This window comes from Salmo salar, chromosome 03 (assembly GCF_965601325.2).
Source record: "Salmo salar chromosome 03, fSalSal1, whole genome shotgun sequence".
Classification (NCBI taxonomy): Eukaryota; Metazoa; Chordata; class Actinopteri; order Salmoniformes; family Salmonidae; genus Salmo; species Salmo salar.
In genome coordinates this window covers 47,642,501-47,917,500 of record NC_138293.1, presented here as the reverse complement: position 1 = coordinate 47,917,500, position 275,000 = coordinate 47,642,501, and the positions used below count along the sequence as shown (strand labels likewise).

At 42.6% G+C, this 275,000-nt stretch overlaps 6 protein-coding genes across 15 annotated transcripts in view; 3 read left to right on the top strand and 3 right to left on the bottom strand.

Moving 5' to 3' along the window:
• The window catches only part of LOC106600547 (voltage-gated purine nucleotide uniporter SLC17A9), a 45,078-nt gene extending 18,986 nt beyond the window's left edge, over positions 1 to 26,092 (bottom strand). Inside the window, exons 1-4 of the mRNA XM_014191981.3 lie at positions 25,442 to 26,092; positions 24,431 to 24,628; positions 13,265 to 13,404; positions 1,753 to 1,852 (exon numbers count right to left, since the gene is read on the bottom strand). Coding sequence (XP_014047456.1) covers positions 1,753 to 1,852; positions 13,265 to 13,404; positions 24,431 to 24,628; positions 25,442 to 25,575 — 572 coding nt within the window. The 5' untranslated portion in view covers positions 25,576 to 26,092. The remainder of the gene's footprint in view (positions 1 to 1,752; positions 1,853 to 13,264; positions 13,405 to 24,430; positions 24,629 to 25,441) is intronic.
• Positions 26,093 to 33,052: 6,960 nt separating this feature from the next.
• On the bottom strand, positions 33,053 to 35,602 carry ct011 (CT011 protein). Its single transcript, NM_001140653.1, is given in 5 exon segments — positions 33,053 to 33,963; positions 34,128 to 34,325; positions 34,493 to 34,689; positions 34,921 to 35,049; positions 35,593 to 35,602. Coding segments are annotated over 4 exon segments (690 nt in total). The 5' UTR covers positions 35,042 to 35,049; positions 35,593 to 35,602; the 3' UTR covers positions 33,053 to 33,789.
• A 21,535-nt stretch (positions 35,603 to 57,137) lies between these two features.
• Positions 57,138 to 78,001, top strand: LOC106600548 (V-type proton ATPase subunit S1). The gene is made up of 6 exons (XM_045714896.2): positions 57,138 to 57,365; positions 70,739 to 70,794; positions 71,006 to 71,082; positions 74,568 to 74,818; positions 76,216 to 76,510; positions 76,609 to 78,001. The coding sequence occupies exons 1-6, from the start codon at positions 57,265 to 57,267 to the stop codon at positions 76,873 to 76,875; spliced, it is 1,047 nt and encodes a 348-aa protein (XP_045570852.1). The 5' UTR covers positions 57,138 to 57,264; the 3' UTR covers positions 76,876 to 78,001.
• Positions 78,002 to 88,280: 10,279 nt separating this feature from the next.
• LOC106600550 (uncharacterized) lies at positions 88,281 to 93,615 on the top strand. Its single transcript, XM_014191985.3, has 4 exons — positions 88,281 to 88,738; positions 88,898 to 89,099; positions 90,213 to 90,562; positions 90,800 to 93,615. Exons 1-4 carry the CDS (start codon positions 88,614 to 88,616, stop codon positions 91,590 to 91,592), a joined length of 1,470 nt encoding a protein of 489 aa, XP_014047460.1. The 5' UTR covers positions 88,281 to 88,613; the 3' UTR covers positions 91,593 to 93,615.
• A 10,797-nt stretch (positions 93,616 to 104,412) lies between these two features.
• On the bottom strand, positions 104,413 to 154,926 carry LOC106600551 (serine/threonine-protein kinase OSR1). Of its 5 annotated transcripts, none has more exons than XR_001327834.3 (17): positions 154,690 to 154,925; positions 139,885 to 139,997; positions 139,285 to 139,393; positions 138,549 to 138,690; positions 137,962 to 138,017; positions 136,773 to 136,882; positions 136,061 to 136,162; positions 135,726 to 135,859; positions 135,133 to 135,181; positions 134,108 to 134,173; positions 133,596 to 133,718; positions 133,071 to 133,100; positions 132,042 to 132,207; positions 121,820 to 121,872; positions 111,009 to 111,077; positions 108,878 to 108,942; positions 104,413 to 108,753 (listed from the first exon to the last, which is right to left on the bottom strand). XR_001327834.3 is itself a non-coding variant. In XM_014191988.3 (17 exons), exons 1-17 carry the CDS (start codon positions 154,757 to 154,759, stop codon positions 108,679 to 108,681), a joined length of 1,518 nt encoding a protein of 505 aa, XP_014047463.2. In that variant the 5' UTR covers positions 154,760 to 154,924; the 3' UTR covers positions 104,413 to 108,678. The 5 variants fall into 5 exon arrangements, 4 of the variants coding, with proteins under 4 accessions (XP_014047463.2, XP_082829667.1, XP_082829669.1 ...); XM_014191988.3 differs by having other exon boundaries at positions 132,056 to 132,207; positions 154,690 to 154,924; XM_082973541.1 differs by lacking the exon at positions 154,690 to 154,925 and adding an exon at positions 144,221 to 144,321 and having other exon boundaries at positions 132,056 to 132,207.
• Positions 154,927 to 188,391: 33,465 nt separating this feature from the next.
• The window catches only part of LOC100196681 (far upstream element-binding protein 3), a 131,014-nt gene continuing 44,405 nt past the window's right edge, over positions 188,392 to 275,000 (top strand). For 2 of the 6 annotated variants that reach the window (XM_014191990.3, XM_014191991.3), the window contains exons 1-17: positions 188,392 to 188,694; positions 192,541 to 192,625; positions 202,655 to 202,688; positions 203,800 to 203,849; positions 205,163 to 205,234; positions 205,517 to 205,574; positions 206,000 to 206,162; positions 218,758 to 218,856; positions 218,986 to 219,090; positions 219,214 to 219,316; positions 219,907 to 220,007; positions 220,729 to 220,870; positions 249,491 to 249,651; positions 254,015 to 254,085; positions 254,178 to 254,263; positions 263,660 to 263,728; positions 264,142 to 264,263. In XM_014191990.3, the coding sequence (XP_014047465.1) occupies positions 188,593 to 188,694; positions 192,541 to 192,625; positions 202,655 to 202,688; positions 203,800 to 203,849; positions 205,163 to 205,234; positions 205,517 to 205,574; positions 206,000 to 206,162; positions 218,758 to 218,856; positions 218,986 to 219,090; positions 219,214 to 219,316; positions 219,907 to 220,007; positions 220,729 to 220,870; positions 249,491 to 249,651; positions 254,015 to 254,085; positions 254,178 to 254,263; positions 263,660 to 263,728; positions 264,142 to 264,263 (1,623 nt within the window). In that variant the 5' untranslated portion in view covers positions 188,392 to 188,592. The remainder of the gene's footprint in view (positions 188,695 to 192,540; positions 192,626 to 202,654; positions 202,689 to 203,799; positions 203,850 to 205,162; positions 205,235 to 205,516; positions 205,575 to 205,999; positions 206,163 to 218,757; positions 218,857 to 218,985; positions 219,091 to 219,213; positions 219,317 to 219,906; positions 220,008 to 220,728; positions 220,871 to 249,490; positions 249,652 to 254,014; positions 254,086 to 254,177; positions 254,264 to 263,659; positions 263,729 to 264,141; positions 264,264 to 275,000) is intronic. The other 4 variants (XM_014191992.3, XM_014191993.3, XM_045714895.2 and 1 more) reach the window with 3 other exon arrangements.

Sequence of the window (275,000 nt, the reverse complement as noted above, 5' to 3'; positions counted from 1 at the left end):
CTTGCTGTTTATTATCGATGCATAGTCACTTTACCCTTACCTACATGTACAAATTAGCTTGACTAACCTGTACCCCTGCACATTGACTCAGTACCAGTACCCCTGTATATAGCCTCGTTATTAACCTGTACATTGACTCGGTACCAGTACCCCTGTATATAGCCTCGTTACTAACCTGTACATTGACTCGGTACCAGTACCCCTGTATATAGCCTCATTACTAACCTAGTACCCCCACACATTGACTCGGTACCAGTATCCCTGTATATAACCTCGTTACTAACCTGTACCCCTGCACATTGACTCAGTACCAGTACCCCTGTATATAGCCTCGTTATTAACCTGTACATTGACTCGGTACCAGTACCCCTGTATATAGCCTCGATTACTAACCTAGTACATTGACTCGGTACCAGTACCCCTGTATATAGCCTCATTACTAACCAGTACATTGACTCGGTACCAGTACCCCTGTATATAGCCTCGTTATTAACCTGTACATTGACTCGGTACCAGTACCCCTGTATATAGCCTCATTACTAACCAGTACATTGACTCGGTACCAGTACCGCTGTATATAGCCTCATTATTAACCTGTACCCCTGCACATTGACTCGGTACCAGTACCCCTGTATATAGCCTCATTATTAACCTGTACCCCTGCACATTGACTCGGTACCAGTACCCCTGTATATATCCTCATTATTGACCTGTACATTGACTCGGTACCAGTACCCCTGTATATAGCCTCATTACTAACCTGTACCACTGCACATTGACTCGGTACCAGTACCCCTGTATATAGCCTCATTATTGACCTGTACATTGACTCGGTACCAGTACCCCTGTATATAGCCTCTTCACTAACCTGTACCCCTGCACATTGACTCAGTACCCCTGTATATAGCCTCATTACTAACCTGTACCCCTGCACATTGACTCGGTACCCCTGTATATAGCCTCTTCACTAACTTGTACCCCTGCACATTGACTCAGTACCAGTACCCCTGTATATAGCCTCGTTACTAACCTGTACCCCCACACATTGACTCGGTACCAGTACCCCTGTATATAGCCTCATTATTAACCAGTACATTGACTCGGTACCAGTACCCCTGTATATAGCCTCATTACTAACCTGTACCCCCACACATTGACTCAGTACCAGTACCCCTGTATATAGCCTCATTATTAACCAGTACATTGACTCGGTACCAGTACCCCTGTATATAGCCTCATTACTAACCTGTACCCCCACACATTGACTCAGTACCAGTACCCCTGTATATAGCCTCATTATTAACCTGTACATTGACTCGGTACCAGTACCCCTGTATATAGCCTCTTCACTAACTTGTACCCCTGCACATTGACTCAGTACCAGTACCCCTGTATATAGCCTCGTTACTAACCTGTACCCCTGCACATTGACTCAGTACCAGTACCCCTGTATATAGCCTCATTGTCATCGTTTTATTTTTTTACTTTAGTTTATTTAGTAAATATTTTCTTAACTCTATTTTCTTAAAACTGCATTGTTGGTTAAGGGCTTGTAAGTCAGCATTTCACGGTAAGGTCTACACCTGTTGTATTTGGAGCATGTGACAAATAAAATTGGATTTGATTTTACTGTGATCATTTGAAGTACCCAAAAGGGGCTCTAGATGTCTTGTGATAAATGACATAAAAATTCTTAATATTTGCAACCCTAGATCAGCGTGGAAACAGGAAGTTTTGCAGAGCCAGACTCACCCCAGATAGGAGCCACTGCCCACAGTGCTCATGAGGAATCCTCTCTCACTCTCCACCACCTTCTGAGAACACAGGCTAACCAGAGACGGGTAGTGCACACCTGGAAGTACAGATACACACAGCTCTGTTACACTATATGGTGAGTGAAGAAAGTCACACACATTGGTTCATTCATTTAATACATATTTGGAAGGAACTTTATTCTGTCTTCTTTAGGCAATGTGATAAACGTTAGTAAAGGACACAGAAAGTGGAAAACGGCAAAAGAAAAACACCACTGTCTCAAATACGAAAGCGTTGTCGCCTGCAGAGTCAACAAACTAATGATTCATATCCTGACAGACGCGCTTCAAATCAACATCTAAATGTAATTGTAAATACTTACCTACGGGTCCTTTTTCAACAATGCAGAATTAAATAATTTTTTTTTTATACATTTTGAATAGTGACACAATAAATAAATACACAAAAAGAACATGGCTATATACAGGGAGTACCAGTACCGAGTCAATATGCAGGGGTACGAGGTAACAACATGGCTATATACAGGGAGTACCAGTACCGAGTCAATATGCAGGGGTACGAGGTAACAACATGGCTATATACAGGGAGTACCGGTACTGAGTCAATATGCAGGGGTACGAGGTAACAACATGGCTATATACAGGGAGTACCGGTACCGAGTCAATATGCAGGGGTACGAGGTAACAACATGGCTATATACAGGGAGTACCAGTACCGAGTCAATATGAAGGGGTACGAGGTAACAACATGGCTATATATAGGGAGTACCAGTACCGAGTCAATATGAAGGGGTACGAGGTAACAACATGGCTATATATAGGGAGTACCAGTACCGAGTCAATATGCACGGGTACGAGGTAACAACATGGCTATATACAGGGAGTACCAGTACCGAGTCAATATGCAGGGGTACGAGGTAACATGGCTATATACCTGGAGTACCAGTACCGAGTCAATATGCAGGGGTACGAGGTAACAACATGGCTATATACAGGGAGTACCAGTACCGAGTCAATATGCAGGGGTACAAGGTAATTGAGGTAGCTATGTACATTTACGGTGCATTCAGAAAATATTATTTTTCCACATTGCAGCCTTACTCGCAAATAGATTCAATTGTTTTTTCCCCCTTCAGAAAATTTTGCAAACATATAAAAAATATCGCCCTCCAGGTTTCCTTGGAGAGTTCATCAATGAGCTTGGAGCCTTGATAAGTTCCTTTCCTGAGGATGGCTCAACCCTCACAGTTCTGGGTGACTTTAACCTCCCTACGTCTACCTTTGACTCTTTTCTCTCTGCCTCCTTCTTTCCACTCCTCTCCTCTTTTGACCTCACCCTCTCACCTTCCCCCCCTACTCACAAGGCAGGCAATACGCTTGACCTCATCTTTACTAGATGCTGTTCTTCTACTAATCTCACTGCAACTCCCCTCCAAGTCTCCGACCACTACCTTGTATCCTTTTCCCTCTTGCTCTCCTCCAACACTACTCACTCTGCCCCTACTCAGATGGTATTGCGCCGTCGCAACCTTCGCTCTCTCTCCTGCTACTCTCTCCTCTTCCATCCTATCATCTCTTCCCTCTGCTCAAGCCTTCTCCAACCAATCTCCTGATTCTGCTTCCTCAACCCTCCTCTTCTCCCTTTCTGCATCCTTTGACTCCCTATGTCCCCTATCCTCCCGGCCGGCTCGGTCCTCCCCTCCTGCTCCGTGACTTGACGACTCATTGCGAGCTCACAGAACCGGGCTCCAGGCAGCCGAGCGGAAATGGAGGAAAACTATCCTCCCTGCGGACCTGGCATCTTTTCACTCCCTCCTCTCTACATTTTCTTCCTCTGTTTCTGCTGCTAAAGCCACTTTCTACCACTCTAAATTCCAAGCATCTGCCTCTAACCCTAGGAAGCTCTTTGCCACCTTCTCCTCCCTCCTGAATCCTCCTCCCCCTCCCCCCCCCTCCCTCCTCCCTCTCTGCGGATGACTTCAACCATTTTGAAAAGAAGGTTGACGACATCCGATCCTCGTTTGTTAAGTCAAACGACACCGCTGGTCCTGCTCACATTGCACTACCCTATGCTTTGACCTCTTTCTCCCCTCTCTCTCCAGATGAAATCATGCGACTTGTGACGGCCGGCCGCCCAACAACCTGCCCGCTTGACCATATCCCCTCCTCTCTTCTCCAGACCATTTCCGGAGACCTTCTCCCTTACCTCACCTCGCCCATCAACTCATCCTTGACCGCTGGCTACGTCCCTTCCGTCGTCTTCAAGAGAGCGAGAGTTGCACCCCTTCTCAAAAAACCTACACTTGTTCCCTCCGATGTCAACAACTACAGACCAGTATCCCTTCTTTTTCTCTCCAAAACTCTTGAGCGTGCCGTCCTTGGCCAGCTCTCTTGTTATCGCTCTCAGAATGACCTTTTTGATCCAAATCAGTCAGGTTTCAAGACTGGTCATTCAACTGAGACTGCTCTTCTCTGTGTCACGGAGGCTCTCCGCACTGCTAAAGCTAACTCTCTCTCCTCTCATCCTTCTAGACCTATCTGCTGCCTTTGACACTGTGAACCATCAGATCCTCCTCTCCACCCTCTCCGAGTTGGGCATCTCCGGCGCGGCTCACTCTTGGATTGCGTCCTACCTGACAGGTCGCTCCTACCAGGTGGCGTGGCGAGAATCCGTCTCCGCACCACGTGCTCTCACCACTGGTGTCCCCCAAGGCTCAGTTCTAGGCCATCTCCTATTCTCGCTATACACCAAGTCACTTGGCTCTGTCATATCCTCACATGGTCTCTCCTATCATTGCTACGCAGACAACACACAATTAATCTTCTCCTTTCCCCCTTCTGACAACCAGGTGGCGAATCGCATCTCTGCATGTCTGGCAGACATATCAGTGTGGATGACGGATCACCACCTCAAGCTGAACCTCGGCAAGACGGAGCTGCTCTTCCTCCCGGGGAAGGACTGCCCGTTCCATGATCTCGCCATCACGGTTGACAACTCCATTGTGTCCTCCTCCCAGAGTGCTAAGAGCCTTGGCGTGACCCTGGACAACACCCTGTCGTTCTCCGCTAACATCAAGGCTGTGACCCGATCCTGTAGGTTCATGCTCTACAACATTCGCAGAGTACGACCCTGCCTTACACAGGAAGCGGCGCAGGTCCTAATCCAGGCACTTGTCATCTCCCGTCAGGATTACTGCAACTCGCTGCTGGCGGGGCTCCCTGCCTGTGCCATTAAACCCCTACAACTCATCCAGAACGCCGCAGCCCGTCTGGTGTTCAACCTCCCCAAGTTCTCTCACGTAACCCCGCTCCTCCGCACACTCCACTGGCTTCCAGTTGAAGCTCGCATCTGCTACAAGACCATGGTGCTTGCCTACGGAGCTGTGAGGGGAACGGCACCTCCGTACCTTCAGGCTCTGATCAGTCCCTACACCCAAAGAAGGGCACTGCGTTCATCCACCTCTGGCCTACTCGCCTCCCTACCTCTGCGGAAGCACAGTTCCCGCTCAGCCCACCACACCTGAACCCCCACCTCTTTAAGGAATACATGGGATAGGATAAAGTAATCCTTCTAACTCCCCCCCCCCCCCCCAAAAAGATATAGATGTACTATTGTAAAGTGGTTGTTCCACTGGATATCATAAGGTGCATGCACCAATTTGTAAGTCGCTCTGGATAAGAGCGTCTGCTAAATGACGTAAATGTAAATGTACATAAGTATTCAGACCCTTTACTCAGTACTTTCATGGCTTTTGCGCCATCAGTACAGATACCAACACATCTTGACCACCAAAGTCCATTTGATGTCACAAAGCTGTCCAGTACTTTAAACATATCCTCTCTTGTTGTCCATTTAATGTCACTGATGCGTTGGGAAACAGTGTTGTTTGATGAAGTAATTGTCTGTATAGTTTTTTTGGCCTTTTCCCTCAGCATTGTCCCAGCCATATCCGCGGCAGCAGGAAGAATGAAGTCCTCCACAATAGTATGGGGCTTGCCTGTCCTAGCCACTCGGTAGCTCACCATATAAGACGCTTCTAGCCCCTTCTTATTAATGGTATCTGTTGCTTTTATACGTCTTACTACTCGAAAGTCGTCTTTATTCTCACTCAAAAAACTCCCGTGGCTTATTTTTCAATTGTCATGTTTAACTTCTTAATGTCTGCACAAGAGTGAAGGTTTCCCGTGAGAGAGTAACTGTTAATGTGATTGGATGTTAATTATTTGACTAGGCTACCTGTATTTCACATTGTGTTGTTATTTCGCTCAACACTAGATGGTTTCAATTTTATTTTTGGCAGTGAAACAAGGCTACTCAGGTGACAATAAATAAATAAATCACCCAAATGTATAGCCCCGTTGGGAAAAATAAATGTACTGTTTGAAAATCGGAAGAAGAAAAAAAACTATTTTTTGAAAATGTGAAGAAAAAAATAATTATTGAAGTGAATCACATTTTTAGTTGGCGTACCCCTGACGGCATTGCGCGTACCCCAGTTTAGGAATACCTGCTCTACATGATAAAGCTGCAAAACTTTATGAGTATCTGAAGGCCCATGCCGAATCTTTATAGCCTCCTGAGGGGGAAGAGGCGCTGTCTTGCCCTGACAACTGTGTGCGTCTGGACCATGTCCAGACCATGTCCAGGGGGGGGGGGCGTGCTTGCTCGTGGGTGAACAGTACTAAGCACACCCCTCTGAAGGGCCCGTGTTGATAGTCAGTGTAGCAGATGTGTTATTAACTACCCTCACCGCCTGGGGAAGACTGTCAGGAAGTCCAGGATCCAGTTGCAGAGCGAGGTGTTTAGTCCCAGGGTCCTGAGCTTGGAGAGGACTATGGTGTTGAATGCTGAGCTGTAGTCAGTGAACAGCATTTTTACACTACATGGCCAAAAGTATGTGGTCACCTGCTCGTCGAACATCTCATTCCAAAACCATGGGTATTGATATAGAGTTCGTCCCCCCTTTGCTGCTATAACAGCCTCCACTCTTCTGGGAAAGCTTTCCACTAGATGTTGGAACATTATCTGGGGGGGGCCTGCTTCCATTCAGCCACAAGAGCATTAGTGAGGTCGGGCACTGATGTTGGGTGATTAGGCCTATGCGATGGGGTTGAGGTCATGGCTCTGTGCAGGTTTCTGTGTGGACCTCACTTTGTGCACGGGGGCATTGTCATGCTGAAACAGGAAAGGGCCTTCTCAAACTGTTGCAACAAGTTGGAAGCACAGAATCATCTAGAATGTCACTGTATGCTGTAGCGTTAAGATTCCTTTCACTGGAACTAAGGGGACTAGCCCGAACCATGAAACACAGCCCCAGACCATTATTCCTCCATCCACCAAACTTTACAGTTGGCACTATGCATTGGGGCAGGTAGCGCTCTCCTGGCATCCGCCAAACCCAGATTTGTCCATCAGACTGCCAGATGGTGAAGCGTGATTCATCACTCCAGAGAGCACGCTTCAACTGATCTAGAGTCCAATGGTGGTGAGCTTTACACCACTCCAGCCAACACTTGGCATTGCGCATTGTGATCTTAGGCTTGTGGGAGGCTGCTCGACCATGGAAACCCATTTCATGAAGCTCCCGATGAACAGTTCTAGTGCTGACGCTGCTTCCAGAGGCAGTTTGGAAATCGGTAGTGAGCATTGCAACTGTGCTACAGCACTCGGCGGTCCCGTTCGGTGATCTTCTGTGGCCTACCACTTCACGGCTGAACCGTTGTTGCTCCTAGATGTTTACACTTCACAATAACAGCACTTATAGTTGACCGGGGCAGCTCTAGCAGGGCAGAAATTTGACTTGTTGAAATGTTGGCATCCTATGACGGTACCACGTTGAAAATCGCAGAGCTCTTCTACTGCCATTCTACTGCCAATGAAGACACTTGCCAGCTGGTCAGAGCATACTCTGAGTACGCTTCCTGGTATTCCGTTTGGCCCTGCAGCCTTGCGAATGTTAACCTGTTTAAAGGTTTACTCACATAGGCTACGGAGAGTGAGATCACAGTCATCCGGAACAGCTGGTGCTCTCATGCATGGCTCAGTGCTGCTTGCCTCATAGCGAGCATAGAAGGTATTTAGCTCATCTGGTAGGCTCGGCTTTCTGGGCAGCTCACGGCTGGGTTTCCCTTTGTGATAGTTTTCAAGCCCTGACACATTTGATGAGGTCAGAGCCAATGTAGTAGTCAGCAGCATACCAGCCTGTATCCCACTGCTGGCTTGCTTCTGAAGCTAAGCAGGGATGGTCCTGTTAAGTCCCTAGCTGGGAGACCAGATGCTGCAAGAAGTGGAATTGGAGGGCCAGTAGGAGGCACCCTTTCCTATTTTGTCTTGTCTCTACACGTAGGTCTCCTGATTTAAACCCGATCTAACTTGTCTGGCATCAACTGAAAACATGCATCCGTAACTCTGCCAAGCCGACAAGCAAAGATGAACTGGTCAAGGCCATCAAGATGTTTTGGCTAGAGAAATTGACGATACAACAATGCAACAAATACATTGTTCATCTCAGCAAGGTTTTACCTGTGGTCGTGGAGCTGCGTGGTAGTACGACTAAAATGTAGCTAATATAAAAACATATCTCTTTATTTTATTAACGAAAGCATAAAGATGTAGATGGAGAAATACTGTACTGCTATTTTGAGTTAGAAATGTAACACTTCGAATACATTGCATCGAATACATTGCAAGTTGAGGTATTTTCACAACAGTAGCCGGGTTATAAAAAGTCTATTGTCCTGCTAATAGGAAACATTTGCATGATGGGCTACATTCTTTATTGTAACCACAATGTCACAAATAATTTGTATCTACCTTTCATATTACTATTAGAGTATGGGATTTACAAATGCGCACTTTCATTATTAGTTACATTGTTTTAGTTTGAACGTGTAGACTTTTCTTCTTTAAATGATTGTTTTATGTAGGATGCAACATTTTTGACCAGTTGCAATTGTGAGTAGGCCTAATAAAAAAAAGCCTACTTCCATTAGGCTGTTAAGCCTCAGCCAGTTAAGTTATATAGGTCTAGGCTCCGAAAAATAAACTCAAATTAAGCCCTCTTGTTGTTTGTAAAGTCAAATTAAAATGAAGATTATTGTTGAAATGAATTGCTCAACTGGTGTAGCTTTTCGCCATTTGTTGGTGTGCAACACATGCATAACAAGTTAGCTATATTTTCAGCACCAGCCACTGTTCACCTCCTCCTACCTCCTACTGTTTACCTCCTATTGATTGCGCTGCGGTTGCCGCCAGTTGTTTTGTAATTTGAACCTTTATTTAACTAGGCAAGTCAGGTAAAAACAAATTCTTATTTACAAATGACGGCCTACCCAGGCCAAACCCGGATGACGCTGGGCCAATTGTGCACCACCCTATGGTACTCCCAATCACGGTCGGATGTGATATAGCCTGGATTCGAACCAGGGACTGTAGTAAAGCCACTTGCACCGAAATGCAGTGCATTAGACCGCTGCGCCACTCGGGAGCCATGATCAACATAAATAAACTCAGCAAAAAAATAAACATCCTCTCACTGTAAAGTGCGTTTATTTTCAGGAAACTTAACACGTGTAAATATTTGTATGAACATAAGATTCAACAGACAAACTGAACAAGTTCCAAAAACATGTGACTAACAGAAATGGAATAACGTGCTTCTACATCTGCATTGCTTGCCGTTTGGGGTTTTAGGCTGGGTTTCTGTACAGCACTTTGATATATCAGCTGATATAAGAAGGGCTTTTTAAATACATTTGATTGACTGATTGATTGTCCCTGAACAAAGGGGGGGGGGGGGTCAAAATTAAGTAACAGTCAGTGTCTGGTGTGGCCACCAGCTGCATTAAGTACTGCAGTGCATCTCCTCCTCATGGACTGCACCCGATTTGCCAGTTCTTGCTGTGAGATGTTAACCCACTCTTCCACCAAGGCACCTGCAAGTTCCCGGACATTTCTGGGGGGAACGGCCCTACCCTTCACCCTCCAATCCAACAGGTCCCAGACGTGCTCAATGGGATTGAGATCTGGAGTCGTCACTGGCCATGGCAGAACACTGACATTACTGTCTTGCAGGAAATCACACACAGAACGAGCAGTTTGGATGGTGGCATTGTCATGCTGGAGGGTCATGTCAGGATGAGCCTGCAGGAAGGGTACCACATGAGGGAGGAGGATGTCTTCCCTATAACACACAGCGTTGAGATTACCTGCAATGACAACAAGCTCAGTCCAATGCTGCTGTGACACACAGCCCCAGACCATGACGGACACCTCCACATCGATCCCGCTCCAGAGTACAGGCCTCGGTGTAACGCTCATTCTTTTGACGATAAACATGAATCCGACCATCATCCCTGGTGAGACAAAACCGCGACTCATCAGTGAAGAGCACTTTTAGCCAGTGCTGTCTGGTCCAGCGACGGTGAGTTTGTGCCCATAGGCGACGTTGTTGCCGGTGATGTCTGGTGAGGACCTGCCTTACAACAGGCCTACAAGCCCTCAGTCCAGCCTCTCTCAGCCTATTGTGGACAGTCTGAGCACTGACGGAGGGATTGTGCATTCCTGGTGTAACTCGGGCAGTTGTTGTTGCCATCCTGAACCTGTCTCACATGTGTGATGTTCGGATGTACTGATCCTGTGCAGGTGTTGTTACACGTGGTCTGCCACTGCGAGGACAATCAGCTGTCCGTCCTGTCTCCCTGTAGCGCTGTCTTAGGCGTCTCACAGTACGGACATTGCAATTTATTGCCCTGGCCACATCTGCAGTCCTCATGCCTCCTTGCAGCATGCCTAAGGAACGTTCACGCAGATGAGCAGGGACACTGGGCATCTTTCTTTTGGTGTTTTTCAGAGTCAGTAGAAAGGCCTCTTTAGTGTCCTAAGTTTTCATAACTGTGACCTTAATTTGCTACCGTCTGTAAGCTGTTAGTGTCTTAACGACCGTTCCACAGGTGCAGGTTCATTCATTGTTTATGGTTCATTGAACAAGCATGGGAAGTTATTTGGATTTTTACGAATTATCTTCGAAAGACAGGGTCCTGAAAATGGGCCATTTCTTTTTTTGATGAGTTTATATATATATATATATATATATATATATATATATATATATTTTGTTCTTCAGAACATTAACCGTGTGTAGGTAGATGCGGAAAGATAGATACAAAATATTTTTTGCAAGTTGGGGGGGGGGGGGGGGGGGCGGTTCACACCTAGCTCGGCTATTAGACAATTCTTTATTAACTTGTTATGGATAGGGGGCAGTATTTTCACGGCCGGATAAAAAAACGTACCCGATTTAATCTGGTTATTACTCCTGCCCAGAAACTAGAATATGCATATAATTAGTAGCTTTGGATAGAAAACACTCCAAAGTTTCTAAAACTGTTTGAATGGTGTCTGTGAGTATAACAGAAAAATGGCAGGCCAAAACCTGAGAAGATTCTGTACAGGAAGTACCCTGTCTGACCATTTCTTGGCCTTCTTTGTCATCTCTATCCAAAACAAAGGATCTCTGCTGTAACGCGACATTTTCTAAGGCTCCCATAGGCTCTCAGAAGGCTCCAGAACGTTGAATGTTGACTTTGCAGCCCATGGCTGAAAAACAGTAGCGCATTTGGTAAGTGGTCGATCTGAGAACAATGAGACGGGCGCGCGCGTGCACATGAAGAGTCCATTTTAGATTATCAGTCTTTGAACGAAAACAGGGTTTCCCGGTCGGAATATTATCGCTTTTTTAATATAAAAATCGCATAAAAATTTATTTAAACAGCGTTTGACATGCTTCGAAGTACGGTAATGGAATATTTTGAAATTTTTTGTCACGATACGCGTCCGCGCGTCACCCTTCGGATAGTGTCTTGAACGCACGCACAAAACGCCGCTATTTGGATATATCTATGGATTATTTGGAACCAAACCAACATTTGTTGTTGAAGTAGAAGTCCTGGGAGTGCATTCTGACGAAGAACAGCAAAGGTAATCCAATTTTTGTTATAGTAAATCTGACTTTGGTGAGTACCAAACTTGGTGGGTGTCAAAATAGATAGCCCGCGATGGCGGGCTATCTACTCAGAATATTGCAAAACGCGCTTTCACTGAAAAGCTATTTTAAAATCGGACACCGCGATTGCATAAAGGAGATCTGTATCTATAATTCTTAAAATAATTGATGTTTTTTGTGAACGTTTATCATGAGTAATTTAGTAAATTCACCGGAAGTGTTCGGTGGGAATGCTAGTTCTGAACGTCACATGCTAATGTAAAAAGCTGGTTTTTGATATAAATATGAACTTGATTGAACAAAACATGCATGTATTGTATAACATAATGTCCTAGGAGTGTCATCTGATGAAGATCAAAGGTTAGTGCTGCATTTAGCTGTGGTTTTGTTTTTTGTGACATTATATGCTAGCTTGAAAAATGGGTGTCTGATTATTTCTGGCTGGGCACGCTCCTGACATAATCTAATGTTTTGCTTTCGTTGTAAAGCCTTTTGTAAAGGCAATGGTCCTCTGATCGGCCACTTGGATAATCTGTTTCAGCCAGAGGCTGCCTCGTCATCGTTCAGGTTTTTCCCGGGTTCTGAGAGCCTATTGGAGCCCTGGGAATTGTCACGTTACAGCTAAGATCCTTACTCTTCAATAAACAGATGCAAGACGCACGACTCCTTGTCAGACAGGCCACTTCCTGCATGAAACCTTGTCAGGTTTTTGCCTGCCATAGGAGTTCTGTTATACTCACAGACACCATTCAAACAGTTTTAGAAACTTTATGGTGTTTTCTATCCAAACCTGAACAATAATATGCATATTCTAGCTTCTGAGTTGGTGTAGGAGGCAGTTAAAAATGGGCACATATTTTTTCCAAAATTCTCAATACTGCCCCCTAGCCCAAACAGGTTAAACGATGTCTTGACTCTCTGTGGTCACTAAAGATCCCATGGCACTTAAGGTAAGAGTAGGGGTGTTAACCCCGTGTCCTGGCTAAATTCCCAGTCTGGTCTTCAAACTATACCATCATGGTCACCTAATCATCTTCAGCTTACAATTTGCTCATTCTCCCCTGTAACTATTCCCCAGGTCGTTGCTATAATTGAGAATGTGTTTTCAGTCAACTTACTGGGTAAAACAAGGGCTCAATAAAGAAGAAATAAAAAAAGTAGGAAACACGAACAGTTATACCTCAGGGGGAAGCAATAAAGTCAAACTTCAACCCCAGAGGCCACTCTTAAAGTTAAAGCCGCAGGCTATGTAGTTCTGAAGCTGAGACCATTTTTGTTTGTTCAGGACAGAGACTAACTATTTGACTGGTTTTGTACAGTAATTGACTCTTAACCAGAAACCAGTTCTCTCGGTTTGGGCACACAGTTGCTTGTCCCTTCCCTATGTGGCTCTAGTTATAATTACAACACTATATAGGAAATAATAGGGTCATTTGAGACGCAGGAAAGCTGTTCATTCGCTCCCAGTGCCCAGTGACCTCTGACCTTGCAGCAGCCCCATCAGGAAGCGGGCCAGCGTCATGGAGAAGATGGGCTGAGAGCAGAAGTGGGCCAGGACGGGCGTGAAGGCTGTCATAGCCCCCCAGGCTGCCGCAGACAGCAGGAGCACCTTCTCACCTCCAACTCTGAAGGAAACAGATATCATAATACTGTTACTGCAACTTCATGCACTCTCCAGCCAACTTTATTATTACAACTATACATTCTCACCTTCAGCCATGAGGGGAAGAGATACTCATATAACAGCATGGCTATTACTACAGTATTACACCACATCTCCAACCCTGAGGGGCAGAGATGGAGTAATATAACAATAATATCATTACTACTGGACTACTAACCTCCTCCAACTCTGAGGGGAAGAGAATGATGAAACAGTGATGCAAGTAGATGACAGTTACAATGATGACATACTCTCAAGCTACAACCTGAGGGAAAGACACAGATGATAACAATTATGCATCTCTCAATAGTACAACATGTATTTTCTCATCTAACCTGCTTCATTTGCACTATTCATAAAAACATGTATATATGAAACCAAGCTTTCCAGTTTGTTGGAAACTATTATCTTTCACCTATTCTGTTGTCAGAACAATGCAAATGAAGAAAAGTAGACAAGAAAAGGAGGCTACTTCCCTTTAAACTCCCAATTTCCTGGGTGCTTCCTCTAATAAGTGGCAGGGTAGCCTAGTGGTTAGAGCATTGGGCTAGTAACCGAAAGGTTGCAAGTTTGAATCCCCGAGCTGACAAGGTACAAATCTGTCGTTCTGCCCCTGAACAAGGCAGTTAACCCACTGCTCCTAGGCCGTCATTGAAAATAAGAATGTGTTCTTAACTGACTTGCCTAGTTAAATAAAGGTAAAATAATATCTAATTCAATAAATATCAGAATCATATGATAATAGCTTCTGGTTTCTGACAAAGGTGTTTAGGCCAAATCTAAACTGTTCCAGAGGAGTTAAAAAGACTGTTTCACATCATTGATTTTGGGGGGTGGAGTTGAGAGCAGACGCTTCTGAACTTGGAACTCCGATTACTTATTTTCTCCGTTGGCAAGATGTGAGATGACCCTAAACATGGCCTGCCATGTGAAGAGACAGAGAATCATTAAATACCTTTTAGACTGGCATTTTAGTCTGCAGACAGTTAGAATATCTTGGCACTCATCTTTCCTACCTGGAAACAACTGCCAGGCAATGTCATTGAGAAATGACTGACATTGGATGATTTGATCTGCTTTGAATGGACATCAGCATACAAAGCAAGCACAACTAACCAATGGCATCAACGTCATTGCTGTCACCCTTTTCACCAACCGGACACCGGCACAAGGGCTGTGCACTCAAACAACACACAGTATAATACTAACGGTCACATAATGCCCTTCAAATTCCACTCATGACTCAAGGTTTATCTTGTATCCCTTTCATACACAGACCAAAATCCCACAAATGTACCATACCTTCATTTTTATACCAGCTTTTTCGTATTACTGAAAGGGGTTCCCAGAAAATGTTTATGTATTCATTTTTCCTGCATTTTCACAGACCCTGTAGGCAAAATACAGGTATTGGGCCTGCGTGAATGATTCTCTGCTTTTTTGCAGGTAAATTCATTAAAACTTCTATTGTTTAACACCTCCCTAATTTGAACTGCAAACAGACCCCATTGGTTTAACAACAACCCCCAACCCTCCCAATTTACCAGTTACGACCTGATATATACAGTGCATTCAGGCAAGTATTCAGACCCCATGACTTTTTCCACATTTTGTTACCTTACAGCCTTATTCTAAAATTGATTGATTTAATAGTTCCCCCCTCTCAAATCTACACACAATTCCCCATAATGACAAAGAAAAAAACAGGTTGAGAATTTTTTGCAAATGTTAAAAATAATAGTAATATGAAATATGACATTTACATAAGAATTCAGACCCTTTACTCAGTCCTTTGTTGAAGTACCTTTGGCTGTGATTACAGCCTCGACGCTTCTTGGGTATGACGCTACAAGCTTGGCACACCTGTATTTTGGGAGTTTCTCCCATTCTTCTCTGCAGATCCTCTCAAGCCCTGTCAGGTTGGATGGGGAGCGTTGCTGCACAGCTATCTTCAGGTCTCTTTCGAGATGTTCGATTGGGTTCAAGTCCGGGCTCTGGCTGGACCACACAAGGACATTCAGAGACTTCTCCCGAAGCCACTCCTGCGTTGTCTTGCTGTGTGCTTAGGGTCATTGTCCTATTGGAAGGTGAACCTTTGCCCCAGTCTGAGGTCCTGAATGCTATGGAGCAGGTTTTCATCAAGTATCTCCCTTTACGTTTCACTGTTTATCTTTCCTTCGATCCTGACTATTCTCCAAGTCCATGCCGATGAAAAACATCCCCACAGCATGATGCTGCCACCACGCTTCACCGAAGGGATGGTGCCAGGTTTCCTTCAGACTTGACGCTTGGCATTCAGGCCAAAGACCACAACATTGGTTTCATCAGACCAGAGAATCTCGTTTATCATGGTCTGAGAGTCTCCAAGTGGGATGTTATGTGCCTTTTACTGAGGAGTGGTTTCCATCTGGCCACTCTACCATAAAGGCCTGAATGGTGGAGTGCTGCAGAGATGGTTGTCCTTCTGGAAGGTTCTCCCATCTCCACAGAGGAATTCTGGAGCTCTGTCAGGTTTTCCTTTTGAATAGATTCAACTATCAGAAAACACAGCGATCTGTGTTGGCTTTGTTACTGGACTACTGAAAACCCGCTAACCAAACAAGTGTTTCTCTTATCCTCTTTAACACTATCACTTCCTCCAACCACGTGTGAGTACACAATAGTTTAAAAAAAAGTATTGCGTGTATTTACTGGAAAGATCCATCCGTTGTTTTGTTATTTTTGTTTTACTCTGCCTGCAAACACGCTGGATGACTCAGAAACCGTTGGCCAAGCGGTATCAACGATGACACCAAACCATCCCCAAGCAAGAGGGCACACGTGGAGAGTGGGGAGAGGTTTACAGATATGGATGTTGACTTCTTAAAATTCATCAATGAAAGGCTTGCCAAACGTCATATCTTGAATATACTACGAGCGCACGTTAATGCAATATGTGCCAGTCTAGAATTCAGCCAATGTCAGATTGATGATCTAAGGAAAGAGAACACGGAGCTGAAAGGGACTGTAGACTCTATTCATGGAAAGGTGGAGGTGGTGCAAAGGGAGAACAAACAACTTAAAAGAAACCTTGCTTGATGTACAGTGTCGATCAATGCAGGACAATCTAATCTTTTCAGGGATAGCGGAGAATGACAACAGCAGAAGCTGTGAGGACACTGTCCGAGACTTTGTCTACTCAACTGAAACTGCCCAGAGATGTTATGCATAACGTCACTTTCTCCAGAGTCCATAGAATGGGTAAGGCCTATGGAAATAGGCCACGGGCTATTTTTGCATGTTTTGACCATTTTAAGCAAAAGGAAAATGGCGAAGAGCAGGGGCAGAGAACTCAGAAACACTGATTTTGGAATGAATGATCACTTCCCCACAGAGATCAATGAAAGGAGAAAAAAAACTGTATCCCATTATGATGGGAAAGCGTTGCCTGAATCAACGAGTCTCCATGGTGATGGATAAACTTTACATCAACGGGAAACTGTATCGGGATTCTAGAGTACCTCCCTGGCTATCTTAATTCAATGTTCAAATTTGAGTTTGTGTGTTGTAGTGTATCATGACAACTATAATGAATACATGCTCTATTGATCTTCACTTGACAAGGAAAGGGTTGCATATAGCTCAGGTTAATGTATGTAGCCTTCCTTACAAAATACATGAGGTTTTTAACTTGGTCAACATAAATAATATTCATATTTTAGCTTTGACGGAAACACATTTAGATGCATCTGTAAATGATGGGAATATTAACATTCCTGGATATAGTCTACTTAGAAGAGACAGGAATAGTGGGGGTGTAGCACTGTACATTCAAAATCAAATACCTTTTAAGAGGAGGGATGACCTTGTCAAGGCACCCATATTGATTAAGGTTTTACTGCTAACCTACAAAGCATTACATGGGCTTGCTCCTACCTATCTTTCCGATTTGGTCCTGCCGTACATACCTACACGTACGCTACAGTCACAAGACGCAGGCCTCCTAACTGTCCCTAGAATTTCTAAGCAAACAGCTGGTGGCAGGGTTTTCTCCTATAGAGCTCCATTTTTATGGAATGGTCTGCCTACCCATGTGAGTGACGCAAACTTGGTCTCAACCTTTAAGTCTTTATTGAAGACTCATCTCTTCAGTAGGTCCTATGATTGAGTGTAGTCTGGCCCAGGAGTGCGAAGGTGAACGGAAAGGCACTGGAGCAACGAACCGCCCTTGCTGTCTCTGCCTGGCCGGTTCCCCTCTCTCTACTGGGATTCTCTGCCTCTAACCCTATTACAAGGGCTGAGTCACTGGCTTACTGGTGCTCTTCCATGCCGTCCCTGGGAGGGGTGCGTCACTTGAGTGGGTTGAGTCACTGACGTGATCTTCCTGTCCGGGTTGCCCCCCCCCCCCGGAGATCTTCGTGGGCTATACTCGGCCTTGTCTCAGGATGGTAAGTTGGTGGTTGAAGTTATCCCTCTAGTGGTGTGAGGGCTGTGCTTTGGCAAAGTGGGTGGGGTTATATCTGGCCTGTTTGGCCCTGTCTGGGGGTATCGTCGGATGGGACCACAGTGTCTCCCGACCCCTCCTGTCTCAGCCTCCAGGATTTATGCTGCAGTAGTTTATGTATTGGGGGGCTAGGGTCCGTCTGTTATATCTGGAGTATTTATCCTGTCTTATGCGGTGTCCTGTGTGAATTTAAGTATGCTCTCTCTAATTCTCTCTTTTTCTCTCAGAGGACCTGAGCCCTAGGACCATGCCTCAGGACTACCTGGCCTGATGACTCCTTGCTGTCCCCAGTCACCTGTTCGTGCTGCTGCTGCTCCAGTTTCAACTGTTCTGTCTGCGGCTATGGAACCCTGACCTGTTCACCGGACGTGCTACCTGTCCCAGACCTGCTGTTTTCAACTCTCTAGAGACAGCAGGAGCGGTAGAGATACTCTGAATGATCGGCTATGAAAAAAAGCCAACTGACATTTACTCCTGAGGTGCTGACCTGTTGCACCCTCGACAACCACTGTGACTATTATTATTTGACATTGCTGGTCATCTATGAACATTTTAACATCTTGGCCATGTTCTGTTATAATCTCCACCCGGCACAGCCAGAAGAGGACTGGCCACCCCTCAGCCTGGTTCCTCTCTAGGTTTCTTCCTAGATTCTGGCCTTTCTAGGGAGTTTTTCCTAGCCACTGTGCTTCTACACCTGCATTGCTTGCTGTTTGGGGTTTTAGGCTGGGTTTCTGTACAGCACTTTGAGATATCAGCTGATGTAAGAAGGGCTTTATAAATAAATTTGATTTGAAATAGAGGCATTATGGGCTCAAGTTCATCTGCCTCACCAGGCACCCGTTTGGTAGGATGTGTGTATAGACCTCCGAGCTCCAAGGTGTCCTATCTGGATGACTTATGCACTGCGTTTGACCAGGCCACAGATAGTAACAGAGATCTATTCATCTTGGGTGATTTTGATAAAAATTGGAAGGATCATAATAATTCAAATAACTAAATGTATGAGATTTGCTTCAAACCACAGTTCTCGGCATATGGTTAATGATACTACTCGATCATCAACTAAAATTGGGTCACCTTTTGGACACGTGCATTGATCTGATTTTCTGTAATATACCATTGCAATGCTCAAAAGCCAGAGCAATGCCAGTGGGCTGGACAGACCATAATATTGTGACCATAACCATAAACACCAAGGTTCCAAAGAAACCCCCAAGGATTGTGGTCAAAGAAATTGTAAAACATTGAATCGCTATTTCAAAATGATTTGGCTGCTGTACCCTGGGAGATGATTTATCTAGAGCAGGTATTCCCAAACTAGGGGTATACCAAATAAAAATGTGATTCACATTTAAAAAAGAACAATTATTTTTACATTTTTAAAAACAGTCAATTTTGTAAGGCCCTCGTCCAGAGACATATACCAGCTCTACTGGTAGTACTGCTACTACCAGCAGTACTACACCTGCACCTGTCGACGACAAGTTGTTCTGCTTCCAGGAGCACATTCAATGCTAGCATCAGTAATTCTACATTTGTTGTTAGCCCAGCTAGCATGGACACTGACAGTTGTGTATCTGATGCAGCTGAAGAGCTACTGCCCCCTTACCTGGGAAAGCACCGAACAACAGACAGGGGTGTTGGACAATCGAAGAGGTGCAAATATGATGAGAACTACATTGATTTGGGGTTCCCTTACACTACCTTACAAAAGTTTGGGGTCACTTAGAAATGTCCTTGTTTTTTTAAAAGCATTTTTTTTGTCCATTAAAATAACATCAAATTGATCAGAAATACAGTGTAGACATTGTTAATGTTGTAAATAACTTTTGTAGCTGGAAACGGATGATTTTTTAATGGAATATAGGCGTACGGAGGCCCATTATCAGTAAGCATCACTCCTGTGTTCCAATGGCACGTTGTGTTAGCTAATCCACGTTTATCATTTTAAAAGGGTAATTGATCATTAGAAAACACTTTTACAATTATGTTAGCACAGCTAAAAACTGTTGTGCCAATTAAAGAAGCAATAAAACTGGCCTTCTTTAGACTAGTTAAGTATCTGGAGAATCAGCATTTGTGGGTTCGATTACAGGCTCAAAATGGCCGGAAACAAAGACCTTTCTTCTTAAACTCGTCAGTCTATTCTTGTTCTGAGAAATAAAGGCTATTCCATGCGAGAAATTGCCAAGAAACTGAAAATCTCATACAAGGCGGTGGACTACTCCCTTCACAGAACAGCGCGAATTGGCTGGAGTGGGAGGCCCCGGTGGACAACTGAGCAAAAGGACAAGTGTCTAGTTTGAGAAACAGACGCCTCACAAGTCCTCAACTGGCAGCTTCATTAAATAGTACCCGCAAAACACCAGTCTCAACGTCAACAGTGAAGAGGCGACTCCCGGATGCTGGCCTTCTAGGCAGAGTTGCAAAGAAAAAGCCATATCTCAGACTGGCCAATAAAAATAAAAGATTAAGATGGGCAAAAGAACACAGACACTGGACAGAGGAACTCTGCCTAGAAGGACAGCATCCCGGAGTCGCCTCTTTATCGTTGACGTTGAGACTGGTGTTTTGCGGGTACTATTTAAAGAAGCTGTCAGAAGAGGACTTGTGAGGAGTTTCTCAAACTCGATGAAACCTTCACTCTTGTGCAGACATTTAGAAACAAAACATGCCAATTTGAAAAATATGCCACCTGAGTTTTTTGAGCGAGAATTAAGACGACTTTCGAGTAGTAAGACGTGTAAAAGCAACAGATACCATTAATAAGAAAGGGCTAGAAGCGTCTTATATGGTGAGCTACCGAGTGAGTGGCTAGGACAGGCAAGCCCCATACTATTTGGAGGACTTAATTCTTCCTGCTGCCGCGGATGTGGCTGGGACAATGCTGAGGAAAAAGGCCCCAAAAAACTATACAGACAATTACTTCATCAAAAAACACTTATTCACGAGGCATCAGTGACATGGCAGGAGATGTTTTGAAACAATTACTGCTTCGCATACAAGCCAGTGAATTCTATGCGTTACAGCTGGATGAGTCAACAGACGTGGCGGGCCTGGCACATCTCCTGGTATATGTCCGTTACGTTTATGGGGGGTCAATTAAGGAAGACATCCTCTTCTGCAAACCAGGACAACAGGAGAGGCTATTTTTCTATTTTTTTCAAATTAGGAGGATGCAGATTGCACAGAACAAAGCAGCAAGGATGGTTTTAAGGTGGAGATATGGTTCTTCTGTTGTAGTCATGCTCAAAGCTCTTGGTTGGTTATCAACAAGATAATTGAAGAAAAAAAAACACGCTTATTATGTTTCATAATATATACCATTTAAAACTCTATTCACAATAGTATTCCGTTGGTAAGAGACAGACATTCAGTAAATACTAGGAAAAGATTGTCCCCCATCTATGTGTTATCCAGACAGAAAAGAGAAATAGGCAAAATAACAATTCGATTTAGAGCAATAAAGAAAATGAATAATTTATCTGAGCAAACCATAAACCTTTCAATATATAAATTCAAACAATACTTTAAAACCATTTAAATACACTGCTCAAAAAAATAAAGGGAACACAAACAACACAATGTAACTCCAAGTCAATCACACTTCTGTGAAATCAAACTGTCCACTTAGGAAGCAACACTGATTGACAATACATTTCACATGCTGTTGTGCAAATGTAATAGACAACAGGTGGAAATTATAGGCAATTAGCAAGACACCGCCAATAAAGGAGTGGTTCTGCAGGTGGTGACCACAGACCACTTCTCAGTTCCTATGCTTCCTGGCTGATGTTTTGGTCACTTTTGAATGCTGGCGGTGCTTTCACTGTAGTGGTAGCATGAGACGGAGTCTACAACCCACACAAGTGGCTCAGGTAGTGCAGCTCATCCAGGATGGCACATCAATGCGAGCTGTGGCAAGAAGGTTTGCTGTGTCTGTCAGCGTAGTGTCCAGAGCATGGAGGCGCTACCAGGAGACAGGCCAGTACATCAGGAGACGTGGACAAGGCCAACAACCCAGCAGCAGGACCGCTACCTCCGCCTTTGTGGAAGGAGGAGCAGGAGGAGCACTGCCAGAGCCCTGCAAAATGACCTCCAGCAGGCCACAAATGTGCATGTGTCTGCTCAAACGGTCAGAAACAGACTCCATGAGGGCCCGACATCCACAGGTGGGGGTTGTGCATACAGCCCAACACCGTGCAGGACGTTTGGCATTTGCCAGACAACACCAAGATTGGCAAATTCGCCACTGGCGCCCTGTGCTCTTCACAGATGAAAGCAGGTTCACACTGAGCACGTGACAGACGTGACAGAGTCTGGAGACGCCGTGGAGAACGTTCTGCTGCCTGCAACATCCTCCAGCATGACCGGTTTGGCGGTGGGTCAGTCATGGTGTGGGATGGCATTTCTTTGGGGGGCCGCACAGCCCTCCATGTTCTCGCCAGAGGTAGCCTGACTGCCATTAGGTACCGAGATGAGATCCTCAGACCCCTTGTGAGACCATATGCTGGTGCGGTTGGCCCTGGGTTCCTCCTAATGCAAGACCTCATGTGGCTGGAGTGTGTCAGCAGTTCCTGCAAGAGGAAGACATTGATGCTATGGACTGGCCCGCCCGTTCCCCAGACCTGAATCCAATTGAGCACATCTGGGACATCATGTCTCGCTCCATCCGCCACGTTGCACCACAGACCATCCGCCACCTCATCAGGAGCATGCCCAGGCGTTGTAGGGAGGTCATACAGGCACGCGGAGGCCACACACACTACTGACCCTCATTTTGACTTGTTTTAAGGACATTACAAAGTTGGATCAGCCTGTAGTGTGGTTTTCCACTTTAATTTTGAGTGTGACTCTAAATCCAGACCTCCATGGGTTGATAAATTGGATTTCCATTGATTATTTTTGTGTGATTCTGTTGTCAGCACATTCAACTATGTAAAGAAAAAAGTATTTAATAAGATTATTTCATTCATTCAGATCTAAGATGTGTTATTTTAGTGTTCCCTTTATTTTTTTGAGCAGTGTATAATACATAGGAAAGTTGTGCTGGACTATGGTAGAAGAAGAATCAATATATATTTTTACACTGTTAAGAGAATTTATCTGGTCAATATGTCAGTGTATTATGTCTGTTTGTAACATTGTGTTATATGTGATCGTATTATAAATTGTATTTTAATGTTTAAGGACTCTTGGAAGATTAGTCCAAATGAGGACTAAAAGAGATTCTAATCAAATCAAATGAGTGACCATGGGGTTCTTGGTCACCTCCCTGACCAAGTCCCTTCTCCCCCAATTGCTCAGTTTTGCCGGGCGGCCAGCTCTAGGATGGTTCTTGGTGGTTCCAAACTTCTTCCATTTAACAATGATGGATGCCATTATGTTCTTGGGGACCTTCAATGCTGCAGAAATAGTTTGGTACCCTTCCCCAGATCTGTACATCGACAAAATCCTGTCTCGGAGCTCCATGGACAATTCCTTCGACCTCATGGCTTGGTTTCTGCTCTGACATGCACTTTCAACTGTGGGACCTTATATAGACAGGTGTGTGCCTTTCCAAAGCATGTCCAATCAATTGAATTTACCACAGGTGGATTCCAATAAAGAATGATCAATGGAAACAGGATGCACCTGAACTCAATTTCAAGTCTCATAGCAAAGGGTCTGAATACTTATGTAAATAAGGTATTTCTGATTTTTATTTTTTATAAATTAGCAAAAATGTCTAACAACCTGTTTTCGCTTTGTCATTATGGGGTATTGTGTGTAGATTGATGAGGAATTGTAAATGAGAACTTGTTCTCAACTGGCCTACCTGGTTAAATAAAAGGTGAAATAAAATAACATTTGTTTCAATTTTAGAGTAAGGCTGAAACATAACTAAATCTTGAAAAAGTCAAGGGGTCTGAATACTTTCCGAATGCACTGTATTTATACATGCAAATAAGTGCTAAATAAGGGGCTGTTTGAAAGGGGGCCATATAAACACGGCCTTATAATTTTTTAAGGTCAAATACCCCATCTTTTGTCTGAAATGGGTATTGGCTTCTCAAGCTCCCTGAACTACACTCCCTTTATACTCTGTAGCATGTACAGTAGTATCTCTGCACCATGACATTCTATCACCATCCCCTCAGGTGTTCTTTTGCTTTTTGGGCTAATGGGTAATAGCATTGTAATGGGTGTTTTGAAATTAATATGAGTTTTATAAAATGTATTGTTTTATAGTCTATTGTACCAACGGAGCAGCTGTATGACGTAAAACAAATGTACGTGTAAAACAGACAAAGTATTAGGCTATTTCATTCTCAAATCGCAGGTCTCATATCATCCAATTGTCCATCTGTGTTTAAAGGTGAATAAATGTAATGCTATGTACACTGTTTATTCTAGCTATTGTGTGAAGTGAGCGCAGCTGCAGGTTGTGCAAACAGGCAATTTATGTGCAAATTTATGAGCAAACAGACAATAACTATAATCATCTCCTCTCGTTGCCCACCTGTCGCTGACGTAGCCTCCAAGGACCTGTGTGAAGCAGTAGCCCCAGAAGAAGCTGCCCAGCACCATGCCCTGTTCCCTCTTGGTCCAGTTAAACTTCTCGGCCATGCTGACAGCACAGATTGGCATGGCCACGCGGGCACAGTACAGCAGACATGTCCCCAGCAGTAGCACCACCGTCCATACCCGCGCCAGGGGTCTGCGTAGCGGGTACAGGGAATGATTGTGTAGCAAAAACAATGGTGTGTTTGTAAGCGAGAGTGGGTGTGATATTCTCAGTAAAACCAACATATGTACATTTAGTTTGTTTTTCTACATTTTAAAACGGCAAATGGAGCTCATAAGACATGTAGAATGTTAAACTTAACCAACTAGGCTTTTTCACTTTACTTAAAATGTATAAATTGTAACTAGCTAGGTTAAGCCTACATCTCATGGTATAAGTATTGGCTGAATCCTTAGTTAAGACAACGATAAGACTATGATGGATGTTAAGAAAATTATATTAAACACCTGACTATCAGACTTCCTAGTAGCTTGGAAGGTCCCAAAAGCTGTGTGTGCAGCTTAGTAAAATAACCTGGAGACCACCAGCTGACAGGCATCTGATTAAAAGTCAAGTATTTTGGGGGGGATGCCCCTCACAGCAGTGTTAGCTACATTTCATATGGTTACATTATGGCTTCATTTTAGGTCTACACTTTGTATCAACTTTTAGAGAAGACTCAAAAGTATCAAACACAAAGCTACATTTTGTATGAGTCATACTTTTTGTTCGCTTACGTCAAGGGAGAGAAAATATTCTGAAAATTCAATTTGCCAATGCCAATTACTTTCAGTAACCCACAGAAGAGCTCGAATATTAGTTTGCAAAATAAGGAACTAGCTAACACATCTCTCATATAGTGTTCTGTTATTAAAAACATAACAAGAAGACGTCCGTAATTTCAATATGGTAGTTTTAGTCTTTGGGGAAAATGATGGCTACTAAAATGTTCCTTCGTTAACTCACCTGGGCCAGTTCGTGTTATGTTCACTCCAATTCTTCTGGTGACCTCCGGCGTCACCGATTTTGTCTGAGGGGGTTTCTTTGAGGCAGGCCAAATCTGGACCAGAGATCTTTCCATGTTTTTGCAGAATTGCCATTCAACGAGAGATGTTAATGTTTGAGATGTGCTTTCTTCCTGCACGTCGCAGTTCAGTAGGCTATGGAATGAGTGAGGAAAGCCGACAAAAATAAACGCTTGGTCGATGTTCGCGCCGACGTATCATTTCCATTCGTTTAACGGGGATCCATAATTGTATTGCAGTGTGATGAGGTGAAGTGCACGGGAGAATAAGGACAGATAGCCACAGAGGGGCTGTTTTTTTTTTCTTCCGTGGCTCTTGCCTAGAGCTAGAGGAGCAATGATAATCCACGTGTCCGTTTTCTTTTCCAGACACGCAGTTCTTCCTGCTAACGGTATGTTACATCAGGAAGTAAGTTAAAGAAGTTACTCAGTCCCTATGAAAACCAGTTTAAATTTCGTTAGAAAGAAAATGCATTCTCTTTTCCACCCGGGGTATCGCTGCCTAGCATAGCCATCCAATATAGGCGTTCGCGCTCCATAATGACTGTGCAATATTCTTGAAATTCTATGCTACATAACCTGGGTGATAACTATGGAAGCCCGTTCACGCCACCGTCCCCCCAAAAAATCTGACTACGAGTTATGAGATAGTAAATCATAATTATGACATTGTAAATCATAATAAGATAGTAAATCATGATTATGAAATAATTCAAAATTATGAGATAGTAAGCCACAATTATGAGATAGTAAGTCAAACTAATGATATACGAAGTCATAATTAGGAGATATTATACAACGGGTGGGTCTAATCCTGAATGCTGATTGGTTAAACCCGCATTCCAGCAGGTGTCGAATCCAAAAATTACCACCGGTTAAATCTGAGGTTAAAATGCCTATTTACTCTGTTCCAACTGACTGCGCAATCCACTGTCTCATCAGCCCAGCCAGGCAATTTATAAACTTTATCTCCACTATAAAAAGCATCTACACATTTTCTCACATTTCTTTTAGAATAACATTGTTTCAACAGCAGAGATTTGTATAAACCTTGCTCTCTGTCTCTCCGACATTTGCAATATTGTTTCAATATTCAAATTCTCAGCCAGTCGAAATCATGAATCAGCATAATTTTTATGGGTATATAAAGAACTATCAATAAAAAACAGGTAAAATTAAACGAAGTGTAGCTTGTTTGCCTTATTTCCAGCTTCAGTTTGAAGTTATTGTATTAGCTGTGTTTTTGGCTAGCTCCTCTGAGCAACAGTGTCCTGACGAGAGAGCACATTTTCTATGCCAGGCGAAATCACACATCATTAGCTCAATGTTATGGATGTATCCAAATTAATGTCACTCGAAAACAGCTTAAATAAACACAAATGCAGCTACTTTGCTGTTTGTCTTATGTGACTAAGTTAGCTGTAGTTGGCTAGCTAGCAAGCAGGAACATTTAGAACGACTGGATCGCGTCCATAAATGTAGACCAAAAAGATTGAACGACTGGGTCCAGTCTCTGGCAACCAAACCGATAGAACAAACGACCAGCCGGCTTGGGTAGCAACCCTAGATTTGTGTCGAGACTATATCTTGTGGATGGATGAAATTGTATGAATAAATTAATCAAATGAAAGTTTAAAAAATAATGAAAATATGTAAATCATTACGGTTTGCTGGCCCTCGACTAACATTAACCATACCAATATATCCTCCAAACACCGGCTTCTCTGGAATTATCACTTAACTCATAATAATGAGATAGTACGTATGGATCATGGACTAGTTCTGCAGGTTGACCCCTTTTAAAGGGCAATCTGGGATTCAAACAATAATGCATTGTCCCCACCACTTTATTTGGCAAACAGCTGAGGAATGGGGCAGGAGAATTTTGTAACCACTCTCAATTCCATAGACACAGTGTTTGTTTACAATTAGATTATTTACAAACAATGGAGTAAAACGAGCTTATATTTTGGGTTGGAGTAAAACCGTTGTTCATGAGGTATTTCTAGGATACATTCTTCAAGAATCAATGGCTATATATTCATAATTTAAAAAATAAAATAAAAATGAATGTACCATTCCTAGATTGCCCGTTTAATGAATTTAATTGAGTTAATGAATTACCATAAAACTTCTATTAAACGCAGTCTCAAATAGCCACCTGTCTCTTAATAATAGCAGAGCAACAACACACATTTCAGAAAATAAACACTGGGTCTAAATTAATAATTTACAAGGTCAACATAAATTACCATGAATTGTTTACAAGGTTTAATGTTTTAATTTTTATTTTATTTAACCAGGTAGGCTAGTTGAGAACAAGTTCTCATTTACAACTGCGACCTGGCCAAGACAAAGCATAGCAATTACAACTGCGACCTGGCCAAGACAAAGCATAGCAATTCGACACATACAACACATGGAATAAACAAAACATAGTCAATAATACAGTAGAACAAAAGAAAACAAAAAGTATTATATACAGTGAGTGCAAATGAGGTAAGTTAAGGCAATAAATAGGCCATGGTGGCGAAGTAATTACAATATAGCAATTAAACACTGGAATGGTAGATGTGCAGAAGATGAATGTGCAAGTAGACATACTGGGGTGCAAAGGATCAAGATAAATAAATACAGTATGGGGATGAGGTAGGTAGATAGATGGGCTGTTTACAGATGGGCTATGTACAGGTGCAGTGATCTGTGAGCTGCTCTGACAGCTGGTGCTTAAAGCTAGTGAGGGAGATATGAGTCTCCAGCTTCAGAGATTTTTGCAGTTCGTTCCAGTCATTGGCAGCAGAGAACTGGAAGGAAAGACGACCAAAGGCGTTATTGGCTTTGGCGGTGACCAGTGAGATATACCTGCTGGAGCGCGTGCTACGGGTGGGTGTTGCTATGGTGACCAGTGAGCTGAGATAAGGCGGGGCTTTACCTAGCAGAGACTTGTAGATAACCTGTAGCCAGTGGGTTTGGCGACGAGTATGAAGCGAGGGCCAACCAACGAGAGCGTACAGGTCGCAATGGTGGGTAGTGTATGGGGCTTTGGTGACAAAACGGATGGCGCTGTGGTAGACGGCATCCAGTTTGTTGAGTAGAGTGTTGGAGGCTATTTTATAGATGACATCACCGAAGTCGAGGATCGGTAGGATGGTCAGTTTTACGAGGGTATGTTTGGCAGCATGAGTGAAGGATGCTTTGTTGCGAAATAGGAAGCCGATTCTAGATTTAATTTTGGATTGGAGATGCTTAATGTGAGTCTGGAAGGAGAGTTTACAGTCTAACCAGACACCCAGGTATTTGTAGTTGTCCACGTATTCTAAGTCAGAGCCGTCCAGAGTAGTGATGCTGGACGGGCGAGCAGGTGCGGGCAGTGATCGATTGAATAGCATGCATTTAGTTTTACTTGCATTTAAGAGCAGTTGGAGGCCACGGAAGGAGAGTTGTATGGCATTGAAGCTCGTCTGGAGGTTAGTTAACACAGTGTCCAAAGAGGGGCCAGAAGTATACAGAATGGTGTCGCCTGCGTAGAGGTGGATCAGAGAATCACCAGCAGCAAGAGCAACATCATTGATGTATACAGAGAAGAGAGTCGGCCCGAGAATTGAACCCTGTGGCACCCCCATAGAGACTGCCAGAGGTCCGGACAACAGGCCCTCCGATTTGACACACTGAACTCTCTCTGAGAAGTAGTTGGTGAACCAGGCGAGGCAATCATTTGAGAAACCAAGGCTGTCGAGTCTGCCAATAAGAATGTGGTGATTGACAGAGTCGAAAGCCTTGGCCAGGTCGATGAATACGGCTGCACAGTAATGTCTCTTATCAATGGCGGTTATGATGTCGTTTAGGACCTTGAGCGTGGCTGAGGTGCACCCATGACCAGCTCTGAAACCAGATTGCATAGCGGAGAAGGTACGGTGGGATCCGAAATGGTCGGTAATCTGTTTGTTAACTTGGCTTTCGAAGACCTTAGAAAGACAGGGTAGGATAGATATAGGTCTGTAGCAGTTTGGGTCTAGAGTGTCACCCCCTTTGAAGAGGGGGATGACCACGGCAGCTTTCCAATCTTTGGGAATCTCAGACGATACGAAAGAGAGGTTGAACAGGCTAGTAATGGGGGTTGCAACAATTTCAGCAGATCATTTTAGAAAGAGAGGGTCCAGATTGTCTAGCCCGGCTGATTTATATGGGTCCAGATTTTGCAGCTCTTTCAGAACATCAGCTATCTGGATTTGGGTGAAGGAGAAATGGTGGGGGCATTGGCGGGTTGCTGCGGAGGGTGCTGGGCAGTTGACCGCGGTAGGGGTAGCCAGGTGGAAAGCATGGCCAGCCATAGAGAAATGCTTATTGAAATTCTCAATTATAGTGGATTTATCGGTGGTAACAGTGTTTCCTAGCCTCAGAGCAGTGGGCAGCTGGGAGGAGGTGCTCTTATTCTCCATGGACTTTAGTGTCCCAGAACTTTTTTGAGTTAGTACTACAGGATGCAAATTTCTGTTTGAAAAAGCTAGCCGTAGCTTTTCTAACTGCCTGTGTATATTTGTTCCTAACTTCACTGAAAAGTTGCATATCACGGGGGCTATTCAATGCTAATGCAGAACACCACAGGATGTTTTTGTGCTGGTCAAGGGCAGACAGGTCTGGAGTGAACCAAGGACTATATCTATTCCTAGTTCTACATTTTTTGAGTGGGGCATGCTTATTTAAGATGGGGAGGAAGGCACTTTTAAAGAATAGCCAGGCATCATCTACTGACGGGATGAGGTCAATGTCATTCCAGGATACCCCGGCCAGGTCGATTAGAAAGGCCTGCTCGCAGAAGTGTTTTAGGGAGCGTTTCACAGTGATGAGGGGTGGTCGTTTGACCGCAGACCCATTACGGATGCAGGCAATGAGGCAGTGATCGCTGAGATCTTGGTTGAAAACATCAGAGGTGTATTTGGAGGGCGAGTTAGTTAGGATGACACCTACGAGGGTGCACAGTTTAGGATTTGGGGTTGTACCTAGTAGGTTCATTGCTAATTTGTGTGAGATTGAGGGTATCAAGCTTAGATTGTAGGATGGCTGGGGTGTTAAGCATGTCCCAGTTTAGATCACCTAGTAGCACGAGCTCAGAAGATAGATGGGGGGCAATCAATTCACATATGGTATCGAGGGCACAGCTGGGGGCAGAGGGAGGTCAATAGCAAGCGGCAACAGTGAGAGACTTGTTTCTGGAAAGGTGAATTTTTAAGCTCGAATTGTTTGGGTACAGACTTGGATAGTAATACAGAACTCTGCAGGCTATCTTTGCAGTAGATTGCAACACTGCCCCCTTTGGCAGTTCTATCTTGGCGGAAAATGTTATAGTTAGGGATGGAGATTTCAGGGTTTTCCTAAGCCAGGATTCAGACACGGCTAAGACATCCGGGTTGGCAGAGTGTGCTAAAGCAGTGAGTAAGACAAACTTAGGGAGTAGGCTTCTAATGTTAACATGCATGAAACCAAGGCTTTTATGGTTACAGAAGTCAACAAATGAGAGCACCTGGGGAGTGGGAGTGGAGCTAGGCACTGCAGGACCTGGATTAACCTCCACATCACCAGAGGAACAGAGGAGAAGTAGGATAAGGGTACGGCTAAAGGCTATACGAACTGGCTGTCTAGCACGTTTGGAACAGAGAGTAAAAGGAGCAGGTTTCTGGGCACGATAGCATAGATTCAAGGCATAGTGTACAGACAAAGGTGAGTACATTGGAGGTAAACCTAGGCATTGAGTAATGAGAGATATAGTCTCTAGAGACGTTTAAACCAGGTGATGTCATCGCATCGTTTGATTTGTTACATTAAATAATTCAGTAATGATTAAAAAAAATGGCAACCATCCGTTTTATTTACATTTAAGTCATTTAGCAGACGCTCTTATCCAGAGCGACTTACAAAATGGTACATTCACCTTATGATATCCAGTGGAACAACCACTTTACAATAGTGCATCTAAATCTTTTAAGGGGGGGGGGGGGGGGGTTAGAAGGATTACTTTATCCTATCCTAGGTATTCCTTAAAGAGGTGGGGTTTCAGGTGTCTCCGGAAGGTGGTGATTGACTCCGCTGTCCTGGCGTTGTGAGGGAGCTTGTTCCACCATTGGGGTGCCAGAGCAGCGAACAGTTTTGTTTTATCACCAGTAAGAGAAAGTGCTAGCCATTGGCTGCTAACAGGAGAGAAATCCTAGCAAGTAAAAAAACAGTCAACAATTTTGGGAGTAGAGACCCTAGAAATTGGCCAATCGCCCTCTAGTGGTAGAACTGCTGAAGATGCAGTCAAAGTGGAAAATAATTCTGTCCATGAAGTTTTTCTTACTTTTACAGGCATACTAAGACAAAAGAAACGTGACAGTGTGTAAATAATAACACAGTGCAGGCAATGTAGAAATTGATTAAAATGCTGGAAGTGAATGCTGGAATTAAACAATTAACTATGCAAATTAGCAAATTAGCAAAAGCTGTGTTCAGTGATTTAAGGAAATAAACGCCAGAGCTATTAATTGAAATTTTTACAGAAATTAATTAAATCTGATATCAACCAGATGTCATCATACAGGCACCAACTCACATCAACAAAACTCTCCAATCCATTAATATGGAACATTACCACCACAAACTCTCTCTCACATACACACACACAATGTGTGATTGGCTATAGGATATACATACAGTTATCCTTGAAAGTTGAGGCGGGCCTGATGCAAAGTGCACACTGGATTCATCTGATACAGATCACCTAAATGCATCTGGCTCCCGAGTGGCACAGTGGTCTAAGGCACTGCATCTCAGTGCAAGAGGTGTCACTACAGTCCCTGGTTTGAATCCAGGCTGTTTCACATCCAGCAGTGATTGGGAGTCCCATGGCTGGTGTAGGCTGTCATTGTAAATAAGAATTTGTCTGTAACTGTCTTGCATAGTTAAATAAAAAAGATCATAATGACTTACAATCTCATGACTTACTATTTCATAACACACAGTCAGATATAAAAAAATTTTTTTGGGGGGGGGGGGGGGGGGGGACAAGCTTCCATAAGTACCTGACTGGATTGCACAGCAAAACTCAGCAGGGTCCATATGAGAAAACCCCACATCCCAGCCCAATATAGCCAGCTACTGCAGAATGTTAGTCTATAATAGCCATATCATCCTATATTTCGTAGGCCTACCACTTACGGGATGGATGCACTACCCTGCCCTTGGCAAAAGCATGTCTGATGGTCCTCTGTTGTGATGTAGTTGGTGTTGTCATCCTTCATAGGACAGCCAGGGACGCTGCAGAACATCTTCAACAAGTTGGCTCCTCTGCCTAGGCTGGATGACGTACCAAGCATAGGTACCATTATATAACCTGCAATCAGATGGGGAAAAAAGTGAGATTCCTGCACATTGGTGTATAAAACGATATTTCTTACTTGTTCCATCCTGTGAGAAAGTAAGCCATCAGTAACTAGCATACAGATGACAATAACACACACACAATATAATCATTAAATATTTTTTGTTGCAAATATAATGAACAACAACCTAGGCATATCAAGTGTTCCAAAAGAGTATTTTATTCCATACATGTAAATAATCCGATTGCAAAACAGCCACCGTGAACTGAGTGGATGTCTCTGTATGTATTCACATTATGTCTTGTTTGTTCAAGATAACACAGGATTAAAACTAAAGTTGCAATAAAACTCTGACAAAGATACAGGGCATTGGCAGCTTAGAAGCATTCACCATCAGTACCCAGAAGCTTTGGCCCCTCTCCTATAGCATTAAACTGAAATGTGCATGTTTTTGTTCAGAAAAATAAAACAATGTTGACAGTGGACCACAGCAATGGGAACCAATCGTTCTACCCAAACACCACACCTTCATTCCTGTTCTAGGTTGACACATTATAGTCCCGAGAGCCTAATTTAGGCTTTAAACACACCCTCCATATGCAAAGATTGCTAACTTTCCCTGCCAGTAGACAGAAAAAAAATAGTGTAACTGTGAAATATGTAACCATCTATCGGAGACATGAAACAAAAGTCTAATTTTACTTCATTAAAATACAAGGGTTTATATTTCAGATATTGAAGTTTCAGTCAGAAAGTCACTTTAAAAATACAAACCATCCAGTTTGCACAGTCCATGTTATCAAAGTCTCCCAAAAAGCAACCCACACAACAAATTAAAAAGTAGTATGAGTCGGTCTGTGTCGGAGCATAAATAGATAGGAGGAGAGTAGGTGAGTCCATTCAGTTTCCCACGGCACACATAGCCTGGTGTGCGGTCACTTTGGGTCCTCGATCGTGCCCTTGCTGAGGTCTGTCATTTTGGGGTACTTGACTTTCTTTTGGTCAAGTTCGTTCTGAGCCCACAGGAGCAGTTTGAGGAGCTTGGCCAGTTTGGGCGTTGACTCTCTGTTCTCGTAGTCAAGCACAGACTGGTTCACTTCACTCCATACCTTCAGGAAGCACACAGTGGACAGGAAAAACATGAAATCAGCAATAATGTAGTCAAAAGTTCAATTACTGAAGAAATAAAATGAAAAATGAAATAGTAGAAACGTGCAATTACAAAGCAATAAGTTATCCATTTCCAGATTATGATGTGACATTAAAGCCTCACCTTCTGCCTCTGCATCGTGTTGAGGAGGTCTCCGAAAGGCGACTCCTCAGGGTTGTCAAAGGCCAGCAGGGCCAGGGTTCTCTCCATCTCCGTCAGACACTCTCTGCTCTCCTCCCCCTGCTCTGCCAGCTGGGACTGAGCAAACTCTAGTGCTGCCTCAGTCTCTCTCAGACGGATCAGCTCAATCAGGTGCTGCTGCTGCAGAGGGCCAGATCAGTATGAGGGGGAGGTCAGAGGAGGAAGATGAGAGGGAGATGGACAAAAAAAAAGGATAGTGAGAGGAACAGATTGCATGGAATAAAGGGAACACTGCACATAAAATAAGACTGCCAGAAGAATAAAGGGAGAGGCAATCTGCTTTTTACCTGTAGGTGAAAGTACAGGTAGCGGTTTGTGTCGAGCAGTTCTGGGTGCAGGCTGTTGATGAGTGCGATGGCCTCCTGTATCTGTCCCTTCAGGATCATCTCCCGGATCTTTATCCTCTCGTCCAGAGAATCCAGGTCCACACTGGGCTCGATTCCAGACTCCATACGGAACTTCTCAGCTGCCTCCTTAAACCCCTCTGTTAATATCAAAGACATACAATTATCCGTTTAGAGAACCTTTTTGTGTACCTGGTTATTTCTTGGTATGCCTATGTTTGTGTGTGTGCATGGTATACTGTACTGTACCGGTCACCAGGTAGTTCATGGTATGTGTGTTTTTTAATGTACCGGTCACCAGGTAGTTCATGGTATGTGTGTTTTACTGTACCGGTCACCAGGTAGTTCATGGTATGTGTGTTTTACTGTACCTGTCACTAAGTAGTTCATGATGAGCCTGTTCATGTCGGCTCTCTGAATGTGGACATTGTTGAGCTTTTCCATCCACTCCTCTCTCGTTATCTCCTCCGGCTTTTCAGCATAACTCATCATGAATTGTCCTGCAAAAAAGTGTTTTTCCTGATGATCATTGCCATGTTCATTGTAATTTCACTAATAAAACTAAGGCTCGATGTTTAACGTTGCAGTTCGTGGGTGTGTCAGCTGTACTGTAACGTTACAGTGAGTTATTTAATTTAACTAGGCAAGTCAGTTAAGAACAAATTATTATTTACAATCACGGCCGGTTAAATGTATCATAGCACATAGAAGCCAGGTTAAACTAGAATAACTGCCATGTTGTAAAATTGTTGTATGAGATTGCCATGGACGTCATTTTAACGTCAATAACGTATTCGTAAATAAAGTTGGGGAACTGAGTGAGTGTCCTTTTGGTATAAGCCGGAAACGTAATACTGCGGCCTTCGATGAAAACCACAACATTGAAGCCTGGCCGCTATCAAGCAGAACAACGCCATCTATTTGCCCTCAATGAATTTGTATCAGACATAAATAAGCACAGGGTCAGTTTAGGAACGCGAATATCTATTTGTAGGAGTCAACATTGTTTTGGTAAAGAAAATATATTATTTTAAATACTGTACCTGATATTTTCCTCCTACTCTTCAGCGATAGCAATCAAGATCACACAAGAAACCTCGCGAGACTTCGTCATAAAGACCATCAACGTGGGATTTCATTGATTCCCCCAAAATGATTGGTACGGACTGCCATGACGCTTTGGTCATGTGATAACAATCGTGCGTGTGGGTTTTTTTTGTATACGGAAGCAGACGCAATGAGTGAGTTGAAAATCACGTTAGAATTAACATTTATTTCATTGATCTAACATGCAAAAACTGCCTGACAATAGTCACAATATAATATGATGTGATCACACGATGCAGAGGTAATGATCTTGTATTTTCATTTACGAAGCCATAGTCGGCAGCACCTGCCACATGTAGCCAGCTGCCAATACTTGGAAATAAATGTATTATATGAGAATGGATAGCTAATGGGTTAGCGATATGCCAGCTTACCAAAGCTCTCTTTCAGAGTTCATGAGGTCTGTTGTTGTAAGGTGTTCGTTTGGCTGCTGTCCTCTCTTCTTGGCAGCTTATTTCCCGCCACACCTATGTGATGCTGTGAGCACGCCGGATAATAATCATGCAGGCTACAGATTGTACAGTTTAGCTTATACAAAATGCTCACGAATTTTTTTTCCAATCGTTTCGATCTGAACAGAACCACTTTTTTTTCTGTTCCCGAAAAGCAAATAAAGTTCTGAACCGATTCAAAAAAGTCCGTTTATCATTCCTTTCTGTTCCTTTTTTAACCTGTGAAATCAACATTCTGTTTACATTTAGCTCATGAAATTACTCCACCAATCAGTGTGGCACGGCTTGCTATAGACCGGGTAAGCAAATTGTTTAAATGCTTGATGTACAGACAAGTGCAGGGCGCAAGGTGCGACTGAAATGTTGCTGGTGGCAAGACAAGGTGCCAAATAAAATGTGATTGGTAACATACCCGTGTTTAGCAGATGTTATTGCGGATGTAGCAACATGCTTGTGTTCCTAGCTCCAACAGTGCATTAATATCTGACAAGTAATATCTAACAATGTCACAACAATAAACACAATACACACAAATCTAAGTAAAAGAATGGAATTAAAAATATATAAATATATGGACACGCAATGTCAGAGCGGCATAGACTAAGATACAGTAGAATATAATAGAATACAGTATATACATATAAGATGAGTAATGCAAAATATGTAAATATTATTAAAGTGACGAGTGTTCCATTTATTAAAGTGGCCAGGGATTTCAAGTCTGTGTGTTGGCAGCAACCTCTCTGTGTTAGATGGCTGTTTAGCAGTCTGATGGCCTTGAGATAGAAGCTGTTTTTCAGTGTCTCTGTCCCAGATTTGATGCACCTGTACTGACCTCGCCTTCTGGATGATAGCGGGGTGAACAGGCAGTGGCGCCGGTGGTTGTTGTCCTTGATGATCTTTTTGGCCTTCCTGTGACATCGGATGCTTTAGGTGTCCTGTAGGGCAGGTAGTTTGCCCCCGATGATGCGTTGGGCAAACCGAACCACCCTCTGGAGAGCCCAGCGGTTGCGGGCGGTGCAGTTGCCATACCAGGCAGTGATACAGCCCGACAGGATGCTTTAAATTGTGCACCTGTAAAAGTTTGAGTGTTTTAGGTGCCAAGACAACCTCAGGAGGCTGAAGAAATTTGAAGAGGCGCTGTTGTGTCTTCTTCACAACACTGTCCGTGTTGCAGGGGTTTCAATGCCATGACAAAGGGTATCACGTCTGCTGCAGACGCAGTTGAGATTTTTTCTCGAGTCTGTTGTTCGAATGGCGCTAGGAGTGTGTTCAAGTTTCAAACATGTTCTTAAATGCCATAGAAATGTCAGTATGAGAACCAGCACATTCTTGAGCATGCAATACGGCTTTCCTCAGTACGAAATCCTCGTCGACCCACTGTGACGTGAACTTATTTAGTTGTTGGAAGTGTGTGCTTAGTTTTTTTACTGCTTTTGTTCTAAGTAGTCACTGAACGTCTGGGGGTGATGCACTTTCAAATTAGGTTTGTGGTATTGAAAGATATCACTTTCTCCCCTCTGGAAATAATAGCAGCACAAATGTTGCATATGGGCTTTTTGTTATCTTCCTTTGAAACTTCAAAATGGATCCACACAGCAGACATTGTCGGCTAGGTTAGGAATGCTGTGTTGCACGTGTAGTGCTGTATTTTTCGTGGCGTCATTACGTCATCTACCTACGTTATATAGGTATGCACGTCAACTTTGATATCGGGTTTGCACATCGGGCCAATGCTGATGTTGGCATTTTGAGCCAATATCGACCGATCCGATATGGTTACCGATATATCGTGCATCCCTAATAGTTCAATCAAATGTATTTATAAAGCCCTTCTTACATCAGCTGATGTTACAAAGTGCTGTACAGAAACCCAGCCTCAAACCCCAAACAGCAAGCAATGCAGGTGTAGAAGCACGGTGGCTAGGAAAAACTCCCTAGCAAGGCCGGAACCTAGGAAGAAACCTAGAGAGGAACCAGGCTATGAAAGGTGGCCAGTCCTCTTCTGGCTGTGCCGGGTGGAGATTATAACAGAACATGCCCAAGATGTTCAAATGTTCATAGATGACCAGCAGGGTCAAATAATAATAATCACAGTGGTTGTAGAGGGTGCAACAGGTCAGCACCTCAGGAGTAAATGTCAGTTGGCTTTTTTTCATAGCCGATCATTCAGAGTACCTCTACCACTCCTGCTGTCTCTAGAGAGTTGAAAACAGCAGGTCTGGGACAGGTAGCACGTCCGGTGAACAGGTCAGGGTTCCATAGCCGCAGGCAGAACAGTTGAAACTGCAGCAGCAGCATGACCAGGTGACTGGAGACAGCAAGGAGTCATCAGGCCAGGTAGTCCTGAGGCATGGTCCTAGGGCTCAGGTCCTCTGAGAGAAAGAAAGAAAGAAAGAGAGAGAGAGAGAGAGAGAGAGAGAGAGAGAGAGAATTAAAGAGAGCATACTTCAATTCACACAGGACACCGGATAAGACAGGAGAAATACTCCAGATATAACAGACTGACCCTAGCCCCCTGACACACAAACTATTGCAGCATAAATACTGGAGGATGAGACAGGAGGGGTCGGGAAACACTGTGGCCCCATACGACGATACCCCGGGACAGGGCCAAACAGGCCGGATATAACCCCACCCACTTTGCCAAAGCACAGCCCCCACACCACTAGAGTGATATCTTCAACCACCAACTTACCATCCTTAGACAAGGCAGAGTATAGGCCATGAAGATCTCCCCCAAGGCACAAACCCAAGGGGGGACCAAACCCGGACAGGTAGATCACGTCAGTGACTCAACCCACTCAAGTAACGCACCCTTCCTAGGGACGGTATGGAAAAGCACCAGTAAGCCAGTGACTCAGCCCCTGTAATAGGGTTTAAGGCAGAGAATCCCAGTGGAGAGAGGGGAACCGGCCAGGCAGAGACAGCAAGGGCGGTTTGTTGCTCCAGTGCCTTTCCGTTCACCTTCACACTCCTGGGCCAGACTACACTCAATCATAGGACCTACTGAAGAGATGAGTCTTCAATAAAGACTTAAAGGTTGAGACCAAGTCTGCGTCTCTCACATGGATAGGCAGACCGTTCCATAAAAATGGAGCTCTATGGGAGAAAGCCCTGCCTCCAGCTGTTTGCTTAGAAATTCTAGGGACAGTAAGGAGGCCTGCGTCTTGTGACCATAGTGTACGTGTAGGTATGTACAGCAGGACCAAATCGGAAAGATAGGTAGGAGCAAGCCCATGTAATGTAAGCAGTAAAACCTTGAAATCAGCCCTTGCCTTAACAGAAAGCCAGTGTAGAGAGGCTAGGACTGGAGTAATATGATCGCATTTTTTGGTTCTAGTCAAGATTCTAGCAGCCGTGTTTAGCACTAACTGAAGTTTATTTAGTGCTTTATCCGGGTAGCCGGAAATTAGAGCATTGCAGTGGTCAGAGTTCCCAAGATGGCTTAGCAGTGCAGACGTGTTTTGTTCGTCCTCTCGTGTATTTATGTATTTTTCGTCCTTTTTTGTATATATTTCGATTTTTATTTTCAATCTCTTTCCATTTTAACTCAATTATACCTTCCGGTAACCTGCCTCACCCAATGTGATACAGAACCGCTATTATTTTACATTTTTAGACCTTATAGCAAGAGCCACCTAGCTATCAGAAGCTAACCAGCTAATTTAGCTACAAGCTATTTAGTCATTGTTAGCCACTGCTAGCGGCCTTTACCTTCTGCACAGATACCAGCCCTTTTTTTTTAGCTTGGATAATACTCACCAGCCTACCAGTATCGGACTGTCTCTCCACTACAACGCCGGATTCCTCCTGTAATCCCTGGACCATTACTTCTGATCTTCACAGCTAGCTAGCACCCACCGAGTTACCCAGTACCGAAGCTATCCCTGAGGCCCACCTCCCGGCCTACTCAGTTGTTCACCCGGACTCCACCCAAACACGGCTAGAACCCACTACTCCACCGGATCCTTGCCGTAAGCTCTGGACCTTGGCACCGGATCACCACTGCTACCGAGTGGCTATAGTGGCTAACGCCCCATGCCCTGAAGCTAGCACCAGGTCGCCGTGAGCCAGGCGCATCCCCCGGCTAGCAAACTAAATTACTACATCTACAATACCTCTTTCGCCATCTGGCTTGGATCCTTTGTCGACACGGCGCCCCGCCGCACCACCACGACTGGTCTGCCGACGAATACTCCATCCGCTGTGCCTCCGTCGGACGTCGGAGCAGACGCTGCTACTAGCCCCGGGCTACTAACTTTAAGTGCCGTGTCGCCCGCGTGCTAGCGTAGTAGCGACTACTCCGCGGCCTCCCTGTTCCATCTACCGCTGCCCCCTGGACCCTATGATCACTTGGCTACATAGCTGATGCCTGCTGAACTGTCCATTAATCACGGTACTCCATTCTGTTTATTATTTGTTTATCTGTCGGCCCCAGCCGCGAACTCAGGCCGTGTGTGTAGTTAACCGACCCTCTCTGTCCAGTCATCGCCATTTTACCTGTTGTTGTTGTTGTTGTTTTAGCTGATCAGCTGTTGTCTCACCCGTTGTTGTCTAGCTAGCTAGCTCTCCCAATCAACACCTGTGATTACTTTATGCCTCGCTGTATGTCTCTCTCAAATGTCAATATGCCTTGTATACTGTTGCTTAGGTTAGTTATTGTTTTAGTTTACAATGGAGCCCCTAGTTCCACTCATGATACCTCTGTTACCTCCTTTGTCCCACCTCCCACACATGCGATGACCTCACCCATTATAATCAGCATGTCCAGAGATACAACCTCTCTTATCATCACTCAGTGCCTGGGCTTACCTCCGCTGTACCCGCACCCCACCATACCCCTGTCTGCACATTATGCCCTGAATCTATTCTACCACGCCCAGAAATCCGCTCCTTTTATTCTTTGTCCCCAACGCTCTAGGCGACCAGTTTTGATAGCCTTTAGCCGTACCCTCATCCTACTCCTCCTCTGTTCCTCGGGTGATGTGGAGGTAAACCCAGGCCCTGCATGTCCCCAGGCACCCTCATTTGTTGACTTCTGTGATCAAAAAAGCCTTGGTTTCATGCATGTCAACATCAGAAGCGTCCTCCCTAAGTTTGTTTTACTCACTGCTTTAGCACACTCCGTCAACCCTGATGTCCTTGCCGTGGCTGAATCCTGGCTTAGGAAGGCCACCAAAAATTCGGAGATTTCCATACCCAACTACAACATTTTTTGTCAAGATAGAACTGCCAAAGGGGGAGGAGTTAGCCAGCAAAGTTCAGTCATACTGTCCAGGTCTATACCCAAACAGTTCGAACTTCTAATTTTAAAAATGTATCTCCCCAGAAATAAGTCTCTCACTGTTGCCGCCTGCTATCGACCCCCCCTCCGCTCCCAGCTGTGCCCTGGACACCATTTGTGAATTGATCGCCCCCCATCTAGCCTCAGAGTTCGTTCTGTTAGGTGACCTAAACTGGGATATGCTTAACACCCTGGCAGTCCTACAATTTAAGCTAGATGCCCTCAATCTCACACAAATCATCAAGGAACCCACCAGGTACCACCCCAAATCCGTAAACATGGGCACCCTCATAGACGTTATCCTGACCAACTTGCCCTCCAAATACGCCTCCGCTGTTTTCAATCAGGATCTCAGCGATCACTGCCTCATTGCCTGTATCCGCTATGGGTCCGTGGTCAAACGACCACCCCTCATCACTGTCAATCGCTCCCTAAAACACTTCTGCGAGCAGGCCTTTCTAATCGACCTGGCCCGGATATCCTGGAAGGATATTGACCTCATCCCGTCAGTCGAGGATGCCTGGTCATTCTTTAAAAGTATTTTCCTCACCATCTTAGATAAGCATGCCCCGTTCAAAAAATGCAGAACTAACAACAGATATAGCCCTTGGTTCACTCCAGACCTGACTGCCCTTGACCAGCACCAAAACATCCTGTGGCGGACTGCAATAGCATCGAATAGTCCCCGTGATATGCAACTGTTCAGGGAAGTCAGGAACCAATACACGCAGTCAGTCAGGAAAGCAAAGGCTAACTTTTTCAAGCAGAAATTTGCATCCTGTAGCTCTAACTCCAAAAAGTTTTGGGACACTGTAAAGTCCATGGAGAACAAGAGCACCTCCTCCCAGCTGCCCACTGCACTGAGGCTAGGTAACACGGTCACCACCGATAAATCCATGATAATCGAAAATTTCAATAAGCATTTCTCTACGGCTGGCCATGCTTTCCTCCTGGCTACTCCAACCCCGGCCAACAGCTCCGCCCCCCCTGCAGCTACTCGCCCAAGCCTCCCCAGCTTCTCCTTCACCCAAATCCAGATGGCAGATGTTCTGAAAGAGCTGCAAAACCTGGACCCGTACAAATCAGCTGGGTTAGACAATCTGGACCCTCTCTTTCTAAAACTATCCGCTGCCATTGTTTCAACCCCTATTACCAGTCTGTTCAACCTCTCTTTCGTATTAGAGGTCGACCGATTATGATTTTTCAACGCCGATGCCGATTATTGGCTGGTCAAAAAAGCCGATACCGATTAATCGGCCGATTATTGTTGTGGTTTTTTTATGTATATACACACACACACACACACACACACACACACACACACACACACACACACACACACACACACACACACACACAGCTCTGAAGTTACAACGATACTGAAGAGTCTGCTTAGGAGACAAATACTCTCAACTGTTTGAATAATAAAAATAGAGTTTAAGTTACCTGTGATGAATGCTGAAAACAAAAACTGTAATTTCTATATGCAGGAAATCCTATTTTAATAATGGGCATGGTAAGAATTGACTACCAAAGTGCGAGTCATAATTCCCATGACACCTTCTAGCAAAATCTGAAAAGCGGTTCCTTCATTTATTCCATAGGATATTTTTAGATTAACTTAAAATAAGGTCTGTGTTTGGTTTAGGCTTACACCACCTTGCCAATTTTATAACTGTGTAGATATCCATAGGATATAACTCTGATCAATATAAGCGAAGATACATTTTTTTGTAGAGTGGATTTATGAAAATATGTTGACAAACGTTACCTAGTGAGATTTACACGGGTATCAAAACAGCGAGGCGGTTTAAGCACAAAACACAGACCTTATTTGAAGTAGATCAAGACATTCTCTATGGAAGACATGAACGGTAAAATAACGAAGGAACCCCTTTCAAGTTCAGCCGCAAGTTATTACAGGAATTTTGACGCGTCGACTATTTCTCTCTAAACCATATACCTTTGACTATTACAAGCCTGCTGCTGCCTACCACCGCTCAGTCAGACTGCTCTATCAAATATCAAATCATAGACTTAACTATAATATAATAAACCTTAGGTCATTAATATGGTCAAATCTGGAAACTATCATCTCGAAAACATTATTCTTTCAGTGAGATACGGAACCGTTCCGTATTTTATCTAACGGGTGGCATCCATAAGTCTAAATATTCATGTTACATCGCACAACCTACAATGTTATTTCATAGTTCCGTAAAATTCAGGCAAATTAGTTCGCAACGGGCCAGATTCTGTATACCCTGATTCTGCGTGCAACGAACGCAAGAGAACTGACACAATTTCACCTGGTTAATATTGCCTGCTAACCTGGATTTCTTTTAGCTAAATATGCAGGTTTAAAAATATATACTTCTGTGTATTGATTTTAAGAAAGGCATTGATGTTTTTGGTTAGGTACAGTCGTGCAACGATTGCTTTTTTTCGCAAATGCGCTTTTGTTAAATCATCCCCGTTTGGCGAAGTCTGCTGTCTTTGTTAGGAAGAATAGTCTTCACAGTTCGCAACGAGCCAGGCAGCCCAAACTGCTGCATATACCCTGACTCTGTTTGCAAGAGAAGTGACACATTTTCCCTAGCTAAAATAAATTCTTGTTAGCAGGCAATATTAACTAAATATGCAGGTTTAAAAATATATACTTGTGTATTGATTTTAAGAAAGACATTGATGTTTATGCTTAGGTACACATCAACCATGTGTAGTTAACTAGTGTTTATGATTGATTGATAGTTTTTTTATAAGATAAGTTTAATCCTAGCTAGCAACTTACCTTGGCAACGTAAAGCAGGTAGTTAGAGCGTTGGGCTAGTTAACGTAAGGTTGCATCCCCAAGCTGACAAGGTAAAAATCTGTCGTTCTGCCCCTGAACAAGGCAGTTAACCCACCGTTCCTAGGCCGTCATTGAAAATTAGAATGTGTTCTTTAACTGACTTGCCTAGTTAAATAAAGGTTTAAAAAATATATATATAAAAAAAAAAGTAATCGGCAAATCAGTGGCCAAAAATACCGATTACCGATTGTTATGAAAACTTGAAATCAGCCTAATTAATCGGCCATTCCGATGAATCAGTCGACCTCTATTTCGTATCGTTCGAGATCCCTAAAGATTGGAAAGCTGCCGCGGTCATCCCCCTCTTCAAAGGGGGTGACACCCTAGACCCAAACTGTTACAGACCTATTTCCATCCTGCCCTGCCTATCCAAAGTCTTCGAAAGCCAAGTTAATAAACAGATCACTGACCATTTAGAATCCCACCGTACCTTCTCCGCTATGCAATCCGGTTTCCGATCCGGTCACGGGTGCACCTCAGCCACACTCAAGGTACTAAATGATATCATAACCACCAACAATAAAAGACAGTACTGTGCAGCCGTCTTCATCGACCTGGCCAAGGCTTTCGACTCTGTCAATCACCGTATTCTTATCGGCAGACTCAATAGCCTTGGTTTTTCTAACGACTGCCTCCCCTGGTTCACCAACTACTTTGCAGACAGACTTCAGTGTGTCAAATCGGAGGGCATGTTGACCGGACCTCTGGCAGTCTCTATGGGGGTACCACAGGGTTCAATTCTTGGGCCGACTCTTTTCTCTGTATATATCAATGATGTCGCTCTTGCTGCGGGTGATTCCCTGATCCACCTCTATGCAGACGACACCATTCTGTATACTTCTGGCCCTTCTTTGGACACTGTGTTAACTAACCTCCAGACGAGCTTCAATGCCATACAACTCTCCTTCCGTGGCCTCCGACTGCTCTTAAATGCAAGTAAAACTAAATGCATGCTCTTCAACCGATCACTGCCCGCACCTGCCCGCCCGTCCAGCATCACTACTCTGGACGGTTCTTACTTAGAATATGTGGACAACTACAAATACCTAGGTGTCTGGTTAGACTGTAAACTCTCCTTCCAGACTCACATTAAGCATCTCCAATCCAAAATTAAATCTAGAATCGGCTTCATATTTCGCAAAAAAGCTAATTTCACTCAAGCTGCCAAACATACGCTCATAAAACTGACTATCCTACCAATCCTTGACTTCGGTGATGTCATTTACAAAATAGCCTCCAATACTCTACTCAGAAAATTGGAAGCAGTCTATCACAGTGCCATCCGTTTTGTCACCAAAGCCCCATATACTACCCCCCACTGTGTCCTGTATGCTCTTGTTGGCTGGCCCTCGCTTCATATTCGTCGCCAAACCCACTGGCTCCAGGTCATCTTTAAGTCTTTGCTAGGTAAAGCCCCGCCTTATATCAGCTCACTGGTCACCATAGCAGCACCCACCCGTAGCATGCGCTCCAGCAGGTATATTTCTCTGGTCACCCCCAAAGCCAATTCCTCCTTTTGCCGCTTTTCCTTCCAGTTCTCTGCTGCCAATGACTGGAACGAACTGCAAAAATCACTGAAGCTGGAGACTCATATCTCCCTCTCTAACTTTAAGCACCAGTTGTCAGAGCAGCTCACAGATCACTGCACCTGTACATAGCCCATCTGTGCATAGCCCATCCAACTACCTCATTTCCATATATATATATTTTTTTTTGTTGCTCCTTTGCACCTCAGTATCGCTACTTGCACATTCATCTTCTGCACATCTATCACTCCAGTGTTTAATTGCTAAATTGTAATTATTTCGCCACTATGGCCTTTTTATTGCCTTACCTCCCTTATCTTACCTCATTTGCACACACAGTATATAGACTTTTCTATTGTGTTATTGATTATGTTTGTTTATTCCATGTGTAACTCTGTGTTGTTTGTGTCGCACTGCTTTGCTTTATCTTGGCCAGGTCACAGTTGTAAATGAGAACTTGTTCTCAACTGGCCTACCTGGTTAAATAAAGGTAAAATAAAAATATTACTGCCACTTTTAGTGAGTTTGGATAGAGAGCTGTTTATTGTGTTCAACATAGGAGGGCCAAACACAGGAAGCAGCTCTTTCAGTAGTTTAGTTGGAATAGGGTCCAGTATGCAGCTTGAAGGTTTAGAGGCCATGATTATTTTCATCAATGTGTCACGAGATATAGTATTAAAAAACTTGAGTGTCTCCCTTGATCCTAGGTCCTGGCAGAGTTGTGCAGACTCAGGACAACTGAACTTTGAAGGAATATGCAGATTTAAAGAGGAGTCCGTAATTTGCTTTCTAATGATCATGATCTTTTCGTCAAAGAAGTTCATGAATTTATCACTGCTGAAGTGAAAGCCTTGTGGAATGCTGCTTTGTGACAGTATCAAAAATACATTTTGGATTGTTCTTATTTTCCTCAATTAAGTTGGAAAAATAGGATGATCGAGCATCAGTGAGGGCTCTTCGGTACTGTCTTTCCAAGACTTACTGTTTGGTGTAGTGCCATTTCCGTTCCAATTTTCTGGAAGCTTGCTTCAGAGCTCGGGTATTTTCTGTATACCAGGGAGCTAGTTTCTCATGACAAATCATTTTTTTTGTGCTTCTTCATCTGCATTGCTTGCTGTTTGGGGTTTTAGGCTGGGTTTCTGTACAGCACTTTGAGATATCAGCTGATGTAAGAAGGGCTATATAAATACATTTGATTTGATTTTGTTTTTAGGGTTGCGACTGCATCTAATGTATTACGCAAGGTTAAATTGAGTTCCTCAGTTAGGTGGTTAACTGATTTTTGTACTCTGACGTCCTTGGGTAGGTGGAGGGAGTCTGGAAGGGCATCTAGGAATTTTTGGGTTGTCCGAGAATTTATAGCACGGCTTTTGATGATCTTTTGATGATCCTTGGTTGGGGTTTGAGCAGATTATTTGTTGCGATTGCAAACGTAATAAAATGGTGGTCCGATAGTCCAGGATTAGAGATCATCACTCCCCCTAACTGGGAGGGGGCCAGAGACAATTACTCGATGCCGACACATCTTTCTAGCTGATTTACACGCTGAAGCTATGTTGTGTTTGGTGACGTCTGACTGTTTCATCCTAACATCGTTGGTGCCGACGTGGATAACAATATCTCTATACTCTCTACACTCGCCAGTTTTAGCCTTAGCCAGCATCATCTTCAGATTATGCTTAAAGACGGTAGCCCTGCCCCCTGGTAAACAGTATATGATCGCTGGATGATTCGTTTTAAGTCTAATACTGCGGGTAGTGGAGTCGCCAATGACTAGGGTTTTCAATTTGTCAGAGCTAACGGTGGGAGGCTTCGGTGTCTCAGACCCCGTAACGGGTGGAGACCAGAGAAGACTCGTCCTCTGACTCCGACCCGTTGCTTAATGGGGAGAACCGATTGAAAGGTTGAAAGTTTCTGTCGTCTGAATGAGCGACAACGGTTGAGCATTCCTACAGCATTTCCTTCCAGAAGCCGTGAGAAAATTGTCCAGCTGCGGGGACTGTGCTAGGGGATTTATACTACTATCTGTACTTATTGGTGGCACAGACGCTGTTTCATCCTTTCCTACACTTAAATGACCTTGCCTAACGATTGCGTCTGAAGCAGGGCTTGCAGCACAGCTATCCTCGCCATAAGGCGATCGTTCTCCTGTATATTATGAGTACAGTGACTGCGATTAGAAGGCATAATGTTAATATTACTACTTAGTTATCAAATATCTCACATTTATAGCGTATCTATATCTACAGATTATGTCCCAGCTTTTATTATTGTGTGTGACAGAAGGGAGATGGTAAAATATTATACTTGGATATGTTATATTCTGTGCTTGACTTGGACTGAAATATTTGCCGGGCAGCACTTATTTTGAGTGATGGTGCTGTTTATATTATATGCAGGAACTCTGCAATACTTTTGAGCTAATGTTCTGTGGTCCAATCCCAAATCGCCCCCTAAACCCTGCACCCTATGCACTTTAGGAGATCTGAGAGGATTTGACAGGTGTAATCAATCTGGTAATAGTTTCACCATATTGCTTATACCAATCAAATCTTCTCAGTGCATAGGGCTTAGGGAACAATTTGGGATTGGCACTAAAAGAGGTGCAGGAACTCAAGCAGTTGAACATTTGAGGTGCTGGATTGGTGATACTGTAGTCTGGGTGCCAGTCTGTTTTGTCTAATTAATCAAACTTTTATACCAATACTTGATATACAGTCTGAAACATGACAATGCAAGATTATTGAAGTTTTCCTTACGTGTCAGAACGTTGAATTAAATTACACTTGAATTTACTGTACCGGTTGGTCGTTCAGCCGCTTGAAATTTTCGATAACATATTTTGTCTAATATGCGCACCTGTACAATCATTGAAATGTATCATCAGACACATGCGCAAAACCATGTAAACACCTGCAGACTTCGGTTACATGCATGTGTTGTGTGCATGTACTTCCATCTAGTGCACGTGCCTTTGGTCACAAAGAAACTAGGCTTGTTTGCCACACACAGACCCGCGTTTTGAAGTTTGGTTTATAACACTTTCCTGTGGATATTTAGTCTAAAATTTAGACCAACTGAAGGACCAACACCACAGACAATCAGCAGAGTTCAAATGAAGTTTATTACATTTATTTATACATTTCAATTTATTACATTCGGACTTCTAAAGGGACCATTTGGATATTTTATTACATACATGTGTGTGGTTTTGCCTACATACAGTGCATTCGGAAAGTATTCAGACACCTTGACTTTTTACACATTTTGTTACGTTACAGCATTAGTTTCAATAGATGAAATAGTTTTTTCCCCTCATCGATCTACACACAATACCTTGCTACACACAATAATCTTGCTTCTCATGGTCAGAGTCCTTTAGGTGCCTTTTGGCAAACTCCAAGCGGGCTGCCATGTGCCTTTCACTGAGGGTATGGCTTCCATCTGGCCACTCTACCATAAAGTCCTGATTGGTGGAATGCTGCAGAGATTGTTGTCCTTCTAGAAGGTTCTCCCATCTCGACAGAGGAACTCTGGAGCTCTGTCTGAGTGACCATCAGGTTCTTGGTCACCTCCCTGACCAAGGCCCTTCTCCCCTCCGAGTCTTGGTGGTTCTAAACTTATTCCATTTAAGAATGATGGAGGCCACTGTTCTTGGGGACCTTCAATGCTGCTGACATTTTTTGGTACCCTTCCCCAGATCTGTGCCTCGACACAATCCTGTCTCTGAGCTCTACGAACAATTTCTTCAACCTCATGGCTTGGTTTTTGCTCTGACATGCACTGTCAACTGTGGGACGTTATATAGACAGGTGTGTGCCTTTCCAATCACGTCCAATCAATTGGATTAACCACAGGTGGACTCCAATCAAGTTGTAGATAAATCGCAATGGAAACAGGATGCACCTTAGCTCAATTTCGAGTCTCATAGCAAAGGGATATTTTTAATAAATTAGCAAAAATCTCAAATCTGTTTTCGCTTTGTCATTATGGGGTATTATATGTATGTGTTTATACAGTACCAGTCAAAAGTTTGGAAACACTCATTCATGGGTTTTTCTTTATTTTTACTATTTTCTACAATGTAGAATAATAGTGAAGACCTCAAAACTATGAAATAACACATATGGAATTATGTAGTAACCAAAAAAGTGTTAAACAAATGAAAATATATTTGAGATACTTCAAAGGAGCCCCCTTTGCCTTGATGACAGCTTTGCACACTTGGCATTCTCTCAACCAGCTTCATGAGGTAGTCACCTGGAACGCATTTCAATTAACATGTGTGCCTTGTTGCATTTGAGCCAATCAGTTGTGTTGTGACAAGGTTGGGGAAGAAGATAGCCCTATTTGGTAAAAGACCAGGTCCATATTATTGCAGGAACAGCTCAAATAAGCAAAGAGAAATGACCATCCATCGTTACTTTAAGACCTTTTAAAGATTCTTCAAGTGCAGTCGCAAAAACCATCAAGCGCTATATAAAAAAATCGGGCTCTCATTAGGGCAACCACAGGAAAGGAAGACCCAGAGGAACTCCTTTAAGACTGTTGGAAAAGCATTCAAGGTGAAGCTGGTTAAGAGAATGCCAAGAATGTGCAAAGCTGTCATCTAGCCAAAGGGTAGCTACTTTGAAGAATCTCAAATCTCAAATATAAAAAACACTTTTTTTGGCTACTACATGATTCCATATGTGTTGTTTCGTAGGTTTGATGTCTTCACTATGATTCTACAATGTAGAAAATAGTAAAAATAAAGAAAAACCCTTGAATGTGTAGGTGTGTCCAAACTTTTGACTGTGTTTACACACACACGGTTGAAGTCAGAAGTTTACATACACTTAGGTTGGAGTCATTAAAACTCGTTTTTCAACCACTCCACAAATCTCTTGTTAACAAACTATAGTTTTGGCAAGTCGGTTAGGACATCTACTTTGTGCATGACACAAGTAATTTTTCCCACAATTCTTTACAAATTATTTCACTTATAATTCACTGTATCACAATTTCAGTGCATCAGAAGTTTACATACACTAAGTTGACTGTGCCTTTAAACAGCTTGGAAAATTCCAGAAAATGATGTCATGGCTTTTGAAGCTTCTGATTGACATCATTTGAGTCAATTGGAGGTGTACCTATGGCTGTATTTCAAGGCGTACCTTCAAACTCAGTGCCTCTTTGCTTGACATCATGGGAAAATCAAAATAAATCTGCCAAGACCTCAAAAAAAAAATGTAGACCTCCACAAGTCTGGTTCATCCTTGAGGGCAATTTCCAAACTCCTTAAGGTACCACGTTCATCTGTACAAATAGTAGAACGCAAGTTTAAAAACCATGGGACCACACAGCCGTCATACCACTCAGGAAGGAGACGCGTTCTGTCTCCTAGAGATGAACGTACTTTGGTACGAAAAGCGCAAATCAATCCCAGAACAACAGCAAACGACATTGTGAAGATGCTGGAAGAAACAAGTACAAAAGTATCTATATCCACAGTAAAACGAGTCCTATATCGACATAACCTGAAAGCCCGCTCAGCAAGGAAGAAGCCACTGCTCCAAAACCGCCATTAAAAAGCCAGACTACGGTTTGCAACTGCACATGGGGACAAAGATCGTACTTTTTGGAGAAATGTCCTCTGGTCTGATGAAACAAAAATAGAACTGTTTGGCCATAATGACCATCGTTATGTTTGGAGGAAAAGGGGGAGGCTTGCAAGCCGAATAACACCATCCCAACCGTGAAGCACGGGGGTGGCAACATCATGTTGTGGGGGTGCTTTGCTGCAGGAGGGACTGGTGTACTTCACAAAATACATGGCATCATAAGAAATTAAAATGATGTAGATATAGTGAACCAACATATCAAGACATCAGTCAGGAAGTTAAAGCTTGGTCGCAAATGGGTCTAACAAATGGACAATGACCCCAAGAATACTTCCAAAGTTGTGGCAAAATGGCTTAAGGACAATGAAGTCAAGGTATTGGAGTGGCCATCACAAAGCACAGACCTCAATCCCATAGAAAATGTGTGGGCAGAACTGAAAAAGTGTGTGCGAGCAAGCAGGCCTACAAACCTGACTCAGTTACACCAGCTCTGTCAGCAGGAATGGGCCAACATTCACCCAACTTATTGTGGGAAGCTTCTGGAAGGCTACCCAAAATGTTTGACCCAAATTAAACAATTTAAAGGCAATGCTAATAAATACTAATTGAGTGTATGTAAACTTCTGAACCACTGGGAATTTGATGAAAGAAATAAAATCTGAAATAAATCATTTTCTCTACCATTATTCTGACATTTCACATTGTTAAAATAAAGTGGTGATCCTAACTGACCTAAAACAAGGATTTTTTACTAGGATTAAATGTCAGGAATTGTGAAAAACTGAGTTTAAATGTATTTGGCTAAGGTGTACGTAAACTAACGTCTTCAACAATATAAACTCAGCAAAAAAAGAAGTGTCCTCTCACTGTCAACTGTGTTTATTTTCAGCAAACTTAACATGTAAATATTTGTATGAACATAAGATTTAACAACTGAGACATAAACTGAACAAGTTCCACAGACATGTAACTAACATAAATGGAATAATGTGTCCCTTAACAAAGGGGTGCTCAACATCAACAGTCAGTATCTGGTGTGGCCACCAGCTGCATTAAGTACTGCAGTGCATCTCCTCCTCGTGGACTGCACCAGATTTGCCATTTCTTGCTGTGAGCTGTTACCTCACTCTTCCACCAAGGCACCTGCAAGTTCCCGGACATTGCTGAGAGGGAATGGCCCCACCCTCCGATCCAACAGGTCCCAGACGTGCTGAATGGGATTGAGATCCAGGCTCTTCGCTGGCCATGGCAGAGCCTGCAGGAAGGATACCACATGAGGGAGGAGGATGTCTTCCCTGTAACGCACAGCATTGAGATTGCCTGCAATGATAACAAGCTCAGTCCGATGATGCTGTGACATACCGCCCCAGACCATGACGGACCCTCCACCTCCAAATAAATCCCGCTCCAGATTACAAGGCCCCGGTGTAACGCTCATTCCTTCGACAATAAACACAAATCCGATCATCACTCCTGGTGAGACAAAACCACAACTCGTCAGTGAAGAGCACTTTTTGCCAGTCCTGTCTGGTTCAGCGACAGTGGGTTTGTGCCCATAGGCGCCATTGTTGCCGGTGATGTCTGGTGAGGACCTGCCTTACAACAGGCCTACAAGCCCTCAGTCCAGCCTCTCTCAGCCTATTGCGGACAGTCTAAGCACTGATGGAGGGATTGTGCGTTCCTGGTGTAACTCGGGCAGTTGTTGTTGCCATCCTGTACCTGTCCCGCAGGTGTGATGTTCGGATGTACCGGTCCTGTGCAGGTGTTGTTATCAGCTGTCCGTCCTGTCTCCCTGTATTACTGTCTTAGGCGTCTCACAGTACGGACATTGCAATTTATTGCCCTGGCCACATCTGCAGTCCTCGTGCCTCCTTGCAGCATGCCTAAGGCACATTCACACAGATGAGCAGGGACCCTGGGCATCTTTCTTTTGGTGTTTTTCATAACTATGACCTTATTTGCCTACTGTCTGTAAGCTGTTAGTGTCTTAACGACCGTTCCACAGGTGCATGTTCATTAATTGTTTATGATTCATTGAACAAGCATGGGAAACAGTGTTTAAACCCTTTACAATGAAGATCTGTGAAGTTATTTGGATTTTTACGAATTATCTTTGAAAGACAGGGTCCTGAAAAAGGAACGTTTCTTTTTTTGCTGAGTTTATATATATATTATTATTTTATCAATTTTAGAATAAGGCTTTAATGTAACAAAATGTGGAAAAAGGAAAGGGGTCTGAATACTTTCCTAAAGCACTGTGACTTGACGTTATCACCACGTTTCGTGCCTACTGTCTTTTTAGCTATCATTCCACTCCTTGCTATGGTAAACATATAGCGTGGAATGTTTGCTAAACAGACTGTACCCAGGCTAATGATGGTTTCTCGAACTGATTGCTTCTATGGTTGTGGCTAGATGAGTATAGCTACGGACCAAAAGTTGCGTGTTTGAGTACATTGGGGACAACTTGCATTTTATCTAAGCCCTAACCCTTTTGCTAATTCTCCTTACCTGCTACTTTAATTCGCCTAACCTGTTCTGACACTTCAGTTCTCCTAACCTGCTAATGTAAAGTCACAACCATAGACACCATCAGTTCAGAGAAACAATCAGTGTCACCACACCGGTAGTTCTGTCTCCTTCCCAAGTCAAGCACGGTCACATTATGTTGATACTAACAGCTACAATCTGTTGAAACTCAAACAGAATCTTTCTTCTAGTCTACATCTATGTAGGTAGAGTTGTTAAAGTGACTGCATAGATTATAACAGAAAGTAGCAGTGACGTAAAAGAGGGGGGTGGGCAATGCAATTAGTCTGGGTAGCCCTTTGATTAGATGTTCAGGAGTCTTATGGCATGGGGTAGAAGCTGTTTCGAAGCCTCTTGGACCTAGACTTGGTGCTCCGGGACCGCTTGCCGTGCAGTAGCAGAGAAAACAGTCTATGACTAGGGTGGCTGGAGTCTGACAATTTTTAGGGCCTTCCTCTGACACTGCCTGGTATAGAGGTCCTGGATGGCAGGAAGCTTGGTCCCAGTGATGTACTGAGCCGTATGCACTACACTCTGTAGTGCCTTGCGATCTGAGGCCGAGCAGTTGAGAATGGGGGTGTGCTCGGTCCTCCTTTTCCTGTAGTCCACAATCATCTCCTTTGTCTTGATCACGTTGAGGGGGGAAGTTTTTGTCCTGGCACCACACGACCAGGTCTCTGACCTCCTCCCTATAGGCTGTCTCGTCATTGTCGGTGATCAGGCCTACCACTGTTGTCATTGGCAAACTTAATGATGGTGTTGGAGTCGTGCCTGGCCGACTCCAACCCTAACCCTTTTGTCCAGGTGGGAAAGGGCAGTGTGGAGTTCAATCGAGATTGCATCATCTGTGCATCTGTTACGGCAGTGTGCAAATTGGAGTGGGTCTAGGGTTTCTGGGATAATGATGATGATGTGAGCCATGACCAGCCTTTCAAAGCACTTCATGGCTACAGATGTGAGTGCTATGGGTCGGTAGTCATTTAGGCAGGTTACCTTAGTGTTCTTGGGCACAGGGACTATGGTGGTCTGCTTAAAACATGTTGGTATTACAGATTCGGGCAGGGAGAGGTTAAATATCAGTGAAGACACTTGCCAGTTGGTCAGCGCATGCTCGAAGTACACATCCTGGTAATCCGTCTGGCCCTGCGACCTTGTGAATGTTGACCTGTTTGAAGGTCTTACTCAAATCGGCTGCGGAGAGCATGATCACACAGTCGTCCGGAACAGCTGGTGCTCTCATGCATGTTTTAGTGTTATTTGCCTCGAAGCGAGCATAGAAGTAGTTTAGCTCGTCTGGTAGGCTCGTGTCACTGGGCAGCTCTCGGCTGTGCTTCCCTTTGTAGTCTGTAATGGCCTGCAAGCCCTGCCACATCCGATGAGCATTGGAGCTGGTGTAGTACGATTCGATCTTAGTCCTTTATTGACGCTTTGCCTGTTTGAAGGTTCATCGGAGGGCATAGTGGGATTTCTTATAAACTTCCGGGTTAGAGTCCCGCTCCTTGAAAGCGGCAGCTCTAGCCTTTAGCTCAGTGCGGATGTTGCATGTAATCCATGGCTTCTGGTTGGGGTATGTACAGTCGTGGCCAAAAGTTTTGAGAATAACACAAATATTAATTTTGACAAAGTCTGCTGCCTCAGTTTGTATGATGGCAATTTGCATATACTCCAGAATGTTATGAAGAGTGATCAAATGAATTGCAATTAATTGTAAAGTCCCTCTTTGCCATGCAAATGAACTGAATCCCCCAAAAAACATTTCCACTGCGTTTCAGCCCTGCCACAAAAGGACCAGCTGACATCATGTCAGTGATTGTCTCGTTAACACAGGTGTGAGTGTTGATGAGGACAAGGCTGGGGATCACTCTGTCATGCTGATTGAGTTCAAATAACAGACTGGAAGTTTCAAAAAGAGGGTGGTGCTTGGAATCATTGTTCTTCCTCTGTCAACCATGGTTACCTGCAAGGACACACATGCCGTCATCATTGCTTTGCACAAAAAGGACTTCACAGGCAAGGATATTGCTGGCAGTAAGATTGCACCTAAATCAACCATTTATCGGATCATCAAGAACTTCAAGGAGAGCGGTTCAATTGTTGTGAAGAAGGCTTTAGGGCGCCCAAGAAAGTCCAGCAAGCGCCAGGACCGTCTCCTAAAGTTGATTCAGCTGCAGGATCAGGGCACCACCAGTACAAAGCTTGCTCAGGAATGTCAGCAGGCAGGTGTGAGTGCATCTGCACGCACAGTGAGGCGAAGACTTTTGGAGGATGGCCTGGTGTCAAGAAGGGCAGCAAAGAAGCCACTTCTCTCCAGGAAAAACACTGAGCTCTTCAGTAAGGCCATTTTACTGCCAATGTTTGTCTATGGAGATTGCATGGCGATGTGCTCGATTTTATACACCTGTCAGCAACGTGTGTGGCTGAAATAGCCGAATCCACAAATTTGAAGGGGTGTCCACATACCGTTGTATATATAATGTATTTATATATCTGCTGTTTACTTATTTCACTCACCTCTACATCATCATCGCTTTCAAAGTATCAGAATTCATATCACCAATACAGCCTCTTGCACAGTGAAACCTCTTCATTTGAGTAATGAAATAATGGGTTAAAAAAAAAGGATGGTGGTTGATCGGGGTGGATGGGTAGGCGTATAGCACGAACATCTAGCAACCCAAAAGTTGTGTGTTCAATAGGATTTTTTTTTTGAATATAATATGGTTTACTCTGAGACCAGGTTGGCCAAGTGGGTTAGCTGTTCAGCTGTTTCTATCATACACATATTCAGCCTCAGTGGACAATTTCCTCTGCCCCGGGCCTCCTGTGCTCACAACAACACTTAGATCAAGTGAACAAATGCAGCTATTGTGGCAGCACACTCACTGTGGATCTAGGTCATGCATTCATGGCTTTTTTTCGCTCCCTGTAAAATAATGTCAACATTAATCCAAACTTGATATTCCCATGTGATTTTTTTCTGTGTGTTTGTGTGCGTGCGTGCGTGCGGTGCGTGTGTGTGTGGCTTTTGTGTGTTTATATACGTTTTATGTACATTATTGGGCTAGAATAGGTATAATGAGATGAGCGGTGAAAAATAATAAGCCACTGTCTATACTTAGGGTTTGCCTGAAGCTATGCTTACATGAGAGACGGAGAAAGATAGAGGGAGGACGATCAGAGAAGGGAGAAGGGAGGAAGAGGTGGAGGGAGGGGCTGTATGAGTATGATGCAAACTCATCCCCTATTCCACAGTGTGACTGGCTTCTGAGGCTGTCTGTCAGTGAGCTCAGCGGCTGACGATGCAGGGAGAGCAGATTATGAAGGGGAGCTCACCAGCGGCATTCTCCTCTCATTGTCTCAATGGCTGCACACGCATTCCTCTTGCTCTCCTCTGCCTTGCTGTCTGCCCTCAGCCTGCCCACCCTGTCCTTAGATCAAGTGCCTGCACTCCTGGAGAGAAGGTAAATAAATACCCTGTGTGTGTGTGTGTGTGTGTGTGTGTGTGTGTGTGTGTGTGTGTGTGTGTGTGTGTGTGTGTGTGTGTGTGTGTGTGTGTGTGTGTGTGTGTGTGTGTGTGTGTGTGTGTGTGTGTGTTGGTGTCTGTGTGATGGTGGAGAGGAGGGGGGTGTACGAATCCAGGGATGCTGGTAGGCTGATCTCTTTTGCTCTCCCTGGAACTCTCCCTACCTTTCTCTCTATCTCTCTTGCTATCGCTATGTAAATACACAAGGCATCAAATCTGATACAGATGCTCTAAAAAAGTTGGTGAATCTGTGGCCGGGGATTCTATGGTTATCTGTAATTTAGTGTTAATCAGACATTTCTCATTGATCACACAGCTGTTGTCTGTACAGGACAGCACTCGCTCTCTCTGTCTGACAGAGAGCAGGTAAATGAGGCCAGGACAATGGAGTGGAGAAGAGAGGAGGAACAAAATAGAGAGATGGGATAGAGGAGAGGAGGAACAAAATAGAGGGATGGGATGGAGGAGAGGAGGGGAGAAGAGAGGAGGAACAAAATAAAGGGATGGGATAGAGGAGAGGGGGGAGAAGAGAGGAGGAACAAAATAGAGGGATGGGATAGAGGAGAGGAGGGGAGGAATCGGTGCTGGTCTGTTGGGCTCTGTTTACAGATGCAGAGAAAGAGAGAGTGTGAGAGAGAGAGTGTGAGAGAGAGATGGAGAGAGAGAGATCATTGATTGACGAGAAGGATTTTTCATTCTCAGCAACACAAAGTGAGGCAATGTTGAGGCAATGCCTTCCCTGTAGCTCAGTTGGTAGAGCATGGTGTTTGCAACGCATGGTGTTTGCAACGCCAGGGTTGTGGGTTCGATTCCCACGGGGGGCCAGTACGGGGAAAAAAAAATGTATGAAATTAAATGTTTGCATTCACTACTGTAAGTCGCTCTGGATAAGAGCGTCTGCTAAATGACTAAAATGTAAAATGTTGAGGCTTTATACTTGCTCTATGGGAAAGGTACATAATAACTTTACAGTTGTATTCACTATATAACAATTACAGTCAATACTTTTGGTTGTTATGAGGATTCTAGTGGTTTTCTGTTAATTTTCAGATTTCAAAAGCTTGAAACTGCTCTTTCTTCTCTCTGAGCTCACTGACGTGTGAATGTGTTTTCCTTTTCTGCACTCTGAGCTCACTGACGTGAAGAATGTGTTTTCCTTTTCTGCTCTTTGAGCTCACTGACATGTGAATGTGTTTTCCTTTTCTGCTCACTGACGTGTGAATGTGTTTTCTTTTTCTGCTCTCTGAGCTCACTGACATGTGAATGTGTTTTCCTTTTCTGCTCTCTTAACTCACTGACATGTGAATGTGTTTTCCTTTTCTGCTCTCTGAACTCACTGACGTGTGAATGTGTTTTCCTTTTCTGCTCACTGACATGTGAATATGTTTTACTTTTCTTCTCTTTGAGCTCACTGACATGTGAATGTGTTTTCCTTTTCTGCTCACTGACGTGTGAATGTGTTTTCCTTTTCTGCTCTCTGAGCTCACTGACGTGTGAATGTGTTTTCCTTTTCTGCTCTCTGAGCTCACTGACGTGTGAATGTGTTTTCCTTTTCTGCTCTCTGAGCTCACTGACGTGTGAATGTGTTTTCCTTTTCTTCTCTCTGAGCTCACTGACATGTGAATGTGTTTTCCTTTTCTGCTCTCTGAGCTCACTGACGTGTGAATGTGTTTTCCTTTTGTGCTCTCTGAGCTCACTGACGTGTGAATGTGTTTTCCTTTTTTGCTTGGCTCTTCAGGTGCAACTAAAGGATAGTAGAGAGCGATCATACAAAAGGTAGAATGGTAGCTTTTAGAGTTTCAAGAGGAACGATATTAGCTAGAGATTACCTAGGGAAGGGCAAAATCAAATCAACCCTTTATTTAAATGGTATACAGAAGCCATGGATTACAGGCAACATCCGTACTGAGCTAAAGGCTAGAGCTGCCACTTTCAAGGAGCAGGACACTAATCCGGACGCTTATAAGGAGGCAAAGGTAACCTGCCTAAATGATTACTGCCCCGTAGCGCTCACGTTGGTAGCCATGAAGTGCTTTGAAAGGCTGGTCTTGGCTCACATCAACATCATCATGTCGGAAACCCTAGACCCACTCCAATTCGCATACCGCCCCAACAGATCCACAGATGATGCAATCTCTATTGCACTCCACACTGCCCTTTCACACCTGGACAAAAGGAACACCTACGTGAGAATGCAGTTCATTGACTACAGCTCAGCGTTCCACACCATAGTGCCCTCAAAGCTCATCACTAAGCTAAGGACCCTGGGACTAAACACCTCCCGCTGCAACTGGATCCTGGACTTCCTGACAGCCACCCCCAGGTTGTAAGGGTAGGCAACAACACTTCTGTCACACTGAGCCTCTACACTGGGGCCCCTCAGGAGTGCATGCTTAGTCCCCTCCTGTACTCCCTCTTCACCCACAACTGCATGGCCAAGCACAACTCTAACACCATCATTAAGTTTGCTGACGACACAACAGCGGTATGCCTGATCACCGACAACGATGAGACAGCCTGTGGGTCAGTGGTCAGAGACCTGGCAATGTTGTGCCAGAACAACAGCATCTCCCTCAAATGTGAGCAAGACAAAGGAGCTGATCGTGGACTATAGGAAAAGGAGGGCTGAATAGGCCCCCGTTAACATCAATGGAGCTGAAGTGGAGCGGATTGAGAGTTTCAAGTTCCTTGGTGTCAGCATCACCAACAAACTATCATGGTCTAAACACACCAAGACAGTTGTGAAGAGGGCACGAAAACACATTTTTCCCCTCAGGAGACAGAAAAGGTTTGGCATGGGTCTCCAGATCCTCAAAAAGTTCTACAGCTGCACCATCAAGAGTAACCTGACCAGTTGCAGCAACGCCTGGTATGGCAGCAGCTCGGCATCTGAAAGTAAGGCGCTACAGAGGGTAGTGCGTACGGCTCAGTACATTGCTGGGGCCAAGCTTCCTGACATCCAGGACCTATATAATAGGCAGTGTCAGAGGAAGGCCCAAAAAATGGTCAAATTCTCCAGTCACCCAAGTCATAGACTGTTCTCTCTGCTACTGCACGGCAAGCGGTACCGGAGCGCCAAGTCTAGGACCAAAAGGCTCCTTAACAGCTTCTACCTACAAGCCATAAGACTGCTGAACAGTTAATCAAATAGCCACCCGGACTATTTACATTGTTATTTCCACTGTTGCTACTCGCTGTTTATTATCTATGCATAGTCACTTTACAAATTACCTCGACAAACCTGTACCCCATTGACTCGGTACCGGTACCCCCTGTCTATAGCCTTGTTATTGTTATGTAATTTTCTTGTGTTACTTTTAAAAGGTTTAAAAAAATTAACTTTAGTTTATTTAGTAAATATTTTCTTAACTCTATATCTTGAACTGCATTGTTGTAAGTAAGTATTTCACAGTAAGGTCTACACCTGTTGCATTCGACGCATGTGACGATTTGATTTGATTTGAAATTAGATGGGGAGCATGGCTGCACAGATATTTTTAGGTCTCTCCAGAGATGTTAGACCTGGTTGAAGTCCAGGCTCTGGATGGGCCACTCAAGGACAGGTTTTCATCAAGGATCTCTCTGTACTTTTCTCCGTTCATCTTTGCCTCAATCCTGACTAGTCTCCCAGTCCCTGCCACTGAAAAACATCCCCATAGCATGATGCTGCCACCACCATGCTTCACATTAGGGATGCTAGGTTTCCTCTAGATGTGACGCTTGGCGTTCAGTCCAAAGAGTTCAATCTTTGTTTCATCAGACCAGAGAATCTTGTTTCTCATGGTCTGAGAGTCGTTAGGTGCCGTTTGGCAAACTCCAAGCGGCCTTTTATGTGCCTTTTTACTGAGGTGTGGCTTCGGTTTGGCCACTCTACCATAAAAGCCTGATTGGTGGAATGCTGCAGAGACGGTTGTCCTTCTGGAAGGTTCTCCCATCTCCACAGAGGAACTCTGGAGCTCTGTCAGAGTGACCATCAAGTTCTTGGTCACCTCCCTGACCAAGGCCCTTCTCCCACGACTGCTCAATTTGGCCAGGCAGCCAGCTCTAGGAAGAGTCTTGGTGGTTCTAAACTTCTTCCATTTTTAGAATGAAGGAGGATACTGTGTTCTTGGGGACCCTGGACTCCGGACCGTAGATCGCCACAGAAGGTTCCGGACGGGAACCCCCGTTGGAGGCTCCGGACCGCCGACCGTCGCTGGAGGCTCCGGACCGTCGCTGGAGGATCCGGACCGCCGACCGTCGCTGGAGGCTCCGGACCGTCGCTGGAGGCTCGGGACCGCCTACCGTCGCTGGAGGCTCTGGACTGCCTACCGTCGCTGCAGGCTCCGGGCCGCTGATCGTCGCTGCAGGCTCCGGGCCGTGGACCGTCTCGGGAGTTTCCGGCCCGTGGACCGTCTCGGGAGTTTCCGGCCCGTGGACCGTCTCGGGAGGTTCCGGACCGTGGGCCGTCTCGGGAGGTTCCGGACCGTGGGTCGTCTCGGGAGGCACAATCCGTCCTGGCTGGATGCTCACTTTAGCCCGGCAAGTACGGAGAGTTGGCAAAGGACGTACTGGGCTGTGAAGGCGCACTGGAGACCTGGTGCGCATAGCCGGCCTCATTTGTACCGGAACTTTAACACACTTCTCGGGACGAGTACGGGGAGCTGACTCAGGTGGCATCTGACGGCTAACACGCTCCTCAGGGAAAATGCTGTACATACTACGCCAAACCAACAGCTCTCTCTCATCACCCCCCTCAACTATCTCACAGTACTCCTCGCTCAGTCTCTCCCAATATTCCTCTTCGCTCTCAGACTCACCCCTCGGCTTCGCCGACCAACCCGTGTGCCCCCCCCCCCCCCGACCAACCCGTAGTCGCCAACCCTGGCGTCGCAGATTTACCTCCCTCGCTGCTTCCGCCTGCTTCCATGGCTTCCTGCCATTATTTCATCCCAAGTCCAGGATGTCCTCCACTCCTGGCTTTCCTCCCATGCCCAGGATCCCTGCTCCTCCTGGGCACGCTGCTTGGTCCGTGGGTGGGATATTCTGTCACGTACGTTTGTAGAGAAGGACCAAGGCGCAGCGTGAGTATCGTTCCACATCTTTATTAATATGTGAAACTTAGCAAGACATACTATAAACAAAACAACAAACCGTGATGACAGAGGTGCAACATGCACTAACTCAAAATAATATCCCACAAAAACAGGTGGGAAAAACAACTACTTAAATATGATCCCCAATTAGAGACAACGATGACCAGCTGCCTCTAATTGGGAATCATACAAAAAAAACCAACATAGAAACTAGAACCCAACATAGAAATAAATAAACTAGATAAACCCCCCCAGTCACTCCCTGACCTACTCTACCATAGAAAATAAGAGCTCTCTATGGTCAGGACGTGACAAATATAAAACATATTTTGATTTGTTTAACACTTTTTTGGTTATTACCTGATTCCTTATGTGTTTTTCATAGCTTTGATGTCTTCACTATTATTCTACAATGTAGAAAATAGTAAAAATAAAGAAAAACCCTTGAATGAGTAGGTGTCCAAACTTTTGACTGGTACTGTGTGGGCTGCAGTAGGCCTATGTGCAAATAGACCATTGCCATATATGGATCTGTGCCATTCACTTAGAAGTAGACTGTGTTTACAGCATGAGCGGTCATGAGTAGATGTACTTGTTTTGAGATCACAGCGAGAGCTGCATGTAGCCACGTGTTCACATTTGTTCATGTTCTTTGCTAGTTAGTGAGTTATAGATCATTTGTAGTCAGCAATGGGGAAGTGATTGCTTCCTACAAAAGCACAACACGTGTACATTTCTAGACATCTTTTTTGTGTCTAAAAGGGTATTGTATTTTGAAACAGTTTTGAAAAAGCTAAGTAGCCAATAGCCAGCAGCATAATTTGTCGGATTCTCTGTAATAAAATGGTATGGAAATAATAATGCAATTTATTTTGTAAAGTGTTTCTTGCTTCAAATAAAACTTTCAGTCACCTCCTTATCTGAAGGACAAGTGGATCAACAGGTTAATGTCAAGCCCTGCATGTTTGTTTCAGAAGTCTCATGGAATGTAGGCCTACATTGAACACCACACATTGGCTGCTACTGTAGGCTGAATCCATGTTATGAGACACATTTTCTCCATTGTTTTTGATGGTAGGCCTACATTATGATCAAATAGCCACAGAAGCCTACTTGACCACTGTCTGAAACTGTAACTTAAAGTGGATACATCCACAGTGTTCACAGTAAACACGTACTGGAAGTTCCAAATTTTCACAACATTCAAGTTTGCACTCAGAAGACCTAACGTTTGCTCAGTGACAAAACATTTTTGAGGGAACATTGCTGATGGATGGGTTAATGAAATTGTGAGTGTTTACGGTTTCTGTTGGAATCACTTTTATAGATAACTTTGACACCTTTTGGAAACAGAAGATACTCTACAGGAATGACAGAGTCCATCCAAATCATCTTGACTCCTGGACTCTGTCCACGCAATTTCAAGGCTGCGTTAAGACAATGACTTATCAATGACCCAAGACCAGCTCTGTTAATCCATACCATTATGACAATGAGTCGTCATAATGCTGCAGCAAATGTACATTATCCTAGGGACATTGGAAGACACAATGTAAATAACCAAATTTATGTCCCCCTAACTGCCCTGAATGCCTCTGCTGATCCTACAGTTACTGTATGCAGTAATCACGAGCCTATGAACCAGAGTTATACTGTTACCGGGTCACTGAGGTGGTGTGCCCTAGTAGCAAGACCACTTTATGCAGCTCACCCTGCAATATCAGCTCCAATATGAATAACATGAGCAAGTCTACTTCTGATAAGCTTCCCAGTAAATCATTAAAATCAATCAAGAATCACAGAAAAGTGCAAAAAATAGCCCATATTAACATATGTAGCTTAAGAAACAAGGTCCATGAAGTCAATAACTTGCTAGTAACAGATGACATTCATATTCTGACTATCTGTGAAACTCACTTAGATAATACCTTACTTAGATGATACAGTGGTAGCAATACATGGTTATAACATCTACCGAAAAGACAGAAATGCCAACGGAGGCGGCGTTGCGGTCTATATTCAGAACCACATTCCTGTAAAGCTTAGAGACGATCTAATGTTAAATACTGTTGAAGTAATATAGCTACAGGTTCATCTGCCTCACCTAAAGCCCATTCTGGTGGGAAGCTGCTACAGACCACCAAGTGCTAACAGCCAGTATCTGGATAATATGTGTGAAATGCTTGATAATGTATGTGATTTCAACAGAGAAGTATATTTTCTGTGTGATTTTCTGTGTGATTTAAACAGACGCTGCACTTGACACATTTATGAAATAGCTTTTTCCAGTTACTAATAATCATGCACCCATTTAAAACAATGACTGTAAAAACTGTTAAACCTCCCTGGATTGATGAGGAACTGAAAAATGGTATGGTTGAGAGGGTTGAGACAAAAGGTATGGCAAATAAATCTGGCAGCCCAACTGATTGGCAAACATTGTGCAAACTGAGAAATCATGTGACTAAATAAAAATAAACTATACTATGAAACAAAAATAAATTATAGAAAGAATGATAGAAAAAGGCAAACTCCGCTCCATCATTCATTGAATCAGGTGGCTCATTCATCACAAAACCCACTGATATAATATAACTACTTGAATGACTTTTTCATTGGCAAGATTAGCAAATTTAGGCATGACATGCCAGCAAAAAAAACACCAAGTATATCTGACCAAATTATGAAAGACAAGCATTGTACTTTTGAATTCCATAAAGTGAGTGTGGAAGAGGTGATTTTTCATTGTTGTTGTCTATTAACAATGACAAGCCACCGGAGTCTGACAATCTGGATAATCTGAATTACTGAGGATAATAGCGGACGTTATTGCCACTCCTATTTGTCATATCTTCAATTTAAGCCTACTAGAAAGTGTGGGGGGGGGGGGGCACCGATCCTGTAGAGGTTAACTTCATCACTACTTGTTTTTGTAAGAAGTGTTGACAAGCTGAAAGTACTGAGCTGTCTGTTTAAACTACTTGCACACAGCTGGGACACCCATGCATACCCCACAAGACATGCCACCAGAGGTCTCTTCAAAGTCCCCAAGTCAAGAACAGACTATGAGAGGCACACAGTACTACATAGAGCCATGACTACATGGATCTCTATTCCACATCAGCAACTGATGCAAGCAGTAGAATCAGATAAAACAAATGTTAAAAATACACCTTATGGATCAGCGGGCACTGTGAAGAGAAACACACAAAGGTACAGACACATGTATACGCATACATTGTAATATTGTTGTATGGTGGTATTATACATCTTGTTTTGTAGATATGTAGTGGTGTAATAATGTTATATGATGTACTGTTTTATCTTTTGCTTTATATGTAACGTAAGTGCTTTAATGTGTTTGGACCCCAGGAAGATTAGCTGCCGCATTGGCACCAGCTAACGGGGATCCCTAATAAATACAAATGATTAGTTTCCCGTTTATTCTTGGGCTAGCTAGCCTACGGGCAGCGGAGACATCGCATTTGTAAAATTATACATGGTTGCACAGGTTGTAGAGGTAGACATGTAGGTTTATATAACCCCCAACTGTTGCAAACCAAATAGTAGCATGGAAAAATTATCTGTATATGCTTTTCTTCCCACAGGGAGATTAAGTTGATGAATTTCCTGCCCAGGCTTTAGGACAGTGGAATTATTACATTAACACGCATATCAACCAATCAGCATCCAGGATCCAAACAACCCATTTTATATAAATGATCAATTCAAAAGGCACTCGCACATCTAAGCTATCTTTGGTAACAGTTGAAAAAGATGAGAAAAAAGAAGAAACCCACACACTGCTCTTTAATAAGGTTTACGTATCGGCCTCAAGGCCTTCATAAGAGCTTTTGTGAGTAAAAAAAAAAAAATAGCACTCTTATGTAGACATAGCTCCACCCACATCCATTTGAGGGAAAACAAGTGTTACCAAATATAACAATGTAACAATGTGCAACTCTCTGTTGTTTCCTGAATTCCACAATCATCATCCTTTGTTTTGTTGACGTTGAGTGTGAGGTTATTTTCCTGACACCACACTCCGAGGGCCCTCACGTCCTCCCTGTAGGCCGTCTCTTTGTTGTTGGTAATCAAGCCTACCACTGTAGTGTCGTCTGCAAACATGATGATTTAGTTGGAAGTGTGCATGGCCACGCAGTCATGGGTGAACAGGGAGTACAGGAGAGGGCTGAGAACGCACCCTTGTGTGGCCCCAGTGTTGAGGAGATGTTGTTTCCTACCTTCACCACCTGGGGGCGGCGCATCAGAAAGTCCAGGACCGAGTTTCACAGGGCGGGGTCGAGACCCAGGGTCTCGAGCTTAATGACGAGTTTGGAGGGTACTATGGTATTAAATGCTGAGCTGTAATCGATGAACAACATTCTTACATAGGTATTCCTCTTGTCCAGATGGGATAGGGCGGTGTGCAGTGTGATGGCGATTGCATTGTCAGTGGACCTATTGGGGCGGTATGCAAATTGAAGTGGGTCTAGGGTGTCAGGTAGGGTGGAGGTGATATGATCCTTGACTAGTCTCTCAAAGCCCTTCATGATGACAGAAGTGGGTACAACGGGGCGATAGCCATTTAGTTCAGTTACCTTTGCCTTCTTGGGTACAGGAACAATGGTGGCCATCTCGAAGCAGGTGGGGACAGCAGACTAGGATAGGGAGAGATTGAATATGTCCGTAAACACACCAGCCAGCTGGTCTGCGCATGCTCTGAGGACGCGGCTAGGGATGCTGTCTGGGCCGTCAGCCTTGCGAGGGTTAACACGTTTAAACATTAAAGCACTTACATTACATATAAAACAAAATATAAAACAGTACATCATATAACATTATTACACCGCTCCATATCTACAATACAAGATGTATAATACCACCATACAACAATATTACAATGTAAGTGTGTGCATGTGTCTGTACCTTTGTGTGTCTCTTCACAGTGCCCGCTGTTCCATAAGCTGTATTATATAAATAATACAATTGTGTAACATTGAGGTTATAGAAAATTACAATGAAGTGCTTGAAAAAGTCCCTGAAAGTCCTTGAATTTGACTTGACATTGTCTGTATGAACCCTGCTTAAAGGATGTATAGTCCTAGTCCTATGCTGTTTTGTAGGTGGAGTTATGGGTCAATTTGCATATATTCTCATTTATTCCTTTAAATACACATGTGGAACTGCCTGAAAATCATTTTTATTTTTGTTTCAAACCATTTTGAAATGTTGATCCCAATGCCACACACTGGCCCCATAATTTATAGAAAAACCGATGTATCCTCTGGTTTCTGTCCCTTTGTGTGGGTGCGTTTGTGCTAATTTTTTATTTCTCCTTTATTTAACCAGGTAGGCCAGTTGAGAACAAGTTCTCATTTACAACTGTGACCTGGCCAAGATAAAGCAAAGCAGTGCAACAAAAACAAGACAGAGTTACACATGAGATAAACAAATGTACAGTCAATAACACAATAGAAAAGAAAAATAGAAAGATCTACGTACAGTGTGTGCAAATGTAGAAGAGTAGGGAGGAAGGGCAATAAATAGGCCATAGAAGCAAAAATAATTACAATTTAGCATTAGTACTGGAATTATAGATGTGCAGATGATGAATGTGCAAGTAGAGATACTGGGGTGTAAAAAAGCAAGAGGGTAAGTAATAATATGGGGATGATGTAGTCGGGTGTGCTATTTACAGATTGGCTGTGTACAGGTACAGTGAGTAAGCTGCTCTGACAGCTGATGCTTAAAATTAGAGAGGGAGATATGAGATTTTTGCAATTCGTTCCAGTCATTGGCAGCAGATAACTGGAAGGAAAAACAGCCTAAGTAAGTGTTGGCTTTCGGGATGACCAGTGCAATATACCTGCTGGAGCGCGTGCTATGGGTGGGTGTTGCTATGGTGACCAGTGAGCTGAGATAACGTGGTGTTTTACCTAGCAACGACTTATAGATGACCTGGAGCCAGTGGGTTTGGCGACGGATATGTAGTGCGGGCCAGCCAACGAGGGCATACAGGTCACAGTGGTGGGTAGTATATTGGGCTTTGGTGATAAAACTGATGACACTGTGATAGACTACATCCAATTTGCTGAGTAGAGTGTTGGAGGCTATTTTGTAAATGACATCGCCGAAGTCAAGGATCGGTAGGATAGTCAGTTTTACGAGGGTATGTTTGGCGGCATGAGTGAAGGAGGCTTTGTTGCGAAATAGGAAGCCGATTCTAGATTTCATTTTAGATTGGAGATGCTTAATGTGAGTCTGGAAGGAGAGTTTACAGTCTAACCAGACACCTAGGTATTTGTAGTTGTCCCCATATTCTAGGTCAGAACTGTCCAGAGTAGTGATGCTAGTCGGGCGGGATGGTGCGGGCAGCAATCGGTTGAAGAGCATGCACTTAGTTTAACTAGCATTTAAAAGCAGTTGGAGGCCACAGAAGGAGTGTTGTATGGCGTTGAAGCTTGTTTGGAGGTTTGTTAGCACAGTGTCCAAAGAAGGGCCAGATGTATACAGAATGGTGTCGTCTGCGTAGAGGTGGAGCAGAGAATCACCAGCAGCAAGAGCAACATCATTGATACATACAGAGAAAAGAGTAATGTACATGTGTGTGTGTCCATTTGTCTTTGTGAGTATGTGAACACGCTTGTGTACATACGTATGTGTCCCTGTGTCTGTCTGTGAGGTGAGCCAAGGATGGCTTTGATTATATAAAGGGACTGTTCAACACCCCGGCCCCATGTGACAGGCTCACCATCCCTGTGTTGCTGACCTCGCTAAACTGGCACAGGAACAAACGGCTGGGCTTAGTGTGCACACAGCCCAGCAATGATCTATGCCAGGCCAAGGCTACCTTAACCTGGGTAGCAGCACCAGAGATAACCGCCCCAGACCCATCAACTACCCCTGAACAACAGTTACTGTTCCAGCTCACTAGGACTAGGGTTGGTGACCACTGAACCATGTGTGCCTCTCTGGCAGTCTCTTTCTGAATCCCAATCCTATGGCCTTGAGCCAGGTGGACAAACACAAATTGGCAGGTTACACTCTGATAACAGCAGGTGAGTACAACACAAAAATGCCCCAGACTGGGGTATTAAATGCCCCAGATGGATACCGACCCCAGAGGAAATAATTAAGATCATTTTTATCAAAGCTAGCTGATCGGGGTATTATCAAACAGCGTGTCTGTCTGATACCTGTTAGGTAGGTGTTAAGACGGGGAATTCTATCAGTGTTGGCCTATATAAATTAACCCACATCCCAGGCACTGCTCCACAATATAAAGTAGGCCTAATTCAAACCACAGATAAAAGCAAACCAAGCAAGTTCACTCACAATGTTTACTTTACGCTGAGTTGTGAACTAGGTTAAAGACAATGCACCCCGTGAGCAATTCCTCTCACAGACATTGTCATTAAATATTGACGCAAAACCACACATGGCATGTGCTTAAAATAAGGGGAAAACCATTACAGTGAATCTGTATAGAGGTTTTTCTTTATCTAGGCCTATATTTCATGGAATTGGGTGCCTTAGTGTGGTTCACCAGCCCGATCAGTTCTCAGAGTGAAGGTGTTCCGACTCATAATGGAACCCAATTCCCACACACACAGAGATACACGCCACTTCTGTAGCATAACTCTCGTGGCTTATCAGATGTAGAGGGATCAGGTGTGTGTGAGGGGAGAGACAGGGTGGAGGTAGTGTAGTGGGTAATATTTGATACATTTCCACCCCTACAATGGTGGGGTTAGTCATAGTCTCAGTAAGCCCATGATGGTGATTTAGATGGTTAAAGGGACCTGGTTGAGATGAACCACAAGGGATCTAAGCTACTAATGCCACAGACAATCTGCATGGTCAGCCTACACAGGACGATATAAGATGACCAGCCACAACTATAGGCCACTGCTTGATAGAAAATAAAGTAAGCTTTGTTTTGTATTGGGGAGATTTACCACCAAGCCCATCCATTACCAATGTGTAGCTGCCACCTGCATGACATCCTTTTGGCGCAGAAAGCTCACCATACATGGGCTATGATGATCTGGTTAGGATCAGAAGGTGAACTGTTGAAAGGATAGTATCGTATGTGGACGTAGAACATATGTTGGCCACTGTTAGTATAGCTTGCCTATATAGACAGATGTGTACTGTTTTGGAACCTGTTCTGGCAACTCTGAGGAAATGACATGTAGCTGCATCTTTTAACCTTTTCCTCTTCTCTCTACAGCACAGAAGAGGACTATGTTACAGAGGTTCCATACCCAGCTGGGAGAATCAGAGCGGGTAAGCAACAAACCATGTCTCACATTTAACATGACTATGGGCCTGATGCAATCAAACCTATTTTAGCCATGTGTATGCAGTATCTTTTTACAAACTACTGCCCACACTTAAAGCTTGAAGAATCAATGTAAAATTTAAATTTAGGGAGTATATTTCTAAGCAAATATATTTGAGCCAAATAGTATCTGACTGTTTTATTTGTGTGTGTCAGGTGGTCTTGATGGAATGAGCTTGGAGACTCAGGGTTATGTGCCCACTAAAGAAACCCCATTCAGAAGATTACTGAAGGTAGATCTCTCTCTCCCTCTCTTCTTGCTCACTTTCTAAATAGCTCTCTCTCTGATCCTGTGCATCTTAGTATCATATCGCCCCCAAGAGGACACTGTTCAGATTCACTAGTCTAGAGTTTTTTACGGTAGTCCTATGGTGAATCCCAAACCAGCCTCTCGCTCGCAGGGCCCTCCGTTTTCACGTGTTGCTGACGAAACTCAGGGGGTGGCTTCCAGAGAGTGGCGAGGGGCTCAATAAACCCAACAACTTCCGGACACACTCGTGACTTGAATGATAGATAGATTTATTTGAAAATGTAAAACAATACAACCACACATGTGGACAATGAATTCATCGAATTCATCAGTATTTCATCTGTTACATGCATCAAGTCTTGAAATCAGACAAAATAATACATGTGGCATATATTTATGCACCCCCGCAACAGTGAAATTGACTACTTCTACAGTGCATTCAGAAAGTACACAGACCCCTTCCATTTTTCCACATTTTGTTACATTACAGCCTTATACAAAAAAAAATTTAACTCAGAAATCTACACACAATACCCCATAATGACAAAGCGAAAACAGGTTTGTAGAAATGTTTACAAATGTGGTACCTGTGGTAAATTCAATTGATTGGACATGATTTGGAAAGGCACACACCTGTCTATATAAGGTCCCACATTTGACAGTGCATGTCAGAGCAAAAACCAAGCCATGAGGTAGAAGGAATTGTCCGTAGAGCTGCAAGACAGGATTATGTTGAGGTACAGATCTGGGGAGGGGTGCCAAAAAAGTTATTCAGCATTGAAGGTCCCCAAGAATACAGTGGCCTCCATCATTCTTAAAGGGAAGAAGTTTGGAACCACCAAGACTCGCCTGGCCAAACTGAGCAATCAGGGGAGAAGGGCCTTGGTCAAGGAGGTGACCAAGAACCCGATTGTCACTGACATCGGAGTTCCTCTGTTCAGATGGGATAATCTTCCAGAAGGACAACCATCTCTGCAGCACTCCACCAATCAGGCCTTGGTAGAGTGGCCAGACGGAAGCGTCTCCTCAGTAAATGGCAGATGACAGCCAGCTTGGAGTTGGCCAAAAGGCACATCAGACAAGATTCTCTTGTCTGATGAAACCAATATTGAACTATTTCGCCTGAATGCCAAGCATCATGTCTGTAGGAAACCAGGCACCATCTCTAAAGTGAAGCATGGTCGTGGCCGCATCACGCTGTGGCGATTTATTTCAGCGCCAGGGACTGGGAGACTAGTCAGGATCGAGGGAAAGATGAATGGAGCAAATATACAAGAGAGATCCTTGATGAAAACCTGCTCCAGAGCACTCAGGACCTCAGACTTTTTTATTTTTTTATTTCGCCTTTATTTAACCATGTAGGCCAGTTGAGAACAAGTTCTCATTTATAACTGCGACCTGGCAGACTGGGGTGACGGTTCACCTTCCAACAGGACAACGACCCTAAACACACAGTCAAGACAATGCAAGAGTGGCTTTGGGACAAGTCTCTGAATGTCCTTGAGTGAAATTATTTGAAATTGACAAGTTGAAGCATAGCCGAGATTTAATTAGCAGGCAGCGTGCCTTGGTTTGAGGACAGCGCAGGTTAATTTTTCAATTGCATAACAATCACATTTTGGAACTGTGAGTGAATTTGTAGATCACTCGTATAAATAAACTCATGCTAGTGCGACCGTTAGAGATATTTGGAACTCATGGGTGAAACAGTTAAACGCACTGAAGTCGGAGGTCGAACATTTCCGAGTTGTCTTGAACTAGGTTCTAATTGGAGTTCAACTCACGCAATATTGACTTTAACCCTTTAAATACACATCAAATAGCAAACCCACAAGTGGCCACTAGGTTTCGTAATAAGAAAATAAAGGCAAATTCCAAACCTGTAAAAGCCTTAAGACCCGGATCAGTGAGCATCGCAGCAATATTCGTACAGGTGTAACAAAAAACCCAGTTGCTGTTTATTTTCTACAAGCTGGACATCCTACTACTTCTCTGGGATTCACTGGAATAGAAACACTCAGGGGAGGGGACATTGAGAGGAAACTTCTTCAAAGGGAATCTTTCTGGATCCACAAGCTCAACATACTGTCTCCTCTTGGCCTTAACGAGGAGTTTGACTTAAAACCATTTTTATAGTTCCAAAATGTTCAAATGATTGTATTTTTTATCTTAATTGGATATTGTGTATATGTATTACTGTAAATATTGATCACATTCCTTGTGTATGGTCATATATTTAGATACAATAAATGTTGATATTTTGAACCTATGTTATATATTTTCACCACCTGTTTCAGGAAGTGATTTCACTGAGTACTGCCCATATATATAGGGCCTTCCACCACTACCTGGGATATGGATTTCTGATGAAGACCTAGGGTCAAAACATTGTTATAATAAAATTACCTGGAGCAGCAGTGTGCGGCATTTTCCTTTTTATTTTCCATGAGTTCACCTACAACACCAGCACCTGCAGAAAGTACCTGGACGTGCATATGTTCTTCATCTTTTGTACTGAAATAAAAGATCCCAGAAATGTTCCATAACCACAAAAAGCTTATTTCTCTCAAATTTTGTGTGCAAATTGGTTTACATCCCTATGAGCTTTTCTCCTTTGCTAAAATAATCCATCCACCTGACAGATGTGGCACATCAAGAAGCTGATTGAACAGCGTGATCATTACACAAGTGTATCTTGTCCTAGGGAAATTAAGGCCAATCTAAAATGGGCAGTTTTGTCACACAACACAACGCCACAGATGTTTCAAGTTTTGAGGGAGCGTGCAATTGGAGGGCTCACTGCAGGAATGTTCACCAGAGCTGTTGCCATGGAATTTAATGTTAATAGACTCTACCATAAGCCGCCTCCATCGTCATTTTAGAGAATTTGGCATTACGTCCAACCGGCCTCACAACCGCAGACCACTTGTAACCACGTCAGCGCAGGACCTCCACATCCGGCTTCTTCACCTGCGGTATCGTCTGAGACCAGCCACCTGGCCAGCTGATGAAACCGAGGAGTATTTCTGTCTGTAGTAAAGCCCTTTTGTGGGGAAAAACTTATTCTGATTGGCTGGGCCTTGCTCACCAGTGTGTGGGCCTATGCCCTCCCAGGCCCACTCATAGCTGCCCAGTCATTTGAAATCCGTAGATTAGGGCCTAATGAATTTATTTCAATTGACTGATGAACTGTAACTCAGTAAAATCATTGAAATTGTTGCATGTTGTGTTTTTATTTTTGTTCAGTATCGGCTATTAAATTGACCAAAATAAGTTATATTCGTTTAACAATTACTACCTGGATAACAGGATATACAGACAGCCCAATTCTGATATTTTGCCCAATTAAAGACCAATTAGTGAAAAAATATCTGAATTAGGCTGCTTCTGTAGGCACAGTCAAAGTTTGTGACATTTCCAATCAATTATATAATTGATCAATATCCCTTCCATCCTTCCTCTCTGCAGCTGCATGGCTGGCACCACCTCAACCAGCATGGCCATGGCAAGGGCAAGAGAAAGCTACTCCAGTCCCCCATCCACGGGCCCTACTCTCCCATGAGCGTGGCCTACAATGGCAAGACCTGCATCCTTTTCAAGGCCAAGCGTCTGGCCATCCGCTACCAGAACCATACATTCGTAGATCTGACGGAGAAGACCTTTGGACCCAACGCCCCTGTGGACACCAAGGGTTCCATCTGCACCAAGGAGAAGGCTACGTAAGTACTGTAAATCATGTACTTGAGATGTATACGATGTGCAACTGACACGTATATTTTATTTATGTATTCCATTTTATTTATGTATTCATGAAAACGTGGCCATTTAAGATACTGTATATTAAATTATATACGTGTTTCTGGGTGAAATAACATACAATATGCGGTTTTTCAATGTATTTGACGGCCAAGAAAAAGCAAAAAAAGCCAAAAAGTTACATCTGTTTCAGTAGAACTACACACATGAACTACAAATATTTTCACAGCTCGCCGGTCTACAAACTAACTATTTTCTCCATTTAAAAAAAGTACTAGGCTCTGTCACAGCCGGCCGCGACCGGGAGGCCCATGGGGTGGCGCACAATTGGCCCAGCGTTGTCCGGGTTAGGGAGGGTTTGCCCGGCAGGGATATCCTTGTCTCATTGCGCACTAGCGACTCCTGTGGCGGGCCGGGTGCAGTGCACGCTGACCAGGTCACCAGGTGAGCGGTGTTTCCTCCGACACATTGGTGCGGCTGGCTTCCGGGTTGGATGCGCGCTGTGTTAAGAAGCAGTGCGGCTAGGTAGGGATGTGTTTCGGAGGACGCATGGCTCTCGACTTTCGCCTCTCCCGAGTCCGTGCGGGAGTTGTAGCGATGAGACAAGACAGTAACTACTAACAATTGGATACCACGAAATTGGGGAGAAAAAGGGGGTAAAAAAAAAGTACTGGCTGGCAACTTTCAGTAGAAAACCCCACAGCATAATCTAACATAAACACATCAAACGGCTTGTAACTAACAGGTTCTTACCATCCTGCAAGTCCTCAACTCAAGCAGACACACTGATTTGTAGTCCAAATTACATTTTTCTAACTTTCAACAATGTGTCTTAGTTCTTGAGCGTCAAATATTTTAATAAAAGGCATTGGGTATACTAAATCAATACACAATTACGAATATAAGTTTATAACTCTAATTACCTTATTTTCTGGAATTTTACATTTAAGTCTTGAAGTCTAGTCAGGTGATTTTGGGCGCATTCCTCTGCCCAGGTGTTGCTGATACATGCCAGATCTTACAACGCCTGGCTGGGTATTTTATGTATCAGCTTACCACGTCGTATGATATAGCAATCTGGTGCCCGATGGCACAGTCTATGGCATGGCATGCAACCATTGGTTGATGCATGCAACATCTGAGCAGGGGAACACAACCTATGGGACATGATACGGAAGTATGATGTAGGAATGCGTCACTTTCATGGGGTGTTGTATGTAGTTATCAAAGAACTTGAATTATATATTTTTTTTTTACATTCAATTCATGGAGAAGAATATTGTTACAATGAGATGAGCACTGCATCTACCCACTAAAGGCCCGGTCCTTTTCAATCAACATACTCTGTGTTTGTACACAGCCTCTCGCTAAAGTTTGGAGATGTGGAGGATCTCAGGGGACTTGTTATCAGGCTGCAGATGTCCAACACATTCTACGAGTCAGCAGGGAAGAACTGGTTCACCTTAGACAGCGTCCACATCCACTACAACTGGACCCATGAAGCTACGTTCAACACCAGCGAGGTGTACGCCCCCGCCACCTCCTCCTACCACTGCCAGCATGTCAGCAGTCAGCACAAATATGACACCCTCCTGGTGCCCAGCTCACACACCGACACCTCAGCTAACTGGCACATCACGTTCACTGACTTCCAGGTATGGGCCATTTCTATTGACTGATTGATGGATTTATTTAGCTATCTATTTGTTTTACTTCAGCTTGTAATATTCCCTCTTTCCTCGCCATGCCGCAGATCCAGGCGTTCAACGTCATGTCTGGTAAGTTTGCGTCTGCCAGCGACTGTGCCAACTTCCTGACCCCAGCCATCCTGATGGGCCTGGTGACCTCTCTGATCCTACTGTTGGTCCTGGCCTACGCTCTGCACATGGTGGTCCACCTCAAACACATCGACCGCTACGAGGAACACAAAGCTATGGTGTACTTCCCACGCAGGCTGAGCAAAGCTCTAGAGTGCAGAGCCTCACAGCAGTGTGAGTTACCTGACAAGAACTGCCTGTGAGAGATGGAGGAAGAAAGAGTGAGAAGATGAAGAGGGGGGATGCTGCCAAATGCAAGAGTGAGAAAGTATCACCCACACGGTTTTCCACGCTTCCAAATGTTTGTTTACTAGTGACAACTCTTTTGACCTGTTGGCTTTTGTCATTTCTCCATATCTAAGATCAACACATTTGACATGTTATCACTTCTAAGCTATCACATTTTTTGGAGCATTAAAACAGTTTTTTTTACCATACTTCATTTTTTTAAATTGACCTGAACACACATTAATATCCTACGTAAAGTTTATTGGATGTTAAACCCTCTTGACGGTGGGGTTAGAGGTCAGGAAGAGACCAGGGGCCCAGTATGGCCACAGTGTCCCCAGGCTTTCACTTGCGCGCCTGATTAAACAGTTAACGACTGCAGCTAACCCTGCCGGTGTCCAAGCCTGCAAAGCGGCCTTCACTATTTGGCATAACTAGACTTTGGTATGTTGAGTCCCCACTCTCCATCGCTAGCCTTGACACATTGCCATATTCACTATCTCATCTTCAATACGAACACGAGGAATCTTTTTAAGTTGAATTAGATGGTTTAGTACAGTATTTATAAAGTGGTGTGTGTGAGGATCCACTGGTAGATCACTGACAAATCTTACTGGGTTAAGATGGTACTTGAGCTGGAAACTTGTTTGGAATAACTGGAGGGGATCTCAAGAATTCTAAAGGGCTTTGGTGAGTCATGGAACAAAACCATTTGGGAACCACTGGTCTGGCACCTGGCTTGTATGAACTGAATTGGTCACTGTGGACCACTGAACCTCTGGGGCGTAGACTTTTTGGACTTACTGTGAAACGGCCTTGAACGGACCAGCAGCCAGTCTGAGGGGTTAGCTTTGCAGGCATCAATGGCTTACTTTCAACACTAAAGACAAAACATTGAAGTAAGCTGCACAAGACTGCCCTTCTGAAGTGAAGCTAAAAGATTTGCCATTACACATGGTGAAGGACAGACTGTGGCAATGTGAAGATGAGAAGTACAGTTACAATGTATAAGACAAACAAAAAAACACTCAAATGTACAGATGTATCTCTCAGCTGTCTTTTTTTTACAGTTTAATCAATAAATCCTGTTATGTACAGGAAGGCTATTCTACTCTATAATCACAAAAACATACAGTTCTGGTCTGTATATGATCATAGCTGTTTACTATTTTCAGATAGTAAAGACTTGCTTAGGTACCAGTTAAACATTGTGCTATGAGGATGAATGAAAGTGTCAATACATATGAGTTGTTTTCTACAGTATTACCATATTACACTGTCTGTCTTAAATTTGTCTTGAACTGGGCACGTCATGACGCTCTAGAAATACAGTCCAGTTTAAAGGTAGACTCAGCAATACAACATAATCATCTACAGCTGGGCAGCTTCCTGCTTCACAGACAACAGCGTAAGCCTACAAGAAAGTGTGTGCCCTCAGGACTGGAGGGAAGCAAAATTAATTCTGCTTCCCAAGATCAGCAAAGCACCCTTTGCTGGATCAAACAATTGACCAATCAGCCTGTTACCAACCCTTAGTAAACTTTTGGAAAAAATGGTGTTTGACCAGACACAATGCTAGTTCACAGTAACAAATGAATTAACAGATTTTCGGCACACTTATAGGAAAGGGCATTCAACGTGTGTGACTCTGACACAAATGACTGAATAAGAGAAATGTATAATCAAAATATTGTGGGAGTTGTTTTGTTAGACTTCAGTCCAGATTTGGACATTATCATAATCTGCTGCTGGAGAAACATATGTGTTATGGCTTTACATTCACTGCTATATTGTAGATCAAGAGTTGCCTTTCTAACAGAACATAGAGAGAGTTCTTTAATGAAACCTCTCCAATATAATCTAGGTAGAGTCAGGCATTCCCCAGTGCAGCTGTCTAGGCCCCTTACTCTTTTCAATCTTTACCAATGACCTGCCACTGGCTCTGAGTAAAGCCTGTGTGTCTATGTATGCTGATGACTCAACACTATACACGTCAGCAAGTGAAATCACTGCAACATTTAACAAAGCGCTGCAGTCCAATTCAGAATCGGTGGCAAGAAATAAGTTAGTCCTAAATATTTCCAAAACTAATCATTCACTAAACCTCAACTAAATCTTGTAATGAATAATGTTGAAATTGAGCAAGTTGAGGAGACTAAACTGCTTGGTGTAACTATGAATTATAAACTGTCATGGTCAAAACACATTGACGCAATAGTAGCTAAGATGGGGAGAGGTCTGTCCATAATAAAGCGCTACTCTGCCATCAACAAAACAGGTCCTACAGGACTACTGTCCAGTCGTGTGGTCAGGTGCCACAAAGAGGGATTTAGGAAAATTAAAATTGGCCCAGAACAGGGCACGGCTGGCCCATGAATGTACACAGAGAGCTAATATTAATAATAGGAATGTCAATCTCTTCTGGCTCAAAGTAGAGGAGAGATTTACTTCATCACTACTTGTATTTGTGAGAGGTATTGACATGTTGAATGCAGACACCCATGCATACCCCACAAGACATGCCACCAGAGGTCCCTTCACATTCCCCAAGTCAAGAACAGGCTACGGGAGGCACACAGTACTACATAGAGCCATGACTACATAGATTTCTAACCACATCAAGTAACTCATGCAAGCAGATCAATTAGATTTAAAACACAGATACAAGTACACCTTATGGAACAGCGGGGACTGTGAAGAGACACACACACATGGACACAGACACAGGCATACACACACTTGATAACATACAGTACATTCTGAAAATGTTGAGCCTCATTCACTTTTTCCACAATTTGTTACGTTACAGCCTTATTATAGATCGGATTAAATCGTTTTTTTCCCTCATCAATCTTCACACAATACCCCATAAAAAAACTGAAATATCAGCTCTACATAAGTATTCAGACCTTTATTCAGTACTTTGTTGAAACACCTTTGGCAGCAATTGCAGCCTCAAGTAATTATTGGGTATGATGCTAAGAGCTTGGCAAACCTGTATCTGGAAAGTTTCTCCCATTCTTCTCTGCAGATCCTCTCAAGCTCTGTCAGGTTGGATGGGGAGTGTCGCTGCACAGCTATGTTCAGGTCTCTCCAGAGATGTTTGATTGGGTTCAAGTCCGGGCTCTGGCTGGGCCACACAACAACATTCAGAGACTTGTCCCGAAGCCAATCCTGTGTTGTCTTGGCTGTGTGCTTAGGGTCATTGTCCTGTTGGAAGGTGAACCTTCACCCCAGTCAGAGGTCCTGAGCACTCTGGAGCCGTTTTTTTTAATCAAGGATCTCTCTGTACTTGGCTCCGTTCATCTTTCCCTCGATCCTGACTAGTCTCCCAGTCCCACATCCACACAGCATGATGTTGCCATGCTTCATGATGGTGCCAGGTTTCCTCCAGACATGACGCTTAGCATTCAATCCAAAGAGTTCAATCTTTGTTTCATCAGACAAGAGAATCTTGTTTCTCATGGTCTGAGAGTCCTTTAGGTGCCTTTTGGCAAACTCCATGCGGGCTGTCATGTGCCTTTTTACTGCGGAGTGGCTTCCATCTGGCCACTCTAACATAAAGGCCTGATAGGTGGAGTGCTTCAGAGGTGGTTGTCTTTCTGGAAGGTTCTCCCATCTCCACAGAGGAACTCTGGAGCTATGTCAGAGTGACCATCGGGTTCTTGGTCACCTCCCTGACCAAGGCCCTTCTCCCCCGATTGCTCAGTTTGGCCGGGCGGCCAGCTCTAGGAAGAGTCTTGGTGGTTCCAAACTTCTTCCATTTAAGAATGATGGAGGCCACTGTGTTGTTGGGGACCTTCAATGCTGCAGGAATGTTTTGGTATTCTTCCCCAGATCTGTGCCTCAACACAATCCTGTCCTCGAGCTCTTCGGACAATTCCTTCGAGCTCATGGCTTGGTTTTTGTTCTGACATGCACTGTCAAATGTGGAACATTATATAGACAGCTGTGAGCCTTTCCAAATCATGTCCAATCAGTTGAATTTACCATAGGTGGACTCCAAGTTGTAGAAACATCTCAAGGATGATCAATGGAAACAGGATGCACCTGAGTTCAATTTCGACTCTCATAGCAATAAAGTATGTAAATAAAGTATTTCTGTTTTTTATTTTTAATACATTTGAAAAAATGTCTAAAAACCTGTTTTTGCTTTGTCATTATGGGGTATTGTGTGTAGATTGATCAGGAAATGTTTTTATTTAATCAATTTTAGAATAAGGCTGTAACGTAACAAAATATGGATACAGTCATGGGGCCTGAATACTTTCCAAATGCACTGTATGCACTATTCACACATGTACACATGGGTTTTATGTTGTAGATATGTGGTCGTAAAGTATTGGCCTGAGGGCACACACTAATTTGGAACCAGAATGTATTTTGAAGTCTGTTGTGAAATGTATTGCAATGTTTTACAATGTATTTCCTACATTTTGCTGGACCCCAGGAAGAGTAGCTGCTGCCTTAGCCCTAACCCTAACCCCACCCCAAACCTAACCCTAACCTCACCCCAACCCTTACCCTAACCCTCCACCGAAATAACGGACGGAACCCACACTTCACGAGGAACCCGCAACTCAACTTATCTTCACACCCAATAGTTCCTCTTAACCATCGCACCCTACAACCAACTTGGTGGAAGCGGACACTGGCAGCTGGCGGGCCGAGCATAGTATGGGCTGGATTACTTGGGCTGCAACAACAGGAACAACACAAGACCCAACTCCAAACCCCTGGGCTGGTTGTGCCCGGACCCCCTGGTGCTCCTGCCCGGCAAGAGGAGTGCCCCTCCCCCTCGGTCTCCGCACAGCTGGAAGGTGCCGGATCGACCTTATTACAATATACCCTAACTTGGCCAGATGCCTGGGTGTTGGGCGCCGGGGGGCCCAGACACAGTCTGCCCCGGCATTACTCTGACACTCGGGCGAGACCTCTACACAACGGATCCCACGGGGTCAGCAGTGGACAGGTGTTGAACAACGGGTACTACAACAACAGACAATGGAAGGAACCACCATCTCCACACAGCAGTCACAGGAACTGCGACAACAGGTGGGTGTTGAACAACGGGTACTACAACAACAACGGCAGGACACACAGTCGGACAAGTGACGCAACATAAGGTGCAACACACAACAACGGGGGGTTCTACGGTGGGCTCAAGGGGTTTGAGGATAACAACCAAGGAAGAGAGGTGAGATGGAGTGAGCTGGGTGCCTGAGATGGAGCCGGCACTCATCATCGTCATACTAGTAACGGTGTCACATGACACCTGAACTACGTGACACAGAGGAGAGGAGACAACTCCTATGCCAACAAGGGAGCCCCAGTTAACACAGAGGTTCTTATGCTCAATGGGGTTGCAGGTTGGGCGCCACAGCATTGTGCCACATACCATCACGAGGCCATCAGGACACTGTGCAATAACCAGGACAAACATGAGGATTCACTCAGGTAAGTATCATCCGAAACAGGAGGATCCACACAGGTAAGTGTCATTTCAACACGTGTGGCACAAAAAGAAGTGTGTCGTGCTCACAGTGGCTACTAAGTGGTGAAGACTAGACACAACGTGGGAGCAACTGGAGGTCAAGGCGCACAACTATGGAGACACCGTGAGGCCACAAAACACCTCACAGAGGCTGTGCTTTGGGTTGGTTAGAACTCCAGGCGGGGGCACAACTGCCTCCAACACTCCCCGAGTCTGTCGCTACAACACAACGGTAGTAGGATCCAGAAGAACAAAGCAGGAGAACATCAATCGCTACATTAAAGTCAATGGGAAAACGGAGGTCAAGGCACGGCACCTATCGGCCGATCACAGTGTCACTGGGCACGTCACCGGAAAGAATTAAAGGTGCCAATTAAACCCCCAGAGGGACACAACAGCCTCCCACACTCCCCGAACCTGTCGCTAATTCACAATGGAAGTCGGAACGGAAACAAAGCAGCAGGCGACCACCTTTGAAATCAAATGCGTCCCTGTGCCCTCACTTGTTCTCCAGAACCCCGTGTCTCCCCACTGTTCACTACTTCGCCAAGGGATGGCTAGAGAACGGATCTCTCGACAAAACCGGCAACAACGACTGAGACTTCAAGACTACCCAGAAAGCCAGCACTGCACCCACACACACACACTTTTTACCATTGGACGGTTAAACTCCTGTACCCATTTCTTTCATTTTTTCTCCTCCTTGCCACCTGAGGAAGCTGAGTAGGCAGAAACACATAGTGGCTGGGACCTTTCTAGACCCGGTGTGTTGCCGTAAGAAAGGCGGGTTCCACCCAGGTGTTGGAAAGGTCTCCTTTTGGCTACTTTTTGCCTTTTTTAATACTTTTCTCTCTCCTTAGTTTGAGTTTTACACAGCACTTGACTATTGCAACGAGGGATGTGACAGCTTGGAGCAGGACTCAAGGCACTTCAATGAGCTATACGCTGCTCCCAACTGACCCCACCACCACCGCCCCAACGACACCAGCGACTCGACCGTCGCTCTCCCATCTGAGACGACGCAACAAGGAAACAACGGATGCTTTTCCCAGTCTACAACCAGCGACTTGACCGTCGAGCTGCCATCTCAGCCAATGCAACATGGGAACACAGGATGCTTTTCCTAGTCTACAACCAGTGACTTGACCGTCGAGCTGCCATCTCAGCTGACGCAACGAGGGATCACCAGAAGTTTTCCCAGTCCACAAACAGAGCAGCACACAGCGACCACCTCCCCGTCCGATCGGCTGGCCTCCGGTGTCAGTGGCTCCCACCTATATCACCTCTCACAACCGTCAACATCGACACAAGACAGGGGATGCTACGCTGAGTAGACCTTCCAACTGGGGTACTACGACACAGAAACGTGTCAGCGAATCCCTCGGGCACAGCGGATAGCGACGGTGGGAGCGACACGGAGCAGGCCCTCATGGCTCAAACAGATGCGCAGGCAACGAAGCAGGGAGGAACCGGACTGGGCGGCAGTGTGGCACCAACACAGAGCACCCGACCGATGTGACATCCAGAGCAGATACGACGGGGGACTGCAAGCAGATCAATCTCCGATCCGGTAACGACCCCGACAGCAAATGTGTAACTTCGTTCTTTTTTATCTGTGAACTGTATTTTGAGTGCACATCAATCAGATTACCTACACATATTAACCAGCTCAAATAGACAGAAGCGTGATATATGGCAGACCAATCCGAACTCATCTCTTGGCATGTCCAGCCCACTCATTATCTCAGCCAATCATGGCTAGGGGGAAGGTTGATCACTTTTTCTGTGGCTAAACCAACTAGGCTCATCATTTAACCATTTTATTCATATTTACAGATGGCATACACGTTTGTTATTAAGGCACATGAAAGTTTACATGTTCTAGACGGAGTTCAAATGGGTCTCATGTGAAGTAGTGACCCGCGACATGATCCTTGTTTCCTGAAACGGGTAACATATTTGATTAATTATTTGGATGCAAAGAGACAATGTGCAATCCTGCAGACATAAAACAATCCTGCAGACATAAAAACAACAAAATATAAATGCGACTTGTAGCAATTTCATTTGATTATTGTTTATTGATCAATCGACATCAATTGTTCAGTGGAGAAACGTACTCCACTGGTTTCATAGTTTGTAGGATACATTTATGAACAAAGTATACATTTTACACTGCTACAGACTGACAGAACTGCCAAATTTAATGTAATGTCTACTTACTGTCACGCTGAGTGTTATTCTGTAATAGTGATTGACTGATGTTGTTACTAGTTGCCAGTGTCGTCTCTGTAGTATAATGGCCACTATATGTACCTGTGAACAGACGGCATTCCATAATTATTGTCCCTATGTTAACATTTGCACTGGATTAAAGGTAGACAGCAATATCACATCATCATACACAACAGCGTGACATCTCGCCTAAAGAAATCAACTACAAAATTGTAATCTGCCATTACTTGCCCCTATTGGCTCTTTCCCAGAAATGGAAATGCAAGCCGCCGCACCGAGCAACCACAAGCCCATTTCACCAACACTCCATTGTAGTCACCGTGTTCCGCTAAGCCGTTTCTTGTGCAAAACTCACAGGAGCTATTCTCAACTGAGGCGCAAGCCAACGGTTGAGAGGAGGTTCGCCGGGATGAAGGTGTATTGTTGGCCACTTACCAAGTTCCTCTACCCTTCGGTGAAAGGGTCTGGCAATTACTTTTGATCTAGGAACTCTTATTGCGTAGGGAAACATCACCTTTTTTGGGGCGTCATATCCTGAGCTTCACTCAGAGGGGAACTCCACCTCTAGCCCCTAGTGGCAGCGGGGATGAGGTTTGCATTCCACCGTCTCAAAGATGAGGGGGAGACCATACATCCGTGTCCCACAGGCAACTGGATATACCTTGAATACCGTAGGGTGCCCCCAGCGTTAGGAGCGACTGACATGCCTAAGTTGCTAGGGGTGGCTCAGTGCACAAACAGCACGACTGCGTGGATCGAAGATTGGGGGGGGGGGGGGGGGGACGGGTCGGGCGGACCGGCGGATGTTGAAGTGCAGTGTCACTCCCTCGATAGCTGGAGACGTTGAAGGGCCGTGGTTGCGGTTAGCCTAAGTCTCAGCTTGATGTGGATGGGTGTGTTGTGTCGCTCCCTCGGTCGCTGGAGACGTTGGAGGGCCTGTGTTTGCGATAACCCTGAGTCTCAGCTTGTAGATGGATTGGTGGGTAGGCGGGTGGGTGGGCGGGTGGAAAGGTGTTTTGTGTCACTCCCACGGTGGCTGGAGACGTTGGAGGGCCCGTGGTTGCGTTTGCCCTAGGTCTCAGCTTGTTGGTGTGGAGGTGGGTTCTGTCGCTCACTCGATGGTTAGAGATGTTGGAGGGTCCAAGGTTTCAGAAACCCTAAGTCTGTGGCTTGGGCCGAAGACGTTGTGGGCCCGTGGTTCCGGCAACCCTAGGTGTCCAGCATGGGACCTTTGGAGGGCCCGTAGTTGCGGCACACCCTGAGTCCCAGGTCCAAGCCAGAGACGTTGCCGGTCCCATGGTAGTGTCAACACCGAGTCTCATGTTTCCATCGGAAATGTTGCAGGACCTGTGGCGGCATGATGATGTGCTGTGGGTGGTGGTGTTGGTGGGGCTCGAGGGTTTGATGTGTCGCTGTGACTGTCGTCAGAGTGGGTTTCGCTGCTGGAGTCATATTCGACACGTCCCGAGTCATGTATGGGCTCCGAGGCCCTTTTGTTGAGCCCGTTGGGCATGATGGTGCGGCAGATGATGGCTTAAAAGCAGTTGGTGGTGTGCAAGGAAAGGGGCCCGTAGGGGCTGCGCACCCGCAGAACGGTGCTGTGCTTTGCAGCGAACTGATCGAAATCATGTCGCTTGTGGGGTCAGACACGTCGAGGAATCAGTAGAAGCGCGAGGGCCGTAGGGTGCACAGAGAGAACATGGTAGCCTCCCACTCCGCTAGGTAGATGTCGGTGGGGGCGAATCGCTTGCCCATCACCACCCCCTTGATCTGCAGGTAAGAGTCACAATAGCGATAGCGATAGCTCTAACAGCCACAGGAGTCCCTTGTCCGGTCAGCCGGCTTGAGGGTGGCACTCGAGGCAGGCGCCCATCACGGCCAAGCCCAGCTCCACTTCGATGTTGGTGTAGAGGCTGTCCACGTCCATGGTGAACAGGAAGTTGTCGGCGCTCAACCTTGTTGCACCCACCTTGTCCAGAAAGTTGCCCGTGTCCCTGATATAGCTGTTATGCCTCATCGCCAGCAGGTGTAGGTTGGCGTTTATCCATTGGGTCACCCCGTAGGTTTCGCTGCCACAGTCAGAATTGATTGGTCTGCCGGGGGGCACCTCGTGAGGCACTGGCGAAGTAGCCGGGTCCTTGTAGATGTTGGGCAGGAGGTAGAAGCTCCGGGCCTCTCCCCACCAAGTAGTCGACCTTTCGAGGCCGCGGAGTCCCGTCCTCCACCTGCCCTTCGAGCATACCTCTGATGAGTTGGTCTTGTGTGTTCCTTTTGCTGCTCTTGCGTGGTTCCACCGGTCCCATCATTCAGGTCCCATCCCCGCCGGTCAGCCCCTTAAGTCCCTCCTCCTCCCCCCGTTGTCTGAGGGTCAGTGTTGATCATTCCCTCTCGTAGCGTTGTGATAGCAGACGGCGTTTTTCCTTCCTGCAGGGTGACGAGTCAATTCCTGTCACCTGCGGGTGGTGTGGGTGGTGTCCGTGTTGGTGCTTCCAGTGTTGCCTGTGCCTCTTCGTTCGCCACCTCCTCTGTCTCGCTGCCAGTCAGAGCCCGAGTGAGGGGCGGTATGAAAGTGCTGTCGTCATATGTCAGCCAGTTTCCCTGGAGGCTGGGGAAGAATCTTGGCGAGAAGGTGTTCTCGTAGCTGTCCGCTAAGTAGATTTTGCGCCCAGCGACTGCCGAGGTACCAGGCCTCTCGCCAGTTGGTGCACTCTGTCTGTACGATGAGGGTCGCTGTTCCTCTGCCCTGTAGTACCTCTCCATCACCTCGGTTTACCTCTGCTTATTATATTTATTTGACACTGTCAATCAATGAAATACGAATTAATAGAATGGGCTTGGAAGCTCTAACCCTGGTAATTTGACACTCACAATGGCTTCCTGTGATGTAATAATTACCATGGTAATGTAGAACGTTCATTCAAATGATGCTAACTGATGTGGCTCATGCAATGGAATGTATTTTTTTTGTAATGTCATTTGAGTTGATTCAACAAATCACAACACATATTGATGGGTACACTTCCTGCCTTTACTTCCTGCTTTGCGCTTATGGGTACACTCGCATTGGCCGCCAGTCCACCCGTTATGCCATCATTTACTTGAATGGGGACACCTGTTCTATTCATTCTTATGTCTATGGGGTCAATGCTCAATATCTCTGTAAATGTGCCATTACATGAATTACATGAACAAAGGGGGAAAAGAATAGTGGTGGAAAAAGTACCCAATTTTCATACTTCAGTAAAAGTAAAGATATCTTAAAAGAAAATGACTCAAGTAAAAGTCACCAAGTAAAATACTACTTCAGTAAAAGTCTAAAAGTATTTGGTCTTAAATGTACTTATGCATCAAAAGTTAAAGTAGAAATCATTTTAAATGTTTTATATTAAGCAAACCAGACAGCAATTTTCTTTTTTATTTTATTTACGTATAGCCAGGGGCACAGTTCAACACAATTTACCTCGAAACATTTGTGTTAAGTGAGTCTGCCAGAATAGACGCAGTAGGAATGGCCAGGGATGTTCTCTTGATAAGTGTGTGAATTAGACCATTTTACTGTCCTGCTAACCATTCAAAATGTAATGAGTACTATTTGGTGGGAAAATGTAAGGAGTAAAAAGTAGATTCTTTTCTTTAGGAATGTAGTGGAGTAAAAGTTGTAAAAAATATAAATAGTAAAGTACAGATACCCCAAAAACAACTTAAGTAGTACTTAAAAGTATTTTTACTTAAGTACTTTACACCACTGGAAAAGAAGGAGATGTGAGATGGCCATAGAATGTTGCATTGTTGCATCACCAGCTGTGGAATCCCCCATTACTCTAAGCTCTAGATTGCCGATGATTGGAAGTACGGAATCACAGAACTCAAATGTGTCACAATGGACCAGAAGGTATTAAATCCTGTTAAGATGTTCTGTGGCTTCACATTCAGAAGAACCTCCCCTGCTCTTGACCTGGCTTGCTGCTCTCCCTTGCAAGCAGCATGTCCTCAGCAGCCTGTGTTTCGGAGAACCCAAGGCAAAGCCCTTTCACCCCAGGACGCTACCCAGACATACCCATGTCTCCAACTGCCCTCTCTAAAGGCGACACACTGAGTTGCCAGGATGGGTAAGACTTTAGTTGATCAACTCACATAGAAAACATTGTACCTTGTTGATTGATATTGCATAAGTCTGTAGAGAATCAGAATGTCAATGCATAAAGAAATAATGTAGTTTGGATTTGTGTCATATATTGAGATGCCAAGAGAAGCTGATTGTCCCATAGGCTCTTCACTAAACTTGCTAGCCAATCGGCGGAGTCCTCCAGCGTGACATCAGGGTCATGTGACCTGAGCAGGCAGATCATGTCCCAGTTGGAGTGCTACCTGTCCAATGAACACCTGGCAGAGGACGGCTTCCTGCTCAAACACGTCCAGAGGAACAGGATGGGATACGTCAGCCTCAAGCTGCTCACCTCCTTCAAAAAGGTAATGGCAGCTTTATGAGATCAAGATGGTTCCCTCATTTGCTATTTTATTAGGATCCCATTTAGCTGTTGCAAAAGCAGCAGCTACTCTTCCTGTTTCAAAACATGAAACATGACATAATACAAAACATTAATAAACAAGAACAGCTCAAGGATAGAACTACATACATGTATTTTTTTAAAGGCACACATAGCCTACATATCAAAACATACACACAAACTATCTAAGTTAAATAGGGGAGGGGCGTTGTGCCATGAGGTGTTGCTTTATCTGTCTTTTGAAACCAGGTTTGCTGTTTATTTGAGCAATATGAGATGGAATGGAGTTCCACGCAATAATGGCTCTATACAATACTGTACGCTTTCTTGAATTTGTTCTGGATTTGGGGACTGTGAAAAGACCCCTGGTGGCATGTCTGGTGGGGAAAGTGTGTGTGTCAGAGCTGTGTGTAAGTTGACTATGCAAACAATTTTCAACACATTAATGTTTCTTATAAAAAGAAGAAGTGATGCAGTCAGTCTCCTCAACTCTTAGCCAAGAGAGACTGGCATGCATAGTATTTATATCAGCCCTCTGATTACAATGAAGAGGAAGACGTGCCACTCTGTTCATTCACTCCAATGACTCTCAAACTTCTAATTCAAGAATTCCTTACAGCCAATTTACTGTGATGGTGAATATTATGTAAGCCTGGTCTGAAAAATATTGTGCTGTCTTGCCAACTACAATGACCAAAGGAGTTGACAAGACCGTACAAACAGATCTGTGACCAGGCTATGTGGATATTGGTAAGGTTTGAAAACACAACCCAAAGCAAACCTGTTGTACGTACGGCATGTTTAACAAACCAAACCTGGGCCATGTTTAGTAGCCAAATGTTGAACACTGCAGATAGAAATGCCATGAACAGATGCCATGAATAGAACAAACATGCCTCACTGACATGTAGATGTGGAGGATGATGTGATTCTTTATTCTACATGTCAGGCATGTTTGTTCTACATATCATATTTATATCTGAATGTTCCAAAACGTTGCATCTTGCCATTTCGTCATTGTAAATAATAATTTGTACTTGACTGACCTGCCTGGTAAAATACCTGTGTGTCTCAGATGAAGGAGCTGACGAGAGACTGGCGCATCACCCTGGCCGCAGCGCTGTGCTCTGATTCGCTGGAGGTCAACAGGGAACGGACCAAAGTGAGGCGCAGAGAGCCTCTGCCTGATTGGCTGTTGAGTGCCCCCAACAGCAAGCTGCTACTAGCCTGGAACCTGTTTGGGGAAAACACAGGAAGTGACATCACTACCCTCAGCAGCTTGGACCAGCAGGTAGTCCTAGAGAAAGCTCTGAAGCTGTTCAGTGTCCATGCTGCCGTGGCCTCTCTGCGTATCCTCCGTCCTGGGAAAGAGCTTCCTGTGGAGCTGAGACGCCATGCCAGGAGGCATGCCGAGCTGGGCCGCAGGTAAAACCAAAGGCAGCGTTTGTTGACTATTGATCATCAATATTGTCCTCAATTAGGGCAGCCTCTATGAAGTCCCGACATTGCTTCTCACTTTAGATACCTGTTTGTGTAGTTTTACAGGACTGACAGACATGGGCGCTGTCCTATATACATAATTACAAAGAAATGCATTGCAAAACTATTGTGCACTGGGAAAATATGGCAAAATATCTCAACTGTTGTTTTCCATGTTATCAGGACGTGTGCTGTGGTGGAGTTTGAGACCCTGGAGGGGGCCAGGTTGGCCTACCGAGCCCTGCAGAGAGGAGGAACAGAGGGGGCCGTGGTTTGTGTCGCCAGCCTGGGCAGCCCTGGCACGCGCTCACCCCCCTCCTCCTCGTCCCAACCCACCAACCGGCCGGCGAAGAAGGAGGGTGAGGAGGACCCCAAGCCAGATCGAGGCCCCGAGGTGACTAAGGTGTCCCAGAAAAATCCCAAGGTGAAATCTAGATGTTTCACCAACAGCTCCCTGAAGGATCCAGTCCTGTCTAGATGTTTCATAAACAACTCTATGAAGGATCCGGAACTACTGAAGAGCTTAGAGTCTGACCCTGCCCCGGCCAAGGCCACAGTCCCAACCCTGGGTTCAGCCCCAGCCAGGCTTTCATGCAGAAGGATCCAGCGCCGTAAGTCCCTGGACAGCCCCCTGGGCCTGGAGGGTCATTGCCAAACATCACAAAGGGATAGGCTCTCCTCCTCGGACAGCCATGCGTCCCGCGTCCCCCTGGTCCAGTCTAAGCTCCGTGGCTCAAGGTCTGGAGGTGTTGGAAGGAGCAGGTGCTCTGGGGACCATGCACAGGAGAAGGTGGCTTGCCCCTGGGTGCAGCACCAGAAGGTGGCTGCTAGCGCGGCCCTACTCCACCCGGAGACCCCGGGCAAGCTGCGGAGACAGACTCTGCCCCTGAGGGTGGTGCGTCTGCCCCAAGGACCCTACGGTACCAAGGGCTTCTATGGAGGCAGGGGGAGAGGGAAGCTACCTCAGCAGCAGTAATCTGTCTGTCTATTTAACGACAAACCTCTTCTGGATGACACCCTGTCTGTCCCTTTAAATGTTTCGACTGATGAAATTAAATATATTGTAGTGACCATTGTTGCCATGATAACAAAAAAGTTAAGTAATCGAAACGAAAGCGAAATAAAACATTTTTCATATTAAACACACAGTATTTGTTGTGAAATACCTGTAAGAGCTCTCCATGAGAGCATTTGCTGATGTCTGTGCTATTACTCTGTTATTCACTGACACTCTTGATGTTGCACCAGATCTGGAACCAGGGGCACTGTTGTCCTGCTTTATAATACAGAATGAAGATAAATGCATTACACATTTTTTTACAGTCAAATAGCTCTAAATGGCCATTTAGATGTAAAAATGTAATGACCATGTAATGAGCATTGTTACAGTTACCTCAGGGCTCTCCAACCCTGTTCTTGGGGAGCTACCTAGTTGTAACTAACTTCATTCAGCTTATCAACCAGCTAACTATTAAAATCAGGTGCGGTAGATTAGGGATGGAGCGAAAACCTACAGTACAGCTTTATCCCAGACGTTATTACTGTGCCTTACAGATAGTTTGTTTCACCTTAAGCTCAGCGTTCAGTCTGGTTCAACCACCAGGCTATATTACAGATGGCACCTGACTGACAGTGACAAGTTTATAGAAGTAGTGACTGAATACTTCCTCACAATCAACCCCAAACCTAAACAACGTACAATATAAACCTGGTATAAAACCCCAAATGTAAACAAAGGCTTATTCAGTATTAAATCTTAACCAATGCATTGCACAGTATGCTGTGACAGCATGGACCAACCATATGCTGAACATTCCCCACACTCACTACGTGTGTGCCCCAAATGGCAGCCTATTCCCTACGTAGTGCACTACTTTCCACCAGGGCCCAAGTAATGCACTATGTAAGGAATAGGGTGCCATTTGGGATGTATCCCAAACCTCGATGGAAAGGATTCCCCCTGTATTTCCTACTAATTGTTTCCATGATTTTCGATGTTCTGTATATACAATCGCTTTGCTCTCTGCGTAAATCATATTGTATATGTGTTATTTTAGCTGATGTAATCCTAAAGATGTTTGTGAGAGTTCAGAGCAGCATTGAATGAAGCCTTGTAATGTACACTCCTCAGTCGCTCCATAGTTGGATTCAACTTATTGATACTAACAGCTAATGGCAATTCATTCACATTGTGGGTTTTGAGAGCTTATACTTTTAGGGGGAAATAACCTGAATCAACAGTGTATGATACAGATGTCTGTGGACAACATGCATGGTACTTATTAAGTCTTAAAACCAGGAAGTTATAATCTGTTGATATTAACTTTTCAGTGCCAGAAAAAGTGTGTTAACACCTCCAAATAAAACACACTTTGTGTAATATGATATGTGCTAACTTCCTGGTAATATGCATCCATATGTAATAGATATTGAATATTACTGGTTGTTTGTTTGCGCTGATGTACAGTATGTGGCATCTTTAAAGTTGAGCCTTTGTCTCTGTGATATTGTGTCTCTCGGGTCCCAGATCTGTTCGTGCTGTCTTGCCCAATTGAGTGAAACAGCACAAACAGATCTGGGACCAGGCTAGCTGCACCTGTTTGCTGCCCTGGTTGAGAAACAGCAGGTATCTTCTCTGTAGTTTATCTTTGTATGTGTCCCAAATAGAACCCTGTTCCCTATGTAGTGCACTACTTTTGACCAGGGCCCAAAAATGTTGTAATATCCCAAACAGTCAGTTTCACCAAGTACGAATTCCAGCTTTAAAAGATTGTCTACTAGAATTGTAGAACCTTTTTAGGACTGGTGTAAAAAAAAACCTATGCCAACCGTGTGGAATTCTCAGGTGAAGGGCTAGAAGTGTGTGTGTGTTTCTGCGAGCATGGGCATGTGTCTTATCCTTTTCATGATCAACGTAACACTTGCTGAAAAATGTATGTAGGGTTTTTTCCCAGAAGAGAGAGGAAGCTGAAGAGATAAGGTCATACGTTTCGCTTACGTTTCGTGTTATCTACATGAGAAATCTGCACTAATAAAATGTGTGTGTATATATATATATATATATATATATATATATATATATATATATATATATATATATATATATATATATATATATATATATATATATATATCAAATCGTATTTGTCACGTACCGAATACAACCTTACAGTGAAATGCTTACTTACAAGGCCCTAACCAACAATGCAGTTTAAAAAATCAGAATAAGAATAATAAATAAAAGGAACACGTAATTAAAGAGCAGCAGTAAAATAACAATAGCTAGAGTATATACTGTGGGTACCGGTACAAAGTCAATGTGTGGAGGCACCGGTTAGATGAGGTAATTGGTTGGTAGAGCATGGTGTGTGCAACGCCAGGGTTGTGGGTTCGATTCCCACGGGGGGCCAGTACAAAAAAATGCATGAAATGAAATGTATGCATTCATTACTGTAAGTCGCTCTTGATAAGAGTGTCTGCTAAAATGACTAAAATGTAAATATGTACATGTAGGTAGAGTTATCAAAGTGACTAAGCATAGATAATAACAGAGTGTAGCAGCGGCGTAAAGGAGGTGGTGGTGAATGAAAATAGTCTGGGTAGCCATATGATTACATGTTCAGGAGTCTTATGGCTTGGGGGTAGAAGCTGTTTAGAAGCTTTTTGGACCTAGACTTGGTGCTCCGGGACCGCTTGCCATGCGATAGCAGAGAGAACAGTCTATGACTAGGGTGGCTGGAGTCTTTGACAATTTTTAGGGGCTTCCTCTGACACTTCCTGGTACAGAGGTCCTGGATGGAGAGGTCCTGGATGGAGGGTAGTGCTCTGTAGTGCCTTGCAGATGGAGGCCGATCAGTTGCCATACCAAGCAGTGATGCAACCAGTCAGGATGCTCTCGATGGTGCAGCTGTAGAACCTTTTGAGGATCTGAGGACCCATGCCAAATATTTTCAGTCTCCTGAGGGGGAATAGGCTTTGTTGTGCCCTCTTCACGACTGTCTTGGTGTGTTTGGACCATGGTAGTTCGTTAGTGATGTCGACACCAAGTATCTTGGAAGGTCTCAACCTGCTCCACTACAGCCCCGTCGATGAGAATGGGGGCGTGCTCGGTTCTCCTTTTCCTGTAGTCAACAATCATCTCCTTTGTCTTGATCACGTTGAGGGAGAGGTTGTTGTCCTGGCACAACACGGCCAGGTCTCTGACCTCCTCCCTATAGGCTGTCTCGTTGTTGTCGGTGATCAGTCCTACCACTGTTGTGTCATCAGCAAACTTAATGATGGTTTTGGAGTCGTGACTGGCCATGCCGTCATGAGTGAACAGGGAGTACAGGAGGGGACTGAGCATGCACCCCTGAGGGGCCCCTGTGTTGAGGATCAGCGTGGCGGATGCGTTGTTACCTACCCTTACCACCTGGGGGCGGCCCGTCAAGAAGTCCAGGATCCAGTTGCAGAGGGAGGTGTTTAGTCCCAGGGTCCTTAGCTTATTGATGAGCTTTGTAGGCACTATGGTGTTGAACGCTGAGCTGTAGTCAATGAATAGCATTCTCACATAGGTGTTCCTTTTGTCCATGTGGGAAAGGGCAGTGTGGAGTGCAATAGAGATTGCATCATCTGTGGATCTGTTAGGGCGGTATGCAAATTGGAGTGGGTCTAGGGTTTCTGGGATAATGTTGTTGATGTGAGCCATGACCAGCCTTTCAAAGCACGGGGACTGGGATTAAAAATAAAAATATATAAATATAAGACAAAACACACATCACGACAAGAGAGACAACACAACACTACATAAAGAGAGACCTAAGACAACAACATAGCAAGGCAGCAAAACATGACAACACAGCATGGTAGCAACACAACATGGTAGCAACACAAAATAAGATACAAACATTATTGGGCACAGACAACAGCACAAAGGGCAAGAAGGTAGAGACAACAATATACCACACAAAGCTGCCACAACTGTCAGTAAGAGTGTCCATGATTGAGTCTTTGAATGAAGAGATTGAGATGAAACTGTCCAGTTTGAGTGTTTGTTGCAGCTCGTTCCAGTCACTAGCTGCAACGAACTGAAAAGAGGAGCAACACAGGGATGTGTGTGCTTTGGGGACCTTTATCAGAATGTGACTGGCAGAACAGGTGTGTATGTGGAGGATGAGGGCTGCTGTAGATATCTCAAATAGGGGGGAGTGAGGCCTAAGTGGGTAAATAACATCTAGCTGCTCGAGAGCACCCTTACCTGCTGATCTATAAATTATGTATCCGTAATCTAGCATGGGAAGGATGGTGATCTGAATCAGGGTTAGTTTGGCAGCTGGGGTGAAAGAGGAGCGATTACGATAGAGGAAACCAAGTCTAGATTTAACTTTAGCCTGCAGCTTTGATATGTGCTGAGAGAAGTACAGTGTACTGTCTAGCCATACTCCCAAGTACTTGTATGAGGTGACTACCTCAAGCTCTAAACCCTCAGAGGTAGTAATCACACCTGTGGGGAGATAGGCATTCTTCTTACCAAACCACATTACCTTTGTTTTGGAGGTGTTAAGAACAAGGTTAAGGGTAGAGAAAGCTTGTTTGACACTAAGAAAGCTTTGTTGTAGAGCGTTTAACACAAAATCCGGGGAGGGGCCAGCTGAGTATAAGACTGTATCACCTGCATATAAATGGATGAGAGAGCTTCCTACTGCCTGAGCTATTTTGTTGATGTAAATTGAGAAGAGCGTGGGGCCTAGGATTAAGCCTTGGGGTACTCCCTTGATGACAGGCAGTGGCTGAGACAGCAGATGTTCTGACTTTATACACACACTCTTTGAGAGAGGTAGTTAGCAAACCAGGCCAAAGACCCCTCGGAGACACCAATACTCCTTAGCCGACCCACAAGAAGCGAATTGTCTACCATATCAAAAGCTTTGGCCAAGTCAATAAAAATAGCAGCACAACATTTCTTAGAATCAAGGGCAATGGTGACATCATTTAGGACCTTTAAGGTTGCAGTGACACATCCATAACCTGAGCGGAAAGCAGATTGCATACCCAAAGGAATACTATAGACATCATGAAAGCCAGTCAGTTAATTATTGACAAGTTTCTTTTGTTGTTGGGATAAACAGGGCAAAATAGAAATAGGCCTATAACAGTAAGCTTGATCTCACCTTTAAATAAAGGATGAACCGTGGCTGCCTTCCAAGCAATGGGAACCTCCACAGAAAGGAGATACAGGTTAAAAAGGTCGGAGATAGGCTTGGCGATGATAGGGGCAGCAACCTTAAACTATTTTGCAATCTATATGGCACAGTTGTCAATTTTATGGTCCTTAAATGAAACAGGTATATATTTTTATTTATCACAATTTTCTTTAAGCAATTTTGGTCTTTAATGTAGGCCGACAGACAAGTTCCTTACTTTTTCCCCCCTTCCACTTGATAAAGGTTCCAATTGATATCGTTTTTTTATCAATTAGTATATTTGAGTTTAACCACAATATTTGTTGTATTATTTGTTCTGTCTTCAGGTGGATTAAACTGAAATTGCAACCAGCTTTCTATGGCAAAGTAAAAAAATATATATATATATATTTTAGAGTATTTCTTTTCAAATAACCGAAAGTGAGCGGCTAACCCTAACCCTAACCCTAGTGGTTAGAGCGTTGGACTAGTAACCGAACGGTTGCAAGATCGAAACCCCGAAACCCAGTTAACCCATTGTTCCTAGGCCGTCAATGAAAATAAGAATTTGTTCTTAACTGACTTGCCTAGTTAAATAAAGTAAATAAATAAATATATATATATATATATATATATATATATATATATATATATATATATATATATATATATATATTTAAAATTAAGTGAAAAGGCCATTCTTGAACATGGGGTGAGAAATTCTTAATAATTTGTAAATAAAGCCAGTTTGTTATTTAGAAATGATTTATTTCTGTTTTTAGAGGGAGAGAAACCAAAAGCCCACAGTGCTTATTTTTCAAAAATCGTCAGTCCACACGTCAAGTGAAATTCCCCCATTGTATTTACCCATGTTCTCTCTTAACTCCAGGACCACCAAGAGTTTTTGTTGTTGTTGCCTGATGCAGGACTCTAGTGCCAGAGAAGAGAGAATATCAGACTAAAAACGCCTCCATAAATGACCACAGTTTAGACTACCGATAGATCAGCGTTCAAACTCCCCGTTGTGATAGTGTGGTGCAATGACAGAATGCCACCATCTACCACTAATGGTCGCGGCAGAAGCTTGTAACTTTTAGAGGAAGAATCACTATAGGTATTCCCCTTGTCCTGATAGGATCGGGCAGTGTGCAGTGCGATGGCGATTGCATCATCTGTGGATCTATTGGGACGGTATGCAAATTGAAGTGGGTCAAGGGTGTCAGGTAAGGTGGAGGTGATGTGATCCTCTTAGGGATAGGATTCCCACTAGCGGGACAACTTCCAGTGAAACTGGAGGGCTCACAATTCAAATAAATAATCATAAATATCATGGATATTAGGGACAGACGTTCCGCTAGCGGAACGCCTCACCAATATCCAATGGTATAGCGTGGCGCGAAATACAAAAACTTCAATTTCTCAAACATATGACTATTTTACAAAATTTTAAAGACAAGACTCTACTTTATCTAACCACATTGTCCGATTTCAAAAAGGCTTTACAGCGAAAGCAAAACATTAGATTATGTCAGGAGAGTACCAGCAAAAAATATTCACACAGCCATTTTCAAAGCAAGCATATATGTCACAAAAACCCAAACCACAGCTAAATGCAGCACTAACCTTTGATGATCTTCATCAGATGACACTCCTAGGACATTATGTTATACAATACATGCATGTTTTGTTCAATCAAGTTCATATTTATATAAAAAAACAGCTTTTTACATTAGCATGTGATGTTCAGAACTAGCATACCCACCGCAAACTTCCGGTGAATTTACTAAATTACTCACGGTAAACGTTGACAAAAAACAAAACAATTATTTTAAGAATTATAGATACAGAACTCCTTTATGCAATCGCGGTGTCAGATTTTAAAATAGCTTTTCGGTGAAAGCACATTTTGCAATATTCTGAGTACATAGCCCGGCCATCATGGCTAGCTAATTTGACACCCACCAAGTTTGGCCCTCACCAAACTCAGATTTACTATAAGAAAAATTGGATTACCTTTATTGTTCTTTGTCAGAATGCACTCCCAGGACTTCTACTTCAACAACAATGTTGTTTTGGTTCGAAATAATCCATAGTTATATCCAAATAGCTCCGTTTTGTTCGTGCGTTCAAGTCACTATCCGAAGGGTGACGCGCGGGCGCATTTCGTGACAAAAGATTTCTAAATATTCCATTACCGTACTTCGAAGCATGTCAAACGCTGTTTAAAATCAATTTTTATGCTATTTTTCTCGTAAAATAGCAATAATATTCCAACCGGGCGACGTTGTATTCATTCAAACACTGAAAGAAAAACATGGAGTCGTCTTGTGCACGCGCGCTCCAGTGTCATTGTTCTCAGCAGGACCACTCACTAAAACTCCTGCTGTTTTTCGCCCAGAGACTGGAGAGCTCTCATTCCACTTTCTGGCGCCTTCTGAGAGCCAATGAAAGCCTTAGAAAATGTCACGTCATGTCTCTGCTGTAGCAGAGATGCAGTATTTTTGATAGAGATGCCCTAGAAGGAGAACAAAATGTCAGACAGGGCACTTCCTGTATAGAATCTTCTCAGGTTTTGGCCTGCCATATGAGTTCTGTTATACTCACAGACACCATTCAAACAGTTTTAGAAACTTTAGAGTGTTTTCTATCCAAATCTACTAATTATATGCATATTCTAGTTACTGGGCAGGAGTAGTAACCAGATTAAATCGGGTATGTTTTTTATAAAGCCGTGAAAATACTGCCCCCTATCCCAAACAGGTTAAACATTTAGGTACATATAAGTGTCTTATATCGTCTGAGAGCTTAAATTCTTGTTAATCTAACTGCACTGTCCAATTTACAGTAGCTATTACAGCGCAAACATGCCATGCAATTGCTTGAGGACGGCGCCCCACATCAAAATATTTTTCCACTGGCACAGGTTTCATACATTCATAAATAACGATTAAATATTCACTTACTTTTTGAAAATGTTCCTCTGATTTGTCATCCAAAGGGTCCCAGCTATAACATGTAGTGTCGTTTTGTTAGATAAAATCCTTCTTTATATCCCAAAAAAGTCTGTTTAGTTGGCGACATCGATTTGAGTAATCCACTCGTTCAACCTGCAGAGAAAGGAATCTGAAAATGTACCCCTAAACTTTGTTTCAACAAGTCAAAATATGTTTCTATCTACTCCTCAGATACCCTTAAATGTAATCAAACTATAATATTTATTTCGGAAAGAAGTATGTTCAATAGGAAACTGATTTTAGCAGGTGCGTAATGTCTTCATGCGCGTGCAAATTTCCAAGACTGTGTCCTTCTACTAAAACTGATATTTCTTATTAGTTTTTTAAATTACAAACTTAACTCTACATACAGGAATGAGAGAAAATGTATAGGGGTACTCACAGTGCTTGGAGGGGAAACATTCAATGTGCCAGTGGATGAACGGGCACATGGGACTTGGCTTCAGTTCACGTCAGGAGAAAGTTTACAACTCACAGGGCTGAGCTTGCTTGGTGCATGTTTGCATCATGCAGGCCTATGCAACTGTAGGCCTTACAAAACATTTACTCATGTCCATCATCACTATTATGTTGATTCATTAATTCCAGTTATTAATCATTATGGATTAAAAATGTATAGGCAGCTTAGCCAGCCCAATTTTGAATATTAACTACATTTGATCACATTCACATTTTCTCCTGACACACTAATGGACTATAAATACATAACGTTACCAATTAGTTTACCCTGACCAGATGGACAGAGCACATAGGCTGTATGCAGCTGCTCATATTAGTAGCCTACAGTTGATCAGACTGAACAATAGTCTCCTTTTCATCCCATACAGCATGTCAGATATCTAATGTTTAGGTGTAGCCTAGGCTGCTGCAACATTTATGTCATGAGTTTTTGCTTGTGTCTGTCCGGAGTGATTACGTGTTATCCTCTTCGGAAAATAAATAGCGGAGGAAAGTGGAAAGCCTACTTGAGCGCAAGCGACACTCTCTTTAATCTTTTAATGGATGATGCGACGGATGCTATCAAATCATTCGGAATTGTTTTCGACATCTCAGAAAAGACAGTCGAAACTTTGATATGTTCAGCAAGTAAAGCATCGTAACGTGCAATTACCTCTGCAAGCTCCTTGTAGTTGCCCTAGTCGGCGGAACTTTCCATCTCGTCGTGTCCTGTAAAAGCAAATGATTGCATGGCCAAAAATGCAGGCAAGGCCAGCAATACAGGCGGCTTGATGAAAGGCTCCCTGTTAACCAGCTATACTTTTGATACCAGGTGGTATTGAACGCCCTCACCTTTTCATCCTTCTTCATGAAACTGATATCAGGCAGAGGTTGACCCTCGGTTTTAATTCACACCTGTTCCATGTACCCCAGAGAATGAAAGGGGCTCTTCAACAAAAAGTCAACAACAATTTTGGCAGCATTAGCCATTCTACCATTCTGGTGCACACTCGTGCTGGTACAGTAGTTAGATAGCTACTGAAGTTAGCAAGACAAATGTAAATAAATTGCACTAAATAGACAAAAATAAAGTAAAAGAAAAAACAAGAAAACAATTTATAATATACCTCCTCAGTCTCCTGTAATTTGAAAAACTAATTTGAATTGAATAATATTCCAAAAATGCTCAACTTTCACTCTTAACCTCTATCCAACAATGTCACCAAGCTCCTCAACAAATAGAAACCCCATAATTCTCTGTGGCACAATCCCAATACAACTCAATAGGTTTGTTCTCTGATCCTAATTCTATGATTGGATGGACAACATGTCAGTTCATACTGCAAAAGTTTTGATTGGTTGGAGGACGTCCTTCGGAAGTGGTCATAATTACCATTTATGTCTATGGACGGGGTGAGGCCTACGAGCCTCCTAGGTTTTGTATTGAAGTCAATGTAGCCAGAGGAGGATGGAGGCTAGCTACACCAGACAGTGCTGTTGAAGTTACTATAGACCTTCAATGCATTTAAAAACAAATGTAATCAATTATTTGGTGACTTTAATGTTTCACAATTAGTTTTTTTAATGAAATTTTGCGGAGGAGTATGGTCCTCCTCCCCTTCCTCTGAGGAGCCTCCACTGGTGTGAGTGTTGGAGTGTGCCCCTGGCTATCTGTACATTTTTAAAACAAGAAAATGGTGCCTTCTGCTTTGCTTAATATAAGGAATTTGAAATGATTTATACTTTTACTCCAACTTCTGATACTTAAGTATATTTTAGCAATTACATTTACTTTTGATACTTAAGTATACTTTTACTCAAGCAGTATTTTACTGGGTGATTTTCACTTTTACTTAAGTAACTTTCTATGAAGGTATCTTTACTTTTACTCAAGTATGACAATTGGGTACTTTTTCCACCGCTGTGTACTAGTAAGTAGGTTCAGAAATGACAATGTCTCAACAGCAGAGCCGGAGAGCTTTGTATCCTGTAGCCTCCCTCCCGTCTCTTCATGGGCTCGGAGCAGCGGTCATGTTTCTCCTCCCTGGAGTTTTGCGCCTGTTTCGAAACACTTCCTTCTAACGCAGGTAACCAGCCGATGTAGAAATGCCAAGTGGTCTGCTGACAATATTTCCTCGTCAAGACCTGCAGAGGAAACAAGCTCTCCAAGACAAGAGCACACTGAGTGGCAAGCACTGCCTTATTTAGGCTAAGTCTCTATAAAGCGGGACAAAGTTGAATTACGGTTTAACGGATGCCCCGCCTTACTTTTCTCCACACCAATAAAAAAAATAAAATCAGATGTGTTATTTTGTTGGGCAATTTATGCAGCGCTTTGTTTATAATCCACTGTCCGCTCGCGCTTGAGGCTTCCCCAAATTGATGCGCAAGAGACCAAACAGCCCTAGATCACAGACTCAGATCATGTTCGAGCTCAGATTGGACAGTGAAACACACGCTCTCAACTGCAGGCGACGTGCAGATGTTTCATTTCTCTCTCATGCGGTATTGGCTGAATACAGCGCAAATTCCTACTATTTATGTGTCCAGGTTAAATGTAGGGCGTCCCTCATTATAAACAAACAGTCGGTTCAATTCATGGTTATTGTATCATTTTCATATCTATTAGAAGCGATTAATAGACGAAACAACAATGTAATTTAACCAATTGACTGGCCAGAGATCAGGACATTCATCAGCAAATACGCAGTGCAAGCTGATAGTATTTTGGACAACCAAATTGAAGTCAAAATGATTGATGAAATCGAAGTGTGTCAGCTGTATGGTGATTTGGATTCATATCATTTTACCGGTACTACCAGTAGTAGGAAAACCGATAACACCAAGACGGAATGAGTTTGAAGTGGATGCGCTGCCGAGAACAGCTAGCATGTCCAGCAAAGTACATCGCCAGTGGCACGCACACACTTCATGTAGATCAGCAGCTCTACAATGATGTGATCGACTGTCTCCCAGGTGGGGGCTTTTCGTGGCAGCCAGACGAGACAATAGAAGGAGGATGGTGTGAGCAAAGTTACTGGGCTCTAATTTAGTCAAGTTTGCTCTATATTTCTTGATGCTTCTAAATGTGCATGTTATAAACTATATGTTTTATTTTGATGATGGGCTATACGCTATGGCTGGATTTATGAGAAGCCTAATCATATTTGTGTGAATATTTTGTTAACGCCTATAGGCTATCGAGATGCATTCTGATAATGAACTCATTATACATCAACATTTTAATTTGATTACAATTATGTCAATAATTCTTGAATTAGAAAATCATGTTAAATAGTCTACTTTATTACCCTACGTCACATAAAATTACGAGATTGGATTACACTTCTTTTTTTAACCATGAATAAAGAAACTGTCGCAAGTTATACTTCCCATTGTGTTTCATTTCTCATGGTTATAACATTGTAACATCTGCATGCTTTTTAAGAAAAATAGTGTAGGTTTTCGCATGGAATAATATAACTCAAGAAACCCACAGTAGGTCTAGAGCCTGTACAAGTGCCTAGCACAATGTGGTGAAGCACTGTTATTCCTTACCCACTTGTTTTTTTTTTTGCACGCTCGCCTCCCTTTCTGGGGGGGAAATCCGTTAAAACAGTGAATACATTTTGTCTGGCCTAATAGTCTATAATAGTGTCGCCCATTACCTCTCATCAGCACCTGCATCTTTTGTAGTAGGACCGTTACACAAAACAAAGCCAAATATACATTGGAGTTGCTTACCAAGATGACATTGAATGTTCCTGAGTGGCCTAGTTACAGATTTAAAATCGGGGTTTAAATCTATGGCAATACTTGAAAATGGCTGTCTAGCATTGATCAAGAAACATCTTGACAAAGCTTGAAGACTTTAAAAGAATAATGGGCAAATATTGTACAAGCCAGGTGTGCAAAGCTCTTAGAGACTTACCCAGAAAGACTTACAGCTGTAATCATTGCCAACGGTGATTCTAACACTTATTGACTCAGGCAGTTGAATATTTATCTAATCAAGATGTTTTATTTTTCATTCAAAAATATATAATTTTTCTTCCACTTTGACAAGGTATTTGAAAGAAAAATATCATTTTAATCCCACTTTCTAACAACCAAATGTTGAAAAAGTCTAGGGGTGTGAATACTTTCTGAAGGCACTGTATATAAAGAAAACAAACTCTTGGGACTTGGTTCAAACCATGTGAATTTATTTACCTTTTCACTTATTTTAGAAATAGTTGACCAGAATTATTTGTGTGATGGCAATTTTAACCACACATTTACATCATTGATTCTGCAAAGTGCTTTTAATTCCTGACATCAAGTTGTCCTTTAATGATAAGGTTTCGCAAATAGCATTCTTCAATTTTGATCACTTGCACGTTTTATGATACACATAATGTCTAAAATATATATGCGTTCCAACAAACATTAAAAAAAAACTTTCGACAAATAAAAATAAACTCATAAAAGTTCAATCAGATCCAAGTAAGTGTCATAATAAATACTAATCATTCAAAGAGCTCGCCTTGTGACCGATATCTACCTGACAACATTGGCTTTACAAGAGGGAAAATAGATTAAAACCCAGGGCATTTTGCTATCAGCTCACACATTCTTCTAGCCTGGGTGTCCAAGATATGTTTATGCTCTTGCCAATGCCAATTGTATTGTTTGGCAAGACAATGAGTAACAGGGAGTTGGCACAAACAGACTGACACACGGGCAAACATTCTTCAACATATTGCTCAGTCTGAAAGCAACATATCACACCAGTGGGAATTGTGTCAGTTCTGTGTCATTTTGTTGTTAGTTAGCTAGGCCTACTTTTACATTTCTTGAGGAACATCATTCCAGTTTGTATTTCGACAGGAAACTCAAAATTCAACAGGTTTCAGTGATTAAAAAAGTCTCAATGGAAAAAACAAAACACAAATTGCATATTACTATCTCCATGACAACAAAAGCATAAAATGTGAACTAGAAGACGAGCCTTTCTGAACTAACTCAAATGTACATTAATATCAATAAGGTACCAATTCAGCAAATCACATGGCATGATTAGCAACAAAACTTGAAATTATTGGAAAAATCTATAAAACAGCCAATTAATTTAAACCTGTAGAGATACTGGATGGCCTACAGATCAAGTATACCAGTTGTTTATCTGCCACAATCATATGTACAACTAAAGAGCATTCTTTCCTCATTAGAAATGTACTCCAGAAACAGTTGATACTTTGCTTTGCTTCCTAATCACATACATACCTTTGGGAGCGTGTGTGAAAGTGTGCATGTTGTGGCATCACCAGCTTGCCATTATAATGTAACGTACCTTTTTGGAAATACAATATCTGCCAAATAGACCGATTTACAACAGTACCTGAACTAGCTAACCCACACACACAGCCCCTGGAACACTACAGAAACACACATACCAACCAACCAACCAACCAACCAACCAACCAACCAACCACCAACCAACAAACAAACAAACATAGAACGTAAAGTAGGAGTGACAACTGTTGGTGACTTTGAGGTGAGTGTGGATGGATTGGAGCACAAGGCTACGATACAAATGAATTTGTCCATCTAGGAAGAAGAAACAGCCATCATGATGACAGCTAGCTAGAGGGAGTACAGAGGTCCAGTAACTAGTGAACCGCTGGTCATGAACATCACAGAGACAAAATTGCATAGTCCCAAGACCATAATCAAGATCTTAGGAAGTTATTGTTTTACTGTCTTTGAGTATTAACTCTGGATAATCGTTCAGAATGTTTTCAGACTGAAATGTAATGAATAGAGCAGACCCAATTCCCAAATCTATACGACATGCAATCCTATCTGTTCTACACAATACATATCTATTCATACGTTTCATTAAGTCTTGTAATATTGCTCCCTTCTGAACAGACCCCTTCCTTGTTAGAGCAATGATATCGGTCTGTCTGGGGTAACTTGAACCACTAACACAACAGCTTATATCAACATAATGATACACCAATGAGAGGTTATAACAGGGAAGAGAACTTATGACAGTTAATGTCAACTTTTAAAACACCTATGAGAGCTTATAACAGCTTATGTCAACAGATAGACCAAGGAAACCATATGACACCTAAGAAAGCTTATGTCAGCGTATGTAATGATATACACTATGATGCCAGTTATTTCTGATTCATGACTGGAGGCCCCTATAGTTCAATATCAATAATGTTATCAAGGGAAGTCACTTTTCATCAGCCATTCACTCATTCTTCTAGAAATCCATACTGTAATAGATCCTCACTAAATAACTAACTCCTTTACACTTCGTCATATACTAAGTCTGCATCCGAAATGGCACCCCTCCCCTACGTAGTGCACTACTTTTGAACAGGGCCCTGCTCAAAAGAAGTGCGCAATATAGGGAATGTGGTGGCCATTGGGGAGGCAGCTATATAATTCAGATAACAGTACAAGGATGCCTAATAGTGATGTCTATTACACACAACTCAGTCCCATTGGGGAGGCAGCTTATCTAATTCAGATAACAGTACAAGGATGCCTAATAGTGATGTCTATTACACACAACACTCAGTTGTGTGTTGGTTCAGTGGCAGTTTATAAACAGGCATGTACAGTGCCTTCAGAAAGTATTCAGACCCCTTGACTTTTTACACATTTTGTTAGGTTACAGCCTTATTCAAAAATTGATTAAATTGCTTTGGTTCCTCATCAATCTGCACACAGTACCCCAGAAATGACAAAGCAAAAACAGGATTTTAGAAAATGTTACTAATTTATATAAATAAAAAACACAAACATCACATTTACATAAGTATTCAGAACCTTTACATTCAGACCCTGTATTCAGACCCTTAACTCAGTACTTTGTTAAAGCATCTTTGGCAGCGATTACAGCCGAGTCTTCTTGGGTATGACGCTACAAGCTTGGCACACCTGTATTTGGGGAGTTTCTCCCATTCTTCTCTGCAGATACTCTCAAGCCCTGTCAGGTTGGATGGGGAGCGTTGCTGCATAGCTATTTTCAGGTCTCTCCAGAGATGGTCGATCGGGTTCAAGTCCGGGCTCTGGCTGACCCACTCAACGAAATTGAGACTTATCTTCGAAGCCACTCGGAGCAAAGAACAGAGAGATCCTTGATGAAAACCTGCACCAGAGTGCTCCGGATCTCAGCTACTATAGCTGTGTGCTTAGGGTGGTTGTCCTGTTGGAAGGTGAACTTTCGCCTCAGTCTGAGGTCCAAAGCACTCTGGAGCAGGTTTTCATCAAGGATCTCTCTGTACTTTGCTCCGGTCATGTTTTCCTCAACCCTGACTAGTCTCCCAGTCCCTGCTGCTGAAAAACATCTCCACAGCATGATGCTGCTACCTCCATGTTCCGCTGTAGGGATGGTGCCAGGTTTCCTCCAGAAATGACGCTTGGCATTCAGGCCAAAGAGTTCAACCTTGGTTTCATTAAACTTGTTTCTCGTGGTCTGAGAGTCTTTAGGTGCCTTTTGGCAAACTTCAAGTGGGCTGTCATGTGCCTTTTATTGAGGAGTGGCTTCCATCTGGCCACTCTACCATAAAGGCCTGATTGGTGGAATGCTGCAGAGATGATTGTCCTTCTGGAAGGTTCTCCTTTCTCCACAGAGGAACTCTAGAGCTCTGTCAGAGTGACTATCGGGTTCTGGGTCCCCTCCCTGACCAAGGCCCTTCTCCCCGATTGCTCAGTTTGGCCTGGCGGCCAGCTCTAGGAAGAGTCTTGGTGGTTCCACACTTCTCTCATTTAAGAATGATGGAGGTCACTGTGTTCTTGGGGACCTTCAATGCTGCAGACATTTTTTGTTACCCTTCCCTAGATCTGTGCCTTGACACAATCCTGTATCCTGAGGTTTCTGTTTTTAATTTTTAATAAACGTGCAAAAATGTCTAAAACCCTGTTTTCACATTGTCATTATGAGGAATTGTGTGTAGATTTCTGAGGATTTTTTTTATTTAATCCATTTTATAATAAGGCTGTAATATAACAAAATGTGGAAAAAGGTCAAGGGGTCTGAATACTTTGAACGCACTGTAAGTTATCACTTCCAGAACTCAAGATATTAGAATATGTGTTGGATTGTAGCGCTAAATGTAGAAAATGAAATAAGAAACATTTGTTGTTTACTTTTAAGTCGATGTTTATGTCGATTGGGATGCCCGCCGTCCTCCCTCCCAGATACACTGCTGTAAACTCTTTCAAGTGTGATTTACTGTTCCTGTCCTAACTGTTGTCTTTTTGTTACACTGGTCCCATTCTCAGAGGCCATTTTAACTAACACTGCAGGTTTCAGTAAAGAAAATAACCCTACAGGTTGACAAATGCACTGTGGCTCTCTTCTTTGGCAGTAGTGGTGTCTTGGAATTTAGAACTATGCTGCTGTGCAATACTGTTTGTTCTCCTTTGTTGACGGAATATTGAGTTAACTGATGCTGAGCTGAGCGAAACCCATCAGTTTCACATCGTCAGGGATCTCCGACTCATCTATGCCAGATGCCTGAGAAAGAAAGAAAAATACATGTTCAGTGTATCTGTCTTTGTAGGATGTTCAGCAGGGCATACTGCTGTTTGAACAGGACAAAAATGGAAGCTTTGATTGAAACAAAAAATATTGAACTTACCAGTTTGAAAGTTACATTTTTATTGTTGAAAGGATCATCAACAATCTTCTGCAGGTTGGCAGCAACTGGAAAGAATATATATGTGGAATAAGGAATCTGAACCTCTCTAAAACCAGCATAATTTTTGCCATCTCTGGAGTAAATGACCGTGTCTGAAATTTGTCTTGCCTACTACTTACTAAAACTAAATACTGTGTACTAATCGTTCTACATACTATTTAGAACGTACTGTTTAGTAAAACGTATGCACTAAGCAACAAATATCAACATACTAGTGTCATGACGTGGCCCTCTTTAGATATAGCAAGCACCAACTCTCTCTCTCGCACCACCTCTCTCTTCCCCCTACAACCAGGCTCTGTTATCTCAGGTCGTAAATTCCTGAAGGAGACTCTCTCCTTCATGCAGTATCGAGAGAGAGGGTTCACAGTAGAACAAAGGAACTTCTTCTACCTCATAGAACTTGAGAACGGAACAATATCCATGTTTTGGAGAATGTGTAAACGGTCGGTGGAGAATTCAGCTACGACCGGTCCATTTTGTCTAATGTTTGTGACCTCATAAGAGACAATACAGCCACATTACCATAACTCTGTTTATACAAGAGTCTCCATTATGAGATTTGCACCTAATTATTGTATAAAATCAATGAGTATAGATGAAACTATTTGTGATATTATGTAATGTGATTTATACTGTTTAATGAAAGAGAATCCAATTCCCTTTAAAATGTAACTAAGTCATTGGCCCACCCAATGAGCAGACATTGATCTGGCGTCATAGGACAGCCTTTTTCTGCTGTTCCGAATATAAACCCCACTTCAGACCATGCGTACCTCGATTACCGAGAAGGCTAAGGTTTGAGTAGAGACCATGCATTCCTCGGTTGTTGAATTCCTAACCAAACCACGTGGAGCATTGGCTACACTGGTGGAAATGGTTCAACTATGAGACTATCGATACCGACAGAATAAGAGCAAATCTTCGATACTAATTACTAGTCTGCAGCTAGAATTTATGTCGACCTGGAATGCGAAGACCGACAACCGCCGAAACATCTATTCTATAAGAACATTTCTGAATGTTACTCTGAAGTATCCATTCTAACCACAGACTCCAGGGACGCAGAGAGAATCTCAGATGAATTTGCCAACAGAAAAGGACGATTCCAAAAGAGATCACGATGACACACTGAGTGTAAATATATATATTGATTGCAATTATTCCCGAATGAGTGAGCGTTCATGTGCAAAGGATTAGCATTTCAATTATTATAATTATCCACTGTGTAGTGACTCTCGTCTTTCCCGGCCTTCTCAGTCCACACCCACTTCCCTTATCATTTCCTTGTAACCATATCTACTGTTTGTTTGTTTGTTTATGCATTTCTGTGATTATTTAGTTAGTAAATAAATGATTAAGACAATTGATGTATGGATGATTCATAGTGAAGGCTGGGTTTGTGCAGATAACCAACAACTTACAACGTTTGGAATGAGACTCACGTGAGGTAAAGAACAATTAATTAATTAGAAGACTAATTGGTCAGATATTAAAATATCTGAAAAGTTATATTAGGAAAATTATAACTTCGTAATCTGAAGATTTTCCTTGGTGTCCCGACTTCCTGGTTAATTACATTTACATGATTAGTTTAATCACGTAATAATAATTACAGAGAATTGATTTCATAAAATAAGTCTTCACTTTAATGATGCCAAAGACACGACACTAGGCTCACCCATACTGAGAATGTGTCATCTAATGCGCAATTGCGTTGTTTCCAGCCATTTGTTACTTTTTCTACAGCCCGTCCCTTTCTTTGATTATCAGCTGTTGTCAAACACACATAGGTCTGAAAATATGATTCTCTTCCTTAATAGTGTGCAGCTAAATCTACTAGATGAAAAGCCAAAATGAGTATGACATCCTGGCATTTAAAGCATACTCAAATTTCTAAATGTTACACTATAAAATATTATATTTTCACATAACCAAAATGTGTTGTCTCAATCAGTCATTTCAGCCTGACCTGTGACTTCACTGACCTCTAGTAGCTTTGGTCAAGTTACCATAGTGAGGGACATGTTATCCTACAGAAGATCTCTCTAAGCTTTGGTTTCATACTCACCAACCACTACGTCTTTCCCATCGACTAGACCTGCGGATACCAACTCCTGAGACACTCCATCTGATGAATCTGAGGGAAGGTAGGTGGGTGGGTGAGTGAGTGAGAGAGAGAGAACAAAACCAAGAGATATGGAGATAGATGGGGAGAGAAACAGAGCAGGAGTGGTTAGTTATGTGAGAAGAAAAAAAGTCTGATGGGTCCATATATGTGATTGTAACCCATTAACAGGTTGACCAGAAAAGCCACATCCCTGATATGCAGATGACTGGCAACCCTGATTAGAAACACCTGCTTCTCCCCTGTTGATCCCTATAAATGTGGTTTCTGATAGGAAAAGATTTTAACCTACATGAAGACTTAAGTTGAAACATCTGTTCTGAAGCAGTAAAAGTAAAAGTTAGCTTTATGCAACATATTTTTTAGTGTGAATCCCATCACACTTTTTTGCTAATCTGGATTCACTGGTTTTATGCAACCATCAGACTTTTGGGTGAATGCGATGGTCCACTTTTGTTTAGTGGTTAGATACAGTGCCTTAAGAAAGTATTCACACGTCTTGACTTTTTCTACATTTTGTAAGGTTACAGCCTGAATTTAAAAATATATTAAATTCATTATTTTTTTTTCACTGATCTACACACAATACCCCATAATGTCAAAGTGGAATTATGTTTTTAGAAATGTCTACAAATTATAAAAAAATGTATGGGTAAAATCATTTGAGTCAATAAGTAGTCAAACTTTTTGTTATGGCAAGCCTAAATAAGTGCAGGATTGTTGAGGAAAACTTGTTCCAACGATCAGGCAGAGCTCATTATCCAGTTTATAAGAGTTTATTAAAACAATTGCAGGGAAGTTCACTCAGGACAAACAGAAGCAGAAGAACAAAAAAAATCTACATAATCACAGTCATTTATATAATTTACCAGTCAAAATGTTGGACACACCATTCAAAAGGTTTTTCTTTATTTGTACGATTTTCTACATTGTAGAATAATAGTGAAGACATAAAAACTATGATATAACACATATGGAATCATGTAGTAACCTAAAAAAAAAGTGTTAAATATATTTTAGATTCTTTGAAGTAGCCACCCTTTGCCTTGATGACAGCTTTGCACAGTCTGGCATTCTCTCAACCAGCTTCACCTGGAATGCTTTTCCAACAGTCTTGAAGGAGTTCCCACATATGCTGAGCACTTGTTGGCTGCTTTTCCTTCACTCTGCGGTCCAACTCAGCCCAAACCATCTCAATTGGGTTGAGGTCGGGTGATCGTGGAGGCCAGGTCATCTGATGCAGCACTCCATCACTCTGCTTCTTGGTAAAATAGTCCTTACACAGCCTGGAGGTGTGTTGGGTCATTGTCCTGTTGAAAAACAAATGATAGTCCCACTAAGCACAAAACAGATGGGATGGCATATCGCTGCAGAATGCTGTAGTAGCCATGCTGATTAAGTTGTGCCTTGAATTCTAAATAAATAACTGACAATGTCACCAGCAAAGCACCATCACACCACCTCCCCCATGCTTCACGGTGGGAAATACACATGCAGAGATCATCTGTTCACCTACTCTGTGTCTCACAAAGACACGGCGGTTGGAACCAAAAATCTCAAATTTTGACTCCTCAGACCAAAAGACAAATTTCTTGGCCCAAGCAAGTCTCTTCAACTAATTGGTGTCTTTTAAGTAGTTGTTTCTTTGCAACAATTCGACCATGAAGGCCTGATTCTCCTCTGAAGAGTTGATGTTGAGATGTGTCTGTTACTTGAACTCCGTGAAGCATTTATTATTTCTGAGGCTGGTAACTAATTCACTTATCCTCTGCAGCAGAGGTAACTCTGGCTCTTCCTTTCCTGTGTCGGGCCAGTTTCATCAGGGCACTTGATGGTTTTGCAAATTGCACTTGAAGAAAAGTTCAAAGTTCTTGAAATGTTCTGTATTGACTGACCTTCATGTCTTAAGTAATGGACTGGCGTTTCTCTTTGCTTATTTGAGCCGTTTTTGCCATAATATGGACTTGGTATTTTACCAAATAGGGCTATCTTCTCTATACCAGCCCTACCTTCTCACAACACAACTGAGTGGCTCAAACTCATTAGGGAAAGAAATTCCACAAAATATATTTTGATGTGTTAAACACTTTTTTGGTTACTACATGATTCCACTTGTGTTATTTCATAGTTTTGATGTCTTCGGAACTAGAAGAACAAGCACTTCGCTACACTCACATTAACATCTGCTAACCATGTGTATGTGACCAATAACATTTTATTTGAGTCACTGTTATTCTACATTGTAGAAAATAGTAAAAATAAAGAAAAACCCTGGAATGAGTAGCTGTCCAAACTTTTGACTGGTACTGTACTTCACCTACACAAAGAACTGCTTACCCCTACATACGCGATAAGGGGTACTTGGCTGCAATCCCTTAATGCATTATACAAAAGAGAACTGGTTCTAACCAGTTAACTTGGGTCAAACATTTTGGGTAGCCTTCCACAAGCTTCCCACAATAAGTTGGGTGAATTTTGGCCCATTCCTACTGACAGAGCTGGTGTAACTGAGTCAGGTTTGTAGGCCTCCTTGCTCGCACACGCTTTTTCAGTTCTGCCCACAAATGTACTATGGGATTGAGGTCAGGGCTTTGTGATGGCCACTCCAATACCTTGACTTTGGTGTCCTTAAGCCATTTTGCCAGAACTTTGGAAGTATGCTTGGGGTCATTGTCCATTTGGAAGACCCATTTGCGACCAAGTTTTAACTTACTGACTGATGTCTTGAGATGTTGCTTCAATATATCCACATAATTTTCCTTTCTCATGCCGCCAACTATTTTGTGAAGTGCACCAGTCCCTCCTGCAGCAAAGCACCCCCACAACATGACGCTGCTACCCCCATGCTTCACGGTTGGGATGGTGTTCTTCGGCTTGCAAGCCTCCCTCTTTTTCCTCCAAACATAACGATGGTCATTATGGCCGAACAGTTCTATTTTTGTTTCATCAGACCAGAGGACATTTCTCCAAAGAGTACGATCTTTTGTCCCCATGTGCAGTTGCAAACCGTAGTCTGGATTTTATATGGCGGTTTTGGAGCAGTGGCTTTTTCCTTGCTGAGCAGCCTTTCAGGTTATGTCGATATTGGACTCGTTTTACTGTGGATATAGATACTTTTGTACCTGTTTCCTCCAGCATCTTCACAATGTCGTTTGCTTAGTTCTGGGATTGATTTGCACTTCTCGCACCAAAGTACGTTCATCTCAAGGAGACAGAACTCCTTCCTGAGCGGTATGACGGTTTTATGCTCCCATGGTGTTTATACTTGGGCACTAATGTTTGCACAGATGAACGTGGTACCTTCAGGCATGTGGAAATTGCTCCCAAGGATGAACCAGACTTGTGGTGTACAATTATTTTCAGAGTTCTTGGCTGATTTCTTTTGATTTTCCCATGATGTCAAGCAAAGAGGCACTGAGTTTGAAGTTAGGCCTTGAAATACATCCACAGGTACACCTCCAATTGACTCAAATGATGTCAATCAGAAGCTTCTAAAGCCATGACATCATTTTCTGGAATTTTCCAAGCTGTTTAAAGGCACAGTCAACTTAGTAGATGTAAACTACTGACCCACTGGAATTGTGATACAGTGAATTATAAGTGAAATAATCTGTCTGTAAACAATTGTTGGAAAAATGACTTGTGTCATGCACAAAGTAGATGTCCTAACCAACTTGCAAAAACTATAGTTTGTTAACAAGAAATTTGTGGAGTGGTTGTAAAACGAGTTTTAATGACTCCAACCTAAGTATATGTAAACTTCCGACTTCAACTGTAGTACATTTAGTACGATTCAACTCAAGCTTTTACATAGCATTAGATTGTAACAAAACCATTTTGCCCCAACAGGAGTGCTGCACAAGTCACATAATAAGTTGCAATAATAGTGTTTAAGATGATTTTTAAATGACTACCTCATTTCTGTACCCCACACATACAGATAATTTTAAGGTCCCTCAGTTGAGCAGTGAATTTCAAACACAGATTCAACCACAAAGACCAGGGAGGTTTTCCAATGCCTCGCAAAGGGCACCTATTGGTAGATGGGTAAAAAAATAAGCAGACATTGAATATCCCTTTGAGCATGGTGCAGTTAATAATAACGCTTTGGGTGGTGTATTAATACAACCAGTCACTACAAACATACAGGCACCATTCCTAACTCCATTGCCAGAGATGAAGGAAACCGCTCTGGGATTTCACCATCAGACCATGGATGTATCATGGTCTGATAAACACCGCTCTAGCTCTGCCATCTTTTACCGCAGATGCGGAAGTGCGACATCGGCGGATGCAGTAGATCAGTGGTTCCCAAACTTTTTATAGTCCCGTACCCCTTCAAACATTCGACCTCCAGCTGTGTACCCCCTCCAGCACCAGGGTCAGCTGTTGCGCAAATGTTGTTTTTTGCCATCATTGTAAGCCTGCCACACACACAATATAACATTTAATAAACATAAGAATGAGTGTGAGTTTGTCATATACATATAAAACCTTATTTGTTCATCGAAAAGTGTTAACTCACCACAGGTTAATGAGAAGGGTGCGCTTGAAAGGATGCCCATAACTCTGCAATGTTGGGTTGTATTGGAGAGAGTCTCAGTCTTAAATCATTTTCCACACACAGTCTGTGCCTGTATTTAGTTTTCATGCTAGTAAGGGCTGAGAATCCACTCTCACATAGGTACGTGGTAGGGCTGGGCGATATATATATAGTGTGACGATAGACGTTTTTCTATCATTTGATATTATGCTCTATCGTTTATTTCGTTGTGTTGCAAATCACACTATTTAAGGCAATATTTTTCAGGCAATTGGACAATATGCCAGGTGGAAGGAAATTTGCAACACAAACAAACATGGAGGAGAGTGAACGTGACACAGAGCAGGGAGACACGGAGCTCGTACCTAGGGCTGGTAAATCATACCGTATTTTATGATTTACCGGTATTGATGCAGGGACCGGTTTGGGTTTTTACTTTACCTTCTATACCAGTATTTGAATGTTTGGTTTGTTAAATGTGATTCGCCATACGTAATGTTAATCTTCATAGTTTACTTCATTACTTGAGTCATCTCTCTCCTCTGTTTCTCTCCGTGCCACTTTCCACACAGACCTAGCCACGCCCCCTGTCACTCAAGGAGCGCATTTGATGTTCCTCAACCACGAGACACTTGCGTTCAGTCTGCATGGGCAATGCAGCACATGCAACAATGTTGATGACAAACATGCTGTTTTCACTTTGCTTCTTAACATGAATACACTAGCGTTCTATAATGACACTAGTAGTTTGTGTTTCTTACATCAGCAAACAGCTACTTTGTCTTTTCTTAGCAAGTTGCCCTAAATCTTGTGAGACGCTAATTGTTAGCCGATAATGCTAATAGCTAGCTAGCTAGTAAATGTACTGAGTAAGAGCAAACGTAGCTAGCTAATACAGCCTGATAATACCACTGATGATGTAGACCTAAATCAGCATGTTGTTTGTACAACAGTATCTTCTTAATCAAAAGAGGAATATGCAAAGCAAGAATATGTTAGCTGCATTAAGTAGCTAAGAGAAAATAAATCTTATAGGGTACCCTAGGAAACGCTTATCAACACTTTACTTCCTACCCTGTCACAATAACTTCTCCCTGGCATTTCCATTCGTTGTCATATCAAACACTGTATTCAAAGTGCCCACTATTATATTCTGACTATATAATTAGAATAGTCATTCTATTTCCATATTCCAACAGTTTTGCTCTAATTCGCAAGTCAAATCGCAAGTCCTAGATTATTTACCCATAACGTCCAGCCCTACGTGGCAGTATGGAAATTCTCAATTGAGCAGTGGTGTAAAGTACTTAAGTAAAAATACTTGAAAGTACTACATGTCGTTTTTTGGTATCTGTACTTTACTATTTTTATTTTTCACAACTTTTACTTTACTACATTCCTAAAGAAAATACTGTACTTTTTACTCCATACATTTTCCCTGACACCTAAAAGTACTGGTTACATCTCGTTACAGGACAGGAAAATGGTTCAATTCACACACTTGTCAAGAGAACATCCCTGGTCATCTACTGTCTCTGATCTGGAGGACTCACTAAACACAAATGCTTTGTTTGTAAATGATGTCTGAGTATTGGAGTGCGCCCCTGGCTATCCGTATATTTAAAAAAAGAAAAATTGTGCCATCTGCTTGGCTTAAAATGAGGAATTTGAAATAATTTATACTTTGCCTTTTGATACTTAAAGTATTTGGTTTTAAATATACTTAACTTTTACTCAAGTAGTATTTTAATGGGTGACTTGCACTTTCACTTGAGTAAATGTTCTATTAAGGTATCTTAACTTTTACTCAACTATGACAATTGGGTACTTTTTCCACCTCTGCAACTGAGTGCAGGAAATGCAGAAATGATAAAAGTGCTGAAACTTGTTTTGGTTGAAGTTGAATTGAACAGTAGAAAACAATCAGAACGGAGAAAGACTTGAAATCACTTAGAATGTGTGTGTTGCCACCCTAGGATCCCTCACCACTCATAAAGCAAACGTAGAACTTTTATTATTCAAAAACTAAAAATACCGTCAAATACCGTCATACTGTCCAATTGTTTAAAAAATACCGTGATAAAATATTTTGGCCATGTCGCCCAGCCCTACTCGTACCTAAAAGAGGGGCTACTTCTGTCGCATGGACGTGGTTTGGGTATGAAAAGTCTGACACGGACCAGAAAACCGTCCTCTGCAAAATATATATAACCTCTTTTTCCACCTACGCAAGAATCATGTGAAACAGTACGGAGAGTCACGGATGAGACCCAAAAAAGTAAAGTCGAGCGCTCAAAACAAACCCCCGACTCAGATGTTGCAAGAGGCTTTTGCCCGCGACACACCATATGGCAAAGAATCACGAAGACGGAAGGAGAAAACAGCTGCCGTTACAACTTACATCTGCAAAGACATGGTCCCAATTTACACAGTCGAGAAATGGGGGTTTTGTGAGTTGGTGCTAACACTCAACCCAAGGCACCAAATGCAAATTCATGTGACACAAACTCAGCAAAAAAAGAAACATCCTCTCACTGTCAACTGCGTTGATTTTCAGCAAACTTAACATGTGTAAATATTTGTATGAAGATAAGATAACAACAAACTGAACAAGTTCCACAGACGTGACTAACAGAAATGGAATAATGTGTCCCTGAACAAAGGGAGGGTCAAAATCAAAAATAACAGTCAGTATCTGGTGTGGCCACCAGCTGCATTAAGTACTGCACTAGATTTGCCAATTCTTGCTGTGAGATGTTACCCCATTCTTCCACCAAGGCACCTGCGAGTTCCAGGACATTTCTGCCGAGGAACGGCCCTAGCCCTCACCCTCCGATCCAACAGGTCCCAGACGTGCTCAATGGGATTGAGATCCGGGATCGTCGCTGGCCAAGCAGAACACTGACGTTCCTGTCTTGCAGGAAATCACACACAGAACGAGCAGTATGGCTGGTGGCATTGTCATGCTGGAGGGTCATGTCAGGATGAACCTGCAGGAAGGGTACCACATGAGGGAGGAGGATGTCGTCCCTGTAACGCACAGTGTTGAGATTGCCTGTAATGACAACAAGCTCAGTCCGATGATGCTGTGACAGACCACCCTAGACCATGACGGACCCTCCACCTCCAAATCGATCCCGTTCCAGAGTACAGGCCTCGGTGTAACGCTCATTCCTTCGACGATAAACACGAATCCGACCATCACACCTATTGAGACAAAATCACAACTCGTCAGCGAAGAGCATTTTTTGCCAGTCCTGTCTGGTCCATTGACGGTGGGTTTGTACCCATAGGTGAAGTTGTTGCCGGTGATGTCTGGTGAGGACCTGCCTTACAACAGGCCTACAAGCCCTCAGTCCAGCCTCTCTCAGCCAATTGCGGACAGTCTGAGCACTGATGGAGGGATTGTGCGTTCCTGCTGTAACTCGGGCAGTTGTTGTTGCCATCCTGTACCTATCCCGCAGGTGTGATGTTCGGATGTACCGATCCTGTGCAGGTGTTGTTACACGTTGTCTGCCACTGCGAGGACGATCAGCAGTCTGTCCTGTCGCCCTGTAGCGCTGTCTTAGGCATCTCACAGTACAGACATTGCAATTTATTGCCCTGGTCACATCTGCAGTACTCATGCCCCGTTACAGCATGCCTAAGGCATGTTCACGCAGATGAGCAGGGGCCCTGGGCATCTTTCTTTTGGTGTTTTTCCAGACTCAGTAGAAAGGTCTCTTTAGTTTCCTAAGTTTTCATAACTATGACCTTAATTTCCTACCGTCTCTAAGCTGTTAGTGTCTTAACGACCGTTCCAAAGGTGCATGTTCATTAATTGTTTATGGTTCATTGAATAAGTATGGGAAATAGTGTTTAAACTCTTTACAATGAAGATCTGTGCAGTTATTTGGATTTTTACAAATTATCTTTGAAAGACAGGGCCCTGAAAAAGGGATGTTTATTTTGTTTTGTTTATTAATGTCAAAATAACATGCAAAACAGGCAAGCTCCCAAACAATATATATGTATGTCTATATTTATTTTGTTTTCAACTATAGTTGAAGTGTTTTCTATTTACCTTTTTAGATTTTCTACATTAATATTTTGTCACATGCTTAATTGAACATTTGCACAAAGGTTCTAAATAAAAGGAGAAATAATCAAATATGAGTAAGTACCTTTTATTTCTTGAGTATAATTCCAAAAGTAATACGAAATAGGCCTTTACGTGGTCATTTTATATAAACTATTTATTCATTGAATTTACATAAAATGTGCTATATCGTGATATGCATCGTATGAAATGACTTATAATTGGGATATGAGATTTTGGCCATATCGCCCAGCCCTAGTACGTGCTTGCAAAGGGCATCAGTGTCTTAACAGAGCGATTTGCCAAGGCAGGATACTCTGAGCGCAGCCCAATCCATTTTCAAAGATCCACTTGTTGCAATTTCGATGAGGCTCTCTTGTTCAGATATTGGTAAGTGAACTGGAGGCAGCGCATGAAAGGGATAATGAATCCAGTTGTTTGTGTCGTCCGTTTTGGGAAAGTACCTGTGTAATTGAGCACCCAGCTCACTCAGGTGCTTCGCTATATCACATTTGACATTGTCCGTAAGCTTGAGTTCATTTGCACACAAAAAAAATCATACAATGATGGAAAGAGCTGTGTGTTGTCCTTGGTAATGCAGACAGAAAAGAGCTCCAACTTCTTAATCATACCCTCAATTTTGCCCCACACATTGAATATAGTTGCTGAGAGTCCCTGTAAGACAAGGGACTCAGACAAGTGAAAATTATGGTCAGTTAAAGAAAACTTTAAGCTTGTCTCTGTGTCAATACTTTGCCCCTTGATAACCAGCGCACTTCTGTATGTTGTAAAACCGTTACATGGTCGCTGCCCATATCATTGCCTAATGCAGAAAATACACGAGAGTTCAGGGTCCTTGCTTTAACAAAGTTAACCATTTTCACTGTAGTGTCCAAAATGTCTTTCAAGCTGTCAGGCATTCCCTTGGCAGCAAGAGCCTCGTGGTGGCTGCTGCAGTGTACCCAGGTGGCGTCGGGAGCAACTGCTTGCACGCGCATTACCACTCCACTATGTCTCCCTGTCATGGCTTTTGCGCCATCAGTACAGATAAACACATCTTGACCACCAAAATCCATTCGATGTCACAAAGCTGTCCAGTATTTAAAAAATATCCTCTCCTGTTGTCCTGATTTCCAGTGGTTTGCAGAAGAGGATGTCTTCCATAATTGACCCCCCATAACGTAACTGTGCCAGGCCTACCACGTCTGTTGACTCATCCAGCTGTAACGCATATAATTCACTGGCTTGTATGCAAAGCAGTAATTGTTTCCAAACATCTCCTGCCTTGTCACTGATGTGTTGTCAAACAGTGTTGTTTGATGAAGGCATTGTCTGTATATTTTTTGGTGCCTTTTCCCCCTGCATTGTCCCAGCCATATCCGCGGCAGCAGGAAGAATGAAGTCCTCCACAATAGTATGGGGCTTGCCTGTCCTAGCCACTCGGTAGCTCACCATATAAGACGCTTCTAGCCCCTTCTTATTAATGGTATCTGTTGCTTTTATACATGTCTTACTACTTGAAAGTCGTCTTTATTCTCATTCAAAAAACTCCTATGGCTTATTTTTCAAATGGTCATATTTCGTTTCTAAATGTCTGCGCAAGAGTGAAGGTTTCCCGTCAGAGAGTAACGGTTAATGTGATTGGATGTTAATTATTTGACTAGGCTACCTGTATTGTACTGTTTGAAAATATGAAGAATTTTTTTAATTTGTAAAAATGTTTTCAAAGGTGAATAACGTTTTTATTTGGCGTACCCCCGACAGCGCGTACGCCCCCCAGTCTGAGAATACATGCGGTAGATTAAGACACATCCAAAAAAAACATATCTCCTAAACTGTCGGATTTCGACAGGGATATTTTTTTTAATGCAAATTAGATTTCCGCAGGGCCGTGGAAATCGACTCTACGGGTTTAAATACATTTTAATCCCACTTGTAACACAACAAAATGTGGAAAAAGTCAAAGGGTGTGAATACTTTCTGAAGGCACTATGTTTTAACAAGCAAACAAGAGTGCAAGACCAGCCAAAAGTCAGCCGGTTAGCTCCCTCTGTTGGCTCCAGGGTGAGTGTGAGGAGGGATATAGCAGGAAATAGCTAACACACACAAACACACAGAGAGACAGACACTTACCTCTACCAGGCATGAACTCAAATCGGATGTCGTTCAGTTCTTTCTTAAAGTTCCTGGGAAGAGCAGAGTTAGAACTGGTTAGGAGGAGGGCAGGACATTCAGGTTAGGCGGTGTTAACCATTGTCCAATTGTGATTATCTACTCATAAAACATTGTGATATACCCCTATTGGCCAACACTTTTTGTTATATAAATAAAACAACCCAACTAAAAAAACAGAGTTGGGCTATGGCGCGAAATCGGATGCTACAACTGGACGAAACATGACAAAATATAATGTTGAAAGCCTGGACAGATACTAAGTGTAGGCAAATATTTTGTAATATTCCTTTCTGGTGGAGGAGCTTGGGCATGGAACAGGTTTGTGTGTGCGTCTGTGTGGCACGCACATGACGGAGCAAAGTGACAGTCAACTGATGAGGAATGGGCGGTCTTGCCGTAGTGAATTAGGTTATAAATCATGGGCTGGATAGAAACAAAGTCTGCCGTCTTCAGAACTGGATAATAATTGCTTAATTTGCCTCATCCTCGTTTGTTCAACTTCTCATAAAGCTGTGATTGAGAACGTTATGGGGCTATTTCACTTCCACTGGTCCAACGGCAGACAATAACCCCAAAGACACATGAAAATCTACAAAGAAATGATTAAGTGACCACAAAAATCAACATTTTGCAATGGCAATCTCAGTCTCCAGACTTGAACCCCATTGAAAACCCGTGGTTTGAATTGAAGAGGGCAGTCCATGCTGGGAGACGAAGGATATCGAGAATCTGGAAAAATGGTCTAAGGGTTCAATGTGTTTTCCAATCTCATAAGCCATTTTAGAAATAGGCGCAGTGTCGTTACCCTCACAAGGACAGAGTTCAACAGTATCAAAAACAAAAGTGTCAATAAATTTGACCCCTATCTTAAGTAGTTTTATTAAACAAAATCTGAGCAATTGTATTAGTATAAAATATCATTTTCAAAGGTTTTATACATTCTTTTTTGCTTATCTTTGTCAATAATTTTAGACCCCATTGTATATAAAAAAAAGATTAATAGGTTTAGGCTATAAGGACAGACAGAGAGAGAGACAGAATATTTTCTGACATTTTGGACTGCTTTGGCATTCTGTACACAACATATTTATTGAAATAGGCTATAGCAAAAAGGAATAAGAAAATGAGTCAGTATGTCACTCGTGTGCTGCCCTGCTGGTACGCTTCACTCGGTCAGTGTTTCTGAATCCTTTCTGAATAGGCTGGGGGAGATGTGGAGAGCGATTATGACCTCACACCATCGTAAATTAGAAGGCAGCAGTCCAACTCCATTCTGTGGAGCGTCTGTGTTTTAGGAAGAGTTTACAGCCCAAAACTACAGAACATTAGAATGAATAGACTTTGGGACAATATATTTCATCAGCCAAAATGGTGGTAATAATGATAGATGGAATATGAAAATAAATGTTGTTTTTGTTATATTATCAAAAGTTAAGTGACGACGTTATAACGAAAACATTAACTTCAGGAGATTTCATAATATGTATGTTTACATACTGTGCGTTGTGTAGAAAATATCCAGATCAAAGAGAATGTTTTTGAAAAGATGAACTGTGAATATAGTTGTCTAAACTATATCAGAGTGATATCCTGATACCTTGTAATGAGCTATGCCCCAGGGAGCCCAGAGAGCAACCTTGCCTTGTAACGAGCTACGCCCCAGGGAGCCCAGAGAACAACCTTGCCTTGTAACGAGCTACGCCCCAGGGAGCCCAGAGAGCAACCTTGCCTTGTAACGAGCTACGCCCCAGAGAGCATGCCATAAAGACAGAAACGCCCCTTTGTGACCCGAGGGTAAAAAACTTGTGAGGTAAGAATTTACAAAGAGACTAAAACGGAGCACAGCTGCAGCGTCATCTAAGATAGTCGCGACCCCACAAACGCAGCTATTGTAAGAATATGTTGAATATAAATACACAATGCAGAGACAGAGGACGAGTGATCAAAAGGACGAGAAGTCAATATAGAGTAATAACGACAGATATCAATCAACATAATAAACTGACTGTCATCAGAGTAGTGCAGTTCCGAGAGAAACCAACAACATTATTTGGAAGAGAGACCTGGTATATGTCATTATTGTGGGATTTCTGCTCACTGGCAACAAGACTTTCAGAAAAGAAAACGTATTCTCGTGAGAAGTGGCCAGGAGAAGAAGGGTCCGTCTAAGGGAAAATGGAAATGTGACAACAGCCCCAACGACACAATGCTGTTGCAGAAATTCAAGAAGCTCTCTCTGGATCAGCAGCAGAATTTGCTGGATGCCGTTGAGGTAAACTAACATCCCATCTCAGCTGGTGTACATATGAACAGAGTTTGCTGGATGCTGTGGAGTTAAACTAATAGATCCCTCTTACGTCCCTCTCAGCTGGTGTACATATGAAATCAACTAATAGACCCCCCCCTTACGTCCCATCTCAGCTGGTGTACATATGAAATCAGATGGAATATATGTGAACATGATGGTTAACAACTTTGGCAGTAGATTGTTTAGTAGATACGGGTGCTGAAGTCACTGTATTGCCCATATCTTATGTTAAACATATATGTCCTCAGTACACGGGCAAGAAGATGAGAGCAGCAGGAGTCGGGGGGAAGACATATGAAACAAACCAAAGCATTATCAATTTCTATTGGTCCAATGAAGATTGATGCAGGAATCTACAGTTCAGAACCATGCTATTTGGACTATGAAGAAAAATGTGTGTGGAACTTTGGATATGGAACCAGTGCGATTGACAGGTGTTGCCCCAGCTTGCACAAAACAATATCCCATTAGCAAGGAAGCTATGGACGCTACTAAAGTAGTGACTAAAGATCTATGGGGCATGGGTATAGTTGAAGACACCATGTAATCCAGCTACTCTGATGTATCCTATAGATACCACATTACTTGAACACAACTGGTGTGAGTTGTTTTGGATATGCTCTCTGATGGGTTTAGAGTCATCCGTTGGAAATCCCTGAGTTTATCTTATACACAGACAGTTCAAGCATTGTGGAGGTGGGTGAGAGGCAGGCTGGGTACCGTAATTTCCGGACTATAAGCCGCAACTTTCTTCCCACGCTTTGAACCTCACGGCTTAAACAATGACGTGGCTAATATGGATTTTTACCGCTTTCAAATTTTTTCTCTCCAAAAAAACACATTCTGTGACGTGCTCAGTTTTTTGGCGGCATGAAGCTTTCATTAGACCAATGAAATTGCCGAACGGGTTACGGTCAAACAACTTTTTTGTTTACGGTTTAGATTAAATCGAGCGCTCTCAAACTTCCCACCATTCTGATTACGGTAGTCATTTTGTCACCCTCATCATGGCAAAGACACAGAGAAATGCATATGATGCAGCTTTCAAGTTGAAGGCGATTGATCTGGCTGTTGGAAAAGGAAATAGAGCTGCTGCACGGGAGCTTGGTCTTAATGAGTCGATGATAAGACGTTGGAAACAGCAGCGTGAGGAATTGACTCAGTGCAAAAAGACAACTAAAGCTTACTGCCAATTTTTTATTTTTTGTTACAAGCCGTGTTTCGTTAAAGCCTGTGTAAAGTTCATTTGTTTCAATGTACCGGTAGGCACCTGCGGCTTATAGACATGTGCGGCTTATTTATGTTCAAAATAAATAAAAACATTTAATTCAGTGGGTGCGGCTTATATTCAAGTGCGCTCAATAGTCCGGAAATTACGGTAGTTACTACAATGGACAATGAGATAATACCAGGCACGTTAGATTTGAGAACAGCAGACGTTCCCTTTATGATTGACACAATGCTTAACTATTGCATGCAACTATCTAATGCAGTAGGGGAAGCAGACAGACAAGTAAAAGAGACGTGGGGAATAACTCCCGAGGGGGGACATGACGTAGTACCAGGACAGTGGGTGATGGCAAAAAAAAATATGTAACAGATACATTAGGACCAAAATGGGAAGGTCCTTATCAAGTTTTGCTCATAACGAGGTCAGCAGTAAAAGTCCAGGGAAAATCACGATGGATACATGTTATTCAATGCAAGGTTGTCCATGTTGATGACAAAGCGGAGCCTGGAGAATAAAGAACTGATTGATTAGGAATTGGGGGCTAATATTATCGTCTTGTAGATAATACTTGTTTTGTGTGAGTTTCCTCCTAGTACAGGATGTGGTAGGAATCATAAGGGACATCATCATTACACCTGTTAATACTTATTTTCTATAACTTTGTTTGAAATCCATTTCTTATTGTAACAGCAAGTACAATATGCCCTTTGTGTTTTATAGAAATGCAAGGTGATTAATGTGAATGATTTTATGCTTACTGCTGTTTTTTTATACAGTCTATTTTTTTGTGTTTATTGTTTTCTAAAAACACATTTTAAGTACATGTATTTTTTAAATGGTCTAGGGGGAGTGTAAGAATATCTCGAAGATAAATACACAAGACAGAGAGAGAGGACGAGAGGTGAAAAGAATGAGAAGTCAGAGTAATTAAGGGAAATAGTGTTTTTTCTGTAATAAGGAATTATTGATCAACGGTTCAGAGACATGGAAGGAATATGTCTTCTGTAATAGGATACTTGTTATTTGGCCATTGGCTAGTTTTATTGCAAGGAATTCTAAATTGGTCAACCACAGACTAGTGCTGGGTTATAAAACGACATGCTGTCCCTTTGTTCTGTAGAGAGAGTCACAGGCGAGAACCAGAGGAGAGAATCACTGAGGACAGGGGAGAATGACCATCTACCTCCCCGTATGATTTGTCCTCTTCGAATAAACCTATTTTCCTCTCCCTGATTTGCTTTGGAGTTTGTGTTATTGAAGACCAAGAGAAAGGAAAGTGTGACTTTGTGTGGCCAATCAAAGACTTACACCCGGTAACGAAGGAGTGCCACCATCGGAGAAGTTAGTTAAACCTAAGCGGAACTCGGTCCACGAAGAGTATTCACCCCCAGGGTTTCCGTTAGCTGGTAATAACCAGCGTTTGCCCCTCCCAAACAATGCATTTTAGACTATTCATTGATTGAAAAACCAGTCGATGTAGCACGAGAGCTGCTGAAACAGCTCAAACAGCTATTTGTTGCTTCTGGAGTGAAACATGTACTTTAAAATAAGCCCAATCATTGTGCAACAATTCTAAAAAGGCAAAAAAAAATGGCCACAATAAAAATAGCTATTTTTATTTCTCAACTGGTAATTGAAGCGCAATTCCCATTCAAGTGTATAGGAAACTAGGCAGGCTTCAGTGCATCACACCACTTTGCAATGAGCTGGAGGCAGTATGCATTTTGAAAACATATAGTTAATTGCTTCAAATCTAAACATTTTACTAAATATTATTTGGCATGTCTTAGCTTCCTTCAAAGTATTTTAGCCAAAATCCAACCAAACATGCAGACAATTATTTTATAAAGACTTTCACATGCCATTGAAACCAGGAAGCTTGTTCTCCCATGTTACATTGGTTTTCAAATTAACTTTCTTCCATTGTCCAGTAGCCAAAGGCACAATCCTAGTCATATTAGCAACCCTGCAGGTTGATGATAATCCTAGTCATATTAGTAACCCTGTTAGTTGATGATAATCCTAGTCATATTAGCAACCCTGCTAGTGGATGATAATCCTAGTCATATTAGTAACCCTGTTAGTTGACGATAATCCTAGTTATATTAGCAACCCATGTTAGTTGATAATCCTCGTCATACTAGTAACCCTGCTAGTTGATGATAATCCTAGTTATATTAGCAACCCATGTTAGTTGATAATCCTAGTCATACTAGTAACCCTGCTAGTTGATGATAATCCTAGTCATATTAGTAACCCTGCTAGTTGATGATAATCCTAGTTATATTAGTAACCCTGCTAATTGACGATAATCCTAGTCATATTAGTAACCCTGCTAGTTGACGATAATCCTAGTCATATTAGTAACCCTGTTAGTTGACGATAATCCTAGTCATATTAGTAACCCTGTTAGTTGACGATAATCCTAGTCATATTAGTAACCCTGTTATTTGACGATAATCCTAGTCATATTAGTAACCCATGTTAGTTGACGATAATCCTAGTCATATTAGTAACCCTGCTAGTTGATGATAATCCTAGTCATATTAGTAACCCTGCTCGTTGATGATAATCCTAGTCATATTAGTAACCCTGCTCGTTGATGATAATCCTAGTCATATTAGTAACCCTGCTAGTTGATGATAATCCTAGTCATATCAGTAACCCTGCTAGTTGATGGTAATCCTAGTCATATTAGCAACCCTGCTAGTTGATGATAATCCTAGTCATATTAGCAACCCTGCTAGTTGATGATAATCCTAGTCATATTAGCAACCCTGCTAGTTGATGATAATCCTAGTCATATTAGCAACCCTGCTAGTTGATGATAATCCTAGTCATATTAGCAACCCTGCTAGTTGATGATAATCCTAGTCATATTAGTAAACCCTGCTACTTGATGATAATCCTAGTCATATTAGTAACCCTGCTAGTTGATGATAATCCTAGTTATATTAGCAACCCATGTTAGTTGATGATAATCCTAGTTATATTAGCAACCCATGTTAGTTGATAATCCTAGTCATACTAGTAACCCTGCTAGTTGATGATAATCCTAGTTATATTAGCAACCCATGTTAGTTGATAATCCAAGTCATACTAGTAACCCTGCTAGTTGTTGATAATCCTAGTTATATTAGTAACCCTGCTAGTTGATGATTATCCTAGTTATATTAGTAACCCTGCTAGTTGATGATAATCCTAGTTATATTAGTAACCCTGTTAGTTGATGATAATCCTAGTCATATTAGTAACCCTGCTAGTTGATGGTAATCCTAGTCATATTAGTAACCCTGCTAGTTGATGATAATCCTAGTCATATTAGTGGTGTGGGGGCTGTGCTTTGGCAAAGTGGGTGGGGTTATATCCTGCCTGTTTGGCCCTGTCCGGGGGTATCATCGGATGGGGCCACAGTGTCTTCTGATCCCTCCTGTCTCAGCCTCCAGTATTTATGCTGCAGTAGTTTATGTGTCGGGGGGCTAGGGTCAGTCTGTTACATCTGGAGTATTTCTCTTGTCTTATCCGGTGTCCTGCGTGAATTTAAATATGCTCTCTCTAATTCTCTCTTTCTGTCTTTCTCTCGGAGGACCTGAGCCCTAGGACCATGCCTCAGGACTACCTGGTATGATGACTCCTTGCTGTCCCCAGTCCACCTGGCCGTGCTGCTGCTCCAGTTTCAACTGTTCTGCCTGCGGCTATGGAACCCTGACCTGTTCACCGGACGTGCTTGTTGCACCCTCGACAACTACTATGATTATTATTATTTGACCATGCTGGTCATTTATGAACATTTTAACATCTTGACCATGTTCTGTTATAATATCCACCCTGCACAGCCAGAAGAGGACTGGCCACCCCTCATAGCCTGGTTCCTCTAGGTTTCTTCCTAGGTTTTTGGCCTTTCTAGGGAGTTTTTCCTAGGGAGTTTTTCCTAGCCACCGTGCTTCTTTCACATGCATTGCTTGCTGTTTGGGGTTTTAGGCTGGGTTTCTGAACAGCACTTTGAGATATCAGCTGATGTACGAAGGGCTATATAAATAAATTTCATTTGATATTAGTAACCCTGCTAGTTGATGATAATCCTAGTCATATTAGTAACCCTGCTAGTTGATGATAATCCTAGTCATATTAGTAACCCATGTTAGTTGATGATAATCCTAGTCATATTAGTAACCCTGCTAGTTGATGAAAATCCTAGTCATATCAGCAACCCTGCTAGTTGATGAAAATCCTAGTCATATCAGCAACCCTGCTAGTTGATGATAATCCTAGTCATATCAGCAACCCTGCTAGTTGATGATAATCCTAGTCATATCAGCAACCCTGCTAGTTGATGATAATCCTAGTCATATCAGCAACCCTGCTAGTTGATGATAATCCTAGTCATATCAGCAACCCTGCTAGATGATGATAATCCTAGTCATATCAGCAACCCTGCTAGATGATGATAATCCTAGTCATATCAGCAACCCTGCTAGTTGATGATAATCCTAGTCATATCAGCAACCCTGCTAGTTGATGATAATCCTAGTCATATTAGCAAGCCATGTTAGTTGATAATCCTAGTCATACTAGTAACCCTGCTAGTTGATGATAATGCTAGTTATATTAGCAACCCATGTTAGTTAATGATAATCCTAGTCATACTAGTAACCCTGCTAGTTGATGATAATCCTAGTCATATTAGTAACCCTGCTAGTTGATGATAATCCTAGTCATATTAGTAACCCTGCTAGTTGATGATAATCCTAGTCATATTAGTAGCCCTGCGAGTTGATGATAATCCTTGTCATATTAGTAACCCTGCTAGTTGATGATAATCCTAGTCATAGCAGTAACCCTGCTAGTTGATGCATATTTAGATCTCCCCTCTCAACATTTCTAAAGGATATTTCCATCTCATGAAACACATGGTGTTCTCTCATTAATTGCATTATGGAACGAACATTCGCACGTAGCCTACTGCCCTGTGCGCATTGCTGTGCTTATGTGAGAAAATAAATGATCAACATTTTCTGATCTGTTGCATGAGCCTCATTGCTTTTTTATGTTTTGGGGATGTAGCCTAGTCGTATGTATTTGGACTATCGTCTGTTTGGAATAGGCTACTTCTTTCTCGCACATAACAACAAGCTGACCAATAGAATTGGTAAGGTTCTCTACTATGGGTGATAGTAGATTAATATACAGTACGCTAGCGATTTTGCTATTCGTTACTCGTCTTGTTGGCTGAGGAAAAGTACATGTCGGCAGTTATTCTAACATAGGCGGCACATGGGTTTCAAGTATGGGGAAGATAATTTCCACCATAAAAATGTACATTTACATTTTAGTCATTTAGCAGACGCTCTTATCCAGAGCGACTTACAGTGGTGAATGCATACATTTCATACATTTTTTTTTTTTTTTCTGTGCTGGCCCCCCGTGGGAATCGAACCCACAACCCTGGTGTTGCAAACACCATGCTCTACCAACTGAGCTACAGGGAAGGCTACCTTTATAATAAAGCATTCCATGCATCCTCACATTTGCAGATTTATGTAAAATAGCCTAATATTCCTAATGTGGTGATTAGATTGGATGGTCATAATTTAGGACAATAATATAACTCACTGTTCGCAACAACAAAAAAACGTCAAGGCAGTGCGCGTAGTAGCTTAGAGTAGGCCTACGCTATATCAGATAGGAGAAGAAATGCTACGCTTTTTTTGCACAGGAAAATGTTTGCGTTTTTAAAACACATTTTTAACTTTATTTAACTAGGCAAGTCAGTTAAGAACAAATTCTTATTTACAATGACTGCCTACACCGGCTAAACCCGGACGACGCTGGGCTAATTGTGCGTCGCCCTATGGGACTCCCAATCACGGCTGGATGTGATACAGCCTGGAATCGAACCAGGAACTGTAGTGATGCCTTTTGCACTGAGATGCAGTGCCTTAGACCACTGCCACTCGTGATTGCAATTCTATTACACTTTATATGACAGGAGACATTAACAGAATATTTTTTAATAGGACAATTTACTGGGTAGCCTACTCTGCTGACACTGACAAACAGAAACAATAAAAACAACACTGTCTGATCCATTAGGCCTATGAAAAGGGGAGACCCATCTAACCTGGAGGAGGAAATTATTGTCCGAAAACAAACAAAAGTGGCACTGACCCAATGATCAAGACAGTGAACATGCACACTCACCAAGGATATGGCCGATGTTCTCCGCTGGTGCCAATAAGACAGGCTACATTTCCCTCAAATAAGCTGAGAATTTTGATAACTAAAAGACAGATTGGAGTCTTTTCATTGTCTTCTCTTTACAGCAATAGCCATTTGTTTTCAAAACCGTTTTTCCACGATTGTGTATTTTTTTTATATTGCGATATGCTTGGCTGGGTCTCTCTGCTTTTCACTGACAGTCGCAACTCAACAATCATCTTTTTGGTCCAAATTGAGGGCCCTTCCAGCTGTAGGCTATGTGATTTAAAATAATCTACACCTAATTGTGGGTGGGGGCCCTAATCAGGTTCTGCAACCAATGCATATGGGGGTCTGGTAAATTTCTTAAATGTCCGGTAAATTAAATGCTGCCGGTATAATGTCTGGTGCCACATTTTCCTAACGGAAACAATGTCACCCACCACTGGATGCGTACCTCAACCTCAACACCAGGCTGATGGGGACTTTGGTGGCGGCAGGGTCCTGGGCTACAGCGTCTCCCTGTGTAAGGGTGGCCTCAGCTACTTTGTCGTGCCCTTCCCCTCCAGGACGGAGCGGACTGGGAGAACCATCCTCTGGAAGGAAGATCTGAGGTGGACCAGAGATAAAGAGATAAACTCATGCTGTATCAGAAAGAGATTAATCCACCTTTTAAGGTGAATGTGGTTTTGATTGTCAACCTTATGTGGTAATATTACCAAAGCTACCTTTAAAGGGATACTTTGGGATTGTGGCAATCAAGCCCTTTCTCAACTACCTCAGAATCAGATTAACTCATAGATACCATTTTTTTCTCTGCATCCAGTATGAAGGGAGTTAGAGGTAGTTATGCGAGCCAATGGTAACTAGCGTTAGCGCAATGACTGGAAGTCTATCGTATCTACTAGCATGCTAGCAGTTAGCGCAGTGACTGGAAGTCTACGGGTAACGCTAGTAAGCCACTGCGTTAACGCTAGGCACGCAAAGGCATAAAAATTGTTATCCAATGGTACATCTAACTAAAGGGCTTAATTGCCAAAATCCCAAAGTATCCCTTTAAGATGAAGGCACTAACTATAAGTCACTCTGGATAAGAGTGTCTGCTAAATGACTAAAATGTAAATGTAAAGACGTTTTACACTGTATTCTCTCAGGCCATGAGGCTGTCAGCCCTGGGCTAAGAGCAGTGTGAACGTGGCTATAGATACTTATGCCAAGTCTTACAATGCATTATGACTGCACCATAATGCATTATATACCTGTATGCCTTAAAGTAAGTGTTACCACATTATCTGCATGTCCATACACTTCTTTTGGGGGAGAGCAGATTAAAGAGTTAGATCAGGTCTTTGGCAATAATTCTTCTAATACAATTTCATACAAAACTAAAGCTGACCGGCATCCTATTGTTTCTGCAATTAATAGATAAAAGATTTTTAGGTGTTCTGATTTATATCAACACCAGGGCTTACCTCGATGGATCCATCTCTCACTCTGGGAGACTAGAATGGGATACGACACAAAGATTAACAGACGTCAGAAGAACATGCAATGAAGGTTTTCCCTCCCCCACAGAATAACAGGTTGATTGATTGATTGATTGATTGATTGAGGAGTCCTAGGTGGCATTGAACCACTACAGGACCTAAGGTTACAGCTAGCAGACCTGGGTTCAGATATAATTTAAAATAATCAATATCTGTGCTTGATTGAACTTGCTTGGTACAATGAAAACAATAGAATAGTTGCAAGAGTGTAAACCACTCCAGGCAGACTAGAGCAAACCATAAGGGACGGTTTCCTGGACACAGATTAAACCTAATCCTGGACTAAAAAGCACTTCCGATGAAAATCTCCATTGAGAATGCTTTTTAGTCCAGGACAAGGCTTAATCTGTGTCTGAGAAACCGGCCCTAAAGCTAAGTATTGTAAAGATTTTCAATAGTATTTTAACGTAGGTCTGATGGCTAGGTTAAGGGTAACTAGGTTAGTCTCACCCTTAGAGCTGCCACGGCTGCCTTGCCCTCCTCACTCTCCATATCCAGTTCATCATCACTCCACTCCCACTCTCCGTCTTCTGTCTTGTGGAGACGACCACTGGAGCCAGGCACACGGCGCACCTAAACACAGAATTTTATCTTTAGCATGGCATTGTGTGGTTTTGAGTAAAAAAAGATACCTTGGACCAGTCCCTCGAAATCATGTACAAACTTTTCATATCGTAAAACGATAGACACAAAATGCAATATTTCCCTGCCATACTGTAGGCCTAGACTACTGCTGTACATAGCAGGAAGGAAGTCATTGTGTCAAAGCATGATGTGTCTATGTAGATTCCTGTGTTTGATGCCACTACGTACACTGCCCTGGAATAAGCACTGGGGCCTGTTCAGGAGGCTGTATCGCTGAATAACATTTTTATAGAACTGCATTGTGTAGAACAGCTATGACTGTGTGTCATGTAGAATTCCACTTTGTGAGTAAGGGTTATACTTTTGTTGTCTCGTACCCTTTTGGATCTGTCTCCTATCGATGGACCTTTCTGAAGGAGCTTCTCTTCCAAGTATTCATTATTCTGCATGACAGAGACAGACAAACAGACAAGATTAAATCACATGACAACATGATTCTATTTTTCTTTGCAACAGCAGCCACTCGGACTCCCGAGTGGCGCAGCAGTCTAAGGCACTGCGTCTCAGTGCTAGAGGCGTCACTACAGACACCCTGGTTCGAATCCAGGCTGTATCACAACCAGCCGTCATTGGGAGTCCCATAGGGCGGCGCACAATTGACCCAGCGTCATCCGGGTTTGGAAGGTGTAGGCCGTATGTGTTCTTAACTGACTTGCCTAGTTAAATAAAAAGAATAATATTTGTCAAAGGTACTAACATATTACGTAAAGTGGTAAAGTGGTTGTTCCACTGGATATCATAAGGTGAATGCATCAATTTGTATGTCGCTAAATGACATAAATGTAAATACGGATGCACATACACAATGTACAAAACATTAGGAACAGCCGCTCTTTCCATGACAGACTGACCAGGTGAAAGCTATGATCCCTTATTGATGTCACTTGTTGAATTGACTTCAATCAGTGTAAATAGAAGGGAGGGGACATGTTAAAGAAGGAATTTTAAGCCTTGAGACATCGATTGTGTATGTGTGCCATTCAGAGGGTGAATGGGCAAGACAAAAGATTGAAGTGCCTTTGAACAGGGTATGCTATAAGGTGCCAAGCGCACCGGTTTGAGTGATTCCAGAACTGCAATGCTGCTGGGTTTTTTACGCTGAACAGTTTCCTGTGTGTATCGAGAATGGTCCACCACCCAAAGGACATCCAGCCAACTTGACACAACTGTGGGAAGCATTGGAGTCAACATGGGCCAGCATCCCTGTGGAACGCTTTTGATACCTTAGAGTGTAGAGTGAACAAATTCAGGCTGTTCTGAGGGCAAAACAGGGTGCAACTCAATATTAGGAAGGTGTTCCTAATGTTTTGTACACTCAGTGTATATACAGTATCTGTCTTACCTTTGCTTTAGTGAAGAATTTATGCTTAAGCAGCTCAGCAGCAGTTGGTCTGAAATACAGAGTGAGACAATTCTTTACTACTCTGCAGGACCTTAAACGCACCATGGCAGGAAAATCAGATGAGGGAAGAGAAACCACTCAACAACAAAAAATTGGATTAAGAAAAGTTGAGAGACAGAATAAGATGACTAGGTGAATAATAATAATAATAATATCTGCTTTCTGGTGTGCCATACAAAGGACAATGCTAACTTGGAGAAATTGTGTCACAGTGAAATTAGGTAGCTAACCTGGTTGTAAAACATCTGATTACTAGAATCAGATTTGTTAGATTAGGGTTGAAGCAAAAGCCTGAAGGGGGAAGCTCTCCAGAAATACCCCTGTGCTATACCCATCTCAGGTCAGTTACATAGTCAGGTGGTCCGATGTGACTCAGTTGGTTAGACCGTGGCCTCTGCAACGTCGGGGTAGTAGGTTCAATTCCCACTGGGGCCATATACTAAAATGTATGCAATTACTGTACTGTAAACCACTTTGGATAAAAGCATCTGTTAAATGGCATACATTCTATTATGAGAGGTTGGGATAGTCACCTTTTCTCAGGCTCCTTCTGTAGACACAGAGATATCATCTTCCTGAAGGACTTGCCGTACTTCTTCACCATCTCCTTGTCCTGGATCCCCGTCTCCAAACAGGGAGGGTCATTCTGCAGGGTCAACATCAGCACCTACACACACACACACACACACGGTTACTACCCACACAACACCAGGTCATGACCAGGTTATTACACACACAACATGTAAGACAACATCAGTTAGCAATTTAATTCATATATATTTAGCCAGGATAGTCTCAGAAACTGATTTTCAGGGGGATAAAGATGACACTGCTTCCACATCTTTCCAAGTAAATGTGTATAAATCACCTTCATGGGTGGATATTTATGATAAGGGGCTGCGCCTGTAGCCAGCTCGATGGCTGTGATCCCGAAACTCCAGATATCTGCTTTGTAGTCATAACCTCTGACCTGAGGAGAGAGGAAGAATAATTGTAAGATATTTTTTCAAATATCTTCTAAGAGCATCTGTTCTAACAGTTAGACATAATTATGGTAGCTGACAAACAATAACGACAGATAAAGTGCTTGTAATTTCTCAAAAGATCTGAAGTAAGAGGAAATTGTGTATGTCTCCACTAAGCTCTTTGGAGGTGAATTAGTTTTCATCTAGAAGTTAGATCAGAAAGAAAGAAAGAAAGAAAGAAAGAAAGAAAGAAAGAAAGAAAGAAAGAAAGAAAGAAAGAAAGAAAGAAAGAAAGAAAGAAAGAAAGAAAGAAAGAAAGAAAGAAGAAAGAAAGAAAGAAAGAAAGAAAGAAAGAAAGAAAGAAAGAAAGAGAGAAAGAGAGAAAGAAAGAAAGAAAGAAAGAGAGAAAGAGAGAAAGAAAGAAAGAAAGAAAGAGAGAAAGAGAGAAAGAGAGAAAGAGAGAAAGAGAGAAAGAGAGAAAGAAGAGAAAGAAAGAAAGAAAGAAAGAAAGAAAGAAAGAAGAGAGAGAAAGAAAGAGAGAAAGAGAGAAAGAGAGAAAGAAAGAGAGAGAGAGAGAGAGAGAGAGAGAGAAACAGAAAGAGGATTGCCACCCACCTGCTCCATGACCTCTGGGGCCATCCAACATGGCGTTCCAACAAATGTCTTTCTGACCTTAGTTCTGGTCATATCTCCTCCCGCCGCTAAGAAGGCACTCACACCAAAGTCTGGGATAGACAAGGGAGGAGAGAGGTGAGAGTTGGTAGATAGACAACCAACCAATAGACTTGTTCCAGAGGAGTAAATGCTACAAAGTTTGTATAATTTGTATTGGTAAAAAACAGAATGAAAGAAAACGTACCGTAAATTCCGGACTATAAGCCGCAACTTTTTTCCCACGCTTTGAACCCCGCGGCTTAAACAATGACGCGGCTAATATGGATTTTACCCGCTTTCAATTTTTTTTCAAAAAAAATAATAAAACATTCTTTGGCGTGCTCAGTTTTTTGGCAGCATGAAGCTTTCATTAGACCAATGAAATTGCCGAACGGGTTAAGGTCAAACAACTTTTTTGTTTACTGTTTAGATTAAATCAAGTGCTCTCAAACTTCCCATCATTCTGATTACGGTAGTCATTTTGTCACCCTCATGGCAAAGACACGGAGAAATGCATATGATGCAGCTTTCAAGTTGAAGGCGATTGATCTGGCTGTTGGAAAAGGAAATAGAGCTGCTGCATGGGAGCTTGGTCTTAATGAGTCGATGATAAGACGTTGGAAACAGCAGCGTGAGGAATTGACTCAGTGCAAAAAGACACCTAAAGCTTACTGCAAATTTTTTATTTTTTGTTACAAGCTGTGTTTCGTTAAAGCCTATTTATTTTTGTTACAAGCCGTGTTTCGTTAAAGCCTATTTATTTTTGTTACAAGCCGTGTTTCGTTAAAGCCTATTTATTTTTGTTACAAGCCGTGTTTCGTTAAAGCCTATTTATTTTTGTTACAAGCTGTGTTTCGTTAAAGCCTATTTATTTTTGTTACAAGCCGTGTTTCGTTAAAGCCTATTTATCTTTGTTACAAGCCGTGTTTCGTTAAAGCCTGTGTAAAGTTAATTTGTTTCAATGTACCGGTAGGCACCTGCGGCTTATAGACATGTGCGGCTTATTTATGTTCAAAATAATATATATATTTTTTTAATTCAGTGGGTGCGGCTTATATTCAGGTGCGCTTAATAGTCCAGAAATTACGGTAATACTTTTCCAGCATAAATAAGCATAAGGGAGTTGGGGTCTTGGGACACATGACCATACCTGCGATTTGCACTGAGCCATCGTCCCCGAGAAGAATATTACCAGCCTTCAGATCCCTGTGAACAGAAAAAAAACAGACAATGAATCAGTATCAGGAATCGACTTTAATGAAACTAAACTAAGCAGTAGGTAGTACTAAAAAGGAGTCATGATCCTGTGTGTCTGTGGCCTGTTTGAGCTGTAAACCGGAAACTATATTTATTTGCTCCTGATAAATGCACTCCATAAATCTGAACCAAACATGCTGATCAGTGCTTACTACTAAAAAGTTGTCATTATCCTGTGTGTCTAGGGCCTAGCTACATGACACTGTGGTGCTTCAGCTGAATGACAAATCACTGTGTGTTCCTGGGGAGAAGCTGTTGAATTAATAAAATAATGAAAGATTGAATGAATGAGGGAGTTTACATGAAGGGAGGAAGTTAAGAATTCAATAGGATGTGTGCCAATTTCTTTGACTGGCTCTTGAATGTCACAACTCTGCAAAACGCACCTATAATTTGACTTTGGCCAGAGAACAAAACACAGATAATGTCCATGCTAAATATTTCAAGTTTAGGTAAAAAACAAAAAACAAGTGACTGCACCTGTGAATCTGCCCATTCTTATGCAGGTACTCCAGTCCTTCCAGGACCTCTTTTAGGATGGTGGCTATGGACGATTCATCCAGCACCCCAGACTTATGCTCCCCACGAGATATGATGTGTTTAATGATGTCCAGTACTGAGCCTGAGGAAGAAATATTGAGAGATGGAAGCAATGAGAGGTCACTATTAGTTAGCTGTAGGATTCAACATGCGTCATAAGAGGGTGAACAGTAAAATCGTGAATTTCTTGGTCAAGTCCTTTTAGGTCAATAGTACTTTACTTCTAAAGTCTTATTTAGATTTTGTGAACAGAAATAGCTATCACACACATGCACATTTCATTACAAGCAAAGGTAGACCACAGAATATATAAAGATAAAAGGAGCAGGGACAGTCTGGGCTGAGATGCCCTATCCCTCCTCTATCTCTTGGAAGTGTTACTGCATGCCAGGAGGATGGACAGTACTGGGCTGAGAGTTAAGGCCACAGCTGGAGAAAAGCTGCTGCTCTGTGGCCAAAAGAGCCTGATATGCAGGCAGCTGGGATTGAGATGGGGTCTGGTAGTTCAAGAACAAACTTCTATTTCAAATACAATTTCATTACTATTAGCAACACTAAATTAACAGTCGAGCTGACAACAACCTGATATCAATCTCAATTACATGTCATCCCAGACAGTTTGAAAGGCCAGTACAGGGGCAGCCATAAGTAAATGTATTCTAACAGCAGTACTTACCACCACTGAGTAGCCTCATCACCAGCCACAGCTCGTCCTTCACTACGAAAGACGTGTAGTAGGACACAATGTTGGGGTGGTGGCACTGGGACATAGCCTGGATCTCTTTCTGCAAAAAAAGGACGAGAAAGAAAGCGAGAGAGAGAATCTGAGAGGACTGTATCAGTCTCAGCAATGCAGTCATAATGTCTTTCCCTCTGATTTTGTGTGTTTGTGTGTGTGTGTGTGTGTGTGTGTGTGTGTGTGTGTGTGTATCTGCTGCTGCACTCTCACCTTTTCCAGCCCCTCCTCTACAGCTAGCCTAGCCTATACCAGAGGCCATATTGTGAGATTTTGACAATTCATGTGACTGTGGGTAAATAGATAAAGAGCTTCATTGCTAAAATATCACACTATCCCTTTAAGAGGCCTTGCTATCAAATTATTATCTAGTATTTATTAGATAGTATTGATTGCTATACTGTCAACTCCTGAAAGAGATTGTGCTGTAAACATGTGTCTGTCTGTCTGTCTGTCTGTCTGTCTGTCTGTCTGTCTGTCTGTCTGTCTGTCTGTCTGTCTGTCTGTCTGTCTGTCTGTCTGTGAGTGAGTGAGTGTTACCAGGAGCTCGTCCATACTGGTCTGACACTTCTCCAGGTTGATGCGTTTAATGGCCACCCTCTCCTTCCTGGGCTCACAGTAGGCCGCCTGCACCACAGCCGTGGCACCACTCCCTGAAGAGAAAACGTAGGGGGAAGAATTAGAATGTAACACACATCCAGAAGGAAGCCAGTGGCACCATTACCTGGGACACACCAAGAGGGGGAGGGGGGAGGAGCATAACACACACACTGTTAGGAACACATAAGGGTTTAACTAAATCAATGTTTTGTTAGCAGACAACTTCAACAAAAACCGAGAGAAAAAGAAAAAAGGGAAGAATTCGAATTAGATGGCAACACACTCATTGGATAGGGAAACCATCAGGTTTTAAATGAATATGTAATAACCAGACAACTTCAACAAAACCACGAGGAAGACAGAGGGGGAAGAATGTAACACACATAGGTAAACCATGAGGATTTAAATTACAGTAGCTAATAATTTAACTCCAGTGTTTGACAACGAAGAGATATAAAGAACTCCAATTGTAAAATAGTCTTCTCTTTTTAGTCATAGATATGGCTCAAATTACAGTAATTGACCGGACAACAAAAGGCAATAAGAAGTCAGTTGGGGAAGAATGTAAGTTGCACATTTATAGGAAAACTAACTAGCTACAGTAATGTTTCAATACTCAACAACAAGTCACTATAGCAACCCTGTGTTTACTACAAATAAATCATTTTTTATTTTACATTTTGCAGGATAAAAATCGGTGTCCAAATATATATTTTTTTAAATTGAAACAAATTAGTAACAAGAGCAATAAGGCAACCACCTAATAATAATAAACAACAATTAAATAATACAAATATATACAGTACTAGTCAAAAGTTTGGACACACCTACTCAAGCCAGGGTTTTTCTTCATTTTTACTATTTTCTACATTATAGAATAATAGGGAAGACACCAAAGCTATGAAATAACACATATGGAATCATGTAGTAACCAAAAAAAAGTGTTAAACAAATCTAAATATATTTTATATTTGAGATTCTTCAAAGCAGCCACCCTTTGCCTTGATGACAGCTTTGCACACTCTTGGCATTCTCTCAACTAGCTTCATGATGTATGGAACGCATTTCAATTAACAGGTGTGCCTTGTTAAAAGTTAATTTGTGGAATTTCTTTCCTTCTTAACCTGTTAGGGCTAGGGGGCAGTATTGACACGGCTGGATAAAAAACGTACCAGATTTAATCTGGTTACTTCTCCTGCCCAGTAACTAGAATATGCATCTAATTATTGGCTTTGGATAGAAAACACACTAAAGTTTCTAAAACTGTTTGAATGGCGTCTGTGAGTATAACAGAACTCCTATGGCAGGCCAAAACCTGAGAAGATTTCAAGCAGGAAGTGGCCTGTCTGAGAAGTAGTGTTTCATCTTGGCTCTTTTTATTGAAGACCCAGGATCTGTGCAATAACGTGACACTTCCTACGTCTTCCATAGGGTCTCAGAGCCCGGGAAAAAGTTGAACGATATCGAGGCAGGCTCTGGCTGAAACACTTTATCGCTTTTGGCAAGTGGCCGATCAGAGTACTATGGGCTTAGGCGCGTGCCCGCTTCGACCGAATGCTTTCTTTTCCTTTGTCTGTTTATCTAAACGCAGATTCCCGGTCGGAATATTATCGCTTTTTTATGAGAAAATTGGCATAAAAATTGATTTTAAACAGCGGTTGACATGCTTCGAAGTACGGTAATGGAATATTTAGAATTATTTTGTCACGAATTGCGCCATGCTCGTCACCCTTATTTAGCCTTTAGGATAGTGTCTAGAACGCACGAACAAAACGCCGCTGTTTGGATAGAACTATGGATTATTTTGGACCAAACCAACATTTGTTATTGAAGTAGAAGTCCTGGGAGTGCATTCTGACGAAGACAACAAAGGTAATAACATTTTTCTTATAGTAAATCTGACTTTGATGAGTGCTAAACCTGCTGGGTGTCTAAATAGCTAGCCCTGTGATGCCGGGCTATCGACTGAGAATATTGCAAAATGTGCTTTCACCGAAAAGCTATTTTAAAAAATCGGACATATCGAGTGCATAGAGGAGTTCTGTATCTATAATTCTTAAAATAATTGTTATGCTTTTTGTGAACGTTTATCGTGAGTAATTTAGTAAATTCACCGGCAGTGTTCGGTGGGAATGCTAGTCACATGCTAATGTAAAAAGCTGGTTTTTGATATAAATATGAACTTGATTGAACAAAACATGCATGTATTGTATAACATAATGTCCTAGGGTTGTCATCTGATGAAGATCATCAAAGGTTAGTGCTACATTTAGCTGTGGTTTGGGTTTATGTGACATTATATGCTAGCTTGAAAAATGGGTGTCTGATTATTTCTGGCTGGGTATTCTGCTGACATAATCTAATGTTTTGCTTTCGTTGTAAAGCCTTTTTGAAATCGGACAGTGTGGTTAGATTAACGAGAGTCTTATCTTTAAAATGGTGTAAAATAGTCATATTTTTGAAAAATTGAAGTAATAGCATATCTAAGGATTTGAATAACGCGCCACAGGATTCAACTGGCTGTTGAGTAGGTGGGACGCAAGCGCCCACCTAGCCCATAGAGGTTAATGCATTTGAGCCAATCAGTTGTGTTGTGACAAGGTAGGGGTGATATACAGAAGTTGGTCTTCTACCAAATAGGGCTAAGTCCATATTATTGCAAGAACAGCTCAAATAAGCAATGAGAAATGGCAGGACATCATTACATTAAGACATGAAGGTCAGTCAATATGGACAATTTCAAGAACTTTGAAAGTTTCTTGAAGTGCAGTCGCAAAAACCATCAAGTGCTATGATGAAAGTGGCTCTCATGAGGACCGCCACAGGAATGGAAGACCCAGAGTTACCTCTGCAGCAGAGGATAAGTTCATTAGAGTTACCAGCCTCAGAAATTGCAGCCCAAATAAAAGCTTCACAGAGTTCAAGTAACAGACACATCTGAACATCCACTGTTCAGAGGAGACTGTGTGAATCAGGCCTTCAAGGTCAAATTGCTGGAAAGAAACCACTAAAAAGACACCAATAAGAAGAAGAGACTTGCCTGGGCCAAGAAACACGAGCAATGGACATTAGACCGGTGGAAATCTGTCCTTTGGTCTGATGAGTCCAAATGAGATTTTTGGTTCCAACCACCATGTCTTTGTGAGACGCAGGGTAGGTGAACGGATGATCGCCGCATGTGTGGTTCCCACCGTGAAGCATGGAGGTGGTGGTGTGATGGTGCTTTGCTGGTGACACTGTCGGTGATTTATTTATAATTCAAGGCACACTTAACCAGCATGACTACCACAGCATTCTGCAGCGATATGCCATCCCATCTGGTTTGCTCTTAGTGGGACTATCATTTGTTTTTCAAGAGGACAATAACCCAACATACCTCCAGGCTGTGTAAGGGCTATTTGACCAAGAAGGAGAGTGATGGAGTGCTGCATTAGATGACCTGGCCTCCACAATCACCCGACCTCAACCCAATTGAGATGGTTCGGGATGAGTTGGACTGCAGAGTAGTGTTTCCTCTGCGTAAGTGTGGCGCTGCACCACGGCAGAATCATTGCCACCCCACGAAAAGAAACATCCTATGTCTACCAGACATAGTTTCAATAAAGTTCTGTAAAGCACATTTTCTTTTCTTGGTAAATAAAAAATCTGTTTGGGTTCAACACAGTTCTGAAGGTTATTTAGCTCTGTGAGGTAGCCTGCAACTCAAGAAACACAGTGCGCGAGTGACCAGTGTTCAATAGACGCTCTGCGGCGTGAAACACAATTCACTTGAATTACCTCAGAGTGCACCTTCGTGAGAAACTGCAAGAAAGGTACGTTAGCTTAATTGTTTGACTAACGTTAGCTAGCCAACTAGCTAACTACACAAGCTAGCTATCACATAAAAACTCTAACATAATTTAGATCTATAATATTGCTGCCACAATTGTAACGGCAATAAGCTATCCAATATCCACAAGTATGTTGAGGATAGAAACATGGTTAACATTACTAGTCTACCAAGTTAACTAGCTACTTCGTTTGGAACTGTATCAAGTGCAAGTAAGATAGATACATTTATCTGACCTTGATTAGATATTATTTTTTTCACAGATGAGTTTATTGAAGTATTTCCAGCCACAGCAGCGAAAGAGAAAGGGGGAGCAGGGAAAAGAGTGTCAGGTAACATCACCTTAGCTATCTATCGTCAAATCAGCCTGAATTAAATTAAACTTTCTTTAGTTAGCTAACTCTTTAAAAGCTTAAGCTATCGTTGTATAACAAGTGAATGGCTTACTTTACGCAGAGGAAACACTGCTATGTGGTCCAACTCATCCCGAACCATCTCAATTGGGTTGAGGTCAGGTGATTGTGGAGGCCAGAGAAGAGTCAGAATCCCAGGAGTGAGGTAGGAATGCATGAAGGACAGAATGGAGCTGAGAGGAGAGAGCCCAGGAGGGGAGATGGAAGGAACAAAGGAGAGAGAGCAGAGAGAAGAAAGAGTAGATAAAAGGAGAGTGGTGGTGGAGGAGGAGGGAGAGAGGAGTAAGGCCAAGTGTGCACCACCGGCAATCCGGATGGGACCCAAAGTGGCTTAACATTTACAGACTGAACCTGTGGCTATATAATACACCACATGGTCAGTCAAATTTCCTTTAATTAGGCTAGGGGTAAAAATGTTTGTGCAAATTTAGTCTGTACTAGTCTACAGCATTATGTGAAGTGTTGTAATGCTTGCTATCTGTAATAGGTATTGCCCAAGCCACCAGTAATTACACTAAACTACACTCTACATCCAGTCTAGGAATGTTCTGCCGCCTGTGCTGTCAACATAGGCAGGCTGCTAAGAGGGGTGTGTCAAAGCACCCTTTTATTGAAATAGGGGCCCAGATTCATCAGTTGGACTATATTAACCGTTGACTACAACGTTCAACACCATAGTTCCCACAAAGCTCATCACTAAGCTAAGGACCCTGGGACTAAACACCTTCCTCTACAACTGGATCATTGGACTTCCTGATGGGCCGCCCCTAGTTGGTAAGGTTAGTCAACAACACATCACCTACGCTGATCCTCAACACTGGGGCCCCTCAGGGGTGTATGCTTAGTCCTCTCCTGTACTCCCTGTTCACTCACGACTGCGTGGCCAAACAACTCCAACAATATCACTAAGTTTGCTGATGGCACAACAGCGGTAGGCCTGATCACCGACAACGATGAGACAGCCTATAGGGAGGAGGTCAGAGACCTGGCAGTGTGGTGCCAGGACAACAACGTCTCCCTCAACGTGAGCAAGACAAAGGAGCTGATAGTGGACTACAGGCCCCCATTAACATCGACGGGGCTGTATAGTGGAGCGGGTCGAGAGTTAAGTTCCTTGGTGTCCACCAACAAACTATCATGGTCCAAACACACCAAGACAGTTGTGAAGAGGGCACGACAACACCTTTTCCCCCTCAGGAGCATGAAAAGATTTGGCAGTAGTCCCCAGATCCTCAAAAAGTTCTACAGCTGCACCATCAAGAGCATCATGACTGGTTGCATCACCGCCTGGTATGGCAACTGCTCGGCATCTGACCATAAGGCACTACAGAGGGTAGAGCGTAGGCCCAGTACATCACTGGGGCCAAGCTTCCTGCCATCCAGGAACTATATACTAGGCGGTGTCAGAGGAAAGCCCCAAAAATTGTCAAAGACTCCTGATGCTCTCATGTAGGTTTCAGTGTTACTTGCCTTGAAGAGAGCATAGAAGCAATTTAGCTCGTCTGGTAGGCTTGTGTCACTGGGCAGCTCGCAGCTATGCTTGCCTTTGTAGTCTGTAATAGTTTGCATGCCCTTCCACATCTGACAAGCATCAGAGCCATTGTAGTACATTTCAATCTTAGTCCTGTATTGACGCTATGTCTGTTTGATGGTTCGTCGGAGGGCAGAGCGGGATTACTTACAAGCTTCTGGGTTAGAGTCCCGCTCCTTGAGTGGCAGCTCTACCCTTTAGTGAGGATGTTGCCTGTAATCCATGGCTTCTGGTATGTACGTACAGTCACTGTGGGGACGACGTCATCGATGCACTTATTGATGAAGCCAGTGACTGATGTGGTGTACCCCTCAATGTCATCGGAAGAATCCCAGAACATATTCCAGTCTGTGCTCGCAAAATAGTCATGTAGCTAAGCATCTGCGTCATCTTACTACTTCTTTATTGACCGAGTCACTGGTGCTTCCTGCTTTAGTTTTTGCTTGTAAGCAGGAATCAGGAGGATAGAATTATTGTCAGATTTGCCAAATGGAGGGCGAGGGAAAGCTTTATACACGTATCTGTGTGTGGAGTAAGGGTTGTCTAGAGGTTTTTTCCCCTCTGGTTGCACATTTAACATGCTGGTAGAAATCTGGTAAAAAGGATTTAAGTTTCCCTGCATTAAAGTCCCAAAGCCACTAGGAGCCCCGCCTCTGGATGAGGGTTTTTCTTTTTGCTTATGGCCGTATACAGCTCATTGAGTGAGGTCCTAATTAAGAACTTGTAAGTAAGCATTTCACAGTAAGGTCTATTCAGCGCATGTGACAAATAAAGTTTGATTTGAATTCTGGGCTCGGTTCAGAGAGGTAAAAACATCTGTTTTCAAATGCTGTTATGAAACCAATGTTAAACAAAAAAGATATGAATCACTTATTTTCTGTGTTGTGTAATTAGGTCATAGATCCTTAACCTACTGGCCTCCAGGACAGCCTAGACAGGAGGTTCCAACACCTGGATATTCTGGGGGCCTTCGGTGTGTTGGGACCTCAGTGTGTTGGGCGTTCTCTAGTGAGAGGATAAACACCTTTAACCTGACCCTCCTCTCCAGCCAATTCTTGCAATCGCTAGACGCTTCAGTGCTGCAAGAGTGGCCCTCATCCCAAGCAACATGTGCTAGTTGGAGCATTCAAGGTACTCTGTTGGCTCTTCTTTAATGTTATACATCTTTTTGTTTTTCATGTATTTCGGGGGTGGACCAGCTGACAAAAATGACAAAGCTGGCCTCGCAGTTTGATGAGTGGGGACAGCTCTACCCCTGCCTTAGCCAGCTGGCAGCAATCGAACAGACTACAACAGTGTCTTCTGTTAATTGTGAGAGGGACTTCTCTGCAATGAAGCGAGTAAGAACATATAAATGTGAAAGAAGATCCTCTTTGTCCCTCTCCCTTCTCTTATTATTATTTCTGTTATTGAATCCTTTATATTATAATAATTTTATCAATAAATTATTGAGTTCATTTCTGGGGGTGGAAATTATATTTTAGATGGTTTATTTGAGTTTTTCACTTTTAAAAAGTCACCAGAACCAAGCTTTTCAGTACTTAAAACATATTATGCCCCCCCCCCTCCCCCTCTAACACATTTTCCAGAGGAAAGACTGCCGGAGAGCAAAGGAAAGGAAAAGCTGCCAACAAGTGCTGAGCATGTGGGACCTCCTTCAACACTGTTGGAAAAGCATTCCAGGTTAAGCTGGTTGAGAGAATGCCAAGAGTGTGCAAAGGTGTCATCAAGACAAAGGTTGGCTACTTTGAAGAATCTAAAATATAAATATATTTTGATTGGTTTAACACTTTGGTTACTACAAGTGTTATTTCATAGTTTTGATGTCTTCACTATTATTCGATAATGTAGAAAATAGTCAAAATGAAAAAAAAACCTGGAATGAGTAGGTGTCCAAACTTTTGACTGGTACTGTATATATACTGCTAAAAAAAATAAAGGGAACACTTAAACAACACAATGTAACTCCAAGTCAATCACACTTCTGTGAAATCAAACTGTCCACTTAGGAAGCAACACTGATTGACAATACATTTCACATGCTGTTGTGCAAATGGAATAGACAACAGGTGGAAATTATAGGCAATTAGCAAGACACCCCCAATAAAGGAGTGGTTCTGCAGGTGGTAACCACAGACCACTTCTCAGTTCCTATGCTTCCTGGCTGATGTTTTGGTCACTTTTGAATGCTGGCGGTGCTTTCACTGTAGTGGTAACATGAGACGGAGTCTACAACCCACACAAGTGGCTCAGGTAGTGCAGCTCATCCAGGATGGCACATCAATGCAAGCTGTGGCAAGAAGGTTTGCTGTGTCTGTCAGCGTAGTGTCCAGAGCATGGAGGCGCTACCAGGAGACAGGCCAGTACATCAGGAGACGTGGAGGAGGCCGTAGGAGGGCAACAACCCAGCAGCAGGACCGCTACCTCCGCCTTTGTGCAAGGAGGAGCACTGCCAGAGCCCTGCAAAATGACCTCCAGCAGGCCACAAATGTGCATGTGTCTGCTCAAACGGTCAGAAACAGACTCCATGAGGGTGGTATGAGGGCCCGACGTCCACAGGTGGGGGTTGTGCTTACAGCCCAACACCGTGCAGGACGTTTGGCATTTGCCAGAGAACACCAAGATTGGCAAATTCACCACTGGCGCCCTGTGCTCTTCACAGATGAAAGCAGGTTCACACTGAGCACATGTGACAGACGTGACAGTCTGGAAACGCCGTGGAGAACGTTCTGCTGCCTGCAACATCCTCCAGCATGACCGGTTTGGCGGTGGGTCAGTCATGGTGTGGGGTGGCATTTCTTTGGGGGGGCCGCACAGCCCTCCATGTGCTCGCCAGAGGTAGCCTGACTGCCATTAGGTACCGAGATGAGATCCTCAGACCCCTTGTGAGACCATATGCTGGTGCGGTTGGCCCTGGGTTCCTCCTAATGCAAGACAATGCTAGACCTCATGTGGCTGGAATGTGTCAGTAGTTCCTGCAAGAGGAAGGCATTGATGCTATGGACTGGCCCGCCCGTTCCCCAGACCTGAATCCAATTGAGCACATCTGGGACATCATGTCTCGCTCCATCCACCAACGCCACGTTGCACCACAGACTGTCCAGGAGTTGGCGGATGCTTTAGTCCAGGTCTGGGAGGAGATCCCTCAGGAGACCATCCGCCACCTCATCAGGAGCATGCCCAGGCGTTGTAGGGAAGTCATACAGGCACATGGAGGCCACACACACTACTGAGCCTCATTTTGACTTGTTTTAAGGACATTACATCAAAGTTGGATGAGCCTGTAGTGTGGTTTTCCACTTTAATTTTGAGTGTGACTCCAAATCCAGACCTCCATGGGTTGATAAATTGGATTTCCATTGATTATTTTTGTGTGGTTTTGTTGTCAGCACATTCAACTATGTAAAGAAAAAAGTATTTAATAAGATTATTTCATTCATTCAGATCTAGGATGTGTTATTTTAGTGTTCCCTTTATTTTTTTGAGCAGTGTACATTAACAGCATAAAAATGTTGTACAACTACTAATAAGCCTAGAACTAATAAAAACTATGGCTACAACTCCTGCATGCTTTGTTGACTACGAACGTTCTTTACCCAACCGTGGGACAGACTGTTTGTTCCCACGCTCGGGACTCTGACTCTCTATTGGTTACACAGACTTTTGGCCTCCCATCCTATTCTAACCACCTCTCGCCGGCTTTGTATTCAAGTTACCTGATGAAATTGCTGTACAATATGAGCTTGTTGCCATCTGATGCACATTCAGAAATCTCTCCCTGTCCTGTGCCGTGCCTTGATTGTATTACTGTTGATGATATCTCATAATGCATCTCATAGTGCATGTACACTCTGGCCCATCTACTGTTGCTAGCCCCAATTCTGACTGTTCTCTTATATCTGCTTCATTGATTTCTGCTCCCGTAAAAGCCTGGGTTTTCTGCACGTTAACACAATATGTTTTTTTTTTTTTAATTGTAAGTTCAAAGCTCCAATCCAGATGTGTTGGTTATTACTGAGACGTGGCTAAGGAAGAGTGTTTTGAATACTGATGTTAACCTTTCTGGTTATAACCTTTTTCGGCAAGACAGATCTTCCAAAGGTGGGGGAGTGGCAATCTTTACCAAGGATCACCTTCAGTGCTCGGTTGTCTCCACCAAGTCTGTCCCCAAATAATTTGATTTGCTGGTTTTAAGCACTAAACTTTCAAATAGCTCTTTGTTGACTGTTGCTGTGTGCTATCGTCTTCCATCAGTACCGGCCTGTACCCTACCTGCGCTAAGCACTCTCCTGGCCCCTTACACCAAGTCTGAATTTGTCCTGCTAGGGGACCTAAACTGGAACATGCTTAAACCACCTGACCAAGTCCTAAAGCAATGGTACTCCCTACATCTCTCAGATTATTACCAATCCCACAAGGTATGACTCCAAACACCCAGAAATGGCTACTCTTCTTGATGTTATCCTCACAAATAATCCTGATAGGTACCAGTCTGGTGTTTTCTGTAATGACCTTAGGCTGTAAAACAGTGATCACTGTGTTTGTAATGGGGCGGCAGAGTAACCTAGTGGTTAGAGCGTTGGACTAGTAACCGAAAGGTTGCAAGTTCGAATCCCCGAGCAGACAAGGTACAAATCTGTTGTTCTGCCCCTGAACAAGGCAGTTAACCCGCTGTTCCTAGGCCGTCATTGAAAATAAGAATTTGTTCTTAACTGACTTGCCTAGTTAAATAAAGGTAAAAATAAATGGCTGCTCAGTTGAACGACCTGGGCTGATTTGTCATAGACACTTGCTAAAAAACTTTAATGAGCAAGCCTTCCTTCATGAACTGGCCTCTGTAAAATGGTATAGAATCAGCTGGCCCCTCCCCAGATTTTGTGTTAAAAGCTTTCTTAGTGTCCACAAAGCTAGTGTTCTTCCTTGCAGAGCTGCCTTTCAGGTTATGTCGATATAGTACTCGTTTTACTGTGGATATAGATACTTTTGTACCCGTTTCCTCCAGCATCTTCACAAGGTCCTTTGCTGTTGTTCTGGGATTGATTTGCACTTTTCGCACCAAAGTAAGTTCCTCTCTAGGAGATAGAAAGCGTCTCCTTCCTGAGCGGTATGACGGCTGCGTGCTCCCATGGTGTTTATAGTTGCGTGCTATTGTTTGTACAGATGAACGTGGTACCTTCAGCCATTTGGAAATTGCTCCCAAGGATGAATCAGACTTGTGGAGGTCTAAAAAAAAAAAATGTTGAGGTGTTGGCTGATTTCTTTTGATTTTCCCAGGATGTCAAGCAAAGAGGCACTGAGTTTGTAGGTAGGCCTTGAAATACATCCACAGGTACACCTCCAATTGAGTCAAATTATGTCAATTAGCCTATCAGAAGCTTCTGAAGCCATAACATCATTTTCTGGAATTTTCCAAGCTGTTTACAGGCACAGTCAACTTAGTGTATGTAAACTTCTGACCCACTGGAATTGTGACACAGTGAATTATAAGTGAAATAATCTGTCTAAACAATTGTTGGAAAAATTACTTGTGTCATGCACGAAGTAGATATCCTATCTGACTTGCTAAAACTATAGTTTGTAAACAAGAACTTTGTGAAGTGGTTGAAAAACGAGTTTTAATGACTCCAACCTAAGTGTATGTAAACTTCTAACTAATATATATATATATATATATATATATATATATATATATATATATATATATATATATATATATATATATATCCCAGCCCCCGTCCCCGGCGGACGCCTTTTGCCTTTTTGTAGGCCGTCATTGTAAATAATATTTTTTTTCTTAACTGACTTGCATAGTTCAATAAAGGTTAAATAAAACTATTAATACAAGTAATAAAACGAAGTACCTATAATATATATCCTTTGCTGGAAGGATATTAATTATATAGCTATTATACTATAATTAATATCCCTTTGTTGCAAGGTTTTTGACATCTTTGGCATTTGTATCAACAGTGATTTGTGAGATATGTTCGGCCTTATTCACGTCTCCTTTAAGACAATTTTCATCTGTATCAAGTCTTAGTAGTCTCCTTTACGACTCAAACTTCAACTACAATACCATACATACAGCATTATACAGAAGCACAAACAAAAACCAGCCAATTTCACAGAAACAAAAGCCTGAAATACAGTACATGGCGCCGACAGAAATGGTAGCTTCGCGTTCTTAGGAAACTTTGCAGTATTTCGGGGTTTTTTATGTATTATTTCTTACACTGTTACCCCAGGAAATCTTACGTCTTATAACATATAGCTGGGAAGAACTATTGGAAATAAGAGCAACATCAACTCACCAACATTACAACCAGGAATACAACTTTCCCGAAGCGGATCCTCTGTTTGGACCCAGGACAATGGATCGGATCCCAGTAGGCGACCCAAAACAAGGACACCGCAGAAGGGGCAGACGAAGCGGTCTTCTGGTCAGGCTCCGTAGACATGCACATCGCTCCCGAGTATACTACGCGCCAATGTCCAGCCTCTTGACAACAAGGTAGACGAAATTCGAGAAAGGGTTGCCTTCCAGAGAGACATCAGCGATTGTAACATTCTCTGTTTCACGGAAACATGGCTGACTCGGGATACGTTATCAGAGTCGGTACAGCCACCCGATTTCTTCACGCATTGCACTGAGAGAAACAAACATCTCTCTGGTAAGAAGAAGGGCGGGGGTGTATGCCTTATGACTAACAAGTCGTGGTGTGATCATAACAACATACAGGAACTCAAGTACTGCTGTTCACCTGAACTAGAATTCCTTACAATCAAATGCCGACCAATTATCTACCAAGAGAAGTCTCTTCGATTATAATCACAGCCGTGTATATCCCCCCAAGCAGACACCTCGACGGCCCTGAAAGAACTTCATTGGACTCTATGTAAACTGGAAACCACATATCCTGAGGCTGCGTTTAATGTAGTTGGGGATTTTAACAAAGCTAATCTGAAAACAAGGCTTTCTAAATTTGATCAACATGTCGAATAAGCGACCCGGGGTGGCAAAACCTTGGATCATTGTTATTCTAACTTCCGCGACGCATACAAAGCCCTTCCCCGCCCTCCTTTCGGCAAATCTGACCACGACTCCATTTTGTTACTCCCAGCCTATAGACAGAAACTAAAACAGCAAGCACCCGTGCTCAGGTCTGTTCAACGCTGGTCTGACCAATCTGATTCCACGCTTCAAGATTGCTTCGATCACGTGGACTGGGATATGTTCCGGATAGCCTCAGACAACAACATTGATGAATTCGCTGATTCGGTGAGCGAGTTTATTAGCAAGTGCATCGGTGATGTTGTACCCACGGTGACTATTAAAACCTTCCCCAACCAGAAACCGTGGATTGATGGCAGCATTCGCGCAAAACTGAATGAACGAACCACTGTTTTTAATCAGGGCAAGGCGACCGGAAACATGACCGAATACAAACAGTGTAGCTATTCCCAGCCGTGTCCTCAGAGCATGCGCAGACCAGCTGTCTGGTGTGTTTACGGACATATTCAATCAATCCCTATCCCAGTCTCCTGTTCCCACATGCTTCAAGAGAGCCACCATTGTTCCTGTTCCCAGGAAAGCTAAGGTAACTGAGTAACTAAATGACTATCACCCCGTAGCACTCACTTCCATCATCATGAAGTGCTTTGAGAGACTAGTCATGGACAATATCACCTCCACCCTACCTGACACACTAGACCCACTCCAATTTGCTTACCGTCCTAATAGGTCCACAGATGACGCAATCACACTGCACACTGCCCTAACCCATCTGGACAAGAGGAATACCTATGTAAGAATGCTGTTCATCGATTACAGCTCAGGATTTAACACCATAGTACCCTCCAAACTCGTCATTAACCTCAAGACCCTGGGTCTCGACCCCGTCCTGTGCAACTGGGTCCTGGACTTTGACGGGCCACCCCCAGGTGGTGAGGGTAGGAAACAACATCTCCACCCCGCTGATCCTCAACACTGGGGCCCCACAAGGGTGCGTTCTCAGCCCTCTCCTGCATGCCTCCAACTCAATCATCAAGTTTGCAGACGACACTACAATGGTAGGCTTGATTACCAACAACAAAGAGACGGCCTACAGGGAGGAGGTGAGGGCCCTCAGAGTGTGGTGTCAGGAAAATAACCTCACACTCAACGTCAACAAAACAAAGGAGATGATCGTGGACTTCATGAAACAGCAAAGGGAGCACCCCCCTATCCAAATCGACAGGACAGTAGTGGAGAAGGTGGAAAGTTTTAAGTTCCTCAGCGTACACATCATGGACAAACTGAAATGGTCCACCCACACAGACAGTGTGGTGAAGATGGCGCAACAGCGCCTCTTCAACCTCAGGAGGCTGTACCATCTACTGCATCTTGCATATTCTTATTAATTCCTTTACACTTGTGTGTATAAGGTAGTTGTTGTGAAATTGTTAGACTATTTGTTTGATATTGCTGCACGGTCGGGAACTAGAAGCACAAGCATTTCGCTACACTCGCATTAACATCTGCTAACCATGTGTATGTGACCAATACAATTTGATTTGACTAATATAGTAGCTACCAACTTCTTACTAACACAAGGTATGAGCGACTCACTAAGCCCTATCATGCCTTCTTTCAGCGAAGAAAGGGAACCACCCACCACCATCCTGCCCCTAACTAGCACTTCACTTGTCCTGATTTACCTAGTTCGCTAGCTCCAGTAGCTTCGGTCGGGAAGCTAACTACGCTAATTAGCTGCCTAACTAGCTAGTAATCCATGAACCGCACAACTGAGAAACATATGTTTGGCCTATGTCTAACGTTACTTCAATATATTTGCTAGCTATCAAAAGTAAGGTTGGTTAGCTGTAGGTTTAGCTGACCGGCTATAAGTTAGCGAGCTAGCTAGCGGTCTTGCAAGAAAGCCAGCTTAGCTATGACGTTAGCATGTTAGCTAGGTGTCTAGCGGCATACTCACCAATCACCTCGTTGAGCACATAATCGTCCTTGTTGATGGACCAAGTTTGAGCACTCGGGTCCTCTGTCATGGCTTCGTTGGAGGTTTATACTGTTTACAGTGTTATACTGAATGTGGTGGGTTGGTTTTCAAGAAATGTAACGAGATAATTACTCCATTCGGTTCTGGGATGTTACCTACCTCACCCTGACAGTTCCTGCAGCTACTGTCAACACAACTTTCACACTTGCAAGGCGCATCGTAGCCAAAAGTGGAATGAAAAAGACGCCATCTTGAGTGTGGCAATAGGTGGCTACATATGGAACGCTGTTTGGGTGATTTCGCGTCGAAACAGATACACGTCAAATAACAAAATTACACCGGTGTAAAGTACTTAAGTAAAAATACTTTAAAGTACTACTTAAGTCGCTTTTCGGGGTATCTGTACTTTACTATTTATATTTTTGACTACTTTTACTTCTTCATCACTACATTCCTTAAGAAAATATAGTACTTTTTACTCCATACATTTTCTTTGACACCGAAAAGTACTCGTTACACTTCGAACGCTCAACAGGACAGGAAAATTGTGAAATTCACGCTCTTATCAACCGAACATCCCTGGTCATCCCTACTGTGGACTCAGTAAACACACATGCTTCGTTTGTAAATTATGTTTGAATGTTGGAGTGTGCCGGTGACTTTCCGTAAATAAAATAAAAAACTAGAAAATTATGCCATCTGGTTTGCTTAATATAAGAATTGTTTTATTATTTATAATTTTACTTTTGATACTTAAGTATATTTTAAACCAAAAACTTTAAAACTTTTACTCAAGTAGAATTTGACAGGGTAACTTTTACTTTTATTTGAGTCATTTTGTATTAAGGTATCTTTACTTAAACTCAAGTCTGATAGTTGGGTACCTTTTCCACCACTGCAAAATTATGTTATAAACTGGGTGGTTCGAGCCCTGAATGCTGATTGGCTGACAGCCGTGGCGTATTTAAGAAAAAAGGCCCAAGGGGGTGTGGTATATGGCCAATATACCACGGCAAAAGGCTGTTCTTATGCATGACGCAATGCGGAGTGCCTGGACACAGCCCTAAGCCGTGGTATATTGGCCATATATCACAAACCCAAAGGTGCCTTATTGCTATTATAAACTGTTTACCAAAAGAATTAGAGCAGTAAAAATAAGTGTTTTGTCATACCCGTGGTATACGTTCTGAAATACCACGGCTGTCAGCCAATCAGCATTCAGGGCTCAAACCATCCAGTTTATTACAGACCGTATACCACGGGTATGATAAAACATTTCTTTTTACAGCTCTAATTATGTTAGTAACCAGTTTATAATAGCACTAAGGCACCTCGGGGGTTTGTGGTATATAGCCAATATACCACGGCTGTCAGACAATCAGCATTCAGGGCTCGAACCAGTCAGTTTATAATATAATTGTGTTATTTGACATGTCCCTAAGAACAGCCCTTAGCCGGCAGAGATGGCCGCCTCACTTCGCGTTCTTAGGAAACTATGCAGTATTTAGTTTTTTACGTGTTATTTCTTACATTGTTACCCCAGGAAATCTTAAGGGGCAGACGGAGCGGTTTTCTGGTCAGGCTCCGTAGACGGGCACATCGTGCACCGCTCCCGAGCATACTACTCAACAATGTCCAGTCTCTTGACAACAAAGTAGACAAAATCCGAGCAAGGGTTGCCTTCCAGAGAGACATCAGAGATTGTAACATTCTCTGTTTCACAGAAACATGGCTCACTCGGGATACGTTATCATAGTCGGTACAGCCACCTGGTTTCTTCCCGCATCGTCCCGAGAGAAACAAACATCTCTCTGGTAAGAAGAATGGCGGGGGTGTATGCCTTATGATTAATGAGACGTGGTGTGATCATAACAACATACAGGAACTCAAGTCCTTTTGTTCACCTGACCTAGAACTCCTTACAATCAAATGCCGACCACATTATCTACCAAGAGAAATCTCTGCGATCATAATCACAGTCGTTTATATCCCCCCAAGCAGACACATCGACGGCCCTGAAAGAACTTCATTTGACTCTATGTAAACTGGAAACCACATATCCTGAGGCTGCATTTATTGTAGCTGGGGATTTTAACAAGGCTAATCTGAAAACAAGGCTCCCTAAATTTGATCAGCATATCGAATACCCGACCCGGGGTGGCAAAACCCTGGATCATTGTTATTCAAACTTCCGCAACGCCTACAAAGCCCTTCCCCGTCCTCCTTTCGGAAAATCTGACCACGACTTCATTTTGTTGCTCCAAGCCTATAGACAGAAACTAAAACAGCAAGCGCCCGTGCTCAGGTCTGTTCAACGCTGGTCCGACCAATCTGATTCCACGCTTCAAGATTGCTTCGATCACGTGGACTGGGATATGTTCCGCATAGTGTCGGACAATAACATTGATGAATTCGCTGATTCGGTGAGCGAGTTTATTAGCAAGTGCATCGGTGATGTTGTACCCACAGTGTCTATTAAAACTTTCCCCAACCACAAACCGTGGATTGATGGCAGCATTGGCACAAAACTGAAAGCGCGAAACATGACCAAATACAAACAATGTAGCTATTCCATCCGCAAGGCAATCAAACAAGCTAAGCATCACAATAGAGATAAAGTAGTGTTGCAATTCAACGGCTCAGACATGAGAGGTATGTTGCAGGGTCTACAGTCAATCATGGACAACAAAAGAAAAACCAGCCCCATCGTGGACCATGATGTCTTGGTCCCAGACAAACTAAACAACTTCTTTGCTCGCTTTGAGGACAATACTGACACGGCCCACTACCAAAACCTGCGGGCTCTCCTTCACCAGAGCTAATGTGAGTAAAACATTTAAACGTGTTAACCCTCGCAAGGCTGCCGGCCCAGACGGCATCCCCAGCCGCATCCTCAGAGCATGCACAGACAAGCTGGCTGGTGTGTTTACGGACATATTCAATCAATCCCTATCCCAGTCTCCTGTTCCCACATGCTTCAAGAGGGCCACCATTGTTCCTGTTCCCAAGAAAGCTAATGTACCGCCCCAATAGGTCCACAGACGAAGCAATCGCAATCACACTGCACACTGCCCTAACCCATTTGGACAAGAGGAATACCTATGTAAGAATGCTGTTCATCAACTTCAGCTCAGCATTTAACACCGTAGTACCCTCCAAACTTGTCATTAAGCTCAAGACCCTGGGTCTCGACCCTGCCCTGTGCAACTGGGTCCTGGACTTCCTGACGGGCCGCCCCCAGGCGGTGAGGGTAGGAAACAACATCTCCACCCCGCTGATCCACAACACTGGGGCCCCACAAGGGTGCGTTCTCAGCCCTCTTCTGTACTCCCTGTTCACCCATGACATGCACGCCTCCAACTCAATCATCAAGTTTGCAGACAACACTACAGTGGTAGGCTTGATAACCAACAACAAAGAGACGGCCGACAAGGAGGAGGTGAGGGGCCTCGCATTGTGGTGTCTGGAAAATAAACTCACACTCAATATCAACAAAACAAAGAAGATGATCGTGGACTTCATGAAACAGCAGAAGGAGCAGCCCCCTATCCACATCGACAGGAAAGTAGTGGAGAAGGTGGAAAGTTTTAAGTTCCTCGGCGTACACATCACGGACAAACTGAAATGGTCCACCCACACAGACAGTGTGGTGAAGAAGGCGCAGCAGTGCCTCTTCAACCTCAGGAGGCTGAAGAAATTCGGCTTGACACTGAAAACACTAAACAAACTTGTACAGATGCACAATCAAGAGCATCCTGTCGGGCTGTATCACCGCCTGGTACGGCAACTGCTCCGCCCACAACCGTAAGACTCTCCAGAGGGTAGTGAGGTCTGCACAACGCATCACCGGGGCAAACTACCTGCCCTCCAGGACACCTACACCACCCGATGTCACAGGAAGGCCAAAAAGATCATCAAGGATAACAACCACCCAAGCCACTGCGTGTTCACCCCGCTATCATCCAGAAGGCGAGGTCAGTACAGGTGCATCAAAGCTGGGACCGAGAGACTGAAAAACAGCTTCTATCTCAAGGCCATCAGACTGTTAAACAGCCATCACTAACTTTGAGTGGCTGCTGCCAACATACTGACTCATCTCTAGCCACTTTAATAGTGAATATTTGTCACGCCCTGAGCTGAGAGAGCCATTTTTCTCTGTTTGGTTAGGTCAGGGTGTGACATGGGGTGGGCATTCTATGTGTTGTATGTCTATGTTTTTTCTTTGATTGGCCTAGTATGGTTTCCAATCAGAGGCAGCTGTCTATTGTTGTCTCTGATTGGGAATCATACTTAGGCAGCCCTTTTGCCCTCCTTCTGTGTGGGATCTTGTCTTTGTGTTGCATGTGTTTGCACGCCTAGCGTTTCGTTCGTTGTTTTGTTTATTGTTTTTGCTGGTTCACATTTATCAATAAATATGATGAACCCAACTCACGCTGCGCCTTGGTCTACCTTTAACAACGTACATCACAGAAGATCCCACCACCAAAGGACCAAGCGGCGTGATCAGGAATGGACCTGGGAGGACATTCTGAACGGCAAGGGATCCTGGACGTGGGAGGAGATCCAGGCTGGATGGGATCGCCTCCCATGGGAACAGGTGGAGGCAGCGAGAGCAGAGCGGCGTCGAGAAGAGGAACTAGCCCGGCAACGAGGCAAGCACAAGAGGCAGCCCCCCCAATTTGGGGGGGGGGGGGGGGTACACGGGGAGATTGGCAGAGTCAGGGTGGAGACCTGAGCCAACTCCTCATGCTTACCGTGGGGAGAATAGGACTGGTCAGGCACCGGGTTATGCGGTAATGCGCACTGTGTCTCCAGTGCGCTGCCACAGCCCGGTGTGCTCTGTGCAAGCTCCCGGCAGTGGCCGTAATAGAGTTGGCATTCAGCCAGGAAGGATTGTGCCGGCTCAGCGTTCCTGGTCTCTGGTGCATCTCTTCAGCCCAGGTTATCCTGTGCCCGCTCTACGCACGGTACCCCCAGTTCCCCAGCACAAACCAATGCGACCTGTTCCAACGCCCCGCGCTTGCCGAGCTACGGGGGGTATCTAGCCAGGACGGGTTGTGCCAGTCATAAGCTCTAGACCTCCAGTGCGCCTCCAAGGCCCAGTATATCCTGCGCCAGTTCTACGCACTGTGTCGCCAGTGCGCCTGCACAGCCCAGTTCGTCCTGTGCCAGCGACCCGCCCTTGCCGGACTAAAATAAGCATCCAGCCAGTATGGGTTGTGCCAGTCATAAGCTCCAGACCTCCAGTGCGCCTCCACGGCCCAATATACCCTGTGCCTGCTCTGCACACCCGGCCTCCAGCGACATTCCCTAGTCCAGAGCTCCCAGCGACGTTCCCCAGTCTGGAGCCTCCAGCGACGTTCCCTAGTCCGGTGAGACCTGTTCCGGCTCCACGTAAGAAGCCTCCAGTGATGATCCAATGTCCGAAGCCTCCAGTGATGATCCATGGCACGAAGCCTCCAGTGATGATCCATGGCCCGGAGCCTGTAGTGATGATCCATGGCACGGAGCCTCCAGTGATAATCCATGGCCCGGAGCCTCCAGTGATAATCCATGGCAAGAAGCCTGTAGGGATGATCCATGGCCCGGAGCCTCCAGTGGTGATCCATGGCACGGAGCCTGCAGTGATGATCCATGGCATGGAGCCTGCAGCGACAGTCCCCAGTCCGGAACCTCCCGAGACGGCCCACAGTCCGGAACCTCCTGAGACGGCCCACAGTCAGGAACCTCCGGCGATGATCTACGGTCCGTTCATCCAGCGACGATCCATGGTTCAGAGCTTCCGGCGATGATCCACGGTCCGGTTCCTCCGGCGACACAAAAGCAGAGGGATCAGTGGGCGGAGCGGGGGCTACGTCCCGAACCGGAGCCGCCAACATGAGTAGATGCCCACCCAGACCCTCCCCTATAGGTTCATGTTTGCGGCCGGGGGGGGTACTGTCACGCCCTGACCTGAGAGAGACGTTTTTCTCTGTTTGGTTAGGTCAGGATGTGACATGGGGTGGGCATTCTATGTGTTTTATGTCTATGTTTTTTTTCTTTGATTGGCCTAGTATGGTTTCCAATCAGAGGCAGCTGTCTATCATTGTCTCTGATTGGGAATCATACTTAGGCAGCCCTTTTTCACTCCTTCTGTGTGGGATCTTGTCTTTGTGTTGCATGTGTTTGCACGCCTAGCGCTTCGTTCGTTGTATTGTTTATTGTTTTTGCTGGTTCACATTTATCAATAAATATGATGAACCCAACTCACGCTGCACCTTGGTCTACCTTTAACGACGTACATCACAATATTGATGTAATACATGTATCACTAGCCACTTTAAACAATGCCACTTTATATAATGTTTACATACCCTACATTACTCATCTCATATGTATATACTGTACTCTATACCATCTACGGCATCTTGCCTATGCCGTTCGGCCGTCGGTCATTCATTAATCTTTATGTATATATTCTTATTCATTCCTTTACACTTGTGTGTAAAAGGTAGTTGTTGTAAAATTGTTAGATTACTTGTTAAATATTACTGCATGGTCGGAACTAGAAGCACAAGCATTTCGCTACACTCGCATTAACATCTGCTAACCATGTGTATGTGACAAATAAAATTAGATTTCATTTGATTTGGTATATTGGCCATATACCACGCCCTCTCATGCCTTATTGCTTAATTATAGAATGTTGTGAGTGCTGAATTTCCACGTTGTGTTTACAATTCCAGGTTGGTGATAAGGCATTATTTGTTTGACTGTGTCACGTATACTCCCTCACCGGCCTCTTGGTCATCATGCTGCTGATTATCCCGAACACCAGTCACCATCTTCATGCGCACCAGCGCCTCATGACACTCATCTGGACTCCATCACCTCCTTGATTGTCTTCCCTATCTCTGTCACTCCCCTTAGTTTGTTCCTCAAGTGTTATTGACTCTGTTTTCATGTTGGTGCGTTGTTTGGGTTTCGTGTTCATTGTTTCTTTTATTTATTAAAACCTCTTATGGCTAGGGGCAGTGTTCGGAAGTTCGGATGACTGACATGCCCAAAGTAAACTGCCTGTTACTCAGGCCCAGAACCTAGCATATGCATATAATTGATAGCATTGGATAGAAAACACTCTGACGTTTCTAAAACTGTTAAAATCATGTCTGTGAGTATAACAGAACTGATATGTCAGGCAGAAATTTGAGAGAAATCCGTGTGGAAAAATGTATTTTGAGGTCACAGGCCATTTCAATGCTAGCTTATGGGATATACAAATAAATAGGACCCATATTGCAGTTCCTATTGATTCCACTAGATGTCAACAGTCTTTAGAAAAGGGTTTCAGGCTTGTTTCTTGAAAAATGTACAAGTAGTTGTAGTTTTTCCAAGGTGTCCCTCATTAGAAAAGTAGTCTTGTTGCGCTCGTGAATGAGGTGCGCGCTCTTCGTTATTTATCTTCCCTATTGAACATACTATTCTCCGTCTTAAATTTTATAGTTTATTTAGATATTAGAGTACCTGAGGATTAATTATAAACATCGTTTGACTTGTTTGGACGAACTTTACCGGTAACTTTTTCGAATCGATTGTATGCATGTTGAATGAGTGGATTACTGAAATCACTGGTACCAACTAAACAGACTTTTTTGGATATAAAGAAAGACTTTATTGAACAAAACAACCATTCATTGCGCAGCTGGGACCCTTGGGATTGCAAACAGAGGAAGATCTTCAAAGGTAAGGGATTTATTTAATTGTTATTAGAGTTAACGTGACTATGTATAGATTATAAACAGAGAGTAGCAGCAGCGTAAAAGAGGGGTCTGGGTAGCCCTTTGATTAGCTGTTCAGGAGTCTTATGACTTGGGGGTAGACGCTGACTTCTTAGGGCTAGGTGTTCTGCTAGCGGGACACCTGCTGACAACATCCGGTGAAATTGCAGGCCGCGCAATTCAAATATATATTCGTAATATTAAACATTCATGAACATACAAGTGTCTTATGTCATTTAAAAGCTTAACTTCTTGTTAATCCAACTGCATTGTCATATTTCAAAAAGGCTTTACGGCGAAAGCATACCATGTGATTATCCGAGGACAGTGCCCCACATAAAAACACTTTTTCAAACCAGCACAGGCATCACAAAAATCACAAATAGCGATTAAATAAATCACTTACCTTTGAAGATCTTCCTCTGTTTGCAATCCCATTGGTCCCAGCTACAACATGAATGGTCGCTTTGTTCAATAAAATCCTTCTTTATATCCCAAAAAGTCGTTTAGTTGGCGCCATTGATTTCAGTAATCCACTCGTTCAACATGCAGACAAAGGAGTCCAAAAAGCTTTGTCCAAACAAGTCAAACGACATTTCTATTCAATCCTCAGGTAGTCTAAAATGTATTTAAACTATAATATTTCACACGGAAAGTACTATGTTCAATAGGAAAGGAAAATTCGTTAGTGCGCGCCGAAAGACTGATTTGCTTCAGGTGGTCCTACTACAAAAACTCCAAATACTTGTTCGTTTTTCAAAAAAGAAGCCTGAAACCTTGAATAAAGACTGTTAACATCTAATGGAAGCCATAGGAATTGCAATTTGGGTGACGGAGAAATATAAAAGCAAAAGGTTTCCATAATAAGAGCCTGGGAGCTGAAAACAAAACCATTCTGGTCGGATTTCCTTCGGATTTCCACCTGCCATATCAATTCTGTTATAGTCTCAGACATTATTTTAACAGTTTTAGAAACTTCAGAGTGTTTTCTAGATGCATATCCTAGCTTCTGAGCCTGACTAACAGGCAGTTTACTTTGGGCACGTCAGTCAAGCGGAAATTCAGGAAACTAGGCCCTAGCCCTAACAAGTTTTAAGAAGCCTATTGGACCTAGACTTGGCGCTCCGGTACCGCTTGCTGTGCGGTAGCAGAGAGAACAGTCTATGACTAGGGTGGCTGGAGTATTGACACAGCCTGATATAGAGGTCCTGGATGGCAGGAAGCTTGGCCCCAGTGAAGTACTGGCCTGTAGGCACTACCCTCTGTTGTGCCTTGCGATCAAAGACCGAGCAGTTGCCATACCAGGCAGTGATGTAACAGGTCAGGATGCTCTCGATGGTGCAGCTGTAGAACCTTTTGAGGATCTGAGGACCCATGCCAAATATTTTCAGTCTCCTGAGGGGGAACAGGCTTTGTCTTGCCCTCTTCACGACTGTCGTAGTGTGCTTGGACCATGACAGTTTGTTGGTGATGTGGACACCAAGAAACTTGAAGTCAGTTCCACTACAGCTTCGTCGATGAGAATGGGGGCGTGCTCAGTCCCCAGTCCTCCTTTTCCTGTAGTCCACAATCATCTCCTTTGTCTTGATCACGTTGAGGGAGAGGTTATTGTCCTGGCACCACACGACCAGGTCTCTGACCTCCTCCCAATAGGCTGTCTCATCATTGTCGGTGATCAGGCCTACCACTGTTGTGTCATCGGCAAACTTGATGATGGTGTTGGAGTCGTGCCTGGCCATGCAGTCATGAGTGAACAGGGAGTACAGGAGGGGACTGAGCACGCACCCCTGAGGGGCCCCCGTGTTGAGGATCAGCGTGGAAGATGTTTTGTTCCCTACCCTCACCACCTGGAGGCGGCCCGTCAGGAAGTCCAGGATCCAGTTGCAGAGGGAGGTGTTTAGTCCCAAGGTCCTTAGCTTATTGGTGTGATTTGAGGGCACTATGGTGTTGAACACAGAGCTGTAGTCAATGAATTGCATTCTCACATAGGTGTTCATTTTGTCGAGGTGGGAAAGGGCAGTGTTGAGTGCAATAGAGATTGCATCATCTGTGGATCTGTTGGGGCGGTATGCAAATTGGAGTGGGTCTAGGGTTTCTGGGATAATGTTGTTGATGTGAGCCATGACCAGCCTTTCGAAGTACTTCATGGAAACATACATGAGTGCTATGTGTCGGGAGTCATTTAGGCAGGTTACCTTAGTGTTCTTGGGCACAGGGACTATGGTGGTCTGCTTGAAACATGTTGGTATTACAGACTCAGTCAGGGACAGGTTGAAAATGTCAGTGAAGACTTGCCAATTGGTCAGCACATGCTCAGAGCACACGTCCTGGTCATCCATCTGGCCCTGCGGCCTTGTGAATGTTGACCTGTTTAGCGTGATCACATAGTCGTCTGGAACTGCTGGTGCTCTCATGCATGTTTCACTGTTACTTGCCTCGAAGCGAGCATAGAAGTAATTTAGCTCGTCTGGTGGTTTCGTGTCACTGAGCAGCTCGTGGCTTTGCTTCCCTTTGTAGTCTGTAATAGTTTGCAAGCCCTGCCACATCTGACGAGCATCAGAGCCAGTGTAGTATGATTCAATCTTAGTCCTGTTGTCACGGAACTGTCATTACACACACCTGGTCCCTATTTCCTTTGATTAGTAATTGTATAAGAGTGCCCTTTGTTTACCATTGTTCTGTCGATTATTGTTTCAATGTCCGTTGGTTCGTGTGAGTACCTGTGCTATGTTGTTTTGGCTTTCGTGCCACGTATATTGTGCAGATGATTACAGGTCTCGTCCCATGTCATAAAGGTCTCGTCCCATTGTCCGCTGGTGTTACTTATTCGAGGTACTCCTTGCTCTTTTGTTTGAGTTTCAACCCTGTGTTTTGCATACGTGTTTGTTTGGTCTTCCTCCCCATGCCTTCACACGGCACGCTGTAATTTGGGTGAAATACAAAACCCTATTACGCATACCTGCGCTTGTATCCCGATCTCTTTATACCAACATGACACCTGTATTGATGCTTTGCCTGTTTGGTGGTTCGGCGGAGGGCATTGCGGATTTCTTATAAGTGTCATGACGTTGCCCTGTTGGTGAGGTTTATGACCCCCATAAATACCTTTCCTCTCTCTACTCTACAGATTTGACTCTTGGAAAGCCCTTTGTTAACATAGAGAGAGTCTGGTAACATCAAAAGGGTGGGGAACAGAACCCTATTTCGGTAATCCAACCAGTTGAAAATATCCATTGGTACTTAAAGAATATGATGTCAGATCAGTTGTCGTCTGAGACATTATTACTGATGATAGGATGACATAAACTGTATCTTGGAAAGTCTACACATTCTAGTTATCAGATTCACATGGAATTGTTGTGCAATTTAAATGTTTAAATATGAAACTATTTGTGAAAAAATGAAATGTAATTTTAGCTTCTAAATGAGAGAATTGTTTTCATGAAGTAAACTTTGCTCACCCAGTGGCCCCACCCAAGTGAACAGACATTGGTTTTGAATTATGAATCACGCCCTTCTCTCCACCACTACAAAAGCCCGTTGACGAAAAGTCAACCTTGTGTTCCCGATGACGTGAGGACTGCTGTCCGTACGTTTAAAAGGGCTATTATCAACTTCAGAACTAAGCCAACCTCAGCGTGAGCTCTGGTTGCAAATGGTTGAACGACTACAACCTAACGAAATTAACATTGTGTTCCTGATGACGTGAGGACTGATGTCCATACGTTTAAAAGGGTGAATTTCAACGTGGAGGTGACGATCGGCACGCTGGAAGAATGAATTTCGACTATACCAGCCAGAATATAGCGTGAGCTTATAGTATGACAACTTGTTATGAACTTTGAACTCTTATTCACTAAAGATGTCGGTTCTGTCTGCTAAGGATGTTTTCTTGTATGACATAATTAGTCATCAATGTATGATCCATCCTGTGTATATGTAATTCTGTGTGATTATTTAGGTATTTAGTAAATAAATAATTAAAACAAATTTTGTATTGCTGATTCAACTTGTTAGCCAGGGTTCATGAAGATAAGCAAGAACTTTACGACGTTCAGATGAGACTGAATGTAACGGCCGTCGTCAGAATTAGACCAAGGTGCAGCGGAGGATGTGTTCATCATTAGAATTTTAATTGAAAAAGAGAACACTTTACAAAAACGAAACAAAAACGACCAGAAACAGTCCTGTCAGGAAAACACACTAACAGAATACAATCACCCACAAAACCCAAAGGAAAAACAGGCCACTTATGTGTGACTCCCAATCAGCAACAACGAACTACAGCTGTGCCTGATTGGGAGCCACACACGGCCAAACCAAAGAAACCAGGCAACATAGAAAAATGAACATAGAACGCCCACCCAATGTAACACCCTGGCCTAACCAAAATAAAGAACAAAACCCCCTCTCTATGGCCAGGGCATTACACTGAATAAGGTGACGATTAATAATTGACTGCTATTGATATAAAAGATTACCAGGTCTTTAAGAGTTTAATTGGAAGACAACAGCTCTATAAACATTCTTCCGTGGTGCCCCGACTTTCTTGTTAATTACATTTACATGATTAGTTTAATCAGGTAATATTAATTACAGAGAAATGATTTTATAAAATAGCATCACTTAAGCTGGCATATCAAAGACACTACATAAGATTAATTTTTTCAGCCATATCCAATACCAGGTGTATCAAACTCATTCATTATAGCAAGCAGGGTTCAGATTTTCACCCTCCAGACATTATTTCCTAAAGGTCTTAATTATGAAATGCCTATGTATGTAACGGTTGTCGTCGGGAATGGAAGACCAAAACGCAGCAGGAATGTGGATGCTCATCTTGTATTCATTTTAAAATAAAGAGAACACCAAAATAACAAAATGAAGAGCACACGAACAACAAAACAGTCTTGTCATGCTCACACACGCAAAACAAGAAACAATCTCCCACAACACTACACCAAACAATTACCCATATATAGGACTCTCAATCAGAGGCAACGAGAAACACCTGCCTCCAATTGAGAGTCCAGCACCCAAACCTAAACATAGAAAACCTAAACTAGACAGAATGCAGAAATACAGCCTAGAACATACTAACCTAGAACATACACCCAAAACCCAGGAACACATAAATCAAACACCCCTCTACAACACACACAAAACCCCCACCATACAAAACAAACATCCCTCTGCCACGTCCTGACCAAAATACTAAACAACTACTCCCTCTGCTGGTCAGGACGTGGCAATGTATGTTATGTTGTAAATTTGAACATGAATTATGCCCCTATTTCAGATTACTATGATGTTATTTTTTTACACTGTACCCAATGATTCATGAAAACTTGTTTGGTAGGTCATGTCCTCATTGTGGTTTTACAGACGTGTTTGATACGTTTTATGTACACACTTTATTTGAATATTTATGGAATGTATATTGTTATATTTGGTAGCACTTATTTGTTTTTCCTTCACCTCCAACCCCTTTTGATGCGTGACTAGGTCTACATAAGGGTGCTAATTTAAAAAACTCACAAAAGTTCTGACGAAGGCCGTGAGGCCGATACGTAAAGCTTATTAAAGATCAGCGATACAATCAAGAGCGGTGTGCGGGTTCCTTCCTCTTTTTCCTCATCTTATCTGGCTGTTGCCATGCACCTGCAAAAAAGATAGCTCAGATGTGCGAGTGCCTTTCGAATTTTGAATTTGACTTTACAAACAACAAGAGGGCTTATCTGGAGTCTATTTTTTCGGAGCCTAGACCTATATAAAATAACTTAATTGGCTGAGATAGACTATGAGGCTTAACAGCCTAAGAATTAGGATTTATTAGGCCAATTTACAATTGCAACTGATCAAAATGTAGCATCCTACATAAAACAATAATTTTAAGAAAAAAAAGTCTGCACGTTCAAACTAAAACAATGTAACTAAAAAGAAAGTGCACATTTGTAATTCCCAAACCCTGAAAGTAATTGGATAAGTAGATACAAATGATATATGACATTGTGGTTACAATGAAGGATGTAGCCCATCATGCAAATGGTTCCTATTAGCAGGACAACAGACTTTTATAGCCCGGCTACTGTTGTGAAAAGCCCGCAACTTGCCTTGTATTCGATGCTTAAGTACTCTAAAGTGTTACATTTCTAACTCAAAACAGCATTTCTTCATCAACATCTTTATGCTTTCATTAATCTTCTTGATCTTCTTCCTTTTTTTCTGTAACAATTTTGAGCAAATTGCTCAAGGGCCACGGTTGATTCGTCTGTGAAAATGACGTTATTGAATGTCTCGCCAGCTTTGATCCATGCCTGGGCCTGCAGGACGCAAAGTTCTTTGTTTGTCAGACGAATCATGGGGTTGAAACTACAGAACAGTACAAAACAAGCGAACACGCAAGCGTCCCACCCCTGGTACACCCTATCAACAACAGGTGAAATATCAAGAGCGCCAAATTTGAAAACAATTAAATGTCATAATTCAAATTTCTCAAACATACAACTATCTTACACTCTTTGAAAGATAAACATCTCCTTAATCTAACCACGTTGTCCGATTTCAAAAAGGCTTTACGGCAAAAGCATAAAGTTAGATTATGTTAGGAGAATACATTGACAATAGCTGTGTGTACTGTTTTGTCAATTCAAAGACAGGCATCACCAAAAGCAGAAAACCAGCTAAAATGATGCACTAACCTTTGACAATCTCCATCAGGTGACACTCCTAGGACATTATGTTAGACAATGCATGCATTTTTGTTCTATCAAGTTCATATTTATATCCAAAAACAGCGTTTTACTATGGCGTTGATGTTGAGGAAATCATTTCCCTCCAATAACCGGCAGTCAAGCAGCACAACAAATTAAATAATTACTATTCGAAAACATTGGTAAAATATTATATTGTCATTCAAAGAATTATAGATTTACATCTCTTGAACGCAACCGGATTGCCAGATTTAAAAATAACCTTGGGAAATCACACTTTGCAATAATCTGAGCACTGCGCCCAGAAAAATACGCTTTGCGATACAGACTAACCGCCATGTTGGAGAGATCTAAAATCGAAAATACTATGTAAATAATCCATTACCTTTGATTCTCTTCATCAGATGTCACTTCCAGGAATCCCAGGTCCATAACAAAATGTAGTTTTGTTCGAAAAAGCTCATAATTTATGTCCAAAAAGCTCCGTGTTGTTAGCACATGATCTATGCCAGCCGGACTTCTCGTCATGAACGAGGGGAAAAAAAATATTTACGTTCGTTCAAACATGTCAAACGTTGTATAGCATAAATCATTAGTGCCTTTTTTAACCAGAACATGAATAATATTCAAGGCGGACGATTGCATTCTCTTTTAAAACGTTTTGGAACGAGAGTACCCAACATGAACTCGCGCGCCAGAGTCTAATCGGCCACCACCGTTCCAAGGCTCTTGTTCGTTCAGTTCTCACAGTATAAGACTCAAAACACTTTCTAAAGACTGGTGACATCTAGTGGAAGCCATAGGAAGTGCTCAACAATTAATAAGCCCCTGTGTGTTTCAATGGCATAGGCTTAAAGGTAATTCAACACATCAGGTATCCACTTCCTGTCAGAATTTGTCTCAGGGTTTTGACTGCCATATGAGTTCTGTTATACTTACAGACACCATTCAAACAGTTTTAGAAAATTCAGAGTGTTTTCTATCCAAACCTGAACTGAAATAATATGCATATTCTAGCTTCTGAGTTGGTGTAGGAGGCAGTTAAAAATGGGCACATATTTTTTTCAAAATTCTCAATACTGCCCCCTAGCCCCAAGAGGTTTTAAGGTGCATTACCACCACCATCTGGTTTGGAGTGTGGACCTCAGTTCATCTTTCAATCACCCACGTGAGTATATGCTTCTAAAAACCAATGAGGAGATGGGAGAAGCGGGACTTGCAGCACATCAAACATCAAAAATAGAACCAAGTTCTATTGTAGCACCTGGCTATGCAGACGCTCATTGATGCACGCGAGCAGTTTGGATGAAAATGATTGAATAACATGTATGTGTACATTTATTTTGCAACGTTTGCACACTTAATGCAAGCAGTGTGGTCAGCATGTCAGGCCATGACGTTACAAGGTTTGCCTTTAGAGCGCTCAGAGCACTCAATATCTGGCTCTGGGGAAGGTCTTCACTATACAGTACATTTCCAGTTTCATGAGTTGATGCATGATGCTGATTCTATTCATAAGAATAAAACCTTAGGTAGTTGCTTAACCAAATACTCCTAGGCATCAGCACAATACTTTTGGCCAAACTTCACAGGTGGCATCAAGTCCTAACCCTGTGCTGTTCATGGGAAATGTGTAAAACATGTTTTTTTTTAGAATAGGAGTACACTCAACACATTGGGTAAGCCTAAATGAAGCAGAGTCACAATGACTGTTGGTGGTCTGGCTATATGGTATAGTCCCCAAGTAAGTATTCAAGAGATCAAATACTGTATTATGAGGATGATCTCGCAACAAGATCAGTGGGTGAGAGGATCTTGGTGTCACAACCATCTTCAGAAAGGGACCAAAATGCAGCAGAGTTAGTGTTCAGCATCATTTAATTTAAAAAAGATCACTGAACACTACAAAACAATACCGACAGCTCAACAGTACCGACAGCTCAACAGTACCGACAGCTCAACAGTACCGACAGCTCAACAGTACCGACAGCTCAACACACTGAACAGAAACAATTACCCACAACCCCAAAGAAAAACACACACTCCTATATAGGACTCCCAATCAAAGGCAACTCAACACACCTGCCTTCAATTGGGAGTCCTAATCACCAACAACCATTCACACACACACACACACACACACACACACACACACACACACAAAAACCCTGCCACATCCTGACCAAAACTAATCCAATTGCTCCCTCTGCTGGTCAGGATGTGACACTTGGAGAGCAGCAAAATTCCTGATTGCAGGTTTGTGGGTGAGGTGAGCTAAGAGAGGTAGCGGTGCACCAGTCCAATGCTCTACTTTACCCAACAATCAAGTTTCCTTATTATTTTTGTAAAGGGCCAGGCATATTTTATGTAATGTTATATACACTGCTCAAAAAAATAAAGGGAACACTTAAACAACACAATGTAACTCCAAGTCAATCACACTTCTGTGAAATCAAACTGTCCACTTAGGAAGCAACACTGATTGACAATACATTTCACATGCTGTTGTGCAAATGGAATAGACAACAGGTGGAAATTATAGGCAATTAGCAAGACACCCCCAATAAAGGAGTGGTTCTGCAGGTGGTGACCACAGACCACTTCTCAGTTCCTATGCTTCCTGGCTGATGTTTTGGTCACTTTGAATGCTGGCGGTGCTTTCACTCTAGTGGTAGCATGAGACGGAGTCTACAACCCACACAAGTGGCTCAGGTAGTGCAGCTCATCCAGGATGGCACATCAATGCGAGCTGTGGCAAGAAGGTTTGCTGTGTCTGTCAGTGTAGTGTCCAGAGCATGGAGGCGCTACCAGGAGACAGGCCAGTACATCAGGAGGGTGGTACGAGGGCCCGACGTCCACAGGTGGGGGTTGTGCTTACAGCCCAACACCGTGCAGGACGTTTGGCATTTGCCAGAGAACACCAAGATTGGCAAATTCGCCACTGGCGCCCTGTGCTCTTCACAGATGAAAGCAGGTTCACACTGAGCACATGTGACAGACGTGACAGAGTCTGGAGACGCCGTGGAGAATGTTCTGCTGCCTGCAAGATCCACCAGCATGACCGGTTTGGCGGTGGGTCAGTCATGGTGTGGGGTGGCATTTCTTTGGGGGGCCGCACAGTCCTCCATGTGCTCGCCAGAGGAAGCCTGACTGCCATTAGGTACCGAGATAAGATCCTCAGACCCCTTGTGAGACCATATGCTGGTGCGGTTGGCCCTGGGTTCCTCCTAATGCAAGACAATGCTAGACCTAATGTGGCTGGAGTGTGTCAGCGGTTCCTGCAAGAGGAAGGCATTGATGCTATGGACTGCCCGCCCGTTCCCCAGACCTGAATCCAATTGAGCACATCTGGGACATCATGTCTCGCTCCATCCACCAACGCCATGTTGCACCACAGACTGTCCAGGAGTTGGCGGATGCGTAGTCCAGGTCTGGGAGGAGATCCCTCAGGAGACCATCCGCCACCTCATCAGGAGCATGCCCAGGCGTTGTAGGGAGGTCATACAGGCACGTGGAGGCCACACACTACTGAGCCTCATTTTGACTTGTTTTAAGGACATTACATCAAAGTTGGATCAGCCTGTAGTGTGGTTTTCCACTTTAATTTTGAGTGTGACTCCAAATCCAGACCTCCATGGGTTGATAAATTGGATTTCCATTTTTGTGTGATTTTGTTGTCAGCACATTCAACTATGTAAAGAAAAAAGTATTTAATAAGATTATTTCATTCATTCAGATCTAGGATGTGTTATTTTAGTGTTCCCTTTATTTTTTTGAGCAGTGTATATATATTTTTGGGGGGGGATATGGTATCTTCATGGTTGTGAGATGAGTATCTTGGATATTTTTCATATGAACGATTCAGTTGAAACAATAAATAAGTCCAAGAAAGACAGACAATATATCAAAAACTGACTGATTTACAGAGGGTTGAATGCAATGTTTTTCACTAACTGTAGTTAGTGAAATCAAAACCACTTTTAGGGTAATTAAACCACTTCCGGTTGCTCCTGGAAGCTTAAACTCAACACAGGTAATCCTCATAAGGGCCTGATGGATTGTCATTGAAGACAGTTTGATATGGCAATCATAATCCACATAGGCATCAGGTTGAAGTTAGGGCAGCAGGCAATGTATTCCTATGGGGAGAGATGTCAATGTAAACTGTCAGAAGAAAAAACTTGTTTTCACTGTTAATGTGTAACGTTCGTCGTATGGATTAGACCAAAATGCAGCAGTAATGTGTATACTCATCTTCTTTTATTGAGAAGGAATGTGAACACTGAACAAAATAACAAACACCGACGAATACAGTCCTGTAAGGCAACACGCTATACACGGAACAGGAAACAACTACCCACAAGCACAGTGACAAAAACCCCTACTTAAATATGACCTCCAATTAGAAGCAACGAAGAACAGCTGCTTCTAATTGAAGGCCAAACCAAAAACCCTGAACATAGAAATAGACTAAATAGACACAGACATAGAAATATACTAACATAGAACATTGCCCCAAAAAAACAGAAACACACTAAACAAACACCTCCTGCCACGCCCTGACCAAACTACAATAATAAACAACCCCTTTTACTGGTCAGGACGTGACATAAGGGTTAATTCCACATGGTCAAGGTCAGGCTTGCACAGATCGGGAGGACCTTATGAACATTCCTGTGGTTGAATAATGCTTCTAGACTTAACGGTTCTGCCACTGTCACCCAAAAGTACCTCAAATTTAGGTCAGGCTTCATTTTGGGCCTTGTGCTAAGACTTCTGGATGTCAATATCTTACCCCCAAAACGTCAGAGACAGCTGCTCTTCACATATGTGGCTCTTTATATGCCCCCCAACTATAATCTGGAAATGTATTACATTCAGACTACACATGGATACACAGCACTACCTAGATGGAGCTTGTAAGTCTTCCAAAAAGGGCAACAAAACAAAAAAGATCAAAACCTGGTTTTCTAATATGTACCGGTTCATGAGGGTTGCCTAATCACACATATGACATTTTGGAAAGATGTGACCTTTTTAACCCTTCTAAACACCCCCTATAACCTCGATTTAAAACCTCTTCAGCGTCTCATCCCGTTAGCGGGATCAAAATCCGGCGAAAAATCATATCGCCAATTAGCATAACAAAATATAAAAAATATGAAGAAAAAATGTTTTATATATATATATATATTTTTTTTATAGATACACCTCTCCTGAATCGACCCACGTCATCCGATTTCAAAAAGGTTTTACAGGAAAAGCAAATCATTAGATTATGTTAGATGAGTCCATCGTAAAAAGAAGCAACATAGCCATTTTCCGACCAACCACTTGCATCACAAATAACCAAAAAACAGCTTAATGCAGCACTAACCTTTTACAAACTTCATCAGATGACACACCTAGGACATCATGTTACACAATGCATGCATTCTTTTGTTCAATAAAGGTCATATTTATATATAAAAACAGCATTTTACATCGGCGTCTGACGTTGACTAACTATTTTCCCCTCAAATGCGTCCCGGGAAACAGTGCTACAATTCCCTAAATTTCTATTCGAAAACAACTTTTTAAATTTATATTGTCAATCTAACATTTATAGATGAATATCTCTTGAGAACACCTGTCATACCAGATTTTAAATTAACTTTACTGGGTAATCACACTTTGCGATAAAAGGAGATGCGATATTCAGAAAATGAGCTAATAAACCGAGCTCGGCGCCATCTTGGAACAATCGCATGTCACATCTCATCTTGTATAATATTGTCAATAATCGCCTACCTTTAGTTGTCTTCATCAGAAAGCACTTCCAGAAATCCCAGGTCCACAACAGATGTATTTTCGGTCGAAAAAGTCCATCCTTCATGTTCCATTAGCCTGCTGTTGGTAGCGCGTCCTAGGGCTGTCTCCAAATGCTCCGACGTCCGCAGGGCTGCAGTTTCGGAAAAATTAGATTTTCCCTCCTTTAGGTTCGTTCAAACATGTCAAACGTTGTAAAACATTAATCTTCAGGGCCTGTAACACCAAGAGAGCCAATAAGATTCGACGGGGACGGTTGCAGAGTGTTTTAAAACGTTTCCAAAGGTGGGGGTAGACAGGGCCGCCGGCGTCATAATGGTGATGGCCCATCCCCTGTGACCAATTTCCAATGCGTCTCATTCACTGAGTTTCGACTGTATAAGGCTCAAACCACTGTGAAAAGACTGGCGACATCTAGTGGAAGCAATAGGAAGTGCTCAGTGAACCATTGCTCACGGTGTGATTAATAGGCAGTGATGAAGTCGAGTCACAATTCAGAATTCCACTTCCTGTTTCAATCGGTCTCGGGGTTTTGACTGCCATATGAGTTCTGTTATACTCACAGACACCATTCAAACAGTTTTAGAAACTTTAGGGTGTTTTCTATCCATATATAATAAGTATATGCATGTCCTAGCTTCTGAGTTTGATTAGTAGGCCGTTGAAAATGGGAACGAATTTTTTTCAAAATGCGCTGTGGCGCCCCCTATCCTAGGGTATCCTCAAGAGGTTTTAAAGCACTTTCGGTTGTCACAGGAAGCTGAAAGTAAACACATATTGTTATTGGTGTAGGCTTTTACAGAATCCTGAGTTTCAAGTCTTTATGATAAGAAATGACTGATTTACAGAGGGTTGAATGCAATGTTTATCACTAACTGTGGGTAGTGGAATCAAAACCACTTTTAGGGTAATTAAACCACTTCCGGTTGCTCCAGGAAGCTTAAACTCAACACAGGTAATCCTCATAGGGGACTGATGGATTGTCATTGAAGACAGTTTGATATGGCAATCATAATCCACATAGGCATCAGGTTGAAGTTAGGGCAGCAGGCAATGTATTCCTATGGGGAGAGATGCCAGTGTAAACGGTCAGAAGAAAACACCCTGGTTTCACTGTTAGGGGTTAATTCCACATGGTCAAGGTTTGCACAGATCGGGAGGACCTTAGGAACATTCCTGTGGTTGAATTATGCTTCTAGCCTTAACGTTTCTGCCACTGTCACCCAAAAGCACCTCAAATTTAGGTCAGGCTTCATTTTGGGCCTATTTTCTTGCACAGTCGCTGCGGTCAGACTGAGCGAACTACTGTCAAGTGGAGCGTCTTGTTGCACTTGGCACGGCCTAGAGACTATGGTGATGCCATTTGTTTTCCTTTCTGTGATGATTTAAGCCTCCACATTTTGGGATTTCAGCCCTATTTAATGGTAAAGTTCACATTTCCCCTTTAGGATATGAAGGGGACCATTCAATATTTTCATGTTGATATCTGTATAGGTACAGGTGACCCTGAACACGTGGCAAAAGAAAGCGGCGTGTCTCTGTGTGACCCAGAGGCCGTAATATGTCAAAAGCATGTGTAAACAACTACTAATCAGGCTTCATTCCGGGCCTACTTTTTACATGGTCGCTGCGGTCAGACCGAGTAAGCTAAAGTCAAGTGGGGCACCCGTTGAACTTGGCACGGCCTAGAGACTACTGTGGGATCATTTGCCTACACTTTCAGCATTGATTTCAGCCTGTCCATTTGGTGATGGTTCATCACTGTTTAAACTTATTGGAAATGGACAAAAGTCAGCCATCAAGTCAGCGTCCATCAGTCAATAAGATATCATTCTGACACCAAACTGATACATACTGACACCAAACCCACTTTGTCCAACTCGTTTAGAAACCAACTATCACATATTTCAGAGCTGGCCCAAAATTCACAGCGCCTTCTGAATTTCACAGCGCCTTCAGCGCCTCCTTTTTTAACCTCTATGGGACCGGCGGGACGAATTCGTCCCACCTACGTAACATCCACTGCCAGCCTGTGGCGCGATTTTCAAAATCTTCAAAATCCTATTACTTCAATTTCTCAAACATATGACTATTTTACAGCCATTTAAAGATAAGACTCTCGTTAATCTAACCACACTGTCCGATTTCAAAAAGGCTTTACAACGAAAGCAAAACATTAGATTATGTCAGCAGAGTACCAAGCCAGAAATAATCAGACACCCATTTTTCAAGCCAGCATATAATGTCACCAAAACCCAGAAGACAGCTAAATGCAGCACTCACCTTTGATGATCTTCATCAGATGACAACCCTAGGACATTATGTTATACAATACATGCATGTTTTGTTCAATCAAGTTCATATTTATATCAAAAACCAGCTTTTTACATTAGCATGTGACGTTCAGAACTAGCATACCCCCCGCAAACTTACGGGGAATTCGCTAACATTTTACTAAATTACTCACGATAAACGTTCACAAAAAGCATAACAATTATTTTAAGAATTATAGATACAGACCTCCTCTATGCACTCGATATGTCCGATTTTAAAATAGCTTTTTGGTGAAAGCACATTTTGCAATATTCTAAGTATATAGCCCAGGCATCACGGGCTCGCTATTTAGACATCCGGCAAGTTTAGCACTCACCATAATCATATTTACTATTATAAAAATGTCATTACCTTTTGTTGTCTTCGTCAGAATGCACACCCAGGACGTCTACTTCAATAACAAATGTTGGTTTGGTCCAAAATAATCCATCGTTATATCCGAATAGCGGCGTTTTGTTCGTGCGTTCCAGACACTATCCGAAATAGTAAAGAAGTGTCGCGCGCTTGGCGCAATTCCTGACAATAAAATTCAAAGTATTCAATTGCCGTACGTCGAAGCATGTCAACCGCTGTTTAAAATCAATTTTTACGTCATTTTTCTCGTAGAAAAGCGGTAAAATTCCGACAGGGAATCTCCTTTTCGGCAAACAGAGGAAAAAATCCCAAAGGCGGGGGCGGTCGGGGTCACGCGCATAAGCTAGTGTCTCTTGATGGGCCACTTGAGAAAGGCGATAATGTGTTTCAGCCTGGGGCTGGAATGACGACATTCTCTTTTTTCCCGGGCTATGAGAGCCTATGGACGACGTGGGAAGTGTCACGTTAGAGCAGAGATCCTTAGTAAATGATAGAGATGGCAAAGAAGTTCCAGAAATGGTCAGACAGGCCACTTCCTGTAAAGGAATCTCTCAGGTTTTGACCTGCCATTTGAGTTCTGTTATACTCACAGACACCATTCAAACAGTTTTAGAAAATTTAGGGTGTTTTCTATCCATATGTAATAAGTATATGCATATTCTAGTTACTGAGTAGGAGTGGTAACCAGATTAAATCGGGTATGTTTTTTATCCAGCCGTGTCAATGCTGCCCCCTAGCCCTAACAGGTTAAAAACCATTAAAAAATGTTAAACACATAGTTTCGTTCTAGTTGCAGGTCCAGTTCTGACATTATATGTAGTACTAGCCGAGGCGACTCCAAATCCCAAGTTTTGGGTCAATAGGGTCATTCGGAGCCCGAGTAGCAACCTTAATTAGCGCTGAAAATTCACTTTTTCCGGGCGTTGCTACTGAAAGAGCTATCAGACAGAAACTTTAGGGTCCGTCTCTATGGGCCGAGGCGGTTTCAATTCTGGGACTTTTCTCAATGTCGTCATTTTCGCAACATTAAAAATGAATTGAAGTTATTGCAAATGGACAAGGCTGTTTCTCGGCCTGAGAACCACCTAGAGCGACATAACTCACCGTGCACTACCGACTTAAGCCCTAGAACAGGTTTATAAAGTTTCAGAGGTCTGACAATTCTTTGATGGTTCGAATGCAGGTAACTATTGCAGGCTCTGTGTGTCTGTAAGCCCCACACCGTGCCACTCCACATTGACTGTGTGTGTGAGAACAGATAATCACAGAAAAAAATCACAGAAAGCACGTAGAGCTCTGAAACCCACCTTAACGGATTCGCCTTAACACACCGCAACTGGATCTCTATATTTATTTTAAACAAACAAACATTTGTTTAACCATCATCAAAAGGACGTTGTACGATTTCTCGTAAATTATGATAGATGAATGGCTGGTTCTATTTTTCCTCACACCACAGGTTTATGTACTTTTATGTGAAGCGGTCAAATTAGCGCTGTATTACCATTTTCTACCTTTAATCCTAGAAAATGGGCATTAACTCAAAGGTCGTTGAGGCCTCGACGCCATCTTGTTTCTGGGCTTAAAGTACATTTGGCCAAACCTGTGTTCACCAAGTTCCATCTTCAAAGTCTTTTCCGTTTATCAGAAACGGCCATGTCCATTTGGTGATGTTTTGTCCATTTGCCATAAGGAGCCAGTCGCCATCTGGTGCAATGTTACGGTACAGCAGAAAAATGTAAAAAAATGTAAAATGTTATAATGCGGAAACCAAATGTCCTAGAGACTATATGATGAATTGCCGGAAGACTGGGCCCTGGGGGACGACCTGAGGCCGTCGGCCTATTTTAACAACACTGGCAGACGTCTAATAAGGGACTGTACATTTGCAATATGGAGATCCTCGTCAATCATACGGGAAATGCCACTCGTGTCCCTTAAGGTATGTAAGTAGACCTTTATGTAGTAAAATAAAGGTTAAATAAAAATGAATCAATAAAATACCTACAACACCTTCGGTCGGCCTACAGTATATCTACAAAATGTTTTGTTCATCTCTACATATAGGTCTCCTGATTTAAACCCGATCGAACTTGTTTGGCATCAACTGAAAACATTCATTCGTAATGATACAATTCTCCCCCTACCCTCCTTCTTGGCAAGAGTCTGTTGTCCTGCTAAAAGCCCATAATGGATGGATAGATGGCTTATTTTGTGTTCCAATGTATTGAATGAATGTATTAATTACAGTCATTTACCATTCTCATTCTGACTGGAAACGTTGTTTGCAGAGTTCACAATCTAATTTTCCTTGTTTAAGTCCTTATTTAAAAAATAACGATATTTTGGAGATGATTTCATTTTCCAAAAACCGCAAGTGAGTGGTTGTAATCTTTAATATTTAATTTCTGCCCCCCAGAATTCATTATATAAATAGGCCCATGTGCACCTTCATCAGATGAACTGCAGCGTCAGCTAAAGCAATTTAATTCATGAATGCATAAAATCAACCAATGTCAGCCTTTGAATGCTTTATTATCCAAATGTTTAAAGTGTGTGTGGGTGACGGAGAGAATGCATTTGACTGTTAGTGCTTTCAGGAGGAACGGAAAATTGCGTGTCAATTCATAAACCATGTGCCATCAAAAATCTCTTCCCAACTATTTTGCAATCTATATGGCTCTCTGCCAATAAATACATTTAGAGGATTCTAAATTAATTCAATCACCTTCTTCATCCTCATCATTCAGTTAATTGAAGTTCAATTTTGAAGTTGTGCACAATTATCAGTTTCTATTTGGTTTATATCGCCCATTCATTGTCAGGTAGAGACACATTAGGCCTTGGGACCCAAAAGCATAATCAGTGCTCTAACTCCCCCTTGCAGTGGTCTTGAGCAATGAAGCAGTGATGCAGGGTAACGTACTAAACCACAAATTACCTCTAAATCCAGCGGCATAATCTCAAAACATTTAATCGAGGAACCACTGTACTCTGAGTCTCACAAAGACACAGCGGTTGGAACCAAAAGTCTCAAATTTGGACTCATCAGACCAAAGGACAGATTTCCATCGGTCTAATGTCTATTGCTCGTGTTTCTTGGCCCAGGCAAGTCTCTTCTTATTGGTGTCCTTTAGTAGTGGTTTCCTTGCAGCAATTCGACCATGAAGGCCTAATTCACACAGTTTCATCTGAACAGTTGATGTTGAGATGTGTCTGTAACTTGAACTCTGTGAAGCATTTCTTTGGGCTGCAATTTCTGAGGCTGGTGACTCTAATGAACGTATCCTCTGCAGCAGAGGTAACTCTGGGTCTTCCTTTCCTGTGGCGGTCCTCATGAGAGCCTGTTTAATCATTGCACTTGATGGTTTTTGCAACTGTACTTGAAGAAACTTTCAAAGTTCTTAAAATGTTCTGTATTGACTGACCTTCATGTCTTAAAGAAATGATGGACTGTCATTTCTCTTTGCTTTTTTGAGCAGTTCTTGCCAAAATATGGACTTGGTCTTATACCAAATAGGGTTGTCTTCTGTATACCATCCCTACCTTGTCACAACACAACTGATTGGCTCAAATACATTAAGGAAAGAAATTCCACAAATTAACTTTTAACAAGGCACACCTGTTGATTGAAATGCATTCCAGGTGACTACCTCATGAAGCTGGTTGAGAGAATGCCAAGAGTGTGCAATGCTGTCATCAAGGCAAAGGGTGGATACATTGAAGAATCTAAAATATTTTGATTCGTTAAACAGTTTTTTGGTTACTACACGAGTCCATATGTGTTATTTAATAGTTATGATGTCTTCACTCTTATTCTCTTAAGTAGAAAATAGTCAAAATGCAGAAAACCCTGGAATGACTAATTGTGTCCAAACTTTTGACTGGTCCTGTATATATACAGTTGAAGTCGGAAGTTAACATACACCTTAGCCAAATACATTTAAAATTCCTGACATTTAATCCTCGTAGAAATTTGCTGTCCTAGGTCAATTAAGACCACCACCTTATTTTAAGAACGTGAAATGTCAGAATAATAGTAGAGAGAAGGATTTTTTTCAGCTTTTATTTCTTTCAACACATTCCCAATGGGTCAGAAGTTTACATACACTCAATTAGTATTTGGTAACATTGCCTTTAAATTGTTTAACTTGGGTCAAACGTTTTGGGTAGCCTTCCACAAGCTTCCCACAATAAGTTGGGGGAATTTTGGCCCATTCCTCCTCTGACAGGAGTCAGGTTTGTAGGCCTCCTTGCTCGCACAAGCTTTTTCAGTTCTGCCCACAAACTTTCAATGGGATTGAGGTCATGGCTTTGTGATGGCCACTCCAATACCTTGACATTGTTGTCCTTAAGCCATTTTGCCACAATTTTGGAAGTACGCTTGGGGTCATTGTTCATTTGGAAGACCCATTTGCGACCAAGTCTTACCTTCCTGACTGATGTCTTGAGATGTTGCTTCAATATATCCACACAATTTTCCTCCCTCATGATGCCATCTATTTTGTGAAGTGCAGCAGTCCCTCCTGCAGCAAAGCGCCCCCACAACATGATGCTGCCACCCCCGTGCTTCACGGTTGGGATGGTGTTCTTCGGCTTGCAAGCCTCCCTTTTTTCCTCCAAACATAACGATGGTCATTATGGCCAAACAGTTCTATTTTTGTTTCATCAGACCAGAGGACATTTCTTCAAAAAGTACGATCTTTGTCCCCATGTGCAGTTGCAAACCATAGTCTGGCGTTTTTATGGTGGTTTTGGAGCAGTGGCTTCTTCCTTGCTGAGCGGCCTTTCAGGTTATGTCGATATAGGACTCGTTTTACTGTGGATATAGATACTTTTGTACCTGTTTCCTCCAGCATCTTCACAAGGTCCTTTGCTGTTGTTCTGGGATTTATTTTCACTTTTCTCACCAAAGTACGTTCCTCTAGGAGACAGAATGTGTCTCCTTCCTGAGCGATATGACGGCTGCGTAGTCCCATGGTGTTTATACTTGCATACTATTGTTTGTACAGATGAACGTGGTACCTTCAGGCATTTGGAAATTGCTCCCAAGGATGAATCAGACTTGTGGAGGTCTACAGTTATTTTTCTGAGGTCTTGGTGGATTTATTTTGATTTTCCCATGATGTCAAGCAAAGAGGCACTGAGTTTGAAGGTACGCCTTGAAATCCATCCACAGGTACACCTCCAATTGACTCAAATGATGTCAAATAGCTTATCAGAAGCTTCTAAAGCCATGACATCATTTTCTGGAATTTTCCAAGCTATTTAAAGGCACAGTCAACTCAGTGTATGTAAACTTCTGACCCACTGGAATTGTGATACAGTGATTTATAAGTGAAATAATCTGTCTATAAACAATTGTTGGAAAAATGACTTGCCAAAACTATACTTTGTTAACAAGAAATTTGTGGAGTGGTTGAAAAACGAGTTTTAATGACTCCAACCTAAGTGTATGCAAACTTCTGACTTCAACTGTATATAAAGAAAGTGTATATCTATCTATCTATCTATCTATCTATCTATCTATCTATCTATCTATCTATCTATCTATCTATCTATCTATCTATCTATCTATCTATCTATCTATCTATCTATCTATCATCATCTAATCAGTATAAAGCAGGAAATGTTGCTTACTTTTTTAGCAAAATCAAAGCTGTAATGCATCCTGATGTTTTTGCTTTCTGGTTCAGTAGGGGCCCCAGGGACAACTGCAGGTCTCTACAAGTGGTCTTGCAGTCAGCAATGCCTTTTGGACCTAGAATTGACGCTCCAGCACCACATAGCCTTCCCTGTAGCTCAGTTGGTAGAGCGTGGTGTTTGCAACACCAGGGTTGTGGGTTCAATTCCCACGGGGGGCCAGCAAAAAAAATTAAGAAATTGTATGAAATGTATGCATTCACTACTGTAAGTCGCTCTGAATAAGAGCGTCTGCTAAATGACTAAAATGTAACTTGCTGTGCTGTAGCATAGAGAACAGTCTATGACTAGGGTGGCTGGAGTGCTTGAAAATATTTAGGGTCTTCCTCTGACACCGCCTGCTTTTGAGGTCTTGGGTGGCAGGAAGCTTGGCCCCAGTGATGCGCTGGGCCATACGCACTACCCTCTGTAGTGCCTTGTGGTCGGAGGCCGAGCAGTTGCCATACCAGGCAGTGAATCAACCACTCAGGATGCTCTCGATGGTGCAGCTGTAGAACCTTTTGAGGATCTGAGGACCCATGCCAAATCTTTTTAGTCTCCTGAGGGGGAATAGTTTTTGTCATGCCCTCTTCACTACTGTCTTGGTGTTCTTGGACCATGTTAGTTTGTTAGTGATGTGGACACCAAGGAACTTGAAGCTCTCAACCTGCTCCACTACAACCCCGTCGATGAGAATGGGGCATGCTTGGTTTCCTGTAGTCTACAATCATCTCCTTTGTCTTGATCACGTTGAAGGAGAGGTTATTATCCTGGCACCACACGGCCAGGTCTCTGACCTCCTTCCTATAGGTTGTCTCGTCGTTGTCGGTGATCAGGCCTACAACTGTTGTGTCATCAGCAAACTTAATGATGGTGTTGGAGTCGTGCCTGGCCTTGCAGTCATGAGTGGACAGGGAGTACAGGAGGGGACTGAGCATGCACCCCTGAGGGGCCCCCGTGTTGAGGATCAACGTGGTGGATGTGTTGTTAACTACCCTCACCACCTGGGGGCGGCCCGTCAGGAAGTTCAGGATCCAGTTGCAGAGGGAGGTGTTTATTCCCAGGGTCCTTAGCTTATTGATGAGCTTTGAGGGCACTATGGTGTTGAACGGCGAGCTGTAGTCAATGAATAGCATTCTCACATAAGTGTTCCTTTTGTCCAGGTGGGAAAGGGCAGTGTGGAATGCAATAGAGATTGCATCATCTGTGGATCTGTTGGGGCGGTATGCAAATTGGAGTGGGTCTAGGGTTTCTGGAATGATGGTGTTGATGTGAGCCATGACCAGCCTTTCAAAGCACTTCATGGCTACAGACGTGAGTGTAACGGGTCGGTAGTTATTTAGGCAGGTTATCCACCATAGTCCCTGTGCCCAAGAACACAAAGGCAACTTGCCTAAATGACTTCAGACCCGTAGCACTCATGTCCGGCCTCTGACCACAAGGCACTACAGAGGGTAGTGCGTACGGCCCAGTACACCACTGGGGCTAAGCTGCCTGCCACCCAGGACCTCTACACCAGGCGGTGTCAGAGGAAGGCCCTAAAAATGGTCAAAGACCCCAGCCACCCCGGTCGTAGACTGTTCTCTCTACTACAGCATGGCAAGCGGTATATCTGATGATACCCCCTGTCCGGGGGTATCATCGGATGGGGCCACAGTGTCTTCTGATCCCTCCTGTCTCAGCCGCCAGTATTTATGCTGCAGTAGTTTATGTGTCGGGGGGCTAGGGTCAGTCTGTTACATCTGGAGTATTTCTCTTGTTTTATCCAGTGTCCTGTGTGAATTTAAATATGCTCTCTCTAATTCGCTCTTTCTGTCTTTCTCTCGGAGGACCTGAGCCCTAGGACCATGCCTCAGGACTACCTGGTATGATGACTCCTTGCTGTCCCCAGTCCACCTGGCCGTGCTGCTGCTCCAGTTTCAACTGTTCTGCCTGCGGCTATGGAACCCTGACCTGTTCACCGGACGTGCTTGTTGCACCCTCGACAACTACTATGATTATTATTATTTGACCATGCTGGTCATTTATGAACATTTTAACATCTTGACCATGTTCTGTTATAATATCCACCCTGCACAGCCAGAAGAGGACTGGCCACCCCTCATAGCCTGGTTCCTCTCTAGGTTTCTTCCTAGGTTTTTGGCCTTTCTAGGGAGTTTTTCCTAGGGAGTTTTTCCTAGCCACCGTGCTTCTTTCACATGCATTGCTTGCTGTTTGGGGTTTTAGGCTGGGTTTCTGTACATCACTTTGAGATATCAGCTGATGTACGAAGGGCTATATAAATAAATTTGATTTGATTTGATTTGATACCGGAGTGCCAAGTATAGGACAAAAAGTCTTCTCAACAGTTTTTACCCCCAAGCCATAAGACTCCTGAACAGGTAATCAAATGGCTACCCGGACTATTTGAATTGTGTGCCCCCCCCCCCAACCCCTCTTTTTATGCTGCTGTTTATCATATATGCATAGTCACTTTAACTATACATTCATGTACATACTACCTCAATTGGGCCGACCAACCAGTGCTCCCGCACATTGGCTAACCGGGAGTGCATTGTGTCCCACCCACCACTCGCCAACTCCTCTTTTACGCTACTGCTACTCCCTGTTCATCATATATGCACAGTCACTTTAACCATATCTACATGTACATACTACCTCAATCAGCCTGACTAACCGGTGTCTGTATGTAGCCTCGCTACTTCTATAGCCTCGCTACTGTACATAGCCTGTCTTTTTATTTCTTTACCTACCTATTGTTCACCTAATACCTTTTTTGCACTATTGGTTAGAGCCTGTAAGTAAGCATTTCACTGTAAGATCTACACCTGTTGTATACAGCACACGTGACAAATAAACTTTGATTTGATTTGATATATTATAGGGCTCGGCGATATGGCCAAAATCTCATATCCCGATATAGGTCATTTCATATCCCAATAATGATACATATCACAATATAGCACATTTTCTGTAAATTCAACGAATAAATTGTTTATATAAAATGACCACATGTAAAGGCCTATTTCTTATTACATTTGGAATTATACTCAACAAATAAAAGGTACTTACTCATATTTCATTATTTCTCATTTTATTTAGAACCCTTGTGCAAATGTTCAATTAAGCATGTGACAAAATTAAAAATGTTAACGTATAAAATCTAAAAAGGTAAATAGAAAACACTTCAAATATAGTTGCAAACAAAATAAATGTTGGCCTAAAATACATTTATATATATATATTCTTTTTTTTTGGGGGGGGGGGGGCATATCAATTTGTATTTGGTACCAACTCACAAAAAAACCATTTCTTGACCGTGTAAATTGGGGCAATGTCTTTGCAGATGTAAGTTGTAACAGCAGCAGTTATCTCCTTCCATCTTCGTGATTCTTTGCCGTATGGTGTGTCACGGGCAAAAGCATCTTGCAACTTCTGAGTCGGGGGTTTGTTTTGAGCACTCAACTGTACTTTTTGGGATTTCATCCGTAGACTCTCCCCGTACTGTTTCACATGATTCTTGCGTAGGGGGTAAAAGAGGTTAGTGGTGTTTGGGCCTGTTGTCGGGACCGGCCTGCGGCATATTTTGCAGAAGACGGTTTTCTGGTCCGTGTCAGACTTTTCATACCCAAACCACGTCCATGCGACTGAAGTAGCCTCTCTTTTAGGTACGAGCTCCGTGTCTCCGTGCTCTGTGTCACATTCACTCTTCTCCATGTTTGTTTGTGTTGCAAATTTCCTTCCACACGAATGCAAAGCGTCGTCCAATTGACAAAAAATATTGCCGAAAAGTGTAATTTGCAACACAACGAAATAAACGATAGAGCATAATATGAAATGATAGAAGTTTTTCTATCGTCACACGATATATATCGTCATATTGCCCAATATATTATCATTTTGAATGTCCCATTGGTAGGATATACGTGCTCGTAGTTCATCTATTTTATTATTGATTGATTGTAAATTGGCTAATAGGACCGATGGTAAAGGTAGATTACCCTCTCGGCGACGGATCCTTACAGGGCACCCGGACCGTCGTCCACGATACCTCCGTCTTTTCCTCCTGCGAATGACGGGGATGAGGGCCTTGTCGGGTGTCTGGAGTAAATCCTTCCCATTCGACTTGTTGAAGAAGAAAAATTCCTCCAGTACGGGGTGAGTAATCGCTGCCCTGATATAAAGAAGCTCTTTTCGGTCATAAGATACAGTGGCAAAAACATTATGTACAAAATAAGTTACAAATAATGCAAAAAAAAACATACACAATAGCACAATTGGTTATGGGATCATAAAACGGCGGTCATCTCCTTCAGAGCCTTTACTTTCCAATGGGAGCAAATTAATCAGTGGGCAGAAGAAGCGAAGAGGTGGGCAGAGACAAGAACGAGCTAGGAAGATCCTATTGGCGCGTTCTAGCTAATTATTGCATATTTCAATTAGGGAACGCCTACTCTGTGAAGCAAGCGTGTGCAATGTCTCATTTCGCTCTTGTTCTCCTTCTAAACAACACAATCTACAAACTTCAGTACACTCTGCCTGTTACAGATTATAGTTTTGGAAATAGAGAACTGAATGGAGATCAAATGTTTTATCGATGAGAACATTTGCAGAATATCTGCCAAAATCCATCTTCTCCCATTGCCGGCCACTGGGCTTCCGCTCATCACCATATTTGGTAGTGAGTGGAAACGCCAACTGGATGCTTCACGTTTATGCAACAGGTGAAATATCTGTTTCGAGGCTTTCTGGAGCGCTTTGCAAGTCAGACCAAGCTGTTGTTTGGGCTTAGAGAAGTGAAACATTCTTCCTTAGTTGTTAATTTTCTCAAATTCTAAAGGCACAACCTAGATTCGAGCCAATGTCTTCAGTAGTTGAACATGTTATTTCTACAACCTCGTGAAAGTGACGTGTTTTTGTATAAAATAACTATATCAAAGGCGTTAGTGGTTTGACTGCCTGCACATGCGCAATTCGATGTGAGACAAATGTTAGACCCCATTACGTGTTTCTGCGCGTACATTTTCCTACCCAAGGTCGCGCCATGACATCGCCTACAAGTGTAATCTGGGATTTCTATTGGAGAAGCAGTTTTAGACTATCTTCATACTGTGCTGTCTTTAATATAGCCTTTTGACTTTGTGGCTGTGGTAACTAGTGACAACCTTGCAGTGCTTTTCCACGTGACCGAACGCGGAAGCAGATTGTTCAAACAACAGCTGAGAAGTCTGGGGATGATGATGATGATGGCGGAGTTGGTGCAGGGACAGGCCTCCGTGGCTCAGCCCGGAATGAAAGCTGACGGCTTCGCCGACGCTTTACATCGGGCTCGACAGGTAATAACAGTGTAAACACTCGCAAAGAAATCGATTGATTTTGAACTAAGCCTTTTAAACGACGAAAACACTTATTTTAACTCGCCCATCACCCGTTTGTGCTATGCGCTCATGGAAAAACACACTAGCTAGTCAGCTAATGTTACCTAGCCGGCTAACTGGCATGCTAAGCTAGTTGACAACCACAATAGTTTCGAGTTCGCAATGCATACTCGTGCTTGTTCATTTTGGATACAACAGGGCACGACAGGAAACAATGTTTTTATGTAGTTAACCGTGTTAAAGTCTTCAAGTGACTTCGTTAATCCAGCTAGGTAGCTAACTAGCTAGCTACGTTTTCTACACGTGTCCACATGCAACCTGTTGTTCAGTCACTGAAGTTCTGGGGTTGAAACCCATAACAATCTGTGACAAGTGGTCAAAGGTTCCAAACCCACCCACTCGTTTTTAAACATATATCTTTTTGTTTCCCAGTTGTAGGTAGACAACATTGATCCAATTGCCCCTCCCTCCCCTGTTGAGACAGTGTCAAAGTTTGTAGCTCCATTATGTAACTGGCAAGCCCCAGATATACACTTGGGGGGGGGGGGGGGGGGCGGTGTCTAGTTAGGATCCCGATTAGGGAGTAGGTTAATTCAGTACTGTTATGTTTTACATTATAAAACAAAGGTGTCTTTCGGGATGAGCAAAACATATTTTTACTAGCTAGCTACTATAACTAACGTGGCTATTGTTTGATCTACATAAAGGTTAGGGATAAAAAAAAAAAAAAAACGTAACTTGTATTTAACTAGGCAAGTCAGTTAAGAACAAATTATTATTTACAATGACAGCCTATCCTGGCCAAATCCGATATTACAGTGCTCCCTCATGCAAAATATACATTATTTAGTTTTGATTGATTGACCCATCTATTACATTGTTTGACAGAATGCTAAACAACTAACTCTTTAGCCCCAAAACTCATGGAGAGGTGATAACTTGGCCCCTGAAAGATTCAAAATCATCTCAAGAGTTGACAAGAATTTATTTGGAAGGAGAATGGTAGAATTTAATCCGCATACATAGGCAACTCAAAGTTCAGGGGCGGGGGGACTAGATCCAACTGGGGGAAACTGTTTTTAACGGTTATGCAACATGAAAAATCATGCCTATTTCTAGAGCTCCGACTTTCCTACCTGAAGTTAGCATTTGATCTCATTTTTTTTTCTTCTTCCCCCCGTGTTCCCAGTTGTCTTGAAAGCACCATGACCATCAAGCTGGTAACATCAGTCCAGTAAAATAAAAAGGCAAATATTTCAAATCTATGCTCAGCTTTGCCTCGCAAGTGCTACACCAACTGATTTTGTTTTTTTAAATCAAAGCTTGATTTCTGAAATATAATATGGTCAGAGAAGAACAATATTGTCAGGTAATATGCTATGACAATGTATTTGGCCTACCTCACAAAACTCATTCCTACAAATAGTTTTTATTAGGTTAATGTTTTTGTAGTCATGTAAAAAATAAAAGTTGGTTACCACTGGTTTAGACATTTCAGTTGCCGGTGAGTCTGTGTCAACTGCGTATTGTTGTTATTCAGCAGATGGTGGCCCTAGCTCTCATGGTGCTTTTGACCTACAGATATTGAATTTGCTTGACGTGTGGGGCGGCAGGTAGCCTAGCGGTTAAGAGCATAAGACCAGTAACCAAAGGGTCACTGTTTTGAATCCCCAAGCCATCCAGGTGAAAAATCTGTCGACGTTCCCTTGAGCAAAGGCACTTACAGGCATATTTTGGGATTTTGTCAACGAGACCCTTTATCTATTTCCCTAGAGGCCGGAGAAGTTGTGGATATCATTTTTATGTCTAACATTTTTGTTTCTTCTAAGACACCTGTCTGATTCGTGCCTGTCTGAGTGGACTAATACGTTGTGGAGGCTGTGGGGATGGCACAGGCCATCACTTTAAGACATGTGCTGCTGAAGTTGTATATGGTTATTTTACCTAAGAACAATGGTGCATCGCTAATAACAATTATATTATTTCATAACAAATGCACTTTCTCCTGCGTTGGATAGTGGTCGCTGTTCACGGTTCTGAAACACATCTGTGCGCTGTTCAGTTGGCGCCTTTTCCTAGACCATGTTGCTACCTGCCCGAATGCATATTGCCAACTGTAAAGTTTGGTGGAGGAGGAGTAATGAATGGTCTGGGGCTGTTTTTCATGGTTTGGGTTAGGCCCCTTAGTTCCAGTTGAAGGGAAGCTACCTATAGCATACAATGACATTTTTGGTAACTTTGAGGTAACAGATGTATGAAGCCCGTTCATGTTTCAACATGACAATACTCACGTGCACAAAGGCAGGTCCATACAGAAATGGTTTGTCTAGATCGGTGTGGATGAACTTGACTGGCCTGCAATAAATAAACCATTCTATTTTGGAAATTGCATTCAAGAATGAATGCAACTGCTTTGAGTCTTTGCTGTAATAAAGGCTTAACAAAAAAGTTACAACAGACTCTTTGGTACGCTTATTTATTTAGTGTTTACATTGTTCTAAACGATCAAATTATACTAAACAAAATTATGAACACAACATGCAACAACCCCCCCCCCCCCCCCCACACACACACACACTTAGGAGCCAGGCCCACCCACTGCGGAGCCAGGCCCAGCCAATCGTAATGAGTTTTTCCCCACAAAAGAGAAGCTGGATGTGAAGGTCCTGGGCTGGCGTGATTACACATGGTCTGTGGTTGTGAGGTCGGTTGGACGTACTGCCAAATTCTCTATAACAATGTTGGTGACGGCTTATGGTAGAGAAATTAACATTCAATTCTCTGGCACAGCTCTGTTGGACATTCCTGCTGTCAGCATGCCAATGGCACGCACCCTCAACTTGAGACATCTGTTTGTTATAACCAATTTATTGATGTGAGACGTGATTATGATATGCTATAGGTCAGGCCCTATTGTTCATGTGCATGGGTCACGTAAACAGAGCAAGGGTTGGGGTAATCGGGAATGCTTTTCCTAAACAAATGAGGGATTTCAGTAACAGAACTTAAGTAACAAAAATAAACTAAATGGCCCATTATTTAGAAAGTATTTTTTCTTCTCTGTGATTTTACATACAAACCAGTGTATCTGCTTTGCTTCAACCTTGGATTATAAAGACTCATTTATCAGAAATGGCTGTAATTATGTTGCAGCTTCAGCAACACGGACAGCGCAATAAACACTGTTGATGTTCTGTGGTGGTCGCTGCAGCAGGGAGGAGAGCGAGACAATGGGTGCTTCAGATGTTAATGCGAGTGTAGCGAAATGCTTGTGCTTCTATTATTTCGTCAAACAGTGCGCTTAAAGCATCAGACAAGCTCAGTGCATATAGTTTATTTGATTAAAACACAATAGATGTGTCTATATAATCGATTGGTCGAAAGTAAAAAAAAAAAAAAAAAAGTGTCCAGTAAAAAGGAAATTAGGTAGTTTAAAGAACAAATGCTAACTAGCGTTAGAGCAATGACTGGAAGTCTATGGGTATCTACTAGTTTGCGTTCGATCGTGAAACTACCTTTTAACTTCCTTCATACTAGACACGGAGTCATAAAAATTATATCCACGAGTTCATCTGACTCTGGGGGTAGTAGATAAAGGTACATTGCCAAAATCCTGAAGTATCCATTTAACCCAAATTGCGCCTGTATGTGACTCAAATGTAATGTGGTCATAGCACTAGCAATTTGGGAAAACGTAATGTAATTAGCCATTTACGTGAGATTCAACAATGGATACAATGAATGGATGAACTGTTGTATAGAAAATCTGTGAAGTAATTATTATTATTTTTCTCACCTTTTCAGATGGCAGCAAAGATGGGGAATGAGCAGATTGTAGACCCCTCCATGTATGGCTATGGGGGCCAGAAGCGTTCAGTGGAAGACGGAGGTAACGTCCATTTCTCTCCCGCCGACGATTTAAAGGGATAGTTTCCTATGGTTTTCACAATGTTTTAATCTTCTTACCTCCATACGAGTTCATGAACGTTTTGTAGGTTATTGTAACAATTTTCTAAACACATACCATAAAAGCCAATAGTAAAAGCTTTCAATATTTTGGAACAGAAATGTTCAAGTCCAAGTTTTAAGGTTTACCTCAGTTTAAAATGTTTTTATTCTACTTTAGAATTTTGAGTTCTGTTTCAACGTACAGTGCTAGTCTAAAGTTTGGACACACCTTCTCATTCCAGGGTTTTTATTTTTTTACTATTTTCTTCATTGCAGAATAATAGTGAAGCCATCAAAACTATGAAATAACTTATATGGAATCATGTAGTAACCAATAAAGTGTTTTATAAATCAAAACATATTTGAGATTCTTCAAAATAGCTACCCTTTGCCTTGATGACAGCTTTGCACACTTGGAATTCTCTCATCCAGCTTCATGAGGTACTCACCTGGAATGCAATTCAATTAACAGGTGTGCCTTGTTAAGTTAATTTGTGGAATTTATTTCCTTAATGCGTTTGAGCCAATCAGTTGTGTTGTGACAAGGTAGGGCTGGTATACAGCCGATAGGGCTGTCTGGTAAAAGACCAAGTTATATTATGGGAAGAACAGCTCAAATAAGCAAAGAGAAATGACAGTCCATCATTACTTTAATACTTGAAGGCCAGTCAATGCTGAAAATTTCAAGAACTAAAGTTTCTCAAATGCAGTCGCAAAAACCATCAAGCGCTATGATGAAACTTGTTCTCATGATGACTGCCACAGGAAAAGAAGACCTGCAGAGTCTGCTGCAGAGGATAAGTTAGAGTTTCCAGACTCAGAAATTTTAGCCCAAATAAATGCTTCACAGAGTTCAAGTAACAAACACATCTCAACATCAACTGTTCAGAGGAGAATCAGGCCTTCATGGTCGAATCACTGCAAAGAAACAACTACTAAAGAACACCAATAAGAAGAAGAGACTTGCCTGGGCCAAGAAACATGAGCAATGGACATTAGACCGGTGGACATCTGTCCTTTGGTCTGATGAGTCCAAATTTGAGATTTTTGGTTCCAATCGCCATGTCTTTGTGAGATGCAGATTAGGTGAACGGGTGATCTCTGCATGTGTGGTTCCCACCGTGAAGCATGGAGGAGGTGGTGTGGGGGTGCTTTGCTGGTGACACTGTCTGTGATTGATTTAGAATTCAAGGCACACTTAACCAGCATGGCTACCACAGCATTCTGCAGCGATACGCCATCCCATCTGGTTTGTGCTTAGTGGGGCTATCATTGTTTTTCAACAGGACAATGACCCATAACACACCTCCAGGCTGTGTAAGGGCTATTTGACCAAGAAGGAGAGTGATCGAGTGCTGCATCAGATGACCTGGCCTCCGCAATCACCGACCTCAACCAAATTGACATGGTTTGGGATAAGTTAGATCGCAGAGTGAAGGAAAAGCTGCCAACAAGTGCTCAGCATATGTGGGAACTCCTTCAAGGCTTATGGAAAAGCATTCCTCATGAACTTGTTTGAGAGAGTGCCACGTGTGTGCAAAGCTGTCAAGGCAAAGGATGGATACTTTTGAATTATCTGAAATATGCAGTCATGTCCATAAATATTTGGACATTGACCAAATTATTATTTTAGCTCTCTACCACAGCATATTGGAGTTGAAATTAAATGATGAATAATTTGTTGGTATTTACTAGGGGTCGACCGATTGATATTTCAACACCGATACCGGTTATTGGAGGACGAAAAAAAGGCCATACCGATTTTTTTTAATTTTAATTTGTAATAATGACAATTACAACAATACTGAATGAACACTTATTTTAACTTCATATAATACATCAATAAAATCAATTTAGCCTCAAATAAATAATGAAACATGTTCAATTTGGTTTAAATAATACAAAACAAAGTGTTGGAGAAGAAAGTAAAAGTGCAATATGTGTCATGTAAAAAAGCTAACGTTTAAGTTCCTTGCTCAGAACATGAGAACATATGAAAGCTGGTGGTTCCTTTTAACATGAGTCTTCAATATTCCCAGGTACGAAGTTTTAGGTTGTGGTTATTATAGGAATTATAGGACTAGTTCTCTCTATACCATTTGGCCTTCCCTGTGGCTCAGTTGGTAGAGCATGGTGTTTGCAACGCCAGCATAGTATGTGCAACGCCAGGGTTGTGGGTTTGATTCCCACGGGGGGCCAGTACAAAAACAAATGCATGAAATGAAATGTATGCATTCACTACTGTAAGTCGCTCTGGATAAGAGCGTCTGCTAAATGACTAAAATGTAAATGTAAAAAAAAATTGTATTTCATATAACCTTGACTATTGGATGTTCTTTTATAGGCACTTTAGTATTGCCAGTGTAACAGTATAGCTTCCGTCCCTCTGCTCGCTCCTACCTGGGCTCGAACCAGGAACACATCGACAACAGCCACCCTCGAAGCATCGTTACCCGTTGCTCCACAAAAGCTGCGGCCCTTGCAGAGCAAGGGGAACAACTACTCCAAGTCTCAGAGCGAGTGACGTTTGAAACGCTATTAGCACGCACCCCGCTAACTAGCTAGCCATTTCACATCGGTTACACCAGCCTAATCTCGCGAGTTGACAGGCTTGAAGTCATAAACAGCTCAATGCTTGAAGCACAGCGAAGGGCTGCTGGCAAACGCACGAAAGCGCTGTTTGAATGAACGCTTACGAGCCTTCTGCTGCCTACCATCGCTCAATTAGACTGCTCTATCAAATATCAAATCATAGACTTAATTATAATAACATACAGAAAAACGAGCCTTTGGTCATTAATATGGTCAAATCCGGAAACTATCATTTCGAAAACAAAAAGTTTATTCTTACAGGGAAATACGGAACCGTTCCGTATTTCATCTAACGGATGGCATCCCTAAGTCTAAATATTCCTGTTACATTGTACAACCTTAAATGTTATGTCATAATTATGTACAATTCTGGCAAATTAATTAGTCTTTGTTAGGAATAAATGGAATTCACACAGTTCGCAACGAGCAAGGCGGCCCAAACTGCTGCATATACCCTGGCTGCTTGCACGGAACGCAAGAGAAGTGACACAATTTCCCTAGTTATAAGAAATTCATGTTAGCAGGCAATATTAACTAAATATGCAGGTTTAAAAAATATATACTTGTGTATTGATTTTAAAGAAAGGCATTGATGTTTATGGTTAGGTACACATTGGTGCAACTACAGTGCTTGTTAAATCATCACCCGTTTGGCGAAGTAGGCTGTGATTCGATGAGAAATTAACAGGCACCGCATCGATTATATGCAACGCAGGACATGCTAGATAAACTAGTAATATCATCAACCATGTGTAGTTAACTAGTGATTATGTTAAGATTTATAAAAAAATCAGATAAGTTTAATGCTAGCTAGAAACTTACCTTGGCTTCTTGCTGCCCTCGCGTAACAGGTAGTCAGCCTGCCACGCAGTCTCCTCGTGGAGTGCAATATAAGGCAGGTGGTTAGAGCGTTGGACTAGTAACCGGAAGGTTGCAAAAACGAATCACCGAGCTGACAAGATAAAAATCTGTCGTTATGCCCTGAACAAGTTAACCCACCATTCCTAGGCCGTCATTGAAAATAAGAATGTGTTCTTAGCTGACTTGCCTAGTTAAATAACAAAATAAATCGGCCACAATCGGTGTTCAAAAATACCAATTACCACTTGTTATGAAAACTTGAAATCGGCCCTAATTAATCGGACATTCCGATTAATCGGTCGACCTCTAGCATTTACATCCAAATCGGGTGGAACGTGTAGGAATTACAGCATTTTTTACATGTGGTCCCCCCTTTCTAAGGGACCAAAAGTAATTGGACAATTGGCTGCTCAGCTGTTCCATGGCCAGGTGTGTGTTATCCCCTCATTAAGTAATTTACAAGTTAGCAGAAAAGGTCAAGAGTTGATTTCAAGTGTGGCATTTGGAATCTGTTGCATTTAACCCACAATATGAAGTCCAAAGAGCTGCCATTGAAGCGAGCCATCATTAGGTTGAAAACTCAAAACAAACCCACCTAAAAACATTAGGTGTGACCAAATCATAAGGTGTATGTAAACTTCCGACTTCAACTGTGTGTGTGTGTATATATATATATATATATATATATATATATATATATATATATATATGTATATATGTATATATATATATATATATGTATATATGTATATATGTAGTATATATATATATATATATATATATATATATGTATATATGTATATATATATATATATACTTAGCCAAATACATTTAAAAACTCAGTTTTTCACAATTCCTAACATTTAATCCTCGTAAAAATTCCCTGTCTTACTTAGGTCAGTTAGGATCACCACTTTATTTTAAGAATGTGAAATGTCAGAATAATAGAGAGGATTTATTTCAGCTTTTATTTCTTTCATCACATTCCCAGTGGGTCAGAAGTTTACATACACTCAATTAGTTTTTGGTAGCATTGCCTTTAAAATGTTTAACTTGGGTCAAACGTTTCGGGTAGCCTTCCACAAGCTTCCCACAATAAGTTGGGTGAATTTTGGCCCATTCCTCCTGACAGGAGTCAGGTTTCGAGGCCTCCTTGCTCGCACAAGCTTTTTCAGTTCTGCCCACAAACCTTCAATGGGATTGAGGTCAGGGCTTTGTGATGGCCACTCCAATACCTTGACATTGTTGTCCTTAAGCCATTTTGCCACAACTTTGGAAGTATGCTTGAGGTCATTGTCCATTTGGAAGACCCATTTGCAACCAAGCTTTAACTTCCTGGCTGTCTTGAGAAGTTGCTTCAATATATCCACACAATTTTCCTTCTCATGATGCCATCTGTTTTGTGAAGTGCACCAGACCTTCCTGCAGCAAAGCACCCCTCACAACATGGTGCTGCCACCCCCGTGATTCACAGTTGGGATGTTGTTCTTCAGCTTGCAATCTTCCCCCTTTTTCCTCTAAACATAACGATGGTCATTATGGCCAAACAGTTCTATTTTTGTTTCATCAGACCAGAGGACATTTCCCCAAAAAGTACGATCTTTGTCCCCATGTGCAGTTGCAAATCGTAGTCTGGCTTTTTTATGGTGGTTTTGGAGCAGTGGCTTCTTCCTTGCTGAGCGGCCTTTCAGGTTATGTTGATATAGGACTCGTTTTACTGTAGATGCAGGTACTTTTGTACCTGTTTCCTCCAGCATCTTCACAAGGTTCTTTGCTGTTGTTCTGGGATTGATTTGCACTTTTCGCACCAAAGTACGTTCATCTCTAGGAGACAGAACGCGTCTCCTTCCTGAGCGGTATGACGGCTGCGTAGTCCCATGGTGTTTATACTTGCATACTATTGTTTGTACAGATGAACGTGGTACCTTCAGGCATTTGGAAATTGCTCCCAAGGATGAATCAGACTTGTGGAGGTCTACAGTTATTTTTCTGAGGTCTTGGTGGATTTCTTTTGATTTTCCCATGATGTCAAGCAAAGAGGCACTGAGTTTGAAGGTACGCCTTGAAATCCATCCACAGGTACACCTCCAATTGACTCAAATGATGTCAAATAGCTTATCAGAATCTTCTAAAGCCATGACATCATTTTCTGGAATTTTCCAAGCTGTTTAAAGGCACAGTCACCTTAGTGTATGTAAACTTGTGACCCACTGGAATTGTGATACAGTGAATTATAAGTGAAATAATCTGTCTGTAAACAATTGTTAGAAAAATTACTTGTCATGCACAAAGTAGATGTCCTAACCGACTTGCCAAAACTATAGTTTGTTTACAAGACATTTGTGGAGTGGTTGAAAAACAAGTTTTAATGACTCCAACCTAAGTGTATGTAAACTTCCGACTTCAACTGTGTATGTGTGTACATATGTATATATAGGTATATGTGTGTGTATATATATTATTTTTGGACCTGTAAAACATTTCATCCTGAGCATGTTCTCCATTTTCTTTTTAAATAGTGAGCCAACATGTTTTCAGCACCTATTTCCTTGACTGATCAAAACTTGTTTTCTCATTCTCTCTCTGCAGCAGACATATAGTGAACATTATATTTGGAACATCAATTCTCAAAATCGCAGTATCGAATTGCAAAACAAATCAAATTGTGAGAATCGCAATAGATATCATTATCGGCACCTAAGTATTGTGATGATATCATATTGTCCTTGGCAATTCTCAGCTGTATTAAATAGCCAAGCTAACGAAAAGGTAGATTTAAAGTGGAACTGACAGCGTTTTAGTAACATGAAATCATTTTAAAATCTGTTCATATACTCCCCCAGGAAGAATATCAGTTTTTAAAAAACATTTTCGGACAAGCGAGCACTTATATATGGTCATTTTTGTGTTTTTATAAATTCTTTGAATGTTTGGGAAGCAATATGGATCGGGAAAGCGGACGTGCGTTTGGGCAATTAAATGACACGGCAGTAAATAAAAGCTAATAAAAAGATCTCTTGTCAAGGACCAGAGTCTATGCAGACCGGTGCGCCATAGCCCATCAAAGCTACAGTTGGCCTTTATGCAAATAATCCATTGTCACACAGGCCTGCAATCATTCACTTTGAACTGCACTCTGTGTTTACAGGCAGTAGCAATAGCGCAACTTAGATCATTAGTACGCATTTTCCAAAAGCCACAAAATACACCTTAACGGATTTCTGCGAATATTTAAATACCACGGGAGTCCTCTTACATTTGGGAACTTTACAGTCTTATTGACGAAACAACTAGGAAAAGGTAGGCTATCACTCCCTCAGTAATGCTCATCAACAACAAGATCAGAAACTAATGCTAGCCAGAGCTAGAATAGCTAAAATATAATGAGGAAACATTAGATAAACCCTCCTGCCTTTTCTGCAAGTTGGTCGTCAAAATTGTACTGAATAATGATGGGGAATAGTAGCCAGCTCATCCTTCTGCAGCTTGCCTGCCAATGCATGCTTGACCCAACCCACATTTTGAAATCTGAATGGGAACTCGCCTGCCTGCCCACCCGCCCAAATGATCAATGCCAAATACATTTGATTGACAACTAGATAAGGGTGCGTTCATAAATTGCCGTCAGTGTGCTCTGGGTTGTTCGTAAATTCAGAACGTTGTCAGATTGTCTGTTCGTAAATTCAGAGTTAGATGTTATTGTAGTCCCGTGTAGCTCAGTTGGTAGAGCATGGCACTTGCAGCACCACGGTTGTGGGTTCGATTCCCACGGGGGACTAGTATAAAAATGTATGCACTCACTACTACTGTAAGTCGCTCTGGATAAGAGTGTCTGCTAAATAACGTAAATGTAAATTGCGGTTTTATTATTAGAGATTCACAGCGAAGCTTTGCCTGGCTACCCAGACTCAGTGCTTCGCCACGCCCATGGACTTTAGTTTTTTCTCTGCAATGAGTCTGGATCTGAGTACTTCCCCGACCCTTCACCGAATGCATACACATTTGGGACCATCTGATTTGTCCAGAAACCGATGGGTTGGCCCAGAGCAAAATCACAGCGGTTTGAAAATTCATCATTGGCTTTGATACTTTGATTGGTTAGAGACGATCCAATCGCTGCTGACTTTGTTTTGTAAAATGCTCTTCATCACCACAAACAATTTCAATGATGGCAGTCTGACTAAAGTATGTAGCGAACGACAGAGCAGCGGTGGAATCATTTTGTCTCATCAGGCTAAACGAAGCTGATACCTATTGTTTATTATCTGAATTCTTATTTCGTTTTTTTCCTTTACATGGTCAAATAATTCAAGCATAGATTGGTAAAATAAAAATGGCACATGAAAACTACAGGCCTTGAGTAACTTGCTGTTATAAGCAGTCTCACTTAAACCCTCATCCGTCACCCAGTTTGACCTAGAGACTTGAAACTTCGTATGTAGGTGTTTTTCCTCATGCGGAGCACATTTGCCTCACTAACCCATAAGGTCCGTCAGGATAGATTTTCCTCTATCTTGGAAATGTTTCCAAATAACAGACAATTTGATATATTTAGGCCCATTGTAAAGCTCTTTACTTAATCTGAGAAAAGCTAAGGGATTGGTTAAGAGATGGATGAGTTATTGATAAATCAGGGAATCTGATTTTACATATCCATTTAAAACCTTTGTAAATCCTCTCCACAATGGCCTATCAACTTGGAACTTTTTAGGGCCATCAAAGACAATACCATGATGAACCATGCTAAATTTGTCATTTATATCTTAAATAAGAAAACTGTTAACAATTCACTGTTTTGACTATGTTACGCTAATGCTTCAAATAATCATAAAAAATCTTCTCATGGACTAAAAGTCAAAATCACTCTGAATTTGGTCTTCGGACTCATCGCAACAGCCCCTAAAGAGTTTGAGAAACGAAAGTTTATGCGTTTAAAGATGGCCACGCTATACCAGTAGAGGCATATTAGCACATATGCTAAAAATACTTTACATCTTCTAATGAACAATAGGTATAAATGGAATGTAGGCCCATGGTACATGTCTTAATTTAGTTTTTTGAAAAGCTAAGGGATTGGTCAAAAGATGGCTGAGTTATTGACAAATCAGATTGTGTCCATTTAATAAACCACTTTAAATTCACTCCACATTGGCCTAACAACTTTTTAAAATTGTTTTATTTAACTAGGCAAGTCAGTTAAGAACATATTCTTATTTACAACGACGACCTATCCTGGCCAAATCCTCACTTAATCCTCATATCCGTCACCCCGTTTGACCCCGTTTGAGACTTGGAACTTTGTATGTAGGTATTTTTCCTCATGCGGAATACATTTGCCTCACTGGCCCATAAGGTCCTTCAGGATAGAGGAAAATCTATCTTAAAAATGTTTCCAAATAACACCAAATTCAATATGTAGGCCCATGGTACAGACAAATCAGATTAATGTGTCCATTTAATAAAGCACTTTAAATTCACTTTAAATTCAATAAACCACTTTAAATTCAATTCACTCTGGCCTATCAACTTTTTAAAGTTTTATTTAACTAGGAAAGTCAGTTAAAAACAAATTCTTATTTACATTGACGGCGCTGCCCTATGGGACTCCCCAATCACGTCTAGTTGTGATACAGCCTGGAATCAAACCAGGGTCTGTAGTGACGCCTCTAGCATTGAGATGCAGTGCCTTAGACTGCTGTGCCACTTGGGAAACTGGTATATAAACTCAATACATTAAGTGAACACGTTAAGAATGATTACCTGCTGCATTCAAAGATAATCAACCTACAGCACTAGACTAAACTTTACTGATTGCAAATAAGGAAGATAGTTCCTACATGATAGTGCTTGCTTAGTTATCCATCTGATCTTGTGTCCTTTCTGTCATCCTGTGATCCCTGTTCATTGCTGCTTGCAGCTATATTTTATTATTGGTTTTATTCAACTAATGGGCATTTCAATTAGACTATCGAGACTAATAGTCATCATAAAAAAGTAGTGGGGTAGTGTATCCTTTACGCATCTGGGCTGTAACATGATACGCTGCATTTCAGAAGAGCCCACTCGGCTTCTCCGTCAGTTGTTTTCGGCCTGTTGTAGCCTGTTATTGTCTCTGGTCTCTCGGTGCCGTCCCAAGCTTCATCCCCTAGCTTTGGGTTCTGGCCAGGGGGAGGCATGTCTAATATGCTATTAACTGGGAGGGGGTTAGCTGAGCTAGCATACCCAACTTTATACCTGTCATAGGCTCATCTCCTAGTGGGGTGGTGCGTTGCACACACACTTTACTATGCCATCCAGCTGTGTGTCTGATTTTTTTTTTTTTTAATTGACGGATCCATCTCATATCATTTTCACCCTCTGCCCAGGCGCATAACTCCTGCAATTGGGCTCTTTGGCATGGGCGCAGGCAGTAAAAAAGGGGGATAAAGTTAATACTTCTAATCTTTTTCTCTCTCCACTGCATCTCCAACTGGCTCTGGTCCCATCCCTGTTTGGCTCTTGTCTATTTCTCTCACAGTAGGTAACCAGCTGGGAGCCATGGTACATCAAAGGTAAGCCTGTAGCCAGCACCAATTTACCCGCTGTATTGACAACTGTAAATAGGTATTGATTGAGAAATCTGTGGGATGATTCCCCCTCCTCCACTTCATGTTAGCTTACTATCCAACCCACAGACATAACACTGGATCCCCAGGGTGATAGCACTGAAGTACTGATACCAGATAATTATTTTTGCTCAGCATCACTGTTTTGTTTGAAAATATAGTAAAGTCTAAGTATTACAGATACTGAACAAAAATATAAACGCAACATGCAACAATTTGAAAGATTTTACAGAGTTACAGTTCATATGAGGAAATCAGTCAATTGAAATAAATGTATTAGGCCCTAATCTATGGATTTCACATGACTGGGAATACAGATATGCATCTGTTAGTCACAGATACCTTAAAAAGAAATGGGCCTCACAATGGGCCTCGGGATCTCATCACGGTATTTCTGTGTATTCAAATTGCCATCAATAAAATGCAATTGTGTTCTTTGTCCAGAGTTTATGCCTGCACATGCCATAACCCCACCGCCACCATGGGGCACTCTGTTCACATCGTTGACATCAGCAAACCGCTCGCCCATATGACGCCATACACGTAGTCTCCGGTTGAGGCCGGTTGGATGTTGTGCCGAATTCTATAAAACGATGTTGGAGGCGGCTTATGGTAGAGAAATGAACATTATCTGGCAACAACTCTGGAGGACATTCCTTTAGTCAGCATGCCAATTGCACGCTCCCTCAACTTGACATCTGTGGCATTGTGTTGTGACAACTGCTCATTTTAGTGGCCTTATATTGTTTAATCAGAATCTAGATATGCCACACCTGTCAGGTGGAAGGATTATCTTGGCAAAGGAGAAATGTTCACTAACAGGGAGGTAAGAAAATGTGTGCACATTTTGAGAAATACGTTTTTTGGGCGTATGGAACATTTCTGGCATTTTTTATTTAATGAAACATGGGACCAGCACTTTACATGTTGCATTTATATTTTTGTTCAGTGTAGTTCATATTGTTTAATCGAGTGATGGAATGTAATAATTTGACATCTGCTGGCCTTTTTATTTGATATATTTAGTCTCTTTTCACCCCACTCTTTTGTGATTTAGGGCTGTCATGACAGAAGACTTTAAAGTGCCTGATAGAATGGTTGGATTCAGTAAGTACATGTTATGGGAGGTATGCTATGTGGTTTGGGATGTTTTTGTCCTTGTATGCTTTATTTTGAATTATGTTAAAGGATGTATTTATTAGTGTTGTCCCTGACAAAAAAAAATGTCAGACCGAGAGTCGTCGTTTTTTGTCCAACTGATTGGTGGAAATGTTAAAATGTGTAGACGCAGCCTGTGTTTTAATAAAATCAACTATATGTACTGAGTTTGTTGTTATGCTTTAAGGACACTGTTTGATTAATTTAGGAGGACGTGCAAATTATTTGAGGGAGCCTGAGATCAAGATAGCCTAACCAGAAGAAAGGAAAACAATTTATAATGTTGTATTTTCAGCTGTTTGAAGCTGGTGTACAAAACCTAAAGTAAAAGATGCAAAAACGAAAGTTAAGACCTGGAAACAAAAAAATAGCGCACATAAAACAGATCTACTGCTTCTTAGACTTGCTTGCAATGAGTGACAGATCTATAACACAGATTTCTATATGAATTTGGTCATGCCACCCAAAAAGTTACATATTGCAGCTTTTATACAATCAGAAATACTATTAGACATCCCCAAATGGGCACATTTATATACCTACATTTGTGCACAGGTCACAGGTTAGGTAGCCTACATCTACTTCTAAATGCGTAATCAGGTGCGCGTCCTTACTCACCATTGACAGGAGCGCTCCAAACAAAAGACAAAGAATAAATTGACAACTCATAAACCGAATGAAATAAACTTCTTTCTCACAAGAGTAGCATAGGTTGTGAGCTATGCAAACAAGGTGTCTACTCTGTGAAAATCAGAACGGTAAACAACTGTAACAATATATTGAATGCATTAACAGAAATTACCCTAACCAAATAACAAAGTAGATGAGAAATTATGGGAATTAACGGTAAATGTAGGCTACTGGTGATATGTAATGAGGAATTGATACACTAACATTCAAAGGCAAACATTTCTCACAATGAATGTGAATGAAATGGCAGGAGAGAGCTCATTCTGGAGAGAGACGTGGCTTGTGCATCTTAGCCACACTCCCCTTCTTGGACTGTGGCATCTCCCCGCAGCCTCCTCAATGGATTTGTCCACTAAGCCAGGCGCAAATCAGACTGGTTTCTTTCATGGCACCAATCTATTTGCGACTGCTCGACAAATAAAATATTGTTAAACCATCAGCCTATCGACCAAACAATCAACCAGTCGTCTTAACGGGGTCAGCCCTAGTATTTATTTTGTCTGACACATTACCTGAACTATTTTCTCCACTCCCATCCCACTTTTATTTTCCTCTCCTCCCATTTATTTTAGTCATAGGCAGAGGAGGAGAACAAATTACAAGAATCCAGCTGGAGTCCGGGTGTAAGATTCAAATTGCGTCTGGTAAGCAGTTATCAATATGTCCCATAATGTCTGACTACACACACTTCCAACCTTCATCTGATATAATAACCAATATCAGATTGCTTTTAATTGAATATCTCAGCAACATATGGTATGAGTGTTGTCAAGCTAGCTTGATGCGCTGTCAGCAATGCAAAATTGATTATCATGACTGTTTTTGCTCAATACTGATTGGGATCTATCTTGAAAACTTGACTCCTTTAACTGTATGCCAGCTGTTCTATACATGATGCTGACTGTAATGTCTGTTTGTCATGGTAGAGAGTGGAGGTATGATGGACAGAGCCTGCTCCCTCACTGGAACCCCTGAGAGCATTGAGTGAGTTTCTATATTGAGACGGTTGAACGTGTTAAATTCTATAAACTCAGTAGCAGTATACTACTGTCGACATCATTTGTCATTTTGAAAATAACAATATGTTTCCGTCTTGAGTGGACCCTATTGCATTTAATGGCCCCATATTATGTGGGAAGTCCCCTTATTTACGGTCTATAGATGCTCAGTGTCAACTGTAACCCTGTTGGAATTAGGTAAAAATATATATATTTAACGGTCTCTCCACTATATTACAGTTTTGACAATGCATAATACAGTTTACAAAGCACATTGTGGACCACTCAGAAAGTTTTGAGACACTGTAGGACAGTCATTGTAGGCAATCAGTACAATATTTCATTGGTTCCGGTGATGATACATTCCATCATCTATAATTCATTGATATGTAACCATTTGCACTCCACCAGGCAGGCCAAGAGAATGCTTGGTCAGATAGTGGAACGCTGTCGGAACGGCCCCGGGTTCCACAGCGAGGCTGAGAGCAACAGTTCAGTCCAGGAGATGCTCATCCCAGCCAGCAAAGTGGGCCTGGTCATCGGAAGGGGAGGGGACACCATTAAGCAACTGCAGGTATGTCTTCCAAGAGAAAAAATGACAATTTGATAGGATCTCTGTGGCTATACTCCCTCTAGCCTGGCTATTCCCAACCTGGGGTACCTAATGCCGTCGGAGGTACGCCAAATACAAATGTGGTTCACATTCTCAAACAGTCCATTTTAGATTTTCCAACGGGGCTATACATTTGGGTGAGGTTTTTTTCTCGCCTGAGTAGCCTTGCTTCTCTCCCAAAAATAAAATTAAACTATTTAGTATTCAGCGAAATAAAGACTCAATATCAAATACAGGTAGCCTGGTCAAATAATGAACATCCAATCACATTAACCGTTTCTCTCTCATGGGAATTTCACTAACGGTCTGTATGTAGCCAAAATCGCTGCTGCTCATTTCGTTTGCTCGAAAATTGATAAATGGTTAAAAAAAGGTAAGGCCCACGTCCATAGAGACACATACCAGCTCTACTGGTAGTTATGCTGCTACCAGCAGTACTACACCTGCACTGTTTCACGACGCATCAGTGACATGGCAGGAGATGTTTTGAAACAATTACTGCTTCACATACAAGCCAGTGAATTATATGCGTTACAGCTGGATGAGTCAACAGACGTGGCGGGCTTGGCACAGCTCCTGGTATATGTCCGTTACGTTTATGGGGGGTCAATTAAGGAAGACATCCTCTTCTGCAAACCACTGGAAATCAGGACAACAGGAGAGGATATTTTTAAAATACTGGACAGCTTTGTGACATCGAATGGACTTTGGTGGTCAAGATGTGTTGATATCTGTACTGATGGCGCAAAAGCCATGACAGGGAGACATAGTGGAGTGGTAATGCGCGTGCCAGCAGTTGCTCCCAACACCACTTGGGTACACTGCAGCATCCACCAAGAGGCTCTTGCTTCCAAGGGAATGCCTGACAGCTTGAAAGACATTTTGGACACTACAGTGAAAATGGTTAACTTTGTAAAAGCAAGGCCCCTGAACTCTCGTGTATCTTCTGCATTATGAAATGATATGGGCAACCGTGTAACGCTTTTACAACATATAGAGTGCGCTGGGTATCAAGGGGCAAAGTATTGACAGGTTTTTTTTAAATTGAGAGACGAGCTTAGTTTTCTTTACTGACCATAATTTTCACTTGTCTGACTGCTTCTCACACGACTGGCCTATCTGGGCAATGTTTTTTCTTGCCTGAATGATCTGAATCTAGGATTACAGGGACTCCGCAAGTATATTCAATATGCGGAATAAAATTGAGGCTATGATTAAGAAGTTGGAGCTCTTCTCTGTCTGCTTTAACAAGGACAACACAGGTCTTTCCACAATGGTAGGATTTTTTTGTGTACAAATGAACTCAAGCTTTCGGACATTGTCAAATGTGATATAGCGAAGCACCTGAGTGAGCTGGGTGCGCAATTACGCAGGTACTTTCCCGAAACGGACGACACAAAAAGCTGGATTTGTTATCCCTTTCATGTCCTGCCTCCAGTCCACTTACCGATATCATTGAAATTGCAACAAGCGCTTCTATGAAAATTGAATTTAATCAGAAGCCTCTGACAGATTTCTGGATAGGGCTGTCTAAGAGTATCCTGCCTTGGCAAATTGCACTGTTAAGACACCCTTTGCAACCACTTTCCTATGTGAGAGTGGATTCTCGGTCCTCACTAACATTACATTTTATTAGTCACATGCGCTGAATACAACGTGTACAGTCGTGGCCAAAAGTTGAGAATGACACAAATATTAATTTTTCAAAGTCTGCTGCCTCAGTTTGTATGATGGCAATTTGTATATACTCCAGAATGTGATGAAGAGTGATCAGGTGAATTGCAATTAATTGCAAAGTCCCTCTTTGCCATGCAAATGAACTGAATCCCCCAAAAAACATTTCCACTGCATTTCAGCCCTGCCACAAAAGGACCAGCTGACATCATGTCAGTGATTCTCTCGTTAACACAGGTGTGAGTGTTGACGAGGACAAGGCTGGAGATCACTCTGTCATGCTGATTGAGTTTGAATAACAGACTGGAAGCTTCAAAAGGAGGGTGGTGCTTGGAATCATTGTTCTTCCTCTGTCAACCATGGTTACCTGCAAGGAAACACGTGCCGTCATCATTGCTTTGCACAAAAAGGGCTTCACAGGCAAGAATATTGCTACCAGTAAGATTTCACCTAAATCAACCATTTATCGGATCATCAAGAACTTCAAGGAGAGCGGTTCAATTGTTGTGAAGAAGGCTTCAGGGCTCCCAAGAAAGTCCAGCAAGTGCCATGACCGTCTCCTAAAGTTGATTCAGCTGCGTGATTGGGGCACCACCAGTACAGAGCTTGCTCAGGAATGGCAGCAGGCAGGTGTGAGTGCATCTGCACGCACAGTGAGGTGAAGACTTTTGGAGGATGGCCTGGTGTCAAGAAGGGCAGCAAAGAAGCCACTTCTCGCCAGGAAAAACATCAGGGATAGACTGATATTCTGCAAAAGGTACAGGGATTGGACTGCTGAGGACTGGGGTAAAGTCATTTTCTCTGATGAATCCCCTTTCTGATTGTTTGGGGCATCCGGAAAAAAGCTTGCCCGGAGAAGACAAGGTGAGCGCTACCATCAGTCCTGTGTCATGCCAACAGTAAAGCATCCTGAGACCATTCATGTGTGGGGTTGCTTCTCAGCCAAGGGAGTGGGCTCACTCACAATTTTGAATAATAACACAGCCATGAATAAAGAATGGTACCAACACATCCTCCGAGAGCAACTTCTCCCAATCGTCCAGGAACAGTTTGGTGACGTACAATGCCTTTTCCAGCATGATGGAGCGGCGGATTGCAGAGGTCTTGAAAAAGAAGGGTCAACACTGCAAATATTGACTCTTTGCATCAACTTCATGTAATTGTCAATAAAAGCCTTTGACACTTATGAAATACTTGTAATTATACTTCAGTATTCCATAGTAACATCTGACAAAAATATCTAAAGACACTGAAGCAGCAAACTTTGTGGAAATTAATATTTGTGTCATTCTCAAAACTTTTGGCCACGACTGTAGACCTTACAGTGAAATGCTTACTTACGAGCCCCGAACCAACAATGCAGTTTAAAAAAATACAGATAAGAGATAAAAGTAACAAGTAATTAAAGAGCAGCAGTGAAATACAGCTGCGAGACTATATATGGGGGGGGGGGGGTACCGATACAGAGTCAATGTGCCGGGGCACCGGTTATTTGAGGTAGTATGTACATGTAGGTAGAGTTATTACAGTGACTATGCATAGATGACAACCGAGAGTAGCAGTGGTTTAAAGAGAGGGTGAGGGGGGCACTGCAATTGTCTGGGTAGCCATTTGACTAGATGTTCAGGAGTCTTATGGCTTGGGGGTAGAAGCTGTTTAGAAGCTTCTTGGACCTAGACTTGGCACTCCGGTACCATTTGCCGTGCGGTAGCAGAGAGAACAGTCTATGACTAGGTTGGCTGGAGTCTTTGGCAATTTTTAGGGCCTTCCTCTGACACCGCCTGTTATAGAGGTCCTGGATGACAGGAAGCTTGGGCCCAGTGATGTACTGGGCCGTTCGCACTACCCTCTGTAATGCCTTGCGGTCAGAGGCCAGAGCAGTTGCCATACCAGGCAGTGATGCAACCAGTCAGGATGCTCTCTGGTCCAGCTGTTGAACCTTTTGAGGATTTGAGGACCCATGCCAAATCTTCACGACTGTCATGGTGTGCTTGGACCATGTTAGTTTGTTGGTGACATGGACACCAAGGAACTTGAAGCTCTCAACCTTGCGCCACAGCAGACCTGTCGATGAGAATGGGGGCGTGCTCGGTCCTCTTTTTCCTGTAGTCCACAATCATCTGCTTTCTTTTGATCACGTTGAGGGAGAGGTTGTTGTCCTGGCACCACACGGCTAGGTCTCTGACCTCCCTATAGGCTGTCTCGTCGTTGTTGGTGATCAGGCCTACCACTGTTGTGTCATCGGCAAACTTAGTGATGGTGTTGGAGTCGTGCCTGGCCATGCAGTCGTTGATGAACAGGGAGTACAGGAGGGGACTGAGCACGCACCCCAGAGTGGCCTCTGTGTTGAGGATCAGTGTGGCGGATGTGTTGTTACCTACCCTTACCACCTGGGGCGGCCCGTCAGGAAGTCCAGGATCCAGTTGCAGAGGGAGGTGTTTAGTCCCAGGGTCCTTAGCTTATTGATTAGCTTTGAGGGCACTATGGTGTTCAACGGCGAGCTGTAGTCAATGAATAGCATTCTCACATAGGTGTTTATTTTGTCCAGGTGGGAAAGGGCAGTGTGGAGTGCAATTGAGATTGTATCATCTGTGAATCTGTTGGGGCGGTATGCAAATTGGAGTGGGTCTAGGGTTTATGGGATGATGGTGTTGATGTGTGCCATGACCAGCCTTTCAAAGCACTTCATGGCTGCAGACGTGAGTGCTACGGGTTGGTAGTCTTTTAGGCTGTTTACCTTAGTGTTCTTAGGCACAGGGACTTTTGTGGTCTGTTAAAACATGTTGGTATTATAGACTCGGACAGGGAGAGGTTGAAAATGTCAGTGAAGATACTTGCCTGTTGGTCAGCGCATTCTCACAGTACACGTCCTGGTAATCTGTCTGGCCCTGCGGCCTTGTGAATGTTGACCTGTTTAAACAAAACACAAAACACTCACTAAACCTCAAGTAAATCTTGTAATACATAATGTGGAAATTGAGCAAGTTGAGATGACTAAACTGCTTAGAGTAACACTAGATTGTAAACTGTCATGGTCAAAACATATTGAAGCAGTAGTAGCTAAGATGGGGAGAAGTCTGTCTATAATAAAGCGATGCTCTGCCTTAACAACACTATCAGCAAGGCAGGTCCTAACTTTGTTGCACCTTGACTACTGTTCAGTCGTGTGGTCAGGTGCCACAAAAAAGGATTTAGGAAAATTGCAATTGGCTCAGAACAGGGCAGCACGGCTGGCCCTTGGATGTACACAGAGAGCTAATATTAATAATATCTATGTCAATCTCTCCTGGCTGAAAGTGGAGGAGAGATTGACTTCATCACTACTTTTATTTATGAGAGGTATTGACTTGTTGAATGCACCGAGTTGTCTGTCTAAACTACGGGCACACAGCTCGGACACCCATGCATACCCCACAAGACATGCCACGAGGTCTCTTCACAGTCCCCAAGTCCAGAACAGACTATGGGAGGCACGCAGTACAACATAGAGCCATGACAACATGGAACTCTATTCCACCTCAAGTAACTGATGCAGGCAGTAAAATTAGATTTAAAAAACAGATTAAAAAAACACCTTATGGAACAGCGGGGACTGTGAAGCAACACAAACATTGGCACAGACATGCATACACACACACGCACGGTAACATACGCACTATACATAAACATGTATTTAGTACTGTAGATATGTGGTAGTGGTGGAATATGGGCCTGAGGGCACACAGTGTGTTGTGAAATCTGTGAATGTATTGTAATCTTTTAGCTGCCGCTTTGGCAGCGGCTAATGGGGATCCATAATAAATGCAAATACAAAGGTCTTACTCACATCAGCTGCGGAGAGCGTGATCACACAGTCTTCTGGAACAGCTGGTGCTCTCGTGCATGTTTCAGTGTTATTTGTAAGTAGTTAAGCTCGTCTGGTAGGCTCGTGTCACTGGGCAGCTCTCGGCTGTGCTTCCACTTGTAGTCTGTAATGGTTTGCAAGCCCTGTCACATCCGACGAGCGTCAGAGCCGGTGTAGTACGATTCGTCCTGTATTGACGCTTTGCCTGTTTGATGGTTCGTCGGAGGGCATAGCGGAATTTCTTATACGCTTCCGGGTTAGAGTCCCGCTCCTTGAAAGCAGGCACGGACTGTGTGTGGAAAATGATTTAAGACTGAGACTCTCTCCGATACAACCCAACATTGCAGAGTTATGTGCATCCTTTCAAGCACACCCTTCTCATTAACCTGTGGTGAGTTATTCACCATTTTTATGAACATGTAAGGTTTTATATGTAAGATGGCTAAATAAAGAGCAAAATTATTGATTATTATAATATTATTATTTGTGCCCTGGTCCTATCTGAGCTCTTTGTCACTTCCCACGAGCCGTGTTGTGACGACAACTCACACTCATTCTTGTGTTTAATAATTGTATCGTATAGTGTGTGTGTGTGTCAGTCTTACAATGATGGCAAAAAACAAAATGTGAGAGTGCGCTGACCCTGGTGCTAGAGGGGGTACGCAGCTGGAGGTTGAATATTTGAAGGGGTACTGTACTATAAAAGGTTTGGGAACCACTGCTCTAGCCTACCATACTAATCCTCTATAATAATGCCACAACTATCACTATTACTACCGTTACTGATGCAGCACTACCAATAGTGCTACTAGGCACTACAATTTTTTTCACAACCATAAATACTTCAAGACAAGCAAGCACCGTTTCTACAGTCTTCTCTGTAAGTATCAAGTAATTATGATGTTGACTATTGTCCTTTGTTACCTCGTATGGACTAACAGAAGGCCCACAAGGGTTGTGAGCATAGGATTGTTGTTTCTCCGTATGCACCCTACTTAACGTCACTCTGCGTCAGTGGTAGGGCTGTTGCAGTGACCGTATTACACCACACCGGCGGTCACGAGTCATGAAGACAGTCAAATTCCACGTGACCGTTTAGTCACGGTAAATAGGCTTCTCCAAGCTCTGATGCTACTGATGGTCATTAGTAGCCTACCAAACTTGCTAACTGCCTGGTACTCGGCACACTATTGTGCAAATGTAATCAAAACTCTAATCAAACACTTCATGAGCTCATGTTGCGCAATATTTCTATAGGCTATGCAATTGCGTGAGAAAACAGTGTGATGGCCTCTTAAAAAGAGGTGGATCACATCAGCTTTCTATAGGCTAGGCCTACTATGTTTATTTCTCAACTTTCCTAATATTAAGCACAATGCTTATCTTTACAGCAGGAGTATAGCCAACCTGGCTGGCATGAAAATTAACCATGGGGAAAGCATCCTCCATTCGCTATATAAGTGCATAGATGACATGTATTTTACCCCCGCCCCTGTTTCGAGACAGGTGCATGATAATGGTCCATTCTAAATCAAAACAAATATCACACATATTTTATTTAGTATATGTGTAGACAACATTAAATCAAGAATAGTCTGATGGGTGACAGCCTATCACTTGTTAATTATATATTATCACTTGTGAAAGATATCCATCACAAGGCAAGTAACAAAGCCTTTTTTTTTGGCTACTTTTTTTAATCATAGTGGCCTAGCCCATAGGCCTATATGTTTTAATCAGGTTTGTATGACAACTAAAGTGGCCAAATAACTTCTTAAAATGAAGCACATTAATCCTCTTTACAAGGGGTGTAGAGACTAAGTGGCATACATAAGCGGCATACATAAGCAGCGCGTGAGTCAAGTTTGGGGAAGCTCATTTTTCCTATAAAAATACACCTTTTATAATAAAAGCATTACATGCATATTCGCGTTTGCGGTCTCTTTTGATAATGGTGTTTTCCCTCTAATGGATCATTTGCGCTTATAGCCTTCTGCCCTGTGCGCATTGCTGCGCTTATAATGGAAATAAATAAATAGCCTAATAGTTTATCAACATTTAAAGCTAAAAGTTCTGATCTGTTGCGTCAGCCACATTTGTGTAAAAACGTTGTTTTTAATGCTAGTGGTTGTATTCATTTGGGATTTATTGCATCCCACAACTGTCCCAGACTATGTTTGGAATATTTATTTCTCTCACAGAATAGAATAGGTCAACAGTTGTACTATGGGGGATATTCGATTGACATATGCTAGAGCTTTTGCTGTTTGTTAGGGCTACGCGTCTTGTTGCTGACAATGTAAATGTGGAGACAGTTCTTCCAATATCTTCAATATGCACCTCGGAATTGGATAAGGACGCACACAGTTGCGTCTCTGTATCTGTCTTCACTTGTAGCCTGTTAGAAAGACCCGATCACGTGATGGAGAGCCATGTGAGTGAGAGGTGCTTCGGAGCGCGCAGCACTCGGGGAGAAGGGCACAACGCAGCTCTCCAGGCCAAGGGCACAGTGGCCACTGGCCGCAAATGGCGTGGATTTTTTTAGGATGTATTACAGCCACACCAAGGGGATGCTGCTGTGAAATTCAAGGCATTATCAAGTGCTTGTCAAAATTGTGAATGAGAGACTGATAAAGTGTGTACAGCCTGCACAAAAAACAAAGCAGAGCTCATGCCTTTCATGCGACTTTTTTAAAATCATTAGTCACATCATACAGCCTTACAATGTATTAAAAATCAAAACATATAGCCTAACGTTTGTAGAACAACTAAAGTTGCATTAATAACTCTAAATTAAGCATATAGGAGTACCCATTTCATTGTTAACCGCTCAACGCAGAATAGATGCATGTGCTCACTCCTTGAGATTGTTTGGAGAAATCATCCTTTCTATTTTATTCAGCTTTGTTAAATTTTTCATACTATAAAATAATGCCATGGGAATTCTAAGCATATCTTATTTTATAAATTAACTAGTGTAGCCCACAGTATTTGGCATAGCCAGATCAGGACCTAACATAAGGACAAGTCAGAGTATGCTGTTCTGTTTTCTGAAATAGACTACATTTTCTTCAAATCATGTTCCTTTAGACCTGTCTAAAATAATTTATGTATTTATCTGACTTTTTAAAATGTAGATGTTCCAAATGTCTGCATCGATGGCTTGTAGGCTATGTGTTGAAGCCAGGAGATGCTAGATGTGTTTATGTTAATGGTCAGTTACCGTGAGACTGACAGAAATGGTTCTAGACCATTTCAACTGGGGGGGCCAAACTGGGGCCAGTTACATTAGACGTTATTGTTGTCTTATCGTTTTCTTCACTGCATTGCAGGCAAAAGACCATGTTCATAATCATTCAACAATTTATTTACATTTCCATTATAATTTTCATTTGCGTTACATATTCAGTATTAGGTCACATCAACTGGATTCTCCGGTTTTTGTGGGGGGGGGGGGTTTTCTCCAAAAAGATCAGCAAATTCATCTAGACTCAAAGCCTTTGCCCTCCTTGACTCAATACTTAATACACCTAAATTGCTTAATCTGTCATTTGACATTGTGGGCCTGAGATACGTTTTCACCAGCTTTAGTGCAGAACAACTCGGTTCACAAGAAGCAGTACTAACAGGGATTGAAACCGCTATCTTGCACAGTTTAAAGAGCTCAAAGAAAACTTCTTTATAAGGCTCAATGAATAATGCCAGCTCTACTACACTGCGGGGTCTCTGCATGCCACTCTGTATTCTCCTTTCTAAAAGTCTTCTGAACTGATGTAGTTCATGCCCCAAGTCCTCAATATTTGATTCATACATTCTAGCAAATGGAAACAGGGACTTCTCTTTGAGAAACACATCACTTGTAGGGTTTAGATTTTGGATGCCATTCATTATGTCACAGTTTTTGATAGGGAACCTTCTGTTAAGCTCATTGAGCATTTGATCTAAAACAGGGTAGAAAAGGGTTGTACGAAAACTGCCTTTTTCTTGTTCTGAATCTGACCTCTGACCCACTGTACTGAGCACACCGTCTTCATTAAATTGAGAGCTTAGCTTTTTTGGTTGCGTTGCAGTTGTATTGCAGTATCACATTGCTCAGCTTCATTCCATAGGTCATCAAAAAATGACTCATCCTTGTTGTTATTCAAAGTTTGAATTAAGGCTTCAACTAAATCAACAGCCTTTGACAGGTCAAGTGATGAAGACTGTAGCATATCTGATAGAAATGTTGCTTCTCCAAACACTTTATGGAGTGTAACAAGGTACACAATGAATTGTAAATCTATCTGTGCAAGCAGACCTCATGCCTCAACAGATCTGTCCCCATTGTGGTCTTGGGCTATGTCTTGCAGGACTCGCTTAATGGCAGTTAATCTATCCATAATGGTATGTAGAGCCATATATCGACATGCCCAGTGAGTGTCACTTAGTCTCTGAAGCTCTCTAGGTGCACCTGGGTACATCTCTTTTTGTATGCTAAGCCATTTTTGATGCACATATGACCCAGATGTGAAGACGTAAAGTCTTTCTAGTAAGGAGAAGAACTGTCCTACCTCAGGGACAGCTTTGACTGTATCCACTAAAACTAAGTTTAGACAGTGGACAGTGGATGTAAAAGGCATGCTTTGCTTGTTCTTTAATGCGTGCCTGGATGTCTGAATGCTTGCCACTCATAACGGAAGCACCGTCATATGCTTGGCCTACTAGGTTGTTTTTGTATTCAAGACCATGACTTTCTAATATGTGTATGATTTTGTCAGTAAGCCCTGCTGCATCTAGTCGATCAGCTGATTCAAAGTGGAGAAAGTTCTCATGGACAGCTCCTCTGAGATAGTACCTGAGTACTAGAGATATCTGCTCCTTTTTTTTTTACATCTTTTGTTTCGTCTGCCATTATGCTAAAGACCTCACTGTCTTTCACTTCTATCATTTTTTGTTCGAACCATGTCTGCCAAACAACTCAGAACCTCATTCTGAATCCCTTTGCTTGTATATTTTGCATTATGAATGGAAGTCAACCTTTTTTTCACAGTTGTCATGCTTAGCTATTGTTTCTAGGATTGCCATGAAGTTCCCTTTATTATCTGACTCTGCAGACTCATCGTGTCCTCTTTGTGCAATGTTTTGTGTGGCTGTAAGTAGTAGTACTTCTCATATTGTTTTAATATAGTCCCGATTTTCTTGAACCTGTTTGTTGTGTTCCTTGTTTAGGGCATTTACCAGTGTTGCGTTACTTTCTACAGCTTTCTCATAGTCTCTCCATGTAATCATTGCTTGTTTGTGCCACTCAGACCTTGCATAAATTGCAAATCCCCCCTCTTTGTAAGTTGCCTTCTTCCAGTTGTTAAAACCCAATTGTGAATCAAATACAGTCTCTGAGACTTTGGGAGGGACAAAATGCCTGCAGGCGTAACAAAACAGAGTCTGATTGTTTTGAATATTCAAGCCAGGGGTGGATATGGTACCGGGCCGCCTTGAAGCTCCTCCTCCGGTCCCCCATCAGAGTTCTTGTGTATATGTTCATCATTGTCTGCACCGGTGGTTCCTCCTGGGATTTGCTGATATCTGCCAAAGAAAAAAATATATAATTAAAAGTATCTATTTGGGTAATTTTAGATACACCATTGCCATCAGGCAACTTCTGAAATCCATCTGATATCTATATCACAAGCCCAATAGCATGTTAAATAAAAATTCATTTCAATCACAAACCGACTCATTTCTATACACCATATAAACTGACTAATTGCACTGCTTTACAAGTAACCACAGATTTATTCAACATCACAAACCTGATGGTCCACTGCTTGTGGACGCACGAGGCTCCTCTGTTGGTGTCTCACTCTCAGCCTCAGTCTCTCCATCTGTCTCACTTTCCTGCTCTACTATGCCTTCATTCTGTCTCTCCAATGGAGAAGTCTTCCTGCTCTCTCTCTGCAGGCTCTCGGCTCTCTCTTGCTCTCTCCACACCTGAACCATCTGGCTCTGTCTCACTGTCTGCCTTGTCTTTTCTTTGGAAGAAGGACATGATGTCCTTCTTTCTCTTCATTTTGGTGAAAACTAAAGAGCAAAAGCAATGGGGACCACGCTTATTAATTAATTAACTTAAAATAAGTGACTTGCTAGGTGACTTCCCTTTATGTCTAACCGTTTTACGTTACAATGCGTTTACGGAGTGTGGTTTAAGTAAAAACACTCAGCAACATGAGTTTGTTGATCATATATTTTATCCTTTTTCATACTGCCACAAAGTAAAAAAGCGGCCAGGTTAAGATAAGCTGATCTAACGTTACACTTCTGTAATGCATTTAATACAAATACAACATTAACAATTTTACTCACCTCTATATTTCCTACTTTGTGCTTGAACTCTAATATTCGTGAGGAATTTCTTACAACTTCTGAATAGAAAAAAGATGCATATGGTACGATACTGTTGTGTTCCGCCTAAAGCCGTCCCTCTAGAAAATGTGTGGGTTAAGTTAGTGTTCCGCGTTGCCACTGTCTAATAACGGATGTATAAAAAAAAAAAAAGAAGATAGCAAAAATGAGTTATGTAAAAATTATTTCATACTCCACATTTAGGGGGGGGCACAAGGGGGTCCAAAAGTTACAGGGGGTTTGGTTCATTCTGTCAGGGACATCTAAAAGCAGCAGCCTATAGTCAGGGCTCTAGACTAATATTTTGAAGTTCATATCAGAAATTAATTTGATGTTAAAAAAACAAAAATAAATTGCTTGCCTTATTGCCATTATCTCAAAAGTCATAAATAACAGCAACATTTCAGTCTGAAGGAAGTATGCTTTGAATTGATTGAAAGGTATTTGAAAGTTCAGGAAAACACCAGGCATAATGATTAAGCAATCTTTGTGTATGATCTATAGAGAATCAATTCATTTCATTCTGTGTGGATTTGTCACCCTCTGTTCTTATGAGCCTTGTATGGCTTTTGAGGGAAACAGAAGACATGGATGTGAGAGTCTTAGCTTTCAGGAATGGGCTCTACTATGTGTGTGTGTGTGTGTGTGTGTGTGTGTCAGGAGAGAATAGGAGTGAAGATGATGATGATCCAGGACGGCCCCATGCCCACCGGGGCGGACAAACCCTTGAGAATCACTGGGGATCCCTACAAGGTCCAGGTGAGGCGGGAGGCCTGACTAACGTTATACAGGGAAACTACCGTTAGACTGCTGCATAATGGGGAGCATTGACTGCCATGATGCACACACATACACCGTCACGTGAATATCGCTTTCTTCTCCCCATAGCAAGCTCGGGAGTTGGTGATCGAGATCATCCGTGACAAAGACCAGGGAGACTTCCGCAGCAGCCGCAACGACTTTGCGTCAAGATTAGGCGGAAGTACTTTGGATGTAAGAATGCAATGTGCATGTACAGGATGTCCAGTGAATTTCACATCCCATGACTAGGGTGTCATTTTAAACACAACCTTGATGTTTGAGCTCACGTGCTTCTGACCTTTTCCCTCCCTATAGGTAGCTGTGCCCAGGTTTGCAGTGGGGATCATCATCGGCAGGAGTGGCGAGATGATCAAGAAGATCCAGGCTGATTCTGGAGTGAGGATCCAATTCAAACCAGGTGTGTGTGAACATTTATTTTTACATTCTGTATGTCATATGGAGGAGGGTTTCTCTTCATTGTAGCCATGTAATTATGTCGGGGGAATTTTCCCTGGCTCTTATCATACCATAACCAAGTATGAATGTGGAAAGAGGACTTTGATTCTTTGTGTCGGTGTGTGCCGTATCTGGGGTGTATTCAAAATGACAAAACGATGTGATCAATTCTATGGAAACTGAACGACCAGTTGAAAAACTTTGATTATGGTATCCCAGAAGGAGATTAGCGTATAGTGTGCTGCACAAGTTCTGAGATGTAAAATGGTCACACTCATATTTATCAGGCCACACCTCACCCACCAGTTTTTTGTGGACCCCAGGAAGAGTAGCTGCTGCATGTGCAGTAGCTAATGGGGATCCTAATAAACTAAACCCACCCAACGGAAGCAAAGGCTGTTGAAGAATGGCGTGCACCGTTTTTGGGGAAACGTGTCGTTCAGTACAAACTGTCATGCAATGTAGCAAACGTTGAATCGAACTGAACGAACTCCTGCTTTCAGTCACCACTGTTGGCTTAGTGCGTACTCTACTTCCTCCTCCCACCACCAGATGATGGCATCAGCCCAGAGCGCATCGCCCAAGTGATGGGACAACCAGACAGGTGTCAGCATGCTGTCCATCTCATCAACGAGCTCATCCAAACAGCACAGGTACACACATGTATGCACATGTGCGTACACACACACCCAGAACGAACAAATACCTCTTCAGTAAACACTCAGAGCAAAGAACACACGCACACTGCACAGAACACACACATTCCATACAAGTAGAGTGTACACACAAACACACCACCGCAAGCAAACGCACACTTGGCACAGAACACACACCAAGCAAGCACACATACCACTCGTGATCCTTATTTTCCAGTCAATTTATTTTTCCCCATTCTGTGTCCCAAACGACGGCCTATTCCCTACATAGTGCACTACTTTTGACAGGGACCATGAGGCTCAGGTCAAAAGTAGTGCGCCATGTAGGGAATAGTGTGCCATTTTGGGACTCGTGCCATGTTGCTTGTTTTTTGGCGTGTATCGCCAGAAAGATACATTATCGGATATATTCAAATATTTTACCTGTGATATTTCACAAGGACATTGTAAAAGAATTCCACTCCATGCTTGGGTTAAGCTCCCGGGGTATAATACCTGTACCAGCTGGTGAGTGTCTTCTTGCTGTATGTAAGAAGTTTGAATGTTTTATCATTATGAATCACTCATTAACTTTTATATTCTCATTGTATTTATTGTCTGTAATTGTCTTGATATGTCCATTGTCTTCGCTTGATGACATGTTTTAATGTATGAACAGAGCTGCTAACAAAATTTCCCCATGGGGGTAATAAAGTTATCTTATGTGTGATTGGAGCAGGAGCGCGATGGCTTTGGGGGCTCTGGAGGACCAAGAGGAAGGGGACGAGGCCGCGGGGACTGGGGCATGGGCTCACCAGGGGGACTGCAGGAGGTCACCTACACAATACCCGCTGACAAGTGTGGTCTGGTGATCGGCAAAGGTACTGAAACTCAGTCCCTCAGTGTTCAAAGCAGGCTAGGGCAGTGTAGAACCTCAGAGCTACAAACACAAGTGGATATCGTGCGGAACACTGAGATGTCCGAAGTTCCCTTAAAACTGTATCGAACCATTATAGAAAATATGGATTGTGTATTTACACAACTTTTCTCATCTTTTAGCCAGATGCTGTAATTATCGGATGTATTATTAGCACATGTAGGCCTAAGCAATATTTATGTTTGTCTGAAGCCTACAAAAATGTATTGGATTTTTGTTGCGTTTAAAGTCCCACAGCTGTTTGAAAGGACCGCCTGAAGTTTCTTCCCATAGTCCTAGAACTATTTTCCTCCCTGTAGCTGAATGGCAACTCTCCACTTAATCCGTTGATACCAGTGATGTGTGAGGAAAATGGATAATTAACTGTTTGCCAAATAAAATGTCAAAAATGTTACGTGTTAGTCACGCACGCAACCAGTATTATCACAGTTTCTAAACCCAGAGGCGCAACATCGCAAATTTTCCGGCAACGCTTGTGATGTTTGTCCAAACAGGCACAACCTAAATTTGAGCCAATGCCTTTAGTAGTTTTAAGCATGTTATTACTTCAACCTTGTGAAAGTGACAAAAACTGTCAAAAACAACTTTAGTTCGAAGGAATGCCCTTTGATTTGACAGCGTGCACATGTTCATTTCGGCGAGAGACAACCATTCGACCCGATGACTTGTTTCTACGCATGAGCTTAGCTAGCCAACGTTGCCATGACATCGCCCACAAGTGTGATCAGGGATATCTATTGGAGAAGCAGTTTTAGCCCATCTTAATACTGTGCTGTCTTTGCTATTATTTTGTAGTTAGCACCTTAGCTAGGGTGCCATTACGTCAAAGGTAGTTAACAACAGCGTTTAGTCAACTAAGCGAGAACACTTTCTTGCCTGCACATGATTTGATCTCTGGAATGGTAGTAGATGCGAGCGCATTGACAAGCAAGAAGACATATGCAGAGTTGCGGCAGTTCATTGCACGTTGCTGCGTGGATGGAAACAGACATGGCAGAGAGAGCTGTTCCGCTAATACCATCCTTCACAGAGTTATATTAGACTGTTTAAGATTAGTAGGCCTATGTTAATGAATCAGTTCTTGATCTATACTCTTGCTATAGCTGTATGTCAACCGTAGGCTGTGATAAGTCAGTTCACCAATGACAACAAGGTATGTTGAATAAATGGTAGCCTACTAGTCAGACTTAACTTGATGGATTAGGTCAGGGATGGAGGTCTGAAACAAGCTCATATAGGCCTCGTTAATTTGTTTCATATTCCAAATAGCCTACAGCAGTGTTGTAGTCGAGACACTAAACCTGGAGTTTGAGTCCCAAGGCCCATGTTCTCGAGTCAGAGTCGAGTCACAAGTCCCTGTGGCTCATGTCCGAGTCGAGTATAAGTCTGAGTTGCCAATGGTTGAGTCACGAGTCCATCAATTCATAATAGGTGTTATTATGTAATTGTTTCTAGCCGCCACCAGATGGTGGTAATTTACATTTTTACACATTTTTACTGAAAGTTATACTCACCACCTGTGTTTCACTACTTATTTCCTACATACATGAATGGTAAGTCAGGCTCTTTGCTACTTTTTTGTTATCGCCCACTGATATATAGGTGTAGGTTTTTTATCGCAGAGTGAAAACTAAATGTAGACTTGTCAGAACCTGGCTATGGGATGTGGAAAGGTGGTAGAGCGAGATGATAAATTCAAAGACCACCTACTTTTCTGTACTCAAGGGGAGAGCGAAAAACACAGCTAGGCTGATGTTTTACTACACATGTGAAATGTTGGTCCCATGTTTCATGAGCTGAAATAAAATATCTCAGAAATGTACCATATGTACAAAAGCTTATTTCTCTCATTTGTTAACTTCCCTGTTAGTGAGCATTTTTCCTTTGCCAAGATAATCCATCCACCTGATAAGTGTGTCATGTTGTCATGAAAATTCTACACAAGGACACTTGAAGTCAATCTTAAATGAATCATTGTTTATTAACAGTTAACTGGAGAGGTTCCAACAAACGTGATGCACCATAGTACACGTCTGTCAGGAGCTCTGTCGGGACAGTCCCATTAGATCTCTTATATACTGCTTGCATACTCTCTTATATACTGATCTCTTATATACTGGACACGTTACGTAGGCTTAGTTCATAGTGCCAGAACCAGGGCTGGTTCTGGCACTATCTTAATTTATAGAAGATATTCTGGCCATTCTGCCAGATGGTCCTAAGGAGGGTGTCATGTCGCCCCACCCTCATATCATTACCAAGCACAGGCAGGAACCAATGATTATTTATGACACTAAGACAAGATTAACATTTTCAAGGATGTTTCTTCACATGATAAAATGTTCCATCAAATTATCAAGAAGCTGATTAAACAGCATGATTGTTACACAGGTGCACCTTGTGCTGGGGACAATAAAAAGCCACTCTAAAATGTACAGTTTTGTCACACAACAATATGCCACAGATGCCTCAAGTTTTGAGGGAGCGTGCAATTGGCATGCTGACAGGAATGTCCACCGGCGGCCAGTGCTCCCCGCGCCATCGTTGTTTTAGAGAATTTGGAAGTATGTCCAACTGGCCTCACAACCGCAGACCAAGTGTATGGAGTTGTGTGGGTGAGCGGTTTGCTAATGTCATCGTTGTGAACAGAGTGCACAATGGCAGCGGTGGGGTTATGGTATGGGCAGGTATAAGCTACAGACAACAACACAATTGTATTTTATTGATGGCAATTTGAATGCACAGAGATAACATGACGAGATCCTGAGTCCCATTGTCGTGTCATTCATCTGCCACTATCACCTCATATTTCAACATAATGCACAGCCCCATGTCGCAAAGATATGTACAAAATTCCTGGAATCTGAAAATGTCTGTTCTTCCATGGCCTGCATACATGTCACCCATTGAGCATGTTTGGGATGCTATGGATTGACGTGTACAACAGTGTGTTCTAGTTCCCGCCAATATCCAGCAATTTCTCAAAGCCAGTGAAGAGGAGTGGGACAACATTCCACAAGCCACAATTAACAGCCCGATCAACTCTATGCGAAGATGTGTCGTGCTGCATGAGGCAAATGGGGTCACACCAGATACTGACTGGTATTCTGATTCATGCCCCCCTGAGTCTACACACAATACCTCATAATGACAAAGCGAAAAGTTTTTTTATTTTTTTATTACATTTTTGCAAATGTATTAAAGAAAGAAACGGATACCTTATTTACATAATGTAAGTGTTCAGACCCTTTGCTATGAGACTCCTAATTGATCTCCAATGCATCCTGCTTCCATTGATCAGCCTTGATGTTTCTACAACTTGATTGGAATCCACCTGTGGTAAATTCAATTGATTGGACATGATTTGGAAAGGTGCACACACCTGTTTTATATAAGGTCCTACTGTTGACAGTGCAAGTCGGAGCAAGAACCAAGCCATGAGTTCGAAGGAATTATCTGTAGAGCATTGAGACCGGATCGTGTTGAGGCACAGATCTAGGGAAGGGTACCAAAACATTTCTGCAGCGTTGAAGATCCCCAAGAGCACAGTGGCCTGCATCATTCTTAAATGGAAGAAGTTTGGAACCCCCAGACACTTCCTAGAGCTGGCCGCCCGTCCAAACTGAGCAATCCTGGGAGCTGGTCCTTGGTCAGGGAGGTGACCAAGAACCCGATAGTCACTCTGACAGAGCTCTAGAGTTCCTCTGCGGAAATGGTCGAACCTTCCAGATGGACCACCATCTGCAGCACTCCACCAATCAAGCCTTTATGGTAGAGTGGCCAGACGGAAGCCACTCCTCAGTAAAAGGCACCTGACTAGATTCTCTAGTCTGATGAAACCAAGATTGAACTCTTTGGCCTGAATGCCAAGCGTCACGGCTGAATCAAACCTAGCACCATTCCTACGGGGAAGCATGGTGGTAGCATGCTGTTTTTCAGCGGCTGGGACTGGGAGACTAGTCAGGATCGAGGGAAAGATGAACATAGCAAAGTACAGAGAGATCCTTGATGAAAACCTGCTTGAGTGCTCAGGACCTCCAGACTGGGGGAGGGTTCGCCTTCCAACAGGACCACGACCCTAAGCACACAGCCAAGACAAAGCAAGAGTGGCTTCAGGATAAGTCTCTGAATGTCCTTGAGTGGCCCAGCCAGAGCCCGTACTTGAACACCATCAAACATCTCTGGAGAGACATGAAAAAAGCTTTTCAGTGACGCTCCCCATCCAACCTGACAGAGCTTGAGAGGACCTGCAAAGAATTGGAGAGGTCTCCCCATAAAAATAAATCCATAGGAAGTTGGTTTTGAAGTGGCTGTCTTATATCTGAGATATAAGAAAGATCAGGATTTTTTTTTTTTACCCATATTTACTCTCCCTTTTTTTGTCACTAAACCATTTCCGTATATACTTTAATACGGGTACCGGGCTACCTTCGGACGAGTCTTGATATTTGTGGGCAGCCTAGAGCAAAACAACCGACATGTTCGTGATAGTCTCACTTTTCGATGTTGGGGTCATTATTGTGTAGCTCAAACTGTTCGGACTCTACAGGCAGAAGTTGGCAGATCGTTGGTACGACTCGTGACGCTTGTGGGGAAGAAAACGGGAAACAACATCGTGTTCGTGAGAGTCTTTCCATAGAAGGTTCATATTAGTTTGTAGGCTAAACCGTTTGGACGCTACAGACGTTTTCATGAGAACTGATTTTTGGAACTCCTTGTCTGACAAAAAACGCTGTATTTCCACCGCAGATGTGGAAGGCCAACATCAGCGGATGCCAAAAAACACCTATAGTTTAAACAGACAGATTTTTATGGGGATTTTTGTATTATGCTAATTTGATTTCCAGGGTGGTGCGGACTAGAGGTCGACCGATTAATCGGAATGGCCGATTTAATTAGGGCCGTTTTGAAGTTTTCATAACAATCGGAAATCGGTATTTTTGGACGCTGATTTGGCCGATTTTAATTTTGTATTTTATTTTTTTAGAGCTTTATTTAACTAGGCAAGTCAGTTAAGAACACATTCTTATTTTCAATGACGGCCTAGGAACAGTGGGTTAACTGCCTTGTTCAGGGGCAGAACGACAGATTTTTACCTTGTCAGCTCGGGGATTCAATCTTGCAACCTTACGGTTAACTAGTCCAACGCTCTAACCACCTGCTTTACATTGCACTCCACGAGGAGCCTGTCTGTTACGCGAATGCAGTAAGAAGCCAAGGTAAGTTGCTAGCTAGCATTAAACTTATCTTATAAAAAACAATCAATTAATCATAATCACTAGTTAACTACACATGGTTGATGATATTACTAGTTTATCTAGCCTGTCCTGCGTTTCATATAATCGCTTAGGTACACGTTGCTCCAACCATAAACATCAATGCCTTTCTTAAAATCAATACACAAGTATATATTTTTAAACCTGCATATTTAGTTAATATTGCCTGCTAACATGAATTTCTTTTAACTAGGGAAAATGTGTCACTTCTCTTGCAAACAGAGTCAGGGTATATGCAGCAGTTTGGGCTGCCTGGCTCGTTGCGAACTGTGAAGACTATTTCTTCCTAACAAAGACAGCCCACTTCGCCAAACGGGGGATGATTTAACAAAAGCGCATTTGCGAAAAAAGCACTTTCGTTGCACGACTGTACCTAACCATAAACATCAATGTCTTTCTTAAAATCAATACACAGAAGTATATATTTTTAAACCTGCATATTTAGCTAAAATAAATCAAGGTTAGCAGGCAATATTAACCAGGTGAAATTGTGTCATTTTGCGTTCATTGCATGCAGAGTCAGGGTATATGCAACAGTTTGGGCCGCCTGGCTCGTTGCGGACTAATTTGCCAGAATTTTACATAATTATGACATAACATTGAAGGTAGTGCAATGTAACAGGAATATTTAGACTTAGGGATGCCACCCGTTAGATAAAATACGGAACGGTTCCGTATTTCACTGACAGGAAAAACGTTTTGTTTTCGAGACGATAGTTTCCGGATTCGACCATATTAATGACCTAAGGCTCGTATTTCTGTGTGTTATTATGTTATAATTAAGTCTATGATTTGATAGAGCAGTCTGACTGAGCGATGGTAGGCAGCAGCAGGCTCGTAAGCGTTCATTCAAACAGCACTTTCGTGCGTTTGCCAGCAGCCCTTCGCAATGCATTGCACTGTTTATGACTTCAAGCCTGTCAACTCCCGAGATTAGGCTGGTGTAACCGATGTGAAATGGCTAGCTAGTTAGCCCGGTGCGCACTAATAGCGTTTCAAACGTCACTCGCTCTGAGACTTGGAGTAGTTGTTCCCCTTCCTCTACATGGGTAACGCTGCTTCGAGGGTGGCTGTTGTCGATGTGTTCCTGGTTCGAGCCCAGGTAGGAGCGAGGAGAGGGACGGAAGCTATACTGTTACACTGGCAATACTAAAGTGCCTATAAGAACATCCAATAGTCAAAGTTATATGAAATACAAATGGTATAGAGAGAAATAGTCCTATAATTCCTACAACCTAAAAGTTCTTACCTGGGAATATTGAAGACTCATGTTAAAAGGAACCACCAGCTTTCATGTGTTCTCATGTTCTGAGCAATGAACTTAAACGTTAGCTTTTTTACATATTTACATATTGTACTTTTACTTTCTTCTCCAACACTTTGTTTTTGCATTATTTAAACCAAATTGAACATGTTTCATTATTTATTTGAGGCTAAATAGATTTTATTGATGTATTATATTAAGTTAAAATAAGTGTTCATTCAGTATTGTTGTAATTGTCATTATTATGATTATTTAATTTTTTTACAAAATCGGGGTTTTTTGGTCCTCCAATAATCGGTATCGGTATCGGCGTTGAAAAATCATAATCGATCGACCTCTAGTGCGGACATCGACTCTAGGGGGTTAAACTCAATAATAGTATTGTTTTCAATTTCCTAAAGCAGTTTGTGTTAACCAGGCAAAGCTAAATAGTATTCTGGTGACCGCTGGATACGGAGAAGCAAGAGAGTCGCTTGTGCCATGTATATAGTCTATGACCGGAGGCAGCGCTGGAGTGGAGTTTACTGCCTGTCTGCCCACAATTATCGCTTGCTGGGTGTGGCGCGTACTACAAACACAGTGAGGTAGACTACTACTTTGGATCCAGTAATTTAAATATTCCGAATTTTCTCCCCAAACAAAGTTAAGAAAGCTTACATTTTCACTTGATTATCAATTGCCGGGGTTCAGCTGTGTTCCCAATGAGCCACCATCAGGAAAAATGTGGCACATTGCCCGAGGTCGAGTTACTTCTGTGCTATTTACTTCACTTGCCAAAACTCAAAATTAAACTGATAATGCGATATAATATGCTTTTCATGTATTTTGGACCATTTTCAATGATGTTTACTACTTTAAACGTCTTCTCCAGAACCCATCAACCGATCGGCACCAAATTAGGTATATCACAACTATGAATGTACGTCTTCAAACAAAGCATTTCCCAAGACTCTAGCTGAAACAATATGGCTGCTATGAGCCAATGAGATTACATTAATATTTTTTCCTGTCCAACAGCACAACAGTGTGGCCAAGCTAAACTCACCTCCCTGAGCGTGTATGTGAAATTTCATCAGTCGAACAGATCGAGATATATAAATGTGCCCGTTATAGCACCACCGCGTGGTCGATTTGAAATGTGCTTCCATATGTTGAGTCTTGACAGTGTTTGGAACATGTTCACCAAGTTTCATTACAATATGAATATCTGTGTCTGATCTATATTAATTTTTGTGCCAGGACACACCCACGTGAATGTTTATTTGTCCGTAGTATCCAGTTTTCTGCAGATCGTTCATTTGGTACCAGAGAAGTAGCGTTTTTTTTTTTCTCACAAAATTCTAAAGGTGGAAAATCCATCATGGCGGACCTTATGGGTTCTTGAGGCAAATGTGTTCCTTGTGAGGAGAGGGACCAATGTAAAAAAAAATATGTAGGTCTCTAGTTCACAGGGACCTTGCAAAAATTGCATGTCAAATTGATTTTTATAGCGACACTGGCCAATTGGCATGGCATTACGTGCAAGGGTGTGGCCAATGTCCCTTTACCATCATGCAAGGTTGCACCCTCATAGGTGTCGTAGCGTGACAATCATTAAATGTGAAGACTGTTAGATTATCAAATCAATAATCTGTGTAATTTATTCCTTACGTGATTAAACTAATCATGCCAACTTTAATTAACTAGGAAGTCTGGGCATCACAGGACATTTTTTAAAGTCTATTTCCCGAATTAACTCTCTAGATATTTTCATATCTTACCGATTTACAGTCTTCTATTAATGTATTATTACCTCATCAGTCTCATTCCTGAATGTCGCAAACCCTTGGATATCTGCACGAACCCTAACATAAATCATAAATCAGCGAGATACAAATTGGTTTAATTATTTATTTACTAACTAATCAATCACAGAATTACATGAACACACACACACAGTAGGTCATACATTGGTTACTAACAAGACACAAAGAAAAGTCCCTAGTGGATGAAACCGATATGACGGCTTGGTAGACAAAGGAAAGGGCTGGGGACAGCTCGAGCGGGAAACTCAGTGGACCCACGGACAAACAGTTGACTACACTCATGGAAATGTTAATACTTTGAACATGCACAGGCGCTCATTTGAAAATAAATAGCCATTTACATATTTACGAGTGTATGTCTTTGTTGTCTCTGTGATCGTTGGTTTATCTGCTGAACAGATTGTCTACAGAAAGTCTCTGTTTTGTCCACCAGAGATCAGTCTTTTGTAGTTGTAGCTTGTTATAATGGATACGTCAGGCGTATCTTTCGGTCAATCGATAGTGAATGGAACTTTCAAAGTACCCTTGTTCTTAGTTGATCTGTTAGAATAGATGCTTCCGCGGTTGTCGGTATCCTTGTCCTAGACTTACACACATTTTCAGCTGCAGACTGGTAGAACGGCGTCTAGGATTTGCTCCTTCTGTAGCAATCTGTTGGTCTCTATTGTTAAACCGTTTTGCAACATCCGGCTCACGCCTTAGTCTGCTTGGTCTATAGAGTGGTAGCCATTTTAACGTGGGGACCCCGTCCCTGCGTTATCTTGACTAAATGTACATTTTGTCACGAGTCCTTTTATTAACTCTGTGGAAAGGGGCGTTCCATGACGTTTGGGTATAATGTCTGTGCTCACGGGGGAATGGCCACTGACTGGATGAACTTTACATGAAAAAACTTTTTCTCATTTAGAAGACTAACATCACATTTCATCTTCTCACAAATAGTTTCATATTTAATAATTTACATTCCCCTACATTTGGACGTGACCCTGACAACTGCATTTTGAAATGCTTTGGGTGCTCATTTAAATATTTTTATAGTTCAAAAAGTATAAATGCCTTGAAGTATTTACTCAAGCAATCCGAGTTGGAGCAGTCTGGACATTTGGAAGTAGTTTTTTTGTTAATAGCTTAAATAATTGAAGCTCTAGAGCGCGCTAAAGAAACCAAATAATAGCATGAAGAAGAGTATGTAAGAAATCTAGAGTTGTGCTTTGACTTCAGCAAGCACACCTAATAATAATATGAACTAGTTGGTAACTTTACAAGTAAAGTTGTGGGGCATGATAAAGTTATTTTAAAATTATTTTTGCGGAATACGTTTTTAATTATTCTAATAGTGAAATCATTTCAAATGCCCATCCCTAGTCAGTAGTGGTGAGTAGTAGTAGTTAGTGGTCACCAGTTGTGTGTTTTGTGGTAGTTGAGTGGTCAGTCGTTTTTTTTCGTTGTGGTAAGTAGGTGTGTGGTTCAGTGGTTTTGGTCTGTAGTTTTGATAAGTATTTTTTGCACCAAATTTGAGCTAAATACGTTTTTTTATGCATAACGAACATTTCTGGGATCTTTTATTTCAGCTCATGAAACATGTGACCATCAATTCACATTTTGCGTTGGTATTTTTGTTCAGTGTATGTGCAGAACATTTAGGGGTGCCATATATGAAGAAGGCAATATAACCCTTTTTGGATCTACCTAGAACATTTGTTGTTGTTGTCTAAACTACAGTTGTTGCATGTGAAAACTGAACGAAGTGCGATTTGAAGTTATCGGGTGAAGTATGAATCGAGTGAACGGCGAAAGCTTTGCTCTGTCCAATCAGAGGTGTACAGCCTGCCCTTGTTTTTACAGACAGGCAAACTTGCCAGTTGAGTTTATTTAGAGCATGGAGCATGATCCTGAGAAGGACGAAGCTAGTGAGCATTTGAAATGTTCTCTGTGTCATTCCAGGTCGTCCAGACTGGGGATGCATTCAAAATCTTAGTGTTAGCTGTTCGGTGCGGAACAGGTACACAAATCTTGGGAATTTGTCGAGCTATGAAGACGTCTCCCCCAGTCAAGTGGTTGTGGTCAGTAGTTGTGTGATTCAGTAGCTGTGTGATTCAGTAATTACGTGGTTAGTAGTTGTTGTTTTGGTCCGTGGTGGTCGTCAGGAATTGTGTGCCATAGCTGTGGTCAATAGTTGTGGTCAAAAGTCATGTGGTCAGCAGTTGTGATCAATAGTTGAGTGATTGTGGTCAGTAACTGGTCTCTAGTTTTGGTCCATTGTTGTGTGGTTGTGGTCTGTAGTTGTGTGGTAAATATTTATTGTTGTGGTTGTGGTCAGAAGTGTTGTGGTTGTGGTCAGAAGGGTTGTGGTTGTGGTCAGAAGGGTTGTGGTTGTGGTCAGAAGTGGTGTGGGTGTGGTCAGAAGTGTTGTGGTCAGAAGTGGTGTATTTATTCGTTGAGTGGCCAATAGTTGAGTGATTGTGGTCAGTAACTGGTCTCTAGTTTTGGTCCATTGTGTGGTTGTGGTCTGTAGTTGTGTGGTTCAGTAGTTGTGTGGTAAATATTTATGGTTCTGGTCAGTGGTTGTGGTCAGAAGTGTTGTGGTTGTGGTCAGATGTGTTGTGGTCAGAAGTGCTGTGGGTGTGGTTAGTAGTTGTGTGGTCAATAGTTGAGTGATTGGTCTGTAACTGTGGTCTCTAGTTTTGGTCCATTGTTACAAGTGTATGCCTTTGTCTCTCTCTGTGGTCGCCGGTTCATCTGCTGGACAGATTGTCTACAGAAAGTCTCTGGTTTGTCCACCAGAGATCAGTCTTTCGTAATTGTAGCTTGTTATAATGGATACGTCAGGCATAACATATTCTGACAGAATGTAAATATTCTACATTCCCCTCTCTCCCTCGGTGACATAAGGATACTTCATGTTTTCACGTTTAGAACTCAGAACCCATCAATAGTTATAGTTGATACGTGTTTAAATAATTTGAAGTTAGGATAGTCTGAGTTATAATATGCTAATTTTAGCTAATTTTATATGGTGATAAAGGATTTAAAAAGTAGGAATTTGAAGTTTGGATAGTGTAAACATGTGAAAGTTGGTGTGGTTCGGAAAGTATTCAGACCTCTTGACTTTTTCCACATTTTGTTACGTTACTGCCTTATTCTAAAATTGATTAAATTGTTTTCTTCTCTCATCAATCGACGCAAAATACCACATTGACAAAGCAAAAACGGGCAAAAGATTTTTGCAAATGTGTTACAGACCCTTTACTCAGTACTTTGTTGAAGCTCCTTTGGCAGAAATTACAGCCTTGAGTCATTTTGTGTATGATGCTACAAGCTTTGTACACCTGTATTTGGGGAGTTTCTCCCATTCTTCTCTGCAGATACTCTCATGCTCTGTCAGGTTGGATGGGGAGCGTCGCTGCACAGCTATTTTCAGGTCTCTCGAGATGTTCGCTCGGGTTCAAGTCCGGGCACTGGCTGTGACACTCAAGGACATTGAGACTTGTCCCGTAGCCACCGAAGCCAAGGATCTCTCTGTACTTTGCTCCGTTCATCTTTCCCACGATCCTAAGTAGTCTCCCAGTCCCTACTGCTGAAAAACATCCCCACATCATGATGCTGCCACCACCATCCTTTACTGTAGGGATGGTGCCAGGTTTCCTCCAGACATAACGCTTGGCATTCAGGCCAAAGAGTTCAATCTTGGTTTCATCAGACCAGAGAATCTTGTTACTCATGGTCTGAGTCCTTTAGGTGCCTTATGGCAAATTCTAAGCCGTCTGTCATGTGCCTTTTACTGATGAGTGGCTTCCATCTGGCCACTCTACCATGAAGGCCTGATTGGGTGGAGTGCTGCAGAGATGGTTGTCCTTCTGGAAGGTTCTCCCATCTCCACAGAGGAACTCTGGAGCTCTGTCAGAGTGACCATCGGGTTATTGGTCACCTCCCTGACCAAGGGCCTTCTCCACCGATTGCTCAGTTTGGCCAGGTGGCCAGCTCTAGGAAGAGTCTTGGTGCTTCCAAATGTCTTCCATTTAAGAATGATGGAGGCCACTGTGTTCTTGGGGACCTTCAATGCTGCAGAAACGCTGTTGGTTACTGTTAGTGTTTTTTTTATGCCAATGTAAATATTTCTGTGGTCAGTAGTTTTGTGGTTGTGGTCTGACGTTCTGTGGTTGGTCAGTAGTTGAGAGGTTGTGGTCAGTAGTAGACTAATCCAGATCAGTCTACATTTTGTGTTGTTTGAATGGTATTTCTGTCTTACACGATGTAAGAGTAGCAGCATACAACTACTAATAATTATTATTTTACGTGGTCAGTGGTTCTAGTCAGAAGTTGTGTGGTTGTGGTCAGTAGTTTTGTCAGTATTTGTGTGGTTATGGTCAGTAGTTGTGTTTTCAGTTGTGGTCAGCAGTTGTGTTTTCAGTTGTGGTCAGCAGTTGTGTTTTCAGTTGTGGTCAGTAGTTGTGTGGTTGTGGTCAGCAGTTGTGGTCAGCAGTTGTGTGGTTGTGGTCAGCAGTTGTGTTTTCGGTTGTGGTCAGCAGTTGTGTTTTCAGTTGTGGTCAGTAGTTGTGTTTTCAGTTGTGGTCAGTAGTTGTGTTTTCAGTTGTGGTCAGCAGTTGTGTGGTTGTGGTCAGTAGTTGTGTTTTCAGTTGTGGTCAGCAGTTGTGTTTTCAGTTGTGGTCAGTGGTTGTGGTCAGTAGTTTTGTCAGTATTTGTGTGGTTATGGTCAGTAGTTGTGTGGTTGGTCAGTGGTTGTGTGGTTGGTCAGTGGTTGTGTGGTTGGTCAGTGGTTGTGTGGTTGGTCAGTGGTTGTGTGGTTGGTCAGTGGTTGTGTGGTTGGTCAGTGGTCGTGTGGTTGTTTGGTTGTGGTCAGTGGTTGTGTGGTTGTGGTCAGTAGTTGTGTGGTTGGTCAGTGGTTGGTCAGTAGTTGTTTGGTTGTGGTCAGTGGTTGTGTGGTTGTGGTCAGTAGTTGTGTGGTTGGTCAGTGGTTGTGTGGTTCAGTTGATTTGTGGTTATGGTCAGTAATTGTGGTCACTCTTAACCCTCGTCGTAATTTTTTCCCTCTGCGTCGGAGTATCCATAGCAACGGTTCCGTTTGAGCTTCTCAATGATGACACAGAGCCGTTGGTAGACAAACCGTTATAACATTTTATTGGTAGAAGCTATTCTTAAGCCACTCTATCCAATCAGAGGGGTACAGCACGCCCTCCTCTTTAGAGACAGGCAAACTAGCCAGTTGAGTTATTTAGAGCATGGAGTATGACCCTGAGGAGGATGAAGCTGGTGAGCGTTAGAAATCTTATTCATTTTCGGTCTTCCAGACCGGGAAAGCATTCAAAATCTAAGCGCTAGCTGTTCGGTCTGAAACACGTCGACTAATCATGGGAATTTGAAGAGCTATGAAGACATTCTCTCCTGCGAGTCAATTGTTGCTTGACAACAGCAGCCTTGGCAACACTGTTTGTTCCCTTATGGCTAAAGCGAGTGTGAGAATCATGCTAACATACAGTAGGTTTATGCTTTAATATTATTTAAATACTGCACTCTGACCCACAAAACGTATTTTCTAGATTCATGATAGTGTTAGACAAAGCAAAGAGAGTGAACTTGAAATTGTGCTGTAGTTTTATTGGAATTTGCAGCTGTTGGTAAATAATGAATATGCTAGCTTCTGACATGACTTACTGCTGTTAGAAAGAGAACAGTTGATGGGTTTCTAAAACTACACTATTCCTAATCCGTTTTCGGATTTGACAAGCAGAAAATTATGCAAAGATTTCTTACCCTCTGTTTTCGTCTGACTTGTTGGGGGAGTGGTCAAAACGGCAGTTGTTTGGAAAAAGTCTGAAAATGTGTTAACGCAGTTATTGAAACAGCTCTATTGTTTGATCCGTAGCAGATATTTTGGATCCGCAGACAGTTTTGAATAGCAGAGGAGTAGTGAGAGATGTCATACTCTCTTAACTTGTTGGTTGAGTGGACAAAACCGCAGTTGTTTGCAGAAAATGTTGTTGATTCAGTTACTAAACAGCTGTAACTTTTTATCAGAATATAGATTTTTTGTTCAAACAGCACATTTGAGTAGCAGACGAAGGTGTAAACACTAACTTTTTGTCTAAGTTGTTGTAAAGTTGTCAAAGTAGCTGATTTGTGTCAATAGTTGCATTATTGCATTTACAGTGAATCGAAGTGATGTCACAATGGGGCTTTGAGGAAATCCCATGTAAGTTGATAGAGGACAAAAAATGTATTACCGTAAATATAAAATGTATAAAAAAGTTGTATACACGCACACTATTCCGCACCGATAACTTCCAGCGTGCGCATATTGGCATGCATGCGTGTACTCCCTCGTTCCTCTCGCTACTGCTAATACCTCAGTGGCTACTCTGCGTGTGTAAGTTAGGGGGTTGTGTTTCAGAAGCACTAGCCTGTCCACAACATGTCCACTGTAAACACTGAGCTGCTAGCTAGCTGTCGGTCGATAAATCTTCTAAGCTAACTAATACTTTTTTCTTCCAAACTACTATGCTACCGACCTGTGTGAATACGAGGAGGAAATGTTTGAATTTGCAGACGTGCCCTATTTACTTGAACCGAAATACACAGACAAGGAACTTCAACAGATGGAGGATTACAGAGAAATGAGAGGGAGAAACAGAGCATGCAATGGCTCAGGCAGATGTGCCAACTCGGGACATCTGGAAATTGGTGGTGTACCAGTGCGCAATGCCCACTGAAGACAAGTGTCTTTGCTGCACGGAGTGGGACCTACTTATGCTAGCTGTGAAAAATCTGCAATTGTCCGCCGACGAGACGTTGATCTGCGAGCCCACCCTACTCTGTGTAACCAGTGACAATGATTTTCCAGCTCTCATAAACCCAGCCGATGTAGAAACTTTTTTCCATGTGCCAAAAATAAACTGGAAGAAGAGACCTCGGCCTGAGGGACCTAATGGCCAGCTGTCAGTAAAGTAAGTAGTGATAGTTTATTTGTATTTTTTATGCATAGACTTCCCAGCGTTACAGTATTCATAGGCTGTGTCAAATATGTGACCGACTGGCTCAAATCGGTCTTATGTAGCAAAATTTGAAATTGTGTTTTTTTTACACTGGATAAAAGTATAGACTCGGAGCTACAAAATGGTATATCATACACTGCATTTTTGAGGAACAATGAGAAAGTAATTCTGCTTTGAAAGTTGATCAACTTGTAAACTCACTTTTGAGAAAATGTTCTTTGAATGTTTTAGTGCCTAGTAAAGAGCTCTTCTTTGTCTACACCCACTCAGCATTGTTCACACCCTCTTAAGCTTTAGCCCCACCCATCTCGTTTCACTCTCGGAGCGCATACTTGACGCTCTGGCCGATGATTTGTTTATCTCTGGATAACATGAAAACAACCTAACCAGCTTTGCTGGCAAAAATGTCATTGCGCTTTTTTGCCGACGTTTACTGATGCCGGCTATATTCAACAAGCGTTATGTGTTAGTAAATTCATATTCTTTATTCTGTGCTCTGGCATACTCGGACTGAATTTACAGTTACTTGCATAGTGGAGTCTTGTTAAGACGTGTAGCTAGCTAGGTAAACAACGTGTAAGATTATACACGTTAGCTAGCGAGCCAGCCAGCTAACGTTAGCTAATTAAACAACATTGAGCATAGTGCCAAATCATGTCGTTACTACCCTGCATGAATCTGTTGGGAGCTTGAACTCAGCTCGCTCCCAAGTCCTTCCGCGTGACTGAACCCATGCCTTATAATGGGACACCTACTTCCTTGTGCTGTTATTCCCATCAAATTCACCATAGAATCTTCAAACACCGTTCTAAAGACTGTTGACATCTAGTGGAAGCTTTAGGAAGTGCAAAATGAACCCTAAGTCACTGTATACAGTCAAGGCAATCACTTGAAATAACCTCAGATTTTTCACTTCCTGCTTGACTTTTTCTCAGGTTTTTGCCTGCCATATGAGTTCTGTTATACTCACAGACACCATTCAAACAGTTTTAGAAACTTCAGAGTGTTTTCTATCCAAATCTACTAATAATATGCATATTCTAGTTTCTGGGCCAGAGTAGTAACCTGTTCAAATTGGGTACGTTTTTCATCCGGCCGTGAAAATACTGCCCCCTAGCCCCAACAGGTTAAACAACAATGAACATAATGCCAACTCATGACATTACTACGCCTTGCATGAATCTGCTGATAGTGGTAGCTAACCATCCAGGTTCAATGTTAGCTAGCTAACATTAGGCTCTAACTAGCCATGCAAACGGCTCTGGGATACGAATAATATCATACACGTAACGTTAGCTAGGGAGCCAGTCAGCTAAAGTTAGCTAGCTAACAGTACACTTTAGCTTGAAATGAAACCACTTTCTTTCAAAATTAGAAATGTGTAATATCTGAAAATGTAGCAAGCTAGACTATCTTACCCGTATACATCATCATGCATGATGGACGTGTCTCTCTGTCACGGATGCCATGCCATGGTTGCCCATAGTTTGAAGATGTAATCCGGAGACGGGTGTTTTCTCCATCTCTTTAGCGATCATATTCCACTTTTTGGAGGTGAACACTTATGCAGCCCCATACACGATACATTTAATTTAAAAGCCGCGTTCGACAGGATTACCAACAGACTGACCAGCTCAAATAGACAGAAGCCTTCTATATGGCAGATCAATCTGATCTCCTTTCTCGGCATGTCCAGCCCACTCATTATCTCAGCCAATCATGGCTTGTGGGAAGGTTGCTGGCTTTTTCTGTGGCTTAATCAACTAGGCTCGTAATTTAACCATTTTATTCATATTTACAGATGGCATACACGTTTGTTATTAAGGCACATGAAAGTTCACATGTTCCAGAAGGCATTTCTGCCAAAAAAATGCGTATTTGATGGAAATAAACTTTCAAATGGCTCTCCTGTGAAGTAGTGACTCACGACATACGCCTAGTTTCCTGAAACGAGTCACATATATTATTAGTCACCTATATGTTCATTAGTAGGCCTACCTAGTGTTATTCTGCTTTCACACAGCGAGCTGACTTTTTTATTTTTTATTTGTTTTCTTGGCATTATAGACTTGAGGCTTAAAGAGCAACAACTACCCCTCCCCCACTGATGTCTATGCTGGATTCAAGAAGGCAGATGACGCCATCAGAAGCCTTTGAACAACCTTCCACCCATGGCTCGTCACCTTTCGCTTCTGTTAGTTTCTATATCTCCTTTTCTCATTATATATGTTTTGCTTTTATACTGCAATTCTACTTTTAGTTGCCAATGTGTACAAGATCAAATAGTCCGTACTATACATGCAACACATAGCGTTGAAAAATCCCAATTGACACCTGTGCTATGGATGTATAGCAAGACCAGAAACATTATCACCACTTCAAATTGTTTTCTGAGGGATAACGATACATTGTAGACTTTAACATTTACAATTGAGGAATGAAGAACATGTATGAGTTTTATTTCACAGATGAAATCCGTAATAATATATTGACAGTATCTGTAGAAAATTCCCTCTGGACCATCTCTCTGACCCTGGGAGTTAGGGAGACATTTGTGATTATCAGGCTGCATTAAGTAGCTTACCATCACCCAACCAGAGCCTAACGATTGTCTTGCAGTAGAGGGCAATTCACACCTCTGTTGTTTAGGGAGGTTACTAGGGAGCCTTCTAGGAGAGTTCCAGAGATTGTGACAAACTCTCCCTTACTCTCAGGATCAAAGAGAGGGTTCCGAGGGGATTCTCTACAGCAGTGGTTCCCAAACTTTTTATAGTGCCGTACCCATTCAAACATTCAACCTCCAGCTGCATACCCCCTCTAGCACCGTCGTCAGCGTACTCTCAAATGTTTTTTGCCATCATTGTAAGCCTGCCACACACACACACACACTATACGATACATTTATTAAACATAAGAATGAGTGTGAGTTTTTGTCACAACCCGGCTCATTGGAAGTGACAAAGAGCTCCTATAGGACCAGGGCACAAATAATAGTAATCAATAATTTTGCTCTTTATTTAACCGTCTTAAATATAAAACTTTTTTTTATTTATTTTTAATCGGCAAATCGGTGGCCAAAAATACCGATTACCGATTGTTAGATAGATAGATAGATAGATTTTATTTTTGGGAGAGAAACAAAGCTACTCAGGCGAGAAAAAAACCTCACCCAAATGTGTAGCCCCGTTGGAAAATCTAAATTGACTGTTTGAAAATGTGAAGGAATAAAAAATTATTTCTTTATTCCTTCACATTTTCAAACAGTCAATTTTTATTTTTATTTGGCGAAACCCCTGAAGGCATTGCACCCCAGTTTGGAAATACCTGCTCTACAGTATCCTTGCGGTACAGTAGCATGGGATAGCTAGATGGTGGTTTGTAAGATAGTGACTGGATTTGAACAGTAAGTCAAGTGAGTACATTGCAGTTGAGTCAAGTAAGAGGTAGTTGTTGCATAGGTAGTGGTGCAGTAGCAACAGTTTGTGTGTGTTTGTGATGTATGGAAAAAGACGGCTTCAATCTTAAAATATTTTAATACCAAGTCTCCTATGAACAATACGTTACACACTCACTTACGGACACTGTCCCTCCAACACACTCTCACTTAATTTGCTCACACACCTATAACACACACACATAATCATCATATACGCTGCTGCTACTATATCATATGTCCTGATGTCACCTTACACCTATACATACTGTATCTACCTCTATCATTCCCGTATCCCTGCACATTGTAAATATGGTATTGGAATTGAACCTGTATATAGCTTACCTAATTTCTCATGTTCTTATTTATATTTTTTTAGTGTTTTTGTTCTACCTTTTATAGTACTACGTTGATATTGATAAGAGGTTGCAAGAAAGGCATTTCACTGTAATTCTGCATGTGACAAAATATTTTGAAACTTGCCACACTGACTTTAGTAGTTTGCTACTATTCTGTAAATCAAAAAATACATTCTAGTTGGCCTGAACTGGTTTTGATTAGCATTTGTGTGGTGGCTGTGATTATGGAGTAGGAACTCTGTGGCTTTCTCCTTTTCCAGCTACAGTTGAAAGGGGCAGGGATCGGTCTGCAGCTACAATCTCTGCTTTGTCTGGTCTTGGAACACTGGCTATGTTCATGGGTGGTCGTCTTGGAAGTTGTACATGGGAGAGCGTGTCCTTGTACACTACTGTCTTGTCCTCCCATCTTTTCAGCACACACTCTGCCAGGTCCAACTAAACTCAGCAAAAAAATAAACGTCCTCTCACTGTCAACTGTGTTTACTTTCAGCAAACTTAACATAAATGTAAATATTTGTATGAGCATAACAAGATTCAACAACTGACATGTGACTAATAGAAATGGAATAATGTGTCCCTGAACAAAGGGGGGGGTCAAAATCAAAATTAAGTCAGTATCTGGTGTGGCCACCAGCTGCATTAACTTCTCTAGGGTCGGTGGGACGAAATCGTCCCACCTACGTAACAGCCAGTGGAATCCTGTGGCGCGTTATTCAAATACCTTAGAAATGCTATTACTTCAATTTCTCAAACATATGACTATTTTACACCATTTAAGACAAGACTCTCGTTAATCTAACCACACTGTCGGATTTCAAAAAGGCTTTACAACGAAAGCAAAACATTAGATTATGTCAGCAGAGTACCCAGCCAGAAATAATCAGACACCCATTTTTCAAGCTAGCATATAATGTCACAAAAACCCAGAAGACAGCTAAATGCAGCACTAACCTTTGATGATCTTCATCAGATGACAACCCTAGGACATTATGTTATACAATACATGCATGTTTTGTTCAATCAAGTTCATATTTATATCAAAAACCAGCTTTTTACATTAGCATGTGACGTTCAGAACTAGCATACCCACCGCAAACTTCCGGTGAATTTACTAAATTACTCACGATAAACGTTCACAAAAAACATAACAATTATTTTAAGAATTATAGATACAGAACTCCTCTATGCACTCGCTATGTCCGATTTTAAAATAGCTTTTCGGTGAAAGCACATTTTGCAATATTCTAAGTAGATAGCCCGGCATCACAGGGCTAGCTATTTAGACACCCACCAAGTTTAGCCCTGACCAAAGTCAGATTTACTATAAGAAAAATGTTATTACCTTTGCTGTTCTTCGTCAGAATGCACTCCCAGGACTTCTACTTCAATAACAAATGTTGGTTTGGTTCAAAATAATCCATAGTTATGTTCAAATATCCTCTGTTTTGTTCGTGCGTTCAAGACACTATCCGAAGTGTAAAGAAGGGTGACGCGCACGACGCGTTTCGTGACAAAAAAATTCTAAATATTCCATTACCGTACTTCGAAGCATGTCAACCACTGTTTAAAATCAATTTTTATGCCATTTTTCTCGTAAAAAAGCGATAATATTCCGACCGGGAATCTGTGTTTTAGTACAAAGAGAGAGAAAATAAAAACATGGGGTCGCCTCGTGCACGCGCCTCAGTCTCATAGTACTCTGACCGACCACTATCCAAACGCGCTAATGTTTTTCAGCCTAGTACTCTGACCGACCACTATCCAAACGCGCTAATGTTTTTCAGCCAGGGGCTGCTTCGACATCATTCAGCTTTTTCCCGGGTTCTGAGAGCCTATGGGAGCCGTAGGAAGTGTCACGTTACAGCAAACATCCTAAGTTTTCAATAAAAAGAGTCAAGAAGCTCAAGGAATGGTCAGAGAGGGCACTTCCTGTACAGAATCTTCTCAGGTTTTTGCCTGCCATATGAGTTCTGTTATACTCACAGACACCATTCAAACAGTTTTAGAAACTTTAGAGTGTTTTCTATCCAAAGCCAATAATTATATGCATATTCTAGTTTCTGGGCAGTAGTAATAACCAGATTAAATCGGGTACGTTTTTTATCCGGCCGTGTAAATACTGCCCCCAAGCCCTAACAGGTAAAGTACTGCAGTGCATCTCCTCATGGACTGCACCAGATTTGCCAATTCTTGCTGTGAGATGTTACCCCACTCTTCCACCAAGGCACTTGCAAGTTCCCAAACATTTCTGGGGGGAATGGCCCTAGCCCTCGCCCTCACCCTCCGATCCACAGGTCCCAGACATGCTCAATCGGATTGAGATCCGGGCTCTTTGCTGGCCATGGCAGAACACTGACATTCCTGTCTTGCAGGAAGTCACGCACAGAACGAGCAGTATGGCTGGTGGCATTGTCATGCCAGGATAAGCCTGCAGGAAGGGTACCACATGAGGGAGGAGGATGTCTTCCCTATAACACACAGCGTTGAGATTGCCTGCAATGACAACAAGCTCAGTCTGATATTGCTGTGACACACCGCCCCAGACCATGACGGACCCTCCACCTCCAAATCGATCCCGTTCCAGAGTACAGGCCTCAGTGTAATTCTGATTCCTTCAACGATAAACGCGAATCCGACCATCACCCCTGGTGAGACAAAACCGCCACTCGTCAGTGAAGAGCACTTTTTGCCTGTCCTGTCTGGTCCAGCGACTGTGGGTTTTTTGCCCATAGGTGAAGTTGTTGCCGGTGATGTCTGGTGAGGACCTGCCTTACAACAGGCCTTCAAGCCCTCAGTCCAGCCTCTCTCAGCCTATTGCACTGATGGAGGGATTATGCATTCCTGGTGTAACTCGGGCAGTTGTTGTTGCCATCCTGTACCTGTCCCGCAGGTGTGATGTTCGGATGTACCGATCCTGTGTAGGTGTTGTTATCAGCTGTCCATTCTGTCTCCCTGTTAGCGCTGTCTTAGGCGTCTCACAGTACGGACATTGCAATTTATTGACCTGGCCACATCTGCAGTCCTCATGCCTCCTTGCAGCATGCCTAAGGCACATTCACACAGATGAGCAGGGACTCTGGGCATCTTTCTTTTGCTGTTTTTCAGGGTCAGTAGAAAGGCCTCTTTAGTGTCCTAAGTTTTCACAACTGGGACCTTAATTTCCTACCGTCTGTAAGCTGTTAGTGTCTTAACGACCGTTCCACAGGTGCATGTTCATTCATGGTTTATGGTTCATTGAACAAGCATGGGAAACGGTGTTTAAACCCTTTATAATGAAGATCTGGGAAGTTATTTGGATTTTTACGTATTATCTTTGAAAGACAGGGTCCTGAAAAAGGGACTTTTCTTTTTTTGCTGAGTTTAGAAGGTCTGTTTTGTAGGCTTGTAGGTTTTCTTAGCAACCAAGGTTTTGGTTTGTTTTGGGAAAACCATACTTTACCTGGGTGTGCCTGAGGAGAAATTAAACTGCAATTAACAATTTTCTAACTTCTGGATAAGATTTACACATTAAGTCTGCCTGGTGTCTACCTTTCCTGAAAATAAGATTACACAATGACCGAAGCATTACTTGGAAAATACTGAAATTGTGTAACTTTCACCAAGCCTACAAAGATTTCAAACCAATGACTGTGATTAGCTTCTCCCAAACCCTAGACCATATGTCTCCTGTTACCATGGCCCTTAATAGAATCCATGACCTGTCCCTTGCAAAACATCACAATTTACCTGCAGTAGTGGTTGCCTGTCAGTTTTTTTGTTGTTGTCCGGTGATACAACAAAAATATGTGATGTTAGGGGTACTCTAGAGCCAGAGTTGGGTAACACTGATCTAAGGTGTAAGGTATACACATTTTAACACATGTTGAAATCCGAAAAGCTTGTAAGAGTAAAATTTAACCCCTCACTTGTGGTGCTACTTTATGGGTTGGTTCTGGTTGACTTGGATTAGTCACTTGATGTTTTCTGTAACATACTGTATAGACCAGGCTTGTAGAAATTTGGTTAAGCCGAAACCTGGAAAAACAAACCCAAGAAAACTGAACTTGGGGAAAAAAACAGAAGTAGGCAAAAATTATTAACAGATTTTAAAAGGCCATACCTGGGTGGTCACAGGTATCAAACCCAATGTCCTGGCATTGCAATGCTCTTCTACCAAGATGCATGACAGGGTTATATGCTTTGTGAAGCCTCAATTTAATATGATTTATAAAGCACAGGTTTGTCATATTATGTCACATTTGACATTGGTGGTTATGTCTTTAGCCTTTAGCAAAAAAAACTGTCTCAATGTCAACAGTGAAGAGGCGACTCCAGAATGCTGGCCTTCTAGGCAGTTGCAAAAAAAAAAAGCCATATCTCAAACTAACCAATAACAGATTGAGTTATAAATAAAAGATTAAGATGGGCAAAAGAGCACAGACACTGGACAGAGGAACTCTGCCTAGAAGGCCAGCATCCCGGAGTCGCTTCTTTACTGTGGACTTTGAGACTTGTGTTTTGCGGGTACTATTAGGACTTGAGCCGTCTGTTTCTCAAACTAGACACTCTAATGTACTTGTCCTCTTGCTCAGTTGTGCACCGGGGCCTCTCACTCTTCTTTCTGTTCTGGTTAGAGCCAGTTTGCGCTGTTCTGTTCGAACCCACATGCTAATGCTCCAGATGCTCAATTAGTCTAAAGATGGCCAGTTTTATTGTTTTTTTTTTAATCAGAACAACAGTTTTCAGCTGCGCTAACATAATTGCAAAAGGGTTTTCTAATGATCAATTAGCCTTTTAAAACGAGAAACTTGGATTAGCTAACACCATTAGCCATTGGAACACAGGAGTGATGTTTGCTGATAATGGACCTATGTATGCCTATGTAGATAGGTGTTTCCAGCTACGATAGTCATGTACGACATTAACAATGTCACTGAACAGTTTATTAGGTACACCACCCCGTTATTGAAAATGAAAATCTCCCGCAGACAGTGAGCCATGTGGCCGTAGCTTGCTATATAAAGCAGGCAGACAGGTATTGAGAAATGTTACAGTTCAGTTGAATGTTAGAATGGGCAAAAGAGTGACTTAACCGACAATGAGCATCGTATAATCGTTGTGCCGGATGCAATATCTCAGAAACCGCCAACCTCCTGGACTACATCGTCTTACAATTCTCTGTAAACCCTAGATAAACCTAAAACATCCAGTCAGCAGCAGTCCTGTGGGCGAAAACAGCTTGTTGATAATAGAGGTCAATGGAGAATGGCTTTAATCCTTGTCACGGATGGACTGTTGCAGCAGTCGACCACACCGGGTTCCACTCAGATCAGCTAAAAACAAGAAGTGTCTCCAGTGGGCACGCGATCACCAACACTGGACCATTCGGAAGTGAACAAACATGGCCTGGTCCAACGACTCCCTGTTCATGTTGCGTTATGCTGATGGTAGAGTCAGGATTTGGCGTAAGCAGCATGAATCCCTGGACCCATTCTGCCTGGTGTTAACGGTACAGGCTGGTGCTATACTGGTGTGGGGAATGTTTTCATGGCACACGTTAGGTCCCTTGACACCAATTGAGCACCACAGTGCATCTGAACATTGTTGCTGATCAAACACAATAGAGCGTCTTTGGGATGAGATGGAACGAGCTGTTTGCAGCATGAATGTACCGCCGTCCAATCTGCAGCAACTGCATGAAGCCATCGTGGATCAACATCCCTGTGGAACGTTTCCAACACCTTGTAGAATTCATGAACAGAGTGCCCCATGGTGGGGTTATGGTATGGGCACGTAAACTACGAACAACGAACACAATTGCATTTTATCAATGGCAATTTGAATGCACGGCGATAACGTGACGAGATCCTGAGGCCCATTGTCGTGCCATTCATCACCCGCCGTCACTACATCTGTCCATTGTGGTCTTTGGAATGTTGTCCATTCCTCTACAATGGCTGTGCGAAGTTGCTGGTTTTCTGATCCACGCCCCTACTTTTTTTTTTTTTTTTTTTAAGATATCTGTGACCAACAAATGCATATCTGTATTCCCAGTCATTTGAAATCCATAGATTAGGACCTAATGAATTTTTCATTTGACTGATTTCATCATATGAACTGTAACTCAGTAAAATCTTTGAAATTGTGGCATGTTGGGTTTATATTTTTGTTCAGGGTACAGTATACAGTGTTTTAAAAAATCCATGACATATTGATATCGGGTCATTCTCCGGTATCATGCTTAATTACACCAACAGAAAATACACTTAGCGACAGACTACAGAGAATGAACAGAGCGCATCTTCAAGACCTGAAATGTATTAAATGCGTAAATGAAACAATTTAATCAATTTTAGAATATAACCATTTTTTTTCGGGGAAAGCACTGTATAACATCTGACTGATAACAAAACTATGCACCCCTGCGACTAATTCTGTACTGTTTTGCACTTTTCTTGTAAGATTTTATATTTTGTATACAAAACATACACATATACAGTGCATTCGGAAAGTATTCAGACCCCTTGACTTTGTCCACAATTTATGTTACAGCCTTATTCTAAAATTGATTAAATCGTTTTAATCCACAATACCCCATAATGACAAAGCGAAAACTGGGGTTTAGAAATTTGTGCTAATATATAAAAAATAAGCGGAAATATCACATTTACATAAGTATTGAGACCCTTTACTCAGTACTTTGTTGAAGCACCTTTTGCAGCGGTTACAGCCTCAAGTCTTCTTGAGTATGACGGTACAAGTTTGGCACACCTGTATTTGGGGATTTTCTCCCATTCTTTGCAGATCCTCTCAAGCTCTGTCAGGTTGGATGGGGAGCAGAGCTTTTTTCAGGTCTCTCCAGAGATGTTCGATCGGGTTCAAGTCAGGGCTCTGGCTGGGCCACTCAAGGACATTCAGAAACTGTGTTGTCTTGGCTATGTGCTTTCGGTCATTGTCCTGTTGGAAAGTGAACCTTCGCCCCAGTCTGAGGTCCTGAGCACTCTGGAGCAGGTTTTCAACAAAGATCTCTCTGTACTTTGCTCGGTTCATCTTTCCCTCGATCCTGACTAGTCTCCCAGTCCCTGCTGCTCTTTATGTCGGCCTGGCGGGAAGTGCCGTCCATTTTTGTCGCTTATTTTCACAGATGTAAAGGGAAATTTGAGACGTGGAGCGCTGTAGACTTTTTTTTTTGCCTTCTGTTTTAGTTTATAAGCGTACAACATTCCCTTACACCTCAGTGTATTTTGTTAAACGCCAGACCTCTCGGCCATTGATTCATAATATTGAAAATGCACCTTGTTTATGTATTGAATGCATGTGAAGGACTAGTTGATCAAATTAGCCTCAAAGGTTAAAGGGAAGATTTTTTATTTTATTACATCAAATTCATCTCCAGCACCACTGCAATGTCAACATACAGTATGTGAAAACGTCAGTATCTATGTATGTTTTGTAGTTTAAATGATAGAATAGATAAGTGTTTCCGATGACATGATCCTAACGTTATCATCTGGTGTGCGTCATATGATTTTAACCAACTAGGAAAAGGTTTCTTACTATATTTGATATTTTTTGTTAGAAATGTTATTGGTTGCTTTTTTTGCCCAGTTCATACTCTGTTAGATAATATATTTGCCTGCAAATATTTACCACATCCAAAAAGAAGCTGCACTTTCGTCAATGTTTGGACAATGTTCATATAAAGCCGGGTGTACACTACATGATTTTGGCCCCGATTTATCTTTCCCAGATCAGAGACAAAATCCCAATGTCGTTGCCTACTTAGGGTGCGTGACTGTCACCAACGCTTGTTTAATGTGAGTGGGCCAGACACTAGATCTGAGGGCTACCTATCTTGTCTTTGAGCCATCCCAGATGTCCCGATATTTTATCTATCCCAGACCGGGAGATCAGAGACAAAATCCCAATGTCGTTGCCTACTTAGGGTGCGTGGCCGTCACCAACGCTTGTTTAATGTGAGTGGGCCAGACACTAGATCTGAGGGCTACCTATCCTGTCTTTGAGCCATCCCAGATGTCCCGATATTTTCAAAATCTGCATAGCTCATGTAGTGTGAGATGTGCACTGACAAGTTTTGAGAACGGTGATCAGCGATAGCCAATGAGAGCTCGCCAGAGAAGAAGCCAGTGAGATGACGACGTATTGCATTACCCAGAATGTTTACACTACAACTAGTATTCGTTTGTACTTGCCTTTATCCAGTGTCAGATTGTTACAGCTCTGAAATTCACAAGCCATGTTATTCAATTCAAAATGTATTGGCTAGATATTTCAACTCTGTATTGAAGCGTTAATGTCTGACTGAAAACTTTTGAGGCTACGTTAAACATCTAATCATATTGTTTTCGCGAATCAGCGTGGTATCACGACCAAGTGAAGAATCTTGTAGTGTGTGACCCCCCTGTTGGCGCACCACTATGTTGGCAATACAAACTACTGGAAAGACGGTCGTTTAATGTGAGAGGCTCAGCGATTTTAGGATTTTGGAAGTCGTGTATTGTACGCCCGGCATTAAAGGAGATCGATTTGATATTCAAGTAACCTACTTTTTATGTTCTGACATAGCATTATAATTTAGCAGTTTCTTTTTTTTCATCATAATTTATTCTTTTTTTAAATGTTCTTTCTCAACTAGCCTCGGTTCCAGAAGCGGGCCAGCAACCGGAGGGTTGCTGGCATAAACAATTTTGTCCACAAAATATGAGAGTAATAAGCTTTTTGTGCTTATGGAACATTTCTGGGATTTAGTATTTCAGCTCATGAAACATGGGACCAACACTTTAGATGTTGCGTTTGTTTTTATTCAGTGTATATTTCGTTTTTTGTTTCATTAGTCCACTGTTGATACAGTCCTAAAATGTTTTGCATGTCAGCAATCAAGTTTGCAAAACACGTCATACTGTGTAACTTTCTGTATTTTGAACGTTTTATATCTTGAAAACTTGATTTCTGACATGCAAAACATTTTGGGACTGTATCAACAGTGGACTAATGAAACGAATACCAAAAAACTGTTTGAGTGGTATTTTCCTTTAATGACTTAATAATACTACACTGCTATTTTTGTGCTTATTTATGATATTATGGTTGCTTTTCATGTAAAATACTTTCAAAGCAATAAAATAAGAACTAGTTCATTCATTTAGACTTAATTTGTAACATAATGATCCTGCCCAACTGAGAGAACTGCACTGTTTTAATTTACAGACTTCAAGTAGAGAATCGTCTTGCACGTTACGATAGCTCAACCATATATTGTCTAGGTCAAATTAGGACGATACTCAATATCATATATCGGCCCAACCCTATTGCATACAAAACAGCAGGGGCGCTGTCAAAGAATTACAAAGGATGTTTTATTCCCGGCCGTCCGTGGTCTCATGTCATGTGATGTGATGTCATGTGCTGTCTGTCCAGGCGGAGATACCATCAAGAGCATCAACCAGCAGTCTGGAGCCCACGTGGAGCTGCAGAGGAACCCCCCTCACAACACCGACCCCAATGTCCGCATCTTCTCCATCAGAGGCACCCCGCAACAGATGGAACTAGCACGCCAGCTCATCGATGACAAGATCGGAGTAAGTAGTTGTTTGAAAAAGTTCCCCCAAGCCCAAGTGCCTTTAACATTAGATCTGCCGTTTGATTTTGTACCCCACGTATTTCTCTCCTCACTGAATGAATTAATGCGTAAAGGCACACGTAATGGCACAATACAGGGTCTGATACAACCAATAAATTACTTGTTTTCATATCTTGTCCTGAAAATATATTTTCACAAATATTTTTTTATGCAATTAATTCTTTACATTTGTGTTATGCCTGTTTATCAGCGTTGGCACTCGTGTTTATAGCAAATAATTTGTCTGCGCGCCGTGCGGGTTGATAACATTCTCTTGTATTAAGATGTTACTAGACTGTATTTACTATAACTCTATTATTAATCAAGTATATTGTTAGGGAAACATGCTACGTGTTGCAGTAGGCCTTTAGAATAATGCAGAACAGATCCATGACTCTATCCGAGTTGATGAGCGACGGGAAGCGAATGATGCCAGACAGCATGCGAAGCTGGCCCATTTTTAAAACTACACCTAAACCAAAACAAATTTCACACTTAATAAGAGTTAGATTAAATTGGCAATAGTATGATGAGTGACAATATTATCAGTTGTCAAATTGTACATGAAGAGATGGTTGCAGCTTGGAATTGACAGAGGCAGGGAAAGGAGCACCACCTTTATCAAATCCTCCTCAAGAGTCACATGCAGGTTAAACGTATTCTATATAGATTCTATGACACTTACCTTTGTCAAATAACTCTCAATATTCAAGAGGTGCAGCTCTATTTCCAAACATCACTTTTCCCAAGAATAACAGCACTGTCCATGCGTTCAGCACTCGCGCGACAGTGTTTCTCAGGCTACTAAACAAGGACTAGTAACATAATCTACTTAAAATAATCTACTTAAAAAAAAACATTTTTATACATTTTCTTATTTCCACAATGTTACTTTAGACCTGCCAAAACTAAATTATAACGGATTTCTTTGATGGATTAACTCTTGAACTAGTGGTTTTTGGTTTTTAACAAACTAAGGAAAATGCTATTAATTTATTTTTAAAATGTTTTTATTCTGTTACCTAAGATCTTCATAAACACAACCAAATTATTGTTTTTCTGATAGCATACGGTGCATTCGTGAAGTATTCAGACTCCCTAACATTTTGTTACAGCCTTATTCTAAAATGGATTAAATAGTTTTTCCCCCCTCATCAATCTATCTACAGTACCTCATTATGACAAAGAAAAAAAGGTTTTTAGAAATGTTCTGAACTGAAATATCACATGTACATATGTATTCAGATCCTTTACTCAGTACTCTGTTGAAGCGCCTTTGGTAGTGATTACAGCCTCGAGTCTTCTTGGGTAGAATGCTACAAGCTTGGCACACCTGTATTTGGGGAGTTTCTCCCATTCTCCTCTGCAGATCATCTCAAGCTCTGTCAGGTTGGATGGGGAGCATTGCTGCACAGGTATTTTCAGGTCTCTCCAGAGATATTTGATCAGGTTTAAGTCCGGGCTCTAGCTGGGCCACTCAAGGACATTCAGAGACTTGTCCCGAAGCCACTCCTGCATTGTCTTGGCTGTGTGCTTAGGATCGTTGTCCTGTTGGAAGGTGAACCTTCACCCCAGTCTGAGGTCCTGAGCTTCATCAAGGATGTCTCTGTACTTTGCTCCGTTGATCTTTCCCTTAACCTCTTGGGGCTAGGTGGGACGCTAGCGTGCCACCTGTGGTGCACTCCATCAACAGCAGGTGCATTTCAAGAGCGGCAAATTTGAATCCAAATAAATGTCAAAATTCAAATTTTTCAAAAATACAACTATGTTACACCATTTGAAAGATAAACATCTCCTTAATCTAACCACGTTTTACGATTTCAAAAAGGTTTTACGGCGAAAGCATAAATTTAGAGTATGTTAGGACAGTACATTTACAAGAGTTGTGTGTAATGTTTTGTCAAGTCAAAGACAGGGTCACCAAAACCATAAAACCAGCTAAAATGATACACTAACCTTTTACAATCTCCATCAGATGACACTCCTAGGACATTATGTTAGACAATGCATGCATTTTTAGTTCTATCAAGTTCATATTTATATACAAAAACAGCGTTTTACTATGGCATTGATGTTGAGGAAATCGTTTCCCTCCAATAACCGGCAGTCAAGTCAGCGTCACAAATTAAATAATTAAAATTAGAAAACATTGGTAAAATATTATATTGTCATTTAAAGAATTATAGATTTACATCTTTTGAACGCAATCAACTTGCCAGATTTAAAAATAACCTTACTGGGAAATCACACTTTGCAATAATCTGAGCACTGTGCCCAGAAAAATACGCGTTGCGATACAGACTAGACGTCATGTTGGGGAGATCTAAAATCGAAAATACTATGTAAATAATCCATTACCTTTGATTCTCTTCATCAGATGTCACTTCCAGGTATCACAGGTCCATAACGAATGTAGTTTTGTTCAAAAAAGCTCATCATTTATGTCCAAAAATCTCCGTCTCGTTAGCACATGATGTAAGCCAGCCGGACTTCTCGTCATGAACGAGGGGAAAAAATATATTTCCGTTCGTTCAAACATGTCAAACGTTGTATAGCATAAATCATTAGGGCCTTTTTTAACCAGAACATGAATAATATTCAAGGTGGACGAATGCATAGCCTTTTATAACGTATTGGAACGAGGGTACCCAACATGAAGTAGCGCGCCAGGTGTCTAATGGGACATCACCGTTCCATGGCTCTTGTTCGGTCAGATCTCCCTCCAGAAGACTCAAAACACTTTGTAAAGGCTGGTGACATCTAGTGGAAGCAATAGGAAGTGCCAAAATATTCCTAAACCCCTGTGTTTTTCAATGGGAGAGGTTTAAAGTCAATACAACACATCAGGTATCCACTTCCTGTCAGAAAATGTCTCAGGGTTTTGCCTGCCAAATGAGTTCTGTTATACTCACAGACACCATTCAAACAGTTTTGGAAACTTTAGAGTGTTTTCTATCCATATATAATAAGTATATGCATATTCTAGTTACTGGGTAGGATTAGTAACCAGATTAAATCGGGTACATTTTTTTTATCCAGACGTGCAAATGCTGCCCCCTAGACCCAACAGGTTAATCCTGACTAGTCACCCAGTCCCTGCCGCTGAAAAACATCCCCACAGCATGATGCTGCCACCACCATGCTTCACCATAGGGATGGTGCCAGGTTTCCTCTAGACGTGACACTTGGCATTCAGGCCAAAGACGTCAATCTTGGTTTCATCAGACCAAAGATTCTTGTTTGTCATGGTTTGAGAGTCCTTTAGGTGCCCGTTGGAAAACTCCAAGCGGGCTGTCATTTGCCTTTTACTGAGGAGTGTCTTCCGTCTGACCACTCTACCATAAAGGCCTGATTGGTGGAGTGCTGCAGAGATGGTTGTCCTTCTGGAATGTTCTCCCATCTCCACAGAGGAACTCTGGAGCTCTGTCAGAGTGACCATCGGGTTCTTGGTCACCTCCCTGACCAAGGCCCTTCTCCCCCGATTGCTCAGTTTGGCTGGGCGGCCAGCTCTAGGAAGAGTCTTGGTGCTTCCAAACTTCTTCCATTTAAGAATGATGGAAGCCACTGTGTTCTTGGGACCTCAATGCGGCAGAATTTTTTTTGTACCCTTTCCCAGATCTGTGCCTCGACGCTATCCTGTCTCAGAGCTCAATGGACAATTCCTTCGACTTTGTTGCTTGGTTTTTTCTCTGACATGCATTGTCAACTGTGGGACCTTATCAATTTAATTTACCACAGGTGGATTCCAATCAAGTTGTAAAAACATCTCAAGGATGATCAATGGAAACAGGATGCACCTGAGCTCAATTTCGTGTCTCATAGCAAAGGGTCTGAATAGTTATGTACAGAAGGAAAGAAAAACCTGTTTACGCTTTGTTATTATGGGGTATCGTGTGTAGATTGAGTATTTAATATATTTAAAAAATATATATATTTTAGAATAAGGCTGTAACATAACAAAATGTGGAAAAAGTCAAGGGGTTTGAATACTTGCCGAATGCACTGTATATGTAATTTGTTTATTCAACTGTTAGAATGGGGGGGGTTCATCGATGCCAGGCGTATGCTAATGACACCGCCCGCCAACATTCTCTAGCAGATACTTATAGGCTGAAAGGCCTGGCGGCTCTAGTGATAAGTCAGAAGACTGTCTCGATAAGTCAACAGGGCTACCTAGGCAAATTGTTTAACATTTCTAAACGTTTTAATTATTAACTGTTAGTCGACTAAATAAGTACTGCCATGATTTCAACCTGGTGTTATTTACTCTGGTTAACTGTATCTTTGAATGTATCTTTTTTTTTTTTTTTTTTTTTTTTTAGGGTTCAGGAATAGTGAGCAACAATAATTTTGGGTTTAGCCCTTTCACTCAAGGCCCTGCAACTCATCAAAAGTAAGTCACACTTTCTGTTTGCCCCTGTCGGTTGTTACTATATGCATTTTCTTTGTGTTGCTGTAGTTCTTTCTGCTTTCTGTCTTGATAAGTTGTGGCAGTGGAGCCCAGACCTTCATGACAGGAGGATGGGGGACTACTTATCAAACATGGCAGCCTCAAGGCCAGCAGGACCCCAGTAAGTCACCTTTTGTTCTACAGCTCGTCATAAGTACAGCCTGTAAACATTTGGCAGCCCTTTCTTGTATTTTGCGATTAACATCAACTCTGCTAGCCTGGTGGAACCAGCCTGATCTCTGCATTTAAAAAAAAAAATGTATTTAACCTTTATTTAACTAGGCAAGTCAGTTAAGAACAAATTCTTACTTACAATGACGGTCTACACCAGCCAAACGCAGACGACGCTGTGCCAATTGTGCGCCGCCCTATGGGACTCCCAATCACGGCCGGTTGTGATATTCTGGATTTGAACCAGGTTGTCTGTAGTGACGACTCAAGCTGAGATGCAGTGGCATTCACCATTGAAAGCGAAGGGTGAACGCAGCGATCAGGCTGGTTCCACCAGGCTAAACTCTACAGCAATATCTTGGTATGATGTTTCCTCAGCTTAAACATAGTTTTGAAACAATTTTGTACAGAGTTTATATGAAGAAGACCTATAAAGATGGACTCTGCAAAATGTGGCTAATTTCAGTGTCTTACAAATATCTCTCAAATGTAAGAAGTTAAGACTCATAAATGCATACAAGCAGATAAGTCAGAGTTTGAATTGTCCAGGGTATTTCATCATCTCAAGGCAATGCTCAGTAATCAGTGAAGTAGAGGTTGCTGTGCTTGGGTCAGTTTTGCATTTACCTCTTAATGGTTTATGTTAGGATTGGGAGAGGGCAAGCTAATCATAAATCTGTCCCTTGGGAGGACTTCACTCCGGAGCCTAATAGAGCATGAATAGGACAGGAGAGATGTGTTCATGTTGAGATGTTTCTGACCCAGCAGTAGGTGGGGTTGGCTAGTGTTAAACACCATCACAAACCACCACAAACACCATCCAGGCATACGACTTAAATTTATTTAGGTGGGAATGAACTAGGGCTGCACGATTTTGACAAAATAATATTTCACCAAAGATTGATATTATGACTTGCAATTACGTACCTCTACTTAACTACTGCAGTCAGTAGCCTACCCCCATTACTACCACTACTACCACCACCATTACTACTACTACTACTACCACCACCATTACTACTACTACTACTACCACCACCATTACTACTACTACTACTACTACCACCACCATTACTACTACTACTACTACCACCACCATTACTACTACTACTACTACCACCACCATTACTACTACTACTACCACCACCATTACTACTACTACTACTACCACCACCATTACTACTACTACTACTACCACCACCATTACTACTACTACTACTACCACCACCATTACTACTACTACTACTACCACCACCATTACTACTACTACTACTACCACCACCATTACTACTACTAGCTACTACCACCACCATTACTACTACTACTACTACCACCACCATTACTACTACTACCACCACCACCACCACCATTACTACTACTATTACTACTACCACCACCACCATTACTACTACTACTACCACCACCACCACCACTACTACTACTACTACTACTACTACTACTACTACTACTACTACTACCACTACCACTACCACCATTACTACCACCACCACTACTACTACCACTACCACCACCACCATTACTACCACCACCACTACTACTACCACTACCACTACCACCATTACTACCACCACCACTACTACTACCACTACCACCACCACCACTACTTCTACCACTACCACCACCACCATTACTACTTCTACCACTACCACCACCACCATTACTACTTCTACCACTACCACCACCACCATTACTACTACTACGACCACTACCACCACCACCATTACTACTACTACCACTACCACCATTACTACCACTACCACTACCACCATTACTACCACTACCACCCACCACCATTACTACTACTACCACTACCACCATTACTACTACTACCACTACCACCACCACCATTACTACCACTACCACCACCACCATTACTACTACTACCACCATTACTACTACTACTACTACTACTACTACCACCATTACTACTACTACTACTACTACTACTACTACTACTACTACTACTACCACCATTACTACTACTACTACTACTACCACCATTACTACTACTACTACTACTACCACCATTACTACTACTACTACTACTACCACCATTACTACTACTACTACTACTACCACCACCATTACTACTACTACTACTACCACCACCATTACTACTACTACTACTACCACCACCACTACTACTACCACCGCCATTACTACTACTATTACTACTACTACCATCACTACTCTTACTACTATCACCACCATCACTACTACCACCACCATCACTACTACTACTACTACTACTACCACCACTACTACTACTACCACCACTACTACTACTACTACTACCATATTTTACATTTACATTTTAGTCATTTAGCAGATGCTCTTATCCAGAGCGACTTACAGTAGTGAATACATACCACCACCATTACTACTACCACTACTACTACTACCACTACTACTACTACTACTACTACTACTACTACTACTACTACTACTACTACCACCATTACTACTACTACTTCTCCCAACCACCATCACTACTACCACTACTACTACTACTACTACTACTACTACTACCACCACCACCACCATTACTACCACCACCACCACCATTACTACCACCACCACCATTACTACCACCACCACCATTACTACCACCACCACCATTACTACCACCACCACCATTACTACCACCACCACCATTACTACCACCACCATTACTACCACCACCATTACTACCACCACCATTACTACCACTACCACCACCATTACTACCACTACCACCACCATTACTACCACTACCACCACCATTACTACTACCACTACCACCACCATTACTACTACCACTACCACCGCCACTACTACTACTACCACCGCCACTACCACTACTACTACCACTACCACTACTACTACCACTACCACTACTACTACCACCGCCACTACTACTACTACCATCGCCACTACTACTACTACCACCGCCATTACTACTACTACTACTACTACCACCATCACTACTACCACCATCACTACTACTAGTACTACTACTACTACTACTACTACCACCATCACTACTACTAGTACTACTACTACTACTACTACTACTACTACTACCACCACCATTACTACTACTACTACTACTACTACTACTACTACTACTACTACTACTACTACTACTACTACCACCATTACTACTACTACTACTACTACCACCACCATTACTACTACCATTACTACTACCACTACCATTACTACTACCATTACTACTACTACTACTACTACTACAACAAAGGTTTTTAAACCTCATGACAACTTCCTTCACAACCATAGTTCAAGACAAACAAGCACACATTTTCTTAAGGAAATATCATTTTCTAGTTTGATGTTGGGAATAGAGTGGGCACTTGGAATACGGTGTTTTGCAATGAATGAAAAAGCAGAGGAGTTTCATTCAGAACATGTCGTAGAGCAAACGTTCAGATCTACACCACCACTGGTACCAGTCTGTATTAGATAGCTAACGTTTGTGAGCTAGCCAAATTTCTTGCCAGCAGCATACCACCCTGCATCCAACTGCTGGCTGGCCGCTGAAGCTGGCTCGTTCATCCCCCCCTCCTCTCCCCTGTAACTATTCCCCAGGTCGTTGCTGTAAACAAGAATGTATTCTCAGTCAATTTATCTGGTAAAATAATTTAAAACCACATTTATTTAGCTCAGTCGAATTAGCATTAGTGGCTAGATACAGCTTGCTAAAAAAAAAAGTACCTCAACTAACAAGCTTTTTTCAGAGAGTAAGATTCACAAAGTAAAAATAGAAAACATATAGATGCATATTAAGAAGCAATTGGAAAGCTGCATTGTTTTCACAAATTGGACAAGTCTGTTTGCAATACCGCATGCATTAATATAAGAACTGCATGCGGACTGTGTGAATATAACTTTGGACAGTCAGAAACTGTACTACCTGCTTGAGTGGCAGGGGGTGGTCTTGGTGTGTGTTCGAAGCGGGTGCAGGAGGACAGGGTCATCAAATCAAATTGTATTTGTCACATGAGCCGAGTACAACAGGTGTAGCCCTTACCGTGAAATGCTTACTTACAAGCCCTTTAACCAACAATGCCGTTCAAGAAAGAGTTAAGAAAATATACTGCTCAAAAAAATAAAGGGAACACTTAAACAACACATCCTAGATCTGAATGAAAGAAATCATCTTATTAAATACTTTTTTCTTTACATAGTTGAATGTGCTGACAACAAAATCACACAAAAATAATCAATGGAAATCCAATTTATCAACCCATGGAGGTCTGGATTTGGAGTCACACTCAAAATTAAAGTGGAAAACCACACTACAGGCTGATCCAACTTTGATGTAATGTCATTAAAACAAGTCAAAATGAGGCTCAGTAGTGTGTGTGGCCTCCACGTGCCTGTATGACCTCCCTACAATGCCTGGGCATGCTCCTGATGAGGTGGCGGATGTGCTCCTGAGGGATCTCCTCCCAGACCTGGAGCGAGACATATGTCCCAGATGTGCTCAATTGGATTCAGGTCTGGGGAACGGGCAGGCCAGTCCATAGCATCCTCTTGCAGGAACTGCTGACACACTCCAGCCACATGAGGTCTAGCATTGTCTTGCATTAGGAGGAACCCAGGGCCAACCGCACCAGCATATGGTCTCACAAGGGGTCTGAAGATCTCATCTCGGTACCTAATGGCAGTCGGGCTACCTCTGGCGAGCACATGGAGGGCTGTGCGGCCCCCCCAAAGAAATGCCACCCCACACCATGACTGACCCACCGCCAAACCGGTCATGCTGGAGGATGTTGCAGGCAACAGAACGTTCTCCACGGCGTCTCCAGACTCTGTCACGTCTGTCACATGTGCTCAGTGTGAACGTGCTTTCATCTGTGAAGATGTTCTCTGGCAAATGCCAAAGGTCCTGCACGGTGTTGGGTTGTAAGCACAACCCCCACCTGTGGACGTCGGCCCTCATACCACCCTCATGGAGTCTGTTTCTGACCGTTTGAGCAGACACATGCACATTTGTGGCCTGCTGGAGGTCATTTTGCAAGGCTCTGGCAGTGCTCCTCCTGCTCCTCCTTGCACAAAGGCGGAGGTAGCGGTCCTGCTGCTGGGTTGTTGCCCTCCTACGGCCTCCTCCATGTCTCCTGATGTACTGGCCTGTCTCCTGGTAGCGCCTCCATGCTCTGGACACTACGCTGACAGACACAGCAAACCTTCTTGCCACAGCTCGCATTGATGTGCCATCCTGGATGAGCTGCACTACCTGAGCCACTTGTGTGGGTTGTAGACTCCGTCTCATGCTACCAGTAGAGTGAAAGCACCGCCAGCATTCAAAAGTGACCAAAACATTAGCCAGGAAGCATAGGAACTGAGAAGTGGTCTGTGGTCCCCACCTGCAGAACCACTCCTTTATTGGGGGTGTCTTGCTAATTGCCTATAATTTCCACCTGTTGTCTATTCCATTTGCACAACAGCATGTGAAATGTATTGTCAATCAGTGTTGCTTCCTAAGTGGACAGTTTGATTTCACAGAAGTGTGATTGACTTGGAGTTACATTGTGTTGTTTAAGTGTTCCCTTTATTTTTTTGAGCAGTGTATTTACTAAATAAACTAAAGTAAAAAAATATATAAAAATTAACTCAATAAAATAACAATAACGAGGCTGTATACACGGGGTACCGGTACCGAGTCAATGTGCGGGGTACAGGTTAGTCGAGGTAATTTGTACATGTAGGTATGGATAAGGTGACTGCATAGAGAATAGACAGCTTGTAGCAGCAGTATAAAAACTAATAGGGGGTGTCAATTTAAATAGTCCGGGTGGCCATTTGATTAATTGTTCAGCAGTCTTATGTCTTGGGGGTAGAATCTGTTAACCTCTCTAGGGTATGTGGGACGAAATCGTCCCACCTACTCAACAGCCAATGGAATCCCGTGGCGCGATATTCAAATACCTTAGAAATGCTATTACTTCAATTTCTCAAACATATGACTATTTTACACCATTTTAAAGACCAGACTCTCGTTAATCTAACCACACTGTCCGATTTCAAAAAGGCTTTACAACGAAAGCAAAACATTAGATTATGTCAGCAGAGTACCCAGCCAGAAATAATCAGGCTAGCATATAATGTCACATAAACCCAAACCACAGCTAAATGCAGCACTAACCTTTGATGATCTTCATCAGATGACACTCCTAGGACATTATGTTATACAATACATGCATGTTTTGTTCAATCAAGTTCATATTTATATCAAAAACCAGCTTTTTACATTAGCATGTGACGTTCAGAACTAGCATACCCACCGCAAACTTCCGGTGAATTTACTAAATTACTCACGATAAACGTTCACAAAAAACATAACAATTATTTTAAGAATTATAGATACAGAACTCCTTTATGCAATCGCTATGTCCGATTTTAAAATAGCTTTTCGGCAAAAGCACATTTTGCAATATTCTGAGTAGATAGCTCGCCATCACGGGCTAGCTATTTTGACACCCACCAAGTTTGGCACTCACCAAACTCAGATTTACTATAAGAAAAATTGGATTACCTTTGCTGTTCTTCGTCAGAATGCACTCCCAGGACTTCTACTTCAGTAACAAATGTTAGTTTGGTTCAAAATAATCCATAGTTATGTTCAAATATCCTCTGTTTTGTTCGTGCGTTCAAGACACTATCCGAAGGGTAACGAAGGGTGACGCGCCCGGCGCGTATCGTGACAAAATATTTCTAAATATTCCATTACCGTACTTCGAAGCATGTCAACCGCTGTTTAAAATCAATTTTTATGCGATTTTTCTCGTAAAAAAGCGATAATATTCCGACCGGGAAACCCTGTTTTCGTTCAAAGACTAAAAATCTAAAATGGACTCTTCTTGTGCACGCGCGCCCCCGTCTCATTGTTCTCTGATCGACCACTTACCAAATGCGCTACTGTTTTTCAGCCATGGCCTGCAAAGTCATCATTCAACGTTCTGGCGCCCTCTGAGAGCTTATGGGAGCCGTAGGAAGTGTCACGTTACAGCAGAGATCCTCAGTTTTCAATAAAGAGAGTGTAGAAGGCCAAGAAATGGTCAGAGAGGGCATTTCCTGTTTGGAATCTTCTCAGGTTTTTGCCTGCCATATGAGTTCTGTTATACTCACAGACACCATTCAAACAGTTTTAGAAACTTTAGGGTGTTTTCTATTCAAATCAAACAATTATATGCATATTCTAGTTTCTGGGCCGTAGTAATAACCAGATTAAATCGGGTACGTTTTTTATCCGGCCGTGCAAATACTGCCCCCTACCCTAGAGAGGTTAAGGAGCCTTTTGGTCCTAGACTTGGCGCTCCCATACCGTTTGCCATGCGGTAGCAGAGAGAGCAGTCTAGGACTTGGGTGACTGGAGACTTTTTGGGCCTTCCTCTGACACCGCCTAGTATATAATTCCTGGATGGCAGGAAGCTTGGCCCCAGTGATGTACTGGGCCGTACGCACTACCCTCTGTAGCGCCTTACGGTTAGATGCCGAGCAGTTGCCATACCAGGAGGTGATGCAACCAGTCAGAATGCTCTCGATGGTGCAGCTGTAGAACTTTTTGAGGATCTGGGGACCCATGCCAAATAATTTCAGTCTCCTGAGGGTGAAAATGTGTTGTCGGTGCCCTCTTCAACACTGTCTTGGTGTGTTTGGACCTGTTTGGCCTGCCTTTTTCTGTAGTCCACGATCAGCTCCTTTGTCTTGCTCACATTGTGGGAGAGGTGGTTGCCCTGGCACCACACTGCCAGGTCTCTGACCTCCTCCCTATAGGCTGTCTCATCGTTGTCGGTGATCAGGCCTACCACTGTTGTGTCATCAGCAAACTTAATGATGGTGTTGCAGTCGTGGGTGAACAAGGGAGAACAGGAGGGGACTAAGTTGTTGCATATCTTTACCACCTTGGGGGCGGCCCATCAGGGTCCTTAGCTTAGTGATGAGCTTTGTGTGAAATATGGTGTTCGAACACTGCGCTGTAGTCAATGAACAGCATTCTCACAGGTGTTCCTTTTGTTCAGGTGGGAAAGGGCAGTGTGGAGTGCGATTGAGATTGTGTCGTCTGTGGATCTGTTGGGGCGGTATGCGAATTGGAGTGGGTCTAGGGTTTCCGGGATGATGATGTTGTGAGCCATGACCAGCCTTTCAAAGCAGTTCATGGCTAACGACGTGAGCGCTACGGAGTGGTAATCATTTAGGCAGGTTACCTTCGCTTCCTTGGGCACAGGGACTATGGTGGTCTGCTTGAAACGTAGGTATTATACTTAGTCAGGGAGAGGTTGAAAATGTCAGTGAAGACACTTGCCAGTTTGTCCGCACATGCTTTCAGTACTCGTCCTGGTAATCCGTCTAGCCCTGCGGCTTTGTGAATGTTGACCTGTTTAAAGGTCTGCTCACGTTGGCTGCCAAGAGCGTGATCACACAGTCATCTGGAACAGCTGGTGCTCTCATGCATGCTTCAGTGATGCTTGCCTCGAAGCGAGCATAAAAGGCATTTAGCTTGTCTGGTAGGCTTGCCTCACTGGGCAGCTCGTGGCTGGGTTTCCCTTTTGTAATACGTATTAGTTTTCCATCCCTGCTACATCTGACCAGCGATAGTTCTTAATCCTGTATTGACACTTTGCCTGTTTGACCACAGCTACAAAATCATAAATCCTACCTATTTCTAATATTTATCTTCTTAAAATCTGATTTTAAACCTAACCATGGTGCTAACCTTAAATCAAGACCAAAAAGCAATGTTAATGAATCTTTACAATATAGCCAATTTTGACTTTGTGGCTGTGGTAACTAGTGGAAACTGGAGGACTGAGAGACCACTCGAGCATCTGAAAAATCATAAGTAACAACGAGTAAACTATAGAAACAGATGTTGCACGCGGCCGAGGGGTGTTTCAAAATATCGCACACAGCCTCTTGCGATATGGACATTGGATGTGTCAATATTGCAATTTCAATGTGAATTGGATTAATCATGCAGCCCTAGAATGAACCAGGTCTAGTAGGTACACATTAGTGTTCATCCACTCCTATTTTGCTTGTAAGCCAATTGAAAGGGGTAGTCTACTATGGCTTGAACCAATTTCGTTGGCGAAACAGAAATGTTCCACAAATAACACAACAAAATTGTCAGGAAATTGTCAGAAGGGCTTCTGAGGAAAATTAAAACATAAGTTTACTACTATTCACCGAATCAAGTGACTTCTGACAGGTTTGGGCCAAATGCTGTATAGCAAGAACATATCCCCAAATGTTAGAGCCCATCTTAAATACACTGGTATTTGTCATATGTGTAATAGAATGTTGTATTATTTGGGTACAGGTCACAATGGACCCCAAGCAGGCCAGATGGACTACTCTAAAGCATGGGAGCAGTATTATAAAAAGCTAGGCAAGTGCTCGTGAGACCGTACCAACCTTGTCTTACCCATATGACTTTTCGAACAAATGCAATATTCAGAGTTTTGTTTTTCAGTAACTTTGCTTTATTGTGACAATTTAGTGCAACTGCATCAAAGCTTGAGGTTCAGCATTTAGTGCAGTATATCCCCAGTAGTAGACATTGCAGATGATTATGATTCTCCATGTCCACCTTAATGGCCCTTTCTGTGTTTGCAGGCCAAAATACCCATGCACAGATTATTGTCTATGACTACAGCAAAGCATGGGAGGATTAATATAAGAAATTGTAGGCTCATTCATTTTGTCAGTTGTCTTTAGACATAGTCAAGGTTACAAATAGGATTGTGATAGCGTTATTTGATGCTGTTTTCTCACAATGTCTTTACGCTTGTGCCCTAAAAGGTCAGACATCTCAGCAGCAGAGCTCGCTCCCAGAATACAGCGCGGCTGTGGCAGAGTATTACAGGCAGCAGGGAGCATACCTTTGGCCGGGTGCACAGGCAACCCAGGGCCCAGGTCTTCAGGTAATGTACAACACAGCCAAACTTATACTCACAATGGCTTTAAACAGCTCTCTAAGCAGTGGTCTTTGCCTCTAGACAGCTCTGTCTGCCTCTAAAAAACTTTTCTCTAAACATGACCTAAACAGCCTTATGCCTCTAAACAGCATTGTAAACTCAACAAAAAAGAAATGTCCTCTCACTGTCAACTGCGTTTATTTTCAGCAAACTTAACGTGTGTAAATATTTGTATGAACATAAGATTCAACAACTGAGACATGAACTGAACAAGTTCCACAGACATGTGACAAACAGAAATGGAATAATGCGTCCCTGAACAAAGGGGGGGGTCAGAATCAAAAATAACAGTCAGTATCTGGTGTGGCCACCAGCTGCGTTAAGTACTGCAGTGCATCTCCTCATGGACTGCACCAGATTTGCCAGTTCTTGCTGTGAAATGTTACCCCACTCTTCCACCAAGGCACTTGCAAGTTCCCGGACATTTCTGGGGGGAATGGCCCTAGCCCTCAACCTCCGATCCAACAGGTCCCAGACGTGCTCAATGGGATTGAGATCCGGGCTCTTCGCTGGCCATGGCAGAACACTGACATTCCTGTCTTTGCAGGAAATCATGCACAGAACGAGCAGTATGGCTGGTGGCATTGTCATGCTGGAGGGTCATGTCAGGATGAGCCTGCAGGAAGGGTACCACATGAGGGAGGAGGATGTCTTCCCTGTAACGCACAGTGTTGAGATTGCCTGTAATGACAACAAGCTCAGTCCGATGATGCCCCTCCACCTCCAAATCGATCCCGCTCCAGAGTACAGGCCTCGGTGTAACGCTCATTCCATCGACGATAAACTCAACTCCGACCATCACCCCGTGAGACAAAACCGCAACTCCTCAGTGAAGAGCACGTTTTGCCAGTCCTGTCTGGTCCAGCGACGGTGGGTTTGTACCCATAGGCAACGTTGTTGCCGGTGATGTCTGGTGAGGACCTGCCTTACAACAGGCCTACAAGCCCTCAGTCCAGCCTCTCTCAGCCTATTGCGAATAGTCTGAGCACTGATGGAGGGATTGTGCGTTCCTGGTGTAACTTGGGCAGTTGTTGCCATCCTGTACCTGTCCCGCAGGTGTGATGTTCGGATGTACCGATCCTGTGCAGGTGTTGTTACACGTGGTCTGCTACTACGAGGACGATCAGCTGTCCGTCCTGTCTCCTTGTAGCGCTGTCTTAGGTGTCTCACAGTACGGACGTTGCAATTTATTGCCCTGGCCACATCTGCAGTCCTCATGCCTCCTTGCAGCATGCCTAAGGCACATTCACACAGATGAGCAGGGACCCTGGGCATCTTTCTTTTGCTGTTTTTCAGGGTCAGTAGAAAGGCCTCTTGATTGTCCTAAGTTTTCATAACTGTGACCTTAATTGCCTACCGTCTGTAAGCTGTTGGTGTCTTAACGACCGTTCCACAGGGGCATGTTCATTAATTGTTTATGGTTCCTTGAACAAGCATGGGAAACAGTGTTTAAACCCTTTAAAATGAAGATCTGTGAAGTTATTTTGATTTTTACCAATTATCTTTGAAAGACAGGGTCTTGAAAAAGGGACGTTTCTTTTTTTGCTGAGTTTATGTGCCTCTTTCAACAGCTCTGTTTCTGTCTCTAAACCGCTCTGTCTTTGCCTCTAAACAGCTCGGTCTCTCGCTTCTCGTTCTCTAAACAGATGTTCTGCTTTTAAACAGCGATGCTTCTAAACCGCTCGTCTCTGCCTCAGTCTTTAAATATCTCTGTTTCTACCCCAAAACAGTGCACTGCCTCTCAACACAGCACTGTCTCTGCCTCTCAACACAGCACTGTCTCTGCCTCTCAACACAGCACTGTCTCTAAACAGCTCTGCCTTTAAACATACAGTGCCTTCAGAAAGTATTCATACCCCTGGACTTATTACACATTTTGTTGTGTTACAGCCTGAATTCAAAATGGAATAAATTGACTACACAATACTTCATAATGACAGTGAAAACCTGTTTTTAGACATTTTAACACATTTATTGAAAAGGAAATATCTAATTTACATAACCCTGAATGTAGCAGCACCTTTAGCGGTGATTACAGCTTTGAGTCGTCTTTGGTATGTCTCTATCAGCTTTTCACATCTGGATTTGGGGGTTTTGTCCCTTTCTTTCTTACAGATTTTCTCAAACTCTTAAGTTAGATGGGGAGCGGTGGTGAACAGCTTCAATGGTATTCAAGTCTGTGCTTTGGCTGGGCCACTCAAGGACTTTCACATTATTGTTCTAATGCCATTCCAGCGTTGCTTTGGCTGTATGCTTGAGGTCATTGTCCTTTTGGAACGTACATCTTCGCCCCAGTCTAAGGTCGTTTGCACTCTGTAACAGGTTCTCATCAAGGATTTCCCTGTATTTGGCTCCATTCATTGTTCCCTCTATCCTTACCAGTCTTCAAGTCCCTGCCGTTGAAAAGCATCCCCATAGAATGATGCTGCCAGCACTATGCTTCATGGTAGGGATAGTGTTAAGAGGGTGATAGGCTGTGCCTGGTTTTCTCCAGACATAGTGCTTTGCATTCAGGACAAAGAGTTACATTTTTGTCTCCACAGACCACGTGCCTTTTTGCAAACTCCAGACGTACTGTCGTGTCTTTTTCTCAGGAGTTGCATCCATCTGGCCACTCTCCCATAAAGCTCAGATTGGTGAAGTGCTCTAGAGACTGTTGTCCTTCTTGCAAGTTCTCCCTTCTCATACAACGAACTCTGTTGTTCTGTCAGTGCTGTCGTGACTTGACTTTCATTAATCTGATGATTTATTTAATACACTAACTACGTTTAATTGTTACCCGATTAAAAAAAAAATAAAAAAATAAAAAAACAATGGATACCTTTTTTTAAATGTTATTAATCATGTAACAATTAACTCATTAGGAATTTGGGGCACCACGGAAGAAGTGGTTTAACGAGTTACCATCTCCCGAATTCAACTCTAGAAGATAAGTTGTATATCGATAAGTCACTTATTAATCATTACCTCATGTAAGTCTCATTTTGAACTGTCGTAACCTTGCATCTGCAAGAACCCCAGCTTTACTGATCATTGCGTACCATACAAATTGGTTTAATTATTTATCTACTAGCTAACTAAATAATAAGACCGAATACACACTTACATGAGACAAAGTGGACTGACAAGATATGATGGCTTGTTACAACATAACGTTAGATGGAGAGGGGGAAGAGCGAGGGAGACAAAGTGATACATTCTAGGACTGTCCTCACATTAATCATATACCTTGCACACGAACTGCCGCCCGTTCGGAATATGAAGTAATGAATGTATTTATGTGTTGAATGCCGTTTGCCGTTTCTTTGTCGAAGTGAGCCCTCCTTCGGAATAGTGTTGGTTTGGTGAGCTTTTCCTTGTACCTTGTACCTGCTCTGATTGTCCTTAGTTGTTTGTGGCTTCAATGGGCTGTTTCCTAAGAACAGCTACTTAGCCGAACCCGTGATTGTCTGAGAGAGGAGTTTCCTTCTCCTCTTCCTTGGGTAGATAGTCAAAGTTCCAAACTTTATACGCCCAGCTATAGACTGGCGGTGTCCTGGTCTGGTAAGTTCATTTTCTTCACCTCGTGACTAGAGTTTGAGTTTCTAACCATTTCAACGTGTGGACCATGGTCTCGGTCTCTTTGGTCTGATATGTTAAATCTTAGCCAGTCCTTTTAAGCATTCTGGTCGAAAAAGGCGGTTCCATCACACTGACACGCTCTTCTGACTTCACTCGGGGCGTGGCTTGTTACTGTGCAAGGTATTCTCAAAAACAATTATCTTATTAGATGGAGACTTCATACCGGAAGTGTAAATACTTTTCAAGTTACAGTATTTCCTTCATAACCTTACTAATGACATCACAAAATGAAAAACAATATGACATGATTATTCTTTAGGTCCCCACTTATCATTACCCACATTCTTGATGATAGAATTATTGTTCCACTATCCACTTTTTGGTCGTTAGAGTTTTTTGCGGGCAAAGTCTGTGAACAAAGAGATTCCTTTGGTTGATCAAATCAAATTCTATTGGTCACATACACATGGTTAGCAGATCTTAATGCGAGTGTAGCGAAATGGTTGTGTTTCTAGTTCCAACAGTGCAGTAATATCTAACAAATAATCTTAACAATTCCCAAAAAACTACCTAATACACACAAATCTAAAGGGGTGAATGAGAATATGTACATATGGATGAGCGATGGCCGTGCGGCATAGGGACGGTGCAGTAGATACAGTATATACATGTGATGTAAGATATGTAAACATTATTAAAGTGGCATTATTTAAAGTGGCATTGTTTAAAGTGACTAGTGATTGTGTCTCAATGTGGGCAGCAGCCTCTCTGAGTTAGTGATTGCTGTTTAGCAGTCTGATAGCCTTGAGATAGAAGCTGTTTCTCAATTTCTTGGTCCCAGCTTTGATGCACCTGTCCTGACCTCGCCTTCTGGATGATAGAGGTGTGAACAGGCAGTGGCTCGGGTGGTTGTTGTCCTTGAGGATCTTTTTTGGCCTTCCTGTGACTTCGGGTGCTGTAGGTGTCATGGAGGGCAGGTAGTTTTCCCCCGGTGATGCGTTGTGCAGACCGCACCACCCTCTGGAGAGCCTTGCGGTTAAGGGCGGTGCAGTTGCCGTACCAGGCTGTGATACAGCCGACAGGATGCTCTCGATTGTGCATCTGTAAAAGTTTGTCAGGGTTTTGGGTGACAAGCCACATTTTTTCTGCCTCCTGAGGTTGAAGAGACGCTGTTGCACCACCTTCACCACACTGTCTGTGTGGGTGGACCATTTCAGTTTGTCTATGATATGTGCGCCCAGGAACGTAAAACTGTTCCTCCTTCTCCACTGCTCACCCTTCGATGTGGATAGGGGGGTGCTCCCTCTGCTGTTTCCTGAAGTCCACGATCATCTCCTTTGTTTTGTTGACGTTGAGTGAGAGGTTGTTTTCCTGACACCACACTCCGAGGGCCCTCACCTCCTCCCTGTAGGCTGTCTCGTCATTGTTGGTTATCAAGCCCACTACTGTTGTGTTGTCTGCATACTTGATGATTGAGTTGGAGGCGTGCATGGCCACACAGTCGTTGGGGGAACAGGGAGTACATGAGAGGGCTGAGCACACACACTTGTGGGGCCTCAGTGTTGAGGGTCAGTGAAGTGGAGATGTTGTTTCCTACCTTCACCACCTGGGGGCGGCCCATCAAATTCCAGGACCCAGTTGCACAGGGAGGGGTTCAGACCCAGGGCCTCCAGCTTGATGATGAGCTTGGAGGGTACTGTGGTAGTCAATGAACAGCATTCTTACATAGGTATTCTTTTTGTCCAGATTGGATAGGGAAGTGTGCAGTGCGATTGCATCATCTGTGGACCTGTTGGGGTGGTATGCAAACTGAAGTGGGTCTAGGGTGGCTGGTAAGGTGGCGGTGATATGATCCTTGACTAGCCTCTGAAAGCACTTCGTGATGACAGAAGTGAGTGCTACGGGGCTGTAGTCATTTTGTTCAGTTATCTTTGCCTTCTTGGGTACAGGAACAATGGTAGCCATCTTAAAGCATATGGGAACAACAGACTGGGATGGGGAGCGATTAAATATGTCTGTAAACACACCAGCCAGCTGGTCTACGCATGCTCTGAGGACGCGGCTAGGGATGCCGTCTGTGCCAGCAGCTTTGCAAGGGTTAACATGTTTAAATGTTTTACTCACGTCAGCCACTGAGAAGGAGAGGGGGGAGCCACATTCTTTGTTAGCGAGCCGCGAAGGTGGCACTGTATTATCCTCAAAGCGGGCAAAGAAGGTGTTTAGTTTGTCTGGAAGCGTGACGTCGGTATCCGTGACGTGGCTGTTTTTGTTTTTGTAGTCCGTGATTTCCTGTAGACCCTGCCACATACGTCTTGTGTCTGAGCCGTTGAGTTGCGACTCCGCCTTGTCCCTGTACTGGCATTTCGCTTGTTTTGCCTTGCGGAGGGAATAACTACACTGTTTATATTCAGCTATATCACCAGACCTCTTTCAATGGTTAAATGCGGTGGATCGCACTCTGTTTTTCGCGAATGCCAACCATCCATCCACGGTTTCTGGTTAGGCTGGGTTTTAATAGTCACAGTGGGTACGACATCTCCAATGCACCTATTTATAAACGCACTCGCCGAGTCAGCGTATAGATCAATGTCGTTCTCTGAGGCTGACTGGAACATATTCCAGTCCGCGTGATCAAAACAATCTTGGAGCGTGGCTTCCAATTGGTCAGACCAGCATTGAATGGTTCTCGTTACTGGTACATCCTGTTTGAGTTTCTGCCTATAAGACGGGACGAGCAAGATGGCGTCGTGGTCGGATTTGCCGAAGTGAGGGCGGGGGAGGGCTTTGTATGCATCGCGGAAGTTAGAGTAGCAGTGGTCGAGAGTGTTAGCCCTACGTGTTGTGCAATCAATATGCTGATAAAATGTAGATAACTTTGATCTCAAATTTGCTTTGTTAAAATCCCCAGCTACAATAAATGCAGCCCTCCGAGTATATAGTTTCCAGTTTACATGGAGTCCAGTGAAGTTCCTTGAGGTCTTGGTGTTCGCTTGAACTGCAGCAGAAGGACTTGAGTTCCTATGAGTTGTTAATCATAAAGCATACACCCCCGCCCTTCCTCTTCCCAGAGAGGTGTTTATCTCTTTCGGTGCGATGCATGTAGAAGCCCGGTGGCTGGACCGATTCCGATAACATATCCCGGGAGAGAATGTTACAATCTCTGATGTCTCTCTGGAAGGTAACCCATGCTCGAATTTCGTCTACCTTGTTGTCAAGAGACTGGACATTGGTGAGTAGTATACTCTGGAGCGGAGAGCGATGTTGCCCGTTTACGAAGCCTGACCTGGAGACCGCTCCATCTGCCCCTTCTGCGTCGCTGTTGTTTTCGGTCAGCTGCTGGAATTAGATCCATTGTCCTGCGTGGTGATCCAAAGAGAGGATCTGCTTCGGGAAAGTTGTATTCCTGGTCTTAATGTTGGTAAGTGACGTTGCTCTTATACCCAATAGTTCTTCCCGGCTGTATGTAATAAGACTTAGGATTTCCTGGGGTAACAATGTAAGAAAAAATACAGTTGAAGTCGGAAGTTTATATACACCTTAGCCAAATACATTTAAACTCAGTTTTTCATAATTCCTGACAATTAATCCTAGTTAAAATTCCCTGTTTTAGGTCAGTTAGGATCACCACTTTATTTTAAGAATGTGAAATGTCAGAATAATAGTAGAGAATTATTTATTTCAGCTTTTATTTCTTTCATCACATTCCCAGTGGGTCAGAAGTTTACATACACTCAATTAGTATTTGGTAGCAATGCCTTTAAATTGTTTAACTTGGGTCAAACATTTCGGGTAGCTTTCCACAAGCTTCCCACAATAAGTTGGGTGAATTTTGGCCCATTCCTCCTGACAGAGCTGGTGTAACTGAGTCAGGTTTGTAGGCCTCCTTGCTCGCACACGCTTTTTCAGTTCTGCCCAGTTCTGGGATTGAGGTCAGGGCTTTGTGATGGCCACTCCAATACCTTGACTTCATTGTCCTTAAGCCGTTTTGCCACAATTTTGGAAGTATGCTTGGGGTCATTGTCCATTTGGAAGACCCATTTGTGACCAAGCTTTAACTTCCTGACTGTTGCCTTAACCTCTCTAGGATAAGTGGCACCAAATCGTCCCACCTACGTAACAGCCAGTGTAATCCCGTGGCGCGTTATTCAAAAACCTTAGAAATGCAAAAACTTCAATTTTTTAAACATATGACTATTTTACACCATTTTAAAGACAAGACTCTCGTTAATCTAACCACACTGTCCGATTTCAAAAAGGCTTTACAACGAAAACAAAACATTAGATTATGTCAGCAGAGTACCCAGCCAGAAATAATCAGACACCCATTTTTCAAGCTAGCATATAATGTCACATAAACCCAAACCACAGCTAAATGCAGCACTAACCTTTGATGATCTTCATCAGATGACAACCCTAGGACATTATGTTATACAATACATGCATGTTTTGTTCAATCAAGTTCATATTTATATCAAAAACCAGCTTTTTACATTAGCATGTGACTAGCATGTGACTAGCATTCCCACCGAACACTGCCGGTGAATTTACTAAATTACTCACGATAAACGTTCACAAAAAGCATAACAATTATTTTAAGAATTATAGATACAGAACTCCTCTATGCACTCGATATGTCCGATTTTAAAATAGCTTTTCGGTGAAAGCACATTTTGCAATATTCTCAGTAGATAGCCCGGCATCACAGGGCTAGCTATTTAGACACCCAGCAAGTTTAGCACTCAGAAAAGTCACATTTACTATAAGAAAAATGTTATTACCTTTGCTGTCTTTGTCAGAATGCACTCCCAGGACTTCTACTTCAATAACAAATGTTGGTTTCGTTCAAAATAATCCATAGTTATATCCAAACAGCGGCGTTTTGTTCGTGCGTTCAAGACACTATCCGAAAGGGTAAATAAGGGTGACGAGCATGGCGCAATTCGTGACAAAAAAATTCTAAATATCCCATTACCGTACTTCGAAGCATGTCAACCGCTGTTTAAAATCCATTTTTATGCCATTTTTCTCGTAAAAAAAGCGATAATATTCCGACCGGGAATATGCATTTAGGTAAACAGAGGAAAGAAAATAAAGCATTCGGTCGACTCGGGCACGCGCCTAAGCCCACAGTACTCTGAGCGGCCACTTGCCAAACGCGATAATGTGTTTCAGCCAGAGCCTGCCTCGATATCCTTCAGCTTTTTCCCGGGCTCTGAGAGCCGTACGAAGTGTCACGTTATTGCAAAGATCCTAAATCTTAAATAAAAAGAGCCCAGATGAAACACAACTTGTCAGACAGGCCACTTCCTGCATGGAATCTTCTCAGGTTTTGGCCTGCCATATGAGTTCTGTTATACTCACAGACACCATTCAAACAGTTTTAGAAACGTTAGGGTGTTTTCTATCCAAAGCCAATAATTATATGCATATTCTAGTTACTGGGCAGGAGTAGTAACCAGATTAAATCGGGTACGTTTTTTATCCATCCGTGTCAATACTGCCCCCTAGCCCTAACAGGTTAAGATGTTGCTTCAATATATCCACACAATTTTCCTTTCTCATGATGCCATCTATTTTGTGAAGTACACCAGTCCCTCCTGCAGCAAAGCACCCCCGCAACATGATGCTGCCACCCCCGTGCTTCACGGTTGGGATGGTGTTCTTCGGCTTGCAAGCTTCCCCCTTTTTCCTCCAAACGTAACGATGGTCATTATGGCCAAACAGTTATATTTTTGTTTCATCAGACCAGAGGACATTTCTTCAAAAAGTACGATCTTTGTCCCCATGTGCAGTTGCAAATCGTAGTCTGGCTTTTTTATGGTGGTTTTGGAGCAGGGGCTTCTTCCTTGCTGAGCGGCCTTTCAGGTTATATCGATATAGGACTCGTTTTACTGTGGATATAGATACTTTTGTACCTGTTTCCTCCAGCATCTTCACAAGGTCCTTTGCTGCTGTTCTGGGATTGATTTGCACTTTTCGCACCAAAGTACGTTCATCTCTAGGAGACAGAACGCATCTCCTTCCTGAGCGGTATGACGGCTGCGTGGTCCCATGGTGTTTATACTTGCATACTATTGTTTGTACAGATGAACATGGCACCTTCAGACGTTTGGAAATTGTTCCCATGGATGAACCAGACTTGGGGAGGTGGAGGTCTAAAAAAAAAAAAAATTCTGAGGTCTTGGCTGAATTCTTTTGATTTTCCCATAATGTCAAGCAAAGAGGCACTGAGTTTGAAGGTAGGCCTTCAAATACATCCACAGGTACACCTCCAATTGACTCAAATTATGTTAATTAGCCTATCAGAGGCGTCTAAAGCCATGATATCATTTTCTGGAATTTTCCAAGCTGTTTAAAGGCACAGTCAACTTAGTGTATGTACACTTCTGACTCACTGGAATTATACAGTGAATTATAAGTGAAATTATCTGTCTGTAAACTATTGTTGGAAAAAGTGTGTGTGTGTGTGTGTGTGTGTGTGTGTGGTGTGTGTGTGTGTGTGTGTGTGTGTGTGTGTGTGTGTGTGTGTGGGGGGGCACTGCTCAAAAAAATAAAGGGAACACTTAAACAACACAATGTAACTCCAAGTCAATCACACTTCTGTGAAATCAAACTGTCCACTTAGGTTACAACACTGATTGACAATAAATTTCACATGCTGTTGTGCAAATGGAATAGACAAGAGGTGGAAATTATAGGCAATTAGCAAGACACCCCCATAAAGGAGTGGTTCGGCAGGTGGGGACCACAGACCACTTCTCAGTTCTTATGCTTCCTGGCTGATGTTTTGGTCACTTTTGAATGCTGGCGGTGCTTTCACTCTAGTGGTAGCATGAAACGGAGTCTACAACCCACACAAGTGGCTCAGGTAGTGCAGCTCATCCAGGATGGCACATCAATGCGAGCTGTGGCAAGAAGGTTTGCTGTGTCTGTCAGCGTAGTGTCCAGAGCATGGAGGCGCTACCAGGAGACAGGCCAGTACATCAGGAGACGTGGAGGAGGCCGTAGGAGGGCAACAACCCAGCAGCAGGACCGCTACCTCCGCCTTTGTGCAAGGAGGAGCAGGGGGCCTGCCAGAGCCCTGCAAAATGACCTCCAGCAGGCCACAAATGTGCATGTGTC

Bases quoted from the DNA above. Each gene is read 5' to 3' on its own strand.
- LOC106600551 (XM_014191988.3), bottom strand. From the start codon at position 154,759: ATGACAGAGGACCCGAGTGCTCAAACTTGGTCCATCAACAAGGACGAT. The intron at 139,394-139,884 runs GTAACACTCACT...CTTTTTTTGCAG, and splicing joins CCAGTATGGACGAGCTCCTG to AAAGAGATCCAGGCTATGTC. The intron at 111,078-121,819 runs GTAAGTGTCTGT...ACCTTCCCTCAG, and splicing joins TGAGTTCATGCCTGGTAGAG to ATTCATCAGATGGAGTGTCT.
- LOC106600548 (XM_045714896.2), top strand. From the start codon at position 57,265: ATGGCTGCACACGCATTCCTCTTGCTCTCCTCTGCCTTGCTGTCTGCC. The intron at 71,083-74,567 runs GTAGATCTCTCT...TCCTCTCTGCAG, and splicing joins CATTCAGAAGATTACTGAAG to CTGCATGGCTGGCACCACCT. The intron at 76,511-76,608 runs GTATGGGCCATT...GCCATGCCGCAG, and splicing joins TCACGTTCACTGACTTCCAG to ATCCAGGCGTTCAACGTCAT.
- LOC106600550 (XM_014191985.3), top strand. From the start codon at position 88,614: ATGTCCTCAGCAGCCTGTGTTTCGGAGAACCCAAGGCAAAGCCCTTTC. The intron at 88,739-88,897 runs GTAAGACTTTAG...ATTGTCCCATAG, and splicing joins ACACTGAGTTGCCAGGATGG to GCTCTTCACTAAACTTGCTA. The intron at 89,100-90,212 runs GTAATGGCAGCT...TGTGTGTCTCAG, and splicing joins TGCTCACCTCCTTCAAAAAG to ATGAAGGAGCTGACGAGAGA.